General features: G+C 42.9%; 1 protein-coding gene across 11 annotated transcripts; it reads right to left on the reverse strand.

Annotated features, from left to right (window-relative positions):
* Positions 1 to 40,182: 40,182 nt before the first annotated feature.
* MBNL2 (muscleblind like splicing regulator 2) lies at positions 40,183 to 205,278 on the reverse strand. 11 transcript variants are annotated; one of them, XM_090023222.1, is made up of 12 exons: positions 205,242 to 205,258; positions 178,889 to 178,938; positions 150,493 to 150,597; positions 147,566 to 148,380; positions 95,193 to 95,357; positions 83,674 to 83,874; positions 81,568 to 81,831; positions 74,770 to 74,823; positions 73,995 to 74,148; positions 70,488 to 70,523; positions 69,019 to 69,113; positions 40,183 to 43,046 (listed from the first exon to the last, which is right to left on the reverse strand). In XM_090023222.1, the coding sequence occupies exons 4-12, from the start codon at positions 147,737 to 147,739 to the stop codon at positions 43,032 to 43,034; spliced, it is 1,158 nt and encodes a 385-aa protein (XP_089879348.1). In that variant the 5' UTR covers positions 147,740 to 148,380; positions 150,493 to 150,597; positions 178,889 to 178,938; positions 205,242 to 205,258; the 3' UTR covers positions 40,183 to 43,031. The 11 variants fall into 11 exon arrangements, with proteins under 11 accessions (XP_089879348.1, XP_089879378.1, XP_089879416.1 ...); XM_090023252.1 differs by lacking the exon at positions 150,493 to 150,597 and having other exon boundaries at positions 205,242 to 205,278; XM_090023290.1 differs by lacking the exon at positions 74,770 to 74,823 and having other exon boundaries at positions 205,242 to 205,257.
* Between the last annotated feature and the right edge of the window lie 211 nt (positions 205,279 to 205,489).

A 205,489-nucleotide genomic window follows, 5' to 3' on the forward strand; every position in this document is an offset into this window, starting at 1 on the left:
TCTATTATTACATCCCTTCTAACTCCTCCAAATTCTTGGAAGCCATCTAGTCCCCTGGTGCCATCCAGCTGGTGTTTGGCTAATTTCCTAAGAGGAAGAAACTTCTGTGCAGTCTCATTTTGGACAGTTTTACTGCCTAAGTATCACAACATATTCTTCTCTTTTATCTTTTATATTTGGAGTGTCACATTTCAAACCAGAAGCAAATTTCAGCAGCCTGTGGCTAACCACACTGTCTCATGATAGGATGCAGTTTCTCAACAATTTGATTTTTATCTTTTGCCGAAAACAACATAATGTCACATAATTTCTTTCTACCATTATACCAAACTGTCTTCCCCTTAGGTAATTTAGCTCTTAATACAAAGTCTCATCATACAAAATCTTTATTAATTCCTCCAGGCTTGTACAATATACAAGGGAAGCATCAAAACCTACACCATTAAAAAAGGTTGTGAAAGCAAATTAAAGCAAAGAAATGCATAGATACTAATGACAACTGCTGCATGCCTTCTAACATCTAAACACTAGAGAATGCATAAAATAAAGGGTCCACCTACTTTACAAGAACTGTGCACTAGCTCACAATTGTCTTCCCTAGCCATGGACCACTCTGTTATAATGGAGGTTTTTAATCAGTGAGAACAGAAAAAACGTTGTACAGTTGTCCTACTATCTCTTTCAATAAAACGAATGACAATAAAATTCTGTAATCCAACAAATTCCAACAGTGGCTAGCACCACTAGCTAGATATGGTAGAGGAAGATGTAGGAACTACACAGCAGGTAGAGTGAGGCAATCTGTCCCCTACATGATGATTTCATCCTAACCCCTAATAGACCTTGGTTAAGGCTTGCTGGACATGAGATTTTACATTTTTTCAGTATGTTTTATTTAGTATTAACTTTTAATTCTTGATATCCTTGTTATCCATATAAATGTCCAATCCCTCTTTGAATTTCACTACATTCTTGGTGTTGGTGACACTGTGGGGCAATGACTACGGTCTATTTGAACATTGTTCCTTATCTACTTTTTTCCAGACCATTTGTTATTTTAAGTTTTTGTATGTCTTCTGTTATTTGTCTCCTTTGTAAAGGTAAACAATGACAATCGTTCCATTCTTTCATCGTATGAGAATTGTTACATTCCCTTGAGGTTCTTTTCTCCTTTCTCTTTGTTCTGCAGTAGCCTTTTTCAATTGCTGTGGAAGAGTATCTGTGTTGCACAGTGCAGTGTAGACATGCCTAAACAAACTCAAAATGAGTGACAGTCAGCATACTCACTATGGTAGCATGGAGTGCTGCTCAAGCTAATCTTCCCTGCTGAGAAGGGGTTTAAAACCAGCTTGTGTATCTGCACTGCAATACATTGTACAGTGCAGACATATCCCATGTCATTTGGGGTAGGGAAAGGGTATAGCCTGAACATATAGCTACTTTGCTTCTCAGGACACTTAATTCTCTTCTGATTGATATTCATGGAAACCTAATGCTTCAGCATTGGTGAGGCTGCATCTGGAGTGCCGTGCCCAGTCTTCAGTGCCATACTTCAAGAAGGATGTGGATAAGCTTGAGAGGGTGCAGCGAAGGGACACCCACATGATTAGGGTCCTGGAGGATAGGCCCTATGAGAAGAGACTCCAGGAGCTGGGCTCTTTGTAAGAGGAGGCTGTGAGGTGACAAATATATTGGGGGGGGAACACCAGGATCTGGAGGAGCAACTCTCCAGGAAGGTACCCCTTGAAAGGATGAGGACCGATGGTCACAGAGTAATAGAAGGAAGTTTTAGGTTGGATGTAGGGAAGAGCTGCTTCTCTGTAAAGGTAACTAGAACTTGGGACACTCCCAGCAGAGGTGGTGCAGTTGCCATCCTTGGAGATGTTCAAGAAGAGGCTAGATAAGCATCTCGTTGAGCTAGTTTGAGCTCTTTAACCTCTTGCCTATGGGAGGGGACCAGGCTCAAGGACTTACAGGTCCCTTCCAGGCTGTTGACTCTATGACTCTTATCTTGTTTCTAGCACTCTAGACCAGGAGTTGCAACCTCTAGCCCAAGGCTGGATCCAGCCTGAGGAACATTGGATCTGGTTTGTGGATGTGGGGCTTCAGTGGCCCACCTACTCACCTCTGACCTGAGGTGGGTTATTCTGTTCTGCAGCTAGAAAAGGTTGTGTGCTGCTAGCAGTGCACCATAGTCCTGACTCATTTGTTTACTTTTCTTTCTTTTTTCCAATTAAGAACTTAGGGCACTTTGATTTGTGCTCCCACACATTCTGATTACAACACACTGGAGCAGACTTGACTAATTGAGTCTGCTGAAGCATTTGAATCAGAATGCTCCAGTTGTTGCAGTGTATTCAGCATCCCTGCATTTGAAAATGGCAGCCAGGGTGCTTTAACTAAAGCTTTAACAAGCTTTAGTTCACCCCCACTGCCATTTTGAAACACAGGACACTGAATACACGAGATGCTGTGGGGGTTTTAATTAGAGCAGATCCCAAGAGCAACATAATTAAAATGCCAGCCCCCCAACTTAAAGCACATGTGCAAATGCCTTGAGGTTTTAAGCAATTGCTTAGAAGTGCAGTTTGCAACATACACAGATAATAGAAGTAGCAGGCACATCACACTTCTCTGTCAGCAATAGAGTTTTCGCATCAGAACAAAATATTCAAACTTCCATCCCAACACCTAATTAATGCTTGCTTCTGATTACACAAATTATTCATTTAAGGGATAAGGTCAGCAAGGTCATATAATTGCAATGGTTTAAAAAATGAGACTATTTGATGCAGTCAGATACCAGCCAGTGCCAGATGAAAAGAATATGATATTTAACTGAACACATTAATTACGTTTAATATGAGTAATGCTTCTTCCCATCTCTACTCCTTTTTTGAGTGTGAAAATTTGACGGGGCTAATTCCCAAAACTTCAGTAAACTATATTTTCACTACAAGTGAAAATATTTTGTGTTCGCTAGTGACACAATTTTGTTTTGTCAGTGGTTTTATTGGGTCTCTTGCTGATGTATTATGATGCTTTTCAACAGAGCTTTGTTTTTTTTCCCATAAAGCAAGAAGAAAACCTCAGTGGTGTTATTAATTTTAATGAAAAGCTTCCACTGCATATCTAAGCAATCTAAGAAATACTGATCTGCCAATAAAGTTAGGTTAGATGTCCAATATGCAGTTGCAAGTTCAGGACTGCAGGAGTCAGTTTCAAGATATATAGGCACATAGTAAAATAAACTAAAAATGGCTAATTTGTGATACCAGTGTTTTTTATGCTTAGTATGTTCAAAAGAAATCAATTCAATCACACAATTTATGAGGAAGTGAAGAGAATGAATAGCTTGTTTGTCCTAGGGTGCCAGAGTTCCACAAGTCATGCAGCTAATTTTTCTGAGTCAGCCTTAAAAAGATATATTTAAATTGTTCTTCCATATAACAAGATTATTAGCATCACAATCTTGCATTTCATGAGTACTGGATTTTCAGGGGCATTGCATACAAAAATTAGATCATAGTTACTACATATGATGACTTTTAAAATATCATTTAGGTTTACTTTTGTGAAACCTGAATTAAATTACAATTTCCATAGCTATGTTTTGGGGGATGTACTACAAATAAAGGCAATATGGCCATAGTTTCAATTCATTTTTATATTTTTAAAAATTGGGAGCAAGTAATACTCCATTCTGAGCCATGACCTATACACATCCACATTTATTTAACTAAATTTCTCCCCTAAAATTAATACAGTTATTTGAGGGCAAGTCTCTAATTGGGCATGCTTATTTTGAAATAAAGTGGCTGGTGTATATATTGGAATCAGTAGATTCTAGCTACTTTATTCTAAAATAAGAATGTCCACCCATGGATTTGCACTCAAAATCTTGTCAATTTGAATTAAACTGTAAGAATCTTGGATACAGTTTTTGGATTTCCTGAGGCTGATCTAATAGACTCAGATTTTGAACCCCTCATGCTTTTAGGCTGGCTGGGACTGGACAGTCAAGTCACTGTCCATGATCTGGGTTTTTAGGGACATTCTTGGGGTGCACTTTCTCTGTTTAATTTCACAGCCAAAGATTTAAGACTCTGCAATTCAACTGCCTAGGCCCTGGAGTAGGCTTTGGCACTCCTAAGCTTTCCCAGTAGCAATTCCAATCTTCTGAAAATTCCACCAAGCTGTAGGTTTTCTGGATTGCAGTTTCACTCTTCACAGTCTATGTGATAGTCTCTCTCTTTCTCTTTCTCTTTCCTGCCCCCCCACACACTCCCTTGTCTTTTGTATTCTACTTTCTCTCTCCTTATACTTTGCTCTGCATATTCTTTCACAGCATCTGATGATGTGAGCTGTAGCTCATGAAAGTTTGTAATGTATATATTTGGTTAGTCTACTTGCCTTCTACTTGACGTCAGACTGTCAGGGCTAACTGTGTTTCACAGTTAAAGCGAAGGACACACAGATTTTGTAAAGGAATTTCTGGACCAATCATTTTACTCCCAGAGTACAAGAGATACATGGTTCTCTAGAAAATAACACCGTTCTTACAAAGCCTTCTTTCCAGAACTTTACCATTGTTCTTGAATGCTTCCATCTGAGCACTAGACAATCCAGGTTAATGACTCTTGATTGCTTTCTTATTAACTCTGCCTGGAGCACACGCAGTATGAGTGTATGTCTATATAGTGCAAGATACTGCCATGAAGAGATATCTGAGCTAGCTTTGTGCAAGCTAACACCTGAACTAGAAGCAGTATGGCCATGCTCATGTAGCACTGTGGCTATTTTAATAACCAGTGCCTTGTCTAGTTCTCCCTGGATGTCCCAGTCCAGTATGATTGTTAAAAGCCAAAGTGATGGCATAGTGCAATTTATAATCAAAATGATATCCACAAAAAAAGTGGCATTGGGGGACTGGTATAGGCATATGCAGTTGTACTCATTTGTCACACACATGACGCATCTATACAAGATGCTCACAGTAGACTAATCTACTGTGAAGTAAAGTGTCACCATGTAACCATCCTCAGCAGCTACTGCACAGTTAATTAGGCTGATGCAGGGTTTTCTACAGCCTGTAAATACAGGTAGTAGATTAACTCTGCATTAGCTATTGTGCAATAGTGCATGTGTAGATGCTGACTGGAGCTCTCCTGGCCCTGTGCCCCTTGCTGGGCCCCAGGCTAGCACCTAAGGAGCCTTGGCTGCTGCAGAGGGACAGAGCAGGGTGGGAGTAAATCTGCTCTCAACAGGCAAAACATGTAGACTTGCTCCCGGGGAAGGCTTATTACACAGTATTTTACCATGCATTAAGTCTTATGCAAATCAGTAGTACATGTAGACATACCAACACACACTATTAATTTTAGTGCAAATTTGTATGTGGATCAAGTGTCATTAAATTTGGAAAAATAAAGGTATTCAGCTATAGCTCCAGTTTCAAAGTGTTGCTTCATATCTTCATGTGCAAAAAAGGCACCACCCTTCCTCATGTGTGTTGAGTCAGGAAACTTCTGCAAAGCAGAACCTAGTGAGGAATATACAAGTGCTCTTACGGTATTCAAAGCTGATGTTATAAGAGGCTGTATATGCCCTCGCTTACTGAACATTGGGTGTGTCTACATGTGCATATTAATGTGGCGGAATAAACTCTGGTGCTTATTGTACTGGAGTTTATTGTTTCTGGGCGCCACATTTACACATGTGCCTGGGACTGCAGCACATCGAGCTGGATCAAAGCAGCCCCAGCTGGCAGGGGACTTGGGGAGGTCAGTCTGTCAACCTGTGGTTACTTTAACCCAGTTCAACATGCTCCGGAGGGGCCGGCTGGGGCACAGGAGTGTTCCAGTGTGGGGCTAGCCAGCAGGGAACCCCTTCACTGAAGTACCCTTGTGCCCTAGCTGACTGGTTCAGTGTCTACATGTGTGCTGCTGCAGAGGAAAAAAATCTGTAGCAGGGTAGTACATGTATTTACAAGTGCTACCTTGCTGCAGAGTTTATTCCAGCCTAATAGTCCTGCATGTGTAGATGCCAAGACATTTCCTGTGGAACTAATTAGTCTATTCAGCAGTAAATGTCTTGTGTAGACATGGGCAACTGGTGTCTTCTGAGTCTGGGGAGGGCACCCGCAGAAGCCTGTGTCAGCAGCGGGGCTGGGGCTGGTGAACACCTGCAGAAGCCAGCGGGAGGGACAGAGCTGGCAAGCAGCCACAGGAGCCATTGTCAGTGGCACGGATGGCCCTGTCACGGGGGCATGTGCCCCCCCCCCCGGCTCCCCTGCCAGTCACCTATGTGCGTAGATGCACCCACTAGGGGCCAGATCCCATTCTACCTATTCATCATCAAAAAGTGGTACTTAGGCAATGTTATGTCACTGTGCTTTAGTCCCTGAAATACTGTTAATGCAGAAAATGGGTGCCTCCTTCTCCTAATTGCTTTTTTGCAATTTAGTTTTACGGTGAAGAAGAACAAAATAAAGTGTGTTAATGATTTTTCAGGGACAAGTAGGGTGGAATAGGATTATACTCATCAGTACCTAACGTGCAGTAGAATCTGGCCCTAGATTCCTCAAAGAATATTTCACAGGGTGGGAAAAAAGGTGGGTGATATGAATATGCTGAGATAACACTCTTGAAGAACTCCACCTACTATTTTCAAGGTGGTTACTTTTACATACTCCCACTTACAGGAGTTTAGCAAACAGTATAACCTGTGGGATGTGCCTGCACGTTCATTAATGTGCCTTTGCTACTGTGCATTAAGTTTAGTACCTTTAATATGAAGTACTAGATAAAGGTACACTAGCTGTGCTAATACAGAGTAGCAAAGGTGAACATTTTTTTTGTGATGCTTAATGTGCAGTAGACTAATTCTACTGTACATTAGCATATTAGCACGTTTTTTGCCATGATGCACTTATGCTCAGTCGAACAGTTCACTGCATATTAAGGTGTCTCGTGTAGATGTGCCTACAGTGAAGTAATAGGTGCTGTAATTAAATAGTTTGGTTTACTATAAAAATAGTTTATTATCAAAAGAATTATCAACCTCAAATATTCAGAAATCATGTTATTAAAAAAATAATGATGGGACTTAAGAAATGCGAAATTCTTATTTGTCTTTAGACATATTAGTTTCATGGTCTTTGAGAGTCGTATGTTTAGAAATCACTTTTCTTTTATAAAATTGAAAGCTGAAAGTTTCCTGTAATCTCTTCATTCCTGCAACTGGTGCTTTAAAAACATCACTTATCATGAGAACTAGTTGTAAGTCTGACAATGGGAATTTTTACACATGCAAATGTGGCAGTGCTAGTGTGCTTTGAAAAGTGCCCAGCACTGAGACACTTGCAGTTGCATAAGCAGTGAAGGTTCTTTAGTTCCAGAATGCATGGCCACCATTTTCTGTATGATGGCATGCATTTTGTTGCTTAACCACATTCACATCAGCTCGTGTGCAGACAAGGCTTGATTAATTGAGTCTGATCTGAAGCGGGAGATCTCCAGTGCATCGTGGGACCAGGAAGTATGCCCAATAAATGCCCAATGGTTACAGGTTACAAAAAACTCAGTAGCCATTCTGAGCACAGAAAGAAGCCCCCCATACCCACAGGTCAGCAACCTACAGCCTGCAGGCCAGATCTGGTCCACAGGGCCATTCGATTTAGCCTGTGAAGCTGGAGGCTTTGGTGGCATTCTTTAGCAGAGGTCTTTGGCGTTCTGGTTGTGGAGGGCTTTTCCTGAAATGCAGCCAGGTGGCAGAAAGCTTCACCTGTGCCATGGCTGTGTGGCAGCGGCAGCAGCAGTAGCTGGGTCCTACTGCCAATTGTCCTCAGGCCTTAGCCAGGATATTCTAGTCAACTGCTAAAAAATGTTGCTGACCACTGCTTATACCTATTGAAAGGAACTGAGGCAATAAAGGTTATAAAGCTTTCTGAAAACCTTTGCTTTAAACTTTGAATGCCATATGATGGTGCTAGCCCAGTGGCACTGATTTCTAACAGCTTCCCAAAACGTTGTATATTTGGAAGCCCATCCTATCAGGATGAATATGTAGTGGCCACTTTAAAAAGGACTTTCCTGTATTTACTCAAATCCAAGATGAGGTCCCCCCATTTAATGGGGGGTGGGGGTGGAGAAGTCCCTCATTTTGGATTCAAGCAGAGGGGGCAAGTGACTGCTGCAGTTCTGACTCTTGCCTCAACCCAGGGTCAGAATTGGAACCACAATAGCTACCCACCCTCCCTCCCCCCACCTCTACTCTACTATCTCCCCTAACTGCTACAGCCTCTGCCTCTCCCTCTCTCTACAGTGGCCCTTCAAGCCACTGTATCTTCCCCCCCACTCTGCTCCCCATAGCTTTGCTCCACTTCTACCACTCTGTTGCTGCTTACTTTCTGTCTCCAGCCTGGGGAATGGAACCCATGGCTGCTCCAGTGCCAGTCTAGCCACAGAAGAGCTGGGAGCTGCTGCTGCTGTGTGGCTGGTCTGGGGACAGAGCAACCATGTGCTTTGTGCCCCATGCTGGAGCATGGCCAGAGCTGGGGCCAGAGGGTAAGTGGTTGCAGGGGGTCAGGGGCTAGGGAGCGGGGCAGAGATGGTAGGGATGTAGGAACCATGGAGGAAAGCTGGGGCCAGTGGGCCACAGGCATGGGGGAGACGGCACAGGCATAGTGGCGGGGATGGGACATATGCCAGGGGGAGGCACTACAAGGGAGGCAAGCACTGGGAGAGGCAGACAACAGAGTGTAGGGGTTAAGCTACTTGACTCCCCTATCGCTTGCCCCCCTGCCATAGCTTGCCCCACTGCAGTGGTGGGGGAGACAGATTTAAGATGATCCTCCAATAACTAGATTCTGTAGATGAAAATTTGTAAAAAAATGTATACATTTTCTATTTATAGAACCTAGTTGTAAGGGGTCATTTTAAATTCAGAGTTGTCTTGGATTTGGGTAAATATATTTCATAGATTCATAGATTCATAGATTCATAGATGCTAGGGTCGGAAGGGACCTCAATAGATCATCGAGTCCGACCCCCTGCATAAGCAGGAAAGAGTGCTGGGCCTACATTACCCCAGCTAGATACACATCCAACCTTCTCTTGAATACCCCCAGGGTAGGGGAGAGCACCACCTCCCTTGGGAGCCCGTTCCAGAGCTTGGCCACTCGAACTGTGAAGAAGTTCCTCCTAATATCCAATCTAAATCTGCTCTCTTCTAGCTTGTGGCCATTATTTCTTGTAACCCCCGGGGGCGCCTTGGTGAATAAATACTCACCAATTCCCTTCTGTGCCCCCCTGACGAACTTATAGGCAGCCACCAGGTCGCCTCTCAACCTTCTCTTGCGGAGGCTGAAAAGGTCCAGTTTCTCTAATCTCTCCTCATAGGGCTTGGCCTGCAGGCCCTTAACCATACGAGTGGCCCTTCTCTGGACCCTCTCCAGGTTATCCGCATCTTTCTTGAAGTGCGGCGCCCAGAATTGCACGCAGTACTCCAGCTGCGGTCTGACCAGCGCCCGATAGAGGGGAAGTATCACCTCCTTGGACTTATTTGTCATGCATCTGCTGATGCACGATAAAGTGCCATTGGCTTTTCTGATGGTTTCATCACACTGCCGACTCATGTTCATCTTGGAGTCTACTAGGACTCCAAGATCCCTTTCCACTTCCGTGCCACCCAGCAGGTCATTTCCTAGGCTGTAGGTGTGCTGGACATTTTTCCTCCCTAGATGCAGCACTTTGCATTTCTCCTTGTTGAACTGCATTCTGTTGTTTTCTGCCCACTTGTCTAACCTGTCCAGGTCTGCTTGCAGCTGTTCCCTGCCCTCCGGCGTGTCCACTTCGCCCCATAGCTTAGTGTCATCTGCAAACTTGGACAGAGTACATTTCACCCCCTCGTCCAAGTCGCTGATGAAGACATTAAAGAGTATTGGTCCAAGCACCGAGCCCTGCGGGACCCCACTGCCCACACTCTTCCAGGTCGAAACCGACCCATCCACCACAACTCTCTGGGTGCGACCCTCCAGCCAATTCTCCACCCACCGGACTGTGCAGTCATCCAAGTCACAGCCCCTTAACTTGTTCACCAGTATGGGGTGGGATACCGTGTCAAAGGCCTTCCTGAAGTCCAAGTATACGACATCCACCCCTCCTCCTGCGTCGAGGCGTTTTGTGACCTGGTCATAAAAAGAGACTAGATTGGTCAGGCACGATCTACCTGCCACGAACCCGTGCTGGTTTCCCCTCAGCATAATTTGTCCTGCCAGGCTCTCACAAATGTGAGCCTTGATGATTTTCTCAAAGATTTTGCCAAGGATGGAGGTGAGACTGACTGGCCTATAGTTACCCGGGTCCTCCTTCCTCCCCTTCTTGAAAATGGGAACCACATTGGCCCTTTTCCAGTCCTCCGGGACTTGACCCGTGCGCCACGAGCGTTCAAATATTCCCGCCAGTGGCTCTGCAATGATGTCGGCCAGTGCCTTCAGTACCCTCAGATGGAGCTCATCCGGGCCTGCCGACTTAAAGGCATCCAGTTCCTCCAAGTGACCCTGCACCACCTCAGGGTCCACGCATGGAAGTCTGGTGCCTTGCTGCTGCCTCCCTACACTCCCAGTGAGAGACTTGTCATGCCTCTCACTTAGGAACACTGAGGCGAAGAACTCGTTGAGGAGTTCAGCCTTGTCCCCTCTGTCCGTCACCAATTGTTTCTGCCCATTTAGCAGGGGTCCTATTCCTCCCTGGGCCTTCCTTTTACTCCCTATATATCTAAAAAACAATTTCTTATTGTCTTTTACTTGGGTTGCCATCCTCAGCTCCATGGTAGCTTTGGCCTGTCTAACTGCCTCCCTACAAGCACGAGCAGAAGAGGTATATTCCTCTTTGGTGATCTCTCCCTGTTTCCACTTTTTATGTGCTCCCCTTTTGGCCCTTAGTCTCCCCAGGATTTCTCTGGTCAGCCAGGGAAGCCTCCTGGCCCCTTTCCCTCTTTTACCTCGCACGGGGATCGTCTCGCTTTGTGCGAGAAGGATAGCTTCCTTAAGGCACAGCCACCCTTCTTGGGCTCCCATCGTTTCAAAACTACTACTCTGCAGTGCATCCTTCACGAATCGCCTGAGTTTGCTGAAATCAGCTTTCCTAAAGTCCAGCACGTTCACCCTACTGGTTACCTTACCCACTCGACGCCTTATGTTGAATTGTACTTTTAGGTGATCACTGTCCCCCAGATGGCTACCGATCTGTAGGTCCCCTACTATGTCATCCCCCGTTGCCAATACCAGATCCAGTAAGGCATTCCCCCTAGTGGGACCATGTACCTCCTGCATCAGGTGGAGGTCCTGTACACAGGTTAGAAACCTGCGTGAGCGGTGGGACTTTGCTGTCTGTGTCTCCCAGCAGACATTTCTTACATTTCAGGTGATTAAACTTGTTCATTGCATTTGCGTTTCAATTATTTCATGTCTGGATCAAATATTTTTTAGTTTATATCATAGTCTGTCCACTGTTGGGACAGTATAATTATGTGGTCCCTGTAATTATATTGTTGAGCTTCAGTGAGTGGAACAAAGAGCAAATAAAACAAGTTGTCAGAACTAGGATTTGGGGATATATAGAAGCAAAACAGTATAAGTTAAATGGATTTCACATGCTAAAATCTCCCTCTCTGCATATCCTTTTGCTATTTCAATCATTTCTGATCACGTTGTAGGTACATCGATAGCATAATTATGTGGGAGCAAGTGAAAATAATCCTCATAATGGTCACAACACAGCCATAAAACAGCTTTTTACTGGCTTAGTTGAGGAACTTTAGAAATACATCTAGGCCCATGATTTCCAGACAAAAACTGGTATTTATCATCAGCGGGGATCCTGGTTTTCTCTAATAAAAAAAATCCACAATTTAAAATGAAACACCACACATACACATACACATACACATACACATACACATATGTATACATGTAGTAGAATTGTAGAAGGTTCTATGATGATTGGGAGTGGCCAATGGAAATAGGCATCTGTAGAGAGAAAAACTTAAAGCCTATTGAAAGTGCGGGGACCAAGCCCAGAATATAAGACTGTTTGAGGAGAGCATTGTCAGGAGGAAAAGAACCCAGAAGAACAAGGAGAAAAGAAATTAGTGAAGACAGTGATGACCCACTGGAGAACATGTGCAAGATCTTTATTACATCTTTGGTTGCTGGGGAATAGGTTCCAATTACTGCTCAAACCAAGCAATGTTAGAATTGCATGTTGATTGCCTAGAAAAGTGTGGATTTCAGTGCATGAGCTTAAAAACAACCTTCTTATGTCTCCTTATTTTATAGGCCTTGAGATCTAACCCCATTAGGGATCATCATGGAATGCTAGCAGGCTCATCAGTCTACTTATGAAGTACTGTGCTCATTCCAAACCCACCATGGAGTTTCAATGGATCCTTCTCAAAGAGGTGTAACCCAGGTGGTACTCAATTTATATTCTCCTTCTCCAAATGAAGGGAATATTAGCCGGGCAGGAACACTGGGGAGGTGTGGCTTCTCAGCTGAGTGCAGCTTTCCTCCTCCCCAATAGAGCAGAGCCAGGACACATATTGGGACTTAACTATATACAATTTAATAAGAGATAAGAAAGTTAAAATAGGACATATATACAGAGGATATAGGAACTATAGGCAGTATATGTACAAATCTATGCAAATATTTCATATACGGGTGAGAGAACAGGTAATCAGAAAAGGGAGTCTCAGCAAACATTATTTATTCTAATACTCTAATAGGGTACAAAGTGTACAAAGCATGAGGCTCAAGGTTTACAAAGTATGAGGCTCAGAGCCCAAAGGAAGAGAAAAGGGCAGTAAGCTGCACTAGGGTAGCATTAGTGACCTGGAGCAAAGGGCCCCCAAAAGGGAAATGGGTGTACCTCAATGTCCCTGCAGCACCCTACAACCTTACTTAAATAAGCCAGTGGGTGGGGCCTTAAACCCTAGCCTCTCTCCCTTGCCCCTTTCAGGTGTTTCCTGCTGGCTTGCCCTGATGAGTGGGCCCCCCACCCCTGTAGGAATTCCCTTCTCAGGCAACTCATGCTCCCAGGACCCATGGAGGCTCTCCTTACCACCACGGTGGAACATTTCCTCATACTTCAGGTCCTCAGGTGCTTTGTGGGGCTCTCCAAGCAGGTCTGCTAATGGCCTTGTGCACCATCATATGCACCAATGGCCCTGCCTTGTGCAAGGTGTGGGAGACCCGAGCCACTTTGCGTGGCACCGCGGCCAGGGTCCACTCTCAGACCCTCTGTGCACCCTTCTGTGCACTGCTTGCCTGGCCTCATGCTGGGGTTGGGGACCCGAGCTGCTGCATGCAGTTCTTGGGTCTTGGCCTGCTCCCGGACCCTCTGTGCACTGATCTGTGCACCATGTGCCTGGCCTCATGCCGGGATTGGGGACCTAAGCCACCGCTTGCAGCTCCAAGATCATTCACGAACCATCTGTGCACTGATGCCACACTCCCTTATGGCAGGGCTGGACGATGCGGCCACTTGCAGCTTCTTATCTGGCGAGTCTCTTTGGGCTCCTCTGGGGCAACTGTTCTGCCCTGCTGGCCAGCTCTGCCAGCTCTTCTTAGCCCTCTTCTCTGTCCCTTGTTGCAGCCGCCTGTGCGCTGGCATGCTCCCCTTTTATTAACTTCAGAGGCTTTGCCCCCAGATTGCAAATGAACCATAAAGAGAGAGGGCATTAGTCCCCTCTCTGGTCCAGCTCTTTGCCTTGGCCCTGGGTAGGGGTGGGGCAAGCCTCTCTCCTTGCCTTTTCTGATTGGTGGGGAGCACCCCACCAATCAGTTTAAACCTCTCCAAAATTGACATGCCAGGCTGCTGCTGGCAAGCCTGCCACAGAGATATGATAATTTATAGTAGACATACTTCATCAATAGACTGATGAGTCTGCTCAAGACAAGAGACAGGTAAAGAATTTGTTTTTGATGCAAAGACCTTTGTTATAGTGTAGCCCCTGTGGCAGAATGCCACCTCTGTCTCTCCCCAAAAACTCTGTGATAATTTGCTTAATATGGGCCCTGCAGAATGCAGACATCCCATCGTCCATCTCTTTAGGTAATCCGAGTTGGATACATTCCTGAGGGAGTTGGGAAACCTGCTCCCTCTGCCTACATCACTGGCATCACATACCTGAGTAAGGGGCTTACGCTCTCTATTGTTCTAAGCAATGCCAGCCTGACTGGGAGGGGGCTAGAGACACTGCCAGTCTGTCCAGCAACCAGTGATGCATTTCAAATTGGTTGGCTGGCAGCCAACAGGTGCTGATCTCCATTGGACCAGGTAAATGAGGTCATAAGGTCTATATAAGTTAAGGACTCCCCAGAAGGATGGGCAGTAGCCATGATGAAAACTCAGAGAAGATGGACCATCTGAAACTTGCTCTCTCTCTTGAAACTCATAATCAATGAACTACCTGCCTCCAAAGGAAATCTTCACCTGTCTCTGGGTGATACTTGTGAGTAAGCTACCTGAGATCTAACTAGATATATAACTTTCAGTAACTCAGATGTGTGATCAAAGGCTACCCAGCCACCCTGTTTGCTGTATGCGATTTCTTTGATATTGCTCTACTTTGTATCCTATATCATAAATTTCATGGATTTCATAGACATTAGGCCTGGAAGGGACCTTGGAAGATCGAGTCCAGGCCCCACCCGAGGGGCAGGAAGTCAGCTGGGGTCATAGGATCCCAGCAAGATAAGCTTCCAATTTTCTCTTGAAGGTATTCAGTGTAGGTACTTGAACCACTTCTGATGGCAGGCTGTTCCAGACCTTGGGAGCTCGGACCATGTAACAGGTCGCGCCTCCCAGCACCATCTTCCTAGTACTCCGTGCCTTGCGTGGGCACCCTTGGATCCTTCTTTGGGATTCTTACGTCCTGCCCTATACTCTCCTGCTACGTCTTGATGGAACTTAGGATGATGTTCTTGCGAGTGAGAGGCTGCTTATTGTACTGGATATGTTGGGGCCATTCTCCTATGTGGGACTGACCCCTGATTTTTCTCTAGCTAGGCCTTCCTGTCTAAACCCACTAAACAGGGTTTGACTTTGAGGCTCTAGCCTTTTCCACTGTCTTGGGGCCCAAAGCCCCTTTTCCTGCTCCAATCTGGAGACTGGTCCAGAGGGCCCAGGTGCCAACCCCACTGCTGGAGGGCTGCAAGCCCCAAACCAGGGGATGACCCCAAGCCAGAGAATAACATTGCACCATGGGCGCACCAGAGCTCCCTGGCTTTTAAGATTGTGCCTCGCTGGTGCCAGAGGTTTGCACCCTTTCTCTGGGGCTTCTCGCTGCCCCCCTCTTGGGAGCTTCTCGATGTCCCCTCTGCTCTGGGGCTTCTTGCTTTCCACAGCCTTGGGGTCCAGGTGGCCGCAGCCATGCCTGGCCCCAGCTCTCCTCCTCGGGGTCTTGAACCCTTGCCAGGCTCAGGTGGCCTCGGCCTTACCTGGCCTCCAACTCTTCCCACTCCTTCTCTGGGGCTAGGGTCAGTGCACCCCAAAGGCTACGCCCTCTCTGGCACCGGGGTCCCCACACTACTGTGGGTCCCCTATGAGGCCTTCTCCAACCCCTAACAGCCTCATCCAAACCACCGGTTGTAAACAACAAACACAAAACTCAAGCCCCTAGGCTATAACATCATTCTTCCCCAATCTCAGGCTGTACCTGCAGTCTGGCTTCTCCTCTTAGTTCAGTCTGGCAGTGCTCCTTCACCACTGGCTGCCAGAGCTGATCATGGGATACCAGATTGAAGGCTTTTTTGAAGTCAAGGTATATGACATCAATCTCTTCTCCTTTGTCCAGGTGATAGGTCACTTGGTCGTAAAAGGAAATGAGATTGGTCAAGCAAGACCTACCCGCAACAAACCCATTCCTCAGGATGTTGGTGTCGGCCAGTCTATTAAGGATGGCCTCTTAAATAAACTTTTCTAAGACCTTCACCAGGATAGAGGTCAGGCTGAGAGGCCTGTAGTTTGCCGGATCCATTTTCCTCCCTTTCTTGAAGATAGGCACCACGTTGGCCTTCTTCCAGTCTTTGGGCACTACACCAGAGCACGAGGAGTTCTCAAAAATCCATGCCAGGGGCTGGGCTATGATGCTCACCAGCTCCTTGAGTACCCTGGGGCGTAGGTTGTCAGGGCCAGCTGTCTTGAAGGTATCCAGTCTCTCAGGGTGTTCCTTTATGAGGTCAACATTGATGGAGGGCAGGAAATCTCCCTCACCCAGACCTCCCTGTCCCGTAGCGGGCATGGGCATGGGCATCTCATGGAACTGATGAAAGACCGACGCAAAGTACCCATTTAATAGATTGGCTTTTTCCTGGGCATCAGTTGTCAGTTGTCCCATCTGGTTTAGCTGGGGTCCAATGTTGCCCTTGCTTTTCCTCCAGCTCCCCACATATCTGAAAAAGAATTTTTTATTTTCCTTGATACTAGAAGCTAGTTGGAGTTCAGTTGCAGCCTTGGCTTTCCTGGTTTGCTCCCTGCAGGACTGGACCAGTGCAGAATATTCCTCCTTGGAGCTGAATCACGTCCTCCATCCTTTGTAGGCCTTTCTTTTTAGCCTCAGGTGGTCTGCTAGATCTCTGGAGAGCCAGGGGGGCTGCTATGCTGTCTTCCTGCCTTTCCTCCGAGATGGAATAGAATTAGCTTGTGCATTGAGGATCGCTCCCTTGAGGAGCAACCACCCTTCCGGAAGTCCCCTTCCTATTCCAAACCTACTCCTTGTAACCAATAAAGTTTTCCTTTGTACCTAGCATGAGAGACTTATTGGGAGAGGGGCTAGATTATGCCTTGGTGACAGAGTTAAAAACTTTCAGTAAGCCAGTGGTCCCAAAGGGTGTGCCACAGCGCATTGATGTGCTGCCAGGACAATCGAAGTGTGCTGTGAGATCTCCTTATGTGAGGAGATAAATGCTTTCCTTCTTTGTCTGGTGCCCTGTGTCTGCTCCAGCTGCTCCAGCAGTATACATGGCTGCTCCTCTGGGGACTGCATCTGCCACCTTTCCCCACTCTTCTTCACTGCCTGGCACCTCCTGTATTGGCCCCTTCTGCTGTGAGCAGGTAGACAGATGGAGCTGAATTTTGCAGCCTGGCCTGGCTCCAGCTAGATTAGTGATTCTCAACTTTTGTCACCTCATGGCCCCCTCCAGATCTTTTCTGAGTTTAGATCTACCTCAGTGATTTTCTACTTGTGTGCTGTGAAATTCAGAAAATTTATGGGGTTTTTTTTAACAGTACATCTCAGCACTGTTATGATTTCTTCCAGCAAAGGAATGGAATATGTTATGTTTTGAAAAATGCGTGTGCGCGCGTGTGCGCGCACACACACACACACACACACACAGACACAGAGATTGATACACACACACCTTTTGGCTTCACCTTTTGGTGAAGTGTATCATCACTTTTAATCCAGAAAACAGTGCCCCAGGTATCAAAAGTTTGGAAAACATTGCAATAGGCATTTCTTTCCCAGTTGTACACAGCTTCACGTGCACTTGCATTATCTGTCTCTTTTGGCACAGATGAGTCCCGAACAGAGAGTTCTTTCTCCTGTAACTCACAGGAAGGGCCATAGGGCTGAAAATAATAATATCTCAAGGAAGCTCATTTCAATAAGAGCATTATGAGAGGAAATTTTTAACTGCTCCCTCTAGAAAATTTTGTGCCTTACTGTTGTTTAGAAATTACTTGCTAGCCTCATGACACATGATTTCTGCCATCCAATATTGCTATGTTAAAGTGTAATAAAGCATGCATGACCAGCGTCCCCTCATCTGGTAAGTGTTCAACACTAAATTACCATATTTTCAGTACTAGTAGAATAGTGACAAGTGCTGATTTACAACCCCCTCTGAGGAGTATTAGTTATTAGAGAGAAGATTCACTCATCAAAAATGTAGTGTTCTGTATTTATTCAAGGAAAAGGTCAAAGCCTTCCTTTCCTTTCCTTCTTGTGCACTGTGGGTGAACCAGGATCCCAGTGTTTTTTCAGCTGTTTTTCTTTCTGTTACTTTCTTCCTGGTTCTATGCAATTTTTCCTGCTTGCTCTCAACTTGTTTTCCACTCTCCCTTCCCACACACTTCCAAGGCCTATTCATTCTCCACTAGCCACACCCTGCCTTTTCTCCTTCCATGCTCTGTATTCCCTTCTCTCTCTACTAGTAGCATTGCTTCCCCCAACTGTCCTGGAGTCTCCTTTTTTCAGTGTTCTGTCTCTCCTCCCCCTCTTCAACAGTTACCATGCATTACATAATTTTTGCAATCTGAAAAGCAGGAGAGAACGAGAGAGAGAGAAAATGTTTACTCTGTGTCCATCCCCTTTTCAGTGCATTTACATGATAATTAGTTTCTACCTTTTGGTACAAAGAGACTTTGAGTAAGAAGTTTTGCATTTGTGAACTCTTTGATTATATACATTATTACGCTTTTGCTGCTGGGCATCCAAAGATATGTTTAATTTTATTCCTACATAAAGCATCTGCTCAAGAGTGGTTCTGAGTAGGACTGCTTTTCTGAATGGATTCCATAGTGTTCACTAGTGCAAGCAATTGCACTGAAGGAAATGGGACTATTCTTAGTAGTAATGTTGTATTGGACCGTGTAAGCTAAATGTAATAAACTGTAATGTAGAAATGTGGCAACAGGGGGAGCAGTCCTGCTAACTGCATGTAACTACAACTCCCAGAGACTCTGGGGACTGGGAGACAAAAGAGAGGGAGCTGAAAGCTGAAGCAGACTGCAGGAACCAGCAGCAGAGCACAGACAGAGCAGCAGAGGGGAAACACATGTCTGGAGACTCTGGAGCAGTCACGGAACCAAGACTATTGCACTGTAGCAGGAGGACATAGATGTGCAGACAGCAAATGAGCGCTTTCAGGACTAGGGGCTGGTTTGGGACACCTGGAGGTGCAAGGTTCTTTGAGTGTCTGTACCTCAGTACTAGTGCATGTTATTAGTTATCTGTTCTTGAGTGACTACACCACAGTGTTACAGCTTGTTATCTATCAGTCATCTTCTATGTAAATGTACTTTAACATTAATACTTATCTACTTGTATTTATTTATTTCTCTCTAGCTCATTGGCTTGTGACCCTAATCCCCAGCATCTTCTGTATAAAATTGAGAACCTTGCTTTTGGCTTCCTGTGCCAGTTCCTGGGGTTGCAGAATTTATTACAATACATCAAATTGTGAATATTTGCAGAATGGTGCAGTAAGACAATGCACATGTATTATTCTAAGTGCTGTAGCTTTCCTGTGCATATTCTGTTGTATTCTGACTCTATCAAGCCCAGAGACTCAGGTTTTGCAAATGGTATTGAAGGCATCTCATAGACGAGGGGTGGCTCACCTGGGGAGCCACATCTGATCCACCACGATGTTCAAGAGCTGGGTGGGGGGGGGTGTTGCTGAGCAACCTGGAGTGGAGGTGACCACACTCCTCCCCTCCCTGCACCACGGAGCTGCTCCGGCTTTCCCTTCAGGGAGCGTACCCCAGGGTAAGAAGCACAGCTGCAGCCCCCGCCCCCAGCAGTCTGGTGCTGGGCTGTGCTGTCCCCCAGAGGACAGGGCTTTGGCTAATTTCCAGAGAGCTACAAGTACCATGCCAGTGAGCCACATGCAGCTTACAAGTCGCAGCTTGACCACTGTGGTCGTAGACATATCTATACTGCAAACTACTGCTACCACTTCAGTGGCAGCAACACAGGCTAATTTGCCCTGCTTCCCAGTGACTGTAGTACAGACATACTTGTACTTAATGCAGCTTTTGATGAGGAGGATAAAGGTGAAGAAAATGAATAAAAACAAATACTAATGCAGTACATACAAGTATCATCATCTCTAAGAAAAACATTGGCCACTGCCTTTACCAAATAGTTCATTAACTGAAGTCACTTATTTCTAGATGTAAAAAAGCTCTGTTTTCTACTTAGATTCACCTTGAAAAGTATCAGCTGATACTTACAAGAAGAGTATATAGCAGTTGATTCTTACAAGGAGAATAATATAGAACACAAATACTTCCTAATAGAGGAGAATTCCAGAAAGCATTAATTCCAATAGGTTTATTAGCAATCATAGTCCATGGACTACACAAGAGTTTACAAATCAATGTAATTTTGAATTATATATGCTGGGACCTCACTTCACAGTGCAAGAAGGTGAATGATTCCTTTCTGTGTAGCTCTGATGAGACCACTCTACTAACACTGTCCCTACTGCTTTTCAGCAAGGCTCAGACTTCTTAAAGCCTAAATCACTTTGGAAAATGGGCCTTACTTTTACTTATGCTCCTTAAAAAATGTTATCTTGTATATATAGAGTGGTTGCATCCAATAGGAAATGGTGGTGTTTGCATCCCTCCAGACATTTAAAAGTAGTTTCAAGAAAGTCTAGAAAATGTCATTTATATATTCCTGATAACTCTCAATGATAAGAATTACTGCCAGTTTACTGTGTGAGAAAATGAGAACAACATAGAAGCAGCTCTGTGTTATTAAGAGAGAATTTGTCATAAATACCAGGTGATATATTAAAAAATAGCCTCCACCCACATCAGTTTACATTGCAGTTAAAAGAATTACTACAGCTGCTGTGGACATATCTAAACCATCTTCAAACTGGCTAGCAATAACAGTATAGCTTCAGCATCACAGAACTCATTGGCTACCTCCAGATGAGTGCAGCCATGCAGTATGTGGTGCTGCGGACAGGTCTGTGGTGCCACATACAGCACATTCAGGGGTTCTCCATGTTGCATGGTGGCAGGATAGGGGGTTTTCTTAATCCCAGAAGATCCTGGGGTCCAAAAAACTGCAAAGAAAGCAGACTGGTGCACATGGGGACAGTGTGCACCACCCAAAATCATAGCTTGGCTGGCTGGAGCCACAGTCCAGCTGCCAGCCAGGCTCCAAACGTTAGGATTGCCACTGCTGCGGACCCAAGAGGACCCCCGCACCTTAGGTAAGGCTACTGAAGCCAGCCCAGTGCTGGCCCCAGTCTCTCCAACCCCACCTGGAGTACCCTGCTGTGTGCCAGAGGGTGCATGGCACAGGCATTCCATGGGGACAAGTAGCAGTGGCACAAGGTGTACCACTGCTTCTTGTCCCTGGGGAAACAAATGTCCGTGCTCGTGTGGATACGGCCAGTGATGCTGAGTTCTACTCCACTCCCCCCAGGACCCATATTTACTCAAGTTGTGTACATGATTCGGATTTTGCACTGAAATCCATTCTGCTGTGATTACATTGTTATCAGCCCCTCAACTAGTTAGTTCAAAGCCAGCTTAAGTATGCCTGTATGAACTGCAGTCACCCCTTTGACTTCAGTGTAAACATGCCCTATGTCTGTATAAAAAAAGGTATTCTCTTTTCTCCACCCATAGGCAATTATGATCAGGCAAAGAGACTACTGGTATTCTGGTTCCCGAAATATTGTCTCGTAATCATACCATTTGGTCATTATACTTCTGATTAAGAATTAGTTTTTCAGCAAGTGTTTTCCTAAGTAGAATCATTAATGAATTATCGGCACTGGAGAATGTTGTTAGAATCTGGTTGAAAGATAAAATGTATATCATTTACATTTATTTCATTTCAATGACAGGTTTTTTTACACACACAAATTATTTTATATATATATATAAAAATAGATGTATTCTGTCTTGTGTGTATATATGCTTATACACTGGCCATATGCACATAGACACGAAGATTCATAGATGTGTAGTACTATGTACCCAGCTTTATTAGATGTGGTTTTGGCCAAACATTATTGTAAACTGTTCTATTCTTGCCTGTGTGACCAGGAAACAGTAACTTCTAACCATATTTTAGTTTAAATATCTCATTGAATTAAAAATAAAATGGGATGGTGGGGTTTTCCTATCCATGCAGGTAAGCTAAACAACACAGAATGGTCCAGTTTAGTTGTTTAGTCACTATGTTTAATCTCCTTTTTTCTTTTTTCTATTTTGTATATTAGAATTTTAGATGGTGCCCAAGATGTTTATTTGTCCCCTTGTGTGCTTGAGTCTCTGCAGAAAGATGCACACACTTAGAGAGGGGAAATTAGTTTATATTTAGCCATATGATAATTGGGAGTAAGAAAATAAAAGGCACAAAATGTTTTTCATTTTAGTATTCCCCCAGTCTGAGGGGCTCAGTGCCTTCAGTGAAGGTCTTTCAGTGTATACAAGATAAAGACATGACTTCTAGAACATGTGGGTCCAGCATGATAAACACAAGATCATTGGTACCCTTCAACCTGGCAAGGTTCAAATAAATAATGCCTGGAGTCCTGTTCAGTCCTCCTTTATACAGAAAACTTCTTGATTTAAGCTGGATTTCATTAAACAAATGAGGAAAGAATCTTAAGTTGCTCTGTAACATCTGTACATTTCTTTGTGCTTTGCATTTCATTACCTTCAGTTTACAGATAAAGAAACTTAGGCACAGCATAGTTACGTGATTTTTTTTTTGAGTCTCACTTAAAAATGATTTATTCTACATCAATGGCAGAGGTCTTAAGTTTAGCACAGACAAACTTGGACCTAAAATGAGGAACATGCTCTCCTGCTGAGAGCAGCTCATTGCTGAATTTAGTCTGGTTTAGATCACTAAAGAAGTGTGTGTGTGTGTGTGTGTGTGTGTGTGTGTGTGTGTGTGTGGGGAGCCATAGGAACAGAAATACAAGCAAAAGGATGACACTAGAAAGGAAGATTGCTCTTTCAATTTCCCAGAATGGAAAGAGAATACAGTCTGGTCACCTTTACTCATATTAAAAACAAAGATTCCCCTCCCCCCTTTAAATCTCCTAAAGTCAGGAAAATCATAGCTCTACCTAATATTAGATCCTTGTTGCCTATGGGGGGAAGGGGGCTTGGGTTGGGACGGGGGACAGGAGAGTATGAGGGGAGGAAAAACTTGATGTTCAGCTTATGCCTACCAAGTTAAAACGTTTGCAATATAAATGAACGACAAACTGAAAAAGTTCCCTGAGATAAGAGAGGGAATGACAAACTCAAGCATTGTGTGGGATGTGGTAAAAACCAGAGAAAGAGGCAGGATAATGAGGGAAAGATGCTAGTGCGAGCAGAAATCTGTGAGCTGTATGGAAGGCTCACAGCACTGGAATTAGGATACAAAGCAATTCCTCTTCAGGACGACCTAGATAGATTTATTCTGTGAAAAAGCAAAGCTGGAGGCAGCAATAATATCAAAACTCAAATCATGTTTTCAGTTCCTAGAAATAAACGCAAAGTTCAGCCTTAAATGGGCAATGTGCTATAAAAGAGTCTTGGATTTTTCCTAACACTTAAAAGGAAAAAACTGTATTTCATGTCTATAATATAACAGGTGGCAAGTTGTGGGAACATAGGGCGTTTTGTTTGAAAGCTGAGTGGAGGCTGGATGAATAGCTAGAACACTGAGTCAATAATAACGAGGGGGTGGAGCTTGGTAAATGGAGTAAGCACAGAAAAGGGAAGATCCGCAGACTCAGGGAGTTCTGGGAGGAAGAGGCCAACAGAGCCATAAGCAAGTCTCAATGAACCAAGAGGCTCCCTGGAGCAATAATGTAACTGGGAAGGGGAATGAAGGAACCAAGATGATCCAAGGGGGGTGATTCATTAAGTTCATTCTTCAGAACAAAATCCAGAAGGGCTATGTTTATATCAAGTCCAATATGTTTGCCCTTCTGAGGTAAGAGGTGCAGTGCAGCTGATCAGTAGCTGATATCGCTGAAACCAATGGAATAATTCAAATGACATCTTGTGAAAGAAGCTGCCAAGGACCCTACTCACAAACAGAAACAATAGCCATAGAAAATATGGGGGGAGGAGAAGGGGCAGGGAAGAGAGGCCATGAAAGAAGGTAGGAACAAAGAAAATCATCAGCAGGTAAAATATATGGAAATGTTCAGCCTGGCCAAGAACAGATATTCTACCCTTCAGCAGCATGCAGATGAGGAACATGAACAAACGAAGAATGCACCAGAAACAGAATGCAACTCAGCCAGTGACCAAGAAGAAAGTGAGAAGTGTAACAGTAGGACCATGTGTGACCAAAGCTCACCAGCAAAAGAAAACTTGCTAGGACTGTGCAAGAACTTAGAAATGTCATATTTACTTGCACACAGCACAGATCTCTCCCCACAAATAAGCCTCCCAAAATTGGGGTGCCTATATTAAGTTGGGAAGCTAAACAGTTGGAAAAGAAGCAAACTTGGAGACATTGCATGTGCCACATAGCTGCCAAGAAGACTGCTGCTCACTTGTCTGGCTCAAGGGGCACAGTCCTGCCACACTAGGAAGTTCATGCTGCCTGGTGTCTTACCCAGACTGTCTCTTGGGATGCCACACTTCCTGGACTTTGTGCTCTCAGGAGAAATTACTCTATATCACACAGTTGGCCATGACTCTGGAAAAACTTCCCCTCCCCCCCCCCCACATTCTGCCTTCTAAAAACAAGATGTGTGTTTTATTTGGAAGTGTGCTGCAGGTGAGACAATGTGGTAAGTGAAAATGGGAGTAATTCATAGCACAGAGCTACTCAGGACCTTTGTCTCTGTCCAGAAGCCCTGCCCCCATTGGCACTTCATTGGCTTTCTTTAGATAGCCTCGGTCCTGCAGGAATCATGCTTCAGATGGCTCTCCCAACTTAAGTCCCTTGCAAGTGAGTTCCAAGCATGGAAAATGCAGCAATATAAACGTCTGCTATAAACGCCCAGTCTTATGGAACTTATTGTACTTTGTCCCACGGATGTAGAGGGAGGAGAATCTGGCAAAACTTGGCCAGACTTTCCAAACTGATAGATCCAGGACTCCAGAGCAGCCCTGTGAAGAGAGGAGTCCACGTATTCAGAAGAGAGGGAGAAGCATGCTATGGAGGCCACATTCTTCCCTTCATTTTCCCCCTCCTTTGATTTATGACTGCAGGCTACTTTCTACATGCAAAAGGAAAAGGGAATGCTGGGGCTTTAATTCTAACCAAATTGTTATTTTACTTAGGGAAAAGCACTCTGCCAGATAGTTCAGGGTGCTGTGGCAAAGAACTTAAAAAGTGCATGGTGCCACTGACATTTAGCTCATTGACTAGTTAATGCAGAACAAAGCTATATTAACGAGGAAGTCAACTGCAAAAGGTAGCCTTATTTAGGGCTCCTCCCATTTCCAGTCTTTATGATTCTGTCCATGATGTGTCCTAATGACTAAATTATTGTGAAAGTGGGTATGTAAGTCAGGTTTGCATTAAGAGCATGCAGCCCTTTGAGTGATGGAGCAAGACCTTGCTTTACTTGTTTCTGTACCCATTCAGTCAAGAGGGAGGAAGCGGGTGGGCTGGCGGCAAGTATACTGATTCGGACTCTGCAGAAGTGAAACAGCAAGGCTCTGAGAAATTTTCAGCTTAAGTGTACTTTGCAGATTCAGAACTGCAGGCCCAAACACATTATCACAGCAGCAAAATATGTTAAAATTGGCCACACAAGTTCTTGCTTGGAAGTGCTGCAGAATTTAAGGAACATGAGTGCCACAATACTTTAAACCCGTTGTTCCAGATCATTAGGAGGCCTTGAATTATGTGCATGTGTATTTGAAATTTCATAAACATTCTTTGCTGTTACAAATGGTTATGTACAGTGAAAAAACTTAAGGGTTAAATCATTTGAATTAATAAAGGCCTTCTTAAAAAAGCAAACAAACAACAAAAACCCCCACAGAACCTTTTGTACTAACTGGCTTAGAGCCTATAAACAATCAATAGCAGAAATCCCCTTCACCATTCGACTGCTGAGAATCATCCTCTGTTCTGGACTGAAGAAGAATATGTTCCTGTAGTGCTTTCTTCACAATTAGCTGATCATCTTCCAGCTCCAGTCCCTTACTTTTTCCTTCCTATGCCCTGATCTCCAACTGGCCTCCTCCAGTCACCATAATATCCCAAAGAGAGGCATGTTTCCCCAGCAGAGACCTACCCACGTAGAGCTTAAAACATCAGAACTGTGAACAACCTTCCTACCTGTAAGATGGTAAGCAAGCTGCAGTGGGCAAAAATGCCTTCTGTTACTTTGGACTGGCCAAGGCAGTAAGACATCCCCTTCAGCTGTGGATTCAGATAGATTAATTTACATTTTATCACCCCAAGGCAAGGCTTCATTACTACAAACCGCTCTATGCAAAAGGCCAGTCCATCAAGAAACCCAATCACAAACTACAACTAATGAGAGCCACTGCCACCACAATAATGCAATGTATAATAGCTGACAAATCCAGTCCTACATCAAATTTCCAGTTCAGGTTCTTAACTTCAGGTCCTGGAATGGCTGTTTCTTCTTTTCTGCAACCGTCATACTGGAGTCAAGGTTCAAATTTAAAGAGTCAATGCCTGGCTATTTTTGGCTGAGGGCTCCAAAACATGAAACATCCTTCCATCACTGAGTACACTGAGCTCAGGTTCTGCAAACACAAAGTCATGTTATGAAGCCTAGACCCCCTGTTACCCACCATGTTGTAAACTGAGCCCAATAATGTACTTATGGGGCAATAATTCAGAGCCAACTACCTATTAGAAAGTCTCTTAAATTAAGGAAGAAGAGAGGCGATCTGTCTGCTTTTCTTGAAGGATTTGTGATGTATAGATAATAGCAACAATAATAAAAAGGTAAAATCCCTTCATCTTGACATTTTCAAGAATTCAAGGATTCAACTGAATGTCAAATGATTTTAGGCATTTTGGCTGACTAATATTTGATACTAACAGAGTAATTTTCTGAGAATGGTAGAAAGAGTGCTGTGTTAAGAGGAAACAACTCTTGCTTTGTACAAAGAGGTGCTGCTGAATAGCTCTGCCAGAGTCCTTTCTTTAAACAGGCATAATTATATTCCACAGGAAACTTGAATTTGAAAGCAGTTCCACTGATAATTACTCCTACAAAGGACTACATCTGCTACCTTCACCACAGTTTGGAGGCTGCTCACAAAACTTGTTCTTGAAGTCAGGCATATACCACAAATCCAAAGAGGAGAGTTCCAATTTTTATTATTTTGCCATATAATTAATTATACACAAATGTGGCTTCTACTGTTTAAGCAGCATTAGTCTCTAGTCCACTTGGTTCTACCTATATGGTCTCAAAATATTGCCCAAAACAGGTTGTCCAGCACCTATGTGAAATTGTTCCCCTGTTTAGGAACTTGTTGACAGCTCTGATCATTTTAGCTTCACCTCAAAATGTGACCTATATTTAAGCAACATTTTAAAAACACCATATAAATAGTAATTTGCTTCTATTGACACACACTTGTATACGAGCAATGAACAGTACTTTTATTAAGTATTCTATTACACGGAAATGCTGAACGGTCCCATGTCTTTAAGTTGTGATGTATGCAATAGTAAGAAGAATAAGAGAGTAAAATGAAGTCCTTTCATCTTGACAGTTTCAAGATTTCAAGGATTGAATTGAACAGAAAATGATTTTAGGCACTTAGGCTGAGTAACAGTTGTGCAGGAAGTCTGGATAGTTCTGACTGGAAGTAACTCTCAAGCAGACCAATAAAAGCTTACAAGAAGTTTCTCCTTTTTTGACAAGCATGGCATGTCCATTGGATTGGAACTGGCATGTCCTTCAAAGACTCTAAGCAGAAGTGTGGCTAGGAATACAAAGAGTACTCAAAGAATTTAAAATGGGATCAGTTATGATTCCTTCTAGATAGTGAAGATAACTTTTTGTTTGTTTCTCCCCAAGTAATAAAGAGTTTATTACCATATTTACTCAGATACCACATGCATCTTCCTCCCCAAATCAGCCCTTCAACATTGGAGTGCCTATCTTAAACAGAAAAACTGATTTTTTTCATGGGAACAGAGGCATGGAAGAATAGAAGCATGAAGCTGCTGTTCATCAATGGCTGCCAAAACATCTCCCTGGCCCAAAAGCAGAAAGGGAGGGGGAGGCGCCCAGTGTTAACCCTTTCACAGCCACTAAGGAAACAGAAGTAGCTATTGGCTGAACAGCCAAAATCTGTCACAAATTCCTTAGCAGCAGTGAGCGGGTTAACCCTGTCACTTGTGCCTGAAACAGCAATTGAGCTGTATTAGGGCAAGTAAGCCACTGTCTGCATTTGGCCAAGATTCTGGAAAAATATTTTTTTCTACATTTTTACTCCCAAGAACAAAGTGCATGGTTTATTTGGGGGTGGCTATTATGCAAGAAAATACAGCAATCTGGGAGAGATGTGGGGTCAGTTACTGTAGAACCACTCTGCCTATAAATCAGGTTCTGGCCCTTTAGATTGTGAATAAGGTAGGAATCAGGAGGAGAAATCAAGTAATATTCGGCTAATGGGCCAAAATAATACTTTAATGAACATCTGTAGTGGTGAAAAGTCCATAAAGGAATAATACTGAATCATGAACATTTTTTCTGAAGAATAAACAAAAAGTACCTGAGACTTAGAAGAGGCCTCTCCCCACATACACATTCTCTGAAGAACACATCCAATGAAAAGTAGCCTAAATGGGATATGCTTGTAATTTCTTTGATCCAGCTTTTATTTATGTTACTAAAAAGAGATTGCTATTAACTTTAGAGTTGACTTGGCTCATTATACAAAGAGGAATGCAAAGAATAGAAATGTATTACTATTCAGGGAAAATCTAGTATGACTATAATGTTATGGTTGACAAATCAAGGGCTTGTAAGGGAGGAAAGGCAGAGTCAAAGCTGACAGCTCAAAATTGGTTCTCCTGTATGTGCCTTAAAATACAGCTTCTTTATCTATCATTATAAATGACTTTTCAGATTGTGCTGTAAATAACAGAAAAATGGAAACATTATACAGTCCTATAAAGTAAATTCTATTAAGGGAAAGAGAAAGCGAGGCAAACAAAACAAAACACAAAGTTTAGGAGGATTGCAGCAGATCTAATGCATTCATAGTCAAGTTTCCAAGAATTTGGAGAGGTAGAGGAATTCTAATATGAAAGCAAGCCAGAAGAAAAGTGTACACCTAAAAACAAACCTTTAGGTTTCGTCCTGAGTTGTCCTGAGAACCTTAGAAGTCAGTTAAAGCCTAGGGCAGTTGCAAGGCTCCATGCCTAAGAGGCCCAAACTCACAGACTCAGACTCCAATACATTAGTCAAATAATTGACAGTAAGATTAGGCTAGGCTGGATCAGGAAAAGCTCACATCATGGTGGAGAGTTTGGGGATCTCTGAGGAGCATTCCAGTTTATTCAACTTTCTAACATCAGTAGAAAACAATTATTCTGAATGTCAATAGAATTGGAGACTGTTTTTCAGTCACTTAAGACATACTCTGTATGTTTATAATCCTAATCAAATTTGACCATCTTATATTGATACAGATGCTGAATAATTCTTACATTTATTTGTGATGGGTAATGCAGCTTCCTTTTCATGCTCATGTGTTTGGAGAATGAACACAAAGCAGGGATGCTTTCTTTAATTGGTAACCTGGCAAAGCTGAGTGAATGTATGGCTGTTCAAACTGTGTGTAGAAATTTTTGGAGGGATTTTGGAGCCATTAACTGTACCACTTGGGCCTCTGACTGCCAGCCAGTATTTCCACTGTATTTTTGCTGCCGCGACTGACCATGACCTGCAGCTTCCACCACTGGCTGTTACATATCCGCCCATGGCTGTCGACTTACAAACCTTGATGGCCCAGTGTTTTAAATTTATAAGTAAGACTGAGTGGAAAAGGTAATGCTAGCATACTTTGTTGGTTGCCATGACTACTTCCATTCACACTACAAGTGAGGAATCAGTACTTGCTGGGGAGAAGTTCATGCATGTGCTGTCTGCCAAACAACAGGCAGTCTATGGCTACGTCTGACTCCTAAACTATGGCAGCAGTTGCCACCCTGAAGATGTTTTTGGCTGCAGGTCAACACATTGTGGCTGGGCAGACGTTGGAGTGGTTCCATAAGGTGAAGCAGAATTTCTGGGTCAGGGAGATGAGCAGCAACTGGTGGAAGTGGATCATTATGGCCACCTGGGATGCATCCAATGAGCACTGCAGCCGTATGTTATTAGCTTGGGGCTTTCTTCACTTTCTTTTAGATTTCTTCTCATCTTTAATACATTTGCAGCATTGTCTGTGACAAAGCTGTGTACTAAACATTTGAATTTTTTTCACAGTTTATCTCTTTTGCTTCTACTTCTTGTAAGCATTCTGCTGTGTGCGCACTTCCTGATATATCAATTGTTTCTATAAGGTAGAGAGGGGTGAGGCAGAGAACCTGGACCTGGTTGAAGCCTGCACCTGGCTTCAACCCAATTGGTCCGTTTGCAATCTGGGGGCGGAGGTCTCGGAAGGTATAAAAGAGCAGCATGCTTGGCACACAAGCGGCTGCATCAAGGGATGGAGAAGAGGACAGGCAAAGAAGAGTGGGTGTGAGCTGGCCAGAGGGACAGAGCTACCACCCTGAAGAGCCTGAAGACCTTCTTCGCCAGATGGGAGTGGCAAGCAGCTGCATCCCCAGCCTGCCACTGACGAACAAGGCAACAGTGCAGGCAATCCTTAACTGCTGTAGAAGAGGAGCTGGCTATGACATGGGCATCCAGCAATCAATCCTCTATAATACCAACTATAATACATTCCAAGGCTTTAAAGAAAGTCACACCAGTGAAGTGGTGGAAGTCACTTAAGCACCTGGATCTATCAGAGACTACTGAAGTGATCACTGATAATTCAGCTTTGAACAGCAGTAGCTTCTTCTGCAAGTGCAGAAAGAATATTTTCTTCCTTTGGAGTAATTCATTCTAAATTGAGAAATTGCTTGGCAATTGAAAAAACAGGAAAGCTTGTCTTTCTTTTCCACTCTATGAATAAACAGGAAGAGGAAGGTGAAGACCGAGTTTGCTGCACAACCCAGTACTTTAAGTTTCTCATGCTGACCAGGTTGAATTAATCTTCTTAATTATTATTAAAACACATTTCACACTTATAACTAAACACCCCTTATCATATTCCAGTTAGGCCATGCGAGGTGGAATTTCCTTGCTTGCTGGCTAGTAATGCATTACTTGCAATTAAATGCTGATCTTACCAATGAGTTGTTTGCATGGCAGTGAAGGCTGTCACAGCTACTTTCTCAGAGTGGGATCTGGGGCAAAAAAACTAAAGATTCTGGCAAAGCAGGTGGTGCATTGTGGTAGCAGCATATTTTCCTGACATCTGGGCATGTAGCCAAGACCACTGCCTTATCTTCAGCTCAGTGCATACAGCAGGAAGGGTCCCTATAGCTGTGTACTACCACTACTGAGATATTCACCAGGCAATTACCTTACACAGTGTCAATCAGCCTAAGTGAACGGTCATAAACTCCTGCAAGACTGTTTCAGGCTGGACATAAGGAAGAATTTCTTTACTGTCCGAGCCCCCAAGGTCTGGAACAGTCTGCCAGCGGAGGTGGTTCAAGCACCTACATTGAACACCTTCAAGAGTAAATTGGATGCTTATCTTGCTGGGATCCTATAACCCAGCTGACTTCCTGCCCTTTGGGCAGGGGGCTGGACTCAATGATCTCCCGAGGTCCCTTCCAGCCCTGATGTCTATGAAATCTATGAAATCTATGAAACTGGGACCCATGATACAGTACTGTCTTAGAGACAGTTATGGACATGCCTTGAAAAAACAATGACACCTCCATGAATTGCCCATTTTGACTAAAGGGGAACCTATTAATATGCCACACTTCTGTTGGGAGTGGGGGGAGGGGTGCATTGCGGGGAAGTCCCCATGTGTGGCCATGTGGTTCCAGTGCAGACCCAAGCAGCAATGCTGCAGGGGACAGGGAGAAAGGACCACAGTTCATCCACCCACAAGCTATTGAGGTTCAGTTGGGAGCATTCTGGCTCCTTGCTGTTGCCTGACCTCTCCTTACCCAACTATAATGGCAGGTTGCCATTTACCTTCCTTGGAAGGGGGATTTGTCCTGTGGTGGGTCTTCTGGGGCACTGGCTCCCTGCTGGTAGAGGGCTGGCTGGGATGCTCAAGACAGGAAGAGAATGGGGAACCCCAGTTCCGCATTGTATGAGCCTGGGTCTATTTCAGAGTTTGTGAAGCTCAGGCAAATGGTCAAGGAATCAGTGCAGCTCAACAGGATGGTTGGGAATCTGTGAACTGGCTCACCACCCAGGTTGCTGTGCTGGCTTGTGAGAGCTGTGTGTGCCTGATCATAGTCGCATCAGGGCCCTTATTGCTCTCCTAGGTGGCATGGGCTGCCATGGAACCGTATTTTTGGATGTGATTGTATCATTGACTGCAAAGATGCAGGACAGTTCCTGGGGTAGTGGGTGCACATGTGCTTGACACACAGTTGCCCTCCCATGTCCTTGTGAAGTGCTGCCTCAATTCCTTGCATTTGGATTGGCACTGGGCCCAGTCATGGTCATGTCCCCAGGCCATTTCCTTTGTGATCTGTTTATAGTCCACCTTGTTCTGGTGACCTGACAGGGTGTCTGTTGGTTCTCAATCTCATCCCAGATGGTGATGAGATCCACTTCCTCCTCCCTAGTCCAGCTGCTGCTGCACTTGTTCATGATGCTACATTTGGATTGAGGAGGCATGGTGGGTGGAGGATGGGTGGAGCATACAAGTCCAAACTTGCTGTGGTGGATGTGTCAAATGACCTCCCTGAAAGCTGTATGGTTAGGTAGATGGGCATCACCAGTGGTTAGTGATGTTTGCATTTGGTTCAGTGGATACAGCCTCCAATGCTGATTTTTGGCAGGTGGTAAGCACAAAATGGTTGGCAAATTGCCATGCAGGACAATTAATAGGTGGGGGTGGCCACCTGGGGTCTGTCACATCTTCTGGGCAATAGCTGCCCAGATGGCAGGGGGTACACATGGCAGTAGTGCCATACAGAGGCCAACCCTGCAACCATAGTCCATTGGCAGCTGGCCCAGAGTGGCAGATGCCTCTACTGGCTGTACAGTCCCTATCCAAGTCTGGCAGGTGTATAGCAGGTCACAGCCAGGCAGCAGCCCCCACTGCCAGACTGCTGCAGTGGGTAGAGTGTGCAGGGAACTCTCAGGGCTGCTGCAGCAGTCCAGCTGGCAAAAGGGATAGTGTTCCCAGGTACCAATTGTCAGGGCCCCAGAAGCTCCTGAAAGCTAGTAGCCCTGAGCTACTTGCCAGGGTGGCTTTTTATACTGCTGGGGACAGCACAGGTGCTGGTCCCGGGCTCTAGCTCCCCCTGGCTGCAGATCCGGGAGGAGCCAGGCAGGGTTATTTTGCCCCAGCTGGCACAATTTGCTCCACACCAAAGTGCATGTCAGAGCACGTGCACTGAAGCAAAAAGCCCCGGCTCAAACTTGCACTGCTTCTATTTGATCTGCTGCAAGTGCATGTGCTTGCATGTGTGGATGTGCCCTAAGTGCTCAAAACCCAACACTTAGTTTTTCTTAAAGAATGAGATTAAACAGCCAGTCTGATTACTGTCAGTGCCTCATGCATTTTTTTTTTTAAAATTGCTGTTGGTAATGCTTTAAAAATTCCAACCACTGGGTGGGTTGCTAGTTCTTTATTGTTTAAAATACTACAAATTTAATATTATGTTTATGGGAAAAGCATTAGCAATTTCTTCAAATTGAAGAGAGGGGTATCATTAATTCTAAATAACACTTTTAGTGGTATATGAACAAGTACAAAAAAATACTGTCAGACACCTCTTGATTCTACTTTCACTCAACTTAGTGATATTTTTCAGACAGAAGTAAAGGCAACACATCTACTTGTATTCCCCTCTGTGAATTAAAGGTGAATTTATTACTACTGAAAGTGGCTTGCCTCAAGTTTAGCAGAGGCATGCAGTTTAGCATTTGTGCCTCCAGCCAGGTCCTCCAGTGCATGCAAATCCTGCCTTAGCTACATTACCCTCATCATCAGGATTTCTGGGGACCTTGTGCTATTCTGGGCTTGGGACTCAGAGATCAGCATTTGGGTTAAAACTGTTACTTTGTGATGTGAACAGAGTTGGATGTAGTCACACATCATTTTTTATCTGAAACTAGGTTTTGAGCTCAGCTCTTCAAAGACAAAGGGGCAGTATATCACCCTTCTGTTTATGTATACGTTAGCTTTTCCCTCATTCTCTAGACACTGCTGGTGGGAAGCAGTACAATTATATAACAAGGTATGAATGCTTCCTTCCTTCTTTGAAATGTTTCTCAATTCCAGGCCAGCCCTTTCCCTTTAATATTTGAAAATGTTCTTTTTCATCTTTGTGGTAGGAAATATTTTCATATCTTGTTTGCACATTAATTTATATCATCCATTCACAGATAACCTTGCCATGGATTTCATTATGCTGTATCTGCTTCACTCTTTTATTAAACCCTTTGATACAGCAATCCTGAATGTACCCCCTACCCATAGCAATAAAAAGAATCTTGATCCATTAAAAAGTCATAGCCATAAAATACCTTTCTTATGTCATTTGAAAAGGAGATCAAGGTCTAAGCAAGTATACTCTGCAAAGGAAAGGAGGAGTAATTTTCTGGTATTGCACATTGGGTGGCAGTAGTGCATGGTACGTGAGCAGTGGCCAGAAGTTGGCTGCTGTAGGGGAGATGTCACTTTTTTTGCCACTGACATGTTAAGCAGCCATTTAAATGCTGATTTTTGGTGGCAAAAAGGAGATATCTCCCCCTAGTAGCAGTGAACTTCTGCCCACTGGCACCTGGCCCTACTTGCCACTGGAGCCACTGCAGGGAAGGTGCAAGGTGGGAGACAAGGTATGGGAAGGTGAAGCAACCTTTTCCTTCCTCCTTGGCCACTGCCTGCAGCTCACGCCCAGTCACCCATCCACTGTTTTGCTACTGATGCAAATGATGTTATGCCAGAAGACATATAGCAAGGCCATTCAAAGCATTTTCAAGGATCTACTGAATTCAAGAAAGAAAATTACTTCAGAATAGGACTCAGTAAAATCTTGGCACACTACTGTGGTCATGATCCAGATACTGTTGCCTCAGTTTTGGGTGAGACTTGGCAGAATACCTAATAATTATTAATTTTCAACTCTGTAAAGGGTTTTATTTAATTTTAAAAACCCCACAATTAGTTGAGGATATGTAGGCTTACTAGGCCGTATGCAAAACTACCCATTAGGCTCTGTGCAGCAGAAAAAGTTCACAGGAGCTATAAAAACTGCCAAAATTGTGAAGTGTAAATGTTTTTAAAAAGTTAAAATTAATATAAATGTTCCCTGTCTCCTCTTAGTAGCCATTAGCTGTCCAAATATGACACTAGAATGAGGCCAAGTATAAGAAAATATAAAAGGAGAGAGGTGATGCTCAGAAATTTTAATAATTCAATTTGAATTATTAAATTCAGCCCAGCCCAGCCCAACGAGCAAAGCGAATAAACAGGTAAGAGATAGGGGCCAGGGTAACATTGGGACTAGGGGGTCAGTATACACACCCACAGGAGGCCTCAAATGCCTCTACACAAACGCTCGTAGTATGGGCAACAAGCAGGAGGAACTCACCCTCCTGCTGGCTGACACCAGCCCAGACATAGTGGGGATTACAGAAATGTCGTGGGACGCAACGCATGATTGGGCGGTGAATGTCAAGGGCTATAGGCTGTACAGGAGGGACAGGATAGGAAAGAGAGGTGGGGGCATGGCGCTCTATATTAAGGAGGAATACACATCCTCGTTAATTAGCAAGGAGTCAGGGGAGGGGCACGCTGAAGTGCTTTGGGTTAGAGTACAAGGCAGTCGAGGGGAAAGGGACTTAATGGTGAGAGTCTACTACAGACCTCCTAACCAGGGAGAACAGCTTGACCAGGAATTCTTGGGTCAGCTCACAGAGGTAGTGAAGGCTAAGGATGTGGTAGTCATGGGGGACCTGAATTTCCCAGACATCTGCTGGGAAGAACAGTCAGCCAGGTCTGAACGCTCATGTAGGTTCTTGGCCAGAATGCAGGACCTCCACCTAACCCAGGAGGTGCACAGCCCCACCAGGGGAGACGCCTTGTTGGACCTAGTGCTGGCCACGGGAGATGACCTGGTGAGGGGGCTGCGGGTGCTCGACCACCTGGGCGACAGTGATCATCGCCTGCTGGAATTCATCAGCCAGCGCAAGGTGGCAAAGGCATGCAGTAAGGCAGTGGCCCTAGATTTTAGGAGGGCAGACTTCAACGGGCTAAGGAGGATAGTTGGAGAAGCACTGAGGTCCTGGAGGGGAGGGGAGCCAGGTGTCCAAGGAGAGTGGTTGCTCCTTAAGGAGACGATCCTCCAAGCCCAAAGGAAGGTAATCCCAACGAGGATCAAAGGGAGCAGGAGAGCACACAAGCCTCCGTGGCTCACCAAAAACATCCGGGAATGTCTCCTTGCTAAAAAGGAGGCTTACACCCAATGGAAAGAAGGGGTCATCACCAGAGAGGGCTATTCTGTAGTTGCTCGGGGATGTAGGGAGGTAGTTAGGAAGGCCAAGGCAGAGATGGAACTGGGACTAGCTTCCCAGATTAAGGACAATAAGAAGTCCTTTTTTAAATACGTAGGGGCTAAAAAGAAGGTCCCGGGTAATGTGGGGCCCTTGCAGGACACCATGGGAAACTTGGTCGTCACACCAGATGGCAAAGCTAACATGTTTAAGGATTTCTTTGCCTCCGTCTTCCAAAGTAGGCAAAGAACAGCCACCTCCCTGCTGGGCCCCCCTTGGGCCCCGGGGGAGGCACATCTGGGCCACGGGTTAGCGAGGATTTAGTTAGGGAGCTTCTGGAGGGGTTGGACGTATTCAAGTCAGCCGGCCCGGATGATCTCCACCCTAGAGTTCTAAAGGAACTGGCCGAGGTCATTGCAAGTCCCCTGGCACAACTTTATGAGCACTCGTGGTGCTCTGGTGAGGTACCGGAGGACTAGAAGAGGGCCAACATGGTCCCCATCTTCAAAAAAGCGAGGAAGGAGGACCCGGGAAACTATAGGCCGGTTAGTTTCACCTCGATCCTAGGCAAGCTGTTCAAGAAAATTATGCTGGCACACATCCAGGAGGGGCCAGCAGGGGACTGTATGCTGAGGGGCAACCAACATGGGTTCATCAGTGGCAGGTCCTGTCAGACCAACGTGGTGGCCTTTTACGATCAGATCACCAGATCGTTAGATGCAGGGGTAGCAGTGGATATAATCTTCCTGGACTTCCGGAAGGCTTTTGACACTGTCTCTCACCCCGTTCTCATTAAGAAACTGGGGGGCTGTGGTGCAGACACCCACACAGTCAAATGGGTCACCAGCTGGCTGGTGGGCCACACCCAGAGGGTGGTAGTGGATGGGTCCTTCTCAACCTGGGAGGACGTGGGCAGTGGGGTTCCGCAGGGCTCGGTCCTCAGGCCCGCACTGTTCAACATCTTCATCAGTGATGTGGATGAGGGGGTAAAAAGCACCCTGTTCAAATCTGCTGATGACACTAAGATGTGGGGGGATGTGGGCAAACTGGAAGGAGGCAACAGGCTACAATCAGACCTAGACAGGTTACAAGGGTGGGCGGACGAGAATAGGATGGGTTTCAACACTGACAAGTGCAAGGTGATGCACCTGGGGAGGAACAACCGGCACCATACCTACAGGTTGGGGAACTCCCCTCTTGTCAGCACGGAGGCGGAAAGGGATCTGGGGCTCATCACTGACTCCAAGATGAACATGGGCCGGCAGTGTGGAGAGGCAGTCAGGAAGGCCAACCGCACCTTGGCATGCATCCACAGATGCATCTCGAGCAGGTCCAAAGAGGTGATCCTCCCCCTCTATGCGGCACTGGTCAGGCCGCAGCTGGAGTATTGTGTCCAGTTCTGGGCGCCACACTTCAAGAGGGATGTCGACAGCATGGAGTGGGTCCAGAGGAGGGCCACTCATATGATCAGGGGGCAGCAGGGCAGGCCCTATGAGGAGAGACTATGGGACTTGAACCTGTTCAGCCTCCAAAAGAGAAGGCTGAGGGGGGATCTAGTGGCCTGTTATAAACTAGTCAGGGGGATCAGCAGGCACTGGGAGAGTCACTGTTCCCCCGAGCACCATTTGACCCCGGTATTCTTTCCTGCCATGGCAGGGGGTCGGATTTGATGATCTGCTCAGGTCCCTTCCGACCCTAGAAACTATGAAACTATGAGTCCTTACTTAGACATATTCACATTTTTTCTCCCTTCCTTTTACCATCATTTTTTTTATCACTTCCCTTCCCCTTCCCTTCTTCGGATCACACACACATTTCCTGCCTCACTCAGTTTGTGACACCTGCAATTTGATCAGCTCACCTGGTGGTTTTCCAAAATCACCTTGCAATGTTGCATTCCTCTCAAACTAGAACTTTGCTGATCCAGTGGGTTAATGAACCCTTCTTTTCCTTCATGCTGCAAAGGGATCTGCAGTTTTATTTCTCTCCTAAAAAAATGGAATGTAAATAAAGGTGGCACTCACAGGTGTAGGACTGACAGGTTTAGAAACTAAAATCATATTTGCCAATGAAACCAGTACTGCATTTGCAGCACAGTGCAAGCCCCATTCTTACCATGAGTGAATGCTTCTAGGGATGAGAAAGGAGTTCAGCCTCCACGCTAATCCCTGGCTTCTGACAAAGAGGTAAAGCCCATCTATGGATGTTTCCTCCCTCTAGAGGAAGCAAGGCTGCATCCCCACAACAATCTTAATTTCATGCTCTTCTTTCTGTCTACACCACATGCAATTGTTACTGCCCCGCTACTGAAGATTCAGTTGTTATCACAGCCTTCTGACAAGATCATGGGACTATGAATCAGAGGCTGCACCCAGACGTGCGTGGACGTTTGGTTCCCTGGAGACAACTAATGGTGGCACACCTTGTGCTGCCACTAGTTGTCCCTGGAGAACACCTATGCCACGCGTGTGATGGTGCACGACAAGTTACCCTGGGTGGGGTAGGGAAGGCTGGTGCCAGCACTGGACTGCGGTGGAGAGGATCCTGTTTTGTGGAGCCTGGCTGGCAGAGCGTGGTTCTGGCTGGCCAGGCTCTGGCTTTGGGCAATGCATTCTGCCACGGTGTATGCCACTCCACTTTTTTCCGTGGTTTTTTTGGACCCCTGGATATCCAGGGATCAAAAAAAATCCCCTCTGTGCTGCTCCCTTTTAGTTCAGAGAACAACTGAATGTGTGGTATGTGGCACTACAGACATGTCTGTGGCATACGGCTGTGTTCGCCTGGATGCGGCCAGAAATGTTGACTCCTGTTTTGTCACTAGCTGATTGTGAGATCTCAGGCGTTGAACAACTAACTTAAACTTCTCTGAGCCTATGTCTTCTCTTTAGGAATATATGGATAATAGAGCTCCTTTAAACAGTCTGTGAGATTCAGGCAGGAATGTTTTGAATAAATGGTAGTTATACATCTGCGAGCTGCAGTGCACAGATGACAACATTATACATAAGTGTGTATATGCAGAGAAGGGTCATACAATTATTGTTCTGCTAAGGGTAAATCTGTGGAAACTGTTCAGTGCCATGGAACAGGTACAGCTTTTGTATAGAGGCAGAGGCTGCTGGGAATCCATGTAAGAGAAGGGAGCATTCCCAGAGTAGACCCAAGACCAGGGGACAAAACACCATAAAGATATAGCATGCAAACTCCCTATTGCAAAGGATGTATACAGTGGCTATGGATGATGCTGTAGCATAGTGTGGCCTACCTTTTTGGCAGGCATGCCACAAATTAGTCCTGGACCCTCCCTGAGTGTCACTCTGATCTCTTTTCCCTGCCTGATCTGCCTCTCTGTTTTTTGTTCTCTGAGTAAACTGCTGCTCTGCTTTCTGCTCCCTGACTTATCAGTTGCTCTGCTACATATCCTGTGTCTGATTTGCTGCCTGCAAACAGACATTACCCATGCCACTTGTGGCAAGCATGTGGCGCATTGGCCACCCCTGATGTAGCAGTTGTCAGCTCTACTGCCTAACGATTAAGGAAAAGGAATGGAGAATTCTGTCCCCACTATGCAGAACACTAGTTTGTCCTGAGCCAAAATGGTTTACTTTATGGAATTTAATCTCTTCTACTTGTACAATGAAAAAAACAAACGAGAGAAACCTGCAAGAAAGAACACTGCATTACTCCCATCATTTTAAAATGCTTCTTTTTATTTCAGTGGTTGCACATTGGGTGAATAAATTTAACGTCACAACAAAAATATAATGGATATCTTAACAGATTGCTATGGTTACAGTGAAAGGAATGAACGAAGGGGATTTCTTAAACTGTTATTGAAATAGCCAGAACTGCTGTCAATTATATTTTGTATGAGAGAGGCAAATGATAAGGTATTTTGGTGAAGTGCTGTTTCATTTGTACAAAATAAATACAGAGACATCTCAAGTAACTCAAAATTACCTCTCAACTATAGTTTCTCAGTGTTGGCCCATCTCATGATTTTTTCTGGGGAGTTCCTTTTCTGTAATTCAACAAAGCATTTAAGATTTATTCATCTCCATTAGACTTTCTTTTTAAAATATAAACAAAGTTTTGGCAAATAATATTTATACAGAAAAATAGTTTTAGATCTTCCCAAATTTTGAAATATTCTATAAAATTACTTTATAAATAAATAAAATGCAGAATCTGTTCTACATTTATTTGCTCATCTGCGTAATTGCCTCCATCTTGTTAGCATAGGTTTGCACTTTCACAGTTTTGAGAAATATTACAAAGTCATAAAGTCGGAAAATGGATCTCTTATTAAAAATACATTTTTTCTTTTGTGTGTAAATTTGTATGGATGTAAGCCCTGATGTACCATAATGTTGTCATCAATGGGCCAAAAATAGTAATATTGGATTAACTGTAAAAAATATAGAATAATTATTTTGGAACATAAAAAGATCACACAAAACAATGTTTTAAAGAGTTTGCTACAGAAAATATTTAAACAATGTGGATAATTTACCATTTAGTATTATACAATATGCTACCAAAATGGCTAAATTAACTAGTATTAAAAAAAATAAAATGAAAAACAACTTTGACAGATATAGGCAAGTTGCAGTGTCAACTACCTGGTTAAAATGACTGAGAAAGTCTACAAACATTAGTGTTTTAATAGTACATAATGGTGATACCTTAACTGCTAAAGGAACAAGTTAAGATACATTATTTTCCAACAATTTAAAACAAATGCAACATTACAAGCATTATGTTAATTTTACAATCAGATTGTGATTTTGTTTTCTTTTGGGTGATCAAATCTACAATCTTAATATAAAGAGATAGTAATTAGACATTTGACAAACAGGATTTAGAATGGGAAGTCATTTCCAAAACAAATAATCATGTTGTTAGTGCCTCTAGTCTTTCAGAACAGGCAGTGCTGCCAAAGTTTAAAATATTTTACAATCAATCTGTGAAGTTTAAGTTAAAATACTGCAATCACTAATAATGTCCACATAGAAAACTGATGCTGCAAACAATTATACATAATATTCATTTATAACAGCTGTTTTGTTTTTTTAAATCATAATTTAAAAACTATGTATTTATGTGACATGTGCAACATATAAAATGTGATATATGAAATATTTGGTACAATAGTGCTTGAAACAAATTTTAAACCAAACTTAAATGAAATTTTAATTGTACATATATAATTACTGTGTAAATCAACAAATCATTTAAAAAAGTAAACAACATTAAAATCTGTTTCATCCATATATATGTATGTATGTATATATAATATGTATATAATTGTATTAAAGATATCTTCATACTTTGTGACATAAAATATGTTTTAAAGAAAAAAGATTAAAATAACTAGTATTTCTCCACTGTAATCCAGTTATCATCCTATAATGTAATTTAAAAAATACAAGAACAGTAATGGTTTATTAAACTTAAGCGCTCCCTACATGTTTAATTTTTAGTTAATAATCTAGATTAAAGTCACTTACCAGGTTTTCAGTGACTGAATTCATTTTTTTAAATGAGAATATCATACAATCTCCTCACCTACAGCCTCTTTAATTAGGTGTTTGTTTGTTTATAGAAGTTACTTAACAGCTTGGCTCTTTGTGATAATCTGATTGCAATTTTGAAACATTTATCACTTACTGTATATTAGATTGTTGGCATCAGCCTCACTTCCTTCAAGTCTGATGTGGCAAATTTTAGGCACTTCTGCAAAGTCTCTTTTAAAAACATTATAAATATACTTGTAAAATAAAATTTTCAAGACTTTGTTGGGGGTATGAGATTCATACCGTGCAAAGTTTTAGATTTTTCTTTTGCTATTCTAGAATCCCACGATTCAATGCAGCTTGTCCATACAAGTCAAATATCAACTTAGGTGCATCTAAAGATTTGTGCTTTGCTTTGGGTTTTCTATTTAAAATTGTAGACTGGCAGGGTGATGAGCACGAGGACTGGAGTGTGTTTCACTTCCTTTCTTTGTCTGGGAATCAACTCACTAGGGAAGTAAACACAGGACTTCTTTAACCAAGGAAAAAATAAAACATGTGTAATTAGGGTTAAAAATAAACCTGCAACTGGGATATATCTTAGCCAATATAAATGAATTATTGCTAAACTTGAAAGATTCATAACGTCATGAATCTTATAATACTAAATTAATTGGACCATTTGCATTCGCTATAGTTATGGAGATAAGACAATATTCCTAAGAAGTAAACTATGTTTATAAAATCTTTAAAAGTAAATGTACCCTTTAAGTCTTGAAACATCACAGCTGGTATCAGGTAGTTAACTATTTTAGGTTGGGATACAGTAAGCATACCATATTTACTATTCATATATAACATAGCAGCACTAGCTTCTTAGAGTTTGTGATTTGTCCATAAGAACAAAATCGTTACTTAGCATGCAGTTTGTGGCAACTCTAAAGAGGAGGAAACAGGACAGTATGTACAGTAACAATGTTTTGCCATTCTCAGTGAGGCTTCTTGACATTCCATTCCATTTCTGCTGATTATTTCAGGATTATCTGTTAAAGAAATGAAGACATTATTGTTTTTTCTGATGACTTTAACCCAAAAGCAATACACTATTGTTTATGATTTCGTCTAGTTAAGACACCATCTACCTATGCTGGGTGAAAAGTTTTGCATTTCACAAACCTATCCTTTTTTTCCTCCCAGTCTCATGAGAGTGAAATTAGACAAATGGGCTATTGAACTTCAAGATACCAGATGTATGTTCTAAAGTAAAGGAAAAATGAGAAAGAACACGACAAATTATTTGCAGTTCCCCAGCAAATTCTTAGAAGTGCTGAATGGGCTAGGAGAGGGAATTGAATAGACACATTTGTCCCTGACTTCTCTGGGAATCAAGTTGAGCCATGAAGGTTACTGACCTGGATGCTATGTTCAACATTAACCCTAACACTAGGTTGGTTTTTTTTCTCTCCCTCTCTTTTAGAGGTCGGTGAACTGAAAAACCTTGCCCATTTTCTCTGTATTATACAGGCAGTCAGGCTAGATGAGCATTATGGTCCCTTCAGGCCTATAATTTACCAATCTACGTAACTGCTAATTCTACTAATGTGACACTTCAGTATGCTAGGATCCATGTACAGGAACCTGTTTACACATGACAGTCCTATTTCCAGTACCAAAATGCCAAAAGCATGTTATGCTTTGAATGACAGTTTTAAATACAATCTTAACAGATTGTTTAAAAAAAAAAAAAGCCCTCAAACTGCACCCCCACCAGTGTATCCGGCATACAATATAGACAAAACAAACCAGATTTCCACAGCCTTCCAAACTGGGTTCAACAGTTAGGGAGCACACCTGAGTTACTGCATCATTACTGAGTTGTTACTTCAGACCTAAGGACCAACTCTAGGCAATGCCAATCTATGGAAATACTCCTTTTTCCTGTTTAGCTAGGTATTATTCAAGCATGTTTCAAACCATTTCAAATCACATTTCAAGTAACATGCAAGACAGTTTTAAAAGGTACAATGTTCCATGTAGCCACTGTAAATGTGCATCATCATTTAGCGTGGCCTTTATCAAAAAAATATAAGATGTTTAGAAAATGACATCGGCAACATACTACCTCTGACATACAGACCACCAACAAAGAATGTAAGGCCATTCATTCCAGTCACCCATTTGGTTATGTTTTAATACTTTTTGTTGAAAAATAAAATTGTGTGCAGCCATTGTTCCAAAAGTTGGCTGGAATATCTTATTTTTCTGCTACCAGTTTGCTGCAGCAGGTATATTATGAAATAAACATAGTTAACAATGACACCCATCTGCCTGTGACTACCTCAGAAACTTTCATTCCAGGTGGGAGACAATAAGCACCAAGCTGTTTCATTTTTCAAAGGAAGACTGCCCAGTGATAAGCTGCATTTTAAGGGCTGACATGTGTTGTCATATCTGCAGGTTACACTGTTTTCCAATGTAGGAGCTTGGATCTGTTTAGAGCAAAATGGTGGCATGCTCTGCCTCAGGGTGGATCAGATGCTCAAGTTATTTTCTAGTTTTTGGAGGCACCTGTAATTTGTTTATTCTGTGCTAGGAAAATGGAGTAACTGCTCCCACTAATTTTACTAAATGATCCACTTGAAGTCTAAACTGTGAAACCAACTAGAGAAGTAAGGCATGTTCCATAAGAATATTTAGTATCTGGGTGTATGAGCTTCCCTTACTGTATTATTCGCTGACACGCCAGCATTTATTCCTCTAATTATAAACATCCTCAGTTACATTTTTGTGGCATCCAGAGGCGTCAGTCATGTCAGGGCTTCACCATAATGGGCACTGTTTAAACATAATCCTGCTCAGAAGGACTTAAAATGAGACATAATATGTGAAAAAGACAAACAGGAGGGAAAAGGGAGAGGGAGAGAGGCTAAAGCAAGAACACATAGATAATTGTTGAATATTTATATTGTGGTAAGGCCTATACGTCAGGTAGGCAGGTTCCTTTGTGTTTTGCTCTGTCTAGAGAAAATGACAGTCTCTGCCCAAAATCGATGCTTAGTAGCTGGGTGCACAACCTGTAGCCCACCGGTGGCAACAATTACTATTCCTCATCTGCTTAGCTCTTCTCAGATGACAATTTTCCATATGAATCACAGCAGGAATGAACTTCAAGGAGACAGCTTAGAGCAAATAAGATGGTAGCTATCTTAACAGGGAGATTTTCCTTACACAGAAATGGCAGCGTAGGAAAAATAGCAAAGGTGCTCATGGAGAGACTTCATAATTGTTTCACATTGGACATGGTCTATGCAGTTTGTTCTGTTCTGAAATACCCAGGCAGTACCCTGGCTTTTTAAAGATTCTCATTCTTCGTGTTTGCTACACTTATTATGATTTTTTAATGCATTCCCTATTCTCTGTCTTCACTTAGAATTGTGCCCAAAACCAATACTACTGGAATGAAATCCATGGCCAATAACTAATAATTATACAGACTCTAATCAGGCTGCAAAATCATCATCACTGACCTTTTTATCTAGTAATAATGAGCAATGCTGGTATAATCATTCTAAAAAGGTCTAACAATATTACCTTGGCCTTTACTATAGAATGATAGTTAGGAAACCTTAATGTCTAATTTAGAGAGAATCAATTTGAAATCTATCAGCTTTAGAAAATACGTTGTTGAAGGTACTGCACTAGCTGGCTGACATCTTATTTTTGAAGAGATACAATGCCACTTTTCTATATTTTGAAGTATCTCTCTCCTTAGTGGTACATGAGAAATCTACACGAAAGATGGGGAAGCTGATTGTAGCAGACGGACTGCTCTTGTAGAAAAGTCTTCTTGAAAGGACTCAGGGGAGTGACTCTCCATGAGGTTCTCTGTGCAGAGATGTGCTCTAAAAGCTCTGTCAGAAAAAGTTACAGCACATAATCACAAGCCAGGTTTTCTCAGGAAGATAGGGCCATCCAAAAAGAGGCCATGTACAAGCTCTAGCATCACTTATTATCACCTCTCCCTACTCCCTAGTTGCTCGACTCCACAGTTGGGCTACCAGGGATTTCTTCCTGAAGACTCCAGGGGACGGAGGGTGAGGTGGGGAGGTCTGTATGAAAAAAGATATTTTGACCTATTCTCCAACTAAAGTAGGGTACAGCAATCCATTATACAATGACTTGACTTACTGCATAAGAAGGAACCGGGGGTATGGTGGACCACAATGTGAGCCAACAGTGTGCTCTTGTTACAAAAAACAGGCCAACAGTAGCCTGGGTTGTATAAAGAGGCATGTCACTTGCAAATCTAGAGAAGTGATTCTTCTGGTTTATTCAGCACTAGAGTACTTGTCCAGTTTTGGGCCTTACACTTTAAGGATGTGGACAGTGTATTACAAGTGCAGCTCAGAGCAACAAAAATAATTAGAGGCCTCAAAAGCATGACTTATGAGGACAGGCTAAAAGAACTAGGGCTATTTATTGTGGAGAAGATGAGGAAGATTTGATAACACTCTTCAAATACCTGAAGGATGATTACAGAGATGATGTAGATAGAATATTCTCTGTGGCCACAAAGGACAGGATTAGGAGCAATGGCCTCAAGCTACAGCAGAGGCAATTTAGATTGAAGATTTCTGACTATGAAAGTGGTTAATCACTGGAACAGGCTACCCAGAAACATCGTTGAATTTTAATTCCTGTACGCTTTCAAGAACAGGTTGGACAGACATTTGGTTGAAATAGTTTAGTCAGGGATGATCCTGCCTTGATTTGGGGTTTTTGGAGTGGGGAGTTGTTGTCCAGCAGGGGGTTGGACTAGATTTCCTTTCCAGCTCTACTTTCCTATGATGCTATGATAAATGTACGTATAAAATCATTAAAAATAAGAGATTATACATGTAGAGTAAAAAAAAAAAATTATGATAGTTTGTCTATGAGCCACACGTACAATTTGTTTTTTCAACAAGAGACTGGACCTTCAGATTTTTTTTTACCTCTGGCCTCATTCCCTCAAAGTAAATTAAAATATTTTTGCTCTTGCTACTGCCTAAAGCAATATTGCCTCAATATTCTTGCTGTGTTTTGGATTATTGTGCTCTGGTTTGTAATTTTTATTGTAATGTTTTCAGTGTGTGTGAATATCATACCATCTTATGTATTGTGTCCTACTTTTGCCAGATAATAAATACTATAGAGGCCATCAGAATAGCAAGATCCTGGCTTTTGGTGATGCAGGGCATAACAACATGAAGAAAACCTTATTTGACCTTGAAGGCCCAAATCCTATTTCACTTTTTGACTTCTGTTAATCCCTTCTGAGAACTCTCAAAAGGACAAGCCCAGTTGTGCAGGTGGACATAGTGTCTAAATTCTGCAAAAGTGCACTAAATATTGCTTATGCATCAGCTTTTAGACAGCTAACTAACATTCACATACCTACAGATGAAATGGGTTTTGGAAGAACATGTACAACATAAAAGCAGTCTGTAACCATTTCTAAACCTTACAAATTCTAGCCATTCATGTTTAATCTGAGACCACTTTGATTCTTATAACTCTTATTCTGTGTTGTATCAGCTGTATCTGAGTGCAGTACACAGCAATGAACATACAAGATTTTCTATCCTACATTAATTTTGTATAAACCAGCTCAGCTGCAGACTTCTCAGTGGATCCACCTGCAAATGCAATAAACTTGATTTTGGTATGCATTTCTAAGATGCTCCTTTAAAAGGCCTTTGAAATCACTTCTCCAAAGTCTCTGATTTCATAGGTATTACTATATTTTGAGCCAACATTAAGGCCCTTCACCTGCAAATGCAAATTATTTCCATATTGGAAAAAAACTATACTCATATTTAATAGATTTGTAAGTAGTGTTAGCAAAAGGGTAAACATTTGGATCTCTTCCTGCTAGGTTTTGAAGACCAGTTCAGGACAGTGGTGCCCCAGCCTTTTTTCCCTGTGGGCTGGATCAGTGGTACCGAGTCTGTCTGCAGGCTAGATCCAGCTGGTAGACTGGCCCCGTGGATCTGATCTAGCATGCAGTGTTGGGGCTTGATTTAGCCATGCATGGAGGAAGATGTGGGGGTGGCTTTGAAATTTGCTGCCACTGCACCCTGCCGACAAACTGCCTGACCTGTAAAGGAGCCATGCGCACCAGATGTCATGACTCTCTGGGCCAGCTCTAGCTCAGGGGCCAGGGAGTTAAGCACCCGTGATTTAGGAGCTTCTTGCATATATAGTGACATTCTCTCTTTCCAGGTATTTCACACAGGCAGTACAGCAGTCATACAGGTTTAGGAAATACATTCTAAAAGGATCTACAGCAATTTATAGAAAGTCTGTCCTCAGAAAGCTTCTCATGCTTTCTGAAACCTACACAAAACATGCCATCTCTCTGATGGGAAACTGGATTGATGGGAATTTAAAGCTTTCTATGGGTTTCAGAAAATGCCCCTATGCGTTGGTTGTATTGATTAGTATGCTCTTTTGTGCCATGACTTCTGCACCCTCCATGCTTAGGAAAGACTTTCAACAGGAACACTGGAGTGGAAAGCACCCCATGGTTCTTTGATTCCTTACCTTTAAATTAGGGAGGACTGCCCACACTACTCCTTTTGGAAAATTATTCCAGAATCTCATTTCTCTAAAAACCTTCTCCCAGTTTAGGATCTACATTTACACATGGACCATTTATATCCATTTGTTCCTCAGAAATCTTCTAAACATTTCTCCTTAAAATTTACCTCTGCTTTGACCACTATAAGTCATGTCTGTTAGACTATGAGCTGTGATTTCTATCTGCTGCTAAGCTCTGTCCATTTTATTGTTATTTCATCCTCTTATCCCAATCCCACCTTGTTTGCCTGTTTTGTTCATGTTTTGTTGTCTCTCACACGAGTTCTCTAAACCAGACACTACTTCCTTGGTTATTTGTCTGTACTGTGTCTAGTCCAAGGGATCCTGATCTTTGCTGGAGGTCCCTTGGTTCAAAGCTTTCACTGACACATTAGAGTTATCTTCCTGTCCTCTATTCAGACTCTTCTGCCTCTGAGTCTGCTCAGTTTTCTTGGCTCCATTCCCACTCTGCCCCCCTAGCCATCCATTCTTCTATCTTGAGGCTCAGAGCCACTGGCCTAATGTCTGCCTTTTGTCCAGTGTTCAGGGGATGTATTTCCTTTTTTCCCAGTCTGAGCACATATATCTAAAGAAAAAAAAGTGGAATCATGTAACCCTGCAACCTTAATCTTTTCCACGTAATTTCTGACAGGATACAGTAAATGAAATCGCACACAGTCAAGTAATTAGACAAACGTATACTTTGTTTCTTTGGTTTCAGAAGGAAAATATATTACCAGCTTCTCAAACACATTTTAGTATACTTCTCTTTCCAGGGAACATATTGAGGTAGCAAAGAATGAGAAACTATTCTTTAATGAATGTTATTCACTACAAATAAACAGGATTAAGTCTTTTAAAAATGAAGACAATCTAGTTTTGCTCACTTTTTCCCAGAATAATGAATAATGTAGCCCTTTAAAGTTTATCATACTACATTCTGATTTATCTTACTATACACTGAATTCTAATTTTTGTTAATGGGAGAGAGAATGAACAGACTGCGTAGACATGAACAGCATTATGGTGATATTTTATGAGTTCCCATATCACAACTGTTTAGAATGTCCACTCAGTATAACCCTTGAGGAGTGTTGATCTAGTATAATAGGTTGCCTTTTGCACCTTCCATTTTTAGGGCATTTTCTTTCCTCTGCTTTGATTTTCTAAGCTGTTCTGATCAGTTTACCCAGAGGAAATGAGAGAATAAAGAAGTGAAAGGGCAAACACTGAGGTTGTTATTCATTAAGATTCTGTATTTCTCTGTGTGAGTGCTACTTCTTCAGCACCTCATTTCTCAATTCCCTCCTTTCCTTTTATGTAAGACCTGGTTTCTATTTTGTTTACTTCTTGTATTTCGCCTGTACTAAAAGCATTTAGAACGAGAAAGGGATTAACAATTTCGCACCTTTAGTATGGGTGCTGCCAAGCACAAAAAGCACAGCTAACATTTCTCTAGACTCCACAGGAGCAGCAAGTCAAGATATTTTCACAGTAAAAAAAGAGAGACAGAGAGAAATGAAAGGGAAAAGAAAAACAACTCCCCACTCCAAAAACCCCAAATCAACACCCTCCTCCCCAAAAGGGTTCAAACTGAGGCTTCTTTTATTGTAATTTTTTTCTAATGTATTATGATTCAGAACTTGGAGGTGTAAAGGCATTAAGAAAAGCCAAGTGTAACTCTGCTGACTTGCACACTCCTCACAAATAAAGAGGACATTATTTTGTATTACTGTACTTTTGGTTAGATTTATAACTTAATACATATGTGCAATATGGACCAATCAAGGTCTCCAAAGAAAGCCTAGCTATGAATTCCCTGACTTCTGCCCATTTATGTTTTCATTAATTTTCTTCTTGAGGATTCTTGTATATACATACGCATATACATAGTTATGTCAGTGCTATCATTGCACATGATTTTGTGCCAAAGATGTAGTAAGTCAAGGGCAATGGATCCCTGACTTAAGCTAGAAGGCAAAACTGACAGAACAGCAAATAAATGTTGACCTTGATTCTCCAACTGGATGTAGCTAGGCAGACAGACCTCTGCAGGATCAGGGCTAAAAAATGGCATGACTACCTGGCTAAATGTTTCATGGACAGACCATGACTGAAACAAAATACTACTTCTGGTTATTTCAAGGACCAACTGTCAAAAGCGCACGAAGGGTGAGTGATGTGGGCAACATACCCACCCCAAGTTACAAGCACAACTGCAGTTTATTTTAGGGTGCAGAGTTCCATACAAATACATCTTGGCTTACATGCTGCAACAGTGTTAAAATCTTGAGGGAAATCAAATTCTTGTTATGACCTTCATTGTTAACTGTTGAACTAACTCATTTTCTTCCCAAAGTTTATGAAATCACTTTACCTTAGAAAACTTGACCTGTGCTTAGATAATTAAAAAATACCCAAAAAATTTTTACTAAACTCCCCCAAAATATTATTTTTGGCATGAACATAACCTAAAAGCAAATTTATCTGGAAAATTAGAAAAAAGCAGAGACTTATACAGTAATTGCCTCCTCAAACATAGTTAGTTATACTAAACCCTAAATTCAGGAACAGAGAAAAAAATTAAAATAGATCATAATAAGAGAAAGAGAAGGATACCTAGATACGTGAAAGAAAAAAAATAAAGCTTGAGGGTTTTTTTGGCTTATCTTCCTATGTGAAGATACTGCCATCTAGCTAGCTTTTGAGAGAAAAAAAGTAAAAAGATTTCAGTGTTTTGGAAATGAGTCCTTGCCCCGATTCATTCCCATGTAATACTGTTATACATATCTAATATATGATCTAAAGATTTTACAGTTATCCTGTTGCAAATATCTGGCACCTAGAATTACTTTTGTAGTGTGACTGTTTAGCAAAACCAAATGTGTCCACAATGCTAGTGAAAACAAGTAAGAGTGACGAGCTGCTTAATTTTTGTATTAGATTTCAAATATTGAGTCTCTTAATTTCTGTGTGGTGACTTTTTGTTTTTGCTTTACAGAATTCCCACTGACACATAAAGACACATAGGTCTGGTAATACAATGTTTCTATATATACTGTATTTACTTGATTCCAAGATAAGGTTTTTCTTCTCCATGCAACACAGTGAAAAAGCTTCTTGTGTTGGATTCTTCTTGTCTTGGTGCAAAGTGGCAGGGGGGCAGGTGGCTGTTGTGGCTCCAACTCTGGCCCTGACCTGGTGCTGGGGTCAGAACTGTAGCTGCCATCTCCCTCTCCACTGTCTCCCCCCACCTTGACACCTGTCCCTTGACACCTGTCCCTCCACAGCATTTGCCTCCTACCCCTCCCACATACCCTCCAGCAAGGCTCTGGCACTTAGCACATGGTTGCTCTGGCCCCAGCTTGGCATGGTAGCAGCAACTCTGACCCAGGCTCTGGTGTCTAGCTAAAGCTGCTGCTGCTGCCACAAAAGCTGCTGCATGGCTGGGCTGGGGGCTGGTGTCAGAGCAACGTGGGTTCCATGCTCCAGGATGGAGTGGGGCTACTGTCCTGTCACAGCTGAAGCTGGAGGGCAAGTGGCAGTGGGGGAACAGGGAGGAGAGAGGCTGCAAGGAGGGGTAGGCACTGGGGGAATAAGGGGGCCAATGAGAAGCAAGCACTGAGGGGGTGCAGGCATAGAGAGGTCAAGTAGCAGGGGTAAGGGGACAGGCACTGAGAGGGGCAGAGAGCAGCAGGACAAGCGGGGGTGGGAGAGGTGGCAGGGACCAAGATATGGGGGAAGAGACAAAGGTCAGGCTGCTTGACTCTCCCACCTCCTCCCCCACTGCTTGTTTCCCCACCACCTACCTTTCTGCTATTTTCCCACTGGAGCAGTGGGGGGGGGGGGGTTGAATTTAAGATGGCCCTCCAACAATTAGATTCTATACATGGAAAATGATAATACATTTATTGCAGGGGAGAGGGGTTTATCTTAAATTCAGCTGTCTTGGATTCAGGTAAATACGGTACTGTACAGTGTCAACATTTTTAGCAAATGAGCGTGCTACCGTCTTTTCTTGAAAACAGTGTGAGCTTTCAAGATCAGCTTATTGGGTTTGTAAAGTTTTCCAATCTTTTTCTGCAAGTTAAAATTACTTATATGGAATTCTATTTCTTAGAAGATATTATTTGATTGAATTCATGCTCTTGGGTCTCAAGCATCTAGCATGAAATAGAGAATGAGTAACTTTGGATCTTTAAGGTGCAACCTTTTATGTGCCTTATACGTGGACTAAGTGCTGCTATCTGCTTAGCCTTCTAGAATAAGGTCCCTTTCAATACCTTCATGATCAAAGATATTACCTGTAAATAAACTATTTCATACTGCTATAGGCATAGGCCCAGATCTTATTTCACCTGTAAGATGCCTAAGTCCAACACACTTTGCTTTTAGATGTTTAAGGGTGCTAGCAGATGTTAAGAACCCTCCCTCCCCCTCACACCTTATAGGAAGAAGCAGTGCATTAGTTTGACCTAGCTCTGCAGCATCTGTATAGATCACGTGCTTCAGTGAGGCTTTTTGGTGCTTTTATCTAAGGGCTGATTCAATCAGCTACTGGATAAAAGAGCCAAGAAAGCCCCACTAAAGTGCTGGATCTATACAGATGTCGGGTGGGCTGGGTCCAACTAATGTGCTGTCTCTTCTGAGCATATGCTGGGTTTTGCATGGGGGTATGCTGAGTTTAAAGTAAAATGCCACTTTTATTTATTTTTTAACAACTGCAAGCAGTCTAAGACACCAAGTACAATTTTATTTTTTTCTGCACAATAGATGTTTAGGCATCTAGACACAACTTGTCTCCATCTCTATGGCTACTGTACACTCTAAGAAGCAATACAGCTTGGCCACTGAGACATCTAACTCCATTTATGCCCTGTTGCAATCCAGTTTCACTAACTGAAATCTGATTTGAAGAAAAAACAAAACTAGTAACTGACATTGCAAGTGGTGTGGGGGTTGTGCCCATTTTTTGCTAAATTCTCCAGGATCTGGGATGCCTAAATCCTGGGCAACCTCACCAGCCTTGTTCCAGGAGAGTACCCTACCCATTAAGCCACAGCATATGAAGAGAGTATCTTTTATTCCTGTTGTTGAAGCTGCCCCACCAGGCAGCCAAGAGGAAAAGAAGGTGGTGTCAGAAGAGAAAGCCTGACTCTATGGGAGCCTGGCTCTCTGGCTTGGTGTGTGTATGTGTGGGGAGGGGGAAGTCCTTGCTCTGAATGTTTGTGTCTTGTTTGTGAATGTCTGGCATTTAATAATCACTGAATGAACAAACAGCAAAGAGAAAGCTTCTTTTTACAAAGTGCTACATCTGATGAACACGCCTTCCCTGTGAAGCTGTCTTAGTACCAGTAGTGAAATTCATACTAGTACTAATACTGAAGACTTCTAGCTGTAGTCCTTATGACAGTACTTCTCTATTCAGGAACATATTAATCAGAATCCTTAATAGAAAGGAATGTATGAGGGTGTTTGGAGAGAAGAAAATAAAAGTCTGGAAGACTGTTAATAGCAAATCTCATTGTGTCTGTCTTTCCTTACAGAAAAATAAGGGGTTTTTGGGTTCAGCATTTGCATTCTGCAGCCCTATGTTGCTAGCCCACTCTATCTTGTGGGATACCAGCCTCCTTTGTTCACTGCCAAATCCCCTGAAATTACACTTCTCTTACAAGACTTCTACCACACCTCTAGCTTACACAAAAGGATAGAGTGGGCATAGCAATGTGATTGATGATAAACACGATTTCAGATTATTTTGCAGGACAGTCACTTGCACAGAGGCAATTCCGCTGGGTCAGATCCTTTCTCTCTTACTAAAGCAGAATAACACCATTACTTACAATGGCATTTACAGTAGTGTAAATTGTCATTGTATAAAATACAAAACCAGCACTGGGAATAGGGGCCAGAATCTAGGATTCCCTCCACCCTCTCCAAGGGCTCACTGATCTTCCAAGTCAGGGTCCCTCTTGCTCGCCCTGCCCCATATATCTTTCACTCTTGGCTCCCCAATAAGCCACCTTCAAAAGGAATGGGGGAGGGTGCTTTCACTTCACCCCTGGTGCTTAAGATAATCTGCTATGACACAGTTGGCAACCCAAGGCCTGTGGCCTGAATTTGGCTTGCAGAGCCATTTTATATGGCCTGCAGAGCTGAGGGGCTTTACCTGGGCACCAGGGAGTAGCACTGTTACAGGGGGAGCTGTGATGCAGATGCAGATGTCGCGGCAGCAGTGTGGGCTGGTTTGCAAGTAGCCCTTGCACAAAGCTAAGCTTGATTAAAGCAGTGCCTCCCACTGAAAACACTGATGAGCCCCATGCTGTGAAAGGTGATATGAGTTCAAACCCCCTGAGGTTGAGAGCAGCCATAGAATTCAGATGCCTCATGTCCTGGGCAAGTGCTCTAACTACTAGACCACTGAAGAAAGAGGATATCTTTATACTAAATCATACTTCTGTGTGTCAAGTAGATATCTCTACACTCAAGTCCTGAAGGGGATTCCTTCCTCTGTAGCTGCCAGGATCAAGCTGGATCATAACAGAGGCCTCTTGAGCTGTTTGAATGATCCCCACTGAGCAAATGTAGAGCTGTGCACCTCATAAGAGGAACAGTAGATGTGTCAGCTGTAGACTGAAAGAATGGGAGTGTTATGCCACTTCCTAGGCAAAATAAGGCCCCTGGTTATACTGTTTATACCAAGCAGTAGCTGCACTTGGGGAGATCTTAGAGGAGAAATGGAAAAAACATCTTATGGTTCTCCTGCAGGGTCAGAGACCTAATGCAGCAGAACCATTTCAGGTCAGTCAGATGGTCATTGGGAGCAGGATTTCAGGCAGTGGAGCATATTCAAGGGCTTGCCAGTAACATTGTCCTGTTTCTCCAAAGAAGTGATTCCTAACTAGGGTTTCACAACACCCTGGGGTGCTGTGAACCCTTGTTAAGAGTGCTATGGGGTGTTGGTTAATATTAGCTCTGCTAGGTGTGCAAACATGGCCATATGATTGACAAAAAAAACCAGACATGTCAAATAGAATCCAGTGTCAAAAACATTTGAATCTGTTGTGGTCTTTTTGAGCTCTCTGCAACAGAATTTATTATTGTTCCAGAGTCAAAAAACAAGTGAAAGCTAAGATTGAGTATTTTCCATGGTGTGCCTTGAGTCTGAAAGGGCTGAGAGCCACTGGCTGATTTTCATCAGCTAGCGCTATCTTATATAGTTCTGGAGGGAGTCCTCTGTCCTTCCATCTCTTTTTCTCGACTTCCCCATTTTTTTGTGTGACTAAGGGCCCTGCTACACATGCAAATTAAACCAGCTATAGAGTTGTTACACATCTTCAAGCACTATCTTTACGGCTGGTTGGCCCTTTTTATAGTTGGATAGTCGTTTTCATTGTACGATCATTACTTTGTACTTGTGGCTGGTCTAAATTTATTACGTGATTAACCAGTTAATTGTGTGATAATTACTTTGCGATCATGGTTGGTCTTACTTTGCACATGTGGCTGGTCTAAATTTATTGCACAATAAACCAGTTAATTGCATAATGTATATATAATGTGTAGCAGGGGCCTAAGAAGGGATGTGAACACAAGGAGGGTTTTTTTGGAAACTGTAGAGTTTTTTCATTAAGTATGGAGAAGGCAGGGCTCCTTTAGGTCTCTTATTTTTCAGAACAAGTGAAGACTTGGAGACCACAACATTATCTAAGTAAAATAGGAAAAGAACTGAAGGAGCTTACTGAAGTGAAGCAATCTTTTAAATTTATTTCTGAAGGAGACTGGGTTTATTGTTAGGATATTTTCTCTTGCTCACAGGGCCCTAACATAGAGAGGACACAGATGGTTTACTCCCTAAAACAGGGGCACTTGTGAATGCCAAAAAGGTAGAAGCTAAGTAGCAGGTTCGGTTCTCATCACTAGATGCCATTAAAGTGGAAAACCTAGACTAGAAGAGTCAAATATTTTTCCTTTTTAGTCTTTCACGTTACAACTAACATTAAGAAGGAAAAAGTTCATAAAACCAAACTTTTAAAAAAGTCAGACATTTCATGAGTCTTTTACTACCAGGTAAGGATGACATGTATCCATTTAAATAATGACAGCATTTTGAAGAGCCCTATACGTAATGTAATTATGTACCTACTAAGGTCCTGACTCCACAAGACAGTACTTTAATCAACAAAAAGTTATTTCCCTGTCATCTTGCAAATTCTTACTTTACCTGGCCCATGTTTTGTCACTGTTCTCCATGGCTAGGAATAGACATTCAAAAAGCCAGAGCCTGAATTGATTCAATCTTTGCAGGTTAGTCTAACATGCATGTTAGTCTAACTGTACAGACATTCCCTCTGGACTGAAGAAATGCAGGCACATGACTGCAGTGGCTCAGGCTAGAAACTGGAGGACACTAGAGCAGCCCTCCCTTCCCTTCCAAAGTGCTGATATGGGGGGTAGGGCATGGCCAAGCCCCAGCTGGGAGGGGTTTCCCCCTCCCTCTTACTGCTCTTGACCAGCCCAGCAGGGAATTGATTACAGAACATTTAGTACCCCATCAAGAAAACAAAAACCTCTCTCATTAGTTCAAGCTCTTCTTAAACAACTTTTTCCAAGGAAGAACTGGACAGACATTACCAGCTGACCTGCTGATTAGCTCCAAAAAGCCCTAAGTGGACTATGTCCTATCTGCTTTTGTCGTGTTTGACTTACACAGACACTTCTCAGCTTTATCTAGCATACCACATGCTGGCTATGGTCTGTGCTGTAGAAGAGGGAAGGGGGGGAATCCCTGCCCAGGGAGTGGTGAGGGGTGGGGCAAGGGGAAGCCAGGCAGAGGCAGAGAAGAGCATCCCACCCAGGGCTGCAAAGCATCTGGGATGCTGGGGGGACTCTGGTATTAGTTAAATCAGGAGGGGGCCTGGGACAGACATTGCATAAACTGGTTTAACCCAAATCAGTTAAATCTGATACTACATTCAACCAGGTTTGTCTCAAACCAGTTTCAGCCATTTTCAAAACACTTTATGTGCACTGAACGCCTGTTCTGTTCCAGGTTTAAACCACTTTCTGATCACTTAAACTGGTTTATGTGTAATGTATATCCCTAGCCCATGTCTGCAAGTTTGGGAGTTTTCTTTCAGGGACAGAGAGATCAGAAGACTCAAGAGTTCTTTCAAAAATCTGTACAGCAACAAAGATGACCACAACCAGCCAGCCAGATCTTTTCTCAAGAGGTATGTGGAAGGAATATACTGAAGCTTAGCAGCTGCTCAGTTAGCAGAGGTGGCTTCTATACAAAAATCCAATCTAAGAGAATTTAATTTTCCTACATAGTAACTACCTTGTTTTTGCAACCTTCGCTCCATCTCCTCTTTTCCCAGACAGCTCTTCTATCATTGCCTGGTCTTATTCCTTTTCTTATAAGACAAAAGTCATGCAGGAGGTATAAGACACTGCCATGCACAACTCCCCAACTTCAGAACATCATGATTAAGCATTTGGCACAATTACCTTTTTTTTTTTTAAAAAAAAAAACCAACTGGTTTCACTTGCAGTCTAGTCAAATATTTTAATGAGGCTTTTGGCTCTGCACTTGTACATAATACTACTATTTTACCTGTTTCATTTTTGTAGTTATTTTTCTACAACTAAACAGCATTGAATAATAATTAATCATTAATATTTCTACATAATTTCCAGTTTGACATGCAGTTTAGTGGAGAAACTGATGCATAATTTAGGTCAATTGTGTCAGATAACTGTGTCACAAGATTTTCAACTTATCTCTTCTATTCTCACATATAATACTTAAATTAAACTTTTCCCTGTTTTATGTATCCCTTAGTATCTTTCCTTTCCTATTGACCTTATAGAAAGGATGAAATATAAACACAACATAATTTTTTTATGTAGCGTTTTCTGTAATATTTATGTTATATTGGCTGTTGTGGTGTTCCACGAAGCATTAGAATTCAGTGTGTATGAAAGATGTTACATGAAATAAAGTTGTACTATGTTGTACTGCCAAAATGGGGGCAAGGCTATCATTTTAAAAGTAAGTTGGAGTTCCATAATTTCCCATAACCACCAAGAACTGGAACAGTATTCACTGGGCTTTTTCTTCATTTACTGAAGCTGGCAAACTATCAAGAGATAAATTATCTCACTCTATAAACACAGATATTACAATGTTCTTGCTGAAAAACAAGAACAAAACCAGTGAAATCACAGAGCTGTAACAGGAGTACTATTTCTTTACAGCTACAAGTCACTAACAGAATTAAATTAAGCAGTATATTAACCTTGTATTTAAAGAGAAAAAAAGACTGTTGTGGTGAAAATTTTAGCAGACTAATAGGAAACAAACTCAGAGGTTATATTCCATTTGAAACTTGGTATTTCCTACCTAGCTCCTTCCAAACCTATCCCCAGACTCAAGGAGAATTTGGGTGATACTTAAATGGCTTTTGGAAACCCTGAAGTCACTAAGGCTACACCAGAAGAGTTGGCAGGAACCAAGGAGTTTGCAAGAACACCTTGGAAAACCAAGACTCTTTTTTCAAGGAGTTTCTGGTTCTCTGAGCTGAAGCCAAAGGCAATGCAGAACTGTGCTTGGAGTCTGAACTAGATAGGGACTCTAATGAGCAACCCATATAAGCTACAGGAATCAAGACTGAGGCTGGAAGACCATGGCTGGAGTACTGATTAAGTACAAAGGAACTTGACACCATGGCCAACAGAGCAGGCTGCCAAAACAGCATTCCACCTGGATGTAGCAGGCCTGGAGATTTTGGCACCAGAATGGACGTTAGATCTAACAACCTGGTCCACTGAGGTAATCTGGAGAAGAGCCTTGGGTATCTATTTTTGATTTTCTTAATTATACCCCACAGCTCACTGATGGAACTGTAAAGTAGTACCATGGTCTCATTACCAGAGCCTCAGTTAACTTCCATAGTATCCTCATGGGACCATGAGTCTTGGACTTCGGTGGGCAAGGAGATGGAGAGACTCAAGGAGTCCTGGATGGAGAACCTCCTTAGAGATCCAGTCTCAGTGGCACAACCTGCTATTTTCTCTGTAATAGAGGAGATAGAGGGTCTGCCTGAAGAGCTGGTGCTCATGGTTAGAGATGTACCTAAATTGTGCCAGAAGTGTGCTGTGCAATGGCTTCTTTAATCTTGTTCTTTTCACTGTCCCCCTTGCTACCACTTGCTCCTGACTGGCTGGGAGGCAAAAATTGCAGCTTTAAATATGCTGTGGTTTTTGCCTCCTGGTTGACCAGCAACAAGACTGCTGGGGCCCCTCCACCAGTTAGAGGCTGGGGTAAAGGCAGTCGGGGAGAGGGCAGACAGTGAAAAGAACAAGATCAAAGGAGCCACTGCACATCACACTTCCTGTGCAATTTAGATAGATCCCTACTTATGGTGTATGGAGCTCATCTGACTCTCTGATACTTATGTTGGAAATGGTCTCCAAGGACTTCCCCATGACATATAACTGAGTTTTGTGATATTTCCACATTCTGAAAGCAAAAGACCTGCATAAAGATGCACATCCCAAGAACAAAGTTCTCCTACATAATAAAGATATCTGGTGTGCTGAACTTATGTAGGGCATTGCTCTAACAGTGTGGATACAACTTAAAAACCTGAGAGCAAGAAAAAGCCATAGAAAAGACATGTCTAGATGTTATAGAAAGAGAGACACTTCTAATTTCCTTACCCAAGAAGGGGAGAAAGTATTAAGATGCAGCAAAGAGAAGACAATATCAATGATGGCAGTGCCATGAAATGCAGTACAAATTAACATGTACAGCAGGGAGGCCCAAAAGGGCACACACCCCACCAAAGGAACACGTTGCTAAGAAAAGCACCATATTTTCTGTATGCTACAAACTCTCAAAATAAGATGCACACATTATGTATTATTTGGGAAGGTTGAGTGAAGAAAAAATATTTTTTAGAGGCATGGCTAAATTCTGACTGTAAGGGATCCTGACCCCATGTCCGAATCCTGATCAGTGCTGGTCAAGCAAAAGATAAAGTTTCACAGCTACTGGCACACTGGCAACAGTTGCTGGCCGCTCAGCTAAAAGCTACTGCTAATTCCACAGTGGCTGTGATAGAGCTTTGCCACAGTAGCTTTGACTCTGAAATGTAAACTCCATCCCTCCTTCCCTGAGGCTCCATGCTTCCATTCCTCCATTCTAGTGTAGAAAAATCAAATTACTTCTCTAGTTAAGACACACATGCACACGTTTTGCAGAAGTGACTGACTGATACCAGCAAAGCAGCTGCATTGATGCTATTCTGATAAAAATAAATAAACAAATAAATACATACCTTAGCATTAATTGGGAAGAGGGCGGCTGCAGCTAAGAACCCAGAATAATAGCCCTCCCACATAACATCAACATAAATGTGTCTGTTTGGTTTTTCATTGGTTTGCTGAATGTTGCTGAATGCATAATAAATGTTTTGTTTTGAATACTCACTATTTAGATATGCACTAATTAAATGTTTTATCAAAGGTGTTTGGAATGTACAGAGAAAATACTGTTTGTGCTCTTCTAAAATCTGCATGAAGTGATTATGACTGCTATACTTACAATCTATATAAATATGAATACTTTGCCTTTTACATATCTGTATCTATACACATACACTAGGGGAAGTGGTAAGAAACCACTACATTTAAATTATTTAACATTCCCCCTTCTACAATTCTGGTGACTTTTTTGGGACAAACTCTAGCTTGTCCATTGTTTACAGGTGGGCTTTGATATTCAGCAGTGTAAAAGCCCTTGAATTCAGAGAATATATTTTCTACATACCATGAAATTTCATTCAGATTCAGCTGAGTTATAATCTATTAAAAATGATCATTTCCTGTCCCTTCCTGATGTTCCCCAGGAACCTTTTGGCACTATGCCCAAATGAAAGCTGAACACAAACGCTCTAATGCTAGGCTCAAACTATGGGGAAGTAGCTTCTGCTACCACGACCACTATACTGGGAACTGAAGAAGTGGCTGGGAGGAAGATGAGGAGGTAGCATTGGGCTAGACCACTGATGCTCAGCCCCTGGTCTGTGGGCCAGATCCAGCCTGTGGATCCATATCATCTCACTCACCAGGCTCCCCCGGGTCCAAAAATTTAGCGGCATGGAAGTGGTGGCAATGTTAATTGCTGCTCTTATGCTACCCAATTTATGGACCACTAGGGAGCCTGGTGGGCTGGATAATGTGGCCCTGAATGCTAGATTGGGTGCATGAGACTGAATCCCAGTACGCTGGGTTGGGCTAGGGTGGCACTGGGCACACAGGAATCCACATGCGTGGGACCAGGCCAAGGCAATGCAGAGTGCCTGCCTGCTGGGATGGCACAATGGAGTCTGATCCAGACAAGTTGGCTTGGGTATACATGGCCTGATCCAGCTGTGGGGCCCAATCCAGGCATGTAGGACCCAAGTCCATGTGCAAGGAATTTGGCCTGTGGACTGGCCCAGCACGTCATATGCAGCCCATGGGGCTGAAAGTGTGAGCACAACTTGGACAAGACTGAATTTTTCCCTATGCTTTCTACATTTGTCACAAACTCAGTGTTCCAGCCCCCTCTCCCTGGAGGCACCATATGAGGCAGGAGCTCAAAAACAGTCAGCTATGCTAGGCTTCTTCATAACTCTCTAAAGAAGCCTATCTTCTCCTTTCATGCATAATAGCCTTCTTCTGCTACCAGCACATGTGTATTTAATAGTTCAAGCTGTAGAGATCTGTGCTGTGGCACAGCTGATGCACAATATCAGATTGCTGCAGTTGCAGATATATTTTATAATAGATATATTTTTTATCATTCTCTTTCTAAAAATGTAGGAAATTACATGCAACACACAACACAAAAAAGGAAGTTACTTAGACTAGAAAATTAAACACCTGAAAGGATGGGGCATCAGAATGATCTATAGCTGTCTGTGCAACCTTAGCATGCTCTATGCCATTGTCTATTATGTTTATGATACAGACTTTAATCATGTTATTTTTCCCCTGAAGCCTTCATTCCATGCAAAAGTTAATACAAAAAGCTGCAGAGTTCTTGTTCTATACAGTCATACTCAGTCACACAAACTGCCTGCCTGGTGTAAAGCCCAAGGGATTGTACCTTCAGCAACATAACATACTTTGGACCTGGCTGTTGTTATTGTTTTCCCAAAAAAACAGCAAAAAAAAAGCACACAGTTGGCTAGCAGACATGCATGATTTCTATACAATGTGTCATTAAGAGAAAAAATATGCTATCAGCACATACAAAATTATTTCTGAGCCCAACATAGAATATTATAAACTTGTCAGAGTCTGCGACTATCAACTACCTTTTGGACGCTGTATCTTTTCCTAGTTGTGATTCCATGGTGCTAGGCTTGTCAGAGTCAGTCCAGAAAGGTCAGCAATTCACTCCCTGCCACCTTCTCCTCCCAAGAAGGGGGATAATATTGACTATAAGGTTTTTTTCAAAATCTGGTCCATTAATAAGGACAAATTTTGGGTATAGAAGCTTGACGGGATGCATACTCTGGAATGCCAACAAAAAGGTGCAGAAGACATTCAGAGGGGACGTCACACTATAAATATAAGAAAAGAAGGCAACAATATTGCAGGGACCAGAAAATGGAGTTCTGACAGAAGTGATAGCAGACCCTCTTTTCCCAGGGTACTGTGATGCTCCCCATATATCCAGCAGGCTTCACAGGGGATAAGGAGCTGGGTACTACATTCATGAGCTGGAAATCTTAAGGGGAATGAAAATCAATCCTTTCCTCTTGTTTTCTGTACTGCAGAAACTCTAAAGGCCATAGTTACTGTCCACTGAGCCTTTCAGGCTAGCTGGATCTTCATTAGGCATTTGGAAGCATTTCCCAGCCCCACATACGCTATGCAACAATCTGCTATGCAGCTTCCAGGGATTTCCAATGACTAGGACAAAGGAGATGATGAAAAGCCAAGCAATGGTGTCCTGGGGCAAGGGGAAGATATGAACCCCGAAGGGCTAAAGGGGGACCCTGGGGGACAATACACTCCAGGGAGAGTGAGAGGAAAGGAGAAATGAATAAAAATATCTTACTGGCTGCAGGAACCGCAGTGGAGCTGGAAGCGGCGGCGGGACCCGCACAGCTTGTTAGCTGTGTTTTTTTTAAAGGGGAAGCAGCTGGGAAAGAGGGGGAGGAGAGCCGGCCCGGAAGTATAAGAAGGGGAGACAACAAGGCAGCGGAGGAGGAGAGGTGGTGAGAGAGCATCGAAAGGAGAACCCCTGGACCCACCAAGGAGGTGGAGGAGCCAGGGAACGCTGCTCGCAGGTCAGGAAAGGGTCCTGAGCTGTGCCCAGGTAGAGACGCTGCCGTCGGACTGAGAAAGACCCAGGTGTCCCGGCTATATATAACCCTCGGGCCACGAAGAGAGCCTACAGGAGGGACCTCGTCAACAGAGGCGGAGGCCGGCGGATTTACAGGAAAAGAGGTATCCAAGCAAGGGGCCAGCTAAGACCCTCACGTCCGGGACAGAGGACCCAAGCGGGAGCCCATCGAGGGATGATTCCTTTACTGAGGGATGTTGAGGGCAGACACGCATGAGAGTACCCCACAGCTAAGTAATGCAGCCCTAAGGGGGAAGGGTAGTTGGTAAAGGGGAGCACGCTACTACTAGGCGCTCCTAGGTAGTGGTCTAGGGAGTGCTGAAAAGGGGCATACAATTGCGGTGTCCGTAACCTTTCGATGGGTTAATTATTATTATTATTTTTTTGGACACCAGAGTTAGAGTGAGACAGGGCTTCTAAGGGTGTAAGAATCAAGGGGGCCAGGGTTTACTTAGCCCTCCTCCAGGCTCCAGCAGGAACCAGGAGGAACCCCCACAGAGAGGGAGTGTTGGCCGCTGACAACAACAATAGCGCGCCGTTGAGGCTGGGTATAGGGTGAGGTACAGGGGAGGTTGGAGCCTCGCAAAGAACATCACGCCTCGGCCTTGGGGCAGCTGGAATCAGACGGTCAGACGCCTCCACCACTGAGATATCATCCAAGTCATGGCAGGCAGGATAAGGAGGGAGAAGACCACCTGAGGCAGGAGATCGTGGTCCCATACCTTTAAGGGACGGAGCCAAGGGTTATCATCAAGTCCCAGGGCCGGGTGGCAAGCGACCGTATGATCGAGGCCCGACGGGCGCAAATGGAAACAGAAAGGGACAGCAGTCAATGATTCCCACTGAAGAAGAAAAACTTCTAATATAAAAGGGATAAATCTTTTATTATAAAAAGCCCCCCAGTGAAATTAATGGAAAATACTGGAAGATTTTATGGTGCTTTTCTTTTAAATGTAAAGCATTCTTTCCCCCCCCGCCAAATCAAAGAGAATAGAAAACAAATGCTGCCAAATCCAGAAGGAACCAGGTTATCACTTGCCTGGGAGCAGGGAGTAGAAGCAAATATCAGTATCTGCTGCTTTGCTGACAGAGAAAGAGAGAGATGATGGCATTATGTACGGTGCTCGGTCTCTCCAGCCAGCATGTGTTAAGTTGGGGCTGTCCAAGTTCTGTGTGCCCAGGGCAGGCTCTAGACATGGTCAGTGACTGACTGATCACATTGATCAATGAAGACTATTGCCCTAGTCAAAGCCTGAGTTATGAATGATATGTGCTTATGTTGGCATACAATCAATAATCAATAAGTTTACATTTAAATCATAAGCAGTAGCTTAGGGAAGTAGAATGAGAATCTTTTTAAGCCACTAATATTAGACCACTAAATAATTGCTTTTTGGAAAAATGTGGAACTACAGCTAAAAGTAACAACTGATGTTTTACTGTTTGATCCTATTGGAATAATAATAATGTGGCTTTGTTGACCTGTCAGCCTTAGCTACTCTCTTCCTGGACTCATGCTAAATTCCAGGAATGTGGCTAAAGCAGGCCAAAAAGCCTGTTTCAGAGTGAACCTTTCCAGATGTTTCAACTGGCCTAGTCAGTAAAGTACCATTTTTACTTAAATCCAAGACAATTCCAAATTTAGGACAACTCATCCAACAATTAGATTTTATACATGGAAATTTATAAATTAGTTACAATTTTCTACATATAGAATCTAGTTAATGGAAGGACATCTTATACTTGTCTCCCCTGACTGCTGTGGCAGGGGAAGCAGTGGTGGGGAGTGAGAGGCCAAACCCCTGCCCCTTATCTCCCTTTGCCTGCCTCCGCTACTGCCTTCCCACCAGGCACCCTTTGCCACATGCCCACCTGCTGCCTGCCCCTCCATGTCTATGCTTGCCCCCTGCCTCTTGCTCCTCATGCTTGCTTCCCCAATCCCTTGCACCCCATTGCAGCCTGCCCCCCTACTCTCACACTGTGCCTGCCCCTGATTCCTTGCCCACCTTTTATTACAGCTCTGCTTCTCCAGGGCTGTGCTCCTCTGAGGCATGGCTTCAGCCTGGCCCCAGCCTAACCTGACAAGGGAGAAGTGGTAGCAGCTCCTGGCCAGACCAGGCTGGGGTTGGAGCACAGCAGAAGGATAGTAGGAGACAGCTGGTGGGGGGGAGAAGCAGGCACAGGCATGGTGGGGGGAAGACTGCAGGTTCCCCCTCTCTGTACCCTGTGGTATCCCTTGTGCTCCCCCTAGCCACAGCCCCCTTCCCTGCGAAGTGCGCCATTCTGGCCAGGGCAGTTGCCGGTTCAGCTCTGGCTTCAGCCTTGAGCCCAGAGCTGAAGACAGAGTTGAGCAGCTACCTGCTCTGGCTTGGTACTCAAATCCAAGATGTAGCTTTATCTTCCCCCTTCCTCATGCTGATTGGGGAAAACAACCTTATTTTTGATTTACATACAGAAAAAGAAAAAGAACAATGTAAGTAGCATTATCAAATGGTAAGGGAAAGAGGTAAGAAGTCCTGTTGCCCAGAACTGTACCTTTGACAAAGAGAAAGGCCCCAGCTTATTGGCACCTTCCAAGTCCACATAAAAGCTTGTTCAGTTCAGTTCCCAAAGTCTCAGTGAATCAAAGAAATCTGAATAACTCCAATCAGAATACTGATTGAAATAAGCCACATTTGGATGTAAACAGGGTGGAATGTTGGGAAGACTCAGCAAATTGAAGACAACCTGCTGCCAACCTGCAAACCACTTTCCTTCTCCCTCCTGCGTCTCCCCCACCTGGTATAGGTGAGAATCTGCATTGTGCTGTTGCAGGTAATATATACTTATTCTTTGCTCTAGGGTGTAATCAATAGAAGGTTGGGTTATAGACCTGTCTCATCTCTTACTCTGACTTGGGTCTTTATAATACCTTACCTGCTAAGAGGGAATCCAGGATCACTGGGAAATGTGATTGTATTTTCATTTCGTGTTCAAAAAGAGTAATCAGTAAGGGAATTATAACAGCTCCTGAATCCTGTGCCTAAGCATGCAAAGATGTCCTGATGATGGACTGTAGGCCTGTCTCTCAGAAGACCAAATGGTACCGGGTTTATGGTAACAGCTAGGGCTTGCACATGGTGCCGTCATGTAACCCCCAGAATGTATACCACATGGACTATATATAGCAGCACCCCCACCGTGATCTTTCTTCCCACCCCAAAAGCAGTGCCAGTGACATGTGGACCCTTGTCTCCCCTGGGCTCTCTAATGCCTCACAGCAGTGGGAGAGACAGATGCAGGAGCCCACAGGCTGTATGTTAACTGCTCTTGGGTGACATAGACCTGTGGACAATCCGTTGGACAGCCCTGTGTTAAATTACTCAGGTGGAAGCCCCTATGGAAATCACTAGACACTTTTAAACCAACTTCTGTTGCAACTTAATTCACTCTCTTACCAAACCCTCCAAAAAGAAATGAGAATATTAGAAAACGAACTGAATTTTATATGCATGATTTGCTTGTTACATTAGCCTTCAACACAAATATCAATGTTTCTCTAAAAAAACCCTTAAACTTCAGAAAGGAATATACAAACTGATGCTGTTCAGAACAAAAGGCTAATGGCATAAGCAGCACTATTTTGGAAACATTGATCTTTTCTAAAAACTAAGGAAGAGTCAATATAGTTTTCTGTTTTTTTAAGAAAACACGCTGTATTTCAGAGATAGTATACTTGCCATAGAATATTACATGCGAGTTGTCATGGTAACTTTTTTATTATTTTGATGTTGTCAGACTTCAATTGTTTTGAAATTGAGTAATTTTTTTCATGTTCATTTTCTGGTAGAACACCTTTAAAGAACAGATTCTGATCTTTTTTTTAAATTCCATTTTTAAACAAATAAAATCTGGTGTATGCTTCTGCTTCTCCGTTAGATTTACAAAGGTCACTTGGTAAGGCTAAAATGAAGCATGCTCAGGACAAGCAAGCCTGTACTTTCCCTTTGCCCATTCCTCTTCAGGAGGAAAGTTTTATTTTCATTGCTGCTGTTACTGGTAAACACTCTCTTGCCAAGCCTGGGGAAGAATATGCATGCAAGCTCTCACATTAATAATACCGTGAAAGTGACGAAAGCACAAAGTGGTGTAATGGCCACCATTGTGGCTGCCACAACAGGACCTGAACTGGGGACCTGTAGTTATTAAAGAAGTAGTCTCTACAGATTGAGATGCAATGCCCAGTTCACATACTGGGAGCAGCAACAGACCCACATCCACTGAGGTGTTCCTGAACTTAACACTTAAAGACCAATGGGGGAAAAAAAGAAATATTTTCCCTCTTTTTTTTTCTCTTTCAGTAAAACTAGGGATTGCTTGTAACTGCATTTGATATATATTTTCAGGGGGAAATGCCACTTTGTATTTGAAGGCATCATCCTTTTAAATATAGTGTGGAAAAAGGAATACAGTCTTCGATGAGAATGTTCACAGTACAAATCTGAGTCATTCACTGATCCTTTTAGAAATAGTTATTTTCTCTTTTTTTATAAGCTTTTTTTTCAGCTGAATTTATCCACGCATGATTTCAGTCACTTTTGTTGAACACAATGAGTTAGTCACTAACATGAATTATGGAGAAAAATATACATTAACAAGCACAAACATCTGAACCTGCTTTTAAGGATTTTTTTTCTTTTTGAAAACAGAAGTTAATAAAAAACCTTTATATTTAGTCCACTACTGAAATGATTTTAACTCAGTGGGTTAATTACACAATATTAGATACAAACAGTGCAACACAAAACGTAGCTACATCATTATTTGCAATAAATGTTAACTCTAAATAAGTGCAACCTGTCCATAAACACTTGCTATAAACTACTTAAAAATAAAATTTGATGGGTAAACATGAAAAAAAATTCTCCAGGAGAATTTTTTTTAAAAAAAAATATCAGCACTCATTTAGAGTTTGGGATTTGTGAAAGAAAGCTTTAAAAGGAGCAAACCTGATTGGCTGTGGCTGTTGCGGCGAAGGGGACACTTGTTGCAGGAGTTGTTGCTGCAGAGACAGTGGCGGACGTAGCGCTGTGCATCATGGGTACTTTCAGGAGGGGAACCATGGAAGCAATGAACAGGAGGGTGTAGCATTATGGTAATAGAAGTGGTATTTTGGCATGGTGAATATCAGAGCAGCAAGCCATCATGGGTTAAACCAGCAGATGGCATGCAATCACAATGCAAAGCAAGAAAGCGTGGCAGAGAAATAAAAAAGGGAAAATAGCTTATTACAAGTACAATTAAAGGAAGTTTGTCAACATAATCAGTGATTCCCAGAAAAAAACAAAATAAGTGATTACTACTGGTATTATATTTAATAATTTGACAAGGTGGGAAGTATCAACCAAAATAGCTTATTTTGTTAAATAAAATTGTTCAATTTGCTAAAATACTATTTAAAAAATATCTTTATCACCACTATTCCATGGAAGATTTTAAAAAGCTGGCTCTTTCATTTCATATTGAAAGGGAAAAAATAATTTATTTTATATGAATTAGAAAAACTAATTAATTGCATTTACCACTAGTATGGGTTAAATGTGTATTTTCAACCTTGCTTTACACATACCATTTTTGTTTCTAGATTTATGTTCCATTAGCCCTGCACAACTAATTTTATCTGAGTTAAATTACCATCTGCTTTCAGGCAAAACTCAGTGGCACTAAAATCATTTTCTTGATTTAAATACTAATTTGTTTGATCTAAAAGAGCAAAGCAGATTCTGTGGTAATTTATTTTTGTACTGTTTTAAGGATAAGTGTAGTAATGTGTGCATTGGAGACTATTAATCTGATATTCTTTAAAGACTGCTCTTGAATAACCCCTCACAGGAGCAGCAAAAACTCAGTTGAGTCATTCCATTAGAATCAATGAGACTATCAACTTGAATAAGGGTTATTCATGTGAATTGGGGTCTGTGCTAACACACCCTCATTTTCAACACAAAAATATAATTAAGAGAGAATATAATTCAGAACCTAGGTCACTTGCTCAACACTATATACCAGTATTAAGTGTGTTTCTGGGAAACTCTGATAAAACTTTCTAACACACAGCAAAAAGGAGAAATAGGCACACCACTATGAAACTTTAAAACACTGATGAAATTAGCTTGCTTTTCCAAAATTTATAATACTAGATAATATAAAATATATAAATAAAATTCTTAAAAACTGAAAAGCAGATTTGAATTTATGATTTTATGCTTTTGCAGTGTAGTTTTTATAGCAGGTGATGTCATATCTATCTAAACGGCAAATTTCATCTACAAATAAATCTAAAATCCTACAAACTCAACCAAAAGGACAAATAAACCTTTAAATCAAGTACTTGTCTAAGTCATATTTATGATTTTCCAAACAGCTGAAGGTACAGAACACAGTATAAAAGAGATCAATAAAGAAATTTGGAACCTACCAATACTGGTAGCGGGTGTCATGCACAAAACTGACCCTGTGTGTCATGCAATGATCGGTGGAAAAAGTGAATAAAGGGAAGAAACAGGTTAGCTGTTTAGAGTTAACATTCAAAGTGAGATTCAAGCATACCCAAGGATAAGTTAGTTAGTTAAACTGAACATTAAGGTCATTCATAGTTTTGTTTACAAAGTGAACTGAAATATTTTTTTCTTAAAATACTATTAGTTACCATACAAACATCTTGTGTGTTTCTATGTGCATATATGCGACTATGTTTCATAAACTTCTTTCACTTAATCTTATTTGCAACAGTATTTTTAGTCCTGATCAAATATTGCATTATGTAATGGCCGCTTAAGTCTACTGAGCAGCGAAAACCAGAATTATGCTGGCTATACAGACCAATGCTTATTATTTTTTCTTATACACAGCAGAGAAAAAATGTAAGTGAAATACACTTTTCCATTAATACTCTTTGGAGCTGTTAATAAGTTTAGGTTTAATCTTAATGTGCACATTTGTAAAAGAGTAACTTTGGATGTTATTTTTAATAACAAAAATATTGCAATAATGGAACTGTAAACTGAACATAGCCAAAGAATGTGCCAAATTCCCCTGCAATGTGCCTCAACTGTGCTGTGGAAGGACTGTTTCTAGAACTCAGTTTAGCCTTTGTGCCATTTCACCTATATCCTTTCTGCAAAGCCTAGTGGAAAAAAACACCAACAAACAAAAGCCAACCTTCCCATAGGCCTTTTTGGCAAGTTCACAATGCCTATAAGGGAGCATGAGGAGTACAGAGGAATAGAAACAAAGTGTCATGTACACAAACCATTAGGCAGTTACTGCATGTAGAGGACATAGGGCAGATTAATTTTGCCAAAGTACTGTCTGATCATCCCAACATTTTGTTTATTTTTCATAAATGACAAATGAGTAACTATGAATGACCTTATATTAAAAGAAATATAACTTTCCTCTTCTAGTCCTCACAAAAGTTCTACTACACATCATTTGAAGAAAAAATTCTGTGCCTTTTAAGATCACTCACCAAAGAATAGGAAGTGGTGATGGTAATCATACTGACTTACAGAGCTAAAGTGCAAAAAACTGGAGATAAACTGTGCTAAATCAAGCCCTGCACCTTTTATTAGGGAGTCATTGATTTGGAAAGGCAGAGGAGTTTTACAAGACAATTTATCAGTGTTCCATATATTCAATCAACAAAACCTGGTCTTAGACTTAACTTGTCTAACACACATTTAGAAATTACACAGTTTCAGAATATGTTGGTTTATCATTTCAAATCAACATGTGTACAGCTCTTCATACAGGGGTGGTGTGGATGTATTTAGGCCCAACAAATTCAAGAAGGCACAGTTCCTCCTGGACTCCATGGGGAGTGTAATAATCACAGATGCAGTATGCCCCATCACCCATGAAAGGTTGTTCTACTGACTAACTGCAAAGATGTGTTCCCTGGCTTACTTCATTATTCCTGTCCCCTTCTCTCCACCCCAGTAATGTCAGTGATGCTGGATGGGTTGATTTCTCATGCTCCCTGTGAGCAAGGTTGCTTGACCTGATGTACTATGACTGAGGATGAAAGACTCCATGTACCTCTTCCTTTTTTGTGCATCTGTATTGGGACTGGACAACAATCTGGCCCTTAGAGTTTGGCAAAAAGAACCACATCCCTTACATCATAAGTTTAAAATAAGAAATCTGTCACTTAATTATGAGCTATTTTTATAACAAACCGTGTATTAGCCAAAAACAGAACCGAAGAGAAACAGCACGTGAAATAAGCTGCTTAAGGAAACAAGAATTCTAAATTTGGAAAATATCCAAGTGCTATTTCACTGAAGCATTTTTAAATTACTGTATTTTCCAAGGTTATTTTAAGTCCTATGGTAATTATATACAGTGGTGATAAGCTCTGAAAGTCAGTGCCTAAGAGTAGGAACAATGAACATCTCACCACAAGGGCTTTTGGTTGTGATTTTCAGTAAATTTGCTGAGACTCTTGGATACTTCTTACACTGGATAGTCCAGCATTTATTTCTCAATAATTAGGTAGGCTTGCCAATTCCTTAAAACTTTGCCACAAAAATCAGCTCATTTTCTACTATACTTGCAAGGTGCAAAATATTCATGGATCTTAGCAGAAATGGCACAAGATTTTGGAAGCTCTTTGCAAGATTCAAGTGGGGCAATATACTAAAATATTTGCATAAAATAAATATCTTTAAGCTTTTTTTTTCCTCCCCCAAACGCAGGGCCAGATTCCAAAGTTTTTACCATGTTTTTATTCAGTTCTGAGCACAGGCAAATTTTTCCATTGAAGTCCATGTGATTTTTGCTTTTATTTAAAAAAAAGATATATATTGTTAATTATACTCTATAACAAGAAATTGGCAAATCCTGAATTCTCTCTCTTGTTTAATTCAAGAGTATTGCTATATACTTAAAGAACATGGTAAGAGGTTAATGAATGCATTCACAACTAGAAAATGCATTTACTGAAGGAAAAATTGAAATGTTTTAAATCATCCTGAAAATTCAGAGTTGAAAACAAACTGGAATTATGTTCTTTAATGCACTGCACTATGTATTTTACCATTAGATACTACTCTTTTTCCATAACTTAGAGAACTGTATTGCACCGGTTCAATTTATCCCAAGGCTTACAATAAAGTTGCATATTTCCTCTTCTTTAAAAGGGGTAAAAAGAGGTATCGACACCACCTGTTTGAGTTCAGGATGTTAGGCATGGTGCACTATGGACGGATGGTCTAGTTTTCTTGAGTTTTGAACAACAGTAGTTGTTAAACCGCTACTATTCCACTACAGCTGAAACACTTACAAGAATTCCAGCAACAAGTATTAGTCACAAAATATGGGGGAGTTTTGGGTCACAAAATTAAGTGACAAAGAAAATGGAAAAAAAACCCCCTCATTACAGAATTGTTTAATGCAGATATAAGGTGCATTATAATCCCATCATGCTCCCATGCAGAAGTTTACCATTCTAGTTTAGGAGGGGGAAAGTGGTGTATGCAGCAAAAGTGGAAATACAAGATATGCCCAGAGAGCAGGGGATCTTAGTGTTGTTCCTGAAGCATTTCTGAAACTATGCCTCCATTCCATGGCTTCTATGATGTTCCTCCTCCCCGCCCACTGCAGCACAGCTCTGGTTGATGGAGCTAAAATGCAACTGATTTAATACAGATGAGAAGTGCTATGCTGTACATATAAAATAGGGACAACAATTGAATAAAAGAAAAATACTAATTTAGTGTCATGGTAAAATTACCTTGTGAATCCTAATATTCTGTATATAATTTACTGTCAATATCTGTGAACACTGTATCCTGAGTGGGATAAGGAGCAGAGGACACAACAGAGTATACTAAGTGTGATAAAACAGTGTGTACAAGTGATAGAAACTGTGTTATGTGGAGAACATCAAAAGAAGACTCTTTTTTGTGTAAATGCAACATACCTGTTGGAATAAATGCTGCGTGTTGCTGCAACTGTGCATTGGCAAGCGCCTGTTGATAGTGCAAGACACTGGGATTAAAAACCGCACTGGCACCATTGTTTTTTTCAAGTGCTTGTCTCTTTGGTAATGGATGAAGAACACCGGGAGGAAAGGCCTGCAAATAAAGAATTCAATTTAATTTGAAGTATTTTAAAGACATATCTTTTGTTCATGTACAATTCAATAAAATTATGTAATATACTTTTTAAAAAAGCAGTTACAGATGCCTTGCCATGCACCTTAACCCAAAGCATTGCAATGTAAAATGAGTGGTATTTTGTTATTGATAGCAAAAGCATGGTACTATTAACCTAAAACTGTAGCATCACAACTACTGAAAAGAAAGGCCTTTAAAGCAACAAAAATGGCATTTCCTTTAAACAGGGTTTAAAAAATTCTAGGGAGAAAAAACCACTTGTGTTTCATTGCCAAGTATTTCTTTTAGCTAAATAATCTTCCAATTATTAAATGCAATAATGAATTACGTTACGCATTTTTATTACAAAAGCAGTTTTATCTCATTTCAACTTCATGATTTTTAAATGAAACCATGTTAGGAAAAAACTAAATTGTTTGCATTTATTATGTATGGAATGAGATGGATAAATACAGTACTGAATTTTCTGTAAATTAATAATATATTTTTCAATTGATGTTTTAAAAAAAGCAATAAAAATTTCATTAGTTGCTTCTCTGAAAAGCTACATGCAAAGCAAAAGGTGAAAGGTCAAAGTACCAGGTCTACAGTTGCTTCGAGAGGTCGCTTCATTGCTTTGGCAGTCGACTGAGTCTTTTAATAACAGGCAGCGAGCACATGATGGCAGTGGGCCAATGGGAGTCAAGCGAATTAACATACAGGTAAACAGCAAGCAGAGGTGCATCATGGGAACGGCATTGCATTGTGGATAGGTGAGAAGGAAAAAAATATTCTGAATGCAATATACAACATACAAAACACTAGGCATGCACAACAACAAAAATGTTTTCTAAAGAAATGAATATTACACCTTGAATTAGTACTGAAGCAAAAATGCATCTACTATACCTTAGTTAAAAGCATATAAGAGAGTAAAATATAGATGTTTGAAATTCAGGAAAGTTAAGTAAAATAGCAGCTTGCAGACACTATTAAGCATTTTATAACTTCACAGAAATGCATAAGTTTTAAGGATTTTTTACAAGGATTTCTGATAAGTTAGTTACATCAGATTAAAAAGCATAAATATTTTTTCAATACTAAAATTTTAAATACAAAGCAATAGTAAGAATTTAATATTTTAATAGGACTACTCACATGTGTAACCATTTGCAGGATTTATGTCTTAATTATTAAAATGTACATTTCAATAGACTTTGGGATCAAGTACAAAGTGTTTTTCTTTTTCAAATACAGGGTTAATGAATGTTAAGTCTAATCACTAACTTATCATCAATTCCTTGTATTTTACTGCAGCTGGAACCATAAAGCAGACATCTGCTTTTAACTTACCACAATACATTAAGAAAAAGCCCTTTTTAAAGGAACACTAAGTTTTCTGATCAATTTTAATACTAACTTCAAAACTAGGTAATGATATAAAATAGTACTTGTCAATAAGGGAACACAGCCAGTAATTAGAACAGGAATCATGGCAGTAATTCTTCAAATATTTAAATATAACTTTATTTATTTAAGCAAAATAAGTAATATTTAAATAACGGCATTTGCATAAAATTAAACAAGGGCCAATTTGATACTATTCTGACAGAAAATTTAGCTTAACTTTAAATTAAATGTTTTGTGATTTAAATTAGGCTTCAAGAAAACATATGGAGAGGAAGGTTTGGTCATAAATCAAATCCATTTTTGCACTCATGATGATAGTCAGCTTCCCAGTGTCTACAAGAGAAATTAATATTCACCCTGTCTCCATCTTGGACATTCCCTGCAACCAATAAAAATGAAAAAGGAGGACAAAGTATTGAGCAAGTACTACAGTGGTTCTCAACCTTACCCAGGTCATGGCACCTACCACAATTATTTTGAATGTGGCGGTCCCCCTGGCTGAGAACCACTGTTGGCGCTGCCTCAGTTTACCTTAGCCCTTCTCAGCCAGGTTCTGCTACCTCCAGATGAAACTACCCCACAGACTTTCAGTACTACCAGCCCAAGAAAGGCTATACCACATGCATGTTCTTCTGCATTAGGGCTCTCTAATTGACCTAATGGAGACAGTAGTGCTGACTCCTACTATGTTGCCCTTCCTGGTCCATCTCCACCACGCTCCTCTTAGAAACAGACATGGGCAGGACAGCTTCACCCATGCCTCTATTTCTGGGAGGAATATATGGGATTCTAGACCAGTAAGGGCTACACAATACAAGGCAGCTTTTCTGTCTGCTTTAGGCTGATCAGAGAGACCTAATGTAGAAGTAGTGTGTGAGGCAGTTTTACTTGGCTGCTGCTGCCGTGGCACCCAAGGGTGCTGCCACACTCTAGTTGAGAACCACTGATGCACCATGCTTAAAACAAAGTACCTTCACAGAACTGGGTCAATGACAATATGAATAATTTGCAAGATAGCTATTGCTTCTTAAAAACACCTTTCCCAATTTCATTTTCTGTTTTTCCAATTATCACCTCATATGCTGCTTTCTCCCTTTCACCTGCAAATGCATTAAGACTTCCTACTGACTTATTCTCTCCTTTAGCTCATTCCTCTGCTCTGTGGTATCTGTTCTTTCTAAGGTCATTCATGACCTGCCTATGCGACGTCTGTCTGTTTCCATCAACCTCAATATGTCCAACAACGCTGATCACTCCCTCAACTCTCCCCTCTGTAAAATGTCTAACAGTGCCCATGCACCTTTGTAAAATTACCCTGAGACTATTATGGAGGAAAATATATTCAAATGTGAAGCATAAAGGCTGGATTCAATTCTCTGAAGTGATAATGCCCCAAATTTCCATTTGAGTGTGAGAGTTGAAGGTACTCTCCCCATTACTATCATCATCCAGATACAGATCTTACCTACTTTCACAGGGTCATCAACTATCTTTATGACTTCCGCATCTTCACCTCTTGCCCTCTTCCCTCCCTCCCAACTCAGACACACATCTGTTCTACAAAGGCCTCAATTTGCTTGTTCCATTGTAAACTCCTGTTTTCTAATCTTTGTTAGTCCTTCCCTTCCTTCTACTTCCTAGTCCTCAATTTCAAGGCTCCCTGTATTAACACTATCTTTTTTTCTAGGAGTCAGCTCTTGCTTCTTTAAAGCCACCTCCCCCAATTTTCCCGAGAATTCATTTTGGATCTACCCTTCCTCCCTATCTTCATATGTCTTGTCAATTTCTCCTCAACTCTCAAAGCTCTCTTTAGAGCACTGTTCACCAAGCAATTTTCCTTTCAATATTTTAACCTATCAAATGCCTTTCTTTCACTAGGCCTGTCAGTGATTACCTACCAAACACTAATGCCCTATCCACTGCCTGTGCCGAAGAAATTTTCCTCAGTCAAACCATGGGATTTTAGCAGCTCCTACGTGCTACTGCACGGTAACATACATTTACCCTGGGGGGATCTCTTTCCTTGTTCTTGAGGCATGCATTTTGGTCAAGACTTCTCTGTTTACACAAACTTATAAATGTAAGGTTTTTAGTTTGTTTTTCTGAGAGGCCACAAGCAATGTCCTTACACAGAGGTTTTCCAAAATTTTTGGAGCACAGGGTTGCTTTGATGGAGCTTAGCTTCAAGCCTGAGTTGCTTCCAACCAGGCCTGTGCCACTGCAGCTGCAGCTAGAAGTCCCCCTGTGCAGTGCTGCTGTCATAGCTGCTCCTGGCTGCCCAGAGAAACCACCCCACTGCTGAAACACTGCTTAAGTCTCCCCTCCAGCCTCCACCAAAACATCAGTGAAGCCTCCCGTCTCTATGGACTGGATTAAAATGACTCTGAGGGACAGATTTTGTCTGGAGGTTGGAGGATGCCAACCCATGTCCTAAAATAATGTGAACTACATCTCAGTAGATGGAATTCACTAGACCACTTTCCTCCTGTCACAATTATGATTGCTTCCTTCTGGCAACTATGACAACTGGGGACTAGGAAATGAGAAGACAAGGAAATGAAGTTACTGCATAAGCCATCAGTGATCCACACAGTATAATTAAGGAACTGCAGTTTTTAAGTTACTGCAAAATGTGCCTGAGGGCTGGTTATTAAGAGCTTTGAGAAGTTAGAAAAGGACCAACACTGCTGAAGATGTACTTCAGGCACGTTCTACAGCAAAAGGAAAAAAAAGTACGTTGTATTTGAACTTTTATGAAAAGTGAAGTTTGCAAAATAATCCATTCCTTTAGTAATAATAGGAGGCCTTGAGTGATCTAAGCCTCAAGGACCTGAGATTCTTTGGATCCCTCTATATGTTGTATCTATTATGCAGTTACCTTAATTGTGCAATACATTTAGACGTGGAGAAGCTTGAGAGAGTCCAAAGGAGAGCCATGCACATGATCAGAGGTCAGGAAAACAGACCTTACAATAAGAGGCTCAGAGCTATGGAACTCTTGAGCCTGGAAAAGTGCAGGCTCAGGGGTGAACTGGTGGACACCTATAAGTTTATCAAGGGTGCTCATCAGGATCTGGGGGAACATCTGTTCACCAGAGCACCCCAAAGCATGGCAAGATTGAATGGTCACAAACACTTCCATGACCGTTTCAGGCTGGACATAACGAAGAACTTCTTTACTGTCCGAGCCCCCAAGGTTTGGAATAGATTGTCACCGGAGGTGGTTCAAGCACTTACTTTGAACGCCTTCAAGAGACATTTGGATGTCTATCTTGCGGGGATCTTATGACCCTTGCTGACTTCCTGTTTGGGCAGGGAGCTGGACTTGATGAACTTCCAAGGTCCCTTCCAGCTCTAAAATCTATGAACTATTGCACCTTAAAAAGGTTCAAACATCTATAAAGTTAATGCTTGAAAACATGTAATAGCTGTATAGCTGGTTTCTATCTGGCTTTGATTTGCATGTGTAGGCAGTCTGCAGCTGGGAGAGCACAGCTGTTGTGATCTTCCAGCTGCTGGGGTGCTCATCACACACCTGGGGCTGGGAGACTGCAGCCACTGAGATCTCTCAGCAGCAGGGTGCTCCAGGCAGTGGCTGGGAGATCGAGGCTGCTGCGATCTCCCAACTATTGCTCCATGGACCCCACAGCTAGAAGACTGCAGCTGCTGTGGTCTCCCAGATGAAGGGCACCCTATGCATCCCTGGGGGTAGGAGACTACAGCAGTGCTCCCTCCATGGCTGCTGGGACTGAAAGTCCCGCAGCTGATGGCACTCCAGCTGTACCAAATATGCAGGTGGGGCCAAGAGGCCCATCAGGTATGAGGACTCTTGGTGCCAGCTATGTGCGGTGCAGCTGGGATGAAAAGACCTGTCAGCTGCAGGGACTTTCAGCCCCATCTGCAGGTGGGGCACAGCCAGGATTGAGAGTCCTGTCAGCTGCATGATGGTACTAGCTGCATGTTGTCCCTGTGGGTGGGAGCTCTGTCAGCAGAGGCAGCTCTCAGACATGTAAGCCTGCTTCTTGCTGATATATGCAATAGGATGTCATGGGATCTAAAGTGTGATCACACAATCACATCTCCTGCCATTCGTGTGTGGCAGGAAGTGGAACTGTGTGGATCGTGCATTAGATCCCATCATGTCTTTATCTGCATGTGTAGAGGGGGGCTTTGACCTGTATCCCTGCCCAACCACTACAATATGTCACAATTTTCTCTTCTCAAGTCATAATTTCAAGTTGAGAATCAGTCTGGAAGCAGAATGTGTTTGGTTAAAGATCTTTGTTTGTCTTTTACAAAGAACAACCAGAGATTTCCAGTGGCTACTTCTGAACAATTTCCCTTGAATATTTTGGGACTCTTATTTAGAATGCATTAGCTATTGCTTTTCTTTGTCATTCCCTATATTATTTATGTCAGTGGAGATATGATCCCACTTATTTTACCTGATGGGTTCCTTTGTTCTAGATTTGTATTAAATAAAAATGACTGAAATGAAGAATGGTTTTTTTTGTTTTTTTTGCTTGTACTGTTACTCTGGGGAATCTAAATATCCGATTAAAGCTCATGAATATAATTTTCAGTGGAAGGGATCTACACAGCCTCTCAGTTACATGGCCTCTGCCTTCTCCCATTGTAGTGGCAGAGGCCATGTAATTCAGCCCTGTGTTTCTAAAGATTCTCCACGTAGTCCTGAATCTTAGGATCTCAAAATTTCTAATATGGCTTATTTGAATCACAGAAAACATATCCTATGATTCCTTAGATTCAGGAAAAAATGTGCTTTTGCTTATCTTATTACTTTTTCTAAACACAAGATGAATTTTGCATGTTGCAGAAGTGCTACTGCAAAAATCTCATGCCTTTTTAATTCCAGGTAGCTCTCTAGGTTTAACTAAAATTTTCATATGACAAGAGAAAATACTAATTTGAAGGAAATTGTCTTCTGCTGTTTTCTTGTGTTTGGAAGTCTTAATTCTTTCAGTAGTCATATTTGAAAGAAACTCACTCTTTGTCCCTGGAACGTCTGGTCTCTATTTATTTCTGAGATACAATAGCCTATGATCGTTATATACTGTACTGTACTTGTTTTTGGTAGGCTTCTTATTCTCAGAGTAACTGTATTGTCTATAACTGTTGTATGCACTATCCACAAGTCACATCTGTGTCATTATTCTTTCAGTGCCAGGAGTTAGGACAATGCTTCTTTGATCTGTACTGACTGTACTTCTGTCCCCAGAATAAAATCTTGCAAGCCTTATTTATTCACTTCTGTGGAATTTTTGCTAGCAAGTGTCAGCCATATTTTAAAACAAAGATACTTGAAGCACCTGAAAACAACTTTTTTTAAAAAACCTTACTTGATGTGATTTTCGATATAGGTTTTATCATAGCATTCACAGAATAGTCTCTCAATGTCTGAAAAAACTAATGACTGAAATCTCACTATTCTCATTTTACTAATGGAGAAACTGAGGCACAGTGCCCAGGACACTAGAGTAAGTTAGTGGGGAAACTGAAAACAAAAAAGCCCGGGTCTCTTATCTATGGCCTACACTTCAGGCACAAAATTGTTTTTTCTTTAATTCTCATTCCCTAATTTTCACATTGGGTTTCTGCCAGCAAGGAGCTAACACAGCACAGGTTTACATATTTTCCGTGGACCATTTCAATTTCACCAGTTTTATGTTTCATCAAGAAATGTTAGGAAGCAAATTTAGCATATAATTGAGAGAGAGAGAGCAAAGGCAGCAGAAACTGTCTAACTGCTTCACTGTACTCAAAGGACATAAATATTGTTCTGAAATTATTGAGGGAAAAACAAAAGGTAATTTTTTCATTTCCCTAAAGCAATAGTAATAATTTTATAATTTCTCAACTTTTATGAAGAATGTAAAATTTAACAGCCTCCTAAAAAATGCTACTGCTTGACGTCAAACCACAATTAAGAAGTTTATGAAAAAATCAGCCATATATTCTAGCACTTACCATCACTGTAGCAGCTGCAGCAGCCGCTTGAGCTGCCACTGCAGCCTGGTTGGCTTGGTGTTGAGCAGCTTTGATTTTGGCCTGCAAATGTGCAGGAGGGTGAAAATATTTGCATTTCTCCCTCATGCAACGACCTTTTATATAATCCATACAAACGGTTACAGTGTTGTCATTTGTGTCAATCATTGTGCTGTCTGCAGGATGTGCAAAGCGGCAATCAGTCTCTCCGCGCGCACAGTTTCCTCGCTGGAACTCCCTGCATACCTATGTGCAAAACAATACTTATTACTGATAGTGGATGCCTGATAACTGTTGCTTATATATATATAAAAACCCATATGACTCTATTTTACTGTGATTTCCACTCTGTTTTTCACATTCTGTTTGTAATCATTTAAAATTCCTGGGGTGGTGGGACCTAACCAGTTTTTAGCTTATGTTTTTAAAATGTTTGCTTGCTTTTATTTATATTGAAATGACAGCTGTGTCACTTCATAATATAAATTGAATGCACAAAGAACCAAGTCGTCCCCAAACCTCTCTGCTTGTTTCCCAACATTAAACCTCTGGGAGTAGTGTTGTTAATTATTTGCTCCAGAGAAGCCAATTAAGAAGCGCAAAATATCTGGTTCCATTCTGGTCTTGCTTGTATCAGTCCGATTGTATTGACAGAAGAAGTGTTCCTCTAATAGAGAGAATGGCAACTTAGGGCAGTGGAAGGCTTTGCCCCCAACGCACTGTGTTGCGCTGCAGCCAGGCAGTTTGGTCACAGTGACCTCATACAGACATTCTGTTTTTCCTAGGAGAGTCATTACTCTCCCAGTAGAAATCATGAGTGTATGTATAGGTGTTCAGGATTTTTCGCAAAAAATTACCACTCCAGGAGGAAAATAACCTGGGAATAAACAGGCTGACCATGGGTAGTCTGGGTCAGCCTGTCAGGGCTGCCTTATTTACTGATGCCATTAGTTGTCTGGCAGACTAAGGGAGCTAGCATTGCCTGTTGAGATGTGTGCACACACCCCTGCCCTGGCTGCATGGTGTCAGCACTACAAGCTCTCCATTCTCAGAGCCTCAAATATTCTCCATTCTCAGAGCCACACACAGCTCTGGGTAAGCTCTGCTACTAGGAGAACCAACCTGAGATAATCCTCACAGAATATCTGAATGTGTGTACACTGCAAGTGAGAAATGGGGGTGGAGATAGGGGTGGCAGCAGCTGCTCCTACCAGCCAGCCTTTGATCTGACCTGGGTCATTCTGGCCCACCACTGGAACATGTTGTCAAGCCCTGCTCTTATATACCATAGAGAAGATTTGGGATCAATCTCACTGTGTTCTGCAGGACCATAAAACAAAACTAATGCTTCTGTTCTTTAAAAACCAAAACCAAAAATCAAATCACTGAGACAGATCTGATTTCTTTTAACCTGAATATTTAAGTTCCCATTTTCAGAGAAGTACCTTCCTGCTGGGGCCATATTACTAGTTATCTGAACCTGACATACAGATTGTAGACTTCTAAGACCCCAGTGCTCTAAACTGGCTGAACATGGAAATAGCCACAAGTACATGTAGAGCCTTCCTGGGTTCAATGCATATGTGTGGAGTTTGCCCATTTGTGGTCAACTACACAATTCCTATTTTAGAAATTTATAGAGTGCAATTTCTTAAGGCTGAGTTAATACTAGAGACAAATTGGCCTTTAGAACCTACAGATATTTCCTTATCAGATTAAAACGTTGTAAAGTAGTGCACATGATATTATGGGTATAAATCTTATGTGCCTGTTAATTTCTCTGTAAAGAAATTCACCAAGATTAAGAGGCATTTTAAAAAAATAACAAATATGTGTTACTTTCAATGTTTATTAGACAAATTAAGTCTGAATAGTCAATTTTATAACATGTTGACTTAATTTTATTTAAAATACACAAACATGATAGTACCATTTCCACTAAATGCAAGTTCATATCCTGCATTTGCAATAACAGCAGTTTAGGTTTTTGGCAGAAAACAGTTCTAAAAGCAATTAATCTTTTTCAACGCTCTTACATATAAAAATAGCAGAGAATTGCATTTCCAATCACAACGCGGTTTGTAGTACCTCCAGTTTATCAGTCCTGAGGAGTTTCTGAGTAGCAGTTGAACCAGGGACTGAGACAGGTGGACTTCCAGGAACAATTACAGGTGGCGTGGGTAGGATTTCAGTAGGAACTAACCCAACTCCAGGTGTTACTGGTGTTATATAAGGAGCAAAACTAATAGCTGTGTTCGTTCCTATTGTTGGACCTACTGGAAACGTAGGCTGCAAAATGGAAACACAATGAGATGAACAATGAATGTGATTTTACACTAAGACTTAAAAAAAAAATCACAGAACTTAGTTACAGTGTTCTGCACGTTCTCTCTAGGTTTTACTCATTTTCTTAATCAGATCATAAAGAGTAAACAAAATTTGCACTGCATTTCTACAAAGTGAAATTTGAAGCTGGGTGAACTTCACTGAGGACCAGCTTACAGGTCATGTTTATTTATACACCTAAAATAAAGGGCAACTTTGACCTACTGTTGTTTCTCTAGCTCTACCTTTCTTTGAAAAACCTGATATTTTTCTCAGCATTGAATTTTATAAGTGAAATGCCATTCCATACATTAAGCCCGTGCTTATAATAACAGTATGTAAACTAAACACTCTGGCATGTTACTGTTATCAATTCGCATGTTGTCTTTGGTTATTGTATACAATTTTAGTTTAGTATGGCAGTGACATCAAAAACTTGGACTGTGCCATGTTTATACAATATTAAGTTGTCACCTCTGGCAATTGGACCAAATATTATGACCATAAACAGGACCCATTAGTTATGTTTTTTTCTCAGGTTGACAGCTGGCAGAACAGAGGTAAGTCATAAAAATGTAAGTGCCGTACTAGGTCAGACGAATGGTCCATCGATCCCAGTATGTTGTCTCTAACAATGGCAAGAGTAGATACTTTAGAGTAATGGTTTCCAACCTTTTTAAGCAGGAGATCACTTTTTGAATTAAAAAGCAACCCACGATTCTACCGTGCCCCTGCCCCCAGTAAGTCTGTGGGGAGAAAAGAGGGGGTGTGGGGAGATCAAGGTGGAGGGTGAAAAAATTATTTGGGGGCACCCCACCCCGCATGTAAGTCTGTGAGAGAAGGGGTGGAGGGCAGATAGAGGCCCTAGCAGTGAAGGAGGGAGTGGGGCACAGGCAGGTGCAGGTGCAGGGGCTGGGGCGAGTGGGGCTCCAGGCCTCTGCTTGTCCCACCATCTGGCCCGGCCAGGGCCCCACTCACCCCAGACCCTGCTCCTGCCTGTGTCCTGCTCTCTGAGGCCTTGATCTGCCCCCACCCCCACGGCAGTGAGGGAAGGAGTGGAGCTGGGGCTGGGGAAGTGGCAGACCCTGTACAGCTGGCTCGCCCACAGGGTGCCTGGTGCAGGGAGGGGGTGGCAGCTCCCACTGCTGCATGTGCATGGGGAGGGCATGGGGGCCATGTGCCAGCAATCTGCATGAGGGTGAGGGCAGGCTGCCACTGCAGGCTAGGACTAGGGCAGTGCTGGCCTTTTCTTGGTGGGATAATTGGGTCAGGGCTGCACTTGGGGTGGGTGGCAGCAGTGCTGGGAAAGGAGATGGGGAGGCTATGGAGGATTTTTGGGTGGCTGCAGTTGCCCCCGTAGCCCAACTCCCAACGCTGCTGTCCCCCGCCCCAAGCCCAGCCCAGCCCAACCCCTCCCTCCCCCCCGAAAAAGCCTGGCACCACCCCAGCTCCAGTCTGCACTAAAAATATGTGCCAGGCTGAGAGAGGGGGCAACAGAGGGCTTCTTAGTAAACTATTTGGGGCCCCATTTGATGATGTTTGCCAGACATTTCATGCTGGAGTAGAAACAGGAATCACTGGAGATGGGAAAGAAAGGCACAGCTCAGCTGTGGGAATGAAGAGGAAGTTGAAATGTATGCAATGCAGTGGCTCATTACAACTTGGAAAACAGTCAGAACTGAGAAGGATCACACTCAATGGACAGTACCATATGTCTCATTCACTTGGCTTGCACCAACCTATCCTTGTGGTCAAGGCTGTGTAGAAACTGAATGTGACCCTTCTGGATGACAAGAAGATACAGTGGGAGTTCAGACAGCACTATACAGGATGGAAAACCCTATGACCTGGATACCCGAACCACGCAGAGTGGTAGGCAAGCGTGAAAGAGAGAATAAGGGATTTCTTCTGGAAGGATGGAAGGAGGCGGCCTAGATCCAGAGAAGGCAACATGAATGCCTAAACCGCAAGTTGAAGAGCTTGCACAAACAGGTGGCTTGGGGTTGGGACGTGAGGGAGTCCATGTGGGAGGTGAAGACTTAGATCAGGGCCTAGTTCAAGGAACAGGCTGTGGCAGAAGGCCACCTCTGTTACTCCCCAAAAGCTCTGTTCTGTGACAATTTGGTTAAGATGGGTCCTGCAGAGGGTACACATCTTACCCTATCTCTTTAGGTAACCTGAGCTGGATACATTCCTGAGGGAGGGGGGGAAACCTGTTCTCTCTGCCTACATGACCGGCATCACATACCTGGGTGAGGGGCTTGGGCTCCCTGGGGAGCTAGGAACTGCCAGTCTGCCCAGCAACTAGTGATGCATTTCAAATTGGTTGGCTGGCAGCCAATGGGTGCTGGCCTCCATTGGATCAGGTAAATGAGGTCATAAAGGATATATAAGTTAAGGACTGCCCAGGAGGATGTGGGCAGCAGCCATGAGGAAGATTCAGAGAGAAAGAAGAGCTGGACCATCTGAAACTTACTTTCTCTCTCAAAACTCATGATCAAGGAACTGCCTGCCTCCAGAGGGAATCTCCACCTGCCTCTGGATGTCACTTGTGAGTAAGCTACCTGAGATCTAATTTGATATATAGCTTGCAGTAACTCAGATGGGCGATCAAAGGCTACCCAGCTATGCCAGTTTGCTCTATGGGATTTCTCTGATATTGCTCTACCCTGTACCCTATCCCAACCCTACCCCTTGTAACCAATAAAGTTCTCCTTTGTACCTAGTGTGGGAGACTTATTGGGAGTGGGTCTAGATTATGCCTTGGGGTCCCCCTAGTTTGGCTGACTAAGGGAGACCACTACTTGTGCTTCTGACTGAGGGAACCACCCCCAAGTGCTTGAAGTGAGTCAAATGCCCTCGAGGGCTACTAGGCCTGTGTTACCCAGGGGATGCAGAGCCAGAATCAAGCTCAGCCCTGGGTGGTGGCAGTTTTTAACCCCAGGCTAGTGGGTGTGCTCCAGGAAGCAGGTTGGCCAGACATGAGGCACCCCCAGGGAGGCACTCAGAGCCTGGAAGGTGGTCAGGCGCACTGAGGTGGGTGGCTCAACACAGGAGCACCCCCTACTGGCCCACCACACAGGCCAGGAAGATCTTCCTGGCCTGGGCCCACTAGGTAGAGATGGGAGAGGAGTGGTATGCTTATTTTAGCAAGATAAAGGAAACCAAGAAGAAAGTGCTGACCAACCCGGTAGAAGGAGCGGGGGTGGAGCAGTGCTAGAATGAAAGGATGATGGAGATGGCGGTGGTGTTCTACCAGGATCTCTATATGGCATGAACAGAGGACCCAGGGGGCAATGCAGGACTGCTGACAGAAACTCACACAGGTCCTTTGGGAGGACAAAGGACAGAAGCTCGTGGAAGTGTGGATGCTGGAGGAGATCAACACAATGCTCCGCAGTTTTCAGAATGGTAAGAATCCTGAAGCAGACAGCTGGTCCAAGGAGTTCTATGTTGCTTTCTGGGACCAGATGGGCCTGTACCTGCTGGAAGTCTATAGACAGCACCTGCAGGAGGACCACCTGGGAACGTGGAGAGAGGAGGGCCTCATAACCTTTCTTTACAAGAAGAGGGAGTGGCAGGACCTGAGAAACTGGCATCTAATAACATTCCTGAACCTTGACTACAAACTAATGGCCAAAGTCTTGACCAAATGCTTTAGGTCTGTTATAGGAGTAGTGATCATGAGGACCAGGAGTGTAGGATGCCAGGACGACAAATCCATGAAACCTTAATGCAGCTGTGAGATGCACAATAGTACCAATGGTTGCTGTGTTGACCCTTGACTTGGAGAAGGCCTACAACCGAGTATCCCATCACTTCCTCCAGAAGACACTGAAAAAGATGGCAGTTCCTGCAACCTTTGTTACCTGGATGAAAGGCACTGTACATCAACATGAGCAGCAGGGTACTGTTGAGTGTGTCCCTGACAGCCTCGACTGCAGTGGAGTCAGCTGTCAGGTAGGGCTGCCCACTTTTCCCAATCCTGTTTATCTGTGCTATGGAACCTCTAGCACAGCAGCTTAGGCAGGATCTCAGGATCTGTGGCATGAAGATCCCTGGAAGTAATGGGTAAGAGACAAAAGTCCTCACTTACATGGATGACCTTAACAGCATATGCAGGGACAAGGGTTGAGTGGAAAGAGTGCCACAACATAATCAGGTATACGAAGCGGCAGTAGGGGCCAGCTCAACTTGAGCAAAAGCACCTGCCTAGTCCTGGGTGAACCTGGGGACCTGTTGGCTCTGGGGGTTTCCATCCCCTGTGAATGCTTAAAGATCCTTGAGGTGGAGTTTGATCCAAAGCTGACAGGACAGACAGAATGGAAAAAGACAGAGGGCAAGACCAAACACAGCCTGGGACTACAGCAATTGTGCTGCCTGTCAGGGGTATGTAGCCTGATGAAGGTGGAGCTACTGTCAATATTTCTATTGTCTTCCCTCCCTTGGATCAAGCCATCCACAGAATCCAAAGAGCCATGTTCTTTTGGAAGTCCACATGGGAGAAAGTGGCAAGGACCAAACTGTATAAAGCAAAACGATCTAAAGGCAGAGGAATGCCAGACATCCTACTGTTCCTCTGAGCCAAGTACATGAGCCAGGTTTGCAAACTGGCAACAATGGCAGAATCCAAAATAAGCCGCTTTGTAAAGTATCTTTCAGGGCAGGTGCTGCAACAGTGGCAGGTGTACATGACTACCAATGGAAGGCCATGGGCCAAGGTGTCCCCATGGTTTTATGAGATCCTGAAATGCTTCCGAGACAAATATAAACTGCACATCATGGCCTTAGTGACCCTGGTGAACCACAGCAAGATACAGGAAATAGTGAAGGCAAGAGACATTATATTGCCCATAGACATTATATTGTACCTGGTGACAGGTGCCAGGCCACGTGGAAGTGAATTTTCCACAAAGACCTACAGAAGGAGCACAGAGACTTGAACTGGCAGGCAGCCCAGCAGACACTCCCTGTGAGGGCATGTAAAAACAATGCAGGTCAGAGAGGTCCATCTAACTGCCCGAGGCAAGCTTGCTGGTGGCAGATGGAAATGGACAACTACCTCTTCTGAGACTGCCCATACTCCAGAGAGGTGTGGAAGAAAGTATGTGCACTCCTCCTGGTGGTGACAGGTTTCAGAACCCTGCAGTCCTCTACAAGCACTTGACCAAACAGCAAGGGGCCCCAACAGCCCACTTCAACTAGTTCATCTTCTGCTTCAGGCATGCCCTGTGAAAAGCCAGGAACCTGCTCATAAATAGGCATTCAGACCTCACAGTCAAGGGCTGTATTAAAATGGGCCTGAGTCAAATGTACTGGTACTACAGGAAGACAGAAGAGGATGATGGGAAAGAGATGGTGGAACTCATATGGAATAGAGGGGACTGGCATAGACTTTTCAGAGGTAAGCCCTCTGAAGAGAACAATGGGGAGGACAATAGTGAGGATGTGATGACGATGAATACGACAAGCAGGAGAATGACTGGGGAGGAGGGAGGAAACTCAAGGAGTCTTTTATGAAAGTGTGATATTTTCAAGGGAATAGAGATGGGTATGCAGGTGCATGAGTATGCGGTGCAAACTTTGTAATGGGACTAAAATAATGTAACTGTTAAAGTGTGTTTTTGATCTGTTAAGTTAACCATGGTGGTCACATGACAGGTTGTTAGAGGTAGTTTTATATATATATAATTGTTGATGTATATAGAAATACTTTTGGAAAAAAAATGTGGTCACTTCCCATTAGCATGTTTGCTCCATATGGATCATATACTTTATATGGGTCATGCTCATTATTGTCTGCATTTAATCACCTTTATAGCTAGTTTCCCCTACTGAGCACATGCTGCTTTTAGCAGCTGTTCAAAGATAGGAAATGTATTTAATGCAGTTTTCTTGTATGCAAATGTAAAGCTTTCTTCTCCATGTAGACTGAGGGAAAAAACTTCTCATATTTAAGTAAATAAGGTAAATATTAGGTTCTCAAATAAACCGGCACATACAGAAGGACGAAAGCATGACAGAGCTCTAGAGAGATATTTGGAGGCAGAAATCTTTCTCATCAAGATTGTTTATATAGCTCTATTAAAGGGGTAAAAGAGCCATTAGCACTGAAGGACATAGCCTTGGGGGAAAAACTAAGACCACAAGGGTTATTAAAAGTTTATAGAGAAAGTTGCTAGTCAAGAATGATTCTAGTGTAGCCCCTGAGAAGATGCTGAGAGCTGCAGAAGATCAGCCAGGGAACCCAGCTGCAGGAAAAGAGAATCTAATAATCATCCATGCAAGAAGTCAAAAATTAAAATGAAAAATAAATTTTCTTCTGTTCCCATCTTAGGCTTTGAATATTACACTAAAATGGGTTTATATATTAAGTACTGCCAAGATTCTGTAAATCAAAATAATGACAATTTTTTTTTTAGGAGAAAATGTTCTTGCCAGAGCAGCTCTATGCTCAGTTATTTCAGATACTATTATAAAGAAAACATTCTATTGTAAATAACTTGGAAGCAGATATAATCTCAAGAATAACCCTACAAGTGTCTCTCAGAACTTTGATATATTACTCTTATATCCTTCCTTCCCTGAAAAGTCAAGCATTACAAAGTTAGGAAATCCCAGAATTGAGTTTGCATAACCCTTTCCCTTACATGTATGCTTTATGACAACTGCTTTAATTACATGCTCACATGTTACTTCTGTCATACAATCCCTGTGTCATTTATGCACAGAATATAAGGGGCTCAAGAAATAAGACAGCTCTTCAATATTCCTGTTTATAGTCTTCCTTCAGTGTGTTGTCTCCAGTTCTATTTTTTGCACAAATCATGAAGTGGATGCAGAATTGATAATCATTTCACAGATTCTTTTGTCATGTTTGTCACTCTAGAGCTGGTGCTTCCTGGTAATATTAATAATATTATGCAGAAGTGTCCAGTAAATTTGGGTGCCAAACCTGGGACTTAGGGGGGCTCCCTTAACCACAAAATTACCTTTTCTCTATCTGCAGGCCCTTACCCTTTTCATTATGCATCAATACAACTTCCACAGTAAATGAAAGAATCCTACCAACAACCACCTCATTCAATACATAATGTTGAGCCCATATTAAGCATAAAAACTCGCAGTGGTTCTGAAAAAAAATGTATGTGATCATTTAATTACAAACCTGTCACAATCAATATGCAAGAAAGTACAGACTTAAGGTTGCATGATACCTATTTCTTAAATTTCATATGCTTGACTTTGCCACACTTCATACTGCTCCAAAACAGTCATCAGCAGGGTAGTAGCCCAAGTTATTTAAATTCACAGCACAGACCTCAACCACCTAAAGAATAACTAGTAAATTTTATAAATAGACACTCTTCATGAAAACCAGCTGCTAGAGCAAGGCATGATATGCCCTTTGCCTATGGCTTCTGCAGCAATTCACTAGACAGTAAAAAAAGTGTTTGATCTCAGGAAAACTAAGTGGCCCTGACTGGAGCAGTGATTTCTTAGTTATAGAAAGTACCAAACAGACATATGCATCTGAAAGGTGCTGTGGCCTATTCAAAGATATGGTGACTTGTGTACAGAATGATTAAGGCGGCAAGGATATATAGACTTTTCTCTGTGGCTGTACGGGGCAGGACTAGGAGCAACAGACTCAACCTGCATCAGAGCAATTTTAGGTTGAAGATTTGAAAGAGCTTTCTGACTATGAAGATGGTCAAACATTGGAACAAGCTAACTAGAGAAGTGGAATCTCCAGCCCTGGAAACTGTCAAGAGTGGTGTAGACACTTAAATGGGATGGTTTAGTCAGAGACGATCCAGGCCCGAGTACCGGGCTGAACCAGATGACCTCATGAGGTCCCTTCCAGCCCTACGTTCCTGTAATCCTATGAACAGAGGTCAGGAAATACACAGAATATATACAGGTTCCCAACCCCACAGCTTTTCCCTGGCCAAATGCTGGAGTTTGGCATTGCCAAATCTAAGCCCACGGCACACTTTCATTAGATGATGCGATGGGATTTGATCCCCAATCCAATCACACCCATGGCTATGCCACATATACATGGCTGGCCATGTAATTTTTGGATTGAGGATCAGGTCCCAATGGTGCTATCGCTTACTTGTCAGTGTGGGAAAAGATGGAGCCTAGAGCGACAGCATGAACAGGTGTGGTCCTGAGCCTGGGACTGACAATCAGCTTATCGTCAGTCTCAGTCTCGAGCCAACTGGAGACTTTTCGCTGGAAGAAAGGAAATTGTCTCCTATTTGATTCATCCTGTGCTCGGGTAAAATGCAATTTTACACTTTCTTTGTAAAAAGTAGTACTACATCGAAGAGATGCCTGACTCCACCATCCATCTCTCCTCTGAAGTGAAACAACATACAAAGAAATCACTTGATAACAGGGATCAGGGAACTTCTACTTGATTCCTAGGTCTTTGTAACTGTGATGTCAAATGCCTTGCTCCACACCTTCCCATGACCTGGCACCCCAACCCACCTCCCCTTAACTCAGCACCCTGAAAACAGTGGTGTGCAGTCCTATGCAGGGCTATACCAGAGCCAGTTGTCAGCCTGCTAACATGGGAGTACTGTCAAGCAAGGCCCACCCTGGAATAATTTTTGGCTGCTTTCCTGTTTTGTCACATCATTAATTCTGGAACATGTGGCTTGGTTACCATTTAAGACGCAATTAAAAGGCTAATCATATCTTAAGTGTAACGTCTGCCAGAGGCCTAAGGGTGCAAAGTCATCAATCAAACTGAAGAGGGTGAGTTTAAAAAATCATGAGGTTAAAAGAAATACAATTAACCAATAAACTGCAGATTTTTTGGTCTCTTGATTTCTTTCAAATATTTGTGGGAAAGTCCAACCTCAAAATGTTGACTGTCTCTCAGACTGTCATCCTCCCTCAGTTCTGGTGTAGCGAATTTCTATTACTCTCCATACCTCTTCACTATCACTGCTTTTCCTTTTTCTCCAACCCCTAATCCTTTCTTTTGCTGCTATCCTTTGTTATCTACCCCTTTGATTCCTTGTTACAGCTTTCTCTTCTATCTCCTTGTTCTTTCCCTACACCATGAATACTAAAGCCTTCGTTTATCTGCATCACACAATCTCCTTGCTTGCTCTATCACATTTTTCTTGTCTCCACAGGAACCCTCTCTGCCCTCCATTCTCCCTACTCCTTCAGCCCCTGAGATTAGCCCTTTTCTCCTCTCATGTCAATGTTATATATACAGAATATATATGGAATTATAGAATCACAGAAAATTAGGGCTGGAAGTGACCTCAGGAGGTCATCTAGTCCAGTGGTTCTCAACCTTTCTTGTACCAGAACCTATTTGTAAACATCAGTGGCCAGTCCTGACCCAGTGCCTCCCCCACCCCCAGCCCCCAAACCCTCCATGTGCGGGGGAGGGGGGCCCCCAAGCAGCCTCTCACAGGCTGGAGCTCTGCCAGCCTGCAAGGGAAAAACCAGTTTTCCATGATTTTTTTTTTTGAAAGAAAACCCATTTAAAAGTATGTTCACAGCCCTTTCATATGTTCTTGCGACTCACTTTTGCATCACGATCCACAGGTTAAGAAATGCTGATCTAGTGCATCCCCCTGCTGAAAGCAGGACAATCTCCAACTAGATCATCCTAGAGGAGGCTTTGTCTACTTGGGTCTTAAAAACCTCTAACGATAGATATACATATCCAATGGTGGATGGGTGGGTGCGTGTGGTCAGGCGGGGATGGAGCACTGCCACTTCCCAGGAGCAGAACCGAGGCAGGGTGGGGAAGCTCATTGGGTTGGTGTGTAGCTGCGGCAGCTGCTGCATGCAAGCTTCCCAGGCCCACAGAGGGGCACCACCCCCCTTTCCCCGCCCCAGCCCTGCTCCTGAGAGGTGGCAGAGCTCCATCCCCGCCTGCCTGTGCGTACCCCTTAGGACTGGTCCAAGTACTCCCGGGGTACACATACCCCCGGTTAACAACCCCTGAAGTAATTACTGCCAACTCGCTTCTAATTTTCAGAGTATATCTACGCTGCTTTAATCACAGTAATGACTGCAGTGTTGTATAGAAGTCAATACTAACTTTACTACCAAGAAGGCCTATCCCATGACAGCAGTATATACCTGTCCCTATTCCATGATGGCCTCATCCTGTCTGAATGGTAAAATTTGATTCCTGGTTACTTATATGTACATACAACGCTATTATTAATGCCTGTAAGATTCTTGCTTTGTATCTCCTTCTGGATTTGAAGTGCCTCAGGATGCTTTATGATTTCACACATAGTGTGTTGAAGCTTGTAAAGATGCCATATTGTAAGCTTTTTTTGCCTATTACATTTGGCACACATCAATCTTCATGCTTGGAAGAAAACACAACCCACTAATATGCATCTTCTTCAAGTCAGGTATAGGAAACAATCTGAAATTAAAGATTATTTGAAGTTATTTGGCTCAAGAAAGTCAGGGAACAAGACTATGTAATCAAGACAGTTTTTAACATTTTTCACCTGAGCAGGTATCTTGTGCAAATTTCTTGCAAGCCTGAGAAAAACAAGGGAAAACAGGTGAAGCTGGATCATAAAGGGGATATGTGCTAATCTACCTCTAACAGGGGGTGGACAAAGTCTGGCCGATGGGCCAGATTTGGGAGCAGGGGACTCCACTTCCCAGCAGCCCCTGCCCGCATTGCTACGGCTGGTCTCTGTGGAGACCCTGGGCGGGGTGACACTGTGGGGCTGGGTTTTCCATGGAGACCAGCCTGAAGCCTCACTGGCAGGGCATGCAGCTAGGAGAGGAGCTGCTCTGAGGTTGGGATTTTGCAGTGGTGAGAGTGTGGACCAGAGTCGAGGCAGAGCCACAGGGGTGTGCAGGCAGCAGATTGTGGCTTTGCTCCAGCTCCAGACCATGTGGTCACCACTGCAAAATCCCAACCGCAGCCCCAGCCCCAGCGCAGCAATCTGTGCTGCCCTGCCAGAACTGCATGGGCTAGTCTCCACAGAAACCCCAGCTCCCACACTGTCATGGCCCTGCCTCTCCGAGTTTCTATGGAAACAGGCCACAGCAATGTGGACAGTGGCTGTTGGGAAATGGAGTCCAGCCACTGGCAGGATCCATCACTTTGCCCACCTTTGCTCTAGCACCTCAGCATACAAATCTGAATTTGGCCATTTTTTCCTGCACTTCTGCAGCTCATTGGCAATGGTTTAGAGACCATTTTTAAAGTCAAAATAATCCCACATCTGACATCCCAAACATGTCATTTAAGAAAATATACTTACCACTGACTGAAGCGGTGTTCCCGGAAACATGAACTGCATCTGCTGGGCAAGCATTGCTGCTGCAGTTTTCTGCTGGATTAAGTTGTTTCTGCCATTAATTTCTAGTTGAGTTTTTAAATGTGTTGGTGGATGGAGATACTTGCAGTTCTCTCTTGTACAACGTCCCTGAAAAAAAAAGTCATTCGTTACTTTATAGCTTTTGATAGCATTTTAGCATCTTGAAGCAAAATATTACATGATTAATTAAACAACAACTATTGAAACACGCAGATTTTCAATAGAATCAAGTGACTGACTCGGAGGTGTTCACAGCCTACAGCTTAGCTGCCAGCCATTACCCCTAGTGGGTCATTAATGCTATTATGCACTGAAAATGAAAAAAGGCTTTAAAAAAAAGCAAGCAAAGAGCACTTTAATTGGTAACTAAAGGGTACTGCTGTGAAATTAATACCCTGAATCTTAGTTGGGCTACTTGGATTGGCTTTCAAGATACGCTGACCAGGACATCTTGTCTTAACATAGTATAAATGTTCATGTGAATATCAGTAATACGAATAATAGCTTTTAAACTAGCTATATTAAAAGTAAATGTGTTTGTAAAAGTATAAATCTTAATTTTTCTGCCATTCCCTATGCTTCCATTTCAATGTACATAAGTATGTATTACAGTTTACAGCATACAGGGTCAAGTCCTTGGCCCAGTTACATCAGTGTTAGTTTATAGTGTTTCCATTGACGTTACCTCAGATTGAAGGTAGCCTAATATATTTGAAGATCAAAATTAACAGGAATAAGAATAGCTGGCCAGAAGGAACACAGCTAATACTACTTGGAGATGAGAAATCCGTAACTGTCTAAAACAGACATTGTTTAACTGACTTTTACCTCCTGTACCCCATTATATAATTAAGATAAACACTTTTAGATTATTAAAATAAATATAATTATAATATAATATTATAAAGCATGTAGCAGCAAAATTGTAAATTCAAAAACTATATATAATCCTTAAAGTAGGCATAATGAACATGCTTCTCTCTCATCTTCCTGCTGGAAGAGAATGTATAATAATAAACAAACAGAAATAAAGATGGCAAGTTACCTTGTGGGTGGTTCAAGTTTCTTTAAATCAAAGGAGAGGCTATTAGCTTGGCCTTATGAGTGCCTGGTTTTAACCAAGAAGGGGCAGTCAAGAGATGCACTGATATAATTCCTCCAAACAACTGAAACCATGCTGAGAACTACCAGAAGCTAAATCTGCCCTCACTGTTATCAAGTGGGACCAACACAACAAACCTGTATTAGGATGAGTAGTTGCAATTACTACAATTTTACAGCACATAAAGATTGTGAGGTTTTAAGATCAGCAAGCAGAGCGTCATCTAGCAGTAATCAGATTCTACTTATGATGCACAACATGCTACTTGCAGAAGCTATATTTTTAAATTGAGGAATTTGAAAAATATTTTTGGAATTTCCTGTTCCTCAGTTATAAGCAGTTTATGATTCCTCCCTAGAGTCTAGCACAGCCAGAGAAAACAGTTAAAATATACAGGCAAAGGCAAAACATATTATAGAGCAATATAAGTGCTTATCAAATATCACCATAGGGAAGAAATACTACCCACAGAAATATCTTCTTGTGCTAAGAGAAGCATAAAGATTTCCATGAAAGAATATGTATTCATATGAGTTTACTGCCTCTAAAACCTCAATATCTGAGGAATCTTGGAAAGTGAGAATTAACACCATCTCTTCAACCTCTTAAACACTGCTAAATTTTGCTCCAAGCTGGAATGAGCTCTTATTCTCACTTTACCTCACAGAATTGACTCCCTCTCAGCTTCCATGTTCTGAGTGCCTCAATAAATTAAAATAAGTAACTAACTAAATAAATAAAGCAAGACCAAATCTTGTGAGTACTGAAACCACTCATTTGTAATATTCCCTTATAAATCTGAAATCTGGGCTCTTATCCCTTATTCCATGGCAGCTTATATATTTTGCATTTAATAGCTATTCCATAACATGAACAAACAACATTGGAAGTTGGGAATAAAACTCTGGACTCTACAACCCAGGTCCGTATCACTTAGCTAGTCACACTTCCTCTGTGCTGCTCCCTCTCAGTTCCCAGGACTCTTGCCTTCTTGGCTGAGGAGTCTACAGACTTTCTGGTGACTGAGAGGTCAGGTGGGGTTAGGTGGATCTTTGGTTTAGGCAGCTAAATTGTGCCTAAGTCCCACTTTAAGCACCTAAGTGTTTTTGTGGATCGGAGCCCAAGTTTAAATAAACTCGTATTTCTTTCCTACAGACACATTCTGCAGGGTCAACAGCTCTCTCTCCCCAGCCAGTGAAACCAATACACCACACAGAAGAAAAAGTATCTGAGATGTGAAATCAGCATCAGAAAACAGAAGGCAACTCACTGGGGAGAAATAATAAATAAATAAATCCAGCAATATGCTAAATAGCTACAGACTGTTTTGCAGAACTACTGCAGTACCAGACTCCCTTGCAAAAGTTAAATGTGCAAAACAAGAATGAACTCTCTGCTTAGCCACATTCATTGTCCTTAAAGGCTAGGGATAGACATTCAAAAAGCCTGAGCCTGAATTGATTCAATCTTTGCAGGTTAGTCTAACCTGGCCAGGCTGAACTGGTTTGTTACAGTACAGACATCCCCCCTGGGCTGAAGAAATGCAGGCGCATGCCTGCAGTGGGTCAAGCTAGAAGCTGGGCGGTGCTAGAGCAGCCCTCCCGTCCCTTCCACAGGGCTGAGCTGAAGGGGGCGGTGGTGGCCAACCCTGGCAGGACACTCTGGTTACAGAGGGGTTCCCCCTCCTTCTAACCAGCCCAGCAGGGAGTTGATAACACCATGTTTATCACCCCTAACTCAGTGTTTATCACCCTATCAAGAAAACAAAAGCCTCTCTCATTAGTGCAAGCTCTTCTTAAATAACTTTTTCCAAGGAAGGAATGGAGGGACATTACCAGCTAACCTGTTGATTAGGTCCAAAAAGCCCTAAGCCTACCCTTGTCCTATCTGCCTTACACAGACACGTCTCAGCATTAGCTAGCATACCACATGCTGGCTGCGGTATGTGCTGTGGGAGAGGGGAGGGGGTGGGAATCCCTGCTTCAGCAGAGAGTGGTGAGGGAGGCTGGGGCAAAGGGAAGCCAGGCAAAGGGGCGTGGAAGAGCACAGAGCCTCACCGAGGGCTGCAAATCATCTGGAATGCTGGGGGGACGCTTAAGTTAAAACAGGGAGGGGTCTGGGACAAACATTGCATAAACCAGTTTGAGCCAAATCAGTTAAGTCTGATACAGCATTCAACCAGGTTTATCTCAAACTGGTTTCAGCCATTTTCAAACTGGTTTATGTGCACTGAATGTCTCTTCTGTTACAGGTGTAAATCAGTTTCTGATCATTTAAACCAGTTTATGTGTAATGTCTGTCCCTAGTCAAAATGGAGATGGAATCTGGGAGACATAAAGGGGTTCAAACCAAGGAAGAGTGATGAGCAAGGATCCTGGTTTTCTCTGATAACCTCCCCCCCTCAATTTTTGGATTAAAAAACATAACCCAAAATGTACATTTTTCCACAATCAAAATGAAACTCCACTAATATACAGATAATTGGAAGGGTTTTTTTGGTTGGTTTTTTTTTTTTTTTTTTTTTTTAGAGAAAACCAGGATCCCTGGTGATGAGCAACTGGAGGAACAGACTGAAACTGAGATGCATTTTCTACTCCAGAGAGTGGCACCCCAGGTCATTGCTTCCAACAAAGCTCCAACATGGGCTGCACCCCTGCATCCCGTAATTAGCAGATGCAGCAAAGCAAATAGATAAAAAAGGCAGGTGCTAGAACTCTGGGGATGCCTCTCCAGGAGCAGCTCAGAGAATAGACTGAATTTACAGCCAATAGGACCCTGGGGACCCCTCCTCTACCACTGTTGGCTGCAGCTACCCAGAGCCCGGGCTGACTACAAACAGCTGTGCTGGGCTCACTACCTCTGTGCCAGGAGTGGGGGAGACATCGGAGCTGTGCTGCCTCAGGTCCCTCCCCCACTGCCCACTTCGAGGTGCACCTGCACACACCAGTGCGGAGCTGATGCTGAAACCCGGCACAGCTGTTTGGAGCTGCTGCCAGCTGGGATCCCGGGCTGCTCCCAGCAGTTAGCTGGGATGCTGCAAGCCTTGCTGGGAGCAGCCCGGGCTCCAGCATTGGCAGCAGCTACCTGGAGCTGGGGCTGGCCATGGTGTGCCAAGCAAAATGGCCTGATGTCCCATGCTTGGCACGCGTACCAGGGGTTGCCAACCCGTTATAGGTAGTCAGGATGCGCATTCAATGGTTGCCAACATGGAGCTGGTGTTGGGGCTCCAGAACGCTGGCATCAGCTCTGTGATGGCGGTGATTGCATGTACGCCTTGGGGCACATGGCAGGGGACAGGTTGGGGATGCACTACCTCAGGCCCCTCCCCCGCTGTCCACCTACAGTTATGTGTACAGCTGCCTCTGGCACAGAGCCAGGTTGGGACTCCAGAGCCCAGTGCACATAGGCAGTGTTGGGAGGAATTTGGGGGGCTATACCCACCCCAAAATTCACCTTATCCCCCCTGCAGCCACCCCTCCAGTGCCACCCGGGCTGCCACCTGCCTGCTCTGAGCCCAGTCCCCACACTGGGAAGACGCTGGCGCCGCCCATGCTGGAAGTCCCACACCTTTGCAGGCTCAGCTGCATGGGGTGGACAGGTAGCAGTCACACTACGAGGGTGGTTAAGGTGAATTTTGTGGTAGCTACAGCCCCCTCAAGCTTCCCCACAGTGCTGCCCCTGCATCTGGCTGATGGGTAGGCTCCATGCTGGCCCTCTGGCAGACGGTGCTGCAGCCTGGGGGCTGGCTCCCCGGGGAAGCACAGGGGCTGCGGTGGGCCCGGGGCATTGTTGGGTCAGTCTTTGTCCTGAGGCCCTGCAGCCTGGCTATGTGTGCATGTATGTGTATGAATGTGTGTCTGGTTCTATGTGCCTGTGTTTGGTAATGTCTGCGTGCATACGTGTGTGTGCATGTGTGTCTAGTTCAATTATCAATACAACGCAACCCAATACACAATAGTAATGTAGTCTTGTATGTTTTGACATCTGCCCTTAGTTATTCACTTCCCAGATTGCACAGAGTTCTCCTTCAATAATCTATTATTTTTAGTGTGGTGCGCTGTATCCTCCCACTGCTTCTGCAAAGAAAATGTATATGCATCAACCCTCTTAGTACTTTGAATGCAATGAGTTCAAGTGGATTTTGCTCATAAAGAACTATACTACAGAAATGACAGCTCGCAGAACCTCTGGATAACGCAAGTTCCCACAGAGGCATTTTTTTCTTCCTCAGACACCATACTTTTGGGAACTGCTACCAGGTTGGTGTGTCTATACAATTTACCTACTGCAGACTATGGCTTAACAACCATAATAAATCCCATAATGGGCCATATCATACCACTAATTTTTAAGCAGATTTCCCCATTAAGAACAATGACTAGTTTGCCTAAAAATCAATGACACAAGAGCCCAATGTTTGTATGGTGCTTTTACAATGTGAAGAGCTAGGTCAATGCTAAGATTTATTATTTTACAGTTGCAAAATGAAATCAATGCAGGAATTTTAAAAACAGTTTCTGCAGCCATGGATGGTAAGAGATTACTATGCACCAAAAATCTGCATCTTGTGTATTAAAATCTCTCTTTTACAGTGACTGCTTTTCATTTTTTATTTTTTAATTACTTCATATTTCTCCAGTTATTTACAATTGCTTAAAAAAAGAACTACTAAGAGTGCGATTATGAATGCTTTGCTCACACTGGTAAGCAGCAATTTACATGAGTAATGTCACTGCACTTCCTATATTATTCACAATAGGGCTACTTTATGTAAGTAATTATTCACCAGTGTAAGTGGTTCATAAGATGGGTCTTATTTTTGGTAACAAATAAATGAAATTGTGAAAACTATAAGAGACTTGGATTTTATTGCTATAGGTGAAATAAATCCAGAACTATATAAGATTTGTCTCTTACTGCCTGGAGAACTGAATTATATTGAAAATAACATCACCCCTGAACATTCTAGTCCTGCCCTCTGAACTTTCTGCCTTCAAGAAGCAACCTGTATACCAGCAGTCCGGATCTCATAGCCCACAGTAATAAGTAAAACAATGTAGATCTTTCTTATCTGTCCATATCCCTTCTGAGATAGACTTACTACAAGGACACAATCAGCCTTGGGGTTGACCTGTTCATATCTGCTAGCTCTCAAAAGTTCAGAATTCCAGACTGCTTAATGAAAGACAATTTCTAATTACCTTTGTTTGAACACTAGTTATATAAAGAGCATCATACAGGTTTACTGACCACTACAAGGTGGGGGTAGTGAGGCCCTGGCAGACACTGCATTCATGGTACCATTAAACTGTGGCATGCCACATGTTCAGCCAATTTATGGCAATAAAATAGAAAAAAGAGCCACAAAGATGATCCTTATATAATGCAGAACATCTTCATGGCTGGTGTGTATAGTGCTCTAAATTGAATATGTGGCATATGTCCCAGACACAGAGCTGCTGCAGGCCCCATGCCAACAGTCAGCTGCTTCTTGGCACCAGCCTGGGATAACCCTGGGTCCCCAGCCATGCCAGGGGCTTCTCATCCTGATGCCAACAATCAACTGATTCTTGGTATTGGGCTTGGTACAACCTCTGGTCTGAACTGGGCCCCATATATTTGTGGCTTGTGGAGGCTGGGATCAGTCAATGAATGGATCCTGAGTCTGGGATCCCTCTCCTCCCCTCCTCCCAGCCACCCAATCTCTGGGACAGAGCTCTGTGTCCCATCCCAATGTTTAGCTGAGCATTGGAATGGGTCTTGGAGAAACCTGCGGCCTGAGGCATCTCTCCCTGCCTGATCCAGGAATCAAGTTAAGGGCAACTCCAGGTCCCAAAAACAGGATTTGGGGTTGCCTTATACCTGATTCCAACATGGGATATAATATGGGGTAGCTCTGGGTCTAAAAACTGCATGTGCAGTTGTGTCACATATGTAGTTTTTAAAATTCTGGGAGACTGGAAACCAGAGATTGGGGGAAGGCTCTTCCTGATCTTGGGTTCCCTCGCCCCAGACTTTTGAACATTATGCATACAGCTCATCCAGTCCTAGGGACTGGACCCCAATCCTGATGTCCATCTAAGTGTCAGAATCAGGTTGGGGCTAGCCCCAGGTCTCAGTTCAGTACTGACTGGGATTTGAGGAATTATGTGTCTCATCCCAAACACTGTAGGTATGCTGCAATGTTTGGGATGGGGTGCACTAACATCCTGAGAATACATATCAGGACAGTATAGATTTCCAATTCTATGCCTTTTATCACTAATTATTATGATGAATCTCAATGCCACTCAGTATATTTATGTTGCAGTCAAACAGCTGATACAGAGAAAAGGCAAATTTCTCCAGTGCTGAAACCCACATTGAGACATTCAAAAAGCCTGAGGCAGAATCGATCCAAGTTATAAAGTTTTCTATAAGCGGCGTAGTTTAGATTGGTAGCAAACAGAAAGCACATTTGCCCTTTGGTGGGGTGGGGCGGGGGGGAAGGCAAATCTTACACCAGGTTCTACTATTTTTAAACTAGTTGCTGTGTGCCAAACTTCTGTTCTGTTATGGGTATAAGACACTTTCCAATCACTTTTACCAGTAAAAGTGTGATGTCTGTACCTGGCCTCAAATGACTCCTATGATGCCAGTTAGGGCAGCTTATCCAAACTCCTAGTGGTCAGGCAATAAGCCTGTGTATTCCCTATCCCAACCGTCATGACTGCGTTATGTGATACATCTTAACACAATTCAAGATATCACAGACTGCTGTATTTGTGGTGTAGGCAACACATTTACTTGAAAATATTACAGCTCCATGAGATATTGTGTGTGAACATGCATATGTTTGTGTGTGTGGGATCTGAGATGGCCAGGTTGTTTAACCTAAGATTTTTACGGGTACACAAAGAATTATTTTTTAAAAAGCAAGTTGATATGGTGTCTAGGAGTTATAAATGTTGAGTGAGACAACTTAAATACTACCTACGACTGTTAGTTCTTAATGGCTAAATGAGATGCAGGATGTACAGGCCCCTGACAGATATTGTCACTTCAAGGGTAGAAGCCAGGAGTCAACAGACATATTACCAGCAAGGACAGCATCCACTACAGCCAAACAAGGCAGAGAGTAAAGGCTAACATGCAACAGCTTCTTCCTTTGCTTCAGTTTTTGAAGAAGGTGACTTGTCTGGTTCTTGTGCCTTGGAAGTCATCCTGAGGACTTCCTTGGCAAATCATACTTGGGCACTCTCCTTCTGATGTCACTGGCATCACCAAATGAATTTGATGATACCATTACTACACAAATGAAGAACTCGATCCCCATTATCTGGGGTCAGATGGTATATTCTAAGAAAGGAGCGGACCTATGGGGGAAGCAGTGATGTGGTCATATGCCCCTTTGCCTATGTAGCATGTACAGTGAGCTTCCTGCCACTGAGAGCTCTGATCTAGGCTGCTGGTCACATCCCTTTGTGCCAGTGAGCTATCTGCAGCACTGCCCTTTTCAAAATCCTGTTCTGCGACATTTTGAGAACACGTGTCAGTCCGCAGACATTATCTCACAACCATCCTAAAATTTCCAAAGTAAAACTAATTTAAAAATGCAAAGCTACCAGGAAGTGGAAATCAAAATCAAAGGATAACATCAATCATACATTCACTCAGCTATGCCCAGAGGGACAGTTCCTGTTCAGACAGACAGACATACAGTTACACATTTAGCTTTATATTTTAGTACTGAACAGCTCAACCAGAAACAGTAGTTTTGATGTACAATTTTTGGGCAAAACATTAGACTTCACTAGGTCAGAATAGGCATTAGTTTCCTAGGATTCAATTTTTATCAGTACCATAGATGAGGTTTGCCTCAAATTCTCCACCGAAGGCTTCACTCCCTAGCTTTTCTCTCATAAAGGAAAGGCATCAGACAAAACACTGCCATTCCAAACATTTGAACAAGACTAAAACTCTCTCCTCATTTCAAAGCAGAACCTTTATATTTGCTTCTGAATGACATTTCAGGGAGTCCATGGGACTCTAAAGGTCCTTAAAGTTATTCATCTATTAATTGTTTATAGGCTTAAACAAGAGCTTAAAAGTTGACTGGTAAAAGATTATTGTTATGAATTGAGTTATATATATATTGTTTTTTTCACACACCTATATTTGAATTCTCTAGTTTTGATTGCGAGAGTACCTATCCTGTGCAGCTATGCACATGGCTATTGAACAAATTTCATTATAACTGTACCTGATGTATACTTCTTTGAGATCAGAATAAGATGTAATGCTTTTAAAGAAAATATGAGACACTAGAAATATCTGAGGTCAAATTCAGCAAAAAATGACTAATACAATTTTACCAGAACCACAGAAGTAAATACTTTGTTGGATTGCCTCAGCATTTAGTTGCTATAATTAGCTCTCTACTTGCACAAATGAGACCCAAGAGAAAAATTACATTCTAGGCAATTAAATTATTTCAACTGTAATGTTCATGAAATTACTAAAAATATCAGAAAACACCCTTCAAAATTTTAGGGAAAAAATAATTTTGTATTTTTGAGACCACAGAATATCCTTCAAGTTTTCCCAATGATAAGAATGTGAGTACATACATGTGTATATAATTTCACATAGGCATTTTGAAAACATGGACATATTTACATTTTCAGGTGACTAAAAATGATGGAAAGGGAAATTAAAGTAAAACACTCAGTTGTATCAATCAAGAGACATTTACTAACTAGAGAAGAAAAATGTGTATGATTTTTCTGCTGATTTGATCATTTTCAAAAAAATGAAAATTGGCATAATAAAAATGTATTTATTTATAAGGTTAGGGAACAAGAGTCTGCTGTGAATTTAGGGACTGAAAGAACTAGTAATTAAGAAAAATGAAACTTACAAAAATGAACTATCATGTCTAAATGTTAGAATGTTCTTAAAATGAAAGACTTAATAGGGAATATTAATTTAAATGGAAAGACAAAATGGTCTATTGTAGAATAGATTTGCAATACACAAAATTTTGGAGTCCCACAAGATGCTTTTTCAAACAGAAATGATGGGGTAATTTTACAGAGCAAGTACAAAGATTGGTTTGACAATCTGACTAAAGATATCAATGGAAACATACTCAATATAAAGTTCCTCTTAAAAAAACAACCAAAACAGGCAAATACTGAAAATGCCTAAAATATGCTAATTAATTTGTTCATAGATTTGTGAAAACAAATCTGAAAGATTATCAAATAAAAGAAAGAAAAGCTAGACAAATGAGAAGTCCCATTATGTTAAGCAAAATATAACATATGTGAAGAGAGAGCCCCTCTCCTAAGAAGTGTATCACTGAAGAAATCCCTGATATATGTCTGGTGATAGCAAAGAAGTAGTGAGTTTAGAAAACAATGGTCTTCAGCTTGCTTTTAGTGGTCCCTTTTGGGATAAGGTACTTTCAGATTTATGCAGATATTCAAGTGTTTTAAAGAGTTTCACTTATCCGCACACAAAACACTTGGTTTAAATTAGAAGCTATTACCATACTTACTCAAATATAAGATTGCCTTGATTATAAGACCCCACCCCACCAATAATTAGATTTTATACATGGAACATTTATAAATTTGTTATAATTTTCCAGGTATAGAGTCTAATTATTGGAGGTTTGCCTGGAATTTATGAGAAAACAAATCTGGGTGGTCAGATAGCTATCTCTTCCTCCCATTTGCTTTCTTCTGTAGCCCCTGATCTCTCTGAGCACATAGAAGTGAGGAACAAATTTGAAAACACTGACCTTGCAATTAAACATAGCTGTAGTAATTTGCATGTAGTACCCCTAGACTTAGTTCATCCAGAATTGATGAATGCTACTTTTTTTTAAACTGTTGCCAGTTTTAGCACGGGGACTCTATAAACACATTTTCAAACAGCACTTTAACACCTATTTGCACATAATACAAACTATGTATGATATTAGTCCAAAGCCAAAAGGCTCCTGATTCATCATATAGTTAATTGGGCTGGGTCCCACCAGAGTCCACAGTAACCCTATAGCTCAGCACTGCTCAGTATGTGTGTATGTATTCCAGTTACCCCCTACAAAGGATCCATGTGCTAATTAGCTCACACCCATGATTAGAATCAGGTGTTTTTGTCAGGCATCCTGGGATCCTCCAAAAAAGTACAGTCAGATGAGGCACAGGGCAACCTGGTCTGACTTCACCTCATGGAGGGCAGGGCACATTAATCATATGCACCCGGATGAGAAAGAGGGCAACAAAGTGATTCTGGGTGAATTGTTTGGGGCCCTGTTTGGTGATGTTTGCTAGACATTTATGGCTAGTGAAGAAAGAGGAGTCACTGGAAGTGGAAAAGGCAAACTCAGCTGTGGAAGTGAAATATGGTGGCTCATCATGACTTCAAAAATAGTTGGTGCTGAGGGGGACTGCACTTAATGGGCACTACCATATATCTTATTCAGCACCAACTATTTTTGAAGTCATGGTGAGCCACCATATTTCACTTCCACAGCTGAGTTTGCCTTTTCCACTTCCAATGACTCCTCTTTCTTCACTAGCCGTACATGTCTAGGCCGCACTAACCTATCCTTGTGGTACGTTCCCATCAGCATTTCAGCTTTTTTTGCTAAGATCAAATATAGCATTTTTGGCATAAGAGGGAGGCTGTCAGGGCTGGCTCTGGTCCTCCTGGTGCTGGCCTGGCATTGCAGTACTTTCAGGCCCAATGCCAGTTCCCCACAGAAAGAACATCTTCCCATTTTGGGGAGGTTTTTGGGGTTTTTTTTTAAGGGCCACAAAAAAAGGTTCCCATCAGTATGTTTGCCCAATATGGGCCACGTATTTTATATTCATGCTCAGTGCTGGCTGCATTTAATTAACTTTATAGTTACACAATTGCTTTTGGAAACAATTTAATGACAGACAGTGTATTTAGTGAGGTTTCCTTGTATGCAAATATAAGATGCAGGGCTTTTTCTCTCATGCTGATTACACAAAAAAATCATGGTTTCATATTCAAGTATGGTAAATAATGAATTAATTGACTTACCACAGTTATCTACTATTTTAAGTTTAGTGATGAATTGCAATCTCTGGTAATTTAATAACCTCTCATATAACTGATTAGTAATTCATGGTAAATGCTGACATTTTTGTAGTAATCAACACACTTTACTACATTTAGTCTAGATGGTACTGAATTACTGGCAGGTATAGTAAGAGGGGAAATCCTGCCCATGGCAGAGTTTTCTTTAACTTTTCTTGGTATCAAAAAGACGAACAAATGATAATTCCAGAACGCAGGATAGTAAAAAAAGCCACGTGGCTCAATTGCACATCAGCTGACAGAAGAACACAGAATAAGAAATTAAGACAGTGGTGATAGGCATGACACAAATTAAGTCCTGCCCATGAATTTGGCAGTGGCAGCAGAGCCAGGGAAGGATTAACTTGGCTTGGCAGTGATGACTAAAACCTCCTCTTCCAGCACCATCCTGACTTTGCTCCACTCTACGGACCCACTCCACAGAGCACTCTCCTTCTTGTCTCCACTTTGATGCTCCAATTGGCTTGTATGGCTGCAGGTGTATGTAATGCTGGATCTGTGTTTTAGCTTATCTGAGAACCTGCTGACTGCAGTGAGGATGCAGGCCAGTTCACCTAGTGCTGATAGTCCTTTGATAAGTTAAACAAAATTCCCCCTGAGCTACAATTAAGTTGTCTCACAACTGACTGGAGCAAAATCCTAGAATGTTCCAGCCCCAGCAATCAATCCCGGGACGGCATTCTCCCTTTGTACTCGGCCTTGGTGAGGCTGCAGCTGGAGTACTGCGTCCAGTTTTGGGCTCCACAATTCAAAAAGGATGTGGAGAAGCTTGAGAGAGTCCAGAGGAGAGCCACGCACATGATCAGAGGTCAGGAAAACAGATCTTACGATGATAGGCTGAGAGACATATGGGACTCTTTAGCCTGGAAAAGCATAGGCTCAGGGCTGATCTGATGGCCACCTATAAGTTTATCAGGGGTGACTGCCAGGATCTGGGGGAACGTTTGTTCACCAGAGCGCCCCAAGGGATGACGAGGTCGAACGGTCACAAACTCCTGCAAGACCGTTTCAGGCTGGACATAAGGAAGAATTTCTTTACTGTCCGAGCCCCCAAGGTCTGGAACAGTCTGCCAGCGGAGGTGGTTCAAGCTCTACATTGAACACCTTCAAGAGTAAATTGGATGCTTATCTTGCTGGGATCCTATGACCCCAGCTGACTTCCTGCCCTTTGGGCAGGGGGCTGGACTCGAAGATCTCCCGAGGTTCCTTCCAGCCCTGATGTCTATGAAATCTATGAAATCATGGTATACCTCTAGACACACCCAGGTTCAGGGAGAAACATTGCCTGAAATGCACTGTGTGATTCATACACTGACAAAATCTCCTCTATTAGGAGCTGGCAAGGCCTGAGAGAGACAGGGTGAGCTGAGGCACCCTGGAACAAGGAGTTGGCCCCTTTGGTCACATCCAGACATGCAGGCACATGTGGTTTGTGGTGCTGCAAATGGTATTCCATACTTGGAATATTAAAAAGTGCCCTGATCTGCACAGGGGCAAATTTTGCTACCAGGAAATCCCACTAGCAAAAAAACCCAGTGCCAATAAAGTGGTGTGGCATACACAAGAGGAACATGCGCTGGCAGACATGGAGGATTGGTACTCCTGGGAGATGCTCGGGCTGGGAGCCAGAGCATCTCCACTCCTTTCGTTGTTCCCCAGCTCCTCCAGCACACTGGGAGCCGAGAGGAGCAAGGAAAGGGCAGTTTCCCCAAAGCAGGGTAATTTGCCATACACCAAAGTACGTGTTTGGGGATGTGCATTTTTGCCGCTGCAAGCACATGTCCCTGCATGTGGGGACACACCCTTTGGGGCATTTCAACCTGTACTCAGTGGCCAAGCAATAGACAGCAGAGAGGAATTTGGGCTGAAGGACACCTACGAAGGTGAGCGCACCACAGTGTGTCATAAACCTAACAACTGATACCCTAGCAAAATAGAGTTCTCTCAAGAATACAGTAGGAATTTGAACCTACTGCATTAACAGCTGTAAAAGTAATTATATGACATCAAAAAGAATGTTTTGTGAAACCCGAGGCATCCTCTTGCTTAGTTTTCCTTTCACGTTTTGGCAGTCTTTTCTACAGACTGCAAACTCTTTGAGGCAAGGACACTCTCTTTTCTTTGTGAGCATACAGGTCTAGAAGCTGTGGCCCATTTTATCACAAATGCTCTAGGTACTATCATAATGAAAATAATAATGACATCACACAGAGGCACACACATACACACACACATACACAATGCTTGTTCCATTGTAGATTTCATACTTTTTAAGCTAAGGACGAGGTCATTTTACAAACAAAGGGGAAAAAGCAGCACTCCAGTCAAATATCAGATAGTTTAGGGCAGGTTACATCATTGAGGAGGTCAAAAGTACACTATCTTGTCCCTTTACAAAATGAATACTGTTTACCATCTCTTAATGACAGTGCTGAAACTACAACTGCGTTATTAATAAATCATGGGTTTAGCTGCTGGAGCTTTCCAATGAGACTGGAGTCCAATAAAAGTTCCCAATTCATTGGAAAGCTGCTAAAAATGCAAAGACATTTCTTAAAGTTCTGAAAAGACTCACATTTGTCATGGCATTAAGAAACACGAATCAATTACAGCTTGAAAACAAAACCAACAGAAAAACAATTATACTTTGAGAAAAGATTAAAAAAAAGGAATGCAAAATCCACATTTTTCTTAATCTATATATATGTGGTGTATTAGTGGTTCTATATATATATTAGTGGTGTTTCACTTTAATCACGGGGAAAAAGATATATAGTAGTGTTTCATCTGAATCACAGAAAAATGTGGATTTTGCATTCCTTTCTTAAATCCAAAAATTGGGGATATTTTTTTAAATCAGAGAAAACAAGGATCCCTGCTCATCAGTCAGATATGGCGAAAGAGCTGCTCAGACCTTCAGCCTTTGGTGGAGCATCCAGAATCTTCTTGAACAAGGATCTATAGCCTACAGCCCTCAAGCCATATACATCCTGCAAAGAGGTTGGAGCAACCTAAGAAGGTCCAGCCTGCCCAAGGACAGCACTGGGGACTGGTGGAAGGGAACTGCACTGTGCCTCACACCTCTTCTCCAACACTTTCCTCTGCAGGACCCCCACCCTCTGATGCTCTCTCATGCCTGAACTTGCCTCACTGCAAAGGCGGCAGATATCTGTAAGCAAAAGTAAGTGCAAGCAGCTTGAGCTATCTGGGGATGGAAATTTGCAGCCCCCAATAGGGGGCAAGGCTGCATATTTCAATTCAAAACACTTAATGTCTGACAAAGTAATAAGCCATTGAAAACATGGACCTCTGGCAGACGTTACACTTAAGATGTGATTAGTCTATTAATCGTGTCTTAAACAGTCAGCTGGTTACAAATGCAAGTAATTAATGGTGCCGCTAAAAGGAAAACCAGCCACAAAAAAAAGTGTAATACACTTGTGGCTGGTTTTAATCGCACCTTAGAACTGAATGTGTTGCAGGCAGGGTTAGGACTGCACCAGGATCTTGAACTGGCCCTGGTGAAGTCCTCTCTGGTTGGTAATTAGCTGGTTTTTAGTTAGATCCAGAACTGAACCAAGGTCTGTTTGAGCCTCAGTGAAGTCCTGATCCAGTTGATGACTGGCTGACTGTATGGCACCCAACTTTCAACTTACCAATGCAGGGGGAGCCAGAGATCAAAATTCCAGGCATCATCCTCTGCACTAACCAGTAGGGTGCAATTTGGAGCTCATCCCAAAATCATGCATCCTGCCATGCACAAGTGGCATGACAAGACGCACAATTGTTGGGATAGGGGATCAAATACCATCGTGCCCTTAGGGCTAGATACAGAAATTACACATAAGTTGGTACAAGCAATCAGAAACCATTTCAAATCTGTAACACAACAGAAGTTCAGGGCACATAAACCACTTTCAAAATGGCTGAAACCAGTTCAAGATAAATCTGGTTAAATGTAATATCAGTCTTAACTGATTTATGTTAAATTGGTTTATTGAACTTCTGTCCCAGATCCCCTCCAGATTCAAGTTAACTCACAGTCCCACAACCACCCAGCATGCTTTGCATCTCCCCCGCAACCCTCCCCTCAATGGGTAGGTAGGCTAGCTCCAGCCAAGCTCAGAAGTGTCTTCTAGCACCCCCTGGCTTCTGGTCTTGGCCACTGCAGGCATGTGGCTGCACTTTCTGGAATCAAAAGTGAATGTCTGTTCTCTTACTTATTGGTTCAATCTACACAGCTTAGAAAAACCTGCCAAGACAGAATCAACTCAGCCTTGGGATTTTTGACTGTATACTTAGCCTAAAATAATATTTATCAGGAGCCATGGTTTTGTTATAGAAAGTGACAGCAACTTTTGGAATCCAGAATGCTGCTACTTCTGTCTGTAATCAGGGATTGTTCTTGCAGCCACCTGAACAACCCATCCAGCACTACATTAGTAAACATGAGTTTGAGTGATTGACTCTAGAATAAAGGTAGTTAAAAAGAATGACAGCAAATACGATATTCAGTAAAAAGTATTCAACCAAAAGCTGAAAAGGGAAACATGACCAGAAATAGTTTTACACAAATAAGTGTCAGCAATTAAATTCTTCAACTCCCCCAACCTGATAGAGACTACATTTGCAGATATAATATCTATGCATTCAAGTGGTAACTTACAGCAAATTCCTAGGGTGCATGCAAGCATTCAAATGAACCAGTTTAAGTTCTGAAGTCTAGGCTGAGTAGCCTAAATCCCTACTGACAAAGTACCATGCAAGCATTTGGCATTCAGGGGAGGAGGTGCCTGTGCAGCCTTTGATGGAGTTAGCCCACAAACAGGGTGCCATTTGGCACACATTCCAGCCTATACTGCAAACTCCTTAGGCTGCTGAAGATTTCTGAGCGCAGTCAAGTATGCAGCAGTCCTGACTGGCTGGGTGACCGTACCTCTTAGGGGAAATCCCCTTCACCCTGCCCAGAGGTTTCCAGAAGAGACCCAGGGTATCTCGTTAACTGTAGGCATGTCAGTTTCTTTACTCCCACCCTACTGTGGAGCTCTACCTCTTGAGCACAAGCCCACAGACCCAGAAGCTGTGGCATGTCCTTCTTGTTGCCCTGTGTGACTCTTGCCAGAGGCTGTGGGACAAATCCTGCAGCCAGGAACCTCTGGGTTTAAGTCCCAGAAGGAACACTGGCACACCCCAGTCAAAATCCTAAGTCTCTGCTGCAGCCAACACCCAATGACTTTGAGGAAGTCTTAAAAAAGCCCCTGACACATGAAGCAGTAAGGGGGGGGGGTGGAAGGAGGCAGAAATTCCCTCCTAGTCCCACATAGCAACCAGCAGAAAGCATGCTGACACTGCCATGTGGAAATTCATCATCCCTGACAACCTCCTCTCTATCACCAACCAGTCCAGTGTGGGCAAATTCACAGATGGAACAGTAGTTAGAGAGAGGTGTGCAGAGTCATCCAAGATGTGTTGGCAAACTGTTTCATTTGCCTTGTGAACCAACAGGAGATCACTGCCAGCTCCACCAGATGGGTTTCCCACAGCACTCATATCCCCATCCTAAGGCATTGTGGAGTTCAACTGGAAGGGCTTCTTCATCATTATACTTTCAAGGTGTTGTTGACCAGAGGGGTTCTTCACTCATATCTGTGCTAGCTGGGCAGATAATGCCCAGGATGCTAGGGTTTTCCACAACTCCATCCTCCCCTGATGATAGAAAATGGACACTATACCCCTGAGGCTCCCAGTATCAAGACTGGTTTAGTCATCATCTCATCCCTTATCACTGGGGACCTGGCTACACTATCCTCCCTGGCTCATAAAGCCCTACAGGGGCTCCTGGACTGCAGGAAAGAAAATTTCAACCACTGCCTCAGCATCCATTGCATGACCACCGAGTGTACATTTGGCCACCTCAAGGTGTGCTGGAGGGCTCTGTGTGCCACAATATGTCTAAAGAGTACTTGCCATAACTCATCACCACCACCTACATCCTGTACAAATATCTGCAGGACTGGGGGTGACTGTTCCACAAGGTCTGGGTGGAGAAGGTGAGACATGCTGAGGAAATGCAGTGAGCCAAAGCATCACAAACTCCTGCTAGAATATGTATGCCCAGAACAGCCCAACCAGCAGGGAGCTCTGATCAGGAAAGCTCTGGCAGATTATCTAGTGGCTTGCCAGGATGAAGGGTGATCTCCAGAAGAGTAGGGCTTGAGGACAGTGAGATGCTAGAAGCCCTGTGTGGCTGAATCCAAGCCTTGGGCAGGGGACCTGGCTGCCATGTGGCTCCTGCCTGAGTTTCCCTATAGCCATGGTTCACAGAATCACTCTTTTCTTTGGGGGTTCACAAAGCAGCTGGGGTTGAGAAAAACCCTGGCTGGTTGAACATGAGCCTTGGAAAGGGCAAATACCTAGACATGGGGGAATATGGCATAGGAAAAAGGCATGAATTAGTTTACTTGTTCTTGCCAGTTTCTTTAATAAAAACTGTTGAACAATAACAATGTTAGGTAGAAATTATTCCAAATTCCCTTTGGTGAAAAACAACAAATGAAGCAGAGAGCAAGATAACCTGCAAGGGTAGGTAGGACTAGAAACTGGGGCCATACCAACAGGATAGAACCCTTCACTGGAATCCAAGACACTGGGGGAAGCTTGGGATGTGGGTATAGCAAGTGCAGGGCCAAGTTTCACTGATGGGGCTGCAGGCTCCTTACAGACCTCCAAGGGACCAGGAAAACCTAGTCCATGAGCCCTAGATCCCCCTCTCCCTCTGCAGAGATCTCGACCATGTGACCCTTGACCACACTTGGGGGATGTCTCATGCTCCAAGACTGAGGGATGGCAGGTGCCTTTCCCTGCTGCAGCTAGAGCTCTCCCTAGTAACAGGATGAGTGTTCCAGGGCCCGGACAAGCTCCTCTGTGGGTTCTGGGCATGGCAGGAGAAGGTGATCAGGATTCAGTGTTCCATCTCCAGGTTCTGTTCTAGAGATCGTCTGGCATGGTGGGATTGTGGATTGACCTCAGTGGTCCAGTGCCTCAAGAAAGTTATCCCAGTATTTCTTGGATGCCTGTGTTAATGGGGTGAACACCAGGGCTGCTGGGGGACTGTTTGAACAGGGGAGAACTGTGGTGTCTGCGATGGGTCTATTTTTGGGTCTTAGGCATTCTGGTCCCAAACACTATCTGGCTCCACCCTCCAGAAACGGTATGTTCAGTTGTCTGCCCCTCCTGCTACCAGCTGCCAGGGTCACCGAGTAGCTAGCCCCACCTTAAGAGTGCAAGGTGGGTCTGGGTAAAGGGTCTGAGCTTTCTTTGCCCAGAGACAGCCAGGGATGGGGTTTTCTCCATGCTTGACTGGAGCATGTGAGTGCAACTTGAGTGCCACAGCACCTCCCTGCAGTGGAAACGTGGGCCAGGAGCAAAGCAGAGGATGAGGACAGCAGAGTAACTTTTAATCAATAAGGGAACTGTACAAGTGTCTATTAAGCCAGTTTAACATCTATTGGACAAGGTCTAACTTTAAATTGTGCATGTCATTTTTAGACCAGACTAAGTGCTGGTCATTTTTAGATCAGACTTATGCCCTGAGTGTTTCTATCATACTAAATCATTCTATGAATCTATGTGTAACACTTGTACATACCCTTAGTTATAATCTTAGACCCAAATGGAAAATTCCCACTATCATGATATCCCTTTCTTTTTCCAAGAGGTGCAAGCTCCAGGTGCAGATTCTTGTTGTAAAGAATCATCCCCTTCTCTAATAAATCTTGCCATGGTCAAAGCTTCTAGCCAGGTCCCACTGACAGAACCAGAAGGGCAGTAAATCACCTGGCTTAAAGTGCTACAACAACATCTCTATTAATTTGCTTTCTTTGGTATTTGGGGAATGAAGGAGGAACAAAATGTTCCTGAATCCTCACTCAAAATCTGCAGTGAAAAAATCAATGTACAGTGCAGGGGTGGATAATTATTGCAGTGGGAGGGCCACTTAATGAGTTTTGGGAACTTGTTGAGGGTCACATCCATCTTCCTCTCGTCTCACCTCTTCCTCTTTTTTGTCTCTCTAGCTCTCCTGTCTCTCTCCTCACTGTCCATTTCTGTCTCATCTCATCTTTTTTTCCCTTTCCCTCCCCCTTCCCTCCTTCCAAAACCCACTGCAACTGTAGTTCACCACAGGGGGTAGGTAGCAGCCTCAAGTGTGAAAACCGTCATTAGGTTCTGGAGCCCAGATACAGAACCTGCCAGTGGCAGCCACAGCTGAAACTGCCACCCTCCCAGTACAGTAGAAGCTCCCGCCCAGAGCCCTGACCCAGAATCTGTCAGTGGTGTCAGCTGTGGGTGCAGCCAACAGGTTCCGGAGCCCTGACACTGAACCTGCCACCAGTGTCACAGCTGCTGCTGCCACCCACCCAGTGGGGCAGCAGCTCCTGCCTGGGTCCACAGCTGACACTGCCAGTAGGTTCTGGGTCAGGGCTCCAGGCAGGAGCTTCCACCATGCTGGGAGAGAAGGTGGACGGTGCTGGCAGGTTCCAAAACTGGGCAACTGAACCTACTGGCAGTGTCTACAGCTGACGCTGCAAACCACCTGCTGTGGCAGAAGCCCCACCTGGGTTTACAGCTGATGCTTGATGCTGCTGGGCAGAAGCAGTGCTGCCTATGTGCCCAGCACCACACAGGGCGTAACAGTTCTGATCTTATGCACCCAAGGGGCACTTCTCTATAAGTGGGGGAAGTCAGGGTTCCCCTCAATGGAAGATCATTCTGGGATCTTCAGGGACACATGTGCCTAAATGGGGAAAGCCTGCACGGGTTCCGGTGTAGAGGTACGGGACCTAGGGAATCCCTGGAGCCCTATGCCTCTACGTAAGGAATTATGTGACCCCATGCCTCCATGCTGGGATCTGCTCCAGGTCCCAGGCCCACCCATGCCTTGTATAGGTCCCACCCCAGGTCCCAGGCCAACAGATAGGAGGCATGGGTCAGGGTGGGTCCCCATGTGGTGTGGTGCAGGAGCCAGGGAATGAATCCCAAGTGCCCTTTGTGTCCATGCCAGGACCTTCACTGACTCTCACATTTGTGAGAGCCCGGCAGGACAAATTATGCTGAGGGGAAACCAGCACGGGTTCATGGCAGGTAGATCGTGCCTGACCAATCTAGTCTCTTTTTATGACCAGGTCACAAAACGCCTCGACGCAGGAGGAGGGGTGGATGTCATATACTTGGACTTCAGGAAGGCCTTTGATACGGTATCCCACCCCATACTGGTGAACAAGTTAAGGGGCTGTGACTTGGATGACTGCACAGTCCGGTGGGTGGAGAATTGGCTGGAGGGTCGCACCCAGAGAATTGTGGTGGATGGGTCGGTTTCGACCTGGAAGAGTGTGGGCAGTGGGGTCCCGCAGGGCTCGGTGCTTGGACCGATACTCTTTAATGTCTTCATCAGCGACTTGGACGAGGGGGTGAAATGTACTCTGTCCAAGTTTGCAGATGACACTAAGCTATGGGGCGAAGTGGACACGCCGGAGGGCAGGGAACAGCTGCAAGCAGACCTGGACAGGTTAGACAAGTGGGCAGAAAACAACAGAATGCAGTTCAACAAGGAGAAATGCAAAGTGCTGCATCTAAGGAGGAAAAATGTCCAGCACACCTACAGCCTAGGAAATGACCTGCTGGGTGGCACGGAAGTGGAAAGGGATCTTGGAGTCCTAGTGGACTCCAAGATGAACATGAGTCGGCAGTGTGACGAAACCATCAGAAAAGCCAATGGCACTTTATCGTGCATCAGCAGATGCATGACAAATAGGTCCAAGGAAGTGATACTTCCCCTCTATCGGGCGCTGGTCAGACCGCAGCTGGAGTACTGCGTGCAATTCTGGGCGCCGCACTTCAAGAAGGATGCGGATAACCTGGAGAGGGTCCAGAGAAGGGCCACTCGTATGGTTAAGGGCCTGCAGGCCAAGCCCTACGAGGAGAGATTAGAGAAACTGGACCTTTTCAGCCTCCGCAAGAGAAGGTTGAGAGGCGACCTGGTGGCTACCTATAAGTTCGTCAGGGGGGCACAGAAGGGAATTGGTGAGTATTTATTCACCAAGGCGCCCCCGGGGGTTACAAGAAATAATGGCCACAAGCTAGAAGAGAGCAGATTTAGATTGGATATTAGGAGGAACTTCTTCACAGTTCGAGTGGCCAAGGTCTGGAACAGGCTCCCAAGGGAGGTGGTGCTCTCCCCTACCCTGGGGGTATTCAAGAGAAGGTTGGATGTGTATCTAGCTAGGGTAATGTAGGCCCAGCACTCTTTCCTGCTTATGCAGGGGGTCGGACTCGATGATCTATTGAGGTCCCTTCCGACCCTAGCATCTATGAATCTATGAATCTATGCTTCTGCATGAAGCACAGCTCAGCCCAGGTCCCAGCGTTGAGGCAAGGGGCAAAATGGATTCCTCAACTCCTGCGCCCCATTGTGTCTCCATACTGCCCCATTCTGGGACTCACTTTGACCTATGCCTCCAAGTTGGCACAGGTCCCAGCAAGGAGGTGCAGGGCCACAAGGGAGCCAGGGAATATTTCACCTATTGTCCTGCATTGGGCAGGAGCCTGATGTCAGATAATGGGCAACGTGTGTTTTGCCCAATAAAGCAGACCAGCCATCATGAGACACTTCAATTTAGCAACACTTATTTCTAGTCAACCATATCCAGATGTTAATGAACAGACATCAGTTTCTCAACATTTTTCTTGTTAGTAGAGAAAGTAAGAGAAAGGAGACAAGTATAGAAACAGAGTGCCATGGCAAGGATTTCATGCCTTTTATTTGGGCAAAAATGAGCAAATCTTATGGAAGAGGGCATTTATGCCACTTGTAACTGACAGAACTCTGCTTCTTAATAGGGAAAGTTAGAATACTAGCGATTTGGAACATTTCTATCTAGATAATCATAGGGTTGGAAAGGATCTCTAGGGCCTTCTAGTTCAACACCCTGCACAAATGTAGGATACTCTATTCCTAAACCATCCCAGACAGTTTATTCATGAGCAACAAAGCCCTTATGTGGTTACATCAAGATCAGAAAGGATTGCCTTTAAAAGCTTTCTTTACATGCTATTATAGGGCCAAGAACACACAAAATTAAAAGTTTGAGGGAAAAATACAAAATTTTGTGGAAGAAAAAAAAGATCACACAATGCACAGAGAGGTGGTTCTTTTAAAACAAGGACTCATGAAATATTTGTTTCCTTTTTCAACCTGTCTGACGTACATCACAAAGTGATTAAAACTGCCAAAGTGCTTCAAATTTGATTTGATCTGAAGGACATTCAGGTTAAAAATATAATGTAGTTTAGATTGTTATTTATCATCAAAGCATCCAAGTCTACAATTTTTCTTAATGCTTTTCAAATTACAGCTATTTTGAAAAAAATGATTTATATGAGCAAATCTGTTTTTTCCCCTTTTGGAGATTTTCACTGTGTTAGACAGTGACAGATGAGCATCATTCATCAAGAGGAACATTCATAATATGCAATCATTAACCAGCATCTGAATGAGGTTTGACCAACTCTCTTACTTCATCAATGGGGAATTCAAATAACAGCAGGATTTTTTTTCATATGAAATTAATTCTATACATTTTAAACATTACTTGAACACTTGAGTCCCCCTCTGAACCACAAGAGGCTCTCATCAATTTGTAGTGTCCAGTAATTACTATGCTTGACATCCCAGCATAGAAAAAGAAACCTTTTGTCAGGTTCTGGTTATATGATGACCAGGGATCCTGATTTTAAAAATATCCCTAATTTTTTTATTCAAAAAAGTAACTCCAAATCCACATTTTCATGGAAAAATGTGGATTTGGGGTTACTTCTTTAATCTGAAAATTGGGGATTTTTTTAAATCAGAGAAAACCAGGATGACCATAAAACACAAGGCTCTTTCTGCCATGTTAACAAGCCAGGGAGTGGAACATCCAAAGGCCCCAGTGTCCAAACAAAACAAAAGTAGAACGAACGAAAGAGAAAGGGGCGTGGAGGTCCGGAACTGACATCACCGGAGGGCAAGCCACTTAAAGATCCTGAGGCTTGTCTTGAGGGCTGGTATATGGACGGGGTATAGGGGAGGTGGAGCCTCACATACATCCACTGGGGGATGCGACAACTCCAGAGGTACCCTCAACAGGAGACTCCACCTCTGAAGAGCCATCGGAAGTTGTGGCAGGGAGTTTTGGGGTTCTCCCTGATGTGATCAAGGGCCTCCCCAAGGGTTGCATAAAGCCCCATCATGTCCAAGACCAGGCACAGGCACCAAAGCAGCGCGGGAGCAGATAATCAAACCGAGATGGGCACAGCATCCATTGACAGATCAGTATTTAGCATGTAGTTTACTTCTCTGGGAACTCGGAGCCAGATTTTTACCCTGAGGAACCTAAATTGTTTTAAAGCTATGACCTTAAGAAATGCATTATTTATTTGCTTTTAATATTACTTTTAGTAAAAGAGAAGTTGATGCAAGCCATGCTAGATTCATACAGATTAATTTAAGATGACTTAATACTCAGTAACAATTACATAGGTACAAGTCACTAAATATCTGCCAATGGAGCCTTCATTCTCAGAGAGTATATGAAGCTCTGAAAACACTGGGATAACATTTGTACAATGTTATCAAATTATGAAAGTATTGTCCCAACATTTCAAATCTACCTGTTAGGACCGTCATTAATAAAATCTAGATGATAAACTTATTCAGTTCTCATACTGTTTCTGAAAGGGTACCCTCAGATAAAAAAAAAAAAAATGAATGTCTACTACTATTCACCAGTATTCTAAAAAATGTAGTGATAATGGGGAACAATTATTTGTTAATGTACCTAGGCACTTGCATGGTCTTCTCCATCAAAACAGCAGATAACTTTCTCAAATGTAAAATAAACTGTGGAATTTAACAGAAAAATTGGAACTTAGTTCCTTTGCTCTGTATTCATAAACATGATAAACAATATTATCCCTCACCTATCCTACTATTACAAAAATAACAAGTCAGTGTAGTAATAAATGGTAATCTTCTATGTCTGAGATGAAATAATAATACAATTTAATTTTCTTATGCAGTGAACCCCTCTGGAAATAGTGGCAACAGAGGAAACACCCTGCTTTCTGACTTCCACTACGAAAAGGAGAAAAGTGACATGTACCACATGCAGCAGGTGTTTTAGGATAGCTATTCAGCCCGATCCTAAGGTCTAAGATTTAGCCAGATTAGATCTGTGATCTTCCAGTTTCAACAAGTGGTCAGACGTAAATTCCTAGTTAAGTAAATGATTTTGTGAAAAAATAGGGGAAAAACAGACTTTTTGTTGGTCAAACAGACTTTGGGAAAAACAGAAAATTTGTGGAAATCCATCATTAAATAGGACTAAAGTCTATCTCCCTTACTAAATGGCCCTTGAAATTAATGCAAGCTTTGCTGAATGAGAGAGATAAAAAATGGTCAGATTCTGATGAACTGGAACTAAAACATTTGCAAGCTTTAAGTGCTGTATGGCCACACTGCTGTACATGACTGCCAGTTTGACATGCCTTGAAGGTCCAAACTGTTCCCATGACTTAATATTTAAACATTTAATAGATTTTCAAAATACCTAGACTCATTCCAGTAGAAGAGTTTACAAAAAGATAACTAGAATTTAAGAACCAAAAATACATAACAGAATCAAAAGGGAAAAAATAGCTTCTCTAAGAAGCCGGGTTTATTAGCTCATATGAACTACCACACTAACATGGCTACTGCCTCTTGTACCTGAGCTGACATATTTAGAGCAAGCTTGAGTAATAACTCTGAATTGTAATAGTATAGACATGGCCAAAGTGAAAACGATTTGCAATTGGAAAATGAAACTGTGCAACTAGTTTTATATCCACACTTGAAAGGTAAAAGCACAAATAGTCCAATTTTAACTCTGATGCAAAATTCAGATGAAAATTTTAGGGAAGTAAATTGTGTCCAACAAAAATAAGGAAGATTGGTCTTTTTCATATCTTTTTTTCAGATCTGCTAAGTTTCCTGGAAATTGATCCTCATTGTGTGTATTTTCATTACTAATGCAACAGCATTAATTAAAGAGGATGAATACTTTAATATCCCTATTGATAGAGGTTTTGTCACTGACATGTGACCTGGATTTGACCAACTACAGATCTGAATGGGACCCAGATTTGGTTCAGGAGCAAAATGCGGATCCTGTTATCTGAGATTGTCATGCTCCCATATCTCCCTGTATAAAACCCCACATCTAAGTCAAGCTCAAATTTTCTAGTTTAATTATAGGAAAACCAGCTTTTGCTTCTAGATGTAAATCAATAACTTCAGATAAAGTTCTGCTATTGTCCTTAGATTCACAGATGCTAGGGTTGGAAGGGACCTCAATAGAGCATCGAGTCCAACCCCCTGCATGGGCAGGAAAGAGTGCTGGGTTCAGATGACCCCAGCCAGATGCCCATCCAACCTCCTCTTGAAGACCCCCAGGGTAGGGGACAGCACCACCTCCCTTGGGAGTCTATTCCAGATTTTGACCACTCTAACTGTGAAGAAGTTCTTCCTAATGTCCAGTCTAAATCTACTCTCTGCTAGCTTATAGCCATTATTTCTTGTAACCCCCAGGGGAGCCTTGGTGAGTAGAGCCTCACCAATTTATTTGATTCTCCTGTGCGATTTTATAACTAAGGGAAGGGCCCAACCAATTCAATGCATTATAAATACTAAAATGAAAAATAAAAGTAACCTCTGTACCAAAGATAATTTTGCTCCAGGCTTCACCATATTGTCTTCAGCCTAAAGATTCTGTCAACGGATATCAAGATAAGCATTTTTAGTTAAATGGAAACTGTTCACAGGTTCACAGACCGACCATTGTTAAAAGGCCGGAACTGAATAGCAGTTTAGATTTCAAACTTCTTATGACATGCAGAGCAAAATCCCTGGAACCACAAAGCCCTATTTTGTGGAGTTGTTCAAAATCCAAATCTTCCTATTTTTGAAAGAATGTGGGGAAGAAGAAAGCATGTAGTTGTCTGTGAATTGTCTGCCTTTATTTCTGTTTGTTTGGAAAATGCTAATTTTGTTTAATCGAAAATGTTTCATGACTTGTTGTGACCAACCTCTCATGAAATTCAGGCAGAACTCTGTATACTTTCCTGCCAATTCACTTCTGGGCTTGTTCCTGACTCGGAGGTTCCAGTGGTGCTTGTCATATGGATTACACCACATCCAGGCTTCTCAGCTCCCTGGTGTGGAGCCAGGGGTCCTGAAGCCTCAACTTGACATAGGACTTCTTACAGCTTCTGAGCTCTTAGCCTGCTTCCCTGTCCAGAGAGGTGGACCAGGCAGATTCCCAGGAACTGTTGGGCATTTGTGATCTAGGTCACCCAGACTCATGGCCCTTCCCCACATGAGCTGACCCCATCATTATGCAGGGGTAGGTAACCATGGAGGGCATGCTTTATATACAGTTGGAGTGGCTACAAAGGGTGCTGAGTAGGGCCGCCTGCTCTAGACAACAGTACCATGTTAATCTGATTACAGGTCAACTCCCCCATAAACTAGCTATATATTTGTGGTTCTTTCTGAGGGACATAAAGTTGACTTTTAATCAGAACAATATGATACTTAGTTAAAGTCTTGGCATTTTAGACCCTCCTCTTCCTCCAATGAGCAAGTGAAAATGGTGAAAGTGAAATGGTATAGCCTTGCTACTTTCATTTGTCATTTATACCAACAGACAAAACAAGAAGGTTTCAGTCCTAATTTTATAAAACCCTCAACTATACTGCCTGTATGCTGTAGGTCTCCTAAAATACCCAGACTTACTGCAAGTTGCACACTTCAACGTAACACAAGATTACAGACTCTTCTGCACTCTGCAGAAGGTAACAATTTGAAACACTTCTGTAATTACTAAGATGAGCTGTTATGCACCACTGAATTTGTCTTTTTATTTTCAAGAGTAAACCACAGCCTCTACTTCTCAAGAGCTATTGCAGCTGCAAGAAAGAAAAAGATTACTCCTGGTAAATGATTCAGTAGTCCGCTAAAAACTACATTTCTTTCAAGTATTCTTAACAGAAAATGCAAAGAAAGGAATTTTCATGCAAGAAAAACATCACTATGAAAGAGAGGCACAAAAGAAATGCACTCATAAAACTTTTCAGCAACAAATAGAAAATTAAAGGAAAGCTGCTTCATAAAGATTTCCCTTTTCTAAATAGAGTTTGAGAAAAGCTGTAACACAACTAAGACAAAAATCTAATCTGTTGCTCATAGAAATGCTGCTGGCATATAAGGGTACCCTTTCAGAAACAGTATGAGAACTGAATAACGTTTCCAAATAAGTTTATCATCTAGATTTTATTAATGATAGTCCTAACAGGTAGATCTGAAATGTTGGGACAATACTTTCATAATTTGATAACATTGTACAAATGTTATCCCAGTGTTTTCAGAGCTTCATATACTCTCCGAAAACAAAGGCTCCATTGGCAGATATTTAGTGACTTGCACCTATGTAATTGTTACTGAGTATTAAGTCATCTTAAATTAATCTGTATGAATCTAGCATGGCTTGCATCAACTTCTCTTTTACTAAAAGTAATATTAAAAGCAAATAAATAATGCATTTCTTAAGGTCATAGCTTTAAAACAATTTAGGTTCCTCAGGGTAAAAATCTGGCTCTGGTATCAAATTTCCTCTCAGTCTTCTTTTCTCCAGACTTTATCACCCTAGGTCTTTCAGCCTTTTGTCGTAAGTCATGTTTCCCAGGCCTCTAATATTTTTTGCTGCTCTTTACTCAACTCTTTCCAGTCTGTCCACATTTTTCTTGAAGTGTGGGGCCCAAAACTTTGAACACATTGCTCAAGTGAAGCCTTACCAGTGCTGATTAGAGTGGAAGAATCACTTCCATTGATTCGCAAGAGCCAGTTGTGTTACTATAACCCAGTGTGCTGTGGGTCCTTTTATACAAAGGCACACTATTAGCTCACATTCAGTTTATGGTCCACTGTAACCCCCAGGTCTTTCTCTGCAGTACTGCTGCCTAATCAATCCAATCTATACTTGTGCATGCAATTATTCCATCTCAAGGGAGGACTTTGGATTTTTTCCTTGTTAAGCCTCATCTGATTGATTTTTTTTTTTGGACCATTTCTCCAGTATATCCTGGTCATTCTGGATCATAGCCCTAACCCTCCAGAATATCTGCAATTCCTGTAGTATGTTGTTCCCTTGTTTGCTTGTTTTACATATTGTTTCATTTTCTTCTGTAAACTGTTCTGAGCCTTTGTTGAGTGAGTAGCATATAAATCTAATAAATAAAGATTCTTCACCTTAAACTCAACCGTCAGCTTCTAAGGCTTCATGTTGCCCCCATGAAAGTCTATGATAAGCCTTCAGTTGACCAGGTTGGGACATGAATGGACATTTAATGCCCCCAAATTCAGAAAGCCATAGGCTTACCCTTATAGGTTTATACTTTTTTTTTTTTAATCTTTTTTCTGTCTTTGGAGACCTGAGTAGGTCAAGCATTCTATCCATTTAATGTATTTTGTTTATGAAAGATTCTTTAATGTTAGCTAATTAAATTCAGGAGCTGAGAGTTGTGATATTATGAATTTAATTACATAAAACTCTAAGTTTCCATGGGGAGAGCTTCACAAGGGAAAAGCCACTGACACTCGGATTCAAAAGTGTTCTTACAAAATTTCTTTGGGAATTCATGGTGAATTGCCCACCACTTCTGTCTTTTCTGGATTCAGCTTCAAATGATTCAACTGCATCCAGTTCCTCATTACAGCCAGACACTGAGAAAGGACTGCAGGGACTGAGATAGTTGAGAAAGAAAAATAAAGCTGGGTGTCATCAGCATGCTGATGGCACCTCACTCCAATCTCCACATGCAGCAGCTTTATATGAACACTGACCAGGAAGGGAGCAAGATGGAGCCTTGTTGGAACCATAGAGAAGGTCCCGAGGGGGTGACAACCACTTGGCTATCAACACACTCTGGGACCTCCTTGCTAAGAAAGTGTAGAATCAGTGAAGAACAGTTCTACAAATACTCACCAAGTCATGTACGTGCATTATCAACACTTTATGGCCAACAGTGTCAAAAGCCACTGAAGTTTTAGTGAGACCAATGGGGCACAATTTCTCTTGCCAATTTCTAAGCAAAGAATATTAACTAAAGCCACATGAACAGTTTCCATGCTATATGCAAAGTGACAAGGGTCAAGGAATCAGTTTATATCCAGATGCACCTGGAGCTACTGGGTATCTACCCGTTTAATGACCCTACCCAAAAAGGGAAGGATGGAGACAATAGTAACTGGCTGGGAAGTCAGCATCAAACAACGGTTTCTTAAGTATGAGCCAGACTTATGAATGTCCAGAACTCTGCCCTCCTGAAGGCAGGCACTGACAGCCTCCACCAACAGTGGCCCCAGCCTCCCTCAACTAGTTTCTATAAGCCAGGATGGATATAGGCCCAGTTCAGAGCTGGTCACCTGCATCCCTACCTCCCCACCCCCCAAGCACGTCCTCTGCATCAGTGGGTGACAGCATCTGAAACAAATCCATATAAAGTGGACAAGATAGAGCCAGCAAAACTGGACACCTGAGTTTTTGAGTGGAGGCAGCCTGGGTTAACTGGGCAATTAACCATCAAGAACAGTTCTGCTGGATGGCAGTTGGCAGATGCAATAACATTCCAATTAAACTGTATGAATAGAGTATGGCTTGTATTAAAGTCTCTTTTGCTAAAATTAATATCAAAACGAAAGCAACTGTGCTCTATTTCTTAAGGCCATTGTTTTAAAGAAATTTAAGCTCTTCAGGGTAAATCTTGCTCTTAGTTTCCAGGGAAGAAATCTGTGTTCTACATACTAATCTGCCAATGGATGCCAGTTAAGAAGATCCATGCTGTATCTGCCAAAGGTGTATCAAAAGCACCTGTGCTCTAACAGCATACCCACCCACATCAGATGCCTCAAGTCAGCTGTATACTAGGGGGGAATTATGCCACTGTGTCTGTCCACAGATCAACCAGGTCATCAACAGAGTAGCCTTCAGGGTCAGTGGGAATACCCCCTAGATTGTAGAGCAATGGTGCTCAAGCTTTTAGATTCTTGGGCCAGATGAGTGGTGAAGGGCCAGTGCACGTATTAGGCCCCAGGGCCTGGCACCACCTGCTGCTGGCCCTGGGAGCTGCTCCTTCCTAGTCCTGGAGACTGGTGCCACCTCCTCTCAGCCCCACAAGCCAGGATCAGGCCCCTTCTAGACCTGTGAACTAGAATTGGGCCCTAGGGCCAAGCATCACCTCCTTCTGGCCCTGCATGTTGGGATAAGGCTCTAGGAGTCCATGCTGACCCTAGACACCAGGACTAATGTACAGGTCTTGAGGATCCCCACAGGTTTAAAACACTGGCAGCAAGGGAATGGTGCCACTCCTTTTCCAGTGCCTAATTTCTGATCCCTGGGGGGTCTTGTAGGCCAGATAACATGGCAACCCTGCCCAAGAAAGATCTGGAATCCTACTGGTTCCATGTGTCTCTGGGATCGGACAAGCTTAGGTCCTCTACCATGCAACAGGGGCACTGGAGGACAGGGTAACCACCTTTGGAAGGTTGTGTTCCAACCACCACAGAGGTATCTTAACAAACCCTCCACAATAAATGGTATTCTTATATCAAGGTGTGTGCAAACATTAAGTCCAATGTGTGCCACACCTCATATGTCAGCCCAGTTACTACTTGAGATAGCCCCCCAGTAACAACGATAGTGATATAGTCCTGCTCCAGCCTGGTTGTTGAAGTCACCCAAGACAATACATCTGGGTATCCTTAACCCCGCCTCCAAGACCAACTCAGCTAGCTCAGTCAGGAAACCTGATGTGCAACAGAGTCACAGCACTATAGGGATCAGCTGCTTTGATTATACAGCTAAGATTTGGATTTTTTTAAGAAAGTCCAGAACTTCAAATCTGTAATTTTTTTTTGAAGCTACAAATTGGCTAATGAAATCTGCTGAAGACTCAAAATTACTCAAAGGCAGCACTCTCAATACAAAAGGAAGATCAGAATATCATACAAAAACTGGAACATATTTTAGTACTAGCGTAATAAAAAATGGGATGAAATTCAACAGAACAAAGTGCAAAATCACATGTTTAGAAACCATAAGCATATTTATTTGCAATGGAAGAAGAGAACAGGGGTATATCATCAATTAGGCTAAAGGATGACTGAGACATGAAAAAGGCAAACATAATCCTAGGACATAACAGGTACAGTATTTCTAAAATAGATAAAGCAGAGGTTGGCAAGGTTTTTGGGCAAAGTGCCAATAATAACCACAATCTCTACTCTGTTTCTTTGGGAGTTTTGGCACTGGCAACATCCAAGTGAAAGTATTTATACTTTTTTTTTAAAATCTGGCCATAGAGCACTAATTTGACTAAGTTCTTTATACATGCTTAACTCCATCCCCCAATAACAAAGCACTATACGGCCCCAGGCGCACATGAATTTAATGGCACAATGGGATCCAATCCTCAATCTTAACAATTGTACTTCTTGCCATACCACATGTGAATGGCAGGATGTGAGATTTTGGGATCAGATCCTAATGGCACTACTACTACTTACTAGTGCCACAAGCTGAAGCTGGGTGCTTGCAGCTGGGCTGAATCCTGAAGGGTCCCGAGGCCAGGACAGACAGTCAACTGATTGTTGGTCCCAGCCCTGTGCAGTTCCAGCCCTGGGAACCCACAGGAGCTGGTTTCAGACTCCAGCATGCTCCTGAGGCTGGAACAAACAACTGGCAGTCCCAGACCCAGGACCTCTGGGATTCAGCTGGACTGCCAGCCTGGTGCAGCTCCAGCTGGGGTGTAGCCACAGCAGAACTGGTTCAAGACCTCCCTGCAGTCCCAGGGCTGAGACCGCCAACTGTAGGTTCAAGTCCTGGAACCTTAATGAGACCAGTTCAAGACTCTGGTGTGGTCCTGGGGCTGAGATAATCAGATGATTGTTGATCCCAGCTCCAGCACCATACTGAAATCTAGAGCCAGTCCTGGTTACTCTGTCACAGCTTCAATTTAAGGCATAATGGACATTAGCCATAAAAATGTTACATGTCTTTTGTGGAATATTTCTGTGGACTGTTTCCCATTTTGTCATGCCACTAATTCCTTGAATGTGTGGTAAAGTTACTATTTATGGTGTGACAAAAGGTTAATTGTATTTTTAATTGTAATGCCTGCCAGGGGCCTAACATACTGTTTGGGTACCTGCAAAGGAAGGTCTTGCACAACAGCAGAGGAGGAGAGAGTAAACGCCCAAGCCAAATGAAAAAAAAAACACATCATGGTATTACGAAACTTCAAGTGCATAGTGACAAGCTGCTGGGAAAAATAGGGTTTGGACACTTATTAAAATGTTACCTTAAAAAATTCACATTAGGAAGAAATCCATACAAAAAAAAAGAGCATGCTTGTCTACTATAAGGTAACTAAATGAGTTATATAAAGAGTTCTTCCTGGTGCTTCGATATGAACATCAAAATAGTACAATATTGTATACTCTGTTTTTTATGAGAATCTCTGAAATCTCCGAGGTTGTGTTCCCTGCGGGAGCAGACAATAGTATCTTCTTGTGTAAATTAGTATTTCTAACCTATTCTCTGAAAAAACACTTCGGCTGAGTGCTGGGTTTTCTGTGACAGAGTGGTGCTGCTGCTGCTAGGCAACCATGCTGAGCAGGACCACGCATTTTGTTCCTAATCTTCAAAGGGGTTTTTTTAATGCTAGATGTCTCCATTTAGGGATGCACAAATTTAGACAGTAAGACCAACATTTTCAAACTGGGGTTCCTAAAGCTATGTGGCCTACTACCAGTTGCCGTGGTGGTCTGCTACTCATCAGAGCAACTGACATCCCAGTTGGCAGCCTCAAAACTTCAAGGTGTCTAAATAAATATTTGTTAATTAATCTTTCCTGTCTCTTTAGGAAGTAAGAAGGATAAACAGTTAATACCCCGTTTCACAAATGGGGAAGCAAAGGAAAGGATGTTAAGTGCTTAAGATTAAGCAAGTCAGTGCTAGGACTCCCATTAAAATCCAGGTCTTCCCACTTTTGTGTACCTTGGGTTTCACAGAAGGTTACTTATTTCTGGTACAATTCTGATCAGTTACTCAGCTGGCTTTTAGTACGTCTAGTACACCATAGACTACTTACTTGCTTCTTTCTGATACAGACTCAAATATGTATGTAATGTATAGCACATGTTTAAATATAAACACCTATACTGACATAGAATTGATGCTGATTAAGTATTGGCTGATTTCCAGAAGCTTGTAAAACGGAAGCCATAAACACACACAAACAAAACTAGATCATCCATTGGAAAAATAATAAAATGATAGTGTATGCTATGCAGCACTTTGACACAGACCTACAAAAAATTATTTTATGCATTTCAAAAGGACAGAATTTTGCCTTATGAAGTAAGAGTGAGGATCATAAAAGAAAGCACCACACTGCAAAGGGTGGTTAATTAAAGTTTAATTTAAACAAGGTCTTTTCCCATTTAAGGGAGGAGGAATTTTCCTTAAGTGACTTGCATTCGTGCTGGTAAGTTATGATTGTTTATTTTGATTTTAGTCTTTCATTGTTGTACAATACTCATCGAATGAATAGAAAAATCATGCAGCTGCTAAATAAGAGGGATTTAACAGAGATCTCTTGGGTTTTTCCTTTAAACAGCTTCAACCACCTGTTCAATGCACTGCCATTTATCATTTTCTTTGTTTACAATCTTGAAGTAGGCTTTTATACTACATGACAGTGCTGGTATCCAGGTTAATTTGAATTAAACCTTCAAATAGGATTCCATGTGATACAGGCCAACACCACTATTAAAACTGAAGACATTATGTGGATTGTATTCTCTGCATCTACTGATTTTGTAATTTTATTTAAGGAAAAAGGAATCAAGTTTCTCTGGCTTTTCCCTAGTATTTCCAAATATATGGTATTTGCATGTGAAAAGTACTCAGTAAAATCCGGAATTTTCCCTATCTCTTTCCATGTCTAGTTTCACTAGCTATATACGCTGCACTTAAAAAAATCTATTTATTTGAAAGTTTGCATTTCAAATGCATCTCTTGGAAAATTTAGCCAGAAATTAGCATGATCCTTCCCAGAAGATTTTGTCCCTTTTATTCAGACTCCTAGCAGTATCCACAGCAATGCATAACTCCAATGTCAACTATTAAAACACAGCCAAGAACTTGCTGTTCACACACTGAGCTCTGCTAGCTCAGCAAAGCCATGCCCTTTCTTTTGCCTTCTCCATTTAGAGATCATCGCAAGAGATAAATTGTTCTAAGATCACAAGTAAACTGGGACCAACAAAAGCTGTTAGCCAGATTTTGATCAAACTGAACTAACACCAACTTATTGTTTCTTCATGGATTCTATATGATTTCTAAGTTTATCTAAATGAACTGCCATTTCACCTAATTCAATGTTTATGCCAACCATTAAATATACTAAGCAGTGTGTGGCTACCAACACAGGTATGTTACCAATAAATTGAACAGAATTTGCAATTTAATTAATTCTTGATGAAATTTCCCATTCTATATAGGAAACTTACTAGCTATCTTTAGATTCCCATTTTAATGTATGTTATCAGTAAGACAGGTGATTTTCACTCAACGGTACAGACAACATTGATTGCATAAGATCCTCTGCTGCATATTTAGGATGTAAAGGTTAATAACCAATTAGAAAGAAGAGTCTCAATTCCAAAGATCTAATAATAAACTCCCCTACTTGTTAAACACTACATAGGCTGTAACAGCTGGTATGCTCAAATAGCTGATAGAGGAAGAAACCTGCTTAAAGGACTGTTGGTGTGTTAGCAAAATGTGTCAGGAACACTTTTTATACCAATATTTGTCTTAAAAAATCTAGTACTATCTTCTTTTAGTTTTTGTAACAAAGGGAACTCATTACATTGGCTCAAGACATATTTAAGGTGGAAAGGGATTATGCAAACATTTACAGACTGATGAGGTGCAACACAGTTTTAGGAATCCAGTTCTGAACAAACTATGTGAATCAGTGTGTGACAGGATGTATAAAACCCTTGCTAGGAAAGACTGCTATGAGGCCAAGAGCTCAATTACCCTTATGAATGTGTTGAGTATTTCAGACCCGAAGATGAGTCTCTTAAAGAACCAGAAAAGGTCTTTTGAAGGGAGGAAGAAGAGGAAGAGCAACATCTGTGTTGGGTTATGGGAAAAGAGGTCAAGTTCCAGGGATGTGGCTTGTGGATGAGAGTTCTGTAGAAGAATGAGAGCTATAAGAGTCCATGTGGGAAGCTTGATCCTCCCAATACAGAATCTAGATGCTTCTGCTTCCAGGACTGAATGTAGGCCTGAATAACTGTTTAACACTCCTGGGAACAGAGACCTCAGGTTTACCCACTTCAAAAGGAGTGCCCTCATCACTGGATTACATAGCTAACTCCCTGTTGAGCATGCTCTCTCATTCTCACTGCATGAATCTTGCTTTCTACTCCCTGGTCAGGTGAGGATGCCTTGCTAGGACAATCTCCTGGGAGCTGGAACATGTTGATTTAAACCTGTTCAGCTGAGGGGGACACCAAACTTCGACAACCTCCTCCAGCCACATTTTAAAAAGAAAATATCTAGAGCTGCATCCAATCCTCTTCATGAGTGTCAGTTGTGAACATGATTTAGAAACAAAGTCCCCTTATGGGACATAGCTGGATCACTCCCTTGCTCCTGAGTGGCAAACAGGCTTAGACAGGATCTAGAGGGTGAGCTGCTCATACCTGGGACAGTTCTGCACACATGCACAATAAGAAAAAATGCACACAGGCAACTTTCAGGGCAAAAAGGGAAGGACCTAGTGAAATGGGCATTTCTAAGGGCAAGAGGCTGTTGGGCAAGGGGTTTTGGTTCACAAATTTAGACATGGGCATCTATCTGCTAATGTCCTCATTTGGATTTATTCTTAGATGCTTAATTATGGGGTACACGGTAGGGAGAAGGCAGTTAAGAAATCTTTAAAAAAAACCAACAAAACAAAACAGTTGAGGGGATTGCTACAAAAGGATTACATGGGAGATACCCAAATGTGATGTTAAGAACAGTGTTGGGCAGGCTACTACCTATTTTGAGGCTTTATTTGGGCTCTGGAATTGTATAGACAACTGTATAGACAAATGGGAGAAATGGAAAAGGTGGGATTAAATGCAACCTGGCTGGAAGGCTCTTTTAGAAGAATCAGTCACTTCAAACACTGGAGGGCCCGTGAACAGTAGGTGCCATAGGAGGGCTGTGATGCTTTGTCTAACCTTGAGGTAGGACACATTGGATGGTGAGTCTTCCTTCAGTGTGATTTATTAAGTTGCCTAGGGAACAAAAGCTTTTTCCTCAGGTTTTCTTTTAAGAGAAAAATTTAAATCTCTCACAATTCATCTTTCCATTGACTAAATACATTGATGCATACTTTACTGAGCATCACAAGTGCTGTTTTGTTGTTTCCTTTGGACAAGGAGATGTAGTGATGTGAATATTTTCGGTTGAATTAGGAAACACAAAAAAGAGTTTAGAATATCTCTGTAGAAAACTTCTTAGTGATATTTTATAGAAGAAAAGAGTTTAAGAGAAGCATCAGCATACTACTGTGAGGAACTTCTTGATAGAAAAGTGTAAAAATGTGCCAAAATTAGTAAACTAAAAAAAAGGAAGGCAAAATCCAACCTAGGAGGACATGATGTAAAAGTAACCCTCATTGGTAGCTTTCCCCTTCCTAATTAATAACTTGGGCATGATTATTTTTTAAAACAGTTATTATAGCCATACGGTTCAATTTAAAAAAGCCAGATTTTCCCCTCACTTGTGTGACACAAAACACTATATGCATATTAATTGCCTAATCCTGCCCTCACTGAAATGAGGAGTTTTGCCACCAGTATGAATACCCACTGATTTGTAGTCATGGCCTTCCCTATCCCACCCAGGGCAATAGGCTGTGCATGCATATTGTGCCACTGCTGTTTGTCCCCAGGGAAATGCATGTTCCTGCTTGTGGGAACACGCCCATAGAAGCTGTATTATATGTCAGGTGAAAAATGTTCCTGACTCTTGCCAGTGGCTAGCTAAAGCCCTGAAGAGTGAGATTTGATTGTAATTATCATATCCATGCAGAGCTGCACATTCTTTTATCATAATGAGGGTAAGTGCAGGAAATCCCATCTTTCCAGGGCTCTTGCAAGGAAGAGATCAAGGAAAATAAGAACCTTCTATAGGTACGTAGGTAACAGGAGGAAAACCAGCAGAAACATGGGACCACTGCTCAACGCATCTGAACATCTGATCACCAGCAGCAAGGAGTAAACTAAACTCCTGAACAAACACTTCACATCTGTATTTCACCAGTCTAAGAGTAATAGCTTGCCAAATGCAAATATGATGCAGAATAGTCACAGTAGGAAAGATCACCTACCAACAGTCAATGTAGAGAAGTTAAGAACAGCTAGAGAGGCTGGATATCTATAAGTCAACAGGGCCAGATGAACTCCATCCAAGAGTGTTGAATGAACTAGCCAAAGTCATCGCAGGACTGCTGGCAAACCTCTTTGAGAATTCGTGGTGCTCAGGAGTGGTCCCAGAAGACTGGAAGAGGGCCAATGTTGTGCCCATCTTCAAGAAGGGGAGGAGAGGGGACCCAGGGAACTACAGACTGATCAGCCTGACCTTAATCCAAAGAAAAATCCTCAAAACATTCTCAAGGAGTCCATACGCGATAAGCTAGCAGAAGGCGAAATTCTGAACGACAGCCAGATGGTTTTGCAGGTAGGTCATGTCTGACTAACCTCATTTCCTTCTATGACTAGGTCACTCACCACCTGGATAAGGGAGATGAGGTCAATGTCATTTACTTGGACTTTAGGGAGGCCTTTGACTTGGCATCCCAGGAGGCTCTCAAGGTACAACTAGGGGACTATGAGCTCAAAAATTCAAAGTCAGATGGATGGGAAACTGACTGTGGGGTTGGACCCAGAGAGTACTAATAGACGGATCTGTGTCAGCTCAGTGGAAGGTGGCCAGTGGGGTCCCCCAGTCTTCAGTACTTGGGCCAGTGCTTTTCAACATAGATTCATAGGTGGGAAGGGACCTCAACAGATCATCGAGTCTGACCCCTTGCCTAGACAGGAAAGAGTGCTGGAGTCAGATGACCCCAGCCAGATGCCAATCCAGCCTTCTTTTAAAGACCCCCAAGGCTGGGGAGAGCACCACCTCCCTTGGAAGCCCTTTCCATGTTTTGGCCACCCTTACCACAAAGAAGTTTTTCCTAATATCCAGACTAAATCTGCTGTCTGTCAGTTTGTGACCATTGTTCCTTGTTACCCCAAGAGGTACCCTGGTGAACAGAGCATCTCTGATCCCTTGTTGCATCCCCCTAATGAATTTGTAGGCAGCCACAAGATCACCTCTCAGCCTTCTCTTGTGGGAGCTGAAGAGGTCTAGGTCCCTCAGTCTCTCCTCATAGGACTTGTTCTATAAGCCCCTAACCATATGAGTGGCCCTCCTCTGTACCCTCTCAAGTCTATCAACAACCTTCTTGAAGTACGGTACCCAAAACTGGATGCAGTAGTCCAACTGCAGTCTGACCAATGCCGCATAGAGGGGAAGTATCACCTCCTTGGTTCTATTTGTCATTATCTGCTGATGCATGATAAAGTGTGGTTAGCTTTGCTGATGATTCTGTCACACTGATGACTTGTGTTCATCTTGCAGTCCACTACGACTCCGAAATCCCTTTCCACTTCTGTGCTGCTGAAAGGGTCACTTCCCAGCCAGTAGGTGTGCTGGATATTTTTGCAACTTAGGTGCAGGACTCTGCACTTGTCCTTGTTGTACTGCATCCTATTGTGTACTGCCCACTTTTCTAACCTGTCCAGGTCTGCCTGCAATCATTCCCTACCCTCCAGAGTGTGCGGGACCCCACTACCCACATCCTTCCAGGTCAATACCAACCTGTCTACTACCACCCTCTGGGTGCGACTGTTAAGTCAATTTGCCACCCACCAGACCTTGTAAACATCTATGTCACAGCCGCTTAATTACTTATGAGAGTGGAATGAAATACCATATCGAAGACCTTGCTAAAGCCCAAGAAAACGACATCCACCTCTACTCCTGCATCTAAGCATTTTGTGACACTATCATAAAACGAACCCATATTGGTCAGGCATGGTCTACCTGCTACAAATCCATGCTGGTTTCCCTGCTGCATTATTTTTCCCACTGGACTCCCACAAATATGATCCTTCCTAATCTTTTCAAAGACCTTTCCAAGGATGGAGGTGAGACTGACTGGCCTATAATTACTCGGATCCTCCTTCCTCCCCTTCTTGAAAATAGGGACCACACTGATCCTTTTCCAGTCCTCCAGGACATGACCCAAGCACCACAAGCACTCAAACAGCCATGCCAGTTGTTCTGCTTTGACACTGACCAATTCAGCATCCTCGGACGCAACTCATCCGGGCCTGCTGACTTGAGCACATCCAGTCCGCCCAAGTGACTCTACACCAAGTCAGCATTGACAGTTGGTAGGCTGGTGTCCCTCTGATGCCCATCTAAGAACCCATTAGGAGACTTATCTTGAGCCCTGTTCAGGAACACTGAGGCAAAAAACTCACTGAATAGCTCAGTCTTCTCCCCCCGCTCTGTCACTAATTGCTCTTCCTTTTTCAGTAGGGGTGCTATGCTGCCCTGCACCTTCCTTTTACTCCCTACATAACTAAAAACATGCTTTTTGTTGTCTTTAATTTGTGTTGCCAGCTTCAGCTCTGTAGTTGCTTTGGCATTTCTAACTGCCTCCTTGCAAATGTTGGTCAAGTAGGTATACTCCTCCTTGGTAGCTTCCCCCTGCTTTCACCGCCTATATACCTTCTTTTTTGCCCTTAGGCTCCCCTCAATTTCCCTGTTTAGCCAAGGACACTGGCAAAGTTTGCTGATGAGACTAAGTTATGGGAAGTGAGGCCACACATTGGGATAGGCTGATGATCCAGGTGGACCAAGACAAATTACTTAGATGGGTGGACCAGAACGAGATGCTTTTCAACACTGAGAAGTATAAAGTGCTCCATCTGGGGAGGAAAAATCCACAACAAACTTACAGGCTCGGTGGTACTATCCTAGCTAGCACTACATCCAAAAGGGACTTGGGATTCATAACTTACCATAAAATGAGTATGAGCCACCAGTGTGATACTTCAGATAGTAGAACAAACAATATGTTGGCATGCACCAACTGATACATCTTAAGCAAAACTAAGGAAGTTATTTTCCTGCTCTACTTGGCATTGGTGAGGCCACAGCTGGAGTACTACATCCAGTTCTGGATGATGTAGAGAATGATGTGGAGAAGCTTGAGAGAGTCCAGAGAAGAGCCACTCATATGATTAGAGGCGTGAAGAGTAAGTCATATGAGGAAAGGCTGACAGATATGGAACTGTTCAGCTTAGAAAAGAGAAGACTTCGGGGGGATTTGGTGGCAGCTTACAAATATACCAGGGGTGAGCATCAGGGGCTAGGCAAACAACTGTTCACCAAAGCACCAGGAGCAACAGTCATAAACTCCTAGAAAGAGGTTTCAGACTGGATATAAGGAAAAACTTCTTCATGGTTCATATGACCAGACTCAGAAATAGACCCTCAGCGGGACTGGTGCAGGCACCTACCCTGGAGATCTTTAAAAGGAAACTGGATGCACACCTTGCTGAGGTTATTTGACCCCAGCAGTCTTTCCTGCACAGAGCAGGGAGCTTGGACCTGATGATCTCAGAAGGTCCCTTCTAGTCCTAAACTTTTGTGAATCTGTGAGATTGAACAGGTGAATCCACATACCTGGCCTCACATCTATCCCACCCCCACATACTCAGGCTGAAGAATTTCTTCCTAAAGCTGGATAAAAACATCTTACAGGAAGTTACCTGATCACATCTATAAGACTGTAAGCAATGGTGAGTTCAATGCCACTTCCCCTTGTGAGCTGTTCCAATGTGTAATGGCCCTCACGGCTAGGAACAACATCCTATTTCAAGGTTGAATTTGTTGAACCAGCCTATGGAACTTGTTATACCCTTTAACAGGAAGGCTGGGAAGCCTTCTCTCTCCTCCCCACACCCAAACAACCTCAATCTGCAAGTACCTATGCGTAGCAATGAAGTCATCCTTTAATCTGCAATTTGATAAGATGGGCCTAAACAAATTGGCAGCTAAAATACTTCAAAGTTAGGGAGGAGTGGGGAGATAAGTTTCACGGGTTGGCATCTGTTGCAACAAAAATATTAATATTCTTTAGTTGTTTTGATTTTTCACCATTAATATATGTTTTTTTAGGAGGAATTTACTAGACATGTCTTCCCCTTCATACTTATAGTTTAGATCAGTGGCATCACTTGTGGTATGTTTTCTGCCAGGGGGTTTTCTTGGAAGAGGTTAGGTGAAGCAGTATCGGCAAACCCAAACAATTAAGAACTACGAGACAGGTGTCTCAAAAAATCATGACACTGGCTTAAATATGAAAGTATTACCAATATATCTGGTGTGTCCTATCTGCCTCCAGGTTTTTTGCGGTTTACAATTTCAAAATTATCTCTACAACCACAAGGGATTAAAATAAATAACTTTTTTAAAAAAAAGAAAGCTAAGATTCTCACATTTGCATGAATCTACGAGATGAGGCTTTAAGAACATCAAACGTTATATGAGACACGATAAAAATCACAAGAGTTGGTAGCATTCATGTGGAGGTTCTCAGAAGATGATGGAGAAACAAGTTCTCTCCCTTGGCAGTCCAACTGAGCTGCCAAGATCACCCGTGTACATCCAATGCCAGACACAATTATGAAGAACATTTCTTCTGCCACTCTTGATCACAGTCATATCTGTACTATTGTAAAAAGGGGCCTTAGGAAGTTCACCATAGAGTTACTGAAGCAAGTGTTAAGCTCTGGGCCCCTTAGCAAATTAGAGAAAGGCTGATCCATAAAACTGGCAGGAGTTTCTTACAAACTTTATCATTACTCTAAACAAGACTGGCGTGATAAATAAAGTGCTCCCAATTACTAGAAGGAGACTAAAGCAAGAATTAATGCATGTTTAAAATATATACCCACAATCCTTTCCTCCAACAGTTTAAAACAATATACTAGCTCCAGCGTGACTTTTGAGGCTTTGCTAATATTTTTGAACTGTGTTTCCTTTGCTATCCTGTATATGACATAGCTGGGAAAGGAAGCCCCTTTTGGGAGTATTCCAAGGAAAGAAGGTGAGAAGGCTGTTGTTGATTATCACTTGTTTTAGGTTTTTCTTAGGTCTGTTCATAAGTGTACTGGATACCAGACCAATCAGCAGAAGTAAGGTAAGAGGATGTGAAAAGGGAAGTACCTGTACCTCGCCTGGGTTCTTACTCAACTGTCTCAATTGTAAAAGGAGGACATTAATTACCTACTCCAAAAGAAGTGCTGTGAGCCTTAATTCATTACCATTTGTAAGGCACTGAGAGATCCTAAGGAAGCATAGAAATGTAAATTACCATTTAATGCATCCTAATGTTAAGATCACCTCCTTAAAACAGACAGATTGCTTCAATTTACACAGATTTTTTTCAATCCGATTCCATCTCAAACACAATCTTTTCATATTCAGGCACTTGAATGGGTGTTCCTACAATTTATTTTTTCTTGGAACAATTTAACTTAGTAAACAGATCTCTGTGTACAGTTTTAAATTACCTTTTACATGGTACTGCTAAAATGTGAACAGATAGCCACATTCTAGAATAGCTTTCATGAAAATGCAAATGAACAGTTCATACTAATTTACTGGTTGAATGAAGAACGCAATTCTAAGATTAAAAATTAGTAGACACTGGTTGATAAAATAAATACAAATAAATCTAATGGCAACATTAAAGCAGCTTCCACTTTCACTGCATCATTACCAAATTATTCCTCGTGCTCTGATGGCATTCAAAACACCTTTATTTCCTCCCACCTCCAAATTATATTAGCTTGGCTAGACAATGTCAGACAGTTCAAGCAATTATGTTGCTCTCTAATGCCTGGCCTTCAAAAAGGGTGTGCACCCTTAACGTGTTATGGCTGAGGGAGACTATTTGATTATGAAATATAGACAACTGGGGTTGCAAGGATGACGTTTCAAAAGAGCTCTTGAGTTTTAGATGCCTGTAAATAAAAAAATTCCAAGTCACAGCAGCCTCTACTATCCCCTTTCCATGTCAGAAAGAAGAGCAACAGAAGCAGTAGCAAGGGGGAGCCTACAAGGAGAGAAATACGAAAATCTCCAGATTCTTGAGGTTCCTTTCACAAATGGCCAGAAACAGTCAATAAAAGAGTATCAGAGTATCACTCTCTTTCAGACTGGGCCCAGGACCTGTCTGGGGCACCAGGGTCAGTTCTTTATCAATGTGTAAATAAGACCCCAGCACTCTTTCCTGCCCAGGACAGGGGGTCAGACTTGAAGATCTACTGAGATCCTTTCTGACCCTAACAATCTATGAAATCTATGAAAACAAATCAGTCTCAACCACACTTAGCAGGGCTTGGTGCCAGTAAGTTTCCAGCACTAACTTTTACAGCTGGAAAACCTGGCTTATTGGCATTTAGGCACGTCTCTCTAATCTAAAACCTATTACAGCAAGGGTTTTTTCAGTGTGTCACCAGTTATCAAAAATGAAAATGTTGGGTGCTTAGCAAAGCTATTAATCATTGGCTGTAGCAGCTTCTGCTAAGGCCAAACAGGTCTTCAGGATCTCAGAGCCCCGGACCCAAACAATCACTGCACGTGACATAATTTCATAGTTTCACGGTTTCATAGTAGCTAGGGTCAGGAGGGACCTGAACAGATCATCTAGCCTGACCCCCTGCCACAGGCAAGAATGAATGCTGGGTTCACAAGACCCCAGACAGGTGATCATCCAACCTCCTCTTGAATTTGCCCAAGGTAGGGCGAGGACCACTTCCCTGGGAAGCTGGTTCCAGATTTTGGCCACCCTAACTGTAAAATATTGCCTTCTGATCTCTAACCTAACCTATTCTCCATCAGCTTGTTATCATTGTTCCTTGTCACCCCAGTTGGGTGACCTATTTGCTGTTGATCTCCCCTGACGAGTTTGTAGGCAGCCACTAGGTCCCCGCTCAGCCTCCTCTTGCTGAGACAGAACAGGTTTAGGTCCCTCAGTCTCTCCTCATAGGGCCTGTCCTGCTGCCCTCTCACCAAGCAGGTAGCCCTCCTCTGAACCCTCTCCAGGCTGGTCACATCCCTTTTGAAGTGCAGTGCCCAGTACTGGATGCAGTACTCCAACTGCGGCCTGACTAATGTCGCATAGAGGGGGAGTATCACCTCCTTGGACTGGCCTGAGATGCACCTTTGGATGCATGACAAGGTATGACTGGCATTGGCTGCTCATGTTCATCTTGGAGTCAATAATGACTCCAAGATCCCTTTCCACCTCCATCCTTTCAAGGAGGGAACTCCCCAACCTGTATGTATGCTGTGGATTCCTTCTCCCAAGGTGCAGCACCCTGCATTTGTCTATGCTGAACCCCATCCTATTCTTCTCTGCCCACTTTTGTAATCTAAATCTATTTCCAGCCTCTCTCTCCCTTCAAGTGTGCCCACCTCGCCCCACATCTTAGTGTCATCAACAAACTTGGACAGCGTGCTTTCCACCCCCTCGTCCAAGTCGCTGATGAAAATGTTAAACAGTATGGACCCGAGGACCGAGCCCGGGGGTACCCCACTGCTCGCATCTCGCCAGTTTGAGTACAACCCGTCCACCACTACTCTCTGAGTGCGCCCCATCAGCCAATTTTTTACCCATCCAACTGTGCAGGCATCAATGCCACAGTAGCTTAATTTATTGATGAGGATGGGGTGAGAGAATGTCAAAGGCCTTCTTAAAGTCTAGAAAGACTACATCCATGGTGATTTAGTTACTTGGTCACAAAAGCCAATCAGGTTGATCACGCAGGACCTACCTTTGACGAACCCATGCTGACTGCCCCTGAACATGATCTCCCCTGCAGGCCCCCCCACAGATGTGCTCCTTGATGCTTCTCTCCAAGATCTTCCCAAGCACTGAGGTAAGGCTTGCAGACCTACAGTTACTTGGGTCCTCCTTCCTCCTTTTCTTGAAAATTGGGACCACATTAGCTAGTTTCCAATCCCCCGGCACCTGGCCAGATGACCACGAATGCTCTTACAGCCAGGCCAAGGGCTCCGCGATGACCCCTGCCAGCTCCCTCAACACCCTTGGGTGGAGGGCATCTGGACCTGCAGATTTAAAAATGTCCAGCCCTTCCAGAAGATCCCTAACTACATCTGCACAGACCGAAGGCCTGACAGAGCTGTCCAAAGACTGTCTCTACCTCTGGCAGGAGGGATGTCCCAGTCCCTGTTCAAGAAAACAGAGGCAAAGAAACTGTTAAAAATATTAGCTTTCTTGTCTGGCGTAGCCACAAGATTACCATTTGCATCTTGTAGGGGCCCTACATTGCCTGGTGCCCTTTTCTTGCTCCCAATGTACTTGAAAAAGGACTTTTTGTTGTCCTTAATCCTGGACACTAGCCAGAGTTCCATCTCTACTTTGGCCTTCCTAATAGCCCTCCTACACTCAGGTCATTTCTTCATAATGACATACTCAAGTCATTTCTTCACAACTAGAAAGTAGAGTGCACTGATACACTGGTCCATAACATATCAGCACTGATAAAAGGAAAATTGACATTATTAGCAATTGGCTTTTTTTTGGCTGATGTGGCTGATAATGTCACCGATAAATGCTGTGTGCATGTGTGCAGCCACAGCATGCGTGTAGCCTGTCAGCTTGGAGGGCAGGATCCAGCCAGTAAGTCTGGGGGGGAGGCGGGTGGAAGGGGCATGGGGGAACAGATCAAGGCCCCCATGGTGAGGGAGGGAAGGCAGCTGGGGCAGGAGCAGGCACTGCACAACCGGGGCAGGGCACGGTGTGGGATGGAGCTGTGAGCAGCTCGTCTGGGGGGCAGACGGTGGCAGGGAGGGGGGAAGCTCCTGCTGCCACATACACTGTTGGGGAAGGCATGGGAGCCATGTGACCTCTGGATTTGTGTGTGGGAAAAGGTCAAGTTGCTTGCTGCACACTCGGGGCTGAAAGTTGTGCTGGTTTCTTCCAGGCAGAAGCAATGAGCTGGGGCTGTGCTCACAGTGGGTAGGAGTGGGGTGGGTAGTGGCGGCGCTGGGAGGAGGACTACAGGGGTACTACAGCAAATTATGGGGTTGCTGTAGCCCACCTGGTAGGTTCCCTCCCAGCTGCTACCCGCCCCACCCTGCCTGGAGAGAGCACATTTCCACCCCATCTCTCCTCCCCCTCAAGGAAGAGGCTGGCGTAGCCTGTGGCCCCAAGCAGGCACTGGATAGCCTGCTCTTGCCCCACACACAGATCTGGGGGGCACATGCCCCCTAAGCCTCCCCCAAGGTGTGTGCAGTGGTGAAAGCCATCCCCTTTCACATCCCAGATGAGTCCCCCATGGCTCTGTCTCACACCCTGCCCCAGCCCAGGTGGGCAGTGCCTGCCCCAGCCCCAGCCCCAGCCCCACTCCATCCTTCCCCATGGAGGCCTTGATCTGCTCCCCCCACACCCCTCCACCCCAAAAGACTTACCAGGTGGATGCTGCTCTCCAAGCTGCCAGGTTGCATATCAGCAATCAGATCAGTATTAGCCGATACGGCTGGTCAATAATCAGCCATTGGTATTGGTCCAAAAATCTTTATTGGTACTCCCCTACTAGGAAAGGTATGTTTATTTTTATATGGAAATTTAGCTTCTAATGCAATCATAAAACTGTACGAGAGCAGGGTTCTTTCTATACAGGTGTTTGCATAACCTATGTCTTAATCTAACCCTAGGAAATGGGTGAATGTCTGAAGGTCTTGTAAGTGTTCAAACTGACAAACTCAATATAACCATGAGGACTACAAGGGCAGAAAAGAAACCTAACTGCTAAAGAAACAGAATGTCCAGTGATTCAGACTGAGGGGCGACTGACAAGCACATCCTGTCAAGCCATCTTCTACATCTTGTGAATGCTCTCAGTGGAAGGATGTTAGCAAGATACTGTACTGGGGACATACTGAACCCATGAACAGGAACTCTTTGGGGAAATTCTCAAAGGAGAATATGTAAGGCAGCTGCCTTAAATAATCCATCATCTAAATACAATGCATACTTTGTAATTTGAGAGCCTAAAATCCCACCTGTTCTACAGATAGGAAGTGTTTAATTTTCAAAAACTCAATTACTTATTGAAATTCACTCTTCACAGAAGACAAAGCTAAAGCAAGACACCAAATATTTCAAGGCTGCAAAACTAAATGTTATATTGCTACGGCAGAATCCTATTTCCCATATTTAAAACACAGGTAATAGATACCTGATTCAGTTTTCAGAAAGAAAATTATAGCTTTTTAAATTCAAAGGCCTGGTTTTTTTTTCCATTTAGATTGCATTTTCCTGTTTCTCTATACCTGGAAAAAGGCTGTCCCTCATTTTGATAAAACTGCACAACTTCTGTCCTGAACCAACTGATGAAAGTAAGTGCAAGATTAAACATATTTACTTCTGCAAAATACACACCTTCTCCCCAACAATCAGCCCCCCAAAATTGGGGTGCCTGCCTTAAACATGAAGACCAGTTTTTCTTCGCTAGAATAGAAGCAAGCATGGAGACACTGCTGCAAGAAGGCTGCCATGCTTGTCTGTCTGCCAGCCTTCGGGAGGGAGGGAGTAGAGTTCACCCCTCAGGATCAGAGCTACAGTGTTAACCATGTAACAGCCAGAGCTGCAGCAGTCAGGATCCCTGCAGGAAGCATTCAGTATGATTGGAAAAATCTTTTCTTTTTCATTCTGCTCTCCCAAAACAAGGTGCATATCTTATTTGGTGGGGGGGGGTATGTGAGAAAATATGGTAATACTTTGAGCCATATATCAAATGGCTTTGTTATTAGCTAGAGAAATAGCTCAACTTAACAGCATAAGAAAATCAAATTACCCAGCCACATTGCACACATGCTTGTACAGTTCACAAAAACCTTCTAGAATTATGAAGTATGGGTGTACTAATGTTAACTGACATTTAGAGAGTTGATAATAGCAAAATAACAGGGATCGACAGTGAGTTTTAGGTTTTTTACCAGAAAGTTCAGGAAGCAGACTTATTCCACTGCATTATGTGTTTATCTACTGCAACTGTATTACTGTAATTGTTCTCAGCCCACACACCATCCAATATGAATACCTCTCAGTGACCTACAAACGGATATCCTGGAGAGCATGCCTTCACTACATTGTTAGTTCACACACTAATTCAAGTTCTGACCCTAAACTGACTCTCATCCACACATTCTCTAGTCCAAGCTAAGTGGTGCTTGCAGTTTGAGCTAGATCCCTGTCAACATGGTGGGTAGATGGGCTGAAGCTGTAGCACTGTAAATGCTTGAACTAGTCATACAGTGGGAAGGCAACAGCTCATACTACGATAATTTATCAGCTGCTAAACCATTTGTTCTGCATAGCCAGTTCAGTGCAGCACTAGTCACATGTCATTGCTCAAGAGATATAGAGCTTATTAATATAGGTCCAGCACCACACTATGTTATTCCCGCATTACACACAGAGAAGGCATGCATCTCTTAAGTATTAATGCTGGAGTGCTCAACCCTTGGCCCACAGGGCTCTGTCAGCTGGCTCGCAGGGCTCCCCAAGGGTCCAGAAATCTGTCAGCAGGGGAGCAGTAGCAGCACTAATTTCCGCTCCCCTGCTGCCAATTTTCTGACACGTGGAGAACCCCGTGCACTGGACAAGGCGGTTGGCGCTTGACCAGATCCAAACACACAGGGTTGGGCTGGTGTGTGGCCAGATCCAGGCATGCAGTCAAGCTGGTATGCTGGATCATACCTACAAACTGACCCCACATGGGATACAGCCCAGAGACCAACTCTGTGCCACTCATCCAGCTCCTGGAGCTGGAAGGTTGGATGCCATTTGTTTAACATCATACTAGGTCAATGTAGTCAAGCCCTTTGTCTTTCACTCTGGTTGGCCTTGCTCAAATTAGGCCATGGTAAGTAGAATAAGTTAAATGTACTTACTCAAGTTAATTGTGGCAATGAGGAGAAGAATACAACAAGAATATGTTGTGGGGTTATTTTTTCTCCAGAATTGGAGAAGCACTGTCAAAAAACATATTATGCCAAAAGGATGGCTTTTTCTATGTGCTCATTTAGTAGTACAGTAGTTCTAAACCTAGAAAATAAGTAGATTGGGACATCTATGAGCCAAAAAAAGTTCTACTGGATTACACAAATGTTTACTAAGACATCACAAGTATATAATCATGAATCTATTTCTATTTTTAACCCCAAATTTTCAAGGCCATGGAACCCAACTATAAACTGTTCCACCAGACTGACTCTTAACATGTACATTTTAGCTAAGAAGCAAAAGTATTTAACCCTGTTCTGGGAAGCTACACATTTTAAGATTCCATGACTCAAAAAGTAAAAGCTTCAGTTTAAAAATGAAATGTATAGGTAGACTTAAGTATTTAAGAAATAGTCTGCACTTGCTGATATCAGGCTGTCTGAACAATCTCCCTGACTCGATTTTTTCTTTTTGGAAGATTTACATACTGCCAATTTGGTGGAGATGCCACATGCTGCACTGCTCATTTTAAACATGTGTTGGAGGCCAATGACCCTATACACAAGAACATCTCCAAAGAAGCTGCTGCAGTTTATCATACAGTAATCCAAGGATTAAAGGCATTAACAGCTCGTAATGACATGATAGAGTGTAATAACTCCAAAGGAGCTGTTCTGTGTGTGTAAAGGTACGCGGAATGCAAGACCAACCAAACATGCCTGCACAGAAATCTTTTCTCTCTAAATTTTCTCTAAAAGAAAAGATTGACTATCCAACTGAACAAAACTGGTACAAAACAAAACAAACTCCAAAACAATATAAAGTATCTAAATATTGTCTTCAAAGTAACACTAACAGCATAACTGTCTTCAAGAGGGTTTTTGCTAGTGTTATTGAATTTGGCTCTATGAAACTAATATACATAAAGCAAACAAGCAAGGTGCAAATAAATAAATCACTGGCGAAGTTTACAAGTCAAAAACTGAAATATTTATCAGTCCCATCTTCAAGTATTTTCCTTAAACTGTTTTTTCCTCGTCAAATGCACTATTTTCAATGCTACAAACAGATCTATATACTTAAAAATTAAAAGGTTTCGACTCAGATTCCCATAAAATTATACATATTCTTCTCACCATCCAGAAGAATTATTTTTGTAATAATATTTCATAAAATGTTAAAAGTTATTAAAATGTGAGTAAAGATTTGAGGGCCTGTCAATCTTTATTAACAGATTGGGCTCTACTTCCAAGATCTCCACTCTATTCTTACCTTACTTTGTTGTATATGCTATAAATATAGCAGTATGTGTGACTAGCAGTGCTATTCTATGCTCTTATCCAAAATTCATAGGACAAAGAAAAGATACACCAGGGCAATTCATAATGGAACTTGTTTCGAGTCTGTGGAATCAAATTAAATCCTTCACATTAATTTACCATAATTTGTTTCATCATCTATCTCATAGTAACCTAAATTTTTAACATTTATTTTTAGTTGAATTGAAAAAATACTTCACAAAAAGTATGGTTTTGAACACAGTTGTCAAACCAGATGCAAGTAATTGTGCATTGAATAGTTAGAAACAGCAAGACAAGATTTGAAATATCTAGTGCTTCTATAACATGTTTTAAAATGTATTCACCATAAAATAAAAATAGGATTTGTTTTCAATATAAAAAGTATTACTTTTTTATTATTATTATTTAGCATATGCAGTTTTCCTTCTTACCTTTAAGGAATCAAAGCAAGCAATAACTCTTCCATTTTCCACCTGGCAGCTTTTGGGGGGATGTGCAAATTTGCATTCTTCATCAGAACGTGAACAAGTTCCCCTCTGAAATTGTCTGCAAACTTCCAATGTTAGCCATTTTGTATCTCTTACAGGAGCAACATTCAAAGCCATGATGAAAAACGGATTTAGATTTTGTAATTTACTGTTAAGTCAATTATGCCAAGCAAACTCCAATTCCAAAAATAACTGCTGAAGGACAGGTTTGGGGGCAGGGAGAAAAAACAAAACAAAACTCCTCCTAGCAGCAATGAAGAAATAAATTGCTTATTGGAGTCCAAAACGTGCAAAGCAGAATGAGCAAAGAATATTTATCAACAAGCAGTCACTCATCAATCAATATGTCCCATGTGTAGATTTTTGGCTGCAAAAAATTCATACTCAGTGGTATCTCTGGCTGTAAAATGTGTAAGTCTCTTGGTTGTATGCTGACACAACTGTTTTAACTACAGTTACTTCAATGCAATGGCAATCCTCAATAGATTATTAATTCTTCATAGGCTGGTTGCTGGTATTGATTACACAGGGAAAGCAATGTAGTCAGCTGTTCACGTCCTACCAGTAATTTTTCTTCAGCTTTTTTAATGTTGAAATCAGTTTCACATCAAAAATCGGCAAACAGAGTTGAGGTACCTTCTGCCACATATATGGTCAGGGCAACATCTAGCTGGCAGAGATAATATTTTGAAAACAGACAGGCGTAGCACTCTTCTTTCATAAAAGTGACTTCACGAAGGCACTTTTTAATCATTGACCTGACAAAACAAATAAAATATCAGTTTATTTTCAATTTTATTTGACTCAACAATGTATAAACCCATCATCACTTTTTACCTGAAAATTGTGCCACAAAAAGTGCAGGCTAAAATTTAAAAAAATCCTCCATTGTTAAGTTATGCTTAACAAGGGACTAACCAATCGAAACATGTATTGCAGCAATATTCTAGGCAGCCAGCCAGAAGTTGGAAATGACTCAAATAGATGAACGTGATAGACGCGTTAATTAGGCATGCTGGTTGTGAAACAATTCAATCAAATGTGTTTAGTCCCCAAAACAATATATTAGAACCATAGTTTCAATTAATTTATCATGCATCTTTAGATTGCATCATTTGTTATAAAAAGTTGCTTATTTGCTTAGTTGTTTAAAAAAATATACGTTAGAATTTTATACATCTCATCTCTGAAAGAGGTTGTCATCTTAATATTAGGAAGAAGCCACTGTAACGAAAAGGGCAATCAATGTTAATTTTCTTTTTGTAAATTGCAGATCATTTCTAAAGGACTTCATATAAGGTTAGAATGGCCTGCTTTTAAATCACAGTTCTCTAACAAATTATCTTTATTGTAAAACTATCATTTTATGGCAATGGTTCTTTCATTAAAATGCAACATGATCCAATTTTTTAAAACAAAAATATGTATTTGGAAGTCAAAGACCTCAACAAATATTTGTCATAATAAATTACTACAGAAATTAAACAGTTTATGTTAACAATTTTTATCTGGAGATAAGGTAATTTCTGATCTGATTTTGCATTAAGTAGTTATATGCAAAAGTAGCTATATGCAGATTCTAGTCAGAGCAAATTACTGTATTATTTTAAAAAGAAAAAAATACAGAAATGCATGAATCTTCAAAACACATCAATAGAAACCTTAGAATCTCTCTAAAGCAGTGTCAGTTTTCCTATGCCAGGATAAATAAATTTCTTGCGCTTCGGTTCATCCAGTTTAACCAAAATCAATGTGGTAACATAAGAAAGAATTACTCACAGAGAAGGGCGGGATCAGGGCCTAAATTCGACTTCTCGGTTCCCACAGTAAAATGATTTTGTATTATTTGGTAATGGAATCAATACAAAGAAGTTCAACATGACTGATACTTGCAACAAGTTCAGATCTACTGCTACCAACATTAATCAGACTAATATCCCACTGACTCAGCTCAAAACTGTTTCAAACGAAACATGCTATGAGAGATTACTGAGTAAAATTTAACTAGGACAACTTAGTCATTAAGTTGCCCTAGTTACATTACTCAAAGTATACAGTGTTTTATTTCAGTAATTTGAAATACAGTACAGATTTGTAATAGAGCGTATTATAGGAACTACATTTTTTTTGTTCATTCCATCTGTGTAAGCTATTGTCTTGTACAGAATCAAAAAGAAGTTGGATATACTCAAAACCTATAAAAAAAAGAAAGGGATTAAGTCTGGAGAAAGATTTCCAACTTCCTTCAGAGCAGATTGTTTAATAAGCTAAAACGTAATGTAGGAGATATGTATCCTCTCCAAACCAGCCGTTTGTAAAGGTTTTCATCTTCAAAGATTTGTAGATGCATTGATTTCTACTCAGATATATTGAGTTCCACTCAGTTTAGGTAATAATACCATTTAGGGAGAGAGACTGATCAAACAGTGTTATTTGGGGGCAGGGGGAAAAAGGTGAAGTAGCTTTGAAAAGGAAGAGTTAAGTGGTGACAAGCAGTAAGCAGAGACTGTGGAGGATGGATAGGTGAGGGGATTTGTGGGGTGGAGTGAGATTTGGAGAAAAGGTAGAAGCTAGTGCTTTGGGAGAATAGGGCAAGGGAGCAAGAAAATTTTGGAAGAAAAGGAGAGCAGAAGAAGACTTACAGGAAAGATAGAAAAGTCCACGTGTTCTGACAGAGAGGTTAAAAAAAGGGTGGTGGGAGGTAGGGAGAAACAAGAGCTATTTGGAGAAAAATAAGACACAGAGGAGGCAATTCACAGATGTGCTACAGCCACAAGATCTGACATATTCAGTGTACTCCTCCCCAGCACATGCAGAACAACCTCCTAAGGAGCTCCAAGTACAACAGGCTCAGTGCCCTATTTCCTGACCTTTGGTTTAAGCCACTGATGCTGAACCTTCTTCCCTGGTGGGCTGGATGGGCGATGCCCAATTGGTCCATGGGCTTGATGTGGCTGGTGGTCCCAATCCAGTGCCTGGAACAGACACAGGAGACACCATCAGCTGTACAAAGGGGAATGGGGGGGCAGTCTGACCTCAAATAAGCTCTATGGGGGGGGGGAAGGGAGTGTGGCATGGCCCCACCAGGGAGGTAAGGAGGAACAACTCGGCCCCTATCCAGTTGGGGGGGGGGGAGGGGAGTAGTGGTGGTGGAGGGAGCGTGGCCCAGCTCCAACCAGTCATATGGGCCTTGGGGTTTGGGAATTTGGCAGGGGCAAGGGTGGTTGTATTAATTGCCACTGCTACCCCACTGTCAAATTTTCTGACCAGTGGGGAGTCCCACAGGGAAGATGCAATGGCTCTATGGATTGCATTTGGCCCAAGAACAAGCAGTTGAACACCCCTGGTTTAAGCAGATGTTTTCTTCTCCCATCTTGCCTAGTTCTACACTGTGTCTCACAGATCTCAATGCGGGTTTCAACAGGACAGTCAGAGTCTAATGACGAAAAAGTCTGGAAAGGTATCTTGCCAAGCATTTTTCTGCTATATGTGTCAGAGTGTTTTTAGGCATCCCCAGAGGCACTGGATGTTGGCTACAGCCTAGGCTGGGGACTTCAGCCAGGGTGTGCTGATTCTCCAGCAAAGCCAGAGGTTCCAGGCAAGGGGGTTTTACCCACCTGCTCAGGGTCAGACTGACTGCAATACTTGGAGTCAGGAAGGAATTTTACCCCATGCTCAGATTTATATGAACTGTAGCGGTTTTTGCCTTCCTCTGTAGCAGGGGGTGTCGCCCTCTACCTGGAATCTCTTGAGTATATACTGACAACATTTTATAGAAACAGAACACAGGCTGCCATGGTTCCCCTGCTTTATCTGTGGCAGGGCAGGTCAGTGTCATGTTTATGTTGCATCAGGGTTGATGGTGTTCTTATGTAGATTTTAAATTACAGTAGTATGGAATGGTTTGGACAGGGATGATCCTCCCTTAGATAAACAGATGACTTCTGCAGGTCCACTCCAACCCTGCTTCTCCATGACTACGATCAATGAAATCCCTCCTGGCATGGGGAACTGTCATTCTAGTTACAGTCCCAACCCATATATAAAATATGGGCTCCTTTGACCTTGTAACTTGGCTGTCTCACAGTGACAATACTGTGAAATGAAAAGTTTCAGTTATGTTGTACTTGTGCTTAGTAGGGTAATGATCATGTTCTGTAGGCCTAGCTATGGGCAATGGTCCCAGTCCTGCAAATTGATATGATCAGGTGTTGATTCCTTGCACAGGAACATGTATATAGCTTACAGCCCCAGCATAAATTGTTAGTCAAAGGACCAGTTTCAAAAACTGAAACAATTTTCCAGTTAAATTTAAGAACAAAGCCCAGAAACAAGCTAACAGAAACGATTAGCTATTACTAGACAATATATTAGATAGTCAGTATTATAATCGAACCTAAAATGTTCAGTACGGCATGTCAGATCTAGGGTCCATTTCATTAAGTCATTGAACATAGTGCAAAGAACTGGAGAGAGTCAAGTCTTAAATCAAATGCCATCAATTAAAAAGAGTTAATGAATTGCTGATTATGTCTATTAGCATACTTTTTACACTAGAAAGAAAGACCTGTTGCAAATAAAAAAACCTACAGATTCACTTCTTATTTCACATTTATTACAATATCACCAAGGCCAAATCATGTTTGTAATCCCACCTTCCCAGGTGGTCAAGGAATATATTCCATACAAGAAATTAGGTTAAAAAACTTTTAAGGTGGCAAAGTCAAATATTCAAAGTTATGAAATGCTGCCTCGTGCCTTTGTATTATATGATACATTTTAATTACACAGTCATATATGTTCCCTTGTAGGCCTACTAAATATTTGACAATGCATTCGTTTAACATAAATTTTTCATGTAATTTTCTAAGTTTTAAAAAACGAAAGCAAAAAAGAATTCCTTCATGTGGGTCCATACTGATTCCCAGATGCATTATAATACAGTTGAAACTTTTGCCAGATCACAGCATTATAATAGTTGAAGATTTTGCCAGTAGTAGTGGTTATACTCAACATGGAATAAACCTGTTCCATCTTCCTTTCCGCATCAGGATACTGGGTAAGATGGACCTATGGTCTGACCCAGTTCTTATAGTCTTAGAGAATGAGATGCACAATTTTGCAGTGGATTTCACAGCCGTTTACTAGTGAAATTTAGTGGACTGAAATACACAAAGGATATCAGATTAAATAATCTAATGGTCCCTCCTGGTATTGAACTCCTTGAATTTAGATAGCCAAGCAATGCTGGGACTCAAAGATACTCTGTGCAGCATAAAGATCTGTAATGACTATTGCTACAGACACCTGGCATGAAAATTTTGACCTGAGTAATTAAACAAAGTTATACCCAACTGAAAATAGGGTCTTGTAATGGAAAATATTAGATAATGCTCAGTATAGTATAACAGCCAAAACTGTCTAAAAGCAGACCTGATATTTCTACTTTAAAAGGTCCTAGGTTGTATTAAGCCTTAATGTTCAGTGAACTGCAGGGATTTGATCAGGAAAGGGTATACATTTAAATTAACTGTTCCCTTCAATGTACACTTACCTCCAATTTGCTAAACAAGTGGTCTTTCTAGGGATAAGCATTCTAGGTAACATTTACAGCTCTATGGATGGGTCTCCAACCTACTGCACAACAGGTTGCACTGGGAAATCTGATGTCATGCAATCCTTCCCAAATACTTTTATTATTATTACTAGGTTTGTTCTTTAAGATGGAATTTTGCTCAGGGTTACATCCACAAAATGAACTGGGTTCAGCATTAAAGTACCTAACTTTTCATGCTGCCTATACATGTGCTCGAGGGTGGGGGAGGGGGTGTTTTAATTAAAGTGGTTCCTGGAGAACTGCTCTAAATAAAACACTTCATCATGTGTATAAGCCCCCCCCCGCCAACTGGGTTTAAAAATGGCCACTGGGGCACTTTTTAAAAAGTGCCTCAGTAGCCATTTTTAAACTGGGCAGGGGGAGGGGGGAGTCTTATACATGTAACAATGAAGCCACGCTGGAGTGTTCTAATTAGATTAATCAAGTCCCCTCTGATGCATTCTAATAGAACATGATCCAGCATATGTACAGGCACCCTAAGTGCCTGGTGCTGCTTAGTCATATCCACAGCCCTAAGTTAGATTTCTAGGCCCTGAGTTGCACTCCCTGAGTTACACAAACTGCAGGGGCACTGCATCCTACGACCCACTCTCTTCCAATATGAATGCCTTGGCTACAAAGACACTACTCTCCCAATATATATTTGAACCAAACTCTCAAGGCCCTATGCTAGCTCTTTCTCAAAAAATATGGGTGGGGGCAAGGTGAGAGAGCCCCTGCTTCTACCCAATAGCCTAGCAGCTAGAGCATTCATTAAGCCAGAGGATTTCAGTCTATGGCCCACAAGCCATACCCAGTCTGTAAAGCCTTTTTATCTGGCCCAGGAAGACAAGGCTTCAGTGGTACTTCAGTGGCAGGGAGCTTTGCCCACACAGTAGTTGGGCCAGGGGGAGAAGTGTTGGTGGCCAGGTGGCAACAAGCAGCAGTGGCCCAACAGCCAGGTTAAAAGAGCCAACTCACCCTGAACTGAGCTGAGTAATTCTGTCCCACTGCTCCTCAAGCTTTGCTTATTTTCTGAATTAATCTTATCAGACACCAAGAACATTTGCACTGGATTATTCCGTTCCACTAGCAAATGCTCTAACTGCTACCATAGAGGATTTGTTCAGGGGTAGCATGCTCTTGCTCTCTCATGATGAAGTCTCTCTACTTTGTACAGAGGTATAACAAGGCAGTTGAGTGTCCAGGGCAGCAGTGACATATGGAGACAGTGGCAACTTCCAGCTGCTGCTGTGCCAGTAGTGTGGCTGTGAGGTTGTAGCAATAGCCTTTATTTTTCTGCCTCCCCCCCTCCACATTCCCCCTCTCCAAACAAGTTGTTATTTGTGTGGCAGCACAGTAGGGGGTGCTACTATGCAGAGCCACCCACCTCACTGTGCCAGGCCCAAAAATATGCTTCAGGAGTCTCTCCTGGGGAGCCTACAGCTGGCCACCCCCTTCCAGAAGAACACTTGCAAGCCTGGAGTAACACTGCCACCACCCAAGCACTGGTCTCTGTTATGGCTCTGTGCAGCCTCCGGGTGGAGTACACAGACCCTGCAAGCCTTGGGGGTGCTTTGCCCACTGGCTATATTTCTGGGTGCCTCTTTCAGCCCAAAGCCTCCCAGGGTAATATCAGGTATGACTGAGGAAACAAACTCAGAGGCTGTGTGGTCTAGAGACAAGGTAGTCATGGGGGACCTTACCTACCCAAACATACGCTGGGAGGAACAGTCAGCTAGATCTAATCGCTCATGCAGGTTCTTAACCTGTATTCAGGACCTCAGGGGAGGTAAGGAGTCCCACCAGGGGTAATGCCTTGCTTGATCTGGTGTTGGCTACAGGGGATGACCTGATGGGGGACCTGCAGATTCAAGGCAATTTAGGGGACAGTGGTCACCAAATGATAGAATTCACTATCCAGAGAAGGGCAGGCACTATCCCTAGCAGGACACAGGTGCTAAACTTTAAAAAGGCTGACTTTAATAGGCTCAGGGGATTGGTTAGCAGGGTACTAGGAAACAAGAGACTAGATGCTTTGGGGGTCCAGGAGGGGTTGTCATTCCTTAAGGATACCATTCTTTGGGCTCAGACCAAGACAATTCCATGGCAGAGCAAAGGGGGCAAAGGGGCCAGAAAGCCCCTTTGGCTAACCAGGGTCATCCAGGATACCTTAAGGGCAAAAAAGGAGCATAAAGGAAGTGGAAGCAAGGGGTAGCTAGCAAGGAGTACACTTCCATGGCCCACACCTGCAGGGATTAAGGATAACAAAAAGTCTTTCTTTAGGTACAAAAAAGGGTGCAGGGTAGCATAAGACCCCTACAGGACAAGCAGAGGGGCTTAGTGACGGATAGCAGGGGCAAGGGACAGCTCTTCAATGAGTTTTTTGTTTTTGTTTTCTTAAACAGGAATCTAGATGAACCCTCAATATGCATCACGGACATCAACAAGGGGAATATCGAACGACCAATGCTCAATGCCAACATGGTAAAAGGACACTTGGAGGGACTGGATGTGTTCAAATCACCAGGAGCGGAGGGACTCCACCCACAGGTATTGAAGGAATTAGCGAGTGTCATAGCTGACCCACTAGCAAGGATGTATGAGCACTCATGGTGATCGGTTCAGGTTCCTTAGGATTGGAAGAGGGCCAATGTCATCCCAATCTTCAAGAAGGAAAAATCCTTGAAAAAATTATCAAGGAACATCTGTGAGAGCCCACTGACTAATGTGATGCAGAGGTTTATAGCAGGCAGGTCCTACCTGACTAACCTAGTTTATTTTTATGACAAGGCCACCAAATGTTTAGATACAGGAGTCAAGGTAGATGTTATCTATCTGGACTTCAAGAAAGCCTTTGACATAGTATCCCATACCATCCTTATTAATAAACTGAGGGGATTTGCCTTGGATGATTATACAGTAGAATGGGTAGCAAACTGGCTCAGGGGTCACACTCAGAGGGTGGTGGTGGATGGGTCAGTGTCAACCTGGAAAGATATGTGCAGTAGAGTCCCTCAAGGCTCGGTTCAGGGGCCAGTGCTGTTCAACATCTTCATCAGTGATCTGGACGAGGGTGTGGGAAGAGAAAAAGCTGCCATCATACCTAAGGCTGGGGGTTGACCTTCTCAGCATCACTTAAGCTGAAAGAGATCTTGGAGTCACTGCTGACTCCAGGATGAACATGAGTCGTCAATGAGATGACGTAGTTGGCAAAGCCAATTGCATCTTGTCTTGCTTCCGTAGGTGCTTCATAAATAGGTCCAGGGAGGTGATTCTCCCTCTCTATGCAGCACTGGTCAGGCCGCAGCTGGAGTACTGTGTCCAGTTCCAGATGCCGCAGTTCAAGCGGGATGCGGACAACCTGGAGAGGGTCCAAAGAAGAGCCACTCATCTGATTGGAGGCCTGCAGGGAAGGCCCTTCAAGGAAAGGCTAAGGGACCTTAACCTCTTCAGTCTCTCCAAGAGAAGGCCAAGAGAGGACCTTGTGGTGGTGTACAAATTCATAAGGTGAGAGCAACACAAAGTAGGCGATGATCTGTTTACCAGGGCACCCCCTGGAACAACAAGGAACAATGACCATAAGCTATTGGAGAGTAGGTTTAGACTGGACATTAGAAAAAAGTTCTTCATGGTCAGGGTTGCCAGGACCTGGAATGGGCATCCAAGGGAGGTGGTGCTTGCCCCATCCTTGGGGGTCTTCAAGAGGAGACTGGACAAGCACCTGCCCAGGTTTGGTGACTCTTTTCTTGCCTCCCAGGGGCAGGGGATCGGACTAGGTGGCCCACTGAGGTCCCTTCCAACCCTAGAATCTTTGAATCTATTAATCTAAAACAGCCAAGCTCTGCTGGCCGAGCCAGGAGCAAAAACACCTCTTCTTAGCCCCTTACACAGTGAAATAGCCAGTCATGTTGTAACCCGATACCTTTATTGATCAGGGAGAAAGACGGGGGGGGCGTGGAGGTAGAACAAAGGAGTCAGAATACACTTTGAGCAAACCAAAATAAGTTGAGCCTTTACAAATACTGGGTACGGTGACCCTTTTAAGATGTGACTATCTATACTTAGTTCAAACCTAATAGCTAGTTTCCCAGTCTTTACTGACAGGGATTCATCCAAGCTGTATTAAGAGGCATGTGGCTTGTGGCTTTTCCAAAATGCTGCCAGAGAAAGAATGAGCACTCCCCCCTCCCCTCAGAAATTTATCTGGCTAGGTCACCTGAACCAAATAGCAAGCAAGTGAAAGAAAGAGGGGCACAGCTGGAATGTCCCAAGACAGGGACAGACAGAGGGGGATTTTTTCCACAGTCTAGGGCTGTCCTGGTCACCCCACCTTAGTTATGTTATTGCCTTTGTAGAATTAGTCACTGGCCTATGGATGGCAAAAGAGTGCATGACTCTATAGCCTGGAGATTACAACATTCACTTTGGAAAGAAGGTGTATTCCAGTCCTTCTTTCCCAATTAAGTATTGTACTCTCTGGGCTATGAAGTCATGGACTCTTTTTCTCTCTCCAACCCAGTGAATATTTACTTCCTACCTGCAAACTGGAGCAACTCCAGTGGGAAGGATTTCAAGAGCACACATCACTTGATGTCTGATGTGAGATAGGAAAAGCTGGATGAAATTCTCCCCTGCAGACTAGGGGAACTAAACCTAGGTCTCCCCTGTCCAGGGAAATGCTGTAATCACAGAGCTAATAGATAAAAGCTGAGCAGTGACCCCTTTTGGTGTGGCCATATTTTGTGCAGCATGTGGTCAGAATAAGCCAGTCAGACTGAGCACTGTAGGAGAGATACCATATTTACTCAAGTACAAGATGGTTTTCCCCTCAAATGGCATGTGAAATAAAGCCTCTCATCTTACACTTGCATACAAGGAAAACTCACTAAATACACTGCCTATCATTAAACTGCTGCCAAAAGCAGCATGTGCTCAGCAGTGGAAACCAATCATGAAGTTGATTAAATGCAGCAAACACTGAACACAACTACAAAACACATGGCTCATGTTGGGTAAACATGCTGATGGGAACCCTCCCTCCCCCTTTTTTTAAAAACAAGTTATTAAAAACACACATATCGCTCTGCACTTACAAAGCTCCACATATTGAGCATCCTTATTTTACCAAAACTTCATATCACAAAAACAATTACACATACAACTATATATATTAATATTAAGCCCTTAAACAACATACCTAGGCTTCTCACAAAAACTCTTACAAAATTATTTTTTTTCATACAGAAATCCATGCAAAACAATTACCTCAGTAACCACCTGAAACTCTCCACCCCTTCCATCAATCCTCTCTGTTGGTTCAGTGAAACAAGTGTCTCCTGTCCTTTTTCCTGCACTTCTCTGCCTCTTCTTTGATCTCTTCCTTGTCCTGATCAGTGTAGTGTTTCAATCCATGGAGCCCCAGCTTCAGACACTCTCTTTCACCCAGAGGTTTCTTACTTTCCAGACTGTACTAGGATGAAACAATCCCATGCACTAAGTGCAGGACCTTTCATTTCTCCTTACTGAACCTCATGAGATTTCTTTTGGTTCAATCCTCCAATTTATTGAGGTCTCTCTGAATCCTACCTAGCCCTACCCTCCCGCATATCTACTACTCCCCCCAGCTAGGTGTCATCTGCAAACTTGCTGAGGATGTATTCTATTCCATCTTCCAGGTTATTAATGAAGATATTGAACAAAACTGGCCCCAGCACCAACCTATAGGGTTGATACTGATACTGATACTTGATACTGGCTGTCAACTAGACATTGAGCCATTGACTACTACCTTCCAAGTCCAATGATCCACCCACAGTTTTCTATCCACCTTACAGTCCATTCCAACATGGATGAGCCACAAGGGAGCACAGCTCCCGCCCCAGCCCTTTCCTTGCCGTCCACCCTGAGGCTCATGTGCCAAAAAAATGCCCCTGCATGCCACGCTATGGCACTCGTGCCAGGGGTTGCATCCCCTGCCTCTAGACTTTCTTTTTTTGCTCTTCATTCTACTTCCCACCTCTTGGTTACTTGCCACCACTGCCATTGTTCTGAACTTCCGGTTTCCTTCCTCCACTCCGTATACCGCAATGTTCCATTGATCCTTTTCTCTGCCTTTAAGTCATTGATCACTATCAGGATTTCAGTCCTGAGGGGAACCTTTTTACCTTTTTGTGTGACCGTAAAAAAAACAAAAACAAAATGCAATTCTGTGGCTAGTAAAGCGAGCAAAATGCTGGCTTGCATCCACAGATGCTTCTCAAGCAAATCCCAGGACATCATTCATCCCTTGTACTTGGCCTTGGTGTGGCAACAGCTGGAGTACTGTGTCCAGTTTTGGGCTCCACAATTCAAAAAGGATGTGGAGAACCTTGAGAGAGTCCAGAAAAGAGCCACGCACATGATCAGAAGTCAGGAAAACAGACCTTACGACAACAGGCTGAGAGCTATGGGACTCTTCAGCCTGGAAAAGCACAGGCTCAGGGGTGAACTGGTAGACACCTGTAAGTTTATCAGGGTGTCCACCAGGATCTGTGGGGATGTTTGCTCACCAGAGTGCCCCAAGGGACAACAAGGTCAAACAGTTATAAACTCCTGCAAGACCTTTTCAGGCTGGACATAAAGAAGAACTTCTTTACTGTCTGAGCCCCCAAGGTTTGGAATAGACTGCCACTGGAGGTGGTTCAAGCACACTCTGAATGCCTTCAAGAGAAATTTAGATGTTTATCTTCCTGGTATCCTATGACCCCAACTGACTTCCTGCCCCTGGGGCAGGGGGCTGGACTTGATGATCTTCTGGGGTCAGTTCCAGCCCTAATGTCTATGAAATCTATGAAAAAACAACAGGCAGTTGTTCCCCAAGGCAGGAACAAGCTCTGGGCTTGGAGGTACCGCAATACCAAGTCGGAAATCAGGAGAAGCTGAAGCGAGCTTTGACATCCTCCCCTAGTGCCAAAAATGTTGGTAAGAACATATCTTTTCTTTTCTTGTTTTTTTAAAGAATTTTTTCACGTTCCAAGCCAAATCAAGTCCAAATCCATGAGTTGTTCCAGAACCATAAGTGGCTCTACAACCAGCAAACATCCTCCACCCCACCAGGGGCTTCAGATATTTCCAAAGTCTTTTGGCAGGGGTCCTATGTGCAGGCCAAAGCCCAAAGGGTTGGGGTTCAGATGCCCTCAGGTTTTACCTGCCCTCAGCCATATGGCCGCAGAAGCAAGCTAGGAAGGAAAGAACCTATCACAAGGACAGACTAGTGCTGCACATATAAATAAAACATATGGCACTGCCCACTAAGTACAGCCCCCCTCACCTCTGACTTTTTCAAGTCACAGTGAGCCACTACACTTCATAATTTCAACTTCCTCTTCACTCCCACAGCTGAGTTGAACCTCTCTTTCCCATTTCCAGTGATTCCTGTTTCTTTAAATGTCTGGGAAACTTCACCAAACAGGGGCCCAAACAGTTTACTCACAATTCCTCCGTCACCCCTCTCTCAGCCTGGCACATATGATTAGTGTGGCCCTGCCCTATATGATGTGAAGCTGGACCAGGTTGCCCTGTGTCTCATCTGCATATAAAATTTTGGAGCATCCCAGGACAAGCAACAAGAACACCCAGTTCCAGTCATGAATGGGGGTTAATTAGCATATGGAGCCTGGAGGTGGGGGGAGGAAGAGGGGCATCTAGAGTATACACACATACTGAGTAGTGCTGAGCTGTGGGATCACCATGACTTGAAATGCTGTTGGCTTTGCTGGGGCCCAGCCCAATGAACTATGTAGTAAATCATGACTAATATCATGCACAGTTTGTACTACATACAAACAGTACTGTTCAAAAAGTGTTTATAGAGTGCCTGTGCAGCAGTTTCAAAAAAAGGTAATATACATCAATTCTGGATTAACTAAGCATATGGGTACTGTATGCAAATTGCTACATCCAAGGTAATTGTTTTTGAATTTGCTCCTTACTTCAGTGTGTTCAGGGAAAGCAGGGCCTGACAGAAATAAGAGGCAGAAAGGGCTGCCAGAGGAAAAAGCTGGGGGGAAGCAGAGAGCAAAGGGGTTACCTAATTCCCTCCCCCACTCAGATTTCTTTTCCTTGCTGTAGCAACGGGAGGGAGACAAATTCAAGGCAAGTCTCCAAATAATTAGATGCTATACCTGGAAAATTATAACAAATGTATACATTTTACATATATAGAATCTAAATATGGGGGTGATCATCCTGAATAGAAGAAAACCATGAATATAAGTAAAAACAGTAAGAACATACATCTAGTTTGTGATCTGTGGATCAATTCAAAGACACTATTATGGCTAAAACAATAGCCAATAATAATGATTTATGTCAGCGTTGAAATATTATTGTATAATATAAATATGTGGAGTGCTTTTGTCTGGATTCATTCTCTCATCACAAGTACCATGTTTGCAATGACTGCTCTATAAGACAGTCCAATGCATCAATTACAGAAATGTTAATATAGTACTAGAGTTCCCTGTTACCCACATAGCCTCCCCACCAACAAAATTATGTAAATTTGTGGATTACACTAATAAATGGAAGGGGAGATGGGTGGAATAAGAGAAACCAGGAAATGGGGAGTTTAATATTTGATTGTAATGTGACACTGCACAAATTGTTCCACACAGCTGGGGGTTTGTTTTGTTTTGAAATCAGCTCTTAAAGACTCATTGGGGGATAGATCGAAAATTCTGGCAATTGCTGTTCAATCATATCTTGCACTCCATGACACCCTTGCATTTAACCATGTGCATAACGGAGAAACAAAAATCCCTCATGTAACACATCAGCTCTCTGTTAGACATGGTGCTAAATGAACGATTGGATACAGCAGACACAGAGGTTAATGACACAAAAAAATGTAAGTACACATCAAAAAAAGTTAAATGTGCTTATTAATTTAAAATGGCATAACATTATGTGTAGTTATTCTCCAGATTACAAATATTTTACAATCCAAAGCATTATGATAAACTAAGTAGAAATCTCCTTCTGCACACTGTTCAATTTGTGCATTACTCTATTAACCAGTCCTAGGCCATCTTTCTCTCTCAGGCTTACACAAGAAGCCTAAGTACACTTAACTGATATGTGCATAACTGGATAATATTTCAATAAATAAGCAGCCACCATTCTTGTCCTACTGGAAAGTATGTAAATAACAGACATGAGAGAGGAATCTTCTGCATTATGAAAGTGCTAACCATGTAAGGATGAGAGAGAAACTCTATATGGCATATGGTATATAAAGTAGGCTACAGGGGAAATTGATTCTGAAGCTATATTCACTGTCTGGCAAGTTACAGAAGATATCCCAAATGAACTGGAGGCAGAGGAAAGCCCTGTAGCAACAGCAAAAAGTGAAACCAGGAGAAACTGGAAATAATAGGTAACCAAGCAGCAGTTCCTTAGTCAGTAAATGTGAAGAGGAAAACTAACAAACTCTTTGGCCTGACCCCTTAAAAATAAGGAGAAACTATACAATAACACTTAGCAAAGATTTAAACTTCAGATGAACTGAAATCTAAATATCTTATAGATAAATTATCCCTGGGGGGGGAAGCACTTACTTTTTGGTGTTGGCCATTACATTTTTGTCTGTGGCTGCATGGCTATTTTTTATATCATATCATTCAGGATATTATTGAAAGTCAAAAAATTGAAGCCCAAATGGTGGCTGGCAACCAATGTTTGTTAAAGCTGTTTATTTGAATTTCAGTTTAAAACAATTTTATTATTCCCCTTCAATTACATTTCAGTGGCAGTTGAAGGAAATCACCCAGATACAATTCTGCAAGCTAGGGGGCCAAATCACTACCAGTGCAGCAGCAAACAAACAAAACAGGTTAGTACAAGCTCCACATATAAATTAGATTTCCTGCAACTTTCACTTCCCAGTCCATCTGCCTGGGGCTCAGGAGAATGAGAATGAGTGCCTGCGTTACTTCCCTGAACTCAGGCTGCCATTTTTATCCCAACAGATCTAGTTCTTAGCACTATATTTGTCAGCCATGTAAATGTGATACCAAGAATTATGCTCTTTACCTGCGGAGATGCATTGAGTCTCGCAGTATGTTGCTGAGCACCCTGATGGGTGGGGCAATCAGCTCTACAGTGCAAGTCACGTAGCCATGTCTGTGCTAGCCCATGAAGAGAGTGTTTTAGTGAGACTTCCAACACTGACAATTTTATTAACCTTGAAAGGTGAAGCAGGTTTAATGGGTAAGTTACATACAAATAAATGATTGTGATATTTAGCATAATTGCTAATTATGTTTAGATGCTTTCTACAAATACAAAATATCAAAGAAGAATATTGTGTTTGACTTAAATTTGTTCCTGGAGCATGACAACTCATACACCCCAGCACCGTGTTCGAATATGGAAATGAAGGGTGGGGTGCTGTCCTCTGAAAATCAGTGGTGACAACACTGGTTTTTATGGTTTTCTTCACATTTTCTTTACACAATCTAGCATTTATTTGTAGAATAATCAACACAGGGTAGAAAAATATGCTTATTTCTGTACAACTGTAAAATCTTAACTTATCATGTGGTCACAAAATGAATGATTTCAAGTGGTGAATACATAGTAACAAGTAGACAAAGTGTGAAGGAAAAGGTAAAAAAAAAATCCTTGTGTTATTGTGATTTTATTTTCTAAAAATAGGATTAGACACAAGAAATGTGCATTTCCTAGAAAATACAAACAAAAATAATAATAACCACAAATCAAAGTCTTCTATGAAACATCACCTATTTGACAGAAGATGATAAAGCAATATTTCTTTGCTTCCTTATGGGGAAAAACACCACATTTAAATAATAAAGGTGGTCTCATATCCACGTTCTTTCAGAAATTAAAAGAAAAATATACAAACGTTTCTGGTATCATTTATCTTCTTAAGCATGTAAATCACCTGTGAAGTTTTTGGCATGCACAAATTGGTGTGCACTGGAAGCCATAAATTCCCAATAATTAATCCCAGGACCCTTGCCAATTTGTCATCCAGTTTAGTCAAGTCACATAATCTACCTGTTTCCTCACCTGCACAATGGGATTATTCATAGTACGCATCTACACCAGAGAGGAACCGAGAGAGTTTATTTTACTTTTATAACTTGAAAAGCTTAGACATATTGTTATATAAATAAGTTTAAAAAGTAAATTTTAAAGATGCCGTTTAAAAGGCTGTCTTAAAAGAATGATCTTACTTCATTAATACAAAGTCTATGGGCGATGGTTCGAACACAGTGGACTTGTCTTTTATAAGTATGACCTACAAATATGTTCCATTAAATGAGACATAACCTCCTTGCCAAGATTGCTAACCTGATATGTTGTTTCTTTTGCTACAGTGACTGAGGCTCAGGGTTTTTTGGATGCTCCATGCTATTTACAGTGTAGCAATGAGCTTATTAAGAAAACTCTATCAGGTTTACTTTAATGCTGGCTTTACAATGAACTAGTTCTACTGCCCTTTTTCTTTTGGGAAGGGGGGTAGGAAAACAAACCATCAACTGTGAAATAATGAGGCTTGTGCTAATTTGATAACATACTTCAAACAAATATACAAACTCTTCAAGCAGTTCAATTGTGCTGCTTTGGTAATGGACTACACACACCGTGTCAGAAAAGAGAGCCTGTACAGATGACTAGGAATCACAAGAATAATTTGCAGCTCTGGAATTTTTACAAGGGATATTGCTGGGACCAACTAATACTCAATTTCAGTTATAATTCAGTACAACAACAGAAAACTGCTTTTCTGCTACCTTCAAACGGTGGGGGGGGGGGGGGGGGGGAGGGCATGTCAGGAAGATAGGGAGTAACTCTCCCTTGCCCCACTGTAACTTTTCCACTGTAACATCAGCCATTTCCTGATTTTGTGCCTCTCCTCACTATTTAGCATTCTGTTAATAATTTTTAAGAAAAAGTTGGTTTTACAGTCAATACATTGAGCTTTTTCACTTAAATTATGCTTCCAATCTGGTTGAGGCAATTTTCACTATAAACCTCTGCAGATAATGTTTAGTCATTCCTGCCAGACACCACTCATTACCAGGCTTCCCTCAGATCCACATATTTTGACCTGAACAAACTGCACCAACTAACAGGCATTAAAAAAAATCCCAAGGTATGGTATCCATAGATTAAGAGGGTCCATTCAAATAAGTTACAGAAGCTAATCACTCTGCTATGTAATACAAATCTGTTATTTTTTCAGAAATGCTGATTTATTTCTAGACAACCACGCTGAATGGCTCTTAATTTTTAACATGAGGATTTGGCAACCTATAACTAACAAGCCAAATCCAGCCCACAGAGCTTTGGTTCTGGCCTACAGAACCATAGCTTCAGTGGTTTTTGGTGGAAGGGCAGCTCTCACAGACCCTCTTGAGCCACAGCTGGGCACCCAGCGTTTCAGTGGTCTGGGACCTCTTCTGGCACTGTGGTGCAGTCAGGCGACACAAGCTATGGCAGAGGTGGGCCTTTGATGTGCCGTGCCACAGCTGAGAAACAGGAAGGAGCCATGATGGCCAAGTCTTAATGCCTCACTTTTTGCCTGAGCTGGATTGTTCTACCGTCCAACCCCACCAGAAAATGTTATCAATCCCTATTCAACACCGCTGAGTGCACAGGAGTAGAACATCTCCCAAAAGAAAACCCCCAACAAATGAGGTTTTTTCCAGCGAGAGCACAAAACTACTACAACAAGTTTATGCTGACTCCTCATTCAGCCTTCAGTGTGGCATGTTACTCAGTATGATGGTGTCTATGGAGCTGCTGCAAGATCACACAATTTACAGCAACCAAAGCCACCCTTCTACTGCCCTGTACTCCAACTCTGTGCAGTGCCTAGAGATGGTGCAACAAAGAATGCCTTAAAATGTTTATTTGCATCTCAACTGATATTCCCTACCTCTGACAGTAAGGGGGATGTCTGGGTTAAATTGTGAACTTTATTTTAAATTGTGACATCCATATTTGACTACAGAACAAACTCAAGTCTAACCCTTGGATCTGGCACAGTCAAGTCAGGAAAGGTCTTTGACACCTTGTTTGAGGACCACTTTGGAAAACACATCAAGATAACAATGTATTGTCAATAACAGATTACATGAACGCCACACAGAAACCCAGAAAGGAAAGCATGTCACTAGAATGCATGGTAAAAGGTACAGAGATATATTCTGAGAGTTGTTCTCTGTCAACAGACCTGCTCATTGCCATACACCAGAACACCAGGCTGCTGAGACAGAACTCAAGAGAAAGATTTCTGCCTGACCTAAACTGCTGACAATCTCTCAGACCTGTAAGAGGGAAGAACAGATTAGGGAAAGGTACATTTCAGGACTTCTGTTATTTTGTAAAAAAAAACCTTGTAATTCTCTAATGCTTCTTAAAAGCAAAGCCCTTGGTTTTCCTACAGATTTTTTTTTTCCTCAAAGGCGTTAAATTGGAAACCTGCACATCCACAGCCTACATGGACCTATCAGGTGTCATCTCTGGGGTTCAGAAGGAATGAGAAAAGTTTTAAGCTTTTCTTGCAACGTGCAGCTTTTTCTTGGCTAAATGAATAGCCTTGAAAGATGTCCTTAAGAGTGAGAAATGAATCTGTTCTTTAGAAGAGCTTGACTGTGGAGGTCTGTGTCCAAAGGAAAGGCTCAGACAAGGGACCTGAGCCTCTGAAGGTACTCCAAAGAGCCAGACCTAGGAAAAGGCCTCTCAACCAGCTGTGCCTAGAAACATATAGGATCAGACAACAGGATTCCCTTACAACAAATTGCAACCTTTCAGGAAAGGTGGGAATGCTTCTTTCTTGCTTTAGGTTATAAGAAAGCATTTTTGCTGAAATTAGAAAGAATAAATTCAATAAATTCCCCAGGCACATATTCAGCTTCCTTTTAACATACAAATCAAGAGCATAAGGATAGATCCACAAGGGAATTCAGGCATAACTACCATCAGTGTCACCATACCTGACTTTGAGGTGCCTGCCCCTGGGGTGAAATTCACAGCTCAAAGAAAGGCACCCAAGTTCTCTATGCTAGTAGCATTAGCAACTCCACCTCCTAGTAGCCTGTGGAATTTCAGTTTGATTCTGAATTTCTTCACAGGCAATCCTATTATATATAAACATTTTGAATGCACAGTCAGTCCAATATTTAAATGCCAAATATGCCAAGAGGGTGGCAGAATTTCTCACTCTTAAGGACATCTTTCAAGGCTATTCATTTAGCCAAGAAAAAGCTGCACGTTGCAAGAAAAGCTTAAAACCTCAGAAGCAGGGTCTCAGGTATCCGACAAAGCATCAAGGAAACATATGCTGCTTGAGATAAAGCAGCTTCTCATTTAGCTTTCATTCCATGGACAGCCAACTAGCTGGAGCTCAGAATCAGAGCAGTCCCCTCAAAGACCTGTGCAAGATGGAGATTTTGATGTGGTTATAAATGCTGTTTCATTCTCTGCTACAACTAGTCAGATATTTCTGTTGTTGAAAATTGTGTTTCAAAAGATCCTGGATTCAGTAAACTTTTGCAGGAACCAAGGCTGGGCCCTGAGGCAAGTCTAGCAAGATTCCTCTGGGGTCTGCCCTGGAATCGAGGACTATGGATCTTGAGTGGCATCAGGCCCTCGGCAGATGCACCTGGTCAGTCACAGCCCAGTGAGAAACACTGAGATTCCCCTTTCAACTTTTCAGTGAAATCAACAAGAATGTCTGTTTCATGTCTGGCATTCTCTGAGAAACTGACAAAAACCATTTCAGGAACTTCTGGAAAGTCAAAAAAATAACAGGTTTCAGCCCAATGCTGACTATAGCCCAATTTACAGAACACATTGCGTCTTTTTATAATGGAAACTCTACAGCACACATCTTGTTTTCTCCCATTTTACGATAAAGATCCTTTGCTGTAATGCAGAATATTGCAACAGAACTTCACAGTTGCTTGACCTAAATAAGAAGGCCCTGGAGATAGGGTCACTTCTTACCTGTTAATTTGATACAGCTCTTCTATGGCACCCTTCTTTTGTTCTGTTGACAGTTTGGGCAGTTCAGAAATTCTCCTTTCTAGGCCTCCCCCCCCATTTAATTTTTTTAAGAGTGTATTTTGTATGTATAAAATGTTACAGATTCACAGTGGGGTACTTCGGAGTTTGCAGTATTGAACCCTAAACTGCTTATCAATTTATAGTACAGATGTTAGAGTAAATCAAATTTATTTTGCTGTCTTCATCTCCTAGAAGGGAAACTATACCCCATTTGCCTCAGATGGTAAAAGCTACTTGGCAGAACCTAAATTAGACAGCGTATTTCCCCCTCAGATTTTGGAACCAAAAAAAGCATTCTGTATATATAATTTAAATGTACAAAGTCTTCCATTTTATTTTTGTTAAAGTATTTAAGAAAGAATGGAGAGACACAGAAACTAAAGTGTTAGATACTATTAAAGAAGGAATAACTTGGTCAATGCTTGGTTTAACAGTTCATATGCTCTTGCATTCAGTCATGTCAACAAATTTTCAATTATTTAACATTAAAAAAAATCCCTGCCCGCATAACTTTGTTTTAAATATCATTAAATTAAAATCAATTAATAAAACACCCTTTTCCCTTAAAATTCTTTTTATACTGTTAGAACACTATGCTTAAATCAAAATTCAGAGTTCCTGCTCTGAAGGAAATGCCAAAATTTTGATATGTCCATTCATTCTAGATTAAAATTTCAGAGGAAGTTAATTTTATCAATATTATAAGCAGTTAATTTTGATGTAGTCAAATCACTTTATTTTAACTTTCATATCAGAAGTTATGATAAGGCTTTTATATTGTATTATATCTGAAACTATGAAGTTGAAATTAAGGGCTTCCATCTTAAGCTGCAAATAGATGTTGCATTTATCTCTGGATAATTCATTTTATCTTGAGACAAAGTGCAAGCATACCGAAGCCCACATTTTTTATCCTATGATAAATCCTAAAACAGTTTTGGAGGTAAAAAGGTGGTAACAGTTTATCCTGGCATATTTCAAAGTACATCTGCACAGTTAACCTAGGATAACATCACTGAAACAACAGCAGAAAAACGGCACTGAATTCAGCCAGTCACTAAACCCTGATTAGAACATTATTAATATTTGAATGTAATGGAAAAAACTTTTTTCTCCCACTCCTACAACTCTCAGTCTCCAGAAATGCAAACGGCTGTTTCGGAAGCCATTATTTTTTATCTTAATCCTTTATAAAAGAGGATGGTAGCAACCAGGCTATCAACTGATGGAAGCTGGACAGCATTGATTATTTGGAAAACTAAAAAAGCATTTACTCTCAAAAAAGGGCAGATAAATAAGTTATTGTGGTATTCCAGTTTTCTGGACTCTTCTGGAGTTAAAGCTTAAAGAAAGAGAATTTTTCTATCCTTACAAATTTAAAATGGGACCCAAAAGTCAAGGTCTATTCTTTCTGGCTCATAAATCCCCAACAGGAATGAGAATTGTCAGTCAGAATTTAGTAAACAATTCTGGTAGTGCACTAGGCAGAATATAATTCAGCCGTCTGGCCTATAACACACCTAGCAGAGCAAGAAATAACAAACTTTATTTTTGTCAGAAGACTAGACATACATGCATGCCACATTGAACAGATCTACTCTATGATCTCTAAGGTGGTCCTATTTTTATGTCAATTATTTTCATTATCCAGAGAGGCCATGTGAGGGACACAAAGCACTGCATGTTTCTTTTGCTGTGAATGATTAGTACGATTACTTCTTGGTACTCCCAAAACCAGAGAGAATAGGATTACCAAAATGGGAAATTTTACCAAAGTTTGTCATGCAGATGAATGTACAGCACTACTACCAGGCCACTGAACCAGGCCACTTTAAAAAAATAAAATGTTTCTCTTGATAAAAGACATTTCCTGTTGATCCCCATTGGATAGTGTTGGCAGATATCTATGTATTCCAGTTTAACAAATCTGCTATGTAATTTTACTGCAGTGTTGCTAACTCTCACCATTTTATAACAAGTCATGATGAAGGGTGCTTTTCATCAAATCTCAGTACCTGCAGTCATAGTTACCCAATCACATATGCTTTCATTTAGAAAAAAAAAAGTCTGTAGTCTTCACGGCTGCACAGGAAAGCTGGAAAACATGGACCCTAAAAGCTTAACATTCCAAAGGCAAATTATTTCCTAAGATTACTGTTTTTGAAATTTCTGTTTTGGGGGAGGTCTTTGAAAATGCCTGGGTGACTGTACAGGGGGCGTGGATCTGAACACAGAGAAAGTAACTAAAAGGTATCTTCTCCTTCCCTCTTCATCACTCTGATCCTGGTATTTCCACATAAACTGCCCCTTGGCACTCCTAAGTAGCATGTGGCCACAGCACAAAGCCTTAGCACGCCTGAGGCCCCAGACTACACCAAAGCCTGATGATGACAGTCTTTAAAAAAAAAGAAAAGAAGAAATCAATATTTAAAGGTCTGTTACTACTGAAAGGTATCGTGTCATAATGTATTTTCCCCTTCACTGTTTCTTGGGATCTGCATCCCAAGACAGATTGTGTAGCTCTTTGGAAAGCAGAATTAATTCTAAGATTTGTATTTCTGTCCTCATATTGGACACTTCCTTCCCTTCCTCCCTAGGCCCCTGCTTTTACTTATGTTCTGCCACCATCCAGGATATTCAAGAGGTAGAGGGGGCAGGAGGTGGTCAACATAATCTCATGCATCTTAAGGCAGGCTTCAACCACTGCTACTTAGTATAAAACAGTGGACAGCAGTGTTTTCCAGTTGCAGGCCAGAACCATGCAAATTGTGTCCAAGGCAGACCAGTGTTAGGACCTGGCTACCACAGCCATCACCTGCTTCTCCCTGCCTACTGGTCATCTATGGTATGGCATAAGAGAAGCCCCACTGCCAAATGCTGCTGAAACCCCAACTCTGCAGGCTAGACCAATGGCAGTACAGGCCAGATCCATCCCATGCACCACAGGTTGCGCACCCTCAGTCTAAAAGGCCGATTAGAAGTGATCATTTCCACAAGCTGCTCTTCACAGGCATCTTCCCTTGTCAAGATAAAGGCTGTCTCTCCCTACCAATTTAAGATTGTTTGTGCCCGGCATCAAACTGCTTGCTTGTCTTGTTGGTGGTGTTTCCGCTTCAAAGAGCTGCAACTGTGGACTCTGAAGCCTTTGAAAGTGATGTGCCTTCACTGCAGTCAAACTAATGAGCATTAAATGAGGGCATTTTTTTAAATGCTGGCTCCTACACCACACAGTACAACCCCTTTCAAAGACTTCCCTTCTCTACAGAGAACTCAACTGCAACAGCCATGAAAGTCTTCTATAAAAAACTATGGCAGTAAAATGAACAGGTTCAAAGAATCCCAGAAAGTGCCCAATTGTAGCAAAGGGAACCAAAAGGCACAAAAAGGATTACACATGAACTCAAAAACTTTATAATTTGATGTAATACAGTTTTGGGACAGTAGTACACACTACAGTTAGAATGCAACCCCATGCATGTCCAGGATGTCAGCGATTATGAGAGCAGCACTGCGATCTGTAGTACAGCCAGGCACACACGCAAATGCATGTACACACACACTTCCTACCCATCCCTGCAAAGGCCTCTAGAAGGACACTGGCCTACAAAAGAAGCATGACTATTATTAAATCACAAGTAGTATTGCAATTCTGTACACTGCTGGCTTGAATCCAAAGAGCTTCTCCTTTGTTTTACTTCAGGCAATGGCGTATCAATGTCATGCTCCCTTCACTCCCAGTTGGATAAATTTGAGGTTACTGGGCAGAGGTCTCACTCTGATGGCTGAAGACTGTGGTGGATGTCCCAATGTTCATGCATGAGATGGGGGCTAGGGCAAGGCTAGGAACAGCAGGACATTAGTTTCATAGCAGTTGTTAGCATTGCACTTGTTCAGCAACAAGTAAAAGTATTACAGAAATCCCATGATAATTTTCTCAACTTGTTGAAAAATAACACACAAAGCAGTACTGAATCCTCGGGCTCATTACAAGAATGCATATGCACGCTTCAGTTAAAGATGAGTCATGGCTGTTTGCATACAAACCATAGCAAGTATGGTGTTCAAATATTTAGACCTGATAATAATCCTGTAACCTGTTTCAGCGGCCTGACACTAGGAAAAGTGTGTAGGGGGGGGTGGGGGGGGAAGGAGAAGAAGGAGAACTAAATTTAGGCCTCTGTTTCCCATTTTGACTCTTCACATAGCACTTACTGCAGGAGCTGCAGTATTTTTGCCACTTCATCATTAACAGTGCTTTAATATAAGGTAGAAGCTTTAAATCAGAAGACAAATAAAACCCACTCTGGAAAGCACGTTCTGAGTTTTTAATACTAAAAGTAGAAGTTTGTCACTTAGGCTCTCTACACCTGACATTGACACTGAACTGCAAAGTCCAGAACATGGTCCACAGCACATGCAAGAGATAAAGTGATGACAGTATCCAGAAATTGAAGGGGGTGAAAAAGAACTGTGGCTCTGTTGACATGTAAAGCAATAACTTAAGAATCAAGTACACAAAACTTTCAAGCCCTCCAGAATTTTACAGAGGAGGTATTTTGTCCAGATGGTGGGAGATACTGGAGAAAATAAAATGCATTCTTAGCTGCCTCTGGATATTAAGAATGATCCTATATACTTCACATTAAAAGTTGCTACCAGAAGCGACAAAAAATAAAAGCCATCATTCTTACTGAATCCTGAGTGATGGCAGGAATTTTAGCTGCATCCTCTAAAATTTTAAAGAAAAAAAATAATTTTTTTTGTGAAAGGAATCCCACATATCAAAACAGAATAGTAGTGACTGCAGCATCGCAGGTTTTATTAACACATGGGCCTCTGCATCCATCTTGTCCCCATATATGATCTAAGTAATAACAACTAGACTTTTCTGTTGTCATAAAAAGCATTTTCCTCGAAAAATTCTGAATATTATCGATGAAAAAGAAAACAAATGGAAATTCTGATATGGAACCATATCTTAATCTTTTTGTGCAGGAGCTCCTGTTTTCTTTCCTACTGACCTTAAAAAAACACAGCTTGCTTCCTTAAATTTCTTATGATACTCATTCTTTCTTCCTTACTGACTGATGCTAATCATCTTGGATGCTTCCTTTATTCTTCTATAATGTAAACCAAAATTATTAAACTCATTCACCCCCACTCCCCAGTAGGCCAAATACAGACCAAAGGACTCCTCCTGGACTGGATCTGAACTGAGCAATAGAAGGGTAAATGTTCATGGGTACCTGAGCTGCTGTATCAGCTCGGGTAGTCACTAAGGCTAATGCAGTCATCGTTTACGTTGTTGCTGAAAAAATGAATTCCTAGTGGGGTCTGTAACATGGAATTAAGCAGTAGGAGCTGCCCCTTCATGAATGCCATGAACCAGATGACACAGCTCCATGGGCTGTGTTTGACGTCCATCTGATGAAGTGAATCTGGGTTCACGAAAGTTTATTCTCCCTTCTCCCTCTCTTAGTTATTCAGTAAAGATGTATATCTACCCTGTCTTCATCCCCAATATAGACAATAAGACTAAGATGCACGTCTATTGGCATTTAGCTAGTTTGTATCTTGCAGTGTCATTTATATCTACTTCAGTGCATCAAACAGAAGAAATACTGGCCATATCTGAAATTAACAACTAGCTTGTACAAGGATTGGAGTTCAGCTGTCCCTTATAACACAAGACAACATCACAAACACTCCAGACCTCATAAAATGTGTAAGAAACCAGACCCAAATCTCCAGGAAGAAAGAAAGTCTAATTTGTGAAAAAGTATCATGCTAATTTCTGCAGCACACTGGAAGTTCTGCAGCAGCTTTAATATTAAAAAATAAAATGTTTTATCTGAATTGGGCATGAACCTTATTGTTAAAGTAGGTCTTGGGTCAGTACTTTCATTTTTAAATTTATTCTCATTTTAGGAATGTTTTTCATCATTTACCATTCCAAAGTTTTTATTTTTCAGTGCGCCACAAAATTTTTCATTGACAGCACAGAACTGCACTACAGATCAGGGACAGGCAATTATTTTGGGTGGAGGGCTGCTTACTGAGTTTTGGGAAGCCATCAAGGGCCACATGACAGGCAGCCAGGGGTGGATATCATTTTCTACATTTTTAGGGGTTCCATGGGCCAGATAGAATGGCCTGGTGGGCCACATCCAGCCCGCGGGATACATTTTGCCCCCCCCGCTATAGATGCTTGCAGAAGGATAGATGGAGGTTTTAACAGCCAGGTTGGAGTTATCTCACCCTGTTGCAAAAGCAAGAAAGGGGTGAAGGCACTGCTGGACTCTGGATGGAAGATGTCTCTCCACCCTTTGAAAGTGGGTTGTGGGGGGAGGGGGTCATGAAAAGTTCATTTATTTTTAAAAGGGGTCCTTGAAATTCTTGTATCAATAACCAGATATCCAATAACCCAGAGCTGTCACTCCATCCAGTAATAATTAATCAGCAGATTAGTTTAATGTTTACTAAAATGATCAATAATAAAATAGTTAATACTGCTGACATTTAAATCAGGTTTCAGAGTTGGCACCCTGAGTGACAGCTATCTATTTCACTCTCATTTTTATTTCAGTCTGTTTGCAGATAAGTCATGCCAACTGAAACATTATCTTTATAACCATAAGGACCAAGGGAAAGGGAAAAAAAGGGAAATTTAGGTTCTGCCATCAAATTCTGAGGCAAGAGGTAGATTTGTCCACAAATCTGGTAATGAACTGTGCGTCTCCCACCATGACATTCTTAAAAAAATAAACAAACACTGGTCTTTAAAAACAGTATGAATCTTTCTTGTTCTTGTAGGAAAAAAAAGGCGACCCTGAACTCCAAACACCAGAAAGAGGAAATGATTTCAAAAATGTATTATTTGAATTTTAAATTTATTCAACATCTAGATAATCTCAGAAATTAAATCTATATTTGTGTTTAATTTATTTTGCCTTGAAGAGGCAAAATAAAATGTCCCACAAATCTATAGCAACATGGAAGTGAAACCTTCCACAATTAACCTGGGATTCAGTTTGAATTATTCCTAAAATATTCTGGAGCTAGAGATAATCCATTTAGAGATGTGATGGGATACAGCCTCATGTACCTAAAATGCATAACTGTATTAACAGCACCTTTTTTGTTAGTTACTTTCATTTACACAAAAAGAAGTGTATTCTAAAATCTTTTGATAGTAAATAAAAAAAAAATCTCCATCAGTATACCACCACAGGCCAAGGTTAATCCCACCAGGAACTAGCATTTTACAGAATCAAAGAACCTGATTAAAAATGGTCCGATCATAGTCAAGGTATAAAAAGAGACTAATTATTATTTCTAAAGGGCCAGATTTCAGCATTTTTACACATACATCAGTATGCAACAGTACATGTTACTCCACAAGTAATCCTCCACTGACATCCTTGGAGAGAAAAATGTATCAGAATCCAGTTCAAGATAAATTTAATACCAAGATACATTATTTGACATGTTTTTAAAATTCCTCCATACTTTACTTCTGCTTTACTTCATTCCCTTTGTGTTTTTGATTCTGCATTAACTTCTAAAGGAAAATTCATTCTTTTGCAATATCTTTAGTTAGCATAACTTTGTAAAATAAGAAAAAGAATGGTAATTATATGCAGTTCCATGTAAATTATTTTAAAATCACAAAATAAAACCTATAGTTGGAAGATAGTAAGGTCTGTGAATGTCGGGGGGGGGGGAAGGTTGTCTGCAAGCTCAGTATGAAAAATCCTATTTGTGAGGCTTAAATTGTGTTAGATTATATTTTGCTGGTTGGAAAAGATGGAGCTATTTATATCTTGTCTCATAAATCATTTTCTTCTTTAAGTGGCATACTGTTAGAATAACTTGGATAAGTTTAGCATTTAAAAATTACAGGTTTAGAAGAAATGGCATGCCAAAATTATAGCTCCTGCTGCTTTATAAGGTTTTTTTTTACTTGTGCCAAACCTGAAAAAAGGACAGAGTGAATCAGGAGTTGGGAGATGACATCAGAAGTTTTGAGCTAGTGTCCTGTACTTCTCCTTGAAGACAAATTAGTGAGTCTAGAAGAATCTATTTAATGATGCATTTTTCTAAACAATAGTTTAAACTCATATTAGGAAAATTATTTAAAATGTCTGCTTAAAATTACACTGTTACTAAGTGTAAAATAAGCGCAAGAACGCTCTTATTTTTCTTCTTTAAAACACTAATTATGTAGTTCCTCAAGTTACACATTGATTTTTCTACTATCCAGTTAATGATGCTTTGCATACCAATGCATAGATGGATACTAGAGGAAAGAGATATTTATTGCTTTTCCTAACACTAGAATTAGTTTTCGCTTGCCCTCCCAAAAATATACTACACCTTGGATGTGTATAATACTGTTAAAGACAGTAGATTCATTCCTGTAGTAATTATGGATTTGACCCTGGGAAGTACTGAGCACCATTAAAGTCAATGGAAGTTGAAAAAGCTAAGCACCTCACAGGATTAGACATGGTGTACATACCCTTATTGAAATGCTCTGGTGAAGTTTACTTTAGATCCTTGCTTTCAAGGGCTCACAGTCAGGTATGAACTCCCCATTCCTTGCAAAATTTAACAGAATTCTGTCCCAAATAAATCCTTTTTCCTTCTTGTTGCCAACACCATTTAACATAAATCTCCATTGCTTCCTGCTGCTAGTTCTCAGCCAAGAAAGTTGATATGGTTCAGCACAGTGAAAACACTGCTTTAAAAGCTAGGCTGCTCATTAAATTATTCTGCTGGCTGTGTGTTCTCATTAAAAATGCATAAAGAGCAGATAATTGCAGTATTATAAACCTTGCTTTCCCTGTTTTTATTTAAAGGTTTTACTTTTGAGCATAAAACAAAGACCTGGAAATGGCAAGGAAAACATTTTACTAAACTACAATATCAAAACTCTTTAGTGGCTTGCCTTTAAGAACACAGGGAAGTATTGTGTATTCAAAAAATACCTATACTCCTTACAAGCTGCAGTGGAATGAGGTGTCATAATTTCATTGAAACCCTGCTTCCAATCTAAAAAAATATAGCATCATATTTTTAATTCAGATATTATATTGGCAGTTATTTAACATAGAATTGGACATTGTTTAGCTTAATCATCAAACACGTCTGCTGTAAACTTTATTGATTTTAAGTTAACTGATTGTCTGTATTATATCTAATAAATGTTATCAAATGAGAACCCAGCTAAGAATCCAGTTAAGCTAACAGTACTTTTGAAATATAACGACCTATTTTTAATTTTAAATGTTTTATTTTGAATAACACATACATATACTCATGTTCTGTTTCAGAAAAGAACTATTTCCATTTTTAATTCACTCAAAAAATAAAATCATGATAAAATTCATGTCTCCCTCCAGGAGGTAATATGCATTGGGAAACCTTGTTTCCCTGACTCCCCCAGCCAACACATATGGTATGCAGCATACTGCAGCAAACTCTTTAAACATTCAATATAAGACAATGATCCTCCTACCTTGTTTAGCTCCGTCTAATTTGACATATTTACAATGTAAACGGAAACATCCGCTATAATCAAACGACCACATCTTCTCCATTGCTTCATTATAAGGTGCTATTTTCACATAAAATAACTACTGCTCTTTATTTTTTGTGCTCTGAAAGCCTTATGCCTTATCTGGGGATTTTTCCTCAGATGATGAAGCAGAGGCAGCCTGAACTCTGTTGCTGAAAGACTGCAACCTTTCCTTCTAACAAATCCCTCCCAACATATGGTAACCAATCACATACAAGTTCGTCAGTTCCACTGGTCTTAAACTGGTTGTAGTAGGATGATTGACAAGGCAACACAGCACTTCTAATGTGTAAAAACAATGCATCCATACTGATGAACAAGGAATTTCCCTCACCCAGGAAAACAGTTTTACTGGGGAGGTGAAGTGACACAATCATGAAATAGCTGATATGCAACAGAAATAATGCCAGTACACATCCAGTCAATATTTGCCTGCAGTACGATTTTTAAGAGCTTCTGTTAGCTGCAAATACATGTTGCAGTAAATAAAATAAAATTCATGAGTAAAGCTCTGTGTTGTGCTACTGAGATTAAATCATGAACTATAATCCAAATTAATACATCCTTCAAGATTATTTAAAGTACAACTGAAGCACACCTATGTGAACTCAAACATAAATATGTTTATATGTAACTGCTGCAAACATAATCATTTAGGGTTGGAAGTAATTGTAGTATATATGTGCTACATCTTTCACAAGGTTTTCTGAACTACTGTAGCCTGCAGTTCTGGAACACTTTACAGTGGAAAAAAAAACAACTACCAAAACTGCAGTTAGTATATTATCTTTTCAATATATACCTGGCAGACAGAGTTGTAGCCAAACTATGTTCACTTTGATTAACATATAACTGTTGCTCTTTCATAGCCAGGTGTAAGCACAAATACTACTTACGAGGTGGCAAATCTCATTTTAAATCAGATTTATAGCACCTTGATTATGACCAAATGTACTTTACACATGGGGCAGTTTATAATTTGGTACTAAACCACATATAGACTTACTCATTTTGAAGCCCAAAATCTGCAAGAACACCCTTAATGTTTTACTGCAACTGAAAAAGCAAAAGAGATAATTAATTTAAATAAGGAAAGAACAAATGAAAAAATAAACACTACTTCCAAGTCAGCAAAAAGAAGTACATAAAAATAGAAGAATTCAACAACAGTCTCACACTGTAAACAAATATATATACTTTTCAGGGGGAAAAAATGTGAAATATTTTGCATGATAGATAAGTTTAAACATATGAACAGACAAGGCAGAAACAAAGCTCTCATTCATCTCATAGTTCAAGCCCAAGGCCCCATTGTTTACAACTGACAGTTTTGCATAGTTGAAATGAAGCATTTCCTAAATTAATTCCCCTTTTACCCTACAGCAAAATCTTTCATTCAGGCTTCATCTTAATTACTGCAACTTCATTGGCTTCCCCAAAATTTATACTGCCCTGCCCATAGTCCAAACAGCACCCTTTCCATGCATAGCTTTTTTAACAATCTTTGCCAATCAAGCAATCACATCACACATTCTCTTTGTGTCCCTACACTGGCTCTCTCCCCTCTACTGCATCAAATTCATGCCATCATCAACAGCTTTTTGGCTGTTGCATAACTCTGCCTTCTTCCCTTCCTTAGCCACCTTTGTCTCCTTTCTGGATCATCCTTCTCCATTCTGCTATATTCCCTTTTGTTACAAAAAACTAACAGACTGGCTTATTCTTTCAATTTTGGGGAGTCACCAAAGACAGTCTTCAAGCAGAGCTGGTAGTGCCACTTAACAGAGACTCCCAAGGTGATTCCTACTTGTGTATTTGGACTCGTATAATTTTGTCAAACTTTAACCATTAGGACTAAAAATTCCCAGGCTGAAACTCTGCTTTAAAATAATTTTTAAAAAGCATATGTAAAGCAGTTCCCCTATTTTTAAGACTGAGGTTAGAGGGAAACAGTTGTTGATATCCCATGCTTATAAATGGATTCTTTGAAGAGCTCTAACACCATGATTTCTTTGAAGCATGCTAGTAAATCTGGCCAGGAAACTGGCCTTTATGCAAGAAATGTATTTTCTGATACTCCTGTGATATCTGCATTTTGGCCACAATATTAAAAAAAACTTTGAAAAATTCAGTTTGTATATAGTAAATATTGGTTAAAGGTTTTCATTTAAAGTCTCCATGGATTTCATCCACAATGAGCGTCTCCTCAAAGCCCCTACATGGAACTGCGTACATGAGTCAACCCCAGAGAAACTGAGTTTATTTTAGCCTAAAGATACAGGTGCTCAGCAAGACACTCTGCATCACTATGCTAGATGTCAGTAACTAGGCCCCAAATCTGGGAGAGAGGGAGCATGGCCAGGCCAACTGGCACAGAGTGGAAGCCCCTGGCTGGGGAGGGCAAGTGCCACAGACACTCCTCCTTCCTCCAGCCTACATAGGGGCCAGACTCACTCCACCACCACCTGCATGAGCCAGAGGCACTGCAGTCACAGCGCTCCGGCCTAGGTGGGAAAGAGACCTCCTGCAGCCCCTTACCTTCCTCCCACTGCCCACAGCATAGCCTAGACCACAGCCAAGCTTGGCTTAATGTTGCTGCTGTAGACCACTGCACTGGTCCTCCCTGCCATGCCCCAGCCCCAGCTGATGACACGGAGGAGCATGTGGTGCTGCAGCCACTGCCTGTGCTTCCACTACATGTGGTGCACCTCATGTACCTTGTGCTGGAGGCCATCCCCCACTGTGTCCCTGCAGACCACCACCCAGTGAGTCTGCAAGGGGCTGGGCAGGATGAGAGACAGCTGGGGGGCTGCGGGTCAGAAGTGAGGAGCACCGACAGGGCCAGTAGGCTGCAGGTTGGGAGTGAGGGGCACGATGGGGTGGGAGACTGGGTTGAGAGTGAGAGGCACCAGCAGAGCTAGGGCTGTGGCTTGAGAGAGGAGCAATGGCATAGGCAGGGGGGCTGTGGGTTGGGAGTAAAGGGCAATTGCATGGGCAGGGGCAGGGCACTGGCATATCAGGGCTGCTCAGCACCACAAAGCAAGGGGGTGGGGGAGACAGCTGCAGCTGGACCCACATCCTGGTAAGTAAAGGGGGCATAGGGAGCGCTGATTTTCCATGATCAAAAAAACCAAAATCAAATGCCAGAAATGTATAGGTATTTAGAATTTGTTTTATTATAATGACTGAGGCACTGTTAGGCTTCCAAATTGCTTTAAAATTGTAAATATATCAATAAAACATTGCATTCAATTAATACATATAGATTAATCAATCGAGATATATATCTATATAGCTACATATAGTGGTGTTTCATTTTAATCACGGAAAAACATAGATTCTGAGTTTTTTAATTGGAGTATTTGGGATTTTTATTTTTTAATCAGAGAATTTTGGATTTCCTACCAGAGAAAACCAGGATCCCTGCTAATGAATTACATGGGTGTTAATGTGATGACACATACCAGAACGTGTTCTTTCCATTTACAAAAGCATAGCAGAGTGGTACACTCTTCCAGCGAAGTGAAGAAAATCCAAGTGTCAAATACTGGGACAACAAGAGTAAGAAAAAGCCAATCTATGCCTTGAAGCACACAAAAAAGCTCTGCTGGTTCTAAGGGACACATTTTTCTAAATAATGATTGAGATAATGTAAAAACATACCTGAAGTATAGCAGAATGCCCAGGCACTGCACTAACTGGGAGTGATCCCAGTGGATTGTGAAGATGGTACAGAAGTAACTTTTAACCACTACAAATTTGGGATAGGGAACAGATTATTGATAGGGAGAGAATATTAGCCATTATGCTCTAAATATTTCCCTTTCCTACTCCTGCAGCAGTATAAAAGTTGCAAAAATCACTGCAACTGTAACTGTCCTCCATTGACAGTAAAATTTGCAGCTCATTTAGCTGTAAGTTTAGCTCATTTGTATCACTATAAAAGCATGCAGAGGTAACAGTTACAGGCTAACAACTAGTATGTACTTCCAAACTACAACTTTTGCTCTATTTTAGCCTAAGGGACTGTGGGGGGTATGTGTGTGGGATTTGTGGGAGGTGTGGGTATGTATGTCTGTGGAGGGTGCAGTCATGTGTATGAGCTGGTGTGGGAGTGTGTGGGGGGTGTGGGCAATGGTGTGTGTCAGGCTTCTGGGGGAGGTCTGTGGGGGGTGTGGGTGTACGATTATGGGTGGGTGTGGGCAGGGGTGTGGATGTGGGAGTCTGTGGAGGGTGTGAGGTTTGTGAGTGGCTGTGGGTGAGGGGGTGGGGGCATGGAGCCCTCCGCCACATGCCCCCCCCATGGCACACAGCCCCTGCCACCAGTAACAGCAACAGACAGTGGGCCCTTGGGGTGCTCATGGCTCAAGGCAGGCAAAGCCCCCTGGTGGCGCATGGCTTTGGCTGAGTCCCAGAAGCTGCACATGGTGGCACAGAGTTGGCCCAGCCCGCTGGCATACACACACCCATGTGCCATCAGCCAGGTGGGCCCACCGTGCCATGTGCAGCTCCGGGCACTACAGGCAGGAGCTCCCTCCCCACTCACCAGCTGTCCAGTCACATGCCATCGCACTCAGTGCCTCCACATGGTACTCCCAGCTGGAGTGCCAGGAGCCCCACAGAGATAGAGGCACAGGGCCCGTCCATTCTGATGGCCACCTCCCACTGGCTTTCAGAGCTGCTCACTATTATGTACTGTAGTCAGCCACTGATGACAGAAGCTGGGGTAACAGGCAAAACATGTTATAACAAGGGGTGGGAAACCTATTGCTCATGTCACAAGCTGGATCTTGCCCACAGTGGCAGTCTGGAACAGGTGTGAATGGTAACGAATGGTTAATTTCAGGCCTGCTTTAGGGCCAAACAGCATTGATTTAGCCCACCATTGATAAAATCCTGTTGACCTCCTGTGATATAAAGAGGAGCCATATTATCCAGTTTTGACCATAAGGCCATTTAGAAAGCTATTCTTTTGAGTTTCATAAATAGTATGAGATTTCCTGATTAGGAAGGAGCTTTGAGAGAAGAAAAGCAACTGCATTCAGCAACAAGTGGCTTTAGGACATGCTGTCATTTGGCATACTATTGTATCTGCTATATATGAGCTTGTCAGAGGCATGGGTATCATTTGCATAAAATAATGGAACATTCTTGGGCAATTGGTCCAATAAAAGACAGATATCAAACATGCACATTTTTCCTATTCATTACTTTGGAATGAACAGTAGTAGAAAACGTGTCAGTACTAGAATTTTCTTTCTGAAGCCTCCCAATACAACTACTGGTACAGCTCCTCTCTGCAGTAAGGGAGGGAGTACCAACAGAAACAGGACTCTGGATAGCTGCTGGCATTTTAAGCCCTGCTGTCTAAATCTACTCACCAAGCACATAATGCACAATGCAGTGGCTACCAGAATCTTGCTGCTGTAAGCTCTCCCACTGCTCCTACCTCTCCCACTGCTCCTACCTCTAGAGAAGAAGGCTTACCATATGTCTGGGTTCTCCCAGACACTTTTTCTTTTTGGAATCTCCAATCTCTGTCCAATAGTTTTTTTTAAATCCAAACCAATACCCGAGATTTTGCTCCACTCCACTTGTGGGAGCAGGGGGAGGGCGATGGGAGGCAAGGGGCACCACATGCATCTCTCCACTCGCATGTGGTGGCATGCAGCCAGGCAGAGAGGCAGGTAAGCCTATGGAGCTAGGGCTTGGACACTGTCCGGGAAGGGAGAAGGAGGGGGACAGGGTCTAGGTGCTGGGGCTGAGGCAGGGCAGGAGGGGTAGGGGGGCCGTTCCGGGGCAGCGGGAAGCTCTGTGGCCAAGCTGGCCAGGAGACTCTGCCGGGGGGGGCAGGGGCATGGCCAGGCCACCTGGTATGGCACTGGAGCCCCAGCACAGAACAGGGGGTGCCACAGGTCTCCCCTCTTCTCTCCTGCCCACATCAGGGCTGTAATTACTCTGCTGCCTCCCTGCATTAATCAGCATTGCCACGCTCCAGCCTGGTTGGGAGGGAGGTAGCTGGGGGACCCCTAAAGCAGGGCTGAGGAGAGCAGGGGGCTGAAGGTCAGGAGTGAAGGGCCCTGGCAAGGTTGGGGGGCTACAGGTCAGGAGTGAGGGGCACCAGCAGGGATGGGGGCCTACAGGTTGAGACTGAGGGGCACCAGCATAGCCTGGGGGGATGAGGGACTGTGAGTTGGGAGTGAGGGGCACTGGCAGGACATGGAGGGGCTTTGGGTCGGGAATGAAGTGTCTCCCCAACAAGTGTCTTCATTTTTAGAACTGGAAATATGGTAACTCTGGTATTGACAGAAAAAAATAGAAAAAAAAAATTCCTAGCACTAGAAGCTCCATGGTGTGCCAGTAGGCTAAGAACAGAAGCTGGAAAAAACACTGTCAAACTTAATCTAACTTCTAAATCTGGTTTATAAATTCACTGTTAAAACTACAAGGATACTGATAACACATACAAAAACCTATAAAAAAAATAAAGGTTCGGCACCTTTGCTGGGGTAAAAGGGGACTGCATTCTTAGTAATTTATCTCATCTTGGGCCCCACCTCAACAACAGGATTCCTTGGAAAGAAATGAAGTGCATATTCAATGCAGTTAACCAGCTAAAACTTAGTCCTTACATTTGGACATTGGCTCCATCTACAAAGTGTATTAACACTCTCTCATCTAATATAAAGATCATAATTGGTTGATCCAATTTAAAAAAAATACAAGAAAAATCCTTCCTGGACCATTACAGCTACTACAATATTCTAACCCTACTAAAAAAGGAGGGGGAGAGGGTTTAGTAGGCCATCTGATTTTTTGCTGAATCCATTTACATCTAAATGGATGCATACATAACTAAATCCCTAAAAAGTAAGCCCCCATAATCAGTTTAGACCCTACAGATTTAAGCAAAAGATTCAATCCACGGTGCGAGACATGCTGGTGTAAACCTGCTGTGCCCCCGTGAGCCCAGGGACCCCAGTGAGACCCCAGGACCCCCAGCCTGCCCCAGGTAAGCAGAGGCCCACGGAGGGAGGGACCTAGAGAGCTGGGAGCGGGCTAAGTGGGCCGAGGAGGGTCCCCCCCCCCAGCTCCTACTTGGCCCAGCCCCCCAGGGAGCTATGCAACCAGGCATGCTCCTAGGCCTGGCGCATGAGTTAGTGTGGGAGTTTGCACAGAAGGGTGCATGGGACGGCCTGAGGCCCTGCCTGTGAGCCCCCCAGGGTAGACAGTCCCAGCCACCAGTGGCATGACACAGATGGGCACGCGCCGCACCCCAAGGGTCCCCTTGGAGTCTGTGGCCCTCCCTGGCCCCTCAGAGATGGCCACCCAGACAGAGCCCATGGTTCTGGGCTCCATGCAGACAGAGCCTCTGGCTCTAGGCTGCAGGGGCTGCCTGTCACTTTTCCAGGCTCTGGGGCCTGGGATCATGGCCACCTCCCCTTGTGAGGTCTGCTCCCTACTGGGGTCTCTGGCATGCCAGCTGGAGGAGCTCCGGCTGCAGTCCAGAGACTGCGTGTCATCAGGGACTGTGAGCAGATCGACTCCTACTGCCAGGCCCTTCTCCCCCAGGAAACGGAGGGTAGACCACGGTCTCCCTCCAGGACAAGGGAGGACCCAGGGACCTCCCGTTCTGTCCAGCCACAGGGTTGGACCAAGGTGGTCACGGGCCCCACGGCCTGCTGCACCAAGGCCCCCAGTCTGCTGGAGCTTTGCAGCAGGCACGAACCTCTTGCAGCCCCAGCAGGGCCTGCTGAGCTGCCAGCTCCTGCAGGCAACACAGGCACTACTGTAGCTACCATCCCCACTCTCCCCAAGACAAAACACAAAGTGTTTGTCATGGGAGACTCCATCCTGAGGGGGGACTGAGAGGTTAATCTGCTGCCCTGACCCCTTAGCCTGAGAAGTTTGCTGCTTCCTGGGAGCCCACATCCGAGACACTGTGGAGAAGATCCCTAAACTCCTCCAGCCTACTGACAACTATCCCATTCTCCTTATTCACGTGGGCACCAATGACATGGCTCGGAGCGCTCCCAGCTGGGTCATGAGCTGCTACAGAGATTTGGGAGTGGGGCTTAAGGGTCTAGGGGTGCAGGTGGTGTTTTTGTCAATCCTCCCTGTCTCAGGCTATGGGCTGAGGAGGGAGAGGAGGATCCAGGTAGTCAACCAAAGACTGAGGCACTGGTGTCATCGGGAAGGCTTTGGCTTTCATGGCCACAGTCCCCTCTTTGGTGAGAGAGGCAGAGAGCTGCTGGGAAGGGATGGCCTCTACCTCTCTCCGCTGGGGAGGAGGCTCTTCTCAGCCAGACTGGCTGACCTGCTCCACCGAGCTTTAAACTAAGCCCGTCGGGGAATGGGGGGACTTCTGCTACTGCTGGTCTGCTAAGCAATCCTTGCAAAGCCAGCAGGTCAAGGCATTTAAGGGATCCCACCCTGGAACAATCTGTAGGCAAGGCAAGGGCCCCCAAAGGAACACTTGTGTGCCTATACACAAATGCCAGGAGCTTGGGGAATAGACCGGAGGAACTTGTCCTCCTGCTAAACACAAATAACTATGATGTCATAGGGATAACGGAGACCTGGTAGGCCTCTACCCATGACTCGACCACAGGTATAGACAGCTATACCCTGTACAGAAGGGATCAAGTAGACAAAAGGGGTAGGGGTGTACCTCTCTACGTTAAGGAAAGCTTCGCGTCCCTGCAAGTCGACACTGGCACCCACAGTGAGCAACTTGAGATCCTCTGGGTTAAAATCTGTGGGGAACACAGCACAGGGGATACTATGGTGGGAGTCTACTACAGACTCCCTACCCAGGGTCAAGACCTTGACCAGGAGTTTGCCAGGAAATTAGCTGAGGCCGCGCACTCCCAGTGCACTGTCGTCATGGGAGACCTTAACTACCCAGACATCATCTTATGGGAGGAGGGCTCAGCCAAATCCGAGCTGTCACAAAACTTTCTCTTGTGCTTGGATGACCTCTATCTGATACAGGAAGTCTACCGGCCGATGAGAGGTAAGGCGCTGCTCGACCTCATACTGGCAACTGGGGACAACCTAATCAGTTACCTAATGATCAAAGGGAAGCTGGGTGACAATGACCATGAGGTGATAACCTTCACCATCTGCTGTAAAGCTGGCAAGTCAGTCAGTAACACAGAAGTCCTTGACTTCAGGAAAGCTGACTTTGACAAGCTAAGGAGGCTTGTCATAACCCAAAAGGGAGGGGAGTTCAGGATGGGTGGTTGCTCCTCAAGGAAGCAATCCTGGACGCGCAAGCAAAGTCCATCCCATCTCAGAGGAAAGGCAGCAAAAGGGCACAGCAGCCCCCTCGGCTCTCCAGGAAACTGGCGGACCTCCTGCATCTTAAAAGGAAGACTTACAAAGGATAGAGGATTGGAACCATCACCAAGGAGAAATACTCTGCTCTGGTCCAGACCTGCAGAAAGCAAACCAGGAAAGCCAAGGCTGTGGTGGAACTCCAGCTAGCTACAAATATCAAGGATAATAAAACGTCCTTTTTTAAATATGTGGGGAGCCGGAGGAAAAGCAAAGGCAACATTGGACCCCTGCTAAACCAGAAGGGACAACTGACAACCGATGCCCGTGAAAAAGCAAACTTGCTTAATGGGTACTTTGCATCAGTTTTTCACCAGTCCCATGGACACCCCTGTCCACTGTGGGTCAGGGAGGCCCAGGTGAGGGAGATTCCTTGCCCTCCATCTAAGCTGACTTCATGAAGGAACACCTTGACAAAATGGGCACCTTCAAGTCAGCCGGCCCTGATGGTTTACACCCAAGGGTACTTAAGGAGCTGACAAGCATCATAGCTCAGCCCCTGGCATGGATCTTTGAGAACTCCTGGTGCTCTGGTGAAGTGCCTGAAGACTGGAAGAAGGCCAATGTGGTGCCTATCTTCAAGAAAGGGAGGAAAGTAGATTCAGCAAACTTCAGGCCCATCAGCCTGACCTCTATCCTGGGGAAGGTCTTGGAAAAGATTATCAAAGAAGCCATCCTTAACAGACTAGCTGACAGCAATCTCCTGAGGGATACCCAGCATGGGTTTGTTGCAGGTAGGTCTTGCATGACCAATCTCATTTCCTTTTACGACCAGGTGACCTATCACCTGGACAAGGGGGAAGAGATTGATGTCGTATATCTTGACTTCAGAAAAGACTTCGATCTGGTATCTCATGTTCACCTCTTGCCAAAACTGGCTAACTGCGAACTTGACCTCACCACGATCCACTGGCCGGGGAATTGGCTCCACGGTCAGACCCAGAGGGTGGTGGTTGATGGAAGCCAACTGTCTTGGTGTGCAGTCACCAGTGGGGTCCCTCAAGATTCTGTCCTAGGGCCTATACTGTTTAACATCTTCAACAACGATGTGGACATTGGTGTCAGACATGGGCTGGCCAAGTTTGCCGACTACACCAAACTCTGTGGTAAAGCATCCACATCTGATGACAGGGGGGTGATCCAGGCAGATTTTGACAGGCTCATGAAATGGGCAGACAAGAACCTGATGGTGTTTAACACCGAAAAATGCAAGGTTCTCCACCTTGGGAGGAAAAACCTGCAACATGTTTATAGGCTCGGCAGTGCTACACTGGTTAGCACTAAAGATGAAAGGGACTTGGGGGTCATGACTGACCACAAGAAGAACATGAGCCTTCAATGTGATGCTGTGGCTAGTAAAGTGAGAAAACGCTGGCTTGCATCCATAGATCTTTCTCAAGCAAATCCCGGGACGTCATTCTCCCATTGTACTCGGCCTTGGTGAGGCCGCAGCTGGAGTAGTGCGTCCAGTTTTGGGCTCCACAATTCAAAAAGGATGTGGAGAAGCTTGAGAGAGTCCAGAGGAGAGTCACACGTATGATCAGAGGTCAGGAAAACAGACCTTATGATGATAGGCTGAGAGCCATGGGACTCTTCAGCCTCGAAAAGCGCAGGCTCAGGGGTGATCTGGTGGCCACCTATAAGTTTATCGGGGTGCTCGTCAGGATCTGGGGGAACATCTGTTCACCAGAGCGCCCCAAGGGATGACAAGATCGAAGAGTCACAAACTCCATCGTGACTGATTCAGGCTGGACATAAGGAAGAACTTCTTTACTGTCCGAGCCCCCAAGGTTTGGAATAGACTGCCGTGAGAGGCGGTTCAAGCACACACTTTGAACACCTTCAAGACACATTTGGATGCTTACCTTGCTGGGATCCTATGATCCCTGCTGACTTCCTGCTCAAGAGGCAGGGGGCTGGACTCGATGATCCTCCAGGGTCCCTTCCAGCCCGAATGTCTATGAATTCTAAGAAATCTGTCACAGAAGAAGCCTAACATTCTTTACTATAGCTGAAAATCCTGTTTATATTTTTTAAACGTCAGTCTAAAAACAAATAAAAGGTCACAAACAAAAACAACAGTAAATCTCATTCCTCAAGAGCAATGTGGAATTGCCCATTTCAGAGCAAACCTTTCCAAACACTGTCCTGTTTCTTTGATGCCATGCCATAAAGTTAAATCCAAAACAAAACCTTTTGCTAGCTTCAGCTGTTGCACATTAAAATTACACACGTTTATGACTTGTAATGAATCATGTAGTAAAAGTGCAAATACTATTTAAGCCAGCCATGTAAACAATAAATCAATGAGCCTACACTTGACAGATCCATTTGCCAGTGGTGGATAGAAACTTTCCCCTGTTAGGTGACACCTTAACCCAGTGTTTGCACAGTACAAAACAATAAGGAAACAATCTCTGTGAGGCCTCCAAGTGAAGTAGATATGGATAACACAGAACTCAGTGCTTTCACTGCAGATATATTTATCATCCTTATGGGCTACAACGGTAGCAAAAAACAAATCCCTTTCCAAACATCTCAAAAACTAAATGTAGATCAATGTCACATAATCTTCCTGATTCTTCAGACAGCAAATCCACGCCTTCATACAAATCCTGAATTAGCAGGGTTATGTACTCTGGGGTTCTTCCATAGCTGGTAGGAAAGTATCTTTCTTCCTGAGACCACTCCTAAACTGAGCTCTTGTTTCTTGTTCCCGACACAAGCTGGCAGGGTCTGTTCAAACCTGCTACAGGTGGAATATGTGAGAAATCCACCTAATGAGAGGATTAACTGGCTCTAACTCTGCAAATACCCTCAAGTGTACATAGGAATACCCATTAGTTCCAGGGCATGTACATCTTCTGCTTGTGTTCACCAATTCCTGACCCACAAGCTGATCTGCATGTTCTCCTCCCCACCGTGGTAACAGAAGCAGCAGCAAGATTTATCTCGACTTCATCATTCTGAAGTGTTTCAATTACTCATTTTACTTCCACAAAATTGTGCTTCTATCTTCTGAAAGGTTTTAACTGTCAGCCTCCTACTTATCCCAAACCCTGCATAAAATTCATGCACTAGAAACAAATAATAGGAATCTTCTGGCTAGTGACCTAATGGATGATTATTGAATGATCCATTAAATCTGAAAGCCACATTTTCTTAGCTATCTACTCAGCTCCAAACTGAAAAATAACAGAGAACAAATCACATTTTTTTCCTTTCTATTAGCAAAAGGTACCAACTCAGGGCCCAATCATGGTGCATTTACATTGGTGCAACTTATATCGGTGTACAAAATCTCAGACAATTACTCCACACTAGCACATACAGGTGATCAGCACTTACATGGTAGCTGCCTCAGTAACCACTATTATGGCACTCCCAACTAGGTAGCTGGAAATATTTCAATTACAGTGAGCAAACAGCTACCCTAACGGACATGTGACAGCTACTCCAGTGTAGTTTTATACCAGTTATTTCTCCTGGGTAACTCTATAGTAGATTCCAGTAGGTTGGACCTGTGTTAGTCTATACAACAAATGTACCTTCCTTGTTTACACACGTTGGTTATCCAATGCGTCTAGGCCCTCAATGTATCCAACTTGCATATCTTATAATACATTAAAAAAATCCTTGAGGCACTGTTTTCACTACTTATAAAATACACAGTCTCTATTACAGGGGTACATGTTATAGCTGTGTTGGTCTAAGGACATAGGCAGACAAGATTCTTTGGTTGAATCTGATATATTTTATTAGACCAACTTATATAGTTAGAAAAACATTTTTTAAAGTCTCTATTAAACTTCTGTGGCACGGATTTCAGATGTAAAATTTAGACATACATACTGGTATGTCTTATTGCTGTGTAACAGCTGCAGTTAGCTGCCATTTCCCTCTAAACTGCCACTTAATTTACCAGTCTTGACTGGCTATGTAGCTGCTGAAGGGTATACATCTTAATCAAAGGGTTGTCTCCCCTTAGTTTATTTTGGCAAGCAGACTAAACAAGCCATCAGATGGTTAATAGAAACTAAGTCTAAAAGCAGACTACTGGTTTATTCTGGGACAAAAATGTATATCCTGGGATCCTACAAAGATAAAATCACTGTCCCACTAAGTACCTGTGAAGTATTTGAATTAACATTTTGGCCCCAATTCCAGTTAACTGCCATTCAAGCTGCATATGTAAATGAGTGCCCTGGCCTGATCTGATGCAAGCCAAAACCCTAGATAATTGGCCCCAGATTAAGTTGGTAGTATGTTTTTAGCCTGAGTCAAACAGATTTTCTTAAAAGTAAGTAGAAGAGAGGTAGGTCATTCATCTTTAGACGAATTTGTCTTTACTACATAGGGGAGGGGAGGATATGCACAACTTACAAAAGATTACTCTGGAAAGGAAGAAAGGTCTGAAGTATTTACATACAGGGTTTTCTCTCTCACCCTCTCTCTCTCTCAGACCTACATACAAAACGGGTATGAAACAGATACACCAGTGAACCGCTAGCCAGCAACTAGTCTATAATGTAGACTACTTTGGGAAGTTTATCCATTTATATACAGGTTAGAAATTGTTTCTTTAAATTACACTATCATCTATGCATATTTAAGTAAAACTTTTCTTTTTCTTTTTGCACCAAACTAATCCTCAAAAACTGACATTCTAATTTATGTTGCCTGTGTGATTGTTGCAAAGACATGAAATACACAAACGGTGCTACAAAAAGTATTAAATGCGTTTTCCCACATAAGTACCCTACAACATACCAGCCATATGTGCTATCATCTTCCTCTACTTGTTCCTGTTGCTACCTTAGTATAAAGGAAAGATAGGCAAGAGATGACTGTGGACAAACATGAGAGAACAAGAATAATTTGCAACAAAAAAATAAGCTAAAAACTATAGGGCTCCAACAGACATGCAGGGACCCTGCAGACTCAATTAATCAAATCTACTGGAGCATGGAAATTGATGCGCTCTGGCAGCCTTCTGCATCACGTGTATCAGTGTCCCCACACATCCCTGCACTGAGAAAATGGTGGTAGTGTGCTTTGAAATGAAACACGTTTGATGAGCTTTAGTTCAAAGCACCCTGCTACCATTTTTTCAGAATGGTGACATGCGGGGACACTGATACCTGATGCATGAGCACTTTTAATTAGCACAGCTCGCTAATTAAAGTGCCTAGCACTGTGTCCCAAATTACACATAAAAACACCCATAGAGTACAAATAAGCAGAATCAACCTAACAGCAGCAAGAGCAGTAGACATAGAACAGGTACAGTCCAGAGCTATATTTGTGTCTTAAAGAGAATATATATAGGTTTAATTCTGCCAAATCACAAATTAATTTTATAAAATGTGCTTTAATGTCAGAGTTGATGTAATACTCAATTTTCATTACCTATCCAGACTACAGAACATAGATGGTGCTTCCCTTACATGAGTTTTAAGTGGTGGTCTCCACTTTACATCTATTTACATTCATACATTGTATTCTGGATCTTTAGGAGCTTTTGAAAATTTGGAAACAGGAATGAGAAATTGTTTAATAAACATTTGAAAGCAAGTCTGTGTCTCCTCCCCTAGCTTCTCCTCCTGCACAGGAACTATCACCAGGGGCTAGGCTACCAACAAATTCTGATAGGGAAAAAGCCCCAAGCCCCAGCCTTGTTCCTCCACCAATCACCATAACCTGCTGGTCAGAAGGTCACTCTACCTAGAGACAGTACTAAATGGCTAGTGCTATATCCTTCTATTTCTGCCACCCTCCAGGAGCCTCATGGCATGAGGAAAGTCTGCTATCATACTACCAGCCAGAGATGACCCAGTGCAAACAAGCCTGTGCGGGACCTGGATGCAAAGAAGCCAGCGGTGGTAGCGCTGAGTAACCAGTTCCAGACAGGCCCTGCAGAAGAGGCTGCAGCCGCTCTGCCTGGCTCTGCGGGGCCCCACAAACTATAGGGCCTGGGGTGGTCACTCTGATTCGCCCCTACCCCCGCTCCCTCTCCCACAACCCTGCTACCAGCACACTGATCACTCCTCCAAGAATCCACCAACTCCATCTCTCCTCATTTCCAGGTTTTCAACTAGGTGACAGCTCCAAAAGGTATCCCAAAACACACATGCCTTTTCTATGATTTCTAACAAGCCAGATACTGTTCTTCAACATGTATCATCTGAAGACACAATTGGCTTCATCAGTCATCACAGCCAAGAATCAGGAGAAACTGTCCAAGGAAACAAAAAGTATAATTAAAACACAACAATTCTAGACATATAACACCTGTATGCTGCATGGGTCTATTATTTGGTAAGTAGCCAGAGACAACAAAACAAAGCAACATGAACTAAAACTGATGCTGATTAATTCAAAATCTCTCATTAACAAGTAAAACACAACCTTATCAGCATGGATCCTGGTTTTCTCTGATTAAAAAAAAAATCCCCAATTTTTGGATTTAAAAAGTAACCCCAAATCCACATTTTTCTGCGATTAAAATGAAATGCCACTAATATATATTGAGAATATATTTTTATACTGAGTATAAAAAAGGGTTGGCTGCTGGTCTGCAGTGTGCCAGTCACTTCCTGTCTGTAGTCTGCTGGTCTGCAGTTTGCCAGTCCATAGTCTAAAAAGGTTGGGAACCACTGTCTTAAGACCATCACATTATTAAGGCAGTAGTCAGAGACTACCCAACCCCCAGGCAGCAAAAGACCCAGAATCTCAATTCAATAGACTTATCAGCTACAAATTCCTAAGCCTTTTAACAGACAACTTAACCCATACAACAAGACCTTAAGACCAGGGGGACACATCATCACCAGCATCTTAAATCAAAATATTAGCCCCCAAAACAGCTTCCTCCACCATCTTGTCAAACAAATCTCCTCAATTTTCTGATATCTTGTCTTAGATGGAGAGAGAGGGGGAAAAAGTAAAGCACTAGTGGCAGAAAATGAATTTGTAAAAGTCCTACATTTGGTCTGCAGGTTGTACTGCAGACCAAAGGAACATTCCTATCACACTTTAATAACCCCACCCTCAAGCAATTATCAATGGTGCTAAATCACACCAGTAGCACTTATTCACCTGCAGGAGAATACAGCAACCAACACTGTAAAGTGTTATCATCCTATTTCATTAAAATAGCTTCCTGAATGTGCAGGGGTCTCTCATATAGCATGAATCTAGTCCACCTAGACCCACTAACCACCAGCCCATCTACAATGCCAAAGTTCAGTACATTCAGACATCAAAGAGGTCTGCAACATTCAAATTACACTTTGACTCTTGAGGGGGGTCTGCAAAAAAAAAAAAAAAAAATTGGGCTGCACATTAAAAATGCTCTAATAAAATCAAAGTCCCTTCCCCCTCCCCCCCCGTTATGATTTTCAAATTTTCCAGGAGGGCTCTCATCTCTTCGGGGGGCTCAGCCCTCCCAAATTCCCCATTAATTCAAACCCTGGAGGTCTGGAAACAACTAAACAGTTGCTACCCTTGACTTCTGAACTGAATACATACCCTTCCAGTTTGAGATGCCTAATATTATCGAGTCAAACTTTCTTTCTCCTCCTTTAAACATGCAACAGTCCAACCAATCAACTGTGGGCATATCAATCCTAGTGATCACCACCCAATGCAAACCCTTTCAGACTCACCCATGAACAAATGAGCCAAAACCTAACTACAAGGTCATCTAATTGAAGCAAATTCCCTAGATTCAGCACACTGGAATCAGACCAAGACAAAAGAACTAAGGAAACATTAGTAATACTGATTATCAAATCTTATCCTCCCCGACTTTTTAGTTGCATTCAGCAGCATCCACTGTGAGATACTTTTGTCTTACCTGGAAGAGATGGAGGCAGTAGTGTAACTAGGGTAGGAAGAGCAGGGCACTTGGCCTGCTGCTGCCCTAGAGGGGGCACTGATATGGCTCCCTATCCCAGAAGTCTGTGCTACAGGAGGGGCAGCCCTATTGCACTTGGATGTAGGAACTGGGCAGGCACAGCCCCATGTCCAGCAGTATATCAGGTATGGTAGGGGGAGCGGAGGGAGAGGGAAGTAGAGTGACACTACCCAGAAGCTTTATCAAAGGAGGTGCAATCCTATCCTTGGGGTGAGGACGTAAAGAGAGCACCAGAAGCATACCCTGGTGAGCCCAAGCTGCTGCTCGTCCTTCAGCAATGGCAGGCCAAGCCTGTCTAGCTACAACACCAGCTACTGCTGCCTCCCAAGTGAGGAGAGCCCAGGCAGGCAAGGTAAGACTTCTCTATCTCTCTCCCCTTCCCCTCCCACTCTCCAGTGATCAGCATAATCCGACTTCTCCCACCCCCCAACCACCCGGCCCAGGTGTTGAAAAAGCATCCTATGCCTCTGGACAGAGGTCCAGAAAAATAGGCTAAAATGTTTTTTGGTTCTTCCCAGGGAGGTGCACCTAATGATCAGAAGAGGAAGAGATTACTTCCATCACTAAAACCCCTCATTTGTGGAATCCCACAAGCACCAATTCTTTCACCTGTCCTTTTCCACATTTACCTCTGGTCCAGTCATTTTCAACCAGGTGCTGTGATATCTTTTTAAGGGAACCACCAGATGGTATTGCCCTGTTGCACCTCTGTTTGTGGAAGATGCTGCAAAGGGTTAACCCAGGAAACAGCTGTGGCAGCAAGGGGTGACCCACCGCAGCCTGGCCTAATGAGATGAGCCACCATGAGGCTACTGTTGCTAGCCTAACAGCCCAAATGGCAACACCACTACAGGAAACAGGATATAGTAAGTGCTGCCCCTGCACTTCCCTGTGGACTAGGAGCACTCCCTGGACTTCATGCATCAAGGTAAAGGCAGGAGCATGTCCCCATTGCACAGGAAAAAGGCAAAGCTCTCTCTGCCCACCACCATAGGGTGTTGCTACGTTCAAATAAATTAGAGGGGTGCTTTGTGTCTAAAAACATTGAGAACCACTGCTATAGCCATTAAATGCCCAGTGAGGAGATATAGATTCAAACCCCATTAGAATGCAAATGACACATGGCTCTACCAGTCTTTCACCCCACAGAAAAGTGCTCTACTACCAGTGTGACAGCCCAACGTTTGGGCAAGATCTGCTCTCTCTCTATTTTGTATGGTGTCAGTATAGGCAGACTAATGCATAGGCCAGCTGGGCCCAGGCCTACGGGCCCCTGCCTTAGCACAAACAGAACTAGTAGCCATGCTGAGTGAGCACGTGTGATGTGGTAGACCATGGCTGCCAAGTACTGAGTGGGGTGTGACCACACTGGAGCCCTGGGAATAGCCAGTCACTAGTGGCAAGAAGCGGAGCCAGGCATGGTGCATGGCTGGGACCTGACAGCAGTAGAGCAGCCCAAGTGCATGCAGGTCATGGCTCAGCCCAGCTGCAATCCTGTGCATTGGCTAGCTGCTGCAGCAGCCGGACTAAGCCACATTGGGGCCGGGGCCACCCTTAAAGCTTTGTCTGCATCACACATGCCTGGTAGGCAGCAGCTCCGCACCCCCCATGCTGACTCCAGCGCAGACCTGCAGGCAGGGGCAACTGTAGCTCCTACCTTGGGCCTGGGGGTCAGTGTGTCCCACTGCAGCCGCTGCTCCCACTGTGCCAGTTGGAGACAGAGCCCATAGCTGCAGGGCAGGGCATAGGTCAGGGTGGGCCCCAGGCCATGGGTGGGGGGGGAGGCCCAGGGCCCCAGTTAATCTTAATCTGCCTCTGGTCAAATATCAACTTCCAGGTCTCAGCCACTATCTGGTATTATCACTCAATGTTCCTTATGTCCAGCCTGAAACGGTCTTGCAGGAGTTTGTGACTGTTTGACCTAGTCATCCCTTGGGGCGCTCTGGTGAACAAACGTTCCCCCAGATCCTGGTGGTCACCCCTGATAAACTTATAGGTGGCCATCAGATCACCCCTGAACCTGTGCTTATCCAGGCTAAAGAGTCCCATGTCTCTCAGCCTATCATCGTAAGATCTCTTTTCCTGACCTCTGATCATGTGCATGGCTCTCCTCTGGTCTCTCTCAAGCTTCTCCACATCCTTTTTGAATCGTGGAGCCCAAAACTGGACGCACTACTCCAGCTGCGGCCTCACCAAGGCCGAGTACAAGGGGAGAATGACGTCCCGGGATTTGCTTGAGAAGCATCTATGGATGCAAGCCACTGTTTTGGTCACTTTATTAGCCGCAGCATCGCATTGCAGGCTCATGTTCATCTTGTGGTCAATGATGACCCCCAAGTCTCTTTCTTCTGTAGTGCTATCCAACGTAGCACTGCTGGGCCTATAAACATGTTGCAGGTTTTTCCTCCCAAGGTGGAGAACCTTGCATTTTTTGGTGTTAAACACCATCAAGTTCTTGTCTGCCCATCTGCTGAGCTTGTCTAGGTCAGCGTGGATCACCCACATATCTTCTGGCAAGTTTGGTGTCATGGGTGAACTTGGCCAGTCCACTCCTGACTCCAATGTCCACATCATTAATGAAGATGTTGAACAGTATGGGTCCCAGGACAGAGCCTTGAAGGACCCCACTGGTCACAGGGCACCAGGATGAGTGACTGCCATCAATTACAGCCCTCTGGGTCCGACCACGGAGCCAATTTCCCAGCCAGCGGATCGTGGTGGAGCCAAGGCCACAACTGGCCAGTTTGGCCAAGAGGTGATCATGGCATACCAGATCAAAAGCTTTTTTGAAGTCAAGATATATGACATCAATCTCTTCTCCCTCGTCCAGGTGATAGGTCACCTGGTCATAGAAGGAAATGAGATTGGTCAAACAAGACCTACCCGCAACAAACCCGTGCTGGCTATCCCTTAGGATGTTAGCCTGGGCCAGTCCCTCAAGGATGGCCTCCTTAATAAACTTTTCTAGGATCTTCCCCAGGATAGAAGTCAGGCTAATGGGCCTGTAGTTAGCCAGATCCACTCTCCTCCCTTTCTTGAAGATTGGCACCACATTGGCCTTCTTCCAGTCTTCGGGCACTACACCAGAGCGCCAGGAGTTTTCAAAGATCCGTGCCAGGGGCTGGGCTATGACGCTCGCCAGCTCCTTGAGTACCCTGGGGTGCAGATTGTCAGGGCCGGCTGACTTGAAGGTATCCAGCTTCTCAAGATGTTCCTTCACGAGGTCAGCATTTATGGAGGGTAGGGGATCCCCATCACCTGGATCTCCCTGTCCCATGGGACTGATGAAAGACTGACGCAAAGTACCTATTTAATAGGTTGGCTTTTTCCTGGGGGTCAGTTGCCCCATCTGGTTTAGCAGGGGTCCAACGTTGCCCTTGCTTTTCCTCTGGCTCCTCACATACCTGAAAAAGGACTTTTTGTTGTCCTTGATGCTTGAAGCTAGTTGGAGTTCAGTTGCAGCCTTGGCTTTCCTCGTTTGCTCCCTGCAGGACCGGACCAGTGCAGAATAATCATCCTTGGAGGTGAATCCTGTCCTCCATCCTTTGTAGGCTTTCCTTTTTAGCTGTCGGAGGTCCGCTAGGTCCCTGGAGAGCCAGGAGGGCTGCTGTGCCTTCTTGCTGCCTTTCCTCCATGTTGGAATAGATTTAGCTTGTGCATTGAGGATCGCTTCCTTGAGAAGCAACCACTCTTCTTGAACTCCCATCTCCCTGGGGTCATGGTCCCTAAGGGCCTGACCAACAAGCCTCTTGACCTTGTCAAAGTCGGCTTTTCTGAAGTCAAGGACTTCTGTGTTGCTGACTGACTTGCCAGCTTTACGGTGGATGGTGAAGGTGATCACCTCGTGGTCGCTGTCACCCAGCTTCCCATCGATCACTAGGTCACCCCCCATAGCCAGTACCAGGTCGAGCAGCGCTTTGCCTCTTGTTGGTGATGCTGGTGACCAAAGGGAAGTTCATAGCCATACCAGAGTCTCCTCTTTTTAAGATCTACAACAACAGTTAGTCAACTGAGGTCTTCAGTTTAGGAATCTTACTGGATTTTTAACTGACACCCACCCAACTCTCACATGCTTGGGGCCACAACGTGCAGCCTCAGGGCCTTGGTGAGGAGTGGTCTTGAACCTGCATCCTGGTGAGCTAAGTGGGAAGGGGAGTTCTGATTTTCCATGATAAAATCAAATACCAAAATTTATAGGTACTTAGAATTTAGTTTACTATAGTGATTGAGGCATCCCCAATAGTATAGAATAGTATAGTATAGTAGTTGGCATTCCCAACTAGCTTAAAATTTGTAAATATATCAATAAAACATGGTGTTCAGTTGATACATGTGTATATATATAGTGGTGTTTCATTTTAATCATAGATTTTGGGGTTTTTATCAGAGAATTTGCGGGTTTTTTAATTTGTTTTTTTCAAGGAAAACCAGGATCCCTGCTTATGAGTTCTATGTTTGTTACTGTAGTTTCTTTAAAAGATTGTGGAAGAAGAGCATTGAGACACTTTGGTTGAATATAGAATAAAATTAGGTCTGATTTAAACAGATATTGCATGGGGAAAACATATATTTATCTGGGGTAGTTGACTATTGTTAAACAACAGAAGCTTTAAATGTATTCAGAGTTTACAGCTACATGTTGGCATTCCTGGAGAAGGTCAATGGCCAAAATGAAAATGACCTAAATTGTCAATAACAGTCTTCGTTGCAGAGCTGCAGGCAGCCTCTGAGATATCCTGGGCCTAGGCCAGATATTGCTTTGAAGATAAGAACTGAGTCCTTGAACTTTATTTGAAATTCTATGAAAATCCAGTACAAAGAGTAAAGGACAGGTCTGAAAGCCTGTGTTGTTGAGGAGACTGTGCTGTGATGTTTTGTTCTAGAAGAACTTTCCTACACACAGAAGGCTTCATGCCTTGCCACGGTGCATTGCTGTAGGCTAGGTAAGCGGTGACAAAATGTGAATGACTGAGGCAAGTTCAAAGAGGTGGTTAGCCATCTTAGCCTGAAGTCAGGCAGATGGTAGAGGAGGGTGGTATCATGGAGATACTCTGGTTCACAGAAGCATGAATTGTCATAGGTAAGAGTCTACTTAATCATATATTAAGGTCAGTTTGCCATAACAGGGGTAGTCATCTAGCCCGCTGAAAATGACCCAGCTAGACACCAGCAGCCCCAGCACCAGCCCTGCCCAATTCCCTCCCTAAGGGGGCCTCAATTCCACCCCGTGACTTACTTGCTGTGGGAACTGCTTTCCAGGCTGCCTGGCAGCCATGTGCATACACATATGGTGCCCCCTGCCTGACTGCTCCCCCCAGCCCCTTGCAGCCTGCATCTCTGCCAGCCTGCAGAGAGCTCTTTGCAAAAGAGCAAAATCTGTGTTTTTCTGTTAAAATGAAAAATGTACATTTTTCTCAGGTAAAAGGGAAAATCTGTGTTTTTTTCTGTTTTTCCATGGGATACAAAAACCCCAGATCCCTGCTCATAAGCAACCCCAAAACAATAGGTCAGGTTATTCAAAAGATCCAGAGGGTCTGGACACACGCATATTTGGAACCATTTCAGAAGGGGAATACTTCAGCTGTTACTTTGTAATTGTTACATGTAGACAGGCCAGGAACAATACAAAGACAGCAAAACTGCGCCAACTTTAACACTGGATGAAGCACTGTGCACGTGGAAATACTGTTAAGAAATCCTAACCTTAACTTTAAAAGGATTACCCTTTCATATAAATCCCAAAGGGGGTTCTAGAAGTTTTGTTCAGGGAAGTCTACTTAATGGGTAAGGTTGGTGGAGGACAGCTATATGGTGGGGTTGCATAACAAAATGAATCTACAGTGCAATATCTTTATGTCCAATAGGCATAAAATAATATGGCTTACATCTAAAAAGTTAAACAAATAATACAGTTCTGATGCCTAATTCAAGCTTGGGAGCTTTGCAGCTGACTCCTCTTGCTGATAATATGAAGCAACCAGGGTTCAAAACAGCAGCATAATACGAAGAACTGAGTGAAGGTGATCATTGTCAGCCATGAGCTCAACGTAGCTGTACTAATATTCATGCCTGAGAATGTTCTCTGGGAACTGCATATGAGAGCATCTGAGCTCTGGAATGACAACGCTCCTACTGCAGAGGTTCTCAAACTTTTGAGATTCTAGGCACCCCCCCACAAAATACTAGCTCTTAGCTTTCACTCATTTTTTGAGTGCAGAAAAACAATAGAGCAATTCTTCTGTTAAAAAGAACTCAGAAAGACCACAACAGGTCAGGATGTTTTTAACAGTATGGCTTCCCATTTGAAATCCCTGGTTTATTCTGTGAATTATATCTGCATACACAACAGAACTAACATTACATGGTGCAGACACAGGGAAGAGTGGTAGCAGCACAGAAGCAGCTTCCGGCTCTTGGGCCTGCCACAACTACCTTCTGGCTGGGAGCTGCACCTGCAACACCACTGCTTTGCCCAACTAGCACCCCTGCCTCACTCTCTGGCTGCGGTGTGAATGTAGTTTCCAGCCAAAAGGGAACTGCATCAGGGCCAAGCAGCTGGAAGTTGTTTCCATGCCTGAGCAACCCAATTGCCTTCTAGGATGAGACGACTTGCTCTGTGGACTTGAGGAGACCAGTGGATGTGGTGTACCTTGATTTTAGCAAGGCTTTTGATGGTCTCCCACAACATTTTCCCAGGCAGACTAAGGAAGTATGGGCTGGATGAATGGGCTGTAAAGTGGACAGGAAACTAGCTGGAGCATTAGGCTCAATGACTTGAAGTCTAGTTGGCAGCTGGTATCAAGTGGAGTGCACCAGGGTAAGTCCTGGGGCTGGTTTTTTCAATATCTTCATCAACAACCTTGAAGAAGGCACAGAGTGCACACTCAGCAAGTTTACAGATGACATCAAGCTGGGTAGAATAGTAGATATGCTGGAGGGCAGGGCTAGGATTCAGAGTGCCCTAGACATCTGGAGGACTGGAACGAAAGCAATCTCAGGAGGTTCAACAAGGACAAGTGCAAAGTCCTGCACTTAGGGCAGAACAGTCCCATGTACCAGTAGAGGCTGGGAGCCAAATGGCTGGGCAGCAGCTCTGCAGAAAAGGACTTGGGGGTTACAGTGGACAATAGACTGAATATGAGCCAACAGTGTGCCTTTGTTGTCAAAAAAAGCTAACAGCAATACTGGGTGGCATTGGTAAGAGTGCTGCCAGCAGGTCAAGGGAAGTGATTATTCCCCTCTATTTAGCATTGGTGAGGCCACATCTGGAGTACTGTGTTCGGTTTTGGGGCCCCCAGTACAGAAAGAATGTGGACAAATTGGAGAGAATCCAACACAGAGCAAGAAAAATGGTGAGGGGGCTGAGGCACATGACTTGCAAGGAATGGCTTATTTAGTCTGGAGAAGACTGAGAGGGGATTTAATAGCAGCCTTCAACTACCTGATGGGTGGTTTGAAAGAGGATGGAGCTAGATTCTTCTCAGTGGTGGCAGATGACAGAACAAGGAGCAATGATCTCAAATTGCAGTAAGGGAAGTTTAGGTTAGATATTAGGAAGAGTTTTCTCACTAGGAGGGTAGTAAAACACTAGAACAGGTTACCCAGAGAGGTTGTGGAGTCTCCATCCTTGGAGTTTAAGACCCAGCTACGCAAAGCCTTGGCTGGGATGATCTAGCTGGGGAAGGTCCTGTTTGAACAGGGGGTTGAATTAGATGACCTCCTTCCAACCCTAATTTTCTGTGATTCATGCTTCAATTCTACAAACTATTGAATCAGCAAAGAAAATAAAAAATTACAGAAAGAGAGCAGATGTGGTGATTTGAGGAAATTCCCCTAATAAGTGTTACCTAATCAGCAGCCTTTTGAAAAACCCTGCATCGTTACAGTCTTTATAACTACAGCCAAGCTAAGGAAAGCAGTGATTAATTTCCAGAGTATTAATTCCCAAATACACTATTACCAAAGATTTAATATGGTAACAAGAGGTCTACACTGTCTCCTTGCATCTTTTCTTCAAAACAGAAGGCTGTAACTAACAGAGGAATTAAACTTCAGAGTAAATCTATGCTGAGATCCCACACACAGTAGCAGAACTGGGCCCATAAACGCACAAGCTATACATGACAACTGTTCCACACAAGAGGAGACCAGTAATAAACAGTTTGCCAAACCGAAGAGAGAGAGAGAGAGAGAGAGAGACTACTGATCTTGCAAGCTGTTCCACACCTGCATAAGAGCCCCACTGAAGTCAGTGGGAGTACCTAACTCTAGCCACATGTAGCAAGGGAGTCTAAGCAAGCTGTACTTAGCATCACTGGCTGAAGTACAGCAACAATAGCAAGGTTTTTGTGATAAAAATAGATTGGCAGAAGACAGCAAGAGTCTGATTTGGTGTCTAGACAGCCTTACCTCAGGAGAGAGGAAGACACACCCCTGTGCTCAACCAGGTACCTTTATATTCATTATAAACATTCAACTCTGGCCTTGCACAGCAGGACCTTGTCGATGTTAGATAAACTACGCATTTATCAGCATCAATGCCAACAAATACAAGCTGATCTATAGACACTGTTCAGACATTTTTAGCACCATGCTGGATGCCCAGTCTACATGACTTACAAAATTAGTTGCACTACTGCCGAAACAACACTTCTGCCCCGCTCCACTCCCCCAGTCTCAGCATACTTGAAAAGAAAGCGTGAAAGAGGCTTGACTGGCCTTGGCACAGTAACGCTAGTGACTGTCGTTCAAGAGCAGTTTTCCCTTGGCTAACACTTTGTGTTGACACATATCTAGTCCCAGAAAACTTACATGCTGGCACTGTAGGTGCTGAGGATTAAAATGTTTGTCCCCACACAAACCACTGGTGTGAAGTTCTCTCAAAATTACAAGCATCCAAGCTAAGTCTCACAGACTTTTCAAAATATATTTCTACTCAGCTCCTATTTACTATTCTTTATGGCTTCAAAAGTCTGCAATGAAGCCCAAACAAAAAGTGAGGAGAATATATAAAGTTACTTCATATTGTTTTACACATACTGGTATAAATGCATGTGCCCGTGTGCTTTCTGGCAGTTTTAGACCAGTTTTGTGCCTGATCATGACCAAACCCCCAACCCAGAAGCTGATAAACAACGCAAGGAGCTTATTAGCTTAAAAGGCAACTTCTGAACAACATGCACACAAATACATACAGCTACTCTATGCAACTGATATCAGCACGAGCATTTTAAGTCCCTGTTTTCATTCCCTGCCTCCCATTATACAGGTTGTAGTGTCTTCAAATGTCTTACTGCTGCAATCCCACCTGGGCGGCGCTACTGGTAGCAGAAGGAAAGGGAGGACTAGCTTAGATAGGACACGACTGTGTTTTCTTTATCCCTGTTGACAACCAGCTGGGATAACAGGTTTAAAAAGCCTCAGTGGTTTCCAGCAAGATGCCTTCGCCAGCCCTCCTTGGCACAGAAGGAAGAGAAAGCCGCACACAAAGACAAGGCCTCCTAGAGATGTCCCCTTGCAGAAGTAACCAAAAAAACTTGAGTGTCAGTACTGCCCACTGCTCCTTTCGGCCCAGTGCCGGGTGCCAAGTGCTGAGCTCACACAACTCTCAGTCCCCGCTGAACCAGATATAATAGGGAGCGAGTCAGTGCGTTCTCCACGTTTCTGAGGGGCCAGCGGGAAAGCAGCAGCTCGGCTAAAAAGAGGCTTCGCCTGGCAACTGGCTTAGAGCGACAACGGGTTTGGGGACACGAGCTGGACGCGGCGGCCCGCTTAGAGCCAGCCAGGGAGCCCTGTGCCGCTGCAACCCGGCTGGGGCCAGCGGCGGGGCGGGGGGGGGAAACGGTGACAACCGCACGCGGCAGGGGGGAGGGGGCGGGGGGCACGCGCACACACGGCGCGGGGGGAGGGGAGCCCCACCCCGCGGAGCTACCGGTGGAGGGAAGTAAGTACTCGCCCGCCCGCCCCGGGGGGAGCGCGGGCAGGAAAGCGAAACTACAGGCTGTTCCCCGAGGACGAGACGCCTCGCGAGCACATAGCGGCCCTTCACCCCCGCACACGTGGCCACAACCGCCCCGCGCGCCCGCTGCAGCTGCCCCCTTACCTGCCGGCGGCGGCTCGGGCGGGAAGGCGGGGGCGGGGCGGGGCAGGCTGTCTCCGCCCAGGCCGGGGCGGGGGACTCGGAGCGGCGGCTCCGGCTGGGGAGGTGTAGCCCCGCCCCCGCCCCTGCCCACAGGGGGTGTCGCGGGGGAGGGGCGGGCGTCACATGCACACGGGCCTGCTCGCCCGTCTTCTGCGCGCGCTAATGTAGCACACACTCACCCCGCAGCAGGGATGTGCTGGAGGAGCGCC

Source organism: Crocodylus siamensis, chromosome 1 (assembly GCF_052110815.1).
Source record: "Crocodylus siamensis isolate JL-2025a chromosome 1, ASM5211081v1, whole genome shotgun sequence".
Lineage (NCBI taxonomy): Eukaryota > Metazoa > Chordata > Crocodylia > Crocodylidae > Crocodylus > Crocodylus siamensis.

What these genes read in the sequence shown, in the direction of transcription:
- MBNL2 (XM_090023316.1), bottom strand. Translation starts at nt 147,739, where the DNA reads ATGGCTTTGAATGTTGCTCCTGTAAGAGATACAAAATGGCTAACATTG. An exon ending in CTGCAGCTGCTACAGTGATG is followed by an intron (nt 74,824 to 81,567) that starts GTAAGTGCTAGA and finishes TGTTATTAAAAG; the next exon opens with ACTCAGTCGACTGCCAAAGC. An exon ending in TCGAAGCAACTGTAGACCTG is followed by an intron (nt 74,149 to 74,769) that starts GTACTTTGACCT and finishes CTTTATTTGCAG; the next exon opens with GCCTTTCCTCCCGGTGTTCT.